Here is a 235,620-nt window from a genome sequence, read left to right on the forward strand (position 1 = left end):
GGTTTGGGCTGCACAGCCTGGAAATAGGCTGAGGGCATGGTGGCACCGATCAAACTGCTATCTACCTAAGGCTGAGCCTTGGGGGTCCATAGGGCTCAGGCAATGACCTCACTCACGGTCGCTGGCACTGCTGGCTGCAAAGCAGCTATTCCAGACCTACCTGGGGCCATACCTTTACCTCAGGTCAGGCAGGTGGGGCCAATTCCTAGTGAGACCTCCCAAGGCCTCCCAATTCCAAGGGTCCCCCCACCACACTGAACACAATGGGCCTCCATTCTGAGCCCCACCCCTACCCATCCCCATCCTGCAGCAAGGTCCGTGTGCACACACTGCCACCTGCTGGCTGCAGGCTGGGCTCAGCCCCACAAGATTTCACTCGTGTGCAGGATCTACAAATACTTTTATTGAAATTGAACAAATAACACAGCAGCCTTCCTAGGCTGGGGACCACTGTCCCCTAGCCATTTTCCCACACTCTAGAAGCACACATCTTGCACAGTAATTAAAAAAAAAAAAACCATCTTTGTATAGAAATCAGACTCTGCCCCAACAACATCATGGACTATTTACAAACCTTCACATTTTAAGTCTTCTTTTTATTGTTGTGTCCTCCTTTCTGTCCCTACTTAGGGCACAAAAGGCAGGGGCTCCAGTACTTTCCGTTGACTGATCCTGAAGGGGTGGGGATACTACAGGTGAGAGTTGATGGGTGCCTCAGAGCTACTGGCACCACCCTGGGGTGCTGTCCATTATCACAGGGTTGTGGATGATCACCTCTGAAGGGGAGGGCTGGTGCAAAGGCAAGGGGGATTAGACAGAGTAGGTAGGTTGGGGCAACTCCCCTTAGGCACAGGCATCCACGCCCCTTCCTGACCTGGCCTGCACCCTCTTAACTGGGGGACCAGTGCAACAATCAGTTGCAGTGGGAGAGGTCAGCCCAGCCCTGGGTGGAAGGAGAAGTCTCCCACATCAGTCCCCTCTACTATCAACTGCCAGCAAAGTGTTCATCCATCTGGGAGTAGGAACAGATGGGCAAGTAGGCAGAAAGCATCAGGCTGGTGCTGCCCCCAGCCTCTGTCCAACACAGGAAGAATCGAGGTAGCAAACGGCTGAAATGCTCCAACAAGGGGACAAGGGAAGCGGAGGAATGGAAGTTCCCATTTGTGTATAGCCCCCACAGCCCAGGGGCTGGAAGAAGGCAGACCTTACTTGTAAAGTGCTATGGCCTCAAACAGGCCTGGGCCTCAGGCAAGCTTGGAAGAAAGCAGGCCAGGCAAGGGCACAAGAACTAGGCATTCCTGACCAGAGTAGTCCTGTCTTGCTTCTTGTCCATACACACACACCAACACTGAAGAACTGCCCTGCTCACAGCTGAAGGTTCCAGGCCAACGGAGTTTATTCAGGGTTGTGGCCCCAGCCTGAGGTCCTCAAGGGAAGCCACACCTTGAGCCCGGGAATTTCTTGCTGGGGCAGGAGGCGCTTGTGCCTGCCACCCTCCAGGCTCACATTTCATAGAGGATCACAGGGAAATCCACATGGATGCGGGGGGTATCCAGCTTCACGATGCCCTGCCATGGAAACAGAAAGTAGTGAGGGCTAACTCAGGCCCCCTACTACAGTAAGTCTTCCTGTTCCTCCCAGCTCCTCCCACAAAGGTCCCCATCATGAAGGCAGACCCTACCTTCACACACTCAATGTAGGATTTGTGACCACTGCCCAGCCCCTCACCTGAGGAATAAGGTTCTTATGCACCCGCCTCAGCTTCGCCCGCTTCTGCCCATTCTTGGTGACGATTGTCTCTTCATAGAACTCGTGAGCCAGATCCCCATCTTCATCATAGAACATGGAGCTGTGTAGAGGGACAGGTGAACAGAGTTAGTGGGCTGGAGCCCCACATCTAGTCATGGCAAATACCACAGACCACAGGGAAGTGTGCCCACACCCAAGTGGGCAGGAACAACTTTGGTGGAAGGAAGGGAGGCTAATGTGCCTGCAGAACCCCTTGCTGGGACTGGGATCAACTAGAAGGCAGCGGGGAGTGGAGTGGTGGCCAACGCTACTCTATCAGACCTCAAAAGAGAGACCACACCAGAGCACTGTGCAGGCAGCCAAGGCCAATTCTTACCCCTGGTTTGTTCAGCAAGGGCAGCCCACTGAACTTGCCTTCACTCGGTATGGTAAAGGACCTCTAGACTGGACAGGGTGATGGCCTGGACATCTTGATCTTATTCCATAGTGCCATGCTGGTCCAGTGCCAAAGCCTGAGACAGCAGATGCCCAAGCTAGGAGGGAGCCTATAAGGCAGGAGGCGGTTGGTACAGCCAAACTGCCACTGTTGGATCTCCCTGGTATCTACTCAAATCTCCAGCATCACCTGAGTGTCCTCCCCCAGAAGCCCACTAAGGCCAGGCCAATCTGGTGCTCCTGTCTGGGCCTCTGCGGGAGGTCAGTGCTCCAAGTCTGGAGAACATACCCAGGTAAGGGTCTTTCTTCACCCAGGCCCACCCCTGCTTTCCCGGATACTACCCTCAAAAGTCCAGCCCTATCACTGTGGGAAAAGGGAGGAGCCACAACAGAGGGTCATTCTCCCCTCGGAAGAATGGGGGTGAGGGGGTGGGGCTAGGAGCCTTGGGACTGCAGATTGGAATCGATGGGATGAAAGAGGCCCGAGGTCTCGAGGAGGCTTTATTTTGGCTTTACTGAGTGAAGAGAAACCTGCGTGCCTCAACCCCAAGAACAAGCCTCAGGTCCGTTCTTCCCCTAGGAAGACCAGAAGCCGAAAGCCCAGCTTTCCCCATCTCTTGCTCCAATAAGGGCTTAAAATAGGGAATCGTCCTGACCCGGGTGTAGGGCGTGAGGCGACGGGAGTTCCCAATGGTGCCGGCGCCCTCCTGTCCACCGCTGGCGGGGCCCGTGCACTTACCCACGACGCGTGAAAACGAAGGGGGGCACAGCTCGGCCTCGCGGCCGCACCAAAGCTTGATCAGCACCCACCGCGCCGGGCGCCTCCGAGCCACTGCCCCCCGCCGCTGAGGCGAAGGGCCACAGCCCCCGAGTTTTGGAGCCGCTGGCGCCCATGTCAGGGCCGCCGGCGCATGGCGGGCCCCACGGCCGCTCCGCCCTCACAGAGCCGACAGCGCCGCCATGCCCTGTCTCGGCCTCCGCTCGCAGGTGCCACCGTCGCCGTCGCTGCCGCCACCGCCGCCGCCTTCCCCAGGCTCGGCCGTCTCCACGGAAACCTCACTTCCGCTTCCGCACATCCCGAGCGGTGCTCCCTCTGATTGGCTGCCTCTCTCGTCGGTCCGCGAAACGAGACCAATGGCGGCCCTAAGACGCTGCGCATCCCAGCATGCTCTGCGAGACGCCAGGTACCGGCAGGACACGCTCTCGCCAGCGGCGGTAGGTCCCACCCAGAGATCTGGAGCTCTCGAGTGTGCGGTGCCCCTACGCTCCAGTTCCCGGAATTCGGGCCCAGCTGACCGGCCCAACCACCAGGTCTCCCCAGAGCCAGGCCAGGTGTACCAAAGAATGGTTTTGCCATGCCACAGAGTGCCCACCTGGCCTTATTCTATTGCCACAACTGTGTCTTTTTGATAGCCAGCGTCACATGTGAAGAAACGGGGTCTAAATAAAATTAACAGACCAAATGTCGCATAGACCCAGGTCTAAAGTATGTCTTTTAAATTCACTGTTCTTTCAAAACTCACCAGAATACAAGCTCCATCAAAGTGAGAACTGTTGACAGCTCTATCTTCAGTGCCACAGTGTCTGGTCCACAGCTCAGTAGCAGCTCAGTAAATATTTGGTGGAGTCATGCCACAGTACCTCCCCAGAGCTTGGTGTGTGTGTTTCCCTAAGCTGGCTGCAGCTGATACTCGGCCTTGCCACAACCTGAGACCCAGGGTGCTGAGTAACGGCTGGGTATATTTTCTTGACAGAGCATCCCATATCCTTTATAAATCGGGCCTACGGTGACTCGGCAAAAGAGGTGCCCTGTGAGTCTGTCCATCACCCTTGGTAGTCTCTAGCATGAGGGGCAACTGTGGCTGTGGGCCCATGAAAAAGAGTCCAAAAGCAGGAGTATTCTCAAACCTTTATTCAGTCAATTCTCTCAGGCCCCAGGCCATGATGACTGACACCCCCACCCCTTTCACCCCACAGAAGGCATTCAGCTGAGGCCACAAAACATTATACACATTCGCACACATCATCAAAAATACTGGAGAGACCCTGACTTTAGTTGGCAAACAAGGCACAGACCTGGGCAGTGCCCACACTTGCATGGGCCCTGGCCCAGGGACTTCCTCCTCAGAGGAGGCACTGAGGCACTGTTGCTGCACTGTGAGACAGTGTTCACTGACCCCAGGGTGTATGAGGGGTCAGAGGGCAGTCTAGAGGGAATATATTCTCCCTCGATGCCTGCCTTATCCTGAGCACCCACCCTTGGCTCTCTAGGATGTCTTCTGAACCCATCCAATACCCAAAACATACAACCTTTCCCCATATATGAGGGCTCTCACCCCTACAAACACGCCCTTGTTCCTCTTGTAGGGTTTCCATGATTCTCACATCAGAGCCATGAATTAGGGAGACTTCTGTCTACTCCACTCCTGCCAGAAGCCTGAAGCAGCTTTCCAGGGAAGCCCTGACCCACCATGACTCAGTGCATGAAGGGCAAAGGGGTGCAGAGTCATACTCTGCTGCACCCACTGACGGACACAGGTCAGCTCCTTAGCTGTTCTCTGGGCTCGTACCCCCAACAGGGGAGAAACCCCACGCACACTCACTCCTCAGGCCCCACGGGCCAGGTCACATTCACACGGCATGCCCTTGGTGCTGCCTACTCTCCTCCTTCCACCCTCTGAGGTGGACAAGGTCACCCCAGAGGGCAGGCATGCAGAGCCTCCTGGATCTTCTGGCGGCAACAGGAGTACTTCTGCAGGATCTGGCGAAGGTGCTCCTCCTCCTCTCGCTGCAGGATGCGCAGAAAGTTGTGTAGTTCCGGCATGCTGAAGGCATCCCACTACGAGAGGAGAGGGAACACAGGCCATAGCAGGTCTGGGCCAAGTCAGCAGCCCCTCCCCACAGGACACCAGCATCTCATGGTCACACAAGTTAGGCTGGGGTCTTCTGATGTCAGGCTCTTGCCTGAGTGGCCTATGCTGGGATCTCTGATGGCCATCAGTATAGAAGACGGATGCCCCACAAAGTAGGGCAGTAATCTCACTGAGGAGCCCTGGTGGCACAGTGATTAAGCACTCAGCTGCTAACTGAAAGGTCAGCAGTGCAAAGCCACCAGCCGCTCCACGGGACCAAGATGTGGCGAACTGCTTCTGCAAAGATTTACAGCCTTGGAAACCTTATGGGACGGTTCTACTCTGTCCTATAGGGTCACTATGAGTCGGAATTGACTCGACGGCAATGGGTTAACCTCACTGACAGGCAAACAAATCGGATGTTCCCCAGTCACCCATGAGGCAAGTCAGGCCCAGGCTCTCAGGCTAATCCCATTCCACAGGTGCAATGCTTTGGGACCATAAAGCTTTCAGGCTTTGTAGGGCTTGTCTTCCAGCTCTGTTCCTCCTCCAAGCCTTACTGTAGCTGCAACCTGCCAGTCCTGCCTAGTGACAACCAAGAAATGAAGGAGAGCTGTGTACTCACATTCACCTCCCCAGAGTCGTTCTCCTTTAGGACAAAGCTCAGGGCCTTCTCACTGGGTCCTGCAAGGAGCCGCAGCCGCAGGGGCTGTTCATCATCCGACAGCTTCCGCAGGTACACTGAGGGCCAGGTGGGAAGGGAGGCAAGTGAGTCAAGAGAGGCCCAGCCCCTGTAACCCTTACACGAACAGTGGCATGCACATACACACTCACACAGGGAGGGGCAGGCTGGGAAGCCCACCTTGGCCGTGGCGCTCTGCCCGCTCAAAAAGTGCAAACTTGCGGGGGTCATCCACTACCAAGAACTTGCGCAGCAGGGCCTCAATGACCTCACGTGCTCGTGTGCGTGACAGCACGTGCAGGTGTTTGACAGCATCCTTAGGCAGGTAGAAGGAGGTGCGGCGCCTCACAGCAGTGCCCCGCACTGGGCTACGTCGGGCATCCTGCAGGGAGGGTGGCTTTTTGCTGGCAGGCACTGAGACAGGGCGCACCAGCTTCAGCTGAACCTTGATGAAGCCTGTGTAGGAACCGTCCTTGTTCTGAAGAGAGGGAGAGACGAAACAATGACTGCAGAACCCAGGTGAGATGGAACAGACTCAGGCACGGTCAGTCCACTTGGGGCTAGACTGGGTGTGAACAAATCACTCCGTGGACTCTCCTAAGAATACCTCAGCTGTGACCCTTTGGGCATCAAGCACACAGCTAGGTTCCTGTTCCCCCTTTTCCAACCCCAGGCCCTCAACTCACCAAGCTCATAAAGAGGTTGCTATTGATCTGGCTGTTGTACTCCTTGATCTTCTGCTCAATCTCAGCCTGAGAAAGGTCAGGTGTCTCCCACTCCACGGGCTCATCCTGAAAGAGAGTCAGCACACACGTAGGCCCTTGAGGAACACATCTCTCTGCAATGCATGACACAGGCAGAGAGGATTCTTGGGGAACCATCATCACCCCTCACCTCCAGAGAGACAGGCTGGAATGCATGCTTGCTTTGGCCCACCCAGGGCCTCCCTGAAGCTCAGGGGCAGCCCTTGGACACTGGTAACAAAGCCTGAAACCTGATGAGAAGAATCCCTGGCCCTCTGGGCCTGCTCCCAGAGCTGCCTTTGACCTCCTGTTGCTGATGTACATAGCTACCCAGGAGTGGCCCACCCTGAGCCCTCCACTGCTCCTGTTTCTGCCTGTGTGGGTGGAGGCAGCAAAGGCAGAATCATTTGACTCCTCTGCTGCCAGCCTGATGCCTCCTCAGCATTGGGTGTGTCCCTCAGGAGAGGTAATGCCTGCAGAGCCTGGCCAAAGACTCCACTCAGAACTATGAGCAAGAGACCAGGCGCCAAGAAAAGCTGAGGGGTTGAGGAAGAATCCTTGTTTAAAGTAAAATCTACCTGGGTAGGGTAAGGGTATGTCCTGGAGAAGTCAGCCTACTTTCTCTGCCCATACACAGGGCCATAACTACTATAGGGTGTAGGGTGGAAGTGTAGGAACTAGTGTATATCAGGTGCCCAGCCACCAGTGGGCAGGAGAGAAAGGGAACCTCCACAACATAAACATTCCTGGGGAACTTGGGCTCCACCTTTTGTGTCTCAGACATAGTGAGGAAACCACTGTGATGTGCTGTTTAACCTTGACCCATTTGGCACAAAAGGCAGCTTCAGGTCAGGCTCCAATCTGCTATCTTAGAACAAGCTTAGCCTTTTTCCTCCTCCACCAGCTGATCATGAGGGACGCACTTCCCTTCCTGCAGCAATAGTTGAGAGAGAGGCACTGGTACGATAGAGGGCTTACTTGTGCCTGCTGATCATATCATACGGGTCAAGGATGTATCATTTCTTATTACAGTGGATTGTTCTTGGGCCCACCAGACCTTATGACTTAGTGAGTCTGACAGAACCCAGACCATCTTATATGTTGTGGTCATTTAATATGCCATGATTAGATGTTCCATCTCTGTTGTTTTTAAGTACTGTCGAGTCAGTTCTGACTCATAGTGACCCTATGTATAAAAGAAGTAAACACTGCCCAATTCTGTGCCATTCTCACAATCGTTGCTGTTTGAGCCCAATGTTGCAGACAGTATCAATCCATCTTGTTGAGTGTCTTCTTCTTTTTCACAGACCCTCCACTTTACCAAGCATGAGGTCCTTCTCCAGGGACTGGCCCCTCCTGAAAATATGTCCAAAGTATATGAGACACAATTTCGCCATCTTCACTTCTAAAGAGCATTCTGGCTATACTTCTTCTAAGACAGTTTTGTTCATTCTTCTGACAGTAATGGTATATTCAATATTCTTCACCAACTCCATAACTCAAATGCACCTTTACTGGTTAAGCTAAACTACTGTTTGGATTTAAGACTTCAGGGGATATTTTTGGTTTAAGGTTTAAAGAAGGACTGGATTCCTGCCAGAAGGTGGAGTGTGGGCCAGGGCCTGGGCTCTCAATTAACTGACTTCTACCAAACTCCCTTGGCCCCACTGCATCACTCTTACTTCCTGTTGATGTCAGCTAGAAAGGAGTTGTCACAGACACAGCTGAAATCACCACCGATCGATGCCTTATTCCAAGGGACTTCCTATCACAGGGTTTCCTGCAGAATGACCTGTGCCCAGCTCTGAGTCCAGGACAGCCGGGTTTCTCCCTGCCTGATGCCCTGAAGCTCCCTAAGGGGATTAAACCATCAATGGAGACAAGTGAGAACAGATGGAGGGAAGATGGAGTCCTCCATGGCCTTTTAGCATTATGCTAGTCACCAAGAACCTGCTACTGTTCAGCAGCCAGCTAGTTAATGGGGCTGAGGACTGAGGCTGGGGCCTCAAAGAGGAAAAAAAAGTATTGGGGAAAAGGTGGGAATGGAAGCCCTTTTGGTTCCCCATGTTTCCAAAGGTCTGGATGGAGAAGAGCACCCAGGAGTGAAAAATCCAGCAGAAACTTTGTTGGGGACAGTGAGCAACCTTATCAGGCTAGTCATAACAAATGGTGGGAACCCTGGAAAATGGGGGCCTGGGGAGTAAAATGAGGACTGGATGATGGGCATAAAGGGTAGAAATGTTTGTTCAGGCCCAGGGAGAAGGCGTGGGACAGGAAGGAGTGCCCTGACAGGAAGGAGAACCTGGATGTAGGAATACTAGGGTCAGGAGTAGGAAGAACACTGAACAGACTCTAGTGTCAGGGCAAAAAACAATAATATTCTGTTTATAGAACTGAGAGGGCCCAGAAATAGTGCCAGCTTACTCCCCTTCCATGAGGCAGCTCTGAGTGCCACCCTGGGAATTAGAAACCTTGCTCCTCCATCTTCCCTTTCCAGGTCACCACAGTGATCTCAGTTCCAGTCCTTTCCCTTCTCCAGGTGGACCTCTCTCATTATTCTCACTTGTAAAACAAGGGCCTTGGGCTGGAAGGACAGCACTCTCCTGCCAGAATTCTAGAGGAAGAGTTTCTTTTTCCTTTTCCAAAGCCACTCACTGGAGGAGTATTCCAACAGCTGTCCTGGAGGGATGCACAGTAGGAAGTTTTCCTTTCCTTGCACCATAGCGACCCACCCTCTCCTCTGCTACCCTCCATAGTGACAGCTCGTTATTTTTTAAATACCACTTTCGGACTCCCTGGCTTCTTTTTCAATGAGTTAGTTCACTGTGGTTTTCCCACTTTTTCACAATGGAAAATGGCTCAGGGCTGAGTGACATAGGGACAATCCCTAAGGTCCACACTCAAGCCTCATAAAAGACCCTGGGCTCTTTTCAGACTGCTGAGTATCACTCCTTTTGTAAAATTTCACCAAAAACATCCACGACACTCTTTTCCTGGCTCACGTAAGGGATTCTGCCCCAGTTCTGCCAGGTGTAGTGAGTCTCATAGTCCCCATCTCTCTTTCCTAATACCCTGGTCTGGATGCTTCCCTGACAGGTCCCAGACCCAGGGCAGTTATCTGAGCCTGATAGTTAACACCCTAGCACACCACAGAGAGGTCTCTGATAATGGAGACACACCTAGGAGACTGTGATAGAGCCCTGGTGGCACAACAGTTAAGTGCTCAGCTGCTAACTAAAAGTTTGGCAGTTCAAACCTACCCAGTGGCTATGTGGAAGAAAGACGTGGTAAACTGCTTCTATAAAGACTATAGCCAAAAGAAGCTCTATCAGACAGTTCTACTCTGTCGCACGAGGTCGCTAAGAGTCGGAATTAACTTGTGAGCACCCAATAACTACAAGGAGATTTTGAGAGGCTCAGCTGCCCTGGCATCAATTTCAACAACCCAGGGACAGCTTCACATTTTACAGTCCTGGATTAGTAATCCTGATCTCTCTCAACCCCTCTCATGGCATTTTACTATACAGCCGTACCCACCTCTTGAGAATAAGGAGGGTAAAGTGCTTCTTAATGTTTTTCCTCGGAAACAAGACTTCCTTCTATCTATTCCCAAATCCCCTTTCTCCATGTCCACCCCAGAGGGGGACTGGAATCCTCCACATTCTAGCGGCTAGAGACGGGCTAGGGCCAGCAGGAGTGGTGGCTCAGCTGGCTCCAACCAGGAGTGCTAATGAAAAGACCGGATCTTCCTGGCCTCTCCCTTTTCCTTAACACACTTTTGGACTCCCGGTGAGCACTCCGCCACTTCCTCCCCCTGGTCCTCCAGGGAGGGGGTGGGAGCGCCCGAAGGGGAAAATCGAGGTGCTAGTCCAGACTGTACAGTCTCGGCCTTAGTCACAGGTGAATGATGCCCATTCCTGGTCTACCCCAAGCCACGTAGCTGCTTCCCCCGGATCAACCGGTCTTGTGACTGAGAGAAAGGAGGCCTTGATGCCTGATACCGAGGCGCTGGAATCAGGGCTTCACCGTGAGCTGAGAGTGGACACACGGTTGAGCTGGTCGTCCCCCGGCCGAGAAGGGAGCAGTTTCTAAGTGATGAGAAGTGGAGCTGCCCACCAACTCTCGACAAGGCAACTCACCGGGGAGGGGCGGAGTCCCAACGGCTGCCCCCCGCCGGCCGCCAGCAGCACCCGGCCCCCACCTGATCCCGTCGCGGCCTGCGAGCCAGCGAGGTGCGCGCCGTGAAGTACTGCTCGAGCTCCGAGTCTGAGTCCTCCTGGCTGCAGTAACCGCTGCTTGTCGTGCTGCTCCAAGTCATCTCGAAAGAAGGCGTCCCCGCGTCCGCCTCGCCCATCGCCGCGCCAGCCCGCCCGGTCCCCCGGTAGCGTACGCCCGCAGCCGCCAACCACCGCCCCGGGCGCGTGCGCTCGTGTGCGCGTGCGCCAAGACCAACAGCGTCCGCGCGGCAACCGTTAAGACTGAAACGTAGACAGCCGGGATCCAGCTCTTGTCTCATTGGGGGAGGAACATCAAGGGGCAGGGCCACACACGCCTCACTTCCAGGAATGACCTCATTGCCCAGACAGCACAGCTCAGGTCTTCTCTGTCTGGCACGCCCACTTCCCGTAGGGGACGTGTCGGGAAGTACGCGCATGTGCAACCGCGTGGCCGCTGGACCGGATGCAAGTGGGGCACTTTGCGGACAATGCGCTTGCGCAGAGCCTGGGCGGTGCCGAGTCCGCTGCGTTCGGCTTCCGGCCTGTGAGGTTCGAGCCGAGCCCGCATACGGAATTAACCGCCCTATGCAGCGGCGAAATATACTATTAGAACGTTCAGAGCACGCAGCGCCAGGGCAGTAGTTGGGGACACCTGCGCTGTGGCCCGTCCATCCGTCTCTGTCCCGCCCGTACGCCCCCGGCCCCGCTCACCACGTTCGTGTCCCGCTCCAGCGCCGGCTCCCAGCCAAGGTCTCTCGGTCCGCAGCAGTCCAGACAGACGAGTGCGCGGCAACGGTAGTGGCAAGTGAACTTGCAGTCTGCGGAAAGGCCGGGCCGTGAGGCGGAGGATCCCCTGCTCCAGCTCGCGGAAGCGTTCCAGGGGAAGGAAAAGAAGGCCCGGGGGCCCTACATAACCCGTGTTCTCTCAGGGCCTTTTATCTGCCAGTTACACAAACTGTTGTCGATCCCTGGTTGTCTGAAAACTGGTTGGAAAGCCTCAGGCGGTTAGAGACCCAGGCTTGCTCAACAGTTGGACCTGTAGAGCCTAGGCAGGGTCCCCCTCTTTCCTGATTGTCAGTTTTCCTCCTCTCATTTCCTTAAAGGTAAAACAAAAACCTTTAACCCACATGTTCCTCTAGCTGTCATCTTTCTCCCCTCACACCAAAACTTATAAACAATTGCATAGACTCTTAATTCCTTGCCTTCACTCTCTCCAGTCAGGTTTGTCCTTCCCTCCACGAAACTGCTGTGGTCGGGGTCGTCAGCAACTTACGCGCTGCCAAATCTGAGTGGTTCATTCTCCACCCCACCTCCTCAGCATCGTTTGACACTTGTTCCTCTTGGCTCCCAGGTGCCTACACTCTTCCTCTTGCAGCTCCTGCTCTGCGATTTTCTGGTTTCACCTTAACCCTCGTCTATTAATGGCGGAGTGTCTGGGGCTCAGTCTTGATCGGTGTTGTTTGTCAACACTTACCTACCCAAATCTCATCCGCTTCCTTTGCATCCCAGATCTAAAGCTCCAGCGCTGACCTGTACCCTCAGATCAAATCCTATATGTCAGTATCTTTGCTTGAACGTCTAATAGACATTTCAAACTAAAAACGCCAAAATTTAACTTATTTTTCCTCCACCTCAACCCAGGGTTCCTCATCCCATCAAAAACAGCCACCATTTCCCCAGGTGTTTGAGGCAAAATCCCAACTCATTCTTGATTCCTCCCTTGTCTCTGTCTCCTGAAACACACCCAAATTGTCCCATTTCTCATCTCCATGGCCATTTTATTTCTCACTGGGGATATTGCAGTGTCTCCAGCACTTGTTCATGGCTTTGTATTCAATCACAACTCTGCTTCTCCCAGTTGAATATGGGACAGACTTCAGAACCGGATGGGAGGGTCTCCGTGCACACACAGGACTGAAACACCATCCCTAAGTTTCTAAATGGGCCAGCACTGATTCTCAACGCAGGCTGGACATTAGGATGATCTGGGGAATTCCAAAAAATGACTGATGCCTAGCCCTGCCACCCCCCTAGGAATTGATTCAATGGCTCTGAGATGGGGTCCAGGCATAGGGGGTGGGAGGGCTGTAAAGTCGCCCCAGGTGATTACAACAGCGTTCCAGCCAATGGGGAGCGACGTCTGCAGGCCAGTGATTCCCAGAAGGGCAGAGGCAACCCTTCAGTACCTGGCTCAGTGGATCCCAAAGGAGATGTTTGCTGAATAAAGACTCGGAAAAATCTTTGCTTGCAGGGGGCCCACCCAATGTCCTAAACTTTATCCAGGTCTCCTCCCACAGGTCGGTGAATTCCCTTCACCTCAGGGATTCTGGAGGGGGAAACGGTGAGTAATCTTTGGGAAGGGACAGGCCTGTGGGCTCAAAGACCGGTGGGCTCACAGCCTTTTTCGAGAAAGACCAAGGCACTTTAAAGAGATTAAAGAAAACAAAAACAAAAAAACCTTCCAATCAGCACCTTGTTATTCACAGGCAACTGTCCCTGCCCAACTGTGCCCCAGACTCAGGTGGAGCGCGGCAAGGAGATAACCGTCATCTGCCCGCACTCATTTCTGCGATGGACCAAAAGTAACGGATCTGGTCCGCGTGAGCCTTCCCCACTGCCCCCCTCCGCTGCGACTTGGCCCGCAGCGATGGTGCTGCCCCCCGGCCGCGCGTTATGCTCTTGCCCGCGCGCGGGGCCACTACTCACGCGCGCACTGCAGGCCCTTGCGCACGACGCCCCAGATGAAGTCGCCGCAGAGGTCGCACCACGTGTGCGTGGTGGGCCCGGCGGGCTGGAAGCGGTGGCCGCGGCCGGGGGCCAGCTGCCTTGCGGGGTTGCGCGTGGTGCCTGGCGCGATGCGCAGCGCGTTGGCGCGCTCTAGGCGGGCGCGGCCCGGGCCGGCGCGCTGTGCGGGAGCGAGGTCCCGCAGCTCGATAAGCTCAGGCTCCGCTGACATGGCTCGGCTCCGCCGGGACTTCGGCCGGCCCCGAGCGAAAAGCGGGCTGCTCTGGGCGCGAGCGCTGGGCGGGCGGGGCCGCGGGGCGGGACCCGACTGCAGCACCGCCTCTAGGCTTCAAGCTGGGCGGTGGGAGAGAGCTGAGGGGAACGGTGCAATGAAAACTTGGGCGCGGGGGCTGTGTCTGCCCGCAGAAGGAGCCGAGGATGACCGGGGCGGAGGAGCTCTCGCAGAATCCCTGCCTTGCCTTTCCTTCCCTCCCTCCATCCCTTCGGGCAATATCCTTCTCCGCCCACGACGACGAAGGCGTTGGGGCACACGGAGACAGGAGTGTTTCTGGAGGCCAGCTTTATTGTGCTAGAGGAAGAGGGTCCCCACATCCGGCCTTCGCCCTCGCCTCAGCTTCAGGTCTCCAGCCCCAGCTTGCTGAGGCAGCTGCCGGCCTGCTCTCCACGGCGGGGCAGGAAGCGGGGAGCGCTTTGCCGGAGAGGGGTGGGTCAGCATTTCTACTCTGCCCCACGACTTTCCCCACGCGCAGGCCCGGGGCTGGGCAGAGGTCTCAAGGTTAAGGGGCGCACTCCCGGTAGGATCCTTTGAGGTTCACGGGCGCACTCTCGGTAGGATCCCTTGGCGGGAGTAGTCAGCCCTCTGCAGCTGTAGCCCTCACTTGGCTGTGTCACCCTGGGCTGCCAGGACACAGGCCTTTCCGTGTTTCTCCCAGTGCTTGACTTGGCACTCCCTGTGGGCAGGTGGGGCAGTGAGGAGGGCAGTGGTTTGGGGGGTGGGGCTCAGGGTTCCAGGATCTTAGGGTACCCTCACCTGCAGCAATACCACTCCTTCTGGCATCTGGAACAGCGCTTGGAGGCCTCTGCACTGCAGTAGGCGCAGCGAGGCCGCTCTGGAGCCACCACCTCCAGCACCTCCAGCCTGTAGGTTTCAGCCCACCTGGGGAGGAGATTGGGAGGGCCTGGCTGAGCGTGGCAGGTGGGGGCTATGGAGCTCCCCACCCTCTTCCATACCTCCTGCATCCCTTCCATCCCTTCTGCCAGCTCAGCAGACTTCACCTCCGTGCCTGCAGCCGAAGGTCCTGCTCCGAGGGGTTGAACACGTGCCGAAGCTGGTGCTTGGCAATAGCCTGCCACTTGCCTCTGTTCTCTCGCTCCAGCCGCTCCCAGATTTCTGGGATCTAGGCGGGGTGGGGGTGGGGGTGGGGGTGGGGTGGGGGGGTGGGAGTGGGGGTAGGGAGAGAGAAGCAGAGGGTCAGGGAGGAGCTGGCAGTGGGCAGTGGTCCTGAGTAACTACTCAGTGCCTACCTGTTCCAACACCAGGTCCTTCTTGGGGGTCTGAGTTTCGGCCAAGGCCAGGTGGGCCAGGAAATTCTGCAGGTCTGCCAGATTGGGCAACTGATCGAGCAATGTGTCTGTGAAGAAGGCCTGAAGCTGCAAAGGTGTCCAGGGGAAACCAGTGAGAGGCAGGTGCTGGCTACGGGGCTGGGCTGGGCTGAGGGTGTCTGTAGGTGCCCGTGGGACCCAGTGCTGGGCTGTGGGCACCGGTGTGGGGGAAACTGGGGCCACTCCTCACCTTGAGCAACTGACCCTTGGCAAAGCTTGTGAGGCAGTAGCGGGCCTGGGCCTCAGGGCTTAGCAACAGGTTGTACAGGGCGATCCACACCTGCCCGTCCAGCTTGCTTAGCTTTTGCTGCTCTGAGGGGGCCACAGTCTGCCAATGGCCACCCTCAAATCTCTGCAGCTTGCCTGAAGAGAGGGACCAGCACATTGGGTGCAAGTGGAGCATGCTCCTTGAGTGAGCCAGCTGTGTGGGCTGGCTGACCACCACCCGGGCATGGTAGGGAGAGCCTTGGACATGGGACTTGCCCAGGCTGGGTGCTGCTGGCCTCAGAGCAGGCTGAGATCTCAGTAGTAGACACAGAGGTCTCGCTTGCTGCAGAGCCCAGGTCCAGGACCACCCTGGCTGAGGCATCCTTGTATCCTCTGGGGCCTTGTCTGTGTGCAAGCTACCAACTACTGCCAATCCTGGAGAATGTCCTAGAAACAGCGGGCTGGGGTTTAGGCAGGCCCTTACTTCCATCCTGCCGGCTCCAGGGACTGTGTTCCAGCAGTTCCACCAGGAGGCAGGGCAGGTTGTGGGTGCTGAGCATGCGACTCAAAGTGCTCAGGGAAAGGCTAGAGGCAGGGGATGGAGGGAAGTTAGCAGAGGCTACAGGCCCAGCTTCCCAGCTCTCCACTATTGGCATCAGGCCCAGTAGGGCTGCCTACCTGTCCATGCAGTCTGTGATGTAGCGCAGCACTGAGAGGGCCTTCAGTGCGATCTCAAATTCCATCAGCTCTGCCTGCTTCTGCAGCTCCTGGAGGGGGGCCATATGGTACTCAGGGTGGGCCACTCCCTGCTGCCCAGGCTTCAGGGAGCTCAGGCCCAGCCCTTGCTAGCCCCAAGGAACTCAGCCCACCTGCATGGGAGTGCTGTCCTGGGACCCCTCCTCCTCAGGGGGGCCACCACGGCCACTCCGGGCCACCAGCAGAGTCAGTTTGCGGTGACAGTAGTCCACCAGGTCCAAGATGGTATCTTCTGCTGACTCACACACCTCCTGGGGTGCAGGGGGAGGGGAAACCTTCTGCCTTCAATACCGTCCCCACTGAGGGACAACCTCTTCCTGCCACACCCCAGCTTGGGACACTGGACCCACTTCCACTTGCCTCACCTTGTGAAAGAACACCGTCTCTAGGAGATTGATGATGGAGGCCTCGTGGTGTACCTGCCATCCAAAGATGAGGATGAGGCCAGGGCCTTATACAGTGAGGGTTAGGGACCACCAGCTGCCCTCCCCAGTCCAGGGCCTTCTGAAGGGGTGGGCAGGGGTGCAAACCGGGGGCCCAGCTCACCACCATATATATGGGGAACGTGTTCTGGGGCTTGAAGTCCTCCAGCCTGCACAGCACAGGGAACACCTTCTGCTTCCACAGCTCCACTGTGATCAGCTCCTCCACCAGTGTTGGGATCTTTGAGGGGTGGCGGGGGGAGGACAGGGATGAGGTGGGCCTGCCTTGGCCTGGAAACCTCCCCATCCCTGGCTTGGCACAGCCCAGCTCCTCTCAAATTCCCCTGGGCCCCCAGACTCTCCCAGGCCCCATGTATACCTTTTCTAACTTCTCTCTTGAGCCTTAGACCTGCATCTCCAGCTGTTCCTCACATCTATGGAGACACCCCCTGTGCTGCTGCTGCCCAGGACTGACTTCTGTCCTGCCCAGGCTGGTGGGAGTCACCTTGCTCCCTCTTCCCCTGTGCCTTTGTTCCCCCATCCAGGCCTCCCTCTTGTCGCTGTCCTCTGGCCCTTGGAGGCTGTTGAGTGCCTTGGCTTCACCCTTCGTCAGGGATCTTCACAGTGTTCTTTCCCTTTCCCCCTAAGGTAGGTTTCTACTTTTCCTTGCTGGGAGCCTCTTTTTAAGTAATATCTCAGGTCATTTACTAGGGCCGCTTCCTGGTGAATGCTCCAGCCACATTGATCCCTGGTGTCTAACTCTCCACTCCCCTACTGGGAAGGCAGCCTCCCTTCATGTCAAAGTCCCACCTCCACTTTAGTAAGGACCCCTTCCAGCCTAACAGTCTACTCAGGTGTACCCATAGCATTCAGCCGTCCCCCTGCTGCCTAGGCTGTTCTAGGATTCACGGTTGTCCACTTCATCAGGGTCCTGTCTAATAGCAGTGCAGAATGAATGTGTAACACACTCCTTCCCCTTTGGGGAAGACAGGTGTACCAAAGGGGAAAGCAGGCACCCAGCATGCTCCTGATGGGTAGAGAGGTGAGATGGCAGGGGAGAAGACAGGAATACTACCTGTGATCTCGGCATACCTTCCCATGGGTGACCAGCAGCTCCTGGATGGGCTCGCCCTGGCTGGCCGTGGCATCCAGGATGGCCTGGATGTTCAGTTTCTCCAGGTTCTCATGCTGCTGGTTCCACCTGCCCCAGAGGGGATGTGTGCATTTGGGTGTACTTGTATGCGGAGTAGGGGTAGGATCTGGGTCCTATTGCAAGCCTAACCTGATCCCCAGAGGCCGGAGGGGCGTCAGGGGCTATATATCCTTAGCTCAGAGAGTTTTCTGTCCTCACCCGGAGTCCCCTCCATCCTAGGCAACCCCTTCCCGCAGTGTAAGGCCGAAAGCCTCCCCACAAGGGGTCCTGACCCCATGACACCGCCTGACCCTCGACCTGGCTGCCTCACCCTCCGGAGCCCATCTCGCGCAGCGGGAAGCTGCGCAGACCCCGCACCAGCACATCCGCCTGGCCCGGCAGCAGCAGCTCCAGGTCGCCCATATCGGGGATGAGGACAGAAAACGGGAAGGTGGGGTCCGGCTGACTTGGGGCCGCAGCTGGCACTGGGAGAATCTGACACAGGGCCACGCTTGGAAACGAAAGGCTCCGGTGGGGACGAAGTCCAGGACAGGACTGTTGCGGAGCGGTTGGGGTCGCGTGGGTCCTCGTTGCCATGGAGAAGGGTTAGCAAGCGTCTGCGCAGTATGGCCTGAGTTCTGCCCCCTGGCGGCGACTTGAGGGTCCGGATCCACCAGCCAGCCTGCCGGCCTGCTTGCCGGTAGCCGTCCGATTTAGATTTCTGGAGCTTTTTCCCCCGACAACCTGCTGCAGCCCACTGGCCTCCCCTGAGCTCCAGATTCTCGTGGCCGGTGCTTCCTAGACCTTCTCTCTTAGGATGTCCAGTCAGCCCGTAAAGGGATGGGGGCAATTCTGACCCCTATCTGCTTCTCCTATGGCTGCCCCATCTGGGTCACTTCCACCTCTTGGCTCTACCTCCACAATACTGCCCAGGTCCTACAACTTCTCATCCTAAGTCTAGGCTGCCATCATATCTCATGGGGTAACTGCAGCGGTCTTTTCACTGGACCCACTTCCACTCTTGACCCTCATGAACAGCCAGGAGTCTTTTAAAGACAGTATTCCCTTGCATGAAACCTTTCTATGGTTGCCTCTAGCCCTCAGAATATTCAGTCCAAAGTGGCTTACCAGCAGCTCTGCAGGTCTGGCCCTTTCCTCCTCTTCTAGCTTGGGACTTTCTTGACTTTGTCATCCTTGCCTCCTATGTTCCAGCCCCATGGGTTTCCCTTGGCTTCCTCAACATCCCAAAGTGCTTTCTGCAGCAGGGCTTCTGCACGTGTTACCTCTGCCTGGAACTCAGCCTCTTTGAAGATGCAGCTTAAGTCACCTCCTCAATGAGGCCTTCCTTGTCCACCTAATCCAGAGCAACCCCTTCTTCTGTCCCAACTCACTCTCCATCACACCTCCCTGATTGTTTCTGTTTATTTCAGTTTATAATTAGTGGGAAGGAGCCCTAGTGGTACAGTGGTTAAGCGCTCAGCTGCTAATCAAAAGGCTGGTAGTTCAAACCCACCTGCAGCAGTCTGCTTCCATAAAGATTTACAGCCTTGGAAACCCTAGGGGACGGTTCTACTCTGTCCTGTAGGATCCCTATGAGTTGGAATTCAACTCTGTGGAGATGGGTCTAGGTTTTTCCAGGTTTTACTTGTTCTGGATGAGGGGGGCCCAGGACTGTGGCTATCTCATTCACTGCTGGGTCTTTGGTGGATGGCACAGAAGTGGTACTCAATAAAGGTAGGTTGAAATGAATGAATTTATTTATAGAACTGAGGGTTAACCTTGAAGCCAGTCTGGATGTGGCACCAGGCAGGGCTTAGCAGGAGGGAGTGCCCATAGCAGTATGCCCCGGTCCAGCCCCCACAGGCCTCACTTCCAGCAGATGATAATGTTGGGATCATTTTCTAGCCGCTCATCCAGCTCATGGTAGCTCATGCCTGGGTAGGGTGGTGGAGGTGAGGTCAGAGACCTTGGCCAGCCACCCTACCCTGCCCCTGCCCTGGCTGCCCTGCCTGCCTCCACCTGTCTTGCAGCAGATCTCATCATAGCTGTGGCAGCCCGTGTAAAGCCGGGCAGGGTGGCTCCGCTCCTCCTGAGACACCCGCACAGGGTACTTCTGCAGCCGGCGGATGAGGTTCTTCATAAGCCCAAACTGGATCAGCTTCCTGGAGTGGGATTGGGAAGAGAGGGGTGATGTCCTGTCCAGGCCTCCATCCAGCCAGGCCAATCCTTTCCAGCCATCTCCCTTCTAATTTCGCCTCTGTTGCCAGATTGGCCTCCAAGCCCATCACCTCCAGGAAGTCTTGCCTGAACTGGCAGTGCCACATGACTCTGCTCACTGGGCATCCCCTGCCTCCCCTCAAATCAGGGCTCCTGACAGATGTAGAGGGTCTTTCTGCCCTCGGGCAACCCCGTCATGCTCCAGGGATCCCCCTCTGACCGCTCATCGACGCGCTGCAGCTGCTGGGGGTGGCGGCCAATGAGGTCTCGCACAGTAGTGCCAGGGCTCAGGCTGCAGTACAGCTGGAACACATCCCGGAGACTGGCCCTCTTGTGCCCTGTGGATGCCAGGGTTCAGTTCACCAGCTGGCCCTGCCCTCCCCAAGACAGTCTCCACCAGAGCTCACCATCTTCTGGCCACTACCTTGCTTGGTCACATAGGACAGACACGCTTCCTGCAGGGACTTGTCGTCTACCAGGTCCTGGACCTTAGGCGTCGGGCAGTACACATTGGAATACTAGAGGATAGCAGGAGGCACAGTGACCTGAGTAAGGGGCTTGGGGGATCTGACACAGCCCCCAGCCTGACCCAGCCACACTCCACCTAACCAGACCCATCTACCTGGAGGATGGACACCAGTGTCACAACGCCGTAGTACCTGGGGGAGACAGCTGTGCTCAGCTTCTGAGAGTCATACTTTCCTACCCCCACACCCAGGGCCCCTGGGCTCTGCCCTGACTGGCAACCCTGTCTTGGGCATGACCATAGCCCTACTCACAGCAGGTTCTGGATTGCAATGCGCACCAGGTTGAGCTCCACATCTGCCTCAGCAGAGATCTTCTGGACATGGCGGAAACCATCAATGTAGGGAAGGATCTAGGCAGGACAGGGAAGGGTCAGTGTGGGTGGGATGAGGTCAGGGCTGTGGCCAGCCCCAAGGGATGATACCCAGGGAGGGCTGGCACACCTGTTGTGTGGTGAGGTCCCACTGTGAATTGAGGAAATCCTCCTTGTCCTTGGTAAAGACAGGCACATCATACTCCTGAGCCACAGGAGGGTCTGGTCGCTGCTCAATCACCTTCAAGTGGATGGTGTTGGACTCATCTGCAAGGGACCCCACCCACATTCTCAGTGTCATTTCTTCCAAGAGGCCCTCCATAACCATTCAGGCCTCCCAGCATCCTTGGAGGCAGGCAGATGACCCTAGGTAGGGCCAGCCTTCCCTTTTACAGAGTGAGAGATTGAGGTCTGGAGAGGGGAAAGGATATGCCCAGGGGGCAGAGCTGGAGGGTTCTGCCAGCCCCAAACCCTGACTCCATTACACATTGGATCCTGGACATTATCAGCCTAGCCCATAGCTATTTCCTAGCCACCAATCTGTTCGTGAGTCTTATCCTTCTTGCCCATGGCTGGGATTACCTCCCCCGTCACTTTGCCATCCCTCCTCTACCCCTACTATGTTCTCCTTGCAGAGGCTGGGACATACCGATGGGCAGAGTGCACCGGCCCGAGGCATTTAGCTCCTCCAGCAAGATGGTCATGATGGGCACCAGTTTCTGCTTGCTCTCCTCTGTGGACACGAAGCTGCTCTCTAGCTGGATGGAGCATGGACAGCATGGTGGGCACACCCCAGGACCCCTGGCTGTCTGCCTGCCCTGTCTAGGTCCAGACCTGGCTGGCAGTTCCAGGTCTGGGGGGCTTTGGAGACATGGGAGCACCTGCCCTAGCTCTGCCTGCCCATCCGCCCAAGCAGACCTCCAGTGTGGTCAGGTAGCCAGCCAGTTTTTTGACGATGGGCTCAAGGGCACAGGTCTTGGCCTGGGCATCACACACGAAGCCCAGGTTGAAGAGCAAGGCGTTGCGGCTGTACTTCTTGTGCTCGATGCAAACGGGGCAGCCAATCAGCTTCTTCTCCATGGCTGTGCTGGATGGGGAAACAGGTGGGAACAGTCAGGCTCTCCCCCAACCCCATTCCCTCTTCCTGGGGATCCCCCAGCTGGGGCCTCACACAGTGATGAGCTTGTTCTGCAGCTCTGGCTTGGTGATGATGTACACCTGGACTGTGTCAAACAGCTCCCGGGAGATGAAGTCCTCGGGGACCTGGGAAGGGGAACGGCAAGAGGCTCTTCATCGCATTTTGCGACTGTATGGATGCACAGGGCTGACCCTCGAGGCCCTGCCCCCTTTCTAGCTTTTGCATGTGTTGTTCCCTCTGCCTGAAACACACTCCCCTCCCTTACCTAACTTCCTATGCATCGTTTAGATCTCAATAACCCAGTTATACTCACCGACCACCACCCCCGTTCTTGAAGCCTGGCACCTCCCCACAGCCCGATTTCTGACAATCACTGCCTGTGTAATGTATGTCTCCTCTGACACACAGGAGCCAGGACCCTGTGTCTGAGTATCCTCTTGGTTCAAGTTTCGCCTCGAATGAAGGAGTGGCGCGCCCGCATGCATCTCGGGTATCTGCCGCCTCCAGGCAGTCGACCGAGTTCCCGAGAGCGTCCCTCTCCTGGTCTAGCCCCGCAAGCCCGAGTGGCACCTGATAGGTGATCTTGGGTCCCAGCGTGGGGTGGAACTCGCTGAAGAATATGCATTCGATGCGACAGCTGCTGCCCATTGCGCCACCAGGGCCCAGGTCCGTAGCTTCTAGACCCTCGCGCGCGGAGACGCCCCCACCCTTGAGAACACCTGTTAGCGACAGCTCGAAAGCCTCGGCTGCCGGGTCACAAGCACCTGCGAGCCCAACAACAGCGAGGCCGTCACTTCAACAGCGCCTGCGCAGCGCGACTCAGAGGCGTGGCTGGGGGGCTCGTCCCAGGAAGTCCCGGGCGGGTGGACGTCGCACCCGGAAGTGAAGCGGCTCCGCGACGGAGCTGTGGCAAGCGCGGAAGGGCCCCGAGGATCCCGCTTTCTCGGGAGGAAACCACCGCGTCGGATCGGTACTGTGGGTGAGGCAGGCGAATCCCTAGAATGGATGGGCAGCATGCGAGCGGCACGTGGGGAGACTGTTCGCGAAGGGATACACGCTGGAACCGTGGGTCGCCGCTGGGAACTACAATTCCCGTAGTGCTCCACGCCCTCTCCGCTGGCGCCCCCAGCCCGGCAATGGCGTGATGTACGCTGGGATTTGTAGTCTTACATGGCCTTGCGCATCTTTTTTGGAAGGCGGGTCAGCAATCAGATGCAGCTCAGGTGTGGGTACAGGGTGACAGGCCCCAGTCCTTACGTGGTATATTGTGACTGTTCCTCGTGCCTTAACTGGCATATTGTGGCAATGTCCCTTCTTAGCTTACCTTCCTGGGAGAGGGTGGCTTTTCTGCCCTGCTAAACTTGCCCCAGTGAGGAGTGGACAGCAGGCACCTGAGACCCTTGCCCACTCTATTGTGCTTTCAGGGTACAGCCACAGGCTTGCTTGGTTATGGCCTTGACTGTGGAGACCGAATCGCACATCTATCGAGCTCTGCGCACTGCCTCCGGTGCTGCTGCCCACCTCGTGGCCCTGGGTTTCACCATCTTTGTGGCTGTGCTTGCCAGGCCTGGCTCCAGTAAGTAGGATTCAGAGTTGGCTTCTGGGAAGGAAAGGGTCACTTTCCTGGGGAACAGGGCCGGTAGGTGGCTTTGGCCTTGACTCCTGGGAATAGACCTGGCTGGCTGTGCTAGAGGGATGACTGGGGTGGAGCAGATGGGTGTAGGGGGCTCTCTCAGCTTGGCCAAGCCCAAGAGGGTACCTGCTATCTCTTTTCTTGTTTTGGTATTCCACTTGACTGCCTCCTGGGAGATGCTGGGGGGACTGCCAGAGAAGCGGGGTGGCAAAGCATGGTCTCTGATCCAAGGAGAGCCAGGAAGACAGAATAGGTATGGGGTCACGTTGTTGCAGTAAGGAGGGGCTCACACTTTGCCAAAACCTCTTTGGGTGATGGGCTGCCCATATTTTTGTCGGTAGGGATTGGCATGGCTGGGTTCTTGCCTCAGCCTCACAAGGCCTCCTCTTCTCTTTCCAGGCCTGTTCTCCTGGCACCCTGTGCTTATGTCTCTTGCTGTAAGTAGTGGGCCTAGTCAGCTCTGGGGGAAAGGAGGGAGCTTGGGCATGGGTGATGGCCTTTGTGGCCTCTGAAACCTTGTGAACAATTAATGTCTGTTTTTTTTTTTTTTCCTGCACATTCTAACTCCTGCCCATGTTCTGTATCCCAGACTTGAACCAGAGTACTCAAGACCTAGAGCAAATGGGTGAAATTTGTCTAAGCACAACATGAGGTTTAACCTATCTCTAGGCAAGAAGCTTAGAAAATGCATTTGCATATACCTGTGTTCCTTTTTACCTATTTGGATGTAGCTATGTTCTTTCGACCATGATTTATGATGATGCATTTAATTTCCTCTGAAACAGTGCACCCATGTGGCCAACTCTTGCCAAGAAATTGTATCCAGCCCCACGTCAGAGAAACAAAGCTTGTGAATCATTTATAACTGCCACATCTCAAACCTTGTATTTGCTGGGTAACTTAACAGAGATGACATTTCAGAATGGCACCTAGTGTGGAGAGGCATCTCTCCCTGATTATTTAGGGCAGATGTTCTGTCCCAGATGGGCTTCTCCACTCCTTTCTCATCAAATGGACACCAAGTGGGGAGAAAATAAAGAGGAATCAGCCCAGATTGGCTGACAGCTTAGAGGGTTATCTAAAGTTCTTTTCCTTTCTGCTGCGACTGCACCCTCACTTGAGTTTCCCATCCCTGTCTCCCCAGTTCTCCTTCCTGATGACTGAGGCACTACTGGTGTTCTCTCCTGAAAGTTCACTGCTGCACTCCCTCTCGAGGAAAGGTCGAGCACGCTGCCACTGGGTGCTGCAGCTGCTGGCCCTGCTGTGTGCGCTGCTGGGCTTGGGTCTTGTCATCCTCCACAAGGAGCAACAGAGCAAAGCCCACCTGGCCACGTGGCATGGACGGGCAGGGCTGCTGGCTGTGCTGTGGGCGGGGCTGCAGTGCTCAGGTGGGGTGGGGCTGCTGTACCCCAAGCTGCTGACCCGATGGCCCCTGGCCAAGCTCAAGCTGTACCATGCCACTTCAGGGCTGGTGGGCTACCTTCTGGGTAGTGCCAGCCTCTTGTTGGGCATGTGCTCCCTGTGGTTTACTGCCACAGTTACTGGTGGGGCCTGGTACCTGGCTGTGCTATGTCCTGTCCTCACCAGCCTTGTCATCATGAACCAGGTGAGCAATGCCTATCTGTATCGCAAGAGGATCCAGCCATGAACCCCTCCTAACCTAGTGGAAGTCTGGACTTGTCCCTCAGTATACAAGCTGGGGCTATGACCACCTGGGCTCTCTCAGTTGACTGAGTCAAGGGGACACCTCAAGTACTGGGGCAGTCAGGGTTGGGAGGAGAGCTGTGTGTGACATCTTTGTTCTTCATGCTAGAGTGCCTCCTCTTCTCTATCCATTGTCCCAGAGGACCACATAGATCATGTGTCTGAATGAAGTTGGGGTTGCAAGACTGCCTCCCCAGCAAATCAGTAGTGGTATTTCCAGATATTACGAGGAAAAAAAAAAGTAAAATAAAAATGACTGAAAAGACTGGATGGGAGGAGCAGCACAGAGTTGGGGATGGTTCTTGCTAATGCCGTCAGCACGAGAAAACAGGAAGCTGGGAAAGTTGGGGATCCCTGCCCTGGCTGTGCACTGAGTGAGGGGAGCCTTCCTGGCACACAGGAAGGCTAGCGCTGCATTGCAGCTATAAATGTGCATCCTGTCAGTCTCCCAGTTATCCACTGTGCTGGAGTCTCCACACTGGTGGCTAGATATGGACAACAACAGGATGGGGGCTGCAGATGGTTTCTATACCCATAGGAGTCAGCCAGCACTGGGCACTCTGTCACGGAGATGAGCCAGGGGTAGGAACAACTCTTTATGATAGAGGTCCTCAATCATCAGATCCCCTGGGTAGGGGTATAGGTCCTCCCTGACTTGGGATGGGAGGTCACTGAAAGAGAAAAGGGGAACAGGTCTGTGGTGACAGCTCTGGGAAGGTTGCTTGGTAGTAGGCATGTGGTTGGGGAATGGGGCCCCTTATCCAGCTGGAGTTGCTGTAGGGGCTGAGCCCTTAAACTCAGAGTAAAATCTCTAACTTTGCAGTTGGGCATGATGAGGGTGCTGCCCAAAGTGGTCTGACAGAGCCCAGGAGCCACATCTCAAAGAACTGCTTTATTGATACTGCGAGGCTGGGCTTGGCTGCCCGCTCAAGTGGTCCTGTAGAAAATACCTGGGAGCTGTGGCTGTCCTGGCCCAGAAGCAGCCACGGCCACAGCAGAGGGAAACAGAAATCCTGAAATGAACTCAGTCTTTCTGGGGGTAGTTGGGGCTGTGCAGCTCTGCACCGGCTGGGCCCCCAGAACATTTTTGGCAAATCCTTGCCTTGGCTCAGGGCTCTCAGCAACCAGTTTCAGGCATGAGGGCCAGCTTAGGAGCTGTGGCACCAATGTCCTTGCAGCCACTTGCCTGGGGCTGTCTGCTGAGGCATAGTCTTACCTCAGATGGGGCGTGGGCTGCCTGATGTAGCCCCATGCCTGGGCATAGTGGTTGTCTGGAGTTGAAACCAAGTTAGCAAGAGGCCTGGGTAGTGTTGGCGAGAAACAGCAGAACGCTGTGGAAACATCCAGCAGGCATTCTTCCCTCCCCTTAGAGCAGCTGGTGCCCTGGAGTAGCTGAGAGGGTGGTGAAGGGGGCTTAGGAGGTGCTGCCCTTGGGGTGGTCTGGAGTTACAGATTCGGGGTCACCGCCTCGAAGGTAATTAGGCTAGATTCTGGGGCAGCCCCCTTCCCTGGGGGTGTGGAGCCCTTGTCTGATGGCAGGGGGCTGTCCACCTTGGCTCTGGTCTCCTCTTCATCATCATCCAGACTGGGCCAGACAGACTGGTCCTCCACTTTCTTCAGCCGCTCATTGAGGGCCTTCAGGGCTAGTTGCCTGGTGCCAGAGGAGAGAAGACAGGTCACAGGTCACTCTTAGCTTGGGCTTGGCTTATACCCTGCACCCTTCCCCCATGAGACTGACTCCACCCAGGCTTCTCCCCCAGAATCCCATGTGCTACCCCTCCCCATGCAGGGCCCAGGGCTACCTAGAGGTTGGATTAGGGCCCACTCTGCCATCAGAAATAGGACCCAGTGGCTTTTGAGCCTTCCCTCCAAAAACGGAGCACTCCACCTCCAGGCTGAGGCCAGTGGGCTATCTGCCAGGTGGCCAGGAGGCTGACTGCCAGACTGCCAGCCAGGCCAGCCAACAGGAAGGTTCTGAATATAGTACCTAAGGGTGGGTGGAGCTGGTGCCTCAGGGCAGATGGTGGAAGGGTAAGTCCCTGGCCACTGTCATCACATCCAGGGAGAGGGTTATTACTTCTCCCCCTCTCCAGGTCAGGGGTGTCCTGAGGCTCCTGGCAACCATCTGTAGGAAAGGCTGGAACTCAGGCCTCTGCCTTGTCTGTCAGCCAACTTGGGCCAGCCCATCCCTCCTACATGACTCTAATATCCTTCTTCCCATAATTCCCAAAGCCACCAGGGCCTGTGTTAGAGCAGGGCCTAGTTAAGCCCTTGCAGGAAGAGAGGAAGGGCAAACAGCTCACATGGGTAGGGCACAGATCAGAGCCTACTCATTTCATAGGGCAGACCCTAGCAGACCCCACTTTGGGGAGAGGTGGGAAAATTCACTATAAGAACATATACACATGCGCTCAGAATCACCAGCAGGTAGAGTGCCTATGCTGCCAGGCAATACTTCCAACAGTGCCACTATGGACCCCTGATGCTCCAAACACTCTACCACCAGTTTGGGGGATGGCTTGTATAGCCTCCCAGGCTCTAGAAGAGAACGAATCTTCACCATGCCAGGAACATGACAGGAGAGGCAAAAGGGCACAGGCACAGACGGCTCTGCACACTTCCACTCTGCCCTCTAACCTGGCACACAGCAAGTTGGCACAGGCAGGACAGTTATTCCCTGTCTCTACCCAGGCCCCCATCCCAGAGTAGCCCTTGCTAGCTGTCTAAAGCCTGCCAAGGCAGCGAGGTAGTGGCATGCCAGTGGCTTCTTTCTCACAAGGGTCAAAGAGACAAACAGGAAACCTTGTCTCCCTCTGTTAGTGGCCCTTTGGGTCTGCAGGTGGCATGCAGTCAGATGTCAAGCTGGTTTGAGGAGCAGACCCCACCCCCATGTAAGGTGACAACCACAAGGTTATGTTAAGAATTCTCCTCCTGCACCCCGCCCCCTTCCTGCAACCTGCCTCCTGGGCCTGGGCAGAGGTTTTTGGAACGCCTAACCAACTCTCTCACTGGAGGAGGGGCCCCCACTGAGGTCTAGCCCCATCTGAATAGCTCTGAGGGCAGCTTGGTTCTTACTAGCCCCAGCTCTCCCAGCCCCATTTCGTCCATGTGACAAGATTAAGACTATCTCTGTCTTTAGGGCTCATCAGCTGCAGGAACTCAAGCTGTAGGGCTCAGAATTATGTCCTGCAGTGTGCTGTGTGTACTTTTTGACACCCACCACCTTGGACCACAGCCATCATCTTATGTAGCTCCTTCACCAGCCTGGAAACTCCTTCAAGAAAGGGATGTCTTCTACAAACAACTCCATAGCCCCAGTGAAGGGTAAGCATAGCGATACCTGTTCAGCTGAATTCATGAAGCTTCCTGCCAAGAACCCATTTTACAGGGGAACAAAAGCAAAAGTCTTTGACAAATGACAAAGGAGGAACAGAATCTGCCTTAGATTTTACTACCTGAATAATTGCCTCAAAAAAACTCAAGAATGATGGTGGAAATGGAGCTGTGGGCCTGGTGGAAGCTGTGACCGCTTTGGTGAGGCCACAGAGCTGGGAGAGTCAGAGCAGTATTTAACAAAGACCTATTCTGGCCTGGCCAAGATGCACCCAGTGAATAATTCACCTGGGACTCCTGATGGTGCCGGTGGCTTAGTTTACAGATAACAAAAGGGTCATCCTCCACTCCCTGGTGTGTTATGTGGCCTGTCCCTTGGGTTTGGTGACACATGCCTGCTGGAGGAGGAGGGGAATCTGGCAGTACCCCAAGCTCGCTTCTCAATAAATAAGCGGCAGAGAAGCACAGAATCTGAATTAAGGACCAGGAGGCGTACAGGGTTCAACATTTGGAAATCAGGGTGGCCCAGATGGCCTCTTATGGACCCCAAGACTCCCTCCCTGTCTCTCCCTCACAGGGGAGAAGGGACCAACAGGTTGTCTCTGGTTCCTGTAGGACCCGGGTCCAGGATTCCAAGCCTGGGTTATGTTTACGTGGTTCTCCATTAGTCCCTCACGCAGCATCAAAGGAAACTGCGCATTTCTGGAGGTTTGTTAAGTGGCCTAAGTGGTGAGAAAAGCTACTTTGACTCCCCAACGTTAGAAAGCACCTAAATGCTGGGTTCCTTAAGGCCAAACACTGCATTTTATCCCTTTCTGCATCTGCCCCAGAGCCAGTAGCCTACACACAGCAGCACTTCTACAGATGAACCAATAAATAGTCTGCTAGCTTGAAAAGGTTTTGGAAGATTCCACAGTACCTTCTCCTCTCAGCATCCTGAGGGTCTGTGCCTGGGAGGCTGATGGTGATGGAGGATGGGGCACCCACGTCATAGCGTTTCACTGTCTTCTGGCATATCTTTACCTTCACCAGGAGGCCATGGACCAAGTTCGCCAACAGTCCGACCACAGGCTGCAGGATCTCAGGGAAGAAGGTGGCAAAAGCAAAGTGGTCGGCCATGTCCCCTCGGCCCCGGCTGTGGCGCTGGTAGAAGCGAAGATAGATCCAACTGGAGAGCAGCCCAAAGCCATAGGAGGCCAGTGCTGGGCTCTGGAGCAGTGTGGCCAGCCGCAGTAGCAGTAGCAGTGCCAGCAGCAGCATGGGCACGACGCTGATGCGCACCTGGGGCACTCGCAGCACTACACAGTCTCCCATGGTTTGCTTGAGTGCCACCAGGACACCACCTAGAAAGCCCAGGGCGCCATGGATGCGGACAGTGAACAGGTAGACCAAGTTGAAGGAAGCCATGTAGGTGAGGAGGTAGGCGAAGGCCCCCAGCAGTCCCACAGACACGTTCACCACTGAGAAGAAGATGAGCAGCTCCAAGGCCCCCCAGAGGGGCTCTAGCAAACGCCCGGCCACCACTACTGTAGCTAGGCTAATGGCCACGTCCCACACGTGCTGCTCCATCAGCCCATGAGTGGCCAAGGTCCAGATCCAGAAGTTGGGGGGAAAGAGGTAGCCTGGGGTGACCGCCAGGCAGCCCGTGTCCACGGCGAAGGACAGCAGGTAGAGGAAAAGCACAGCCGCGCACAGGGCCTTCACCACCACGCTGGCGCTGGCCAGGATGGCCCCCAAGTGCTGGCGGGCGCCTGGTAGGGCGCGCTGCATCTTCGCGGGAGACGACAGCCTTGGGGTAAGATCTGGTGGCCTAGGGGCCTCCCCGGGGCCTCGTTCCCGTCCGGCCCCGACGGGAGGCCCGGGACCGGCCTAGTCACTGGACTATGGCCCTGGTGAAGGCTCCACTTCCGGTCGGATCGGGCACCGATACTGAGAGGCCGAGCCGGGCCTGGTTGCGGGGCCGGGGCCTAGGCCCCTTGCCCGGGACCTGAGGAAAGGCCCTGGGCGGCTTAGGCACGCTTGCCTGGCCCCACTGTGGGCCCCGCGCCAGGCCGGCCGGGCCGTTGTTGATCTCAGGGCTCGGCCTCCTCCATCCAGCGGGGTCCCATCGGTCCGAGCGCGGGACTGACGCCTTCTTCTGGGTCCGAGTTAAGTCCGGTTAGCTTCGGCTCTGCCTCAGTCTTGATTTCGACTGTACCTCCTCCCTTTTCAGGGGCCGACAAACATGGGCGCTACGCTTGCGCGCCCAAGCGAAGGCGGGGTGCCCTCTGAGCGCTGGTGTTCCGGCCCCGCGGCATGCTGGGACATGGAGTCCCTCGGAGTTCCGGGACGAGTAGAAACGGTGTTCTGAGAGGAACTACAAGTCCCAGGGGGCCATGCGCCCGGACGCTCCCCTTGGTGGTGAGAGGAGGGTGTGCTGGAAGTTGTAGTTCTCAGCGCCGTTTTCTCCGGTTCTCAAGAGGTGGGGGAGGCTGAACGAGCATCGCTGATCTCGGGAAAGTGGAGAGTACCGGCAGCAACACAACCCCATGGCTGACACTTGTCAGTTACTAGGGAAGAGCCACAGTGGCTCTATTTGTGTATGAACATCTGAATGGGTGTGTCCCTGTGGGCAGGTGTGTAGGGGTGAGAATTCCGTAAGGTCCTGGTGTGTGTAAGGTGTGTGCGCGAGTTCTCAGAATCTCGGCGGTCGGATGTATGGTGTCCAACCTAGGCTGAAATCCTTGCTTTGCCACTAGGCAACTCTGTGACCTTGGCTAAGTTACTGAAACTTTTTGGAACTCGGTTTCGTGGTCCTGAAAATGGAGATAATGGCAGGACCTTCCTACCTTGAGGAGACAGACCTATAAACTGCCAGTAGAGTGTTGTTGCTCAGGCTCCACTTGAGGTAGAACTGGGGCAGGAACCCAGGTCTTCCGTTTCCTCACTCCAAAAGAGTGAGGACGGGCTGTCCTCAGTTGCCCTCCACCAGAGACTTCTGATCGCTGGTGAGAGGAAGAGAGGTCTCCCCACAAGCCTGGGCCAGGCATGCCCAGTGGCTTCCGGCAGGTTGTGTCCTGTGCAAACTGATTTTTTTGTATACTGAGTTACTTTTTAAAGTGTGCATTTGATTAACATAATTATATGACAGAATGTTTATATAAAGCTCAGAACTTCTTCTCAGCCACTGTTCAAAGTACAGCTGCTGATGTGTGCGGAGCCTTCCGGGCTATAAAGGCCATCGACACCTTTTATCTTTGTCTGGAGAGTGGGTTCCCACTGGATACAACCTCAGGGTAGAGTTGCCAGATTTAGTAAATCAAAATACAGGACACCAAGTTAATTTTGAATTTTAATGAACACTAATATTTTTAGCAATATGCATGTCCCAAAATTTTTAGTTTAAGTATGGCCCCTGCAATATTTGAAACATGTTGCAATTGGGTGCTGGCAAGCCAGTTTTTGACTCATAGCAACCATGTGTGTTTTTTACTAATATTTTTAGCAATATGCATGTCCCAAAATTTTTAGTGTAAGTATGGCCCCTGCAATATTTGAAACATGTTGCAATTGGGTGCTGGCAAGCCAGTTTTTGACTCTAGCAACCATGTGTGACAGAGAGTAGAACAGCGCCATAGGGTTTTCTAGGTTGTAATCTCTGCAGAAGCAGATCACCAAGTCTGTCTCCTTTGAAGCCACTCAGGTGGGTTGAAACTGCCAACCTTTCTGTTAGCAGCTGAGTGCTTAACCATTGGACTACCAGGGTTCCCTATTTGAAATATACTTATTGTGGTGCAATGAATCACTTTTGTATGCCCTTTCTAGCCATGGTCTTCTAAACTCCCATTAAATGACTGGCTGGGACTATGCAAATAAGGTGCTTGTGGCCCACCAGGGAGATTGGTCAGTTTTGCCATCCCACTAGGCTTGAAAAGAGCCAATCCCAGAGATGGAGGGGGAATCTCACTACCATCAAGAAGAACAGCTGGGAGCGAAGTGCGTCCTTTGGACTCAGGGCCCCTGTACTGAGAACCTCCTAGTCCCAGGAGACAGCTGTTAACATTGGAGAGCTGTTAACACTGGAGGCTGTGACAGTAGCATGAGACAGCAGCAGCACAGAACCGGCAGATGGCTGCAGTGGGTTCACCAAACCACAGAGCCAGAGAGCTGCGTGCCTTCAGGCAGGAGGCTTCTTGGCAGAATGGGGTGCCTCTGGGCACTTACTGGCAAGCTAAAGAACTGTAACACTTGCCCAAGCAGGGCAGAGGCCAGGCCCGAGCAAGGCCCAGTGGCAGAGGCCTCCCTTTGGGTATGCATGACCAAGAAGAAGCTGTCCTGATCAAGTAAGTGTATCCTGAGTTGTTCCTGTTACTTCCAAGTTGATCCTGATCCTGAACTGTAACCTGTTACTTCCCTAATAAACCCCATAATCATGAGTGTGGTCTGTGAGTTCTGTCTGGCCATTGCAACAAATTATCAAGCCCAGGAGAGAAGTAGAGAGTGCCATGGGAGGGACAGCTGGTGTCAGAATTGGTCAAAATTTGGAAGATGGAAGTATGTCTGACTTCCACCTCATAAGGTCAGCTTTGGCCTGATGCTGATACTGGTTATCCTACTCCCTCGTGAAGTTAGATAGGGACCTCTACTCCTATCATATTACACCTATACTAAAAAATTATTGCTTGTTTCTCTGAAAATCAAATTCGACTGGATGTTCTGTATCTGGCAATCCTACTCCAGGACTGCTGTTAGGGGTCATGGAATCTGTCTCCCGGGTTGCCTGCAGAGGAGTGAGGAAAGCCCCATGCCTTTGCAGAGGGCTGAAATGCCTTCCATCTATTTAGCATCCAAGGCCCTCCTCCCACTGGCCACCTCCTCTCTGAAACATTTGCTGATTTCTTACCCTTCCCACCCAGGAAGAAAGGATTTCTCCTCTAAGTCTCAGTTCTCTTATCTGCAGAATGGGAACACGGTATTACCCACCCCTAAGGTTGTGGTTCAGAAGAAAGCCTGGCCATCTGCTTTCAAAAAATCAGCACTGGAAACTCTGTAACGCACAGTTCTACTCTGACACACATGGGATCGCCATGAGTCAGGGCTGACTCAACAACAAAAAGGGTTGTGGCGAAGACTCAGTTGGAAGGCCCAAAGCCTCAGGGTAACCGAGGAGTGAGCGAATCCCTCCGCCCCTGCAACTAAGTGCATTTTAGAACGGGAATGAGGGTTGCGGGTCAGAAGGAAACCTCAGCCCTGGTGGTTATAACTCTCTTCTCTTGAAAATAATGTGAAGGCCATGTCAACTAGGGTTAAGAGGGTTAAGTTTAAAATGAACAATGACATAGGGGCATTTGGTCCTGGTTAGTGCAGCACAAGAGAATTTTGCAAATACTGCCTGGAATTCAGGCTCCAGCATTAGCAACAGCGGCTCGGGCCTCCCCTGGGCCAGAGGGGACTACGGCTGTGCTTGTGGGCAAGCTAGCCCCCGGCCTCCTACAGCTCTCCCCATTCAAACCCGTATTTCATCTCTCTTCCTCGTTCCAGGGTCCCGTCCTTGAGTCTTTGGGAGGCTTTTTTTTTTCTTTTTGCCAAAAATATTATGCCCTATGCCCAACTGGCAGTCACACCCAGCTGAGCAGTAGGTGGGATTCTGAGGTCAAGGTCACCTGTCATCATTGCTACCCAGTCCCCACCATTGGGCAGACACAGTGGATGGGAACTGTTTGAAGTGAAAATATGAACATTATTTAATAACTGATCTTCTGTAATAAACCATTTGAAAATATTTTACAAGGAATCACACACACGATATTTTACAAAGTTTCTTGTCTTTTTTGTCACTGTTGTTTTTCTGACTTGTCTGTACAAAATAGAACAAAAAAAAAGGGCAGAAAAAAGAAATGGTCCCCCATCCCCCACAGGTCCCCTGAGCCCGAGGTGAAGGGGCAGCCAGGTTGGGTGGGCTATGAGGAGGATCAGACCCAGCTGGAGGTTGGATAGCTAGCTGATGGGGATTGTTTTGTCTGTTTTTCTGTTTTTTAAACTTAAAATATATTTTTTTCTGTATATGTTTGTTTATTTTTATATTCTCCATTGAGCACCTGACTACACTACATTTACACACACGCCCCCACAGGACACGGCTGGCAACCAGGCTGGGCACCAGCAGCAGGCATGGACCATACACACACCGAGAAAGCGACAAGCAACATGACATTAATTAACGGAGCCATTAATTAATGCATCACCCTCCCCCCTCCTCCCAGTCCATCTGAGCCCCATGGCCACATCCCCCTGCCCTCAGTCCCCCACTGACCCCCAAGATGGGATGCCTTGGGGGAAATGACCAAAATGAAGTGTGAAGAGATGTGCCCAGGCCCAGCCTCTGTGTGTGCAGTGTGTGTGTGCAAGTGTGTGTTCAGTAGGGGAGGGGCAGTTTGGCCTCCTGGGGGCAGGGAGTGTGTATATGTGAGTGGAAATGGAACAGGGAGTAGGTGCAGGCCTGAGTGTGTAAGGGCCGGATTGAGGGTGGGATGGCCCAGCCAGGAGAGACCAAGTCACCCCTGCTAAGGCAAAGGCCGATGTCTAGCGGGGGTTCCTCTGCTGAGGGGTGCAGGCAGTGGCATATGGACCCGGTGGGGGCCTGACACTAGTGAGAAATGGTTACAATGAGCACCTGGCAGAGTCAGGGGCACTTGGGGGACACTGGCAGCCAGAGGTAAGACAGAGGGGTCTCTGCCCTGGCCCTGGCATTTGGCACTATTTGACATCCTGCTTTAGAGATGGGAGGATCAGCTGGGGTACAGCTCAGATTAGAGGCAGGCGGTGAGCAGGAGATGGAGTGTGAGGTGGCAACCCTCCCACCAACCCCTCACCCAGTATAAGGCTTTGTGAGCCCCACCCACTCCGTCGTGTGTGTGTGTGTGTGTGTGTGTGTGTTTGTGTGTGTGTGTATGTCTCTGTATGTGTATACTCCAGGGTATGTCTAGTATGAGTCCAGTTTCTGCCCTCAGGGCACCGGGTATGCATGGGGTTGTGTCTGAAACGCTGTCACCATGTCTGTCCTGGCACCCGAAGGGCTTGAAGGAGGGGAGGTGGTTGTAGGCCTCAGAGGGCTAGGAGCCCTTGCGGGGGCAGGGGGGTCCTTAGGACCCCTCTCCTGCTAAAGCTTAATCAGAGCCTCTCCCTTGCATACCCTGCTCAGGGAGCTGGGATGCGCAAGTCTCAAAGTGCCCATCTCACCTTCCTCCATTATTCCCAGGGAAACCAGGTCTGGGCTGGGCTGGGCTGGGGCAGCCGGGCCATGGTATAGGAATCCAGCTGGGGCAGGGGTTAGGTCTCCAACGCAGAGGGAGACTCGAGGCCTGGTGGGCAGTGGAGGCCTGTCTTGCACCAGTGAGTGTGGCTTCCCTGTCCCAGTTCTCCGGGATGGGTGAGTCCAGTGGGAATGAAGGGTCTGGGGACACTGTGACAGTTCAGCGGTGACATGTGGCTTGGGGGCCAAAGACCTGCGGCGTCCTCCTTTGGGACCCCAACCCATGGCGCAAACTCTCAGGGTTCATGTCCTTCAGTGAGGGGAGGTGGCAAGGCTCTAAGGCGGGAGTATGGAGCTGGAGGGCTGGGTAAAGGCTGGGAGGCGCGAGGGTGGGGGCGCTCAAAGGCGACATGAGGCGTGGGCCTGAACTTGGGGCTGCAGGCCCAGAAGGAGCAGCAGCTGCAGGGAGACCAGGACGCTCAGCGACGGCGGGAAGGAGGCTCCGCGGCCACAGTCTGAGGTATCTTCCTGCGGGGAGAAACAGGCAGCTGATCAGCCGGGCAGGACGGGACGCAGGGCCTCACCAGGCCTGGGGGAGGGAAGCGGGGTGTCTAGCCTGACGCCCCCGTCCTCACCGTCGCGTTGTAGTCGAAGCAGATGTGTGGGCCTCTCCGGTATCGCGGTCTCTGCACCAGCTCACACTGCTCCGGGCCGTCCGCTGGGCATGGGTGGGTAGTCAAGGAGGCCGCGGATGCACGGAGGGGGCACATGGGGAGGGAGGGGCGCGGGCGGCGGGGGGGCGGTGGCAGGATACAGTGTGTCTCCTTTTGCAGCAGCCGGCCAGCTTCACACTGGCTGCACAGCGGCTTCTCGGCCACCACGAAGAGAAGGTTGGTGTGGGTCAGTCTCTGCGCGTGGAACAGCCTGGAGAGCAGCGCAGGGAGACCTGGCTTTGAGATTCGCTCCGCCCCTCCGTTTGCAGCCTCGGCCCCGCCCCGGCCGAGTACAGCCGCAGGTCCCGCCTCCTCCCTTCTGTCCTCCCGGCGCGTCCAGCACCACCTACAGGCCCCGCCCCGGGCCCCGGCCCGCGGCTCCTCCCCCGAGTACCTGGAGCAGTTTCCGCAGTCGATGATGGCGTTGTAGGAGGCGTTCACCGAGCCGAAGTAGTACTGGGTCTGTTTCATGACGCAGCTGCTCTCACGCGCCTCGGGGCTCCCCTCGGCCTCCGCCGGGTCTGCGAGGACCCAGAGTGCCTCAGCCCCGCCCACAGACGCTGGCACGGTCTCGGGCCTCAGCCTCACTCAGCCGTAAGCCCCGCCCCCCTTGGGATCCTTCTCTACCTAGGATGGAGGGGAGGGGTTGGGGAGGGGTCTCCAAAATCCTGCCTACCTGCCTGGAACCAGCTGTGGTAGATGAGGCCATAGAGAAACTGCTGGAACAAGGACCTACAGGGCACGGAGCACCAAGTGGGAGCTGTCAGCAGAAGCCAGTATCCCCACTCCTCCTCAGTCCTCCTGGCCAGGGAGCACCCTCTCTACCGCCCCCAGGACTCACCAGGCCGCAGCCGAGGTCCACCAGGCCAGGTTAAGGAAGTCTGCAATGGTGGGCTGCAGTGGAGAGAGGGTTGTGGGCTGCCTCCGCTGCCCCTCGTCCCAGGTCACCCCCCAGCCCTCTCGGGTGAGTCAGAGGTGGGGGTCATCTGTGGGCAGGTCTCCTAGACCCCCACCTCCAGACCAGGCATTGCTGGGGGCTCACCACAAAGACGCCCCGCGGCGCAGCCCCCAGGTTCCCTGGGGGCTGGGGTGCACAGGCTGCCTGATAGTCGAAGGACTCCTTGCGGGCGTAGAAGGAATTATTGTAGAGTGCCAGCATCAGGTTGGCATCCACTTCACTGAAGAACCTGCCCACCTGGGGATGCCGGAAGGGGGTTGTGGACACAGGCTGGCAGTGCCACACCCACAGAAGGTTTGAGCCTTGTCCCTCTCCTTCCACCCTTTTCCTGACTTTCACCTGGTCCCACTGATGGTTCTGGTTCGACAGCACCAGGAATCCCCCATCATCAATGAGAACACAGAGCAGGTCCTGAGAGGTGAGGAAGGGGAAGGAGGATGGAGAGGGGCTGAGCCTCAGACCCTCCTCCCCAGGCCCTGGCAGTCCAGTGATTGAGAGTGGGGGTGCTGCCACCTCCCTCAGCCCTGGTAAGGCTGTGAAGTCAGGGTGGGGATGTTGAGGCCCACAGGCCAAGGAATGGGCCAGTAGTCAGGGTTGGGACTAAGATGTCCGAGAGTGGGTAAGCTTGGATCCTGGGCAGGTTCAGGGTACACGCACCTCATTGTTAACTTCGCAATCCATCTCACAGTGGCTGCTGGGGCCGCACTGCTGGATAGAGTGTGAGGGCTATAAGGCGACCACCAGTTCTCCCTCCTTCCTCCTCCCATCATCCCTCATACATCTGGTTTCCCAGGCCACCTGCAGCAGCCCCGGCCTCTCCTTAGGTGCTGGTGCAACTCTGGGTGGGAGGCTTGTAGGGGTTCCTGGGGATTCAGGAAGGGCACTGTTCAGCCTACTGCCTCCTGCCCAGGTACCTTCTGAGGTTGGTCCTGGTGAGTGCGATTGCTGGCTAGCACCTTGAACTTTTCAGCCCAGGCCTCCAGGTCCAGCTTGACGCCCACCACTGCAGAAAGTGAAGGGCCATCAATGCCTGCTTGCCTGGGCAGCACCCTGCCCATTGCCCCTTCTGTTGCCTCCCCTCCGGGCATTCACCTGCTGGCCTCAGTGTGCGCCCTCCCAGGCTGAGTTCCACAGCTGTGCTGACCAGGACACCAACAGTGTCGTTCTCCAGCTCCAGTGGCCTTAACAGGGCTGGGGGTGGGATGGGGTGGGGCCATCAGGAGCAGGGGTTGGCGGCCACTGACCCCTCCACTCTGGCTTCATGGGCTCAGGAGCCCAACCCAGGGCCGGCTCCGGCCTAAGCACCCAACACAGTGTTTGGCACAGTGAGTGCTCAACAAAGACAGGAGCAGCCCAGCACTCTCTCCATGTCTGCTCCAGTCTTGGCCAGTGTCATATTCGAGAGGGGCCTCAGGCAGCACAGCCCAGCCCTGGCTGGGTAGACAGGGAAGGTGAGGCTTCCCACCTGCTGTTGGACACCCTGGGTGGATACTTACTATCCTGGTGTGGGGGCTTGAAGACATAGCCGTGGTTATCCAGGCTGCGGCGGTAGAAGCTGGAATTGAAGGGTTCGGGGTTCTCTGTCCAGTCCTCAGCTGCCCTGGAGCATCCAGAAAGGCAGAGGTTGGTGGGCAAGGGGTGGTTCTGGCCTAGCCCAGTGGGGAGCAGTTGTCTCGTTAGAGGCAGGGAGGCTTCTGGGCAGCAGGACAGGGGCAGGGAGTTGGGCAGATCACTTACTTGTTGGGGAAGACACGGGTGATGCCACCATCAGTGGCAGCGAACACTGCCAGCAGGCTGTACCTGGGGGCAGCAGGGAGGTAGGGTCATAGGCCTGTCTTCCGCCAAGCAGGGCTGGGGCCTCCAGGCCCACCCCAGCCTCCTGCCCCCACAGGCTGGGTGGTGCCTACGTGTTGAGGTCCTGGTCCCGCCATACACGCTCCACCAGCTGTTGTGTGATGCCCGTGTCCAAGATCAGGTTGTGCAGAAGGAAGTTGTTGCCTGGAATTTGAGGGTTGGGTAGGGGAGCATCTTCTTTTGGCCCTCTGCCCACACTCCCCAACCTTCTCCCTTCATCCACCCTCACCCATAGGAGCCTTTCCCAGGACCTGGCCCTGGCCCTGCCCCTGGCTTGGGTCTGCATATTTCCATGCCTGCCTGCTGGGACCCTGGCTTCCTCTGAGCTGCCAGTGCACTGCCCAGACCCGGCTGCCCTGCCGGGCACTCACACTGCTTGGAGTCTGGAGTCACCTTCTCCATGAGCTCAATGAAGTTTTTCAGGAACTCGGTGTTGTTGTCAGAGGCGTTCAGGTCCTTGCAATACTCTCTGGGGGTGGGGAGGGGCAAGAAGAGTGGGCTTGCAGGGCTGGACAGAGCAGTGGGCCTGGGGCTTCTCAACAGGTCGACCTGGCCATTCGCTGAGAAATCCAGGCCTCAGGGAGGGACACGTGTTCTCATGGCCTGCAGCCGCCATGTGCCTGGCTGCCCAGGTCTCAGTTGGGACAGAACTGACAGGAGAATGAGGGTCAACTTCCTCGACCCTGGCCAGTTCTCCCTCCAGAGCATGGACTTGCAGAGCCTCCCATATATCCAGGATGGTGTGCTTGGAGGCCCCAGGAAATGCTTCATGGCTGCCTCATCCATGTGGGCACAGGTGAGGCTACAGGACCAGCATGGGCTTTGTCAACCTGCGTCTAAGATCTCATCCTGCTTCTTGACTGTGCACCTTTGGGCTCCCTGAGCCTCAGTGTCTTCATTTAGAAAATGGGAAATCACTGCCCCTACCATAGAGGGTGGAAGCCCTGGTGGCGCAGTGGTTAAGTGCTTGGCTGCTAACTGAAAAGTTGGCGGTTTGAACCCACCAGTGGCTCTGCAGGAGAAAGATGTGGCTGTGTGAAGACTTGCAGCCTTGGAAACCCTATGGGGACAGTTCTGCCCTGTCCTATAGGATCGCTATGAGCTGGAATCGACTTGACAGCAATGGGTTGTTTTTTTTTTGTTTGTTTGTTTACCATACAGGGTGTTGGGAAGTCAGTGGGAGCATGTGGGTTCTTGGACTGAATGTTCTCTTTGCCTGGAATGTTTTCCCCAGAGGTAGAAATGCCAACTCCCTCACCTCCCCAAGGCCCTCACTGGGCTCAACATTGGCTCTGGGTCCAGAGAATACGGGGGCTTTGGGGAGTGGAGGGGCCCTCTTGGGGCTCTGCTCCCCCAGGAAGTCTTGGCAAGTAGTCCCTCTACCCTGATCCTCATCCACCAGGGACTTTCCTCCAACAACTTTGTGAGAATTTGGGACTGGGTCTCAGTCCCTACTTACTCCCTGGCTCCAAGGGCCTTTGTGCAGTGCACAACCTTTACCTCTATGCATGGAGGCCACACCTTACACACCCAGAATGACACCCACACAGCTGTGCTTGACACCAAGTCACTTGCAGTCCCTCCCCCCCACACAATACACACATTCACATTTGTGGTTACTTCAGTCACTCACCCAGGAAATAGTGAGCTCTCTTGAGCCAAAGAATCAGAAGTGACCAAAACACAGTCCCCAACCTCGGAGAGCTTCCTCAGGGTTACATGGGCTGCACAGGTCTTTTCACACATTCCCACAGTCACTGATGCAGAACGCCCACCCCACATTTACACCCGGACTCTTACACACACACACACAGTGATTCAAATACAAACTCACATTGACAGAGTCACAGAGAAATTTGTGGGTGCATGCACGCATGTGCACACACACAGAGGTGAGGATTGCCCAGAGCCCCCGTGTGGTGCCTGAGAGTGCCATAGGTCTCTGCCAACTGCACCCACCAGCCCTCATCCAAAACCCAGGTCACAGGGCAGGGTTTCACCACTGGGGGCCACCTGCCTCCTCAGCTGTGGGCCAACAGGCAGTGTGTGCATGAGAATGTGTGTGTGGATGCTGAGAGTGTGCTCCAGGAAGGTCCCAGGCCCAGCCTGCTCTGGGCCACACCCATCACTTGCCAGAGCAACTCTTCAAAGCCCCGCCCCCACCCCACCAGTCTTCAGCGAGCCACCACACCTAGACTTGGCACTGCCGTGCCGACAGGGGCTCTGGCTGGCTCGGCCCCCAGACCCACACAAACACTGACACAGGACAATGACAGGGTGCCGGGTGGGGGATGGGGAGAGCACCACAAACCAGAGCAGCAGCCGCCCAGCGAGGGGCAAACTGCAGACAGCCAGCCCAGGGCAGGAAGGGCTCCCTCCTGGTTGCCTGGGAGGCCACGGAAGTTCAGCAGAGAGTCCAGAGCTCTCTCATCCCAGGCTGGCGGGAGCCAAAGCTGTGGAACTGCTGGCCACTGCTGCCTGGTGTGGCTACATGGCTCCGGGTATGCGCACGGCAGCACATACGGGGCTATGTATGGGAGAGGGGCGACACTGCACAGGACACAGACACACAGAGCTCCAGGCAGCGGTGCAAGAGGCGGGGCCGGGGCAGTCGGGGTGGGGGAGGACACCTCAGCAAGGCCACACACAAGCTACCTGGGAGCAATGAAAACATGTCCTTCAGACTCAAAGCTGCTGGGGAGCAGGAATTCAAAATCTGCAACAGAAACGGGGGGTTATCTGGCGGGGGCTGGGGAGGCGGGAGGCCAGGGGGCTCAGAGCTGACGGGGCTGGAGAGGTAGGGGAGAGGATGGCTTGAGGGAGAGGGAGACACCAGCAGAGAGGGAACCCGCCACTTCCACGTTCAGTTTCGAGCCAGAGAGAAGGGGCAGGTGGGGAGGGGTGGAGGGCCTGTGGAGACTACAGCATCGCAGGAGGAGGGCAGTTATAGCCAATATGTTGCCCGGGTCTGGTCCTCTGTTGGCAGTGAGTCCCTTGGCGTGGCTGTATATGCTTCCATACGGCTGTATAGCACATATACACGGACACACACACACACATATATATACACACACTGCTATATATATGCATGGTCTGGGGGAGGCGCCAGTCTCGCTCTTATCACACCCATAATGGAAAAAAACGCATGCTGAGCTTCCTTTGCCTCCAAAGAGACTTTGAGGAAGGGAATTGGCTTTTGGCTGCAGATTTTTATCTTTCTTTGCCGCAGCTATTTGCGTTTTGGTAGGTCTCGCTTTTGTTCTGTGTCAGGCATCAACATGGCCAAACCGAGGGTGTTTCTCATGGGCACAGACAGTCCAACCAGAGACAGGTGTGGGCAGCTGGTGGTGGGCTGCAGTGCATTGTGGGGCAGTCTTCCCTGGGGCACGGAACTGGGTGAGGGGAGACCTTCAAGGTGCCCAGGCCTGTCCTACACTGTGGGAGGAGAGGTTGGGAGGTGGGAGGGGACAGGGCACTTGGACCTGCACACCTGTCCTCCTAGGCTGGAGGCATGAGGGGCAGGTGAGGAGGGCATAGGGAGGGGTCTCTTCCCTTCTTTAGGACCTGCCTGGGGTCAGAGGAGCCAGGGAGGAATGCTAGGGACTTTAGGGAGGGCATGGGGGCGCTGTTGAAGGGTGCACCAATTGGGCTTGTGCCCTGGGCTTGTGATCTGTACATGAGTGTGTGTGTGTATGTGTGTAAGTATGTATGTGAATGTATGTGAGAGTGTGTGTGAGTTTGTGAGTGAACCTGTGGATGTGGCCACTGGGCCCCCTCTGTGGCCTCTCCCTGCTCAGCTGGACTTGCTGCCTTTGGCGGTCTATATCTGGGAAGGGCCCTTCAGCTCTTAGCTGTCCCCACTCAGGACAGCCTACCTTTCCATCCTGTCTTGACCTAGATCCCGACCTTGCTTACCCCCAGGGCTTCATTTTTGCCGAAGAGGAGTCTTCCTTGTTCCCAAATACTCCCACAATGCACTGCAAGATTCTGGGGAGGAGGACTTGGGCATGCCTGGAGGGGCTGGGCAGTCACTGGTTGGACTGTTGCTTTCTGATAGGACTGTGAGGCAGGGTTTGGACACAAGCCAATGGGACGTGGCGGGGGGGTGGCAGGGGGAGAGGAGGAGAAGGAGAAAAAAAAAAGAGGGAGGAGGAGCAGGGAGACTATGCTATGGTTGTCACTGTTACTAGGATCCCGCATTTCTGGGTTCATTTGTTGGGATGGGGGAAGAAAAAGACAACTCAAGCCAGTGAGAATAGGACATGTCTCCCACCCTCACCCAGGCCAGTGGGGGTCACTGTATCCCCTTTGCTGGGCTAGGCTGGACAGAGCCCCTGGACTTCTTGGGGAGCCCCTGCTTCCAGGCCATAGGGGATGAGTCATCCCCTTGTAATTCTCCATGCCCCATCTGCCCAGTTATTCTCTGGGAAGGGTGGCTCTCTGTGGGCCAGTGGCAGCAACCCTTGTGTGCTGTACTCTCTGACTCCCCAGCACCCTCCATGACAAGCCTCCCCTTGTTCTCTGTCAAGAACTGGGGAGCTCACTTCCCACCTTTCCCAGAAGCCTCTTTTGCTCGGGCATTTCTAAGTGCCAGAACCTTTTTCCTCACACCCAGCCTGATTCTCTTCTAGCTCCTTTGCTGGTCCTTGGGGGTCCAGACAGATTCCATTCCTTCCCTGGCCAGGCTCACTGCCCCTGAGTCTGCCTTTATTTACCCAGGGGAACACCACTGCTATGTCTGGTGCTCCCATTGACCCTCTGACTTGCCCAGGAGCAGTGAGCCCCACAGGACAGGGCTGGGCCAGGCCACTGGACTTTAGCGAAGCCTAAGCCAGGAGAGCAGCAGGGGCTGGTGCTTCAGCACCTTGGCCAGTGCCCGGGCTGGTCCAGTTGGCCTCGCTCAGCCTTGCTCTCCCTCCCAATGGCCTGGCTGCCTGCCCTATCCTGCTCAGGGTGTGAGGTTTCCAAAGCCTTCTGTCTCCTCTTGTGGAGGGCTGTCAGCGGTCAGCTTGGTGCTACTGTCAGAGGTCAGAAGAGGGAAAGCCACCCCAGGGGAAGCTTGTGCAGCTGGCCCCTGTCTCACCCTGACATAAGCCTCTCTGAGGGCTGACCTACGCCTTGAATCTCAGACCCCCTGCCCTGCTGGGTGAAGTGTGATGGGGAGGCCTTTAGCCCTGTCTCCACTGTTGAGTTGTCTTGGAGGGACAGAGAAGGTGTGGGGAGCCAGGGGCCTGCCTAGTGGGAGTGAGGAAGACGAGGAGGGGCCTGAGCTCTCAGCCCACGGGGGACAACACCCTGCAGGCAGGGCCAGGGGAGTGGGCCACCGGCTTTAATGGGGGTTTAGGGATTAGAGGAAAGGCAAGATCTAGAGGATCCTAGGGGATGCTGGGAGGGGAGCCCTGGAGAGCAGAGGTTTGGCTGGTCCTGGGCAGGGAGGGGGGCAAGCAGGGGTGTGAGGGTGGGTGGGGTGGGGAGAGGAGGGTGCACTGGTTCTGGATATACTTGCCCTTCAGTTTGCTGATTGGCACTGGGACAGTCCACCAAGAGAGAAAGCGAGGAAAACAAAAACAACACAAACACAAAAAACAAACGAAAAAGGGGAGGGGAAGGGGAGGGGCACAAACAATATTTTATTCAATGGCTGTTTGAATGAAAATATTGTGTCTCATCATCATACCGAAAGGAAACTTCTTGCAAAAAACGACATGAGAGAGAAAGAGAGAGCAAGAAAACTCAAAGGAGAGGAGCCCCAGTCGGCCAGGCAGGTGGGGGGCGCCCGGTGGGGCCGGAGCCCCAGCCTCCCTCCCAGTGACCTCGGGCGGTGGGCAGCAGGGCCTTCCAGGGGAGGCCAAGGGTGAGCAGGGCATGCAGGGGAGAGCCACAGGCAGAGGGGTGGGGGAGAGGGTAGGAAGGAAGGGGGAGAGAGGGATGAAGAAGAGAGGGAAGGAGGGGGGAGGGAGAGCAGATGAGAGGGAGTGAAAAACGGAGAGAACAAGGGTGGGATAGAGGAGGGAAGGAGACTGGAATGACGTGGACAGACGGAGAGTGATGGTGCAGGGGTAGGGGAGAGAGGGAGGGGGCAAGTGGAACAGAGAGAAGGAAGGAGTGAGCAGAAGGGAGGGGAAGAGAGGGAGAGAGGGAAGGAAAGAGAGAGAAGGAAGGGGGAAGAGACAGTAAGGGAGAGAGTCAGGGGTATAGGGAGATGAGTGAAGCAGTAGATGAGGGAGGAGGTGAGAGGAAGAAAATGAGGCAGAGTGTGAACTGAGCATGGATGAGGAGGAAACAGGAGGAGGCAGAGGGACCCTGGGGGACACCACAGGGGGAGAGAACTGACCAGGGAAAAGGGGGAGGGAGAGGTGAGGGAAGGGGGTGTCTTCCGAGAATGCAGCCCCTAGGGGTGTGCAGGGAGGCAGGCTAAGGAGGGAAGACACTGAGTAGGAGAAACCAAAAACAGAAACCTCAAACCATGAAAGAATGGCCTGGAACCAAATCTGAGAAAAGGCGAGCATGCAGATTTCCACAGACTTTCCGACAGCAGGTGCCCCCAGCCTGTGGGTGCCTGGGGGTGGGCACACGGGGTGGGAGGGGCTGCCTTGCCACCCTTGCCTCCAGCAAGCGGTGGCTGGCTATGCTGCCTGGGGCCGGCCAGGGTGCGGGGCAGAGGCAGGGGTGCAGGGCGCAGGCAGGGGCCGGGCCACTTACACTTGACCTGCAGGATCTGATCACTGAGGTTGGCTTGGAGGTAGAAGGTGCTGTATGGCGGGAGCACCAGCCCTAGGCTGGGGAGGAGGGAGGAGCATAGGTCACTGCTGGGGAGAGGCAGATCACACTGGCACCCTCTCCCCCTGGACCTTGGAGCTGTGCAGAGAGGCCCAGGCTGTGGTGTCCCCTGCCCCAACCACCAGGGAGACCTTTCCCTGGCCAGCTGAAGATTCATGGCCTAGGGGCCATGGAGACACCCAGGGGTCAGGACCTTCCACTCCCCCAAACTCTTCTGGAGACCACAGAACTCCCAGCCCCACAACAAATCCCACCCCCAGCAGCCTCCCACAGCATACCACCTGCCCAGTCAGCCTCCCCCATCTAGCCAGCAGCAAACTTACAAGGGGCAGAACAAACACTGCCAGTGAGGTAGGCTGGGGGGGGCAGGCACTGCCTTAGGGGTGGGGTCTACAGTCCGGACACTTACACTATGTGAGAGGTGGTGAGAAGCAGGGCTGGCCTAAGGTGGTGAGGGGCAGTCACTGGTGATAGCGGGTGTGTGGATGCCCCTGGCATCTCAGAAGGACAGCAGTTTCAGGCTGCACAGAGAACAGCTGCCCTGACTGACCTGGCCCATAGGGGGACCTGCTCTGAAGCTGTGATGCCAGTTGAGAGCAGCCTGTGAATGTACTGAGGATGATATCCTGGGTGCAGATACTGGGGGTACAATCCAGGCGGGAGTGACAAGAAAGGGTGCTGGGTGTGGGGAGACATCAGATGCACTGTCCTGTCTCTGTCCTTAGTTCCAGGGGGCTGGCACTTGCCCCTGAAGGGCCAGGCGGAAGCCCTTGGGGGACCGAGCATCCCGGAGTGTTCAGTGAGCAGCCCTGGCTGGTGGTGCCCCCCTGGGATGGTGGTCACAGCCAGCCAAGACCCTTGTTCTCCCAGCAGACTTGAGTGGGAAAGTGAGGGGGCAGCCCGGCTCAGACTCTGGGCTCTGGCTCCCCCACACCCCGCCACCCTCTGCCAGCCCAGCCCTGGCCCCACTCACCTGTAGTTGGTGCTCCTTATGGGCACCCAGGTGTAGTTCCGCATCACCTCGTCTATGTACCTCTGGGAGAAGAGGCTGGGTCAGGTGCTCAGGCTAGCAGGCCGAGGTGGGGGTGGGGTGGGGGGGCAGGAGGGTGCCCAGCCTGACTCCCAGCTCTACTCCCCCACCTTCTCACCTCATCCAGGGACTTGACCAGCGTTCTGATCTGCTTGTGGCCTTTGTTGCCATCAATCATGCTTCTACGGATCTGGAGGGGCAAGAGACATGAGGGGCAGGGCCCCTGCCCTCCTCTGCTCCCTGTTTCCCCTTCCTGCTCCCCCCGCTCTCCTTACCTCCTCCTTGTTCTCATCCTCCAGCTCTGCATCCAGGAAGTCCAGGGTCACAGGCTCCCGGAAGTTAGTGGTCTGCGAGAGGCCGGGTGGGAAGTCAGGAGTCCCCATTTCTAAGGGTTCGCCCACCTACAGACCGCCCATCTGGCTCACCTGGGGCTTGAGGTTGGGGTGTAGCAGCACATAGCCGTTCAGGTCAATGGCAAACACGTAGCCATTGGCTCCAAGCTGCGGACACAGATCAGGGTCTCAGGGTTTAGAGGGCTGGGCAGGGATTCCCTATGTTCTAGGGCTCTTCTACTTCTTGCTTTCTGCCCCACTGAGGAGTGTTGTTTGTCTGCCCCACATGCCATGCAGCCTAAGCCTACCCCTCAAACCAACGCCCAGCATGCTGGGCGCCCCTCATGCACTGGCCGTTGCCAAGGTTCACCAGCTTTGTGGGGGTCCCGTTCAATTTGATATTCTGTGGTTCTCTCTCCTACCCCTGGTTCTCATGGAGCTGTCAGTCAGCTCAACCTCTCTGCTTCCACGGTCCAAGCCTGCTGCTTCTGTCCTGTCTGTTCCTCCGGCTGCTGTGCCCATGGGCCATCCTGTCTCTAGCCTCGCATCCTCCAAGAGCTGCAGGCCAGATGCTCCCTCCTGCCTCAGATCTGTGCCTCCCCTTGTCCTCATCTCAGTGAGTGTGGGGAAGGAGGAGCATAGGTTTTGAAATCCTGAAGGCCTGGGCTTTCCCCTCCAGCTGGTAGGGAGTAGGTGGGAAACCTGACTCACCTCTCTGAGGTACAGTTTTCTCCTTGCATATGGAGGCCAATGACATGGCCCCTGCCTGCTCATGTGGCTTGGGCTTAGGGCACAGCTGCTCCACCCACACCCCCCTGCCCCCTGCAACAATCAAAAACCAAATTCCCTTTCCCACAGGCCCTGGGCCAGCCACACTGTGATCTTGCTCCTTCCCTGGTTTATCATTTTGTTTTTCACCTTCAGGTCTTTACCCAGAGAGTTCCCTAAGCTACACCTTCCTCTTCTTTCTGCCCAGGACACTCCTGCCTGCGCTCCAGTTCAGGCCGGCAGTCCATGGGTCAAGTCTGGCCTGCTGCCTGTTTCACTCGTACGGCTATGAACTAAGAATGCTGTCTGCATTTTTAAATGGTTGAAAACCCCAAAATGGAATTATATTTCATGACATGTGAAAATTATATGGAATTAAAAATTCAGAATCCACAAGTCAAATTGTGTTGGAACAGAGCCACACAATAGCAGAGCTGTGTAGACTGTATGGCCTATAAAACCTAAAACCCTTACGGTCTGGCCCTTTATAGAAAGTTTGCCGACCCTGGCACTAGGCCCAAGGTCACCTCCCCTGGAAGCATTGTCTGATTCCCTGCACTCAGAGGTCTCCGTGGAGGCAGGTGCTGTAACTTCTGCAGGTCTCTTCTATGGAGCCTGGCCTGTGTCCATGGAGGAGTCCGAGTAAGGCAGAAGCGCAGGTGGACACTCACTGTATAGTTGGGAGTCAGCCTCTTGATGTCACTTAGAGCCACATCGATGCCCATCACGCCGAGGATCAGCTGGTTCTGAGAGCAGAGGCATTGGGGGTCTGTGATGGGCCCAATTCCTTGGTAGCCCGCTCTGTCCAGCCCCCACACCCACAGCTTCACCCTGCTCTCACAAGCCGCTGCTCACACCGAGTTAGCAGTCCTGTCCCATTGCCCCTCCATCCCCATACCTGCCATGGGCATGCCCAACCCTCCCCCAGTGTGAAGCCTCACCTTCTTTTCCCCAGGGCCATCCTGTGTCAGGTTGAAAACAGGGAGGGTCCCTGTCACTACCAATCCTAGCCCCTGAAAGGAGAGGAGAGGAGGACAATGGGTCTCCTTCCTGTGGCCAGACCTGCTTCTACCCTGAGTAGTCACAGCACCTCTCTCTGTCTTCTTTATCTATCTCCATAAGAGAGCCCTTGAGGAACTTGACCCTGTGGGCACATCCTTGGGGAAAGGTAGTCAGCCCCACCCCTACCTTGCCCAGAGGCCTTACCAGCGCATCCTCATACACGTTGGTCCATTGCACCTGCTTGGCCTCTTTGCCTGCCAGCACCATGGGCCTGCCCAACACGTCCAGATATTCCTGGAGAGGGGGTGTGGGCAGGTCACATTCCTGCCCCTGCACTGTACCCTCCCATTCTGTCACTTTGTGTGTTGGGATTGTACCCTTAAAAGCCACCAGGGGGCGCTCTCGCCCCACACCAGCCCGAGGAACACTGCATCCCACAGCTGGGGGTGGGGGCCGCCTCCACAGTCTCACCTGCGTGTTGATGCGGATGGCACCGATGGAAGGGATCTCAAAATAGTAACCTGTGAGTGAAGGGGAGGCAGACCTGGGTGGCTCTGTGGGACCGACAGTGCTGGGGGTCCTGCACTGTGGGGCGTGTCTGCAGCCTTGACCTTTCCCTCAGGCTCTTTCTCTCTTTGGTGTCACTCCCCCTAAACTCATGTCCCTTTGGTGCTCCCTGCCCTTGCCCTGTCATTGGGACTGCTGCTGTGAAAGGGGGAGTAAGTATAGGGGTATAGGAAGCAGAGCTGGGGCAGACATAGGGTGAAGCGAGGGGCCTGAGGCTGGAAGTCCCCCATGCTATGATGGCAGTGACATTCAGAGTCCACCCGGGGCAGGCCCAAGTGCATGGAGAGATGATCTGACCAGCAAACGGGGATACGGCAGCAGACAAGCTGGGAGATGGATGGACAATGGACAACCAGACAGATGGGCTGAAAGACGCTCAGTCAGATGGACAAGTTAGACAGCCCATCAGACAGGCTGAGAGATGGACAGCTACATGTATGGAAAGACGGATAGACAGAGGATGAACAAACAGTAGAACAACTGGACAGACAGACATAAGGATGGGCAGGTAGACAACAAACCCAACGGACAACAGGAATGGTAGGCAGGCCCTGTGGCAGTGGCACCTGGGCAATGTACCTTTGTTGGCACAGGCCATCCACTGTAGGGGCGTGACATCATAGTTGTGCTGCCCCACGGAAAATGTGAACACGCGTACCTGCAGGGGGCGTGAAGTCACTGCCGAGGCCACCAGAGGACAACCCTCTCCTGAACTGGGCCCAGGCCAGGAGAGCCCCACCTGGGATGAGCCTCACCGTCCGGTTGGGCCAGTTGTACTTCTCAAAGACGTCCTGCACTCGGTCCTCACCACCATCCGTGAACATCATGATCATCTTGTTGCAGTTGGCACGAGTAATGTTGGACTGGGCAGGGGCAGGCATAGGGTCAGGTGGCTCTTGGCATCTCCCCAGTCCAGGGGCAGAGCCTCCCTCCCCTGGCAGGCCTGGCTCTCTGGCCCTCCTTCCCCACAGCAGACAGTGCTGTCTGCCTGAGCTGCCTGCCTGCTCGGCACTAACAAGGCCATCTGTCTTGATTTCCCTGGTGTCTCTGTGCCCAGGCCCTTGCCCGCCCCTTCTCGCCCACTTGCCCACCCATGGGGCTCACATTCTGCAGCTGGTCGAAAGCATACTCAAAGCCGGCCTTGTAGCCTGTGGTGCCCTTGGCCACCATGCCCTGCACAGCTTCCTTGAACACCTTCTTGTTACGCACATTGGCCTGCACCAGGTGCGTGAAGCATGACACAGGCTGTGCCTTCTCGTTGAACTGCAGGGACAGTGCGGGTGGTGAGTTGCCTCAGGCTGCCAGGCTAGGCAGCTGTTGGCATGGATGGGGCTGGTGGTGGTCATGGGGATGGTGTGAGTGGGGGTGGCCAATACCCTGCCCACCTGCTGCCTTGGCACTCACCGAGGCCACGTTCACATAGTCATCATCGGACAGTGTATCCAGCATCTCACAGACAGATGTCTTCATCAGCTTCAGAGTCAGGCCGCTCACGCTGCCGCTCCTGCAGAGGTCAGGCAGGGGCCATGGAGGTGCCAGGCAGGCCTCAGCTGTCCTCCTGCCATCCCGCATGATGTTCCCGGGGAAGCAGAGTCCATCCCTGGGCCCGCCCTAGCCTGGCCTCCTGGCAAGCTCACTCACACATCCACGATGATGACCATGTCCTTGGGTGACGAGGCCCCCTGGATGTACCTGCCCAGAGAAGCCTCAGTTAGGGCCAGGCCCACTGGGGCCTTGTGGATATTGATTCAACGTGGTTCTAGTAAGCGTCCACTGCAAGGGCCAGGCACTGTTCTAGGCACTGAGGATGCCACTTTGATAAATCACAGTGACCTGATTCCCTGGCACATGAACAACCCCAGGGAAGGGTGAGTAGGTGATCCAGAGAGGGGGCAGGAGGTTTGTTCCTTGGCCTCAGTGGCTAGTCGTGTCCCCTGTCCCGGGTTGAGGCCCCAAAGGGCAGAACCTTAGCTGTGTATGGGATGGAACAGGTGACAGAGAGGAAGGAGGTCATGGATACTGAAGGAGAAGTGAGCAGTACCAGGGCCAAAGACCTTCTAGCCCAGGCCTGGCAGTGGCGCTGTTGGAGGGGCTTCTAGGGCTCAGATGGGCAGGGCAGGGCCTGGCCAACCTTGCAGAGGATGAATCCACCCTTGGGAACCCCCACCGTCCCAGTCCCTCAGTCCTGAGGAGGTGGGGGTACTGGGCAGTGGATGGGGGGCAGAGGCAGCTGGGAGGCCTGCCTGGGTGATAGGATCCATTTTCCAGTGGCAACGATGTGTGAAATGAAAATTGGATAGAGCTGGCTGCGCCCTGCTCCAAGGCCTGGATAGCAGGAGGGAGGGGAGCAGGCCAGGGAGGTGGGTTTGCTGCGGAGGTGTCTCTACCCGGCTCCCCCTTGCTTGCTCACCAGGGTCTCCTTCGGACGTCATACAGGTCAATCTTCTTGGGGGCTCGCCATGGGGTGGCTGTGGGGGGAAAGGGGGTGTGAGGTGGGACTGGCAGGGGAGGGCCCAGCCCCGAGGGCAGAACTGGCAGGAGTGGCCGGGCCCTTCCGCACCTGCAGGATGCTCATCCTACCCTGTGCACCCAGGACAGGTAGGCTGAGAGATTGGGAGAGGCTGGCACCTACCTGGATAGTAGCGGGTGACTCCTGTGGCACTGCCGAAGACCTGCCATAGCAGTGTGGGGTCCTGCCTGCGGTTCTCGATGAAGACATTTTCCAGGGCCTCCGTCCAGTTGAGCTCGTTGAGGATGACAGTGGCTATGGGGAAGCAGGCGGCTGGGGTGGCAAGTGCCAGGGCTGTCTCCCACTGAACCCCACTTTTCTTGCCACAATGACACCCCTGCATGTGCCCTCTATCTAGGAAGCCTCACCTGCTCTCTGCCTGTCCAGAGCCTCCCTCATTCCCCAGGGCCTCCTACAGAAAGACTTCCTGGTCCTCACTCCTCCCAAGTCCTTGAAGGTTTGGCTCAGCCTACTCCTCAGCCGGGCCTACGTGATCAGGCAGGGTGGCTGTGGCCTGGGTGGTGGGAGCTGTGAGCTGGGACCCAGCCCAGCGTCCTGCCTGGAGCCTAGGCTGCTCCCACGGGAGCTTACCCACTCAGCATGCACTCCGGGCTGCAGCCACAAGAAAGCAATTAAGGGCCCGATGATGGGGCTGGAATTATTCAGCTATTAAGGTACCTGATAAGCTGGAAGCCACTCAGCTCCATGATTAATCAACCGGGGCCAGGAACAGGCAGGGGAGGGGGCAGGGGCTCTCAGAGGGGCAGAGGCAGCGCCCTGATCCTGCTCCAACACAGGCACCAACCCGCGCGCGTGCGCGCACACACACACACAGAGCTTGCATTCCCCTACAGGTATACCTGCAGCCAACCTCCATGTTTCTAGTCAGGTGTGTGACCCCTAGCTTCCCCCCACCCCCTCCCCACTTCAAGCCCACTGCCTGGAAGCCCCGACTGTTGCCGTGGCTTAGGGCACACATGCTCATGCTTACACACCACCCCGTTCCTCAGTGGGTCCTGCTCTCACAACCCCCCAGCCAGTAACCCCCCTCGCCTCCGCCCTCCTGTGGCTGCACACGTGCAATCCCCTGGCCAGACCCACCCCGCACGCACACTCACAGAGCAGGGCTCCTCTCAGGCAGCTGACCATCCGTTCTGGGGATCCTTTAACCCAGGCAGAGACCCAGGGTGACTTTAGCAGTGACCCCCTCCCCAACTCAGGGCAGCCCTAAATCTGCCCGATGGCTCCGCAGATGTGTGACACATGCTCTCAGGTGTGCACTGTACCTGTGGGCATGTGTGTGTCACGCGTGTGCTCAGAAAAAGCAGTAGGAGTGGGACACCTGCTTCTGCCAGGTCTCTGTACTTTATCCCCTCCCCTGGGTGGCAGTTATTTCTTCCTCCAGCTGCCACCACCCCTTTCTTCCCAGGTGGAGACCTGCCACCATCACCATCCCATCCCGACCCCTGTCAAGCACCCAACCTCAGTGAGAACCAGACAATGGACCCCTGTCAAGCACCCACCCTCAGTGAGAACCAGACAATGCCTTCCAAAGTTTTGCTCTTCTATTCAAAGCAGAGCCTCTGAACACTGAAACCTTCAGAGCAGATGAGGAGCTGTGATGTACAGATACAAACGCTCAAGGCTGCCCACAGCCCAGGGGGTACCAACATATTCCTGGGCACTCTCCCTTCTGTTTTCTCCCTCCAGAGGGTGGGGACCTCTGCTGTGCCCTCTCTGCTGCCTAGTCCCTCCCTGTCTGCTCTTGCTCCTTCTCTCAGTCCCTGCCGCTGCCCTTAACTGGCCATAATATGAAAACAAAACACATTCCTAGCATTGGCTGTGCCTATTGAACAGTGTGTTATGGTCTCGTTCCTAATTTAGAAACTTAGTGAGTTGAACAATTTCTATTTTTCTTTTTAAGGAACAAATAAAGTCAGGCTGTCAAACATTTCACATGGTACTCTCTGGAGGTAGGGCCCTGTCCTTGCTTGGCAAGCCCCACCCCTCACTGGGCCTCAATCTCCCCATCTGCACAAAGAGAGGCTGAGATCAGATGGTCCTGGAAGCTCCTCTAGCTGCTGGCAGAGGCATGTCCCTGGCTCAGGTCAAGAGCCAAGAGAAAATCCTTGTACCTGCTGGGCTGTCCCTGCAGGTATATGTGGCCACCCACATACGTGTGCACATACCTTTATGGCAAGCCACACTGCGCAAACACCCTGCCCCCGCCTCGAAAGGGGCAGCTACTCCGCCCCGTGTGCACACTCCCGTACCCGTGTGTACACACACTCAGATGGAGCTGAGTTGGGAAACGGGGACCATGCCCCCTCAGGCAGGCGATTACAGATTTAATTAAAAGTGACACAGTAAATAAAAAACATATAAAATGTAATTTGTGTGGGTAGCGAGGGGTGACTGGGGAGGGCCGTGTGGCTCCTGTTTTAATTAGCGTGCTTGCCTGTGATAGTGCCCCTCGACTGGCTCGGGCAGGTGGCCTGTGGGTGGCCTGTGGGGGAGGAGTGGGGGGGTGTCCTCCCCTACTCCTGCTTGAAGCTGCCAACATGGCCTGGCTGACCCGAAGGGTAGAGGGGGCCTCCCTGAGGACCCTGGAAGATTCCCTGCATTATGGTGCCCACACATCAGCTCTGGAATCTTTGCCCCAGGACCCCCAGCCTGGTGGGCACGTTGGATTCTAAGGCTACTCTGTAAGTGCTCAAGAAGTCATCTGAATCCTGCCAGTGGAGCTCCCCACCTAGCCTCCTCCTAGCCTACCTAGACTCCTGGCCTCCTCTGCCTACATCTCCCAAGATCATTAGGAAGTTCCTCCTTATATCCACCTCAAATCCTTCTAGCTGTAGTAACCTGGTTTCCCATTGTGCAAAACTGCTCTGTTCCTGGAATCTCAACCACCCTCATCCCAATCTCCTTCCCCATCTCAGACCCTGGCTGCTCTGGGCTGGAAACCATCTCTCCAACTCCTCAGCTCTGTGCTCTTAGCCAAGGAGAAGCGGGAGGTGTTTCAGGGCTGATGTCGGTGAGTGAGGTGTGGCTCCATGTCCCCGCTGCCCCTGGATCCACCTGATGTGGTAGCTCCTTAACCTCCCTCACAAAGGGGCAGGGAGTACGGTGAGTTGGGGAGGAGCTGCTGCAGGGGCTGGGTAGGACTCAGCTCTGTGTGTGGGAACCGTGTATGTGTGCACGCATTCGTGTGTGCACATGTGTGTACATGAGGAGACCACACTTGCACAGGTATAAGAAGCTCAGTACTTTGTAGCTTGCTGAAAAGCTCTGTGCTTTGTACTTGCTGGGGGGTCAGTGCAAGGCTGTGACTGTGTGTGGCTTGATGCCTGCCTGTGTGTGGGCACATCAGGTGAGCATTTGTGACCGTGGGGGTAGGAGGCTGGGGTGGATGGCACTGGCCTTCCATCCCCAGGGCCCTGGGAGTGCTGGGGCAGTGGGCCTTGCTCCCATGGTGGGTGGGGAGCCCGGATTGCTCTGTACACTCACAGCCTTTGTAGATGTCCGTAGGGATCTGCACCGCTGTGTACGAATAGTTGACCTTGTTCTTGAAGTTTGGATCCTCGACAAAGTCCAGCCTCAAGGTGCTGGCCTTTGATCCCCTCTCCATATCCTCACTCTCAGGGTCGTCCTGCAGAGAGCACCCCCCCACCCCCACCCCCACAGCAGTGTCAAGGCTGGAAAGCAGCAGGGCTGGGGTCAGGCAGGCCTGTGGGTGGGGGCAGGGAGGGCAGTGTCTCGGGAACAGGGGCATCTGAGAGAAAGAGACTGATGGATGGAGAGACAAAGGGACAGACAGACCAGGGGTACGGAGCTCACCCAAGTGGCCTGTGACTCCCACCTGCCCCTTCCTGCCCCTGACCACCATCTCCACGTCTGCTAAACCCAAATCCTAAAACCAAAACCAAATCCAACCCCGCCCCCACATCGTTGAAAACCAATTATCAGCAAAGGGGGCAAATCCAGTTAGAAGGAGTGCGCTGCAGACTTCTGCTCACAAGGATGTGCCTTGTGCAACCACAGGGAGGCGTTGGCAGCCCCTCCCAGGAGCTCTGTGACCCCCACCCTGGGCCCCACTCATCCCCTGCCGGGTGTTCCTTTGGCACCAGGGAGAGGGGCCCTGGCCCCACGCAGATGGGCACTACTCATGCAGCAGGATGGGTCCAGGGCTGAGCCGGAGTAGTAGCAGTCCTCGGGGAGAGCTGGGCTGGGTGGGGGCCAGCATTTAGACTCGGTGGCCTCTAGAGGGAGGGCCTGCGGTGCCTGCTAGTGGCAGGACTGCAAGGACCCCCGTTGACTTTCTAAAATGAGCTGCAGCCGTCTGACAGGTGCCAATTATGGCATCTCTCTGCTGGGCAGGCTGGGCATGCGCCGTGCACCCCCGCCTACCACCAGAGGCTGGCAGGAGTGGGTCTGCGACTGCAGCATGGATGCCGCAGCCGAGGGGGGGTCAGGCATGGTGCAGGTGTGCAGGAGAGAGGGAAGATGGTGGCAGAGAGAGGAGGGGGAGATGGGAAAAGCCAGACTAAGGAGGCAGAGAGAGAGACAGAGGCTGCGGCAGGACGAGGAGCAGAGCTGGGGGGCTTTATGCCCTCGTAGGAAGGGGGCTAAGTGGCTAAACGACCCTGTGCTCCCTCAATGCCCCTCAAGACCTCTGACCACCCCCAGCACCAGACTTGCCTTGTTTCCTCTCCCCTGAGGATCCCGTACCGCCCCTGGGTTCTGTGCACGCTCCTCATGTTCCCACCCCTAGGTAAGGTGATATGCCCACAGGGCTGGCTTTCTCCTGAGCCAGTCAGAGGTGCTCTACACACCGCAGGGGTGCTTGGCCTCCACCCTGGGGTGCCAACCTGGGCTGGGCAGTGGCCTGGACTGGTGTGGGATTGGCCCGTCTCTGACAACACCCTTTTCACCTCTTCAAGGGTGGGTTTTGTGGAGCAAACCCAAACCATTTGCTGCTCTCCCATTGCCCCTCACCCAGTGTGCCACCCCTCTACCCACCCAGGCACACCCTTGAGGACACACGGACGCCCCTGGATGCCAGGTAAAGCTAGGGCAGGCAGCCACTGAGCAGGGAGGCCTGAGCAGGGAGCCAGCTGCCTCTGAGGCGTGCTCCGCACGTTCCGCTCGGACGAGGGGGTGGCGCCGGAGAAGAAAGCCCCTGAAATGTCAGCGGCAGATGAAGGGCGCTGGAAAATTTAATCTCCCAACTTTTCCAACTAATGTGACATTTGGATTCCGTTCTGATAAGCTATCAGCTGGCGAACTTTTTCCTTCCTTTCTCTTTCCCCCACCCCCACCTTCTGGCTGGTAATTTAAAAGTAAATGGTCTAGAAAGATCCCTAACTGTACCTCTGGCAAAGATTAAAAAAACAGAACAACACAACAAGCACGTGAGCCGGCGAGTGTTTGCGTGCCATTGTTCCTACCGGGGGCTGGTCAGGCCAGGCTGGGCTGTTAGCTTACTGACCTTAGCCCAGCCCCACCCTGGGGTGAAGCTCTCTCTTTGGGCAGTCTCTAGGTCCCCAGCAGATGTCCAAGGGGCCAGGGACAGGAAGCCAGCAATCTGGAGCCAGGGACTGGGGATCTGGACACAGTTGGGGGCCGCTGGGAGTTCAGAGTGTCTTGGTAGGGCGCTGGACACTGGGGCAGGGCCAGGCTGGCCAACTCGCCCCTCAGTGCCACCCCCAGAGCCCAGGGGCTTTGTAGGGTGGGCAACCGCAGTCTCCTGGTTTATATTTAATGCACTGATTGCTAAAATTACAGCCCGCTGCCGAGGGGGGTAAGGAATTAGATTCAGGGTCTAATTAAAGGTTCGCTCTTCATTTGAATTTCAGATTCCGGCTTTAATTTTAGCAACTTCTCCGGGAGCCACAGAGGCTCAGCCAAGGGGAAGCACACCTGCTTGAGCCCACCCACCCCTCCTTCTCAGGCCTCCTGCCCACCTGCCCTCCCGAAGGCTCATCCAGCCCCGCCTGGTCCATGGACCCTGCAAGAGATCATTCAGTGTACCCACCTCCTGTGTCATTGGATACCTCCTGTTTACTCCAGGAAACACCCCAGGCCAATAAGCTTGGGAGAGGAAGACAGGATTCTGGGTCTCCTGTACCAGCCAGCTCAGGGCAGGGGCACCCCAGAGACTGTGATGCTGTGATGCCTCTATTTACATAAGGGGCAGTTGGGTTTTACTACTTTGCCTCGAAGGCAGACAAAGGGGCTCAGGCCTTAACAGGTTCACCAAACACTGTCTACCTCCAGTCTCCTGTACCTTTGACACTCCTCTCCCCTCCACAGACCCCCCAAAAATGGTCACATATCTTCTGCATGAGTCCTCTGGTGACGAGGGTCCCGAGCCACCACTTCTGAGGAGGGGCGACCACAGCTGAGCCGGAGCCCCATCCTCCATTTGAAGAATGGGCACACGAACTGGGCTGTGTCTGCAGCCAGCGTGTACTGGCTGAGCTCCAGCCAAGCTAGGTGGGCGGGGTGCTATTTCCCTGGATACAAAGAAAGGAACCTGCCTTGGCCTGGACATGCCACCTGGACGTCATGGCATCCGCACCACAGCCCTGCCTGCCCACATCCAGGGAGCCCTCCCAAAATGCTCCTTTCTCCCCGCCTCTCATCGTGCTCAGAGAGCCCTTCTTATGCTGGAGCTCTCAACTGCCCTTTGTGGGGCGGTCCAACGGCCTCACCACCCGGCCCAGGGAGGGGATTGGGTCTGCTCTACACTGTGCCCTGAAGCCTTGCCATAGGCCACTGAGGCCACTGAGCCACAGCTCTGGAGGGGTCAGGGAAGTTGTGAGAGGTAAGTGCGGGGTCTGTGTCACCACAGCTCTGGAGGGGTCAGGGAAGTTGTGGGAGGTGAGTGGGAGGTCTGTGTCACCACAGCTCTGCAGGGTAGAGCTCAGGATCCAAGTAGTGAGCCCTCACACCTGTTTTACAGCTGAAGCCTCCTAGACCCAGAGAGGGGGCATGGGGTTCACAGCTGCCCCCACCCTGACCTGGCAGCAGTGAAGCCAGGTGGGGCACTTACCAGCTCAGTGTCAGCCTTGGCGTCATAGTACATGATGTCTTCCTCCTGGTGGGGGAGAGAAGCCTCAGCACTCACAGCCCAAGGCCTCCTGAGATGCAGCTGGGACCCCAGCCCCAAGGCCTGGATGGCCCCCTCAGATTCCTCCAGGAGTTCCTGAGGGTCTTGAGGCACACTTCCCCCTCTGCCCTTCCAGAGCCAACATCCTGAGGCGCTGGGTGAGCCAGTGCTGGGGATGCACTGCCCTCACCAGGCCTCACCTGGGCTTCTGGAGGGGTGAGGTTCCTGGTCTGGGGCTCCTGGTCCCAGCACTGCAGCCCTGCCAGGAGATAGGGTCAGAGGAGGCCCACCGGCAGAGACTGTGGCTGAAGCTGGGGGGCGGGGGCAGGGGAGGCGGAGTGAGGAAGCTGGAAAAATAAAGCAGAGTCTGGGCCCGAGTGAAATAATGACTCGAGGCCGCATCTTCCAATTTCTTCTATTAAAAAGCCTGCTCATTACAGGCATGTACTTATTAATTATCTGTGATTTGTTGTGAAATGCAAAGGGTTTACACAACAGGAGCAGGAAGAAACAAAGCCCGGCCTATGAGCCTGCTTCCTGGCCCTCGCCTGCCGCTGTGCCACCCCGCCAGTCCTGGCATGGGACCACACGCCTGCCGCCTGGGTTCTTGGCCAACTGTGCGTCATAATCACTGGCCACCCCGAGGACCTGTAATACAAACGGGCTAATTTCATGTTTAATATTTTTTAATCGGAACCAAGCACGGCTGACAGAGGCCACCAGAAGGTGAGTCTGGTGCCAACCAGTGCCATACTCCCAGAAGAGGCCGCCTCCCCAACCCCTAGGGCCAGGACCCCCCCCCAGGGCCAGTGTCCAAGTCACCCTCCTCAGCCCTGTTTTGTGCAGCAAAGCCCTGCAGCATGGCCCGGGAAGTCCCTCACTCATTTGGGGCCTGTTTCTTTGTGGTCTGCAAACAGGGGTTTGACCATGTCTGCTCCCAAGGGCCTGGCTCTAACGCAGCGAGCACTGAAATAGTACTTGCTCTGTGGGGAGTGAAAGTCACCTTGGCCATCCTGGAACCTCATGAGGCCCTGATTGCTCTGTGTGACCTCGGCAGGGCTGGACCGTCCCCTCTCTGTCTCGGGCTCCTCATCTCTCGGGGAAGGGTCTTGGCCTTGGGGACTGCTGGGTCTGAGGCCATGGCCTGAGGTGGTCAGTACTGGGGGTCATTGCTGGGAGCAGTCCGGGGCTGTCTCCCACCAGGGGTCTGGGGGATGCAGGCCACTGGCTGGACATGCAGGCACAGTCCAAGCATTCCGGAACACTGACTGCGTGCCTGGCATTATGCTTGGGGAAGACCATACACAAACTCTTGATGTACATCAAGCCAAAGGCGACTTGACAATCACTTTCATACATATTGAGTTACTGGGTCCTCACAACAGCTCCATGACCTCCGTTATACAGATGAGGAAACTGAGGCAGGGATAAGAAAGGCTTCACATCATGGCTCCAAGCTGCCTTTCCAGCTCATCATCTCCAGCTGCTCCCGCACCCACCCACCCACCAGTCCAGGAAGACTGGAGCCCAAAGAGCCTGTGGCGGGGGCTGGGGCAGGGACCCAAGCTCCAGGGTGCATGGTCTTTCCCTGCGCCTGGCTCCAACCTCAGTACATAATGAAAGCTGACATTACATCAAACACAATAAGGAGTTTCAGTTGATGAAGATCATTCCTGAACACACAAACCCATTAAACCGAGGGGAAAAAATATCAATTCAACACACTCACTGGTGAAAAGAAAATGTGATTTGTTATCTAAAAAGGGGTTATAAACACGGCTCTGATGCTCTTTCCCTCCGTAATGAAAACAGGCGGGCGTGGTGGGAGGACTGTAGATTAGAATATGGGGCTTCACTCATCAACTTTTTAGGTGAACCTTCCACAAGGATGGGAAAGGGCACAGGATAGGGGCCAGTCACTCTTGGGCTCCTGGAGCCTTGGGCTCCCCTCGCAGGTTGGAGCTGGGACTTGCCTGCACTTGGGCTGTCCCTGGGATGCCCTGGCATTCACTTGGCCCACCCTCCCAGCTACTCCAATGGCTCCATTTCTCTGTTTTGTTGTTTCATGGTGTCGCAGAGGATCAGATATTGGTGGCATCAGAGATATGGGGTGTGTGGGGTGCATATCAAACTGGAGGATTCCCAGCCCCCTGCAGACTGTGGGTGAGGCTCAGGTATCTGCACGCCTTCCCTGTCCCCGGGTAGGGGGGGCATGCATGTGGGCAGGATTTCCTCCCGGTCCCCCTCCTGCCATCTTCAGGAGGACCAGGTCATGCCTCTTTCCTGGAGAGAGTAGTGTGGGACAGTGTCTGGGCAAGGTCACACGTGTAAAAATACATTGTGAGCACAGTAAGCTTTTTGTGACATGAAGCAGGTGGTATGGCAGGATGTGGCCAGCAGGATTGAGGTGTGAAGGTCCCTAAGAAAGCCTCTGGGCCTGCTCTGGCCCACACAATGCCTGAGGGTCCACCATTAGTGCCCTGCCTCCTGGGTTAAACAACGATAAGGCGGTTACTACTACCTAGTGATTAAGTACAGGGGCCTTGGCAAATGGGCCTGGGTTCAAGCCTTGACCTGGACACATGTGAACTTCTGAGCAGTGAGTGAAGAGTAAGGCTGAAGCCTCAAGGGCTCCAACCTACAGACTGTCCTGATGGCCCCATGAGGACTCCTGGGGTCACCTCCATCTCACCAGTGAGGCAGGGGTGCCTGGCTAGGTCACGTAGCCTCAGTGAGGCTTGACCTTCTGGTCCTGATATCCCCACCTGTAAAGTCAGGGTGACGCCCTGCCCTGAGGGTGCTAAGAGGACAGGGAACTGGGCCTCCCCAGGGGTTGGGGCCAACTCTACCCAGGAGGAGGCCCCCCTCATGTTTGCACCTCTGCAGCCCCACAGGAGGGGCTTGAGTGTGGAAGGGATTCCCTGGGTGGGGCAAAATGAGGTGTCCTCAACATCTGCAGTCCACACCCTTAACACCCCTCTGTTACCTGGTATTTTAGGGCCGTTTTGCTCAAATTGGGCAGAGGGTGGAGGGAATTACCCCTTCTGAACTCAAACACATGCCCCGCACATAGGCAGTACATGAGGGGTGGGGCTGGGGGCCCTTTAAGGACATGGGGCCCTCATGGCCATGTGTAGATGACACATACATGCTCCTTGGCTGGAGCTGAGCCCAGGAGAGGGTATGAGAGGTGTGAGCAGGTGGGACACAGGTTGAAAGAGTCAGCATGGGATGAGCACAGGAAACAGCAGTTTTCGTCCATGTTTGATGCACTGGAAGGCGGCTGCCATGCCCTGGCCAGACCTGACTACCGTCTGCCCATCAGCCCCCTGTGAGGGCCCAGGCCAGCCCCTGTCACACCAGTGAGGACGCTTGGCCTTCCTGCCCTGGCCCACCACCAGCTTAGCTCAGCCAAGAGGACTGTTTTCTGAGACAGCCGTCTGTTGCTGGCTTGGCAGAGAAGCAGGCAGTGGGCCCGATGGCTGGGGTAGGCCTTCAGGCCAGGGCAGCCACCTGTCCTGTCCAGCCGGCTCCTCCAATCTGGCCCAGCTTTCGCAGCCCTCTCTTTAGATTCCCCAGACAGAGCTGCCTCTCCCATCAGACTCCCAGGACAGTACTGCCTCCCTCATCAGACTCCCCAGGATATAAAGCTGCCTCTCTCATTAGACTCCACAGGACAGGACTGTCTCCCTCATCAGTCTTCCCACGGTAAAGCTGCCTCCCCCATTAGACTCCCCAGGGCAGGACTGCCTCCTCCATTAGACTTCTAGGGCAGGGCTTTTCTCCACTATTAGACTGCCCAGGGCAAAGCTGCCTCCCCCATCAGGGTCCCCAGGGGAGGGCTTTGTCTCCCCCATCAGACTTCCGGTGCAGGGCTTTGACTTCACATCACACTCTCGAAGGTAAAGCTGCTTCCTCCATCAGACTTCCCAGGGCAGGACTACCTCCCCCTTTAGATTTCCAGGGCAAGGCTTTGTCTCCTCAAGATGCTGGTATTGGCGTGGAGGCTCGGGGGACAATGGCGTCTCCTCCCTCCCCAACCCTTGCCCTGGGCCAGCTCCTCCCTGGCGGCGGGTTAGGTGGCAGACAATGCTGGCACAGTGCGATGCTGGCGCCAGGCACGGTGTCCGGCAGGCTGTTGTCTTCATCTGCCCTAAGTGTTATGGGCACTGGAGCACCTGCTGCCTGTCTGCTGGGCCATGGGAGGTAATGTCTGCTAATGGGGGCCATGGTTTCCCTGCGGTCCTATGGTCTGGGTGTTCCAGGGCTGTGACTACTGGAGCCAAGTGTGTGGGGTTGTGGCCTGAGACTGGGGAGGAGGGCAGGGGGGGTTCATTCTCAGACATTGCTGCCTTGTTCTTCTATGCCAGCTCTGACCCTGCAGACTCCAAGGTTCCTCAAGTCCCTGGCTGGTGTTAGGGGGAGGGTTTGGTGGGAGTGGGTTGATCATTGTTCCTCAGCAGTTTGCATGCAGACCTACTGTTTGCTGTTGACACAGGGAGGGTCACACCCTACTGAGGGTGAAGTGGACTGTAGTCTGGTCCCACACATCAAGCGTCTCCTCTGTGCCCAGCTCTGTTGGGCACCATCCTCCCGGTCTCATGGATAAGGAGGCCTGGGTGCTCCTGGTCTCTCTGTTCACAGGGCACTTGGCTGGGCACATGGATGTGTTGAGCCAGGCCTGGCTGCTTCTGGCTTGGATGAGCTGGGAGTGGGGCAGACAGGTGAGCCCTAGGACATGGGCCTGAGACAGCCTGAACTGGGAACTGTCTGTAATGGGGGCACCAAAGGCGGGTGCTGTGGGCAGCGGGGGCCAATCCTAGGATTGGGGCTAGAAAGAGGAGCCCTAGGCCAATATCTGGAGAGAGAGGTTTTACCCATTTGAAGGAGGGGGCAAGGGAACTCCTGGGAGAAGATCTGGCTTGGATAAAGGCCCTGAGTTTGAAGCTGGGGTTGTGGTATAGGCCAGGTGCTTCTCCTGCAAGCTGTGGAGGAACACGGCTCCTCTGTCACCTCCTGAAGGTCGCTGGGAAGGAGGTGGGTGATGTGCTTGCAAAGGACAAAACATTATCCCTTCCCCAGCCTCAAGCCCCCGTAGGCCCCCAGCATGGACAGCCCCCGCTGGCAACCGCTCGGGCTGTCCCTAGCAGCCTAGGCAGGGCTGGCCAGTGTGCAGGCTGATAGGCCCATTAGTGCTAATGCCTTCCGGCCTGGCAGCTGCAGTGCTTCCTGGAAGAGCAGTGACCCTGCAGCCGGGGGAGGAGGGAATGACTACAGCCCTACCCTGTTGGGAACCCCAGTGGGACAGACAGACAGGCGGGCGGGCAGACTGGATGGACTGTGGAGGGAAGGCAGTGAGCATTGAGCGAGTGAGGCTGGGCCCAGCTGGCCCTTTACAGGGGAAGCAGATACGTGCTGCCTGTGGTCATGCCCAGGGCTGGCCAGGAGCCCACACATATGCATCTCAGGACAGGTGCACCCAAGGTCCAAGGGTTGGTACAGCCAGACACACACCCACACCATCACCAACATGGCACCTGAATGGCTGATATACGACTGACCCTCTCACACACCATGTCAGAGCAGACAGGCAGCCTTAACACTGGCCAGCTCTTCTCCAGATGGGTGACTGAGCCCAGAGAGGGACTGTGACCCAGTGCCTAGGAAGCAAATCTTCCAGCAGAATCTGTCTTAGCATCACCCCAATGCCTCTGAGAGCTGGGCCCTCCTCCCTGGCAGGCCCCCTGGGTGCCTACCCTGGTCTGGGAGAAGCTGCCCGTGCCTCAGGGAATGGCTGAAAATCAGGGGTCAGGAGTCTGGCAGGTGACCCTTGGAAATCTTGGGTCTTCCGCAGTCAGGAAGAGAAAGCAGGTTAGGGGCCTAGGCAGCCTGTCTCCATTTGGGGCCTGGACTAGGGCCTGATTCCTTCACTCGCCCTTCCTGTGTCTGCTCTGTACACTTGTCCTAGGAGGTATGTGTGTGAGGGGAAAGCAGATGTGTCAGGGATGAATGCAGCAACACAGCACGAGCTGAGGGTCCTGGATGCGCTGAAGGTGGAGGGGCTGATGAGCTGGGCATCACTTCCCAGGGAGGGGACAGGTCAGCTGGGCTCCAGGAGGAACTGAAGGCATTCCGGGTGGAGGGGTCAGCATGAGCAAAGGCCAGAGGTAAGAAAGGGCCTGAAGAGAGGTGTTCAGTGTGGCTAGAGCCCAGGAGGAGTGGAGTGAGGAGTGAGGTTGGCAAGGGGGGAACAGTGGCTGGATCCAGGCTCAGGACTGGGCCTTAGAGGTGGAGGTGTCAGGACAGGGATTATTTGGACGTGAGGAGCATGGTCCTGGTGGCAGGTGAGAGACAGAACCTGGCTGCTGTCTCCCATACTTGGTATCGAGGAGCTGAGGAGGCACAGGGGCCCAGTGATGGGTGGTGGTACTGGTATGGGAAGACAGAGAAAGGTCAGTCTCAGGCCCCTTACAAACCAAACCAAACCCAGTGCTGTCGAGTTGTTTCTGACTCATAGCGACCCTATAGGACAGAGTAGAGCTGCCCCGTAGAGTTTCCAAAGAGCGCCTGGCGGATTCAAACTGCCGACCCTTTGGTTAGCAGCCACAGCACTTAACCACTATGCCACCAGGGTTTCCCCAAGAGTCATTAGCTCATTTATTTCTTCACTGTAAAAATCATCTGCCTTCAAGTCCCACGTGAGCTCATTGAGGGCAGCACCCAGCAGCCACCAGGCAGTAAAGGAAGAATGCCCTGGCATGGGCAAGGTAGCTCAGGGGATGGCGACCTGGGAGGAAGAACAGGATTGGGGGGCCTGGATCAGAGCTGTGAACCCCCTGGCACCTGACAGCCTGGCCATACATCTCTGCCACCGACAGGTAACTCAGGTAGGTCTAACCACTTTGTGCCTCAGTTTTCTCATCAATAAAACAAGGATAATAATCAGACCTGTTTCTCCAGTGGACAGACCCTGGCTTTGGGAGCTTAAGTTTCACCCCACCATGCCCCTGACTCGCTGGGAAACCTTGGGAAGTCCACCTCTCTTTAGCCTCAGCCTCCTCGTCTGTAACACAGATTTGATCATCCTGCCTACCTGTCTCAGGCCCAGGGAGACCACAGAAGAGGATGGCCCGAAGCCACCCCCTCTTGGGAATGGCCTGGTCCCCTGATGCCAGCCTGAGGGCCTCCTGGGACGACAGGCTGCTGCTCATGGAAGAGCACAAAGGGATGCAGCCCTTGTCTTTCAGTGTCTCTTCCAGTTAGCGTATTAAAGGCTCTGAAAAGTCCTGCAGTCAAGAAGAGGCCTTTTTGGCCCATGAGTTTTCCAAGGAATCTGGCCACCTCTTTAACGACCAAGGCAACACCAGCTTTGGGGAACATGACTTCAGAGCAGTCTGTTCACTCATGAGTAACTCCATGCTCTTCTTGGGGAACAGGAGCTGAGGTCGGCATCCCATGCCCCAGCACTGAGGGGGAGCCTCGAATGTTTGCTGCAAAGGTTCCTGGCTCTATAGACCCCTCAGTGCTCCTCCAGAGTGCCTGGGCACCCACCCCCATTCACATCCACCCTCGCTGGGGGTGGGCAGGCCGTAGGGGATGGTAAAGATGTCTTGGTTCTTACCTTGATGTTGTCCTGCCAGCGGTGGGCTTTCTGGAAGTTCTCCGCAGCGTCAGCCAATCTCTGAGGGACAGAGCACAGGGAGGTCAGAGGCTGAGGGAAGGCAGCCTGCCCCATGGCCATCCCACAGTGTTCTTCTCCCCCGCCTCTCCAGCACACCCTGGGCCAGGCCAGCTCACGGACCCCTCCATCCTGCCAGAGATACATTGGCCCCAGACATACCCAACTTGCTGTGTGGGCACTTCCCCCACCTACTGCTGGACTTACACAGGAAAGGTGAACCCTGCACAGAGTGTCATCTCTGAGCGACTCCCTGTATTTCCGCCCAGAAGGTCTCCCACTGGTAGGGAGACCCCCAGGGGAGGACTGGGGGCCCCAAACCCCATTGCCACTCTCCATACCCCACAAGCCAGTGTCACCTCAGCACCAAGAGGAATGTCCTCCCCTGCCAAGGGGTGATCTGCCATAAATTACATAGTGCTTCACTGATCCTCCTTTGCTCTCAGTCAGCTCAGGGCCCTGCAGGACGTACCCTCTCCCACCATCCCTCTTCCAGGCTTTCTGAGTTCCTTCCTGGCAGGGTCCCCCAAGCCCTCTGTGTACACGAGCCCGGCCCATCCTTTGGGGCTCATTTCGGCAGCCCCCTCCAGCACGGCCCTGTGCCTGCGAGCAGATCATGTTTCCCTTAGAGCACTGCCGTGTGACTGTTCATCCCCGGCCTTGTCACTGGGTGCACCCAGTTCACAGTCCAGAGCGGGTAACAGAGACATAGCCAGGCAGAACAGCACAGGGTGGGGGTAGCTAAGATGCAGGAAGCTTAGGGCTGAGGGAACTTGGGACATCAGGAAAGCCTTCCTGGAGGAGGCACTGGGACCTGGCCATGCTGTGCGCCTGAACTTGGGCCACCCAGGAGTTCTCGTTTGGCCTGTCCCAAGGATCCTGACCCTCTATGACGTCTCGGGACTCTTGAGGCTTGGGCTGAGTCTGGCCCTCCTGGGCCTCCAGCAGAGCTGAGTGCAGTGAAGCCTTGTTAATCATGATGACCGTGACCATGAGCTTGCAGCTCTGACCCTACTGCATGTCAAGTGCTCCCCAGGCCAGTGACACATTTGTACCTGCTATCTTCACGTGTCTGACACGAGCCTGTTATGGCCCCTTGACAAACAAGGATACCCAGGTACAGAGATGACAAGCAGTCTGCCCATGGTCACAGAGTCTGGGTTGGGCTGGGGCCCTGAGCCTGGCCCTCACCACCGAATTCTCCTTGCCCAGCCTATGACTGAGGCCCCCAGGCCACCCTCTGTGGGGCCCACCATGCCCGGTGAGGGGTAGAGCAACTCACGGCGGGGGGCAGCTTTTGTCCCCCATCTCTTCCCCAAGGTGCCATCTTGGTCCTGGGAGCCCTGTCCTGTGGGTGGAACCAGGGTTTTGCTTCTAGGCTTCCCCTCCCCACTCAGGAGCCCTCAGAACCTTGGTTTTCAGGACACCATCCCCCTATGCACCAGCCCAGACCCGACATGGCACGTGGGTCCCCAGAGAAGAGGTTCTAATAAAGGCTGGCAGCTATCCATTAAGGGGAAGTGGGAGGTAGGATGCAGGGGACCAGCTCTTCCTCCTTTCCAGCATGGGACAGCGTGGAAGGGAGAGTATGGTGGAACCCCATGTGGAGCTTTGGTTTCCGATCTCCTGAGACAGGATACCACCCCTGGCAGCTAGAGTGGCTGTTCAGAGCCCTCCCTACTCCTCCTGGGCCTGGCGTCCCCCTACCTCCACCCAGGCCAAGAGGACTGGGTGGAGAAAAGCGTCCTAGGGGCAGGGAAGGTCAGAAAGTCCGTCTTGGAGTCAAACACCCTCACCTCACAGTGCTGAGCCCCTCTTGGCCTCCACCTTCCTCTCTAGATGCCCACCATCTCCTTTATAGGCTCCATCCTCCACCCGCCCTTGAATGCAGGGCAGGACTCACACCCTCCTCTGCCTACCCCCCCCCCCACAACTGGTCTTCACACTCCCACTCCTGGGGCCACAGGGACCATAGGCCTCTCTATTCCCAGATGCCTCCCACGTGTCACCTCCAATCTTGGCCCCTCCTGAGCTTCTGGATGCCTTCCTGGGACAATCATCAGGCCCACCTGAGCTCACACCACCTCCTCTTGTTTGGAACAAGCCCATCTACCTCAGAATCCATCACCCCACCTACTACTCAGATCACCTTCTGTTCATCCCCCTACCCCCATCCAGTCTGCCACTGTCCCAGCATTGTCCTCCCCCAGGCCCCTGTGTTCCCTCTTGTGCTTCTTCATCTTTCTCCATACACCCGCCGGAGCCTCATCTCAAAATAGAGATCTGACCATGTTGCAGCCCCCCTAAACCCTCCAGTAGCTATCTATTGCTCTGGATATAAAAGAAAAGATCCTATTAAGACCCCAAGAGGCTCACTTAAGCTCAACGCCTGCCCCTCTGTGTCCACCCTGGGGTTTCCTCTTGGCCTAAACCAACATACCCTTGCCCTGACTCTAACCCCAGGGTGGGTGAGGCCCCAGGTTCACAAGCCCGCAGCACCCTTCCTCGGAGGACATTACCCGCATGGTTAACACCTGTCACTAAGGTTAACTGAGCAAACCAGGCTCAGAGCTCGGCACTTGGCCTGGAGGATCTGTGAAGCCCAGGGACTCAGCCCGAGAGGCAGCTCTTCCAGAAAAAAGCGATACCTGGGGGCAGGGCCCAGCTCAGCACCTCAGCTCTTATAGCCTTGGGCCTTAGGCAGTCATCACTGCACCCCCCTTTCCTCACCCAGTGGCCCACCTCCTTTCCTGGAACCCAGATCCTCCTCAGAGCAGGCCTAGAGTCCACTTGGGCTCTGCCAGGGCCACTGTCCTTCATGGGGCTGAGGTTTGGGCAAGGTGTGGGAACAACCAGATGGGGTCTCTTCTCACAGAAAAGCCAAGTAGCTGATGGGGATGTAGGCATCGAACCACTACTAGTGAAGGTTTCCAAGCTGGGCCATGTTTTGAGGAGCTGTCCCCTTCTGCCCCCACCCCCACCCCTGGCCAGGGGATGCCAGCGCCTCCACCCTCTCGGGGCTTGGCTCTGACCCCAGGAACCAGCGGCTCCAAGACCATGGAGGCCACAGGGTCCTCTAGCTCCCTGGCTGCACGGCCAAGGCGAGGGACACCTGGCGGAGGAGGGCCCAGCTGCCTTGAGCTCATGGAGTCCCGTGGGCTCGAAGGCCTGGGTCAGCCCGCTGACTCGTGAGTAACGGAGTCGCAGTAGCCACAGCTAAAGGATTACTTTTAATCCTCAGTGACGATCAAGCCATTACTATTTTTTTTCGGTGTTACAGATCAATCAGTCCATCCCCAGGCACTGAACGTGTAGAAACTGCTAAGCGCGCGGGCCTGGTGGTGTTCCAGGAAGGGCCAAGGTGGCTGCATGCGGATGCAGTGGGCAGGCCGTGGCCACTCTCGGTCCCATCAGGCCCAACAGTGGGAGAAGTGAGAGGACCAGGAGCACCCGCTGGCATGGTCCACTTGGGGCTCCAAGTGGGGACCAGAGCCTGGACCCTGGAGCCCTGGCCTGGCCCAAATCCCAGCTCTGCCTCTTGCTTCCTCAGGCAGTGGCTTCACTCCCATGGCCCTCGATTTCCTGTCTGTACATTGGAGACAGAAACTACCCCTACTCAGAGGGCAGGTAGGATCTTGGCAGCCCCCCACTTTCGACCCCCAGCAGCTGCACACAGTGGGGTTAGTCCTCTGGAGTTTCTCTTGCTGGCTCCAAGCTCGCTGGCTCTTGCCCAACTCCAAGCCTTCCTCTGTTATCCTGCTCTCTCTGCCCGGGACGCCCTCCCCATCACCTCTCTCAGCCCTATCAGTCTGTGTCACCTCCTCTGGAAGCTCCCTTCTGCCCTTGCTCACCTCATGGACTTCCCTTTCCCCCTGCCAGGCAGGACACGTTCTGAGGGGAGGGATCTTCAAGCTTAGCCCCACCTGCCTGGCCCAGGCTGGGCACTCCGAGCCTCAGGCTCCTGTCCCCATACTGCCCACAACAGTCAGGCCTGTTCAGGAGTGGCCTGTGGTGAACATGCTTACAGCCCCGCCCCCACCTCCCCCACGGTTCATTCTTCCAGCAATCCTCCCAATTCACCGGAGCCCTCCTGATGGCCTGGGGCAGCAGGCAGGAAAGGGAAGAAAACTGAGGAAACAGGTCTGGAGGTAAGGGGAGAACCTACCCAGGATTCTCAGGAGGCCAGGGGCGGGGCTGGGGCCATGGCTCGGTCCTGTTTCCAGGGCCCTTGCCTGTCAAGAGATCGGCTCCCTGCTCATACCTGCTTTTGCTGTGTTCTGCTTGCGTCTCTGGTTCTCCTGGCCCCCAAGCCCCTCACATGCTACTCCCTCCCCGATGACTCTCACCCTGACTCCTCTGGCCTGGTTCACTCCTTCACCCTTGAGCTGTCTGTTAGTTTAAACCTTAGGATCTCTTCCCGACCACTGCTTGATCACTGCTAAACTCCCTTTGCCAAGCCCTACCCGTCCCCCATTGTGGCACTCAACAAGCCCTCTGCCTGGTCCGCATCCTTCCCCTCCAAGCCCTCAGCTCAGTGGTGTCAGTGTCTGGCACCTGCACACAGTAGGTGCACAATGAATGCCTGCTAAATCAAGGCCAGGGCAGCTCTGGGCCTGGGCTAGAGTCTGGCTCTGCCAGGCCAGCTGTGTGACCCCAGGCATGTGATTAAACCTCTCTGAGCCTCATTCCCAGGGATTGGGGGTTGCCCAGGAGGATGGTGCTGCTATGAAGCCACTGATGGTTCCTTGCCTGGCCTGCACTGTCCCTGTCCCGACCATGGCATTGTAGGGATCTGCAGTGGACTGCTGAGAGGTGCTGCTCATGCCAAGTCCATCATGATAACACAGTGGCATCACTAGGGCTGGTGTCACCCAGGGCTTTAACTATGGTGTCACCCCTTCACATGGACCTCCTCCCATACCAGACCATACTGAATCCTTAGTAATATTTTTTGTACTAATGTTACTCGTAAATCGTAATTCCCGTAAATCATTCTTTCTTTTCCTTTAGTTACTACTTCATTCTCAAAACAATTATTGATATAGGTTCACAAGTACTAATTACCACAATGTTGTAGCTAAAACATCAGAAATTTTGAAAAATCAGCGACTATAAAAACACTGGCAGCAATGAAAACGACAGCGGATGCTTGTAGCGTACGCAGAAGAAACTACGTGATTCGAAGTGTCACTGTAATTGGGTAATGATGACAGCTCTGACCGGCGTGCATTAGAAGGTTCAAAAAGTAAATTTGCAAAGAGTTTTAGCCTTGTAGGTGTATCGATGCGTGTAAGCTGGGCTTATGAAAAGTGTTTTTGTTGTTATAACTAACTATAGGAATATTTTTATTAAAAATGATAAGTATCTGCTGAAACACTGCACAAAAATTTTATGGACAGTCATTTTGGTGTCACCCCCCTGACAGTGTCACCTGGTGCAGTCCACACTGCCCGCACCCCCAGCAATGCCACTGCGATAACAGTGGGCATTTCAGACGCCATTATCGGAGAGTTTCACTTAACCATCAATTCCCTCAGATCCAGGACGATTCTTAGAGGAAAAGGCAAGAAAGGACAGGCGGCGCTGGGCTGGGGACGAAGCTCCCATGGGGAGCAGCCCTCTCCACGGATACCTTCAAATTTCACTAAGCTAAATGTTTTTCAATTGCCACATAACTGAGATAGACAATGACTTTGGATAAAAGACTCAGGTCTGGGGGGCCATGGTGGGCACCACCAGAGGCCATTGCCTGGCAGGTGATGTCCCACTGCATGTTGGGAGGCACTTCGGTGCTGGCAGGCTGGAGCCCTCAGGCTTCCCTATTCTCTTTGCTATCTGCTCCTCCCCCTAGGCTGGGTACCCCACTCTCCTTTTCTCTTCACCTAGGAGTCCCCTCCACCCAAGCCCCAGCCTGCCCTGAAGGGGCCTCGGGGAGCAACAGCCCATCAAACAAGACTTGTTCTGTGTAGCCCAGAAGGAAAAACTGTAACAGTGTTTTGGGTCTTAGTTATAGCTACTCCCACTTCCAAGAGGATGTGAGAGGTTTAGGATAAATGGCCCTGAACCCATGGGGCAGGATATTGAGATCTGGGACACTGGAGCTGAGCTGTGTAGAGGCTATGATGGAGGACCCTGAGGTGGAGGCTGGGGGCAGCTAAGCCCTGAGCAAAGTCATAGCACCAAGCAGATGGCCTGAGAATCCCGTTGGAGGATTGCAAGGAAGGTAATAATGACAAGATGGCACCAGACACTGCCCCCAGCCCCCACCCTGGGCCAGGGTGTCACTGACTGATGCAGTTAATCTCACATCTGGTGAAGGACTATGCCCCCACCTTGACGGAGCCAGATGCCTGAGAGGCAGGTTCTTTTGCACTCCTCTTTTAACAGGTGAGGGGACTGAGAAGGAGCATTTGTGCCACTGCCCCAGGCCCCCGGCGAAGAAGTGGTGGAGGGGACATCAAACCGAAGTATGCCTGATGCCAAAGCGCAGCGATGTTGGACAGTGAATGTCTCAGGGAAGGAGCCCAGTCTGGCCAGGTGGGGCCTGGGTGGTTGGGCTCAGGGCCCTCAGATACATACCTGCCCCCCAGATGCTGCTATGGGCCCAATCCCCAACCTTGGTGTCACTGGGCCCCAGAGGGGGTGAGCTCCAGGGTGCCTAGCAACTCTGGCCCAGGGCAGCGCTGCCACCGCTATCACCTTCCTCCCCTCCCCACCTGTGGACCTGTATCAGCTCTGTATTGTGCACTGATAGATACTAAATACAGATTTCCAATTTCCAGAGCTGTTATGGTCTAATGAGTAAATAATATACATATTTAAAACTATCTAAAAACATATCTGCATAATTAAAATATCTGCATAATAACGAAGCAAGACCTGGCTCAGAAGGAGGGAGCTGGAGCCCCGGGCTGACAATAGGGGCAGAAGTGCAGGCAGGGCGCCGGGGTCCTCCTGGCCCTGTTTTTCTCTCCTTCCTGCGGCCTCGGCCTTGGCTTGAGTGGGCCTTTGTTCGTCCACTGCCTGCCCCAAGCAGGTACATCCACAGTCAGGGACAAGGAAAATCTCACCTTGGCCACTGTCCTTGCACAACTCGTGGTCTGGGGGGAGGCACACACATGGACAGACAGTTCCTGCTTCCTGAGCAATGGCTGCCTCGACAACCCCTTTGACTGCCGCCATCTGGGGCACATGATGTACTCAGAGCTTTATGTGCACAACCTCACTCACCACAACCTCCTGAAGGCAGGCCCTGTCCTGGTCCCTCACTCTGCTGGGCTCTGATGGATGAAAAGGAAGGCACCAGGATGCGCAGAGCGGTGCTGGACCAGGATCCATAACCTTATGCATTACAGATGATGGACAGACACCGGTGGCTTTGCTTTTCTCTGTCAGGTGCACTGCTGATGCTCCCACCTCCTGGGGCCAGGATGGGCTCTCGGCTTTTCCGCCCACCCTCTGCACCCCTTTTTTCTGAGGTCTCTTCCCTCGTCCTTGCCCCATCCACAATGGATGCATTTGGTTGCTGCCCAACAACATATCCAACCTACCCTTTCTGTATTAACTGTGCTTCCAGCATCAGGATAAAACAACCACCAGAACAATGGTGGGATCCAAGACCCTGACTAAAATTCCAGCTACCAAAAACTGCAGGGAAAATAACAAACCCTCTAGCCACACAGGGCGCCACAGGGGAAAGCTGTCACGTGAGGCTCACCCTGTTCTTGGCAGCGACAGGCTGCCTGACCTTTTCCCTTCCAACTGCACGCATTCTCCACAAGTTGATTAAAAAAAAAAAAATTGTGGTGAAATGCATTTTTTTTCTTAAAAAAAAAAAAAAGGTCAGAATATGTGTAACAGGGAAAAACTCATTCCAGTTGTGGCTTCCCTGTGCAGGGGGCTCCTGCCTCTCCACCCTTGAGTCTGGGCTAGCTGGCTCCCCATGGGCATTCTGGGCTTGGTTATCGATTCCTGTGCCCCTTGGTCCCACCTGGAATGGACAGCCTGTGTGTTAATTTCCCAGAAAATACGAAGAAGTAAGTGGTGCCCGGTGATGGAAATGGGAAGGGCAAGGCCTTGAGCAACTGGGGTAGAGGACATGGTGTCCCAGAGGCTGGAATTTCAGACCAGACAGGAATTCCCAGGACATCCCTGGGGACTCAGGGACGGCTGCCAATGTTGTACTTGCAAGAGAAGATACTTAAAAACCTCATTCTTCCCTATTACTAGTATTTTACCAAAAGATGGACATGACGACCTCAGTAGTAGGAAGAACATGAACTCTGAAAGACAATCCTTCCCGGAAAGGAAAGGAAGTGACATGCCACCCATAAGTGATAATGTATATTCCACGAGTTGCTGTTCTATCTTTAAACTGGAACCACGCTTACTACAGAAGAGTGGGTTGGATGTGTTGTGGGACATGAGCCAAATGTGTCCAGTGTGGATGGGACTAGGAAAGGGGCCTCTGGCAAGACAGACCATCTGCAAGGGACCAGCCTAAATTTACAGACCAGCTTTTGGGACCCATGGGTCAAACCCACTCCCCAGGCTTGGGTGCTACTTAAACCCCCGGCCCAGCTGGTCTTGCCTCCAAAGCAGGCCCATGCCCTGGAGATTTCAACTCTGGCCTCTGGCTGCTTCAGGAGGAGTGAATGCCCTGTCACTGGAGGGTAGCCTGCAGAACTACGGGGTAGAGGGCAGGCCTGGCTTTTGGGGCTACAGGTCTCTGCCCTGCTGGGTTACTGTTGCTGCTCCTGGGTCCCCCAGATGTCAAGCATGTGTGAGAGGTGTCCCAAAAAGAAACAAATTAATAAATCAGACAAACAGCTTGGGCTGCATGTTTGCGCTGGAGCTCCCGAGCACAGCCCTGTGGAGGTAGACTCACCCTGTGCGTGAAACTCCCGAGCTGTGCCCACTCCCAGGCTGCCGGGGGTGGTTCCATGGCACTTCCCTGCCCAGCCCAATTCCTTGGGGACTCAAGTGGGTGAGAACTCTCCAATCTAGCCAGTACCGTCCTCAACACAAAGCCCACGCATTTCAGTGGGGGAAATGAATCGGTCCTTGGTGAGCCAGGTGGAATTTCTCATAATTTTGACAGTTTTGTCAGTCTTCCTTCCACTGAATTATGACCCAGTATAATTCATCAATTTCTTTCATCCTTTTAAACAACAGGCAGATAGCATGCGGTGAAGGTATCAGGCCGAGGGCTGTCGGCCACTCTCTGGCTAGGGGAGCTGGATGACACGTTATTTATTTGAGTGGAACATAAAGCGCGGCGCTGCTTTTTTCCCCTCATCAGGCCACATTCAGGAGACTGCCGGCGTGTGCACGTGGGTGTGCATGTGCTTATGTGTGACAACTACTCACTCCCTCTGGGGGTGGGAGGCCTGAGTTCCTGAGGCTTGGCAACTGACCCAGCACATAATTTGGGGACCATCACCCTCACCTCCCTGGACCTCAGTTTCTCACCTATGAGACCAGAACCCTGCCTGACTCCCTCCCAGGACTGTGGGTACATGGACAGAGAGCAGTATGTAGATGTGGACTCACTTTGGATATTGGAGTCACAGTCCCAGGCCCTGGGTTGCCTCTTTCCTTGACCCCACCAGAGGGGACTCCTGACTGCCCTTCCCCTTGGCTTAACCTCACCCTGGAGGGCACCTGGTCTTTCCTGATGCCAGTGGGCTGTCCCTTTCTACAGCCCTGCCTTTGCTGGGAACTGTTGTCTGCTCTTCCTGCCCTGGCTTCCAGCTCAGCCATGCCCAAGGCAAGGGCCTAGGAGCTACCCAAGATGAGCCATCATTTTCCCAAGGTCATCTCTTAGAAGCTGCTTCCCTCCAAAGCTCCCCACTTCCATGACTGCCTTCCCAGCCAGGCCTCTCCAGCACACCCCCAACCCAAAGCAGGTAGGCTTCAGCCTCCTGCCCAGAGCTGCTTGGCTCATTTGCCCAAGCCCCTGCACCTTCAGGCCTCGCCTCAGGCCCTTTGCATCCCCGCCTTGGCTTATGTGCCCTCTGACCAGTGCTTCCTGGAAGCGCTGACCACTCCTCCCTTACCTGCTGCCATCCTTTACAAGGCCCTGTGTGGCCTGGCCCTGCCAACCTCATCACTCTCCCACCATGCTCACCCTGACTGCTGCCTTCCTGCCATGCTTGTGTTCTCCACCCTTGTGAGTGCTGTGCCTATGCCTGGCCTGGCCCTTCCTCTGCCCCTCACCCGGCCTGCTCCTCCTCAGCTGTTAGGAGTCAGGGTGATCTACTTCTTCCAGGAAGGCTGGGGGCCCTGCCAGGCTGGGCTCCCAGAGTCTCCTGTGGCATCTCTATCATGCTTGTGTATCTGACTCCCTGCCACATGTGGTCCCTGGGGGGCAGGGACTGGGCTCATGGATCTGTGTGGCCCAGTTCAGCTCAGCCCAGAGGTGCTAAGTAGCCTCAGGCTCCCTTCATGGTCAAGAGAGGAAACAGGAGTGGGGGTGGCAGTAGATCAGAGGCGTCCTCAGGACCTGCCAGCTCAGAGGCTTTGGTTTCCCTGGGACAGAGATGGCAGAGACCAAGCCACACCAGGACAGGGCTGATGATAGAAAACAGCGATCCGAGATGGTACAGGGGTGAAGATGTGGGTAGGTTGAGCTGAGTCTAAACATGAGCCTCACTGGGCACCCCAGGCAGAGGGGCCAAGGGCTGTGTCAGGCATCTGAATCGCTGACGTCTGTACTCCAGGACCCCAACCTCACTCTAGGCCTTGTGAAAATGTCACCTACAGCCTACCCAGCTGCTGCAAAAGCAAAAGCTGCTGGGGCCCTGCTGGAGTGAGAAGCTTGGGGAGGGGCATGGGGCTCTTATCTGGCTAGGTCAGCCAGGAGTTGGGTCCCTGGGGAGTTCAGCACCCCTTGCCCTGGCCTCAGACCACTGCATTCTTCTGATGTGCTCCAATGTCCCCCTGAGGGGGCTTCTTAGATGCCTCTCCCCTCTGTGCCCTCATATGGCTCAGGAACAGGGCAGGGCAGGGTAGGGATCCAGTGGAAAGGGGTTGATGTGACCCTCCCTCCTTCCTATTGACAAATGTTAGTTAAGCACCTACTGTGTGCCTGGCCTGTGCTAGGCATGAGGAGGTAACAAGCAATAGAGATGGCCTAGCATACATCAGCAAGTTCTTTATATCCCACCTAACTTCTTTCCAGTACAATTCAGTCCTGATCACAACAATCGCTACAGGTCTCTAGAGAAAGAGATACCTGGGGTGGCAATCTCACTGGCAGAATGTAGAGGTGCCAGAAGGTCCCTCTGCTTTGAAATGTATCATCACCTCTGACCCTTCAGCTCAGGCAGGGCCTGAGTCTAGCCTCCAGCCTCAAGTAAAGCTGAGCCTGGGCCCCCCCACCCCAGCCCCAACTAGAATGGCTTTGCCCCAGCCCCCACCTGTGAGGACAGCTTGGTCCCAGCCCCCGCCCAGCTACCACACTCTCTTCCCACGATGTTATTTTTATACTTTTTCCTAAAACACAGCCCGAGCGGGCCCTTCTCGACTCTATTAACATTAGGAATCTAATCAGTAATCAGGCAGCTCATAATTTTCTGATTAGCTCTGATTAGGCCCAACCTCAGGAGAGGGGGTGGGACAGTGAGCAGGGAGGCGGGGCCAGAGGGGCACTGGGATGTGCCTGAGGGACACTTGCTGGGATGGGGCAGACAGCAGAGGGTGGAGAGGGGGAGGGAAGAGCCCTGGGGCCCACTATTGCCTGCTCTAGGGGAGGTCACGGAGCCTTGAGTTGCATTGTGTCAGGCTAGGGGTCAGAGAGCAAAGGCAGTAGGGGAAAGACCCCTGGTCTATCTACCTCAGCATCAGGGACCCTAGGGTGGATTGGGCCCATGACTTTCAGCACCACAGACAGAGGTGGGAGAATGGGCAGGGTGGATTGGGCCCATGACTTTCAGCACCACAGACAGAGGTGGGAGAATGGGCAGAGTGGATTGGGCCCATGACTTTCAGCACCACAGACAGAGGTGGGAGAATGGGCAGGGTGGTCTACAAGGCCAGGTTTGGACAGTGACCTGGGTCCTATCTTTCCTAAGCCCCCCACTTAGGGGGAGATAAATGATTCCTAGGTAGCTTGAGTGACGGTGACAGCAAAACAGAGGGTAGACCATTACAGAGGGCTGTGGTGAGTGACCTTGGATGTGGAAAATTGACCCCAGCCACTCTTGCTGAGCAACCACAGTCAGGGCCTGGCTTAACGATCATCACCTTCACTGTAGAGACCATGAGGTCAGGGGCTCACTGGCCCCACTGCACAATGAGGAAGCCGAGGCCCAGAGACTGGAGGGACTGCCCAGACCACAGTCCCAGTTAGGGGCAGAGCCTGGACCTGCACTGAGGCATCCCAGGCCAGGACCAGGCCTCCCTCCTGAGGTCTGTTTGTCGCCTTTGTAAAATGCTCAGATGGAACCACAGTGCCAGCCAAACTGGACCTCCTAGGCCTGCCAGATGTGGATCCTGATCCCTGGCCTGGCCCTGGCCCTGGCTGACCAGGAAGCCCTCTATCCACTGCCCACCCTCATAGACCCAGACTTTTTGAAGCCACAACCTGGAGTCTGGTCAGGTCAGGGTCAATGTAGCTCTGCCCTATCCCTGGCCTGGAATTACAGGCCACTGCCCCTTGTCAGTTGCAAGCATGGTAACAATCTGAGTGACCTCTGATGAAATGTACAAGCCCGTTGGAGGAGACAAGCATGGCTAATGCCATGCAAATTGGCACAGAGGCAATCAGCCTAACTCTAAAAGCTGCCCCACCGGCCGCAGGCTGGCTCATTGTCTTTTCTGTCCATTTACATCTCATTACCCAGAAGGCTGTGCTCACTGGAGGTTAAAAGAAAAAGAGAGCCAAGCAAGCCCCACTGAGTCCTGCCTCCAGCTAGGTTGCAGTCTATGAGTGGAGCAGGGCTGCCTGGTGGGCTGTCCTGAGAAGTACAGTCCACAGGGAGCCGTTCCAGCCTTATCACCCCCATTGCCACCACCACCGTTAACACCATTACTCCTCTTACCACCACCAATGTTACCCTCACCATCACCATTGTTACCCCATCACTACCACCAATGTTCCTGTGATCACTGTCAGTTTTACCCCACTGCCAACATTATTCCATCAAATCAAAGTTACCCCTAGCACTACTGCCACTTACCCCCAACACCACCACCATTACCCCCATCATTATCACAATATTATTCACATCACCACTACCACTGTTACTCCCAGTAACTCACTACCTGATAAATCACTACTGATCCCCCATCACCAACCGTCAATGTTACTTCAATCACCCTTTACCACCATCACCTTCATCCCTATTTTTTATTACCATCACCAACACCATTACCATCACCTGCCTCATCACCACGACCATTATTACCAACTCTATCACCGTTGCCACATTCACTACTACCGTCACTGACATAAACACCATCACTTTCATCACCTCCATCACCACCACCATCACACTGATCACCACCACCATCATATTCATCACCACCATCACTGCCTACCTGCACCATCGCCTGTGCACACCAGAGAAAAGTCTGATGAACCACTCGCTCTGCTTTCTCTGCTCATCCCCCTCTAGCATCATCACAGCATTAGGGAACCTTTAAACAAATGATTCAGTGCTCAGAGACCACATGTATCAACCACTCAAATCCAACCTGGACACTGGTACTTGTGCTTGAATGGCTCAGGAAGGAAGCCCTTAAGCTGGGGTAGGGGGGGCACTCATTCTGGTAGAGGTCCTGGAAGGAGCAGGGTTTAGTTCACTCCCCTGATCCTAGCAGGGACCTGAGGCTGAGCAGATGGAGATCAGTGGCCACAGTGCCCCATGGGACAGGATCAAGATCGGTCCATAAGGGACCCACTCACAGGAAGACCCCCCATGCTGAGAGTGCCCAGCACTGTCCACTGGGAGGACCCATTCCCTCTGATCAGTGATGAAGTGCTGACTGGGGTGGCAGCATGGCCTGTCTACACTGCCTTCCAGCAGTGCCAGCTGTTGGTCCATTCCTGTCCCACCGAGGCCTGCAATTTCCTGTCTTCCATGTCTGCTGCTGACAGAAGTTCCTCTTGCCCCTGCAGCCCAGCTTGAAGACTACCTGGCCTCACCCCATCTGTCCATCTGCTCCTGTCTCCAACCTGGTTGTGTTGACTGGGCCTCTCACTCTTGGTGTGAGCCTACAGGAGGGTGGCTCCTAACCTCGGGCCCTTGAACCCCCTCGTACCCCTAGAGTGCAGAAGTCTGTCCTAGGCAAGCAGAGATTGAGCCACTAATTAGGGATAGGGGAATCTGGTCCCTGATCTCAGGGCTGCCCAGTTGGAAGTGAGGAGGCCCTGCCAGCCTGGGATGGGCAGGGTGTGGTCAGAGCCAGCCTGGTGCACTCATATACTCCAAGCCAGGGGCTCGATCCTCATTCTGCCAGCCAGGAGCTGTGTGTGTGACACTGGCAACTGATATACCTCTCTGAACCTGGATGATCTCATCTCTAAAATGGAGCTTCTAATAGTCCCCACCTCACAAGACTGTGTGAAGATAAAGGCAGTTGATGAGAGGAAAATGTTGCACATTCAGGGCCTGCTCAAAGGCCATGTAAACCTTGTGTGAGACGAGTGTGGTTAGACCAAGCCGAGAGGGATTCCAAGAAGAGGGAGCAGCAGTCAAAACTTGAGGGAGAAGGGCTGATGAAGGGGAGAGGAGAGGTGATTCCAAGTGGGCGCCTCAGAAGAGGCAAAGGTGTGGAGGTGGGAATGAGTGGACTTTTCTGTGGGGGAGAAGAGGGCAGTCAAGGCCAGGGCAGCCTCCCTTAATCCAAGGGTTTATGCCCCCGTGTTACACTCATCAGTGTGGCCAGTGTGGACATCATTATTCATACCTTGATTCACACACATTCCCTCTAAGGCCCACGAAGCCCAATTGTTATTCCCATTCTACTGACAAGGACATCAAGCCTCAGAGAGGGTGAGTCACTTGTCCAAGACCACATAGCAGTTGAATGGAGGAGCTCACATTGGAAACCAGCTTTGTCCACAACAGGCCTGGGCTCTGACCACTCCCTGCCTCCCTGGTCATCAAGGCCAAGAGATGAGGCTGCCCAAGATGAGGCAGGGGATCCCTGCAGAGTCCACCCAAGAGTGGGAATTGGAGCCAGATCTTCCCACCAGGCTGTCACTCTTCTGGGCGTGGGTGCCTGAGTGCCCACTAGTCACTGCCCACCAGCTCTGGTAGTGGCTACTTGGGCACCACCAGGACACAAAGCTGGGCACCAGCTGTCCCAGGGGCGATGCAGGGGGTGTGGGTGGAGGTGGCAGGCAGACAAAGGCCTGGAGGAGGAGGGCGGGGTGGGCATGGAGGTTGCTGGGTGGAAACGCCCAGGGTAAAAGCTGCTCTGAATACTGGCTACATCCCGCTGCTGCAATCAGCCTCGACACTCGGTTATTACGAGAAGTAAAGGCGGCCGGCGGGACAGCTGGAGCCATGGCGACAACATTTAAGGCGTTTGTCAGAGCCGTGGGACACAGGCTGCCAGGCGCTAATGGCTTCTGCTCGCTGCTGCCAAGTGAGAGGAGGGCGGGCAGGCGGAGGCGGCCTTGCTCCTGCCCGGGCCCTGTGCCCACCCCATGCTGCGTGGCTGCTCCAGGACAGGTAGGGCCCACCTGGGCCTTACAGACACCTAGCAACGGCCATGGTGCCGTGTGCCAGCTGGGGAGGGTTGGGCAGCAGCCACGCAGCACATGCCTGCCTATTTGGGACATCATTGCCATCTCTGCCTCCATTCAGACTGCAGCCCCCCTGCCCTGGGTCTCACCATGCCACCCCCCAGACAAGAGCACCCTGAATCCCAGCTGCCCAAGGCTCTCTTCCTTCAGCCCTTGGGTTGGACTTTGTGTGGGAGAGACCCTCTAGTGGTGAACCCACATTGGACTCGGATCTACTCTGGTATAACGACTTTGCCTCTCTTGGCCTCCGTTTTCTTCCCCATAAAACAGAAATGGCACCAGCCACCCAGGTAGCCTGAGCACATCAGTGCAAAAGCACGGGAACGCTGCTGTGCTGGCCACGTGGAGGCCAGTGGCCCTTGGGCTTATGGGGAAGGGCCGGGAGTAGAGTCAGACCAGAGGGGTGGGTGGGAGAGGAAGCGTGGACCCCAGGGCCACCTGAAGAAGAGGTAGGCCCCTGAAGAAGGAGCCAGAGCAAGCTTCAGCAAAGGGCCAGGTGTTTGCTGGAGAGGCCAGACCCACAGCTGGGTGATGGAGTGGGGTTTTGAATAAGTACTCCTGAAATACGCAGGGTTGACAAGGAATTCCTACTCCTGCCAGAGCACCCATGAGGACTGGGTGCCAGCACTGTCCTGGAGCTCACAGGCTGTTGTCAGGGGTGATGCCACTGAGCCGTCCCAGGGCCCAGCACTATTCATCACTCCTTACAGTAGCCCCTGTGAAGCAGGCCCATTTTTTCAGATGAGAACTGAGGCACAGAGAGCTAGAGCACTTTGTCAAGAACTAGTTGTGAGTAAGGGACGGATGTGGGGCTTGAGCCCAGCACCCGGCTCTTCTTTCCTTCACCACATGCCTTCGCCTTGAATTCTCACCATCCACTGTCAGGTGGGGACTGCGACGTGAATTTCCAAATGAGGAGACTGAGCCTCAGAAGCGGTCACTCAGTTTGCCTGTGATCACAGTTCTTTGAGGGCAGAGTGAGAGATTATCCGTGGGTTTGTGTCACTGCAGCCCCTCTCCCATTTGCTGATTTGCCCACTCTGAGGAGGAAGTGGGCCCTTCAGCTTGCCGTGGATCAGAGAGCATGAGCTGGGTAGACAGCACTGGGGTGGGGAGGAATCCAGGGGGTAGGAGGAGACCCGGGCTGTCCTCCTGCATGGCTTCAGAGTTCTTGCCCCTTTCCCGGGGCACAGGCTTAAGTCGGAGGTGGCAGAGGAGAACCCAAAGAAGGTGGGGAGCTCTGTGCCCTGCCCAAGGTCACACAAGGGCTCCTGAAGTCCTCTTCCACATGTGGTCAGTGTCCAGCACTGCTGCTAGGCTTGGGCTGGGACCCTCAAGGCATCAGTGCTGGGGCTGGGAGCTGCTGCTATGGGTTTGTTTATCAATGTTGAGTCCCGTGACCCTTTGGGGGCAGCTGCACTTTGCTCTGCCTAGATCAGAGACATGCCTGAAAGAGGGGCCTGGAGGGGCTAAAGGTAGAAGATCAGGGCCAGGTCTACCCCCTGAGAAGCAGATGCAGAGTCTTGGGCTGACTTAGCAGGTCCTAGAGCTGCCCTTCCATGCCCATCAAGAGCTTACTGAATGTCTCACATGAGCTGTCCTCACCCAGTTTCACAGATGAAGCCACAGGAGCTCAGCAAGAGGTGGAACTCCCCTGGGGTGAGAGTGAGTAGTGAGTCTAAGCATAGAATTGCACCCCCCTGACCCAGGGACCCCATATGTCAGCATTGTTCACTACTCTTGCGTCTACTTCCCTTTCCTAAATCCACAGAGTCAGTGGTCTCTCGGGGAGGGAGGGTCCTTGTACCCCCAGTACCACCTACCCTCAGCCCATACAAGGCTTCTGGACCACCTGATTCCCAGCTCACTGCTCCACCCAGCCCAGGCCTGCCGACCCATCTCCAGGTCTGGACCCTGGCCATGGGGGCCTCCCCTTCCCAGTACTCCTGCCCTCAAGGGACTCCTTGCAGGACACCCCCAGAAGAAAGGGGGATAAGCAGATCCCTGTGGCAGGGTCTCTTGGGCCTCCACTGAGGAAGGTCTGCCAAACAGGGGGATGGCAGGAGTCTGTGGCTTTAGTGGTTGTGGGCAGGGAGGCTCCTCCTTCTGACTTTGTGGTCAACAGTTTGCGATCCTGGGAGGTAGAGGCTTAGGGTGAGAGGAAGAGGATGTATACATGTATGTGTACATCTGAGTATTTGCACATGTGTATGCATCCATGTGTCAGCATATGTATACACAGTAGGGGCAGCCCACCTACTCCTTCGTGTCCTGCACACGCCTCACGAAGCACCACTCACCTGCTCAAGCCTGGTGAAATGGGCTTTTCTAACTGCAAGCTGCTGGCTCACACCCAGTTGTCCCCTCCTTTAATGTGCCCTCAATTTCTCCATTGGTTTACCTTCTTCCTAGCCCTCACCCCTGCCTGTGATCATTTTGTTTTGTTTTATGTTCCCCCACTTACCCCACAGTGTGGAATCAATGAAACAGTGACCCCAGTGCCCTTCTTCTTTCAATAAACATTTATTCAGCACTTTCTGGGTTCATGGCCTGTGCTGGGTGCCAGACACACAGGATGAATCAGACCCATCCCCACCTTCAGAGTCCATAGCAGAGAGGAGGGGGTGCTGCTCATCTCCATGCCCCTCCCCCCAGACACAGTACAGCTAACATCAGGCTAGACACATAGCTGAACCATGGAAACCTCACACATTGATCCCAACCAACTGCCCACCAGGTGCCCTCATAACCACAGCTATCACTTATGGGTGCCAACTGGGTGCTGTGCCCAGGATCTTGTCCCCACTTGACTGTCACAATCATGAGATGGTGGTGGGGAGGGATGGTAGTAGTGCTACTGGCCCATGTTTTCAGAAGAAGCCGGCTCAGAACACTGCAGTGAGTGCTTCAGGGCCACTAAGCTGCCAGGCTTAGGAATCGGAACCTAAGTCTGTTCAGATGGCGAACCCACAGCACACAGCACGTACCCGCACCAACTGCACCTGAGTGACCAGCAACTGCAGCACTGCTGGCGGCTCCTGCATGTAGCGCCTGGCACAGGAACAGATGGGGCTCTGAGACCCAGGGAGAGACCCATCCAAGGTCACACTGAGTCCCATGGTGGTAGATGCAGGACTAGAGCCTGAGGGGCACCATTGTGAAAGTCCCCCAAACACCACCCCGTGGGAGCTGGGCTCGGCTTCCATGGGGAGTTGATCTAAACGTCTTGTCTCCTCTGGTGAGAGCACCAAGCACTGGGGCTTCCTTTTTCTTTTGGCTGCCAGGAGGCTCAGAGTCAACCTGAAAGCTCAGATAGCCTGGTCCTGATGCTGTCCAGTCCTGATTTTTACTGCATGAGCTTGTGTGAAGAGCTGTTCTGCACTTTGCTAAATGAATTGGGGAATAAGGCAAATTAAACTGCCCTCCCTCTTCCAGGAGGCAGCTAGACCCATGGGAAGGAACACTGGACAAGAGTCAGGAGGCCCAGCACTTTGTGGAGTGTTCTCCCAGCCTCAGTTTCCCCATGTCCACCGGGCAGGGTGGGCTGCTCTGTGAGGTTAGACTGACGTGGGGCCCTGCTCTGAGCCATCACACGCCAGCGGGCAGGCTGGCATCTGGCAGGTGCAGCCCTCTCCCTGGAAAACGAGACGCTTCTTATTGAGATAACGAATCGCTCCATTTAGATCCAAATTAACCTCTCCCACTTATTAACCCATTTTCTACCACATTTCACCAGATCGAAGCCTGCCTGCGCCACCGTCTTGCCCGGGAGGGGGACCCCCAGCCCAGGTCATGCGCATCCCAGGCATCCCAGATGGCAGTTGTGCCCTCCCTCCAGGGCCCTGGTTTCCTTTTCTTTCTTTTTTTTGGGGGGTGTGGAGGGAGTGGGAAGCTTGATGCAGCCGTGGCTCTGAGAAGTGGGGATTTTTATTATTATCATTTTTTTTTAGCTCATTCTTTGAAATAAGGATGCAATATGGGATCAATTTTTGATGACAGTGAAGTAAAAGGGGAAAATAGTAGCAATTTTCTCTTCTGAACATGCCCTATTTAATGGAAGGATGTCACGGTGGAGTTTTATCCAGAGGAGAGAGAAGACCCGGTTCCCAGGGAGCTACGGTCAATCAGAGGCGCCTGGCACGCTCTTAGCCTGGGGGTGGCTAGGCACCCCTCCCCTGCTCCCCAGTGTCCCCGTTAAGGAGGCTGCTAGGGCCCAGCACTCGCGTGGGGAGAGAACAAGGCTGCAGGGCCCTTCGTAGGTTCAGCTGCCGTGGACCGAGCTTCCATCTGCCCGCCCTGGCACCAGGGTGGACTCTCCCAGGCTGGAGCTCTGCTGGTCTCAGCCGGCATCAGGATTCTAGAGCCAGGACCCCAGGGAATCCAGTGTTAATTACGGTTATAAAATCCTGCCCAGCTGCTGTGGCTGCCTTTGTGTTACACCCAGAAAGCTGAACTTTGGAGGCCTGGAGTTGGTGGGGGTACTTTGGGGATGGTGGAGGATGAGGGAGGAGGGGATGGGAAGGGGGAGGGGACAGGACATCAAAGCATGGGGGAGGGGTGAAGTGCTGAAGCCTGGGGGCAGTCATGGCATCCAGCCCCCTCCCTGCCTCAGGGCTCAGGAAGGAGAGATGAAGGTAAGAAAGGGGAGAGAGGTGGAGGGACTCTCTCAAGGGGGCTGGTTCTCAGGGGCTGCAGCAGAAGAACGGTCTTCTTGGGGTCAGATCAGAGATGAATAACACAGCTCTGGAGTCAGACCTGGGGCTGTGTGGAGTCAGGGGGCTCTGGGATCCAGCCCTGGAGGAATTCTGGGGCCCCCACTGGGTTGGGGGAGGCTGGCTATGCTGCCCTGCTCTAATCTGCCCCAAGTGAGGTTAAGGTCCGTGGCCAGAAGTCTCCCCCAAGGGGCAGGAGTCTGGGAGCTAGGGTCACATCTCCACAACAAAATCCACCCTCCTAGTCCATCCACCAAGGAGCCCCTTGAAACCTGTGGCACCCTCACAGTGGCTGAGTGACACCCTGGGCAGCCTCAGCCCACCCTTCCAGGGGTCCAGTTCCCTCTGACAATCTGTCTTCCAGCTACAAGGATTTAGGCTCCAGACATCAAAGCCATACCTTGAAGCCCCTGCGGCAAAGCCACAGACATCTCAGTCACAGAAACACGCAGGCACGCGTGAGGTGGCCCGTGACACGCAAACACAGTCATGCCAAAGGCACACAGGCCTGCACAGAGCCCCTAGTTAAGAGACATTCAGCCCCGCCCCTGCATAAGCATAGCCCCTGTCTGCCCACACCCTTACAATCAAGGCTAGGCTTCCCACAGAGAAAAACACTGGCTTCTCTGCAGCCTTTTTCTTTCCTCCACCCCCTGAACCCATTAAACCCACAAGCAATTCAAGACCCCAAGACTGACCTCCCAGAGTCCTATTCCAAGGCCAAAGCAGCACTGACAAGAACAAACACGACCACACTCTCCTCCAGGGTACTCCATGCAGCAAAAACCAAGGGAGGGGGAGCCCCCACCCCAAAATGTCCGCAGATCACGGATGGTGGGGAAAGGGGTAGCAGGCTGGGCCTACAGTCCCAGTGCCTGCCTGTCGACAGATGCTGCCCAAAGCCGCACCACCACCTCCCTCCCCTCCTCGGCTGTGGTCGGGCCTCTGAGATAATTAGCAATTCTGCTCGACAAAACGCAGGCCCGATGGGATAATAAACTCCAACATCTGTCAGAAGAGCAAGCTCCTATGGAATTGCCAAGAGAAACATTTTTCTCCTCATTCAATTCACATTTAAATCGAAAACAACCCCTCCAAGTCTGCGTCAGGCCAGCGGCACGGAGGCTCCGGGAGCCCACAAGCTGTTCCTGGACCTGCAAAAAGGCTCGGACGCTGGCGATCACTCATTCAAATTAACAAATCATTTTTTTTTTTTTTTTTTTTTAGAAATGAGGAGAAGGTGTAAGTGACGGATGGCTTCAAAGCCATGGAGGAGGAAGAGAAGCCAGTCATCGGTCCTGCAGCTGCAGGTGAGCAGCCCAACATTCCCTCAGTAGTAAGGCCTCGGAGAGCACCCTCATGGGAATCAGCACACTCCCCATTCTCAACAACCCAGCAGGGTAGGCAGCCGGACCAGGAATCATGTCTCCATTCTGTGGTGGGAAACTGAGGCCCAAAGGCATATCCAAGGTCTCCAGACACTACTGCCAGCCTAAGAAGGTCACGTCCAGCTCTGAGGGAGCCTGGATAGGTTTGGCTCCTGGCTCTGCAATTCAACCTTTGTGTTGCAGGAGGTGCTGTGCAGAGGGACTGAGTCCTGTGTGAGTCCAGGGCTCGGTTTGGCTATGGTAGAGACCTGCTTTATCCAGTACCACTACATTCCCAAAACAGGAACCCTGGAGACTTGGGCTCTGAGCTTAGTCTCTATGATAATAATATAATCTTTTTTTAATATAATAAAGGGTATAAACTTGGACCGCCAAGGGTCCTCCCAGCTTCGAAGGCCTCTAAAGACTGGGTACCAATCAAATATCGATAAACAAATCAACCAGTGAGCCCCAGTCCTGGGTAGGCCCCTTCTCAAGGCTCCTTTGGTGCCTGTGTTCCCCTCATTGACGACTTTACTGCCCTGTTCTGTAATTTCCCAGCAGTACACTCCCTGAGACAGGGATGCTGTTTTTTTTCCATCCCAGTGACCATGACATTCAGCACTTGATTAACTATTTGGTGAATGAATGAAGGGCCTTGGCTGCACAGATGCTCAAATGCATGAGACAGGGACTCAGTAAATATCTCTGACTGTTATGACACACCTCTGTGCTTTTGCACATACCATTCCCTCTGCCTGGAAGGTCATTCTCCTCCCTCCTTTGTTTGGGCAATTGTTTCCACCTCCCAACACCCGGTTCAGTTGCCCCCTGCTCTGTGATGGGGCTGCCCACATAGAAGTGACAGGGGGTTTATAACAGGAATAAGAATGTGCACATGTGGGTGTGCATGGACCAAGGTGCACTCGTGTACGTGTATTGCATGTATCTGTGCACTCACATGAGGGCACAGGCCCAGGGATGCTTGTGTGGTTGTAGACAGGGAGGAAGGGACATGTGCACATGGGTTTTGTACATATATACATTTGTGGGTGTCCAAAGCATGCCCACACAAGTGTCTGTAAGGCAGATGGGCCATGTTGGTATAGCATGAGTCTTGAGGTGGTAGGCTCTTCCTTTCCCTCTCACTTTCAGTTCTTCAGACTCCTTCAGCCCACACCACACATCTCTCACACAAAGGCGTGACTGCAGGCCCTGTCATGGAGACGCTGGCCTGTCATGGAGACCCACTGCCACACACATGGGCATATCCACCAGAACCATACCTGGCATGCATATGGGGCATGCCCTAGTCACACAGACAACCCCTCATTAGCATGTGTGTGTGTGTGTGTGCAAAAGCGTGCACAAACACTCCATTTGTTCCTTGGCATACGCAGACCCCCCCTCCACTGCTGTAAGCTCTTTAGGAGCACTTGGGGTTCTCCTTTGCTGACATCAGCGGTGGCTCAGGGTGGCCGGGGGCTGGGGAACCCAGGAAGATCTAGCGCTGCCTGCTCTTCCCAGTGCCCACCTGCTTGCAGGCACTGCTCAGCAGGCCCTGCAGGGCATGGGGGTAGCTTTTCAGTTGGCACAGTTTTCTGCAGAGCTGCACCTTGCCCCTTGGGGGAGACTTCTCGCTATTTGTGTTCCCAGCAGGAGCAGGGCTGGGAAGAAGGGAGTGGAGACCCCCAAAACCTTGGGAAGCTGTGGCCCAGGTGAGGAGATGGGGCTCAGACCTTAAGCCAGGAGGAAAGCCTGTCTCTTCCTCCTCACTGCCTTCACCCCTGCTCAGGCTCTGGGTTTGCCCCTGCAGATGTGGGGGAGGAGTGCTGAGATCGTCACCAGACCCTCTCCTTGCCTATCTGCTGCGTTTGTCCTCTGACACCCCTCTGCCACCTCACTACACATCCTCACATTACTTAACTACCCTCTGCCTCCCATCTGGACCACAAGGACCCCAAGGAGGGCCAGGTTTGCCTCTGTCACTGCAGAATCCCCAGCGCCTAGCATAGGGCCTGGCACACAGTCGACACTCAATGTGTGCTTAGAAAATCAATGGATGGGTAGAGCCTGGCATGATGGGGTGGGTCTGGGAGCACCAAGACATGCTGCTGGGGGAAGAAGCGCTCTCCACCTCCACCAGCATCAAGTTTGGAAATTAATGGGCCCTAGGGGATGCCAGCCAGGAGGAGATGGCAGTGCTGAGAGACAGGAAGAGCCAGAGAGGCTGTGCCCCTGCCCTCTGGGGGATGCCAGACTTCTCCCCTATGATCACTCCCACTTTATCACCCCTAGAGCCTCACAGCATCTGCAGGGGAGGTGGGCACTGCCTAGGGGCTGGACCAGGCTAGGACACAGGCATGGTAGTCCAGTAGGTACTCAACATATATTTGTAAGATGAATGAATAATGCCACTGCCTTACTCAAGAGGCTGTTCAGGCTTCTGATGCCTGGGGTCTAAATCCTAGTATCTGGGGTTCAAGGCCTCCCACTTCCCTTTCTACCTTCTTGGCCTTATGCTGCTGCCACCCCCAACCAGTGCCCTGCCCAGAGCCTCTTCTGCCTTTGCTTATGCTGTGCTCCTACCTGGCATGCCTGCCCCTCCTCAGCCAATTTTAATCTCACCCACCCTCAGATCCTGCTAGGACACCACCCACCTGTATGGAGATGTCTCTCTGACAATTCCCAGGACCAAGTGGAGCTGCCCTGGGGTCCAAAAAGCAGGCTACATGCTGGGAGTATCAGGAGACTGGTGGCGGGAGGGCCCTTGTTCCAGCCATGGGCCAATGCCTCCATTGTTGCCCCTTCCCTGGGGCATCCCGATGCTCTCGATGAGGGCCAGGCAGTTTTCTGGAGGTGGAGCCAAGGAAACGGGCTTAGACTTCAACAAGAGGGATCGTGGTCTGGAGCAAGGAAGAGCTTCCAGTTAGTGGCTCCAACCCTGAAATGGGGGCCTGAGGATATGGCGGTATCTCCCTGTAGACTCAGGGACAGGCTAATGGCACCCTTACTGAAAGCAGGAGGCTCCTTCTATGTGGTGAAATCCTGGCCTGTCTAACTGGAACTTGCCATAAAGTCCTGAGTGATAAGGTAGGATGGGTGAGGGATCTGGCAGTGACAGGCAGTGCTGGGACCTTCAGAGATGCCTCCCCTGGCAGAGCCAGGAAGCCAGGGAAGGTGGCACAGGGCAGAAGGTAGCTAGCAGCCTACCCTGGGCCAGGCCCTGGTTCCGCCAGGTCCCTCATGAAAACCCAGGAAGGCCTATCCCCACTTTCTTGCCTGCTACTCCTGCCACTTCTCCTTCTAAGGGGAAAATCACAGGGAAGCAAATCTTAAGGAGAGAAAGGAGAATCTTTTTAATTAAAAGTTCAAGAGAATTCACATCCCGAGGGAGTCGCAGCAGGAGAAGGTGGGAAAGGCGAAGAGGGGACAGAGGGAGCAGCAGGAAAGTAGGCCACCCTGGCTCAGGGCTCAGAGCCCAGCCCTTGCAGCAGGCTCTGGCGGGGTAGACAGGTGTCACTGAGGATTCTGTCCAGGTGTGGCCTCGGCAACCTGTGGTTTTCCATCTGGGGAGTGGGTGAGGGAAGGTGAGGGTCAGGGGGCTCAGCGGCAATGGCTGGGTCAGGGCAGCACCGAATTCTGATGCTAGAATAGCTTAAACATTTGGGCAGCTTCGTCTGCCTGGCCCACCTCTGGGGGCAGGGAGGACCAGTGTTTCTGCTCCCAGGGAGGAGGACGAGGCCTCGGGTCCCCTGGCTCGGGTTAAGCCACATGTGATGCATCACGGGCTCCATGTGTGCCCTGTCCATGGTTCACTGTCCCAGCAGACCCACCTCACAGCTGGGCCAGGCCCTGGCTTTGGTGGGTGGGTGGGTGGGAGGGACAATGTGAGAGTCTGGGGCAGTCCGCAGTTGTGAGAACGTGTCTGACAGGTGGGGGTGGGCAGTTGATAGTGAGGATCATGGGGACTGTTAACCGAGTGTCTGCTGCACGCCATCCATACATGGTCCAGCAGAGGCGCCATCCCAGGGTGCTGCCCACTTGACCCTTACTCAACCCAGCTTGCCTGTCACATACATGCCCACAACATGCTGGGCTGTTGGTGGGCAATGCCACTTAGTATCAAGCTTGTCTGAGCCCATCTTGGGCCTGAGCAGTCCCTAGGGGTGAGCAGGTGTGTGGGGGCACTCCTGGGGGTAGGGCTCAGCTAGGCCTGCACCTTTCCTTCCTCCTAGCACCAGGCAGGCTCTGGACACCCTCCAGCCTACCTTTTCTCTTGTTCGCCAGGCTCTGGATTGGGGGTGTGTGTAGAGGGGCGTGTGTCAGTGCATGTGGGGGCCCTGGGTGCAGGGGGTGGAGCCAGAGCTGACCCGTAAGGTGGTCCCATGCCCAGGAATCTTCCTCGACCCCATCCTCTCCCACCCCTTGCTGGAAAAAGAAAAAAACCAGAGGGGAAAATATGACAGATGCAATATTCTGTGAAATGAGCTAATGACACGGCAGTCACACAGGGAGATATGATTAACAGAATATTTGATAAAAAGGAGGCCCAGGTATGCACATGGGTGGCTGGGAAAGGTCAGTGTCATCACTGGAGGACAGGGGAGCCCAGGGCTTCTGCCTGGGCCATGGGGTGTGGGGTGGCAACCCCCTCACTCAGGCCAGTCACACGGCTTGGTTCCAGTCCGCGTGGGAGTCGTAGCTTCAGGAAAGTGAGCAGGTGTGTGTACGCACATGAGAATACACACGGTCACCTCCATGGACACCCCCCTAACACACACACACACAGCTGAAGGAGCATTTGCAAGGGCTCCTCCCCTTCTTCCCTCCCACGGCAAGCTGGTATCTCAGGGTCGGGGCATGGGCGCTCGCAGTGGGCCCCCAACACACATGTTCTGAGCCAGAGGACACTGGAGCTGGGTCCGTATCATTAACTGGGCTGTCACTTCTGTTCATTGGCTGAGCACAGATGGGTTTATTTTCTCTGTTCACATGCCCGTTACTTCCTGCTGGGCCTGACACAGGCCCCTCCTAACTCTACTTGCTGACTGGGTGTGTGTGGGGAGACATCGGCTTCTCATCCCACGGTGCCCTCCTTGCCAGCTTTGTGGCCTCTGGGCACTAGAGGTGCACAGGAAGATGCTCTGGCCCCGTCTCAGCTCTGGTGATCTTCTTGGCAACCCTGCCAGCTGGACTCTTACTGTCCCATTTTATAGATGGGGGAACTGAGGCTCAGAGAAAGGAAATCACTAGTGAAGGTCATGCAGCAGGGGTGTCAGTGCTACAGCTCTGACCTCAACTGCTCTTTCTGCTCTTGATCCAGCCACTTGGCCCATGCCCTGGAGGCTTCTGTCTCCTGAGGGAGTCACCCTGAAATGCCCATTTATGGAAAACCCACTGATAAAGTGGGTAGGGGTCCCATCCTAGGAGTAAACAGGATTCAGAGATCCTGCCCTGCCTTGTGGCCAACTGACCCAGCCCCCAGGTGGCAGAACAGCCTTCACTGAATGAGGGAACCCAGGTTCTCATCCAGGCCTGGGGCAAGTAGCTCCCCATCTCTGGGCCTCTGTTCTTAGTGCCAGCCACCAGCCAGAAGCTGCCCATCTCAGCCCTCCCTGGGCTGTGGCTGCCCTACCCCTGCATACACGTGGATGAGACATACCAGTATGCCCAGTTCATGATCCACTCAGGTCTTCTGGAGTTCTGGTCACCTGCTCTGACACGGTCTTGCTGTCTGTCTATTCATCTGTCTGACCACTGAGGCCTCCTCTCCTCATAAACTGCTGGGCCTGATGACTGGGAATGAGGGGATGAGACGGCTGGGGCTAGGGATCAGGGACATCAAAGCAATCTTGCATGAAGGGGTGGGGAAGCTCCATACTCAGTCTTCAAAGGTTTGAATGCCACTTCTGCCAGGAAGCCTCCCTGGACTGCACTGACAAAAGATTGCTTCCCCTGTTGGCCCTTTCTAAGCCCTGCTCTCCACCTGGGACCACACTCATTGGTTTCAGATACCCACCCCAGCTCATGTCCAGTGATCCTGTGGGGTGAATGGATGGTGCATAGGTAAGGGGCTACCTACCCACCAACCAACATGACTGCATGCCCAGAGAGGAACTGAACCTTAGGCAGCTGGCAGACCAGGCCTCATGCCCTCGGCTCTCTTGATAACTGGGCTCCAGCTGGTGTTGACACAGCAAACATGCTTTGACTCCCATTTGCAGAGGCACAGAGTGGGCAAACACAGGGAGGCTGGCACAAAGGGCCAACAACCGTGACCAGCCTCTCAAATGAAGGCCCCAAAGCCTGTGCCAGGAGGAAGGAAGCACTGAAGAGCCTAGAAAGCACGGCCCATGGAGGTGGGAGATAAGGATGGGGCTTTGATGAGGCCAGTCCTACTCTTCCTGCACCCAGGAGGGGGGCTTGACATGAGGTCCTGCAGCCCCAGGTTTGTCCACATGCTGGGCAGGGCCAAAGGAACACAGGTCAGTCCTGTCCATGGGGCCTGCCTCATGTGATACCTCCATTAGTATCTGTCCTGAATCAACGGCACCAAAGCCTGGTGCAAACTCTGACGACAGATCTCTGGGGCTACATTGTTCCCAGTGTAAGGGAGGGAAGCTGAGGCCCAGAGAGTGTGAGAGATTTGCCAAGTACTCGATGCTGCTCAAGTGCCGAGTGGGCGCTGCAGCACAGTGGTGGGTGAGACCCCTGACTCTCGGCCACCCTCAGTGCTCTGGGCCTGGTCATGTGCACCATGTGTCGAGTTACACCTGTCTGAGGAGGGCTTGTGGCCAGAGGTTCCATTTTTGGGTGCAAGAGCAGGTCTGGGTGGGCTACGGCCACCAGGCAAGGTCTCTGCTGGATCCCAGCAAGGGGTATGTGCAATGGACACAGCCCAAACAGGCCTTTCTACCTTGAAACCTGTCTCCGAGTGCCTCTGTGCACATGTTATGCAGAGCCAGACCAGCGGGCAAGATCCCCCATCACTACCTATGTACATATGCACAAGTATGCAGACACTGTATACTCTGGCCTTTGCATTTTGCTGTTCCCTCTGCCTCTAGCCCTCTTCCTTCCTTATCCTCCTTCGCCTGCCTAAGTCCCTGGCGAAGGTCCCTCCTAGGCCTGGTCAAGTGCCCCCAGGGCTTGCCACCCTGGCTATGCACTTTGTTGCGTGGATCACATCACTGTGACCTTCAACATCTGCACTCCTCGAGGGAGGGGTCCTGCGAGTCTACTCCCACCATTCCCTGCATCTGGTACGGTGCCTGCACACAGCGGGTGCTCAGTGCTCAGTAAACAGAGGCTGAAGGATGCAAAGGCACCTGAGGCCCTGGTATCCCATGATGTAATGAGCCAGGGTCATGTGGCCTCTTCCAGGAAACCCTGCCCGGGGTCATCACGGCACCTGGGCCTGGTCCAGCTTCCAGGTGTGGGCATGGAAAAGAGAGCTGAGGGTCCCGTGAGGGCCCTCAGAGGGGGCTTCTTGCCACCCCAGTGCCCCGCCTCCACCCCCCCAGGGCTGGGCCTGTGGCACTGTGCCCTTCCCACCAGCGCCCGTGTGAGCCTGGCTCATTCTCCCACAGCCGCTCACTGCTACAATGGAGGCGTTGTTCGCTATGTATTTTAAGCCACAGAAATTGGAGTGAGAAAGGTGACTGACCACTCCAGGCTGCCTGCATTATGAGGGGATCCTGCTTGCGAATGTGCAGATACCACCCCAGAAATCAGGTGCTAAGTCCTGCCTCTCCCTGCCCTTGTCACCTCCTGGCCTCCTCTTCACTCCAGTAGAAACACTGCTGTACAGGCTGCACCCCCCAGGCCCATAGTGCTCTCACCTCCAAAGACCCAGCCTGCATCAGCTCTGCTCACTCACTGCTGGGCCAGTGCTTGGGCTGGGAGCTTGGCCTGGGTGCTTTCCTTCTTCCCTTTCTCCACCTTTGGGAATTCCACTCGATTTCCGAGACTCAGCTCAAACACCACCTCCTCCAGGCTGTCTTCTTAGACTCACCTCTCCCACATGAGCCGCTCTGCGCCTCGGGTCTGTGAAGCCTGCTCTCTGGCTCCCTGCAGTCTGAAGCCCTGGAGGGCAGCACCAGCCCAGCCATTGGTTCCCCTACCTCTGATGCACCCCCACGCTCCCCCAGCCCTTGAACGTGAGGATTTCAGAACAAAGGGCCAGATGCTATTAAAACTCAATTAAATTCCTCTCTTCTCTGATCCTAAATTAGGCTGGTTTGTCCCTGTGGCACCTGCAGGCCTTTTCATTCTGCTTCCTAGCACCCACCCCCCTTTGTTCACTGGGACCCCCAGCGAGGTGGGCAGAAACTGAGGGGATCCCCCCTCAGTGCAGCCCTTCTTCAGGGAATAGTGCCCACTGCGTCTCCCTCGGGCCCAGGGCTCATTTTTTTCTATTTAGCTGACACCCTCCCCCTCCCAGCCCCATGCCCTAGATTCCTCTTCCTGTGGTGGGCAGGGTACAGGGGTGTTAAAAAGGGAACTCAAGTGTTGGCTCCTGGGCTGCACCTGGGGACCACCCCAACCCAGTTTGTCATCCTTTCCAGATGCTCCCGAACATCTCCCAACTGAGCCCTGCCTTTAGGCCCTTGCTTGTGTTTGGCCCTCTGCCTGGTGTACCCTCACCTTCCCCTCCCCCAGTCACCGCCACTCTGCTTCCTCCCAACCTCTGGGGGCTCGGGATGCAGGGGAGGTAACAGGCTCAGAAACTAGGGCAAGCAGAGGAATCGTGACCCTGTCTCAGCCAGGCACTGACTGGGGTTGCATCCTCTCTCTGTGTCTGTTTCCTCATCTGTAAAATGGGAATTCTGCCCCACAGTGAGTAGAGACTGGTACCAAGCCTGTCCTAGGGCCAGGCCAGGCCAGGGGCAGTGGAGAAGGACTTCTGAATGAGTGAGCAAGGGAACAAATGGGAGACTGAACGGCATGCACAGGACACACATCTGGCAGGGCCACTGGGCGGGAGTGGCACAGATACCCCTCTTGGGGTGATACCTGGGCCTGGGGCATTCCAGTCCAGGTGTTCCCATAGCAGGTAGGTGAAGGTGATGCTGATCAGGGTGAATGGGATAGTGAGCCTCCTAACCTGACACATGGCTGTATTCGGCCTTTTCTCTCTGACCTTCAGCGGCTCCAGAGAACTCAGCAGTGGGGTAGGGTGTGTGAAAAGCTGACCCACCAAGCTCTGTGGGCCTCAGTGACACCACACCCTAGCCCACCTAAACCCTTCCTTTGGCTAGGATGCTAGAAAATGATCACAACTCTTCTGACCCTTCTGGAGGGCCCTGCAGCTACCTGCACCTTGGAGGAGGACTCAGGAGAGAGGCCTGTCCCACAGGGGGTACAGCATCAAATTCCTGACCTGACCCTTCCTGAGGCCTGCCAGGCCTGACCAGGCCAGGCCCTTGTCTGACCACCACTAGCTTGAGCAGGTGGGGGAAGGTGAGGGATGACATGTTCTCCTGAAGGACCCTTCAGCCATACCCCAGCTACACCTCACCTGCTCTCTGTCTCCTGTGACCTTTCTAGGGAGGCCAGCTCCCTGCCTTGCCAGCACAGACTAAAGGTCTTTGAGGTGGAGTCTCCAGATTCTTGGCCATCTGATGGAGTAGCCGTCCCCACCCTCACACCCACTGATTTCTGGGAGCAGCTGCTGTGTCTTTGCTCCAGGTGCACACTGATCCCCAGGCCCTTCAGGTGTGTGGGGAGTAGACAGCAGTTCACCTTCCCTCCACACATATTCAGGCCACCTCCTCCGAGGAGCCCCCTCAGACCCCCATTTCTTTTTTTATAGTTTCTATTGTGCTTTAAGTGAAAGTTTACAAATCAAGTAAGTCTCTCACACAAAAAACCATATACACCTTGCTACACACTCCCAATTACTCTCCCCCTAATGAGACAGCCCACTCCCTCCCTCTACTCTCTCTTTTCGTGTCCATTTCGCCAGCTGCTAACCTCCTCCACCCTCTCATCTCCCCTCCAGGCAGGAGATGCCAACATAGTCTCAAGTGTCCACCTGATCCAAGAAGCTTACTCCTCACCAGCATCCCTCTCCAACCCACTGTCCAGTCCAATCCCTGTCTGAAGAGCTGGCTTTGGGAATGGTTGCTGTCCTGGGCCAACAGAAGGCCTGGGGGCCATGACCACCGGGGTCCTTCTAGTCTCAGTCAGACCATTAAGTCTGGTCATATGAGAATTTGGGGTCAGACCCCCATTTCTGAGTGGCGTTCTCTACTACGGCATGCTGCCCTGTCTCTCTTATCACCAGCCAAGCCCCCTTTTTTATTTCCTTGCTGGCCGTTTCTCCAGCCGCCTTTTCCCACAGGCAGAGGGTCCCAAGGGTTGCCACATAATAGGTGCTCAACAAATTCCTGTTCACTAATTCTCCGCACACCCCATCCCTAGGGGCCCCAGCCGGCTCCTCTGGGTGGCAGTGGCATCCTGCCAGGAAGCGGCAGAGCTGTTTGGGTGAGGGGAGAATAATCAGCCGTAAACACCGCAATCAGGGAGAAAAGGCTGCTCAGGCCCTTGGCGCCCACGCGTGTGCCTAATTGGCTCCACGTGTCTGCGGCTCCTTTCAAAAGAGGGAAAGTAGAAGGGTCAAGATCTCTTAATGTTCATAATGGAGGGGAGGCAGAAGCCACTGCCAGCCCCATATAAACACCTTTTAATTGCTCAGAGAACGGTGGGCGGAGGCAGCCAACGCTACAGAATGCCCAGGCTGTCTGTCCACCGTTACTGCATTTTCTAGAGCGTCTCTGGTCTGAAGTCAGATGCCAAGGTTGAGTTCTGGCTAGAACCCAGAGCCACAGTCCTGTCATCTGCTCTGCAGACACTCATGAGGCTCCTACCCTGGGCCAGGCCTTGGCAGTAGGTGCCACCGGTGGCCTTGTCCTCCAAGGGCTGAAACTGCTTGCCTAACCCCCGTCAATAAATGCATCAGTGGGCCCAGCTCTGAAATGGCCTCCAGCTACCTCAATGCCAAACTTTCCCCCAATAGCCTCGATGCCTCCTCCAGGCAGCCTTCCCTATTGCCCCCTTGGATTAAAGAGGTGTTCTTTTTGCTGGGACTGCCCCATTCCATCTGCATTTCTCACAGGTCCCCATAAGTCCCCATGCCTGCAGAGCTTCTATTTACCATGGCAGCACCTCCCTGTCCCATCAGACCAGTGGTTCTCCACCAGGGGTGATTTTGCCCCCAGGGGACATTTGGCCACATCTAGAGGCATTTCTGGTGGTTATAACTGGGGAAGTGGTGTGCCAATCATGGTAGAGGCCAGGGAGGCTGCTGAGCATCCTGCAATGCACAGGACAGCCCCCACAGCAAAGAATTATCTAGCTGAAGATGTCAGTAGTGCTGAGGTTGAGAACCTTTGCATTAGATGAAGCCTAAGAGAGGAGGCAGTGAATAAGTGGGAGCCAGGCAGAATGTTCTCTCTTCCGGGACTGGCTGACAAAGGGGGGTGGTCTGCACCACAGCCCCTGCTCCCTGGCTCCTTCCCTAGCTCATACCCCCTGCTCCCCTGATTACCCAGCCCACAGCCCAGTTCCTGAACAGACCTGGCCACACTGCCAACAATGCGCCAGCTTAATTGGGTTAAGTGGCCATTAACGGCAAAAACGGGGCTGTTGCGTGCAGGAGGCTTTTTAATTTTATTCTTTAAATGATGCTCGCTCCCCAGAGAGGCTGCTGATGGTGGGAACACTGCCTGCTGTAGCCCCCAGAGCCAGGGCCAGAGCTGTACCTCCCCCTGCCCGTCCATCTGAGCCTCACTGGAAGGAGCAGGGTACTCAGAGTCTCCAGGGCCCAAGGAGGAAACAGAAGGGACAAGGACTTGCCCAAGGTCACTAGGTCAACACACAACAAGTCCCTGTCAGAGAAGAAAATTGCTCCATCTTCTCTTCTCTCAGCCCTGCCCCTCTGTGGGGAGCAAGTGCCATGTGGCCACTAATGGCAGCACAGGGGAGGGCAGTGTTGTGGGTACTTTGTGGGGTCTGCCTGGGTCCAAGCCTGTTCTTGCTGTGAGGCTTGGGGCAAGTGGCTTAACCTCTTTGAGGCTTGGTTTCCTCAGATGTAAAATGGGAATATAAGAGTGAGCTTGTGGTGAGGATGTGGACTGATCCCGAGAGTTCTGGCTTATCGTAAGCCCGGCACTCGGCAGGTACTCTGCGAGAGGCCAGTGATCATGGGAAGGAATGATTTCTGCCATTTTCGGGGAAAGGTCCTGAACGCTGAATCGATACAGAATCATCTGGGAAGCACTAAAAAACGATGATGTCTGGCCCGCTCCTGGAGACCCTGATGTACTTGATGTGGGTGGAGCCTGGGCATCATGATTCCAATGTGCATGGAGGCAAAGGGAATGGCAGGCACGAAGGTAGGGCAGCTGGAAGGGCTTGGCCCCTGGGACAGGGGGACATACCTGAGGAAGAGCATAGGAAACATGAGCATGGTAAGAATGACAGAGCTAAGCCTAAGGCTGGGGGCTTAGGTCCTGGATCCCAGCCAGGTTTTTCCACTGCCCTTGCTTGTTAGAGGTTGGAGGTCGAAGAGCCTCCCGAGAGCACGTTTCTGGCCCACACCGATGCCCTCCTAGGACTTGTTCTGGCCTGGCTGCCCTGGCCCCAGGCTTGGCATCCCCCCGCCCAGCCACAAGGCCCTTGGCCTTGTCCCTTAGGCACCTCCCTATCCTTCTGGGGACTCAAGACCCTGAGTATGAGCCCTGGCTCAGAGGCCCCCTCTCCCTGCGTAGTCAAAGTTCCAAGGCAGGTTCCCCTCCACATTTCTGAAGCTGAGGCCCCAGCATATTTCCCAGACTTAGGGATGCTGGTTGCCTGTGTGCAAGGCTCCCCCAACCTGACTGCTCCCCCGTGACTCTCAGCTCCATCAACTAGCCTATGCAGGTTCAAGAAACTCGTAACAAACATCTGATTGTCCCTGATTAGATGAGACAATAAACTTCCATCCTGGTGAGCCTGTGCTGCTTCGCTCCCTCTTTGCAAGCCCCGACTTAAAATTCCAGACCAGAGCAAGGGGATTTAAATTGGATTACTGGATGGGGTCCAGGGAGAAAGGAACAATGGAGTGGGGGTGGGGGGGATCCAGCCCCCCAACACCCCTCCCTCCATACACAGTCAGGCTGCAAACAAATGTGGCAAAGGAGAAAAGGGCCAGAACTTGATTAAAAGCAAATTTAAAACATAATTAAGACCAAAGCGCATCTTGGAACAATTAGGACCCAGAAGGGGGATGGTGGTTCCCCCTGCTACTGGGGATGTGGACAGGTGCATCCTGAGGGCCTGCAGCCAGGGGGCGCTTGTAGCAGTAGCCGGCTAGGAGGGCTCTATGCATACATACCTCAGGACTAAATTTTTTTTTTTTTTTTGAGGGCTCAGCTTAGGGTCCGAGAGACCTGAGTTCAAATCCTGACTTTGCTAACTCTTCAGACAGGGATTGGACTAGACTATGGGACTGACAATGATACTGGTGAAGAATAAGCTTCTTAGATCAAGTAGACACATGAGACTATGTTGGCATCTCCTGTCTGAAGGGGAGATGAGAGGGTAGAGAGGGTCAGAAGCTGGCCGAATGGACACGAAAAGAAATAGAGGAGGGAAGGAGTGTGCTGTCTCGTTAGGGGGAGAACAATTAGAAGTATATAGCAATGTGTATATAAATTTTTGTATGAGAGTCCGACTTGATTTGTAAACTTGCATTTAAAGCACAATAAAAATTAAAAAGGAAAAAAATCATGAGTTTGCCACACCCTGGCCTGATGTATAGCACCTCCAAGTCTCAGTGTCCCCATCTGTGAAGTGGGGGTAGCAGGGCCTCCCTTGCTCGCACACAGTGAGTGCTCGGCCAGTGGGCACCTTTCCCCATCATTTCTTCCATTGAAAATAATTTGTATTCAGTGCTGAGTGTGTATCAGGCCATGGGCTGGGCTGCAGAGCAGTGGAAGGGAGACAGACAATTGTCCTGCCTCATGAGGCAGGGGCCGGTTTGTGGGTTGCAGGAAGAGAGGTGGGACCAGGACCCCAGGCACCTCCCCCCACCCAGCTGTTGGAGTTGATCCATACCCCTGGAAGGGGAGAGGGGCCTGGGGAGGGACTCTAGCCCTGCAGCTCCGGAGGCAACACAGCCAGAGCTGGGCCCTGAGCTCCCTGTGTGGAGGGCGAGCTAGGAATCTGTCACTGTCACCACTCAGCACCACCCTCTGGGGGGACCAGGCCTGAAGCCTGGGTGGGTGGCAGGCCTGAAGGGTGATCCTTCTCCAATTTATCAGACTTTTCCAACACAAGTTGGGGACTGGGCAGCTTGCACTCTGCAAACTGTGAAGGGGGGCAGCAAAACAAGGAAGCAGCATGCAAGCAACAGGTCTGGAAATGAGGCGGGGAGGGGAGAGACGGAAACAAAAAGATAGAATGGAAAGCCCAGGTCCAGTAAAGGCAAACAGGTGGGAAGCAATGTGTTGGCTGGGCAAGGTGATAAGAACGTTTCCCATGATCAGGGGAGACCCCAGCTGGGCTCCTGTCCCCGCTGAAGGCTTGGCTTCTGGCTCCTCCCCAGACAGTTCATTTCCCTAATCGCCTCCCTACAACCTCCACTAGGAGGTCCTGCATTCTGGACGGGGGCTGGACCCAGCTCTGGGTCTGCACTGAGTAGGAGGCCTTCATGGTCTACCTTTTCCAGGTCCTTGGCCCCAGGATCTCAGCCTTTCTCTACTCCATGACCTTGGGTCACATGGGGCAGGCAGAGGACTCCAGGGAGGAAAGCAGGGCCCAGCTCCTGGGAAAGGGGTTCTGGTTCTACCCGGATGCCTGGATGTGGTGGGGGTCTAGGCCAGGTTGGTTGCCTTGACTTGACCTTGCAGGACCCTGGCTTGAGCCTGGGCATGGCTAGTGTGAACTCACTTATCTTTTTTTTTTTTTTTTAAAGAGCTGTATTGAGCTATAATTTACATACCATAAAATCCATCCATTTGAAGTATACAATTCAGTGGTTTTTAACATATTCAGAGTTGTGCAACTGTCATGGATTGAAATAGGTCCCCCCAGAAATATGTGTTTACTTGGCTAGGCCATGATTCCCAGTATTGTGTGGTTGTCCTCCATTTTGTGATCTGATTATCCTCCATTTTGTGATGTTATAAATCCTAGCCTCTATGCCTGTGGCTATGAGTCAGAATCAACTCCACAGCAGTAACAACGGGTTTGGTTTTTGTTTTCTATGCCTGTGGTTATGGCCTCATTTGGGAGTGAGCAGTTTATTATGTTAATGAGGCAGGATTAGGTCATGTTAATGAGGAGTAGGGTAGGATGCAACACCCTTACACAGGTCACAGCCCTGACCCATTGTAAGGAGTTTCCCTGGGGTCTGGTCTACATCACTTTTTATCTTACAAGAGATAAAAAGAGAGAGAAGCAAGCAGAGAGGGGGGACCTCCTACCATCAAGAAAGAGAGGAAGGAGAGGAGTGTGTCTTTTGGACCTGGGGTCCCTGTGCTGAGAGCCTCCTAGACCCAGGGGAAGATTGATGTCAAGACAGGTGGAGATCTCTAGAAGGAATGCAGGGCCCACAGATGTTGAAAGGAGACAAGGACCTTCCCCCAGAGCTGACAAAGTGAGAAAGCCTTCCCCTAGAGCTGGCACCCGGAATTCAGACTTCTAGCTTCCTAAACTATGAGAGAATAAATTTCTGTTTGTTAAAGCCATCCATTTGTGGTATTTCTGTTTTAGCAGCACTAGATAACTAAGACAGCAAGCAACCACTATTTAATTTTAGAACATTTTCATCAATTCAAAAAGAAGCCATGTATCTATTAGCAGGCACTTCCTAGCCTTTTCCCCTCCCCTCCCCTACCCCTCCGCCCTAGGCAACCACTACTCTACTTTCTGTTTCAAGGGATTTGTCTATTCTGGACAGTTCATACAATAGGATCATACAATATGTGGTCTTTTGTGGCTGGTTTCTTTCACTGAGCATAATGTGTTCAAACTCATCCATGTTGTAGCGTGTATTAGAATTCTGTTTATTTTTATTATGCACTCCTATCTTTGACAGAGTCAGGGGTAGCTGCAGCTGGGCCTCTGATCTGATGACACTTGGACCCTCCTCCTTCATTTACCTCATGACCTGCTCAGGACACTCTGCAGCTCCAGATGCCCTTCCCCACCTACTCTCCCTGGGTTGGGCTGCATACCAGGGACTGCCAGTGTTGTAGACCTCCTCACACAGCTCAGTGGGCCCTGTCACCCCAGAGAACCACAGCACCTTGTGGCCAGGAGCACCATGGAACTGACAGGCACAATTTCTCTGGGTATAGATGGGGAGATTGAGGCCCAGAGGGAGGTAGAGAAACGTTTAAGGTCACAGGCAGAGCAGGGGCTACAGGCCCCAGCCTCCCACAGCCACAGCCTTCTCTGTGGGGTATCCAGGGCCTCTCCACACTCCCTCTTCACCACAGCTTGAAGCTCAACCTCCTGGCTCCTTCGGGGGCAGACTCTGCCATCAACAGGTCGCTGTCCTGGTCAGGTGCTCACCTAGGGCATCACCCATAGACAGTTTGGGGCACTCAGAGGAATGGGAGGACTCCAGGTCCGGTGGGGGTGGGGTGAGGCCTGAGTGGGCCCCGCCTTCACGCCTACATAAGGTCTCTGAGACCCCCAGGTCACCCCTCCTGCAGCCTACATCTTACTCCAGACATAACCATCCTGCTCCTGCCACAGCTGCCCATAGTCTGCATGTGCACAGCCTGCCAACGATGGCTCAGCCTGAATTCAGAGGGACCAGAGGGCTGTGTGATCACAGGGAGTAGGGACATTGCCCTCAGGGTGCACGGCTACTGGCCTCATCCTCATCAACCCCACACACATGCCTACCTTCAGGGCCTGCACCTTCCTGTCCAGCAGGCTCTCAATGTCTCCCGCCACCTTCTCCACCAACTTCTGAGGTTCATTCTCCTGCACCTCAAACAGGTTCCGGTTGTCCTTGTAGATCTGGAAGAAAGCAGAGGCTGGCAGTGAGGCTGGTGTCGTCCCATGTTCCCATGCCATGGCCCCTGCACAGCCTCTCAGCACAGCTCACCTCAGGACAGCCTCCACCCCACCCCCACCCTAGCTTTGGCTACCTTGAGGCAGCCTGGATGAAGTCTAGGGGTTCAACCCAGTGTCCTCATGGATGGGCTCCACAGCTAGCATCCGGGATGGGCTCCCAGTTTGGGCTGGTTGGGGGACAGTGGTTATGGGGTGGGGATGTCAGTATTCCCCTTCTGAGGGCCATAAGCAGCATCTCCATGACTAGCCCAGAGTAGCTCTGAGCACCAGAAGGGGCAGGGCATGGTGGCAGGGAGACGGAACCAATAAGCACACGTTACACACCCATACACCAACACAATGATGCTCACGCATGCACACACACATACACCCACACATGCATCACACATACAGCCGCCACGCCACACAGCTCAGGCAACAACATCCCTTTCTGCTGGCACTGCCCCAGGATGTCTGCAGAAACTGTAGCAGGGGCTCTGGGCGCTGGAGGCGCTTCTGTCACTCAGGGCACAGACTATGTAGAGGCGACCAAGGAGGAAGATGCAGGTGGAGGAGTGGGTCTGCCCATCACTCCTCCTCAGGGTGTGGACCTGTGCACATGTGCATGCGGGTGTAACTAGGACAGTCTGTACCTGTGTGCGAGCCTTTGCATTATGGCTCAACACACACCCATCTGTGTGCCGGTGCCTGTGTGCTGGCATGAGGTGGGGTTAGGGCCTCTAGACTAAGCCTGGGGCTTGTATGTGAGTCTTCTGAGCAGATTTCAGTGGGCGTCTTTGTTCGTGGCTGGGGTCTTGGGGTATGTGCACATACATGTGTGTGCACACATGTGTGCATGCACTGCATACCCCTGCATGTGGCTCTGTCCCTGGCTGGGTCCATATGCCCATCCAGGTACCCAGGAGGTCTGTGACCTGAGCTGGCTCCTTCACCAGGTCACAGGCTCGGTCACCACAACTGAACTGCCGCCATCAAGTTGTACAGAAGCGGAGGGATGTGGAGACAGAGAGAGGAGGCGGAGGCAATGAGAGGGAGATAAGGTGGGAGAGGCAGCTGATGAGAGACAAAGAGAGGTGGGGAGAGATAAGGTTGGAGAGTGACAGCTTGATGGTGGGAGATAAGGCCACTACCATCTTACAGAAGGATGGGGGGTTGGGCGCCACTAGAGCCCCTGCCCCTCCCCCCAACATCCAGCAGTAAAGGGTTAAAGCGCAGCACAAAGCCCGACTCAGGCAATTCCTCCTTCTCCTGCCCCCCATCCCTCTCAGCTTCTCTTCTCTAGAACAAAATAATTTGTGGCGAAGTCATTCCTTTCTGCAGAGCAGTGGCAATTAGGGGGCAAGTTGCGAGGCCTGGCCACATGGCCAGGAGGATGAAGGCCCAGGCGGGCGCCAGGCCAGGCTGTTCCTGGGCCCCTGGGCCCTGTTTCAGGACAAAGGCCCCCAGATGGGAGGCAGGGATAGAGACAGGCAGCCTGGAGGGGTCAGAGCCTGGAGGTCGCTGGCTAAATGCAAGTAGCTTGCAGCCCAGTGCCTTATGGCTGGGGAAACTGAGGCTCAGAGATAGGAGAGGACAGGTCAAGGCCACACAGCTGTAAGTGGTAAAGCCAGGTCCCCCACCCTCCCTGAACCATTCTTCCCAGGTTTTGGGACGTTAAAACTATACCCTTTCCCTGGCCTTGGACCACTGCCCCATCCACAGTCCAACGGCCACTCTGGCTGAAGCCTCTGCAGAGCTCACACCCAGAGACCACTTGTGCCAGCAGGGGGCACAGATGCCTGGCTTTTCTGGGCTGGGGAAGTTCCCAAACCTCAGCCTCCCCTATCAAGGTCATTCTCAGGTGCCGCCACGGTCAGGGCTGTCTGGGCCGCCTGTAACAGAGGCAGCCCCAGGATCCAAGGCTGGACACTGAGGCCTCCTGGGAAGACTCCTGGGTGGGTCGCGGGGGGGGGGTCTGTGTGGCTAGGATGGGGTCCAGGATGCCCCCTTGCAGTTTGGTACGGTGATTGGGCCAGGCTCGGGGGCCACAGAGGAGGTGGGTTTCCAGGTGGCAGGGCCACACCCCAGGGTCCCAACAAGTAACACAAGGGCTTGGAAGTAGCAACTCAGCCAAGAGTCACCCCATCTCTTGGCCTCAGTCTCCAGATCTATTAAATGAGGGAGCGGCAACCTCTATCTCATGGGCCCACTGAGGACCACATGACTCATAGCAAGTGGCCTGTGTTATTGTTGCTACTGCCATTGTTTAGGATCGCCAGCATTCTGCAGAGGGAATCACAGTCCCCTGTCCCCACCCTCTCCCTGCTAGATCCCCACACTTAGGGCTGTCCAAAGCAGTCAGCCTCCATCTCCCCAAGGTCTGTTCACTTCCAGCCCCTACCCCCTCCTCCCAGGCCTGCCTGGGCAATGTATCCCCCCTCCCCTGGGCACCTTGTCCTTGTCTCCGACACCTCAGCCTCTGCCCTGGAGGTGATAAAGTGGGAGCCCAGACATGGGGATGCTGCTGATAGGGCATAGCCATGGTCAGCTCCCTTCCATCTCTCCCCAAACGCTGGGCCTGTGCGCAGTGGACCCTGGGCAAATGCATCCGTCCAATTCTAAGTTTAAGAGCAGACTCAGGGCCATCTGGGCCTAGGTCTGACTCTTCCACTTCAGTCTGAAGCTGTGTAACCCCTCGGAGCCTGGGGCCGCACCTGCCATGCTTTCCTCTCAGACCACTTCTACCCAAGGACCTACCATGCTGCCCTTCTACTGACCCTGTGCCCCCAGCCCACTGTCCCATCATGCACCTGTAGACTTTTGGGCCCCCAGCCCATGCTGATTCCCATTGTCACACCTTTGTTCATACTGCCTCTGCTCCCCACTCCCCGCCTTCCCTGCCCATCTAAATCCTCCCTACGGCAAAGACAGAGAAGTAGGAGGAAGGGGCTCCCGGGGAGATGAAGGCAGAATCCCAGAATCACAGGGACTGGTCAAACTGCCAGCCAAGCCTGTCCCCCAACCCAGACGAGCCCCTGAGGTACAACAGCCCTCATTCCTTCTATGTCTCTTGGACAGCAGGCCCCAGCTGCCTTGCCCCTCTCATCATTCCCCTACACCTGCTCCAGTTGCCGCTGTACCTGGGGTGGGCCTTGAGCTGAGTCCTGTATCGCAGGGAGATCTGAGTGGCCCAGTCCAGCAGATGGTCCCACCATGAGAGATAGGCCATCTCTGCATTGATGTGGTCTGGGGAACTTTCCACCTGCAGGCCCAGCAGGAAGCCCAGGAGAGCCCAGGGCAGCTCCAGAGCACGAAGCCTTCCCAGGACTGGCTTCCCTAGAGCCCCAGCCTCCAGTCCTAGCCCCTGCGGCCAGCTCAGAAGCAGCAGAAAGGCCAGGGCACATTGGGTGCAGAGCCTCAACAACCACAGCAGGGTTCCACGCTTGGCCCAGAGACTTAATTTGAAAAAACCAACAGCTCCCAGAGCAGTGCAGCCGCACAGCCCCCACCTTTGTGTGGGCAGTGGCATGAGGAGAAAAATGGGACCAGCAGGTCAGTAGGCTGCTGCAGCTCCAAGCCATCTGGGATGGGGGACAAAGAGGGAGGGCTCCATCCCACGAGGGGTGGTAGGATGGTGGTGGGACAGGGCAGCAGACTAGAGCGACAGGCTGGCTGGAGCCAGGTGAGCATGTGGGTGAGGCAGGAGATGCAATGGCAGAGGGGTTGAGGAACAAGAAGAGCAAGGGTGGCTGAGGCCTGAAAGACAATTCAGGAAGGAGCTCAGAGCCCCAGGGGCCCCTGCCCCCATCCCATGCCATGCACCTACGGCCACTGTTCACCTGGGTATCCTCCTGATGGCCACCTCCCCCCAAACCAGTACCGATGCCTGTCCCTCCATTTCTCCTCCCTTCTCACATTCTCTCCCAGTGCTAGCCCCAACCCCAATCCTCTCTCAGCTCTAACAATTCTTTTGCTAAGAAGCACGTGTGGCCAGCATTCTGGCCTGGGGATTCCCAGGGCCTTTGGAGCCCTGGTGGCTCAGTGGTTAAGAGCTCAGCTGCTAACCAAAAAGTTGGCAGTTCAAATCCACCAGCCACCCCTTAGAAACCCTATGGGGCAGTTCTGTCTACAGGGTGGCTGTGAGTCGGCACTGACTCAATGGCAACAGGTTTTTTTTTTTTTTTTTGTGTGTGTGTGTGTGTGTGTGTGTGGTGGCTGAGGGCTCCTCAGGTGCCCCAGACTCTGCTCAGCCTCCTGTTTCCCTGGGCGGCTTTGTGTCAATGGGAGGTGACCCTGGAGTACACACAGAGGAATGGCAACCTTGGAAGGAAGCCTGGATGCTTGTAGGGGCAGGCAGAGCCAGCCTCATCCCCACAGCCCTCAACAAGCCTGACTGAGCCAGGGGGTCCAACTACCATCCCCTATGTGCCTGTAACACAGAGACAGCCACCACAGGAGATGAAAGGCCTCAGAACCAGTGACCTGGACAGGCCTCATTCAGGCTGGAGAGGCGTTTCGCAAATTCCCAGGAAGCCAGCAGCAGTGGAGCCTAGACCTGAACCACTACCTAACTTGCCCAGTATAAGGAGGAAGGTGGGGAGGGAAAAGGAAAATCAGGGGGAGGAGGAAGGGAAGGGAGAGGAGGAGTAACCATGAAGCCTCTGTTTACTTGGGTGTTGGCTCTGCCACCCTGACAGGTGCTTTACACGCTTGACCCCGCTGATCTCTGACAACCTTTGAGGAGGGTCCATTCTGATCCTCCTCACTTAGGAGATGGTGACACTGAGGGCCAGAGGGGTTAAGTCTGAGCTGGGATTTGAACTGGGTCTGTCTGATCCAAAGCCCTTGCTTTAGGGCACTTTCTTTATGCAGTTTTGTTCCCTGCATTTATTACCAAAATTGAAGGTGAGGCCTTTGGGGAAGGGGGCACGAGGGCCTGCAAGGTGGCCTGGGATAGATCAGGGTGGCACTGAAGGAATGAGGCAATGGAAGGCAGGAGAGACATTCTGGAGCAGGAGGATGGATCTTCAGAACCGGCCTGATGGACTAACCAACTTCCCAACCCTGGGAGTAAAAACAGATACGTGGTGCGAGGCTCCTCTCTGCAGCGAAGGTGAACGGGCCCTAATCTCTGGAAAATTAAATCAAAAAGAAAATGGAACAAGAAAGATTTGACAGCCTCGGTCCTGCCGCTGGCTGTCTCCTCAAAGGCTCAGGCTTGGCTAGGGTCTCAGCTCGGTACTCCAGCATCATGGCCCCCTCCTTCTGCCTGGGAGCTGGGCAGAGCACAGGTAGGCTGGGGGGAGCAGAGCCCTGAGATACAACCCCTGGGGGATTTGCTGCTCTCCAATCCCCCTTTCACCATGTCTCTCTGTCTGTTCACTAGTTTCATAAGGAGCAGTGAGGTGGGGGGGTCTTAACTTCCCAGGTCATCATGCCACCAGGCCCCTGAAGGGGGCAGCAGTGAGTGGGCTAAGGATGGCAGGCTGGGCCTCCCTAGGCCTGGCCCACATGGGCAAACACTGGGGAAGCAACAACCTTAAGAAGCTACAGGGTCTGGGGCTGGAGGTGTGTGTCAGTTACCAGAATGGGGTACACTTGTGCCAGGGATCAGGGGAGACCATAGGTGGGTGGAGAGGGGGCTTGGGTTGACTCAAGGACCCTAAGCTGGGCCAGAAAGGAGGAGGGGGGTAGGCAACTGAGAGTGGCCAGCTCAGGGACCCCAGCTAGTCAGGACAGAGACTTGGTCCTGCCAGGCTGCTGCCCCTGCCTCCCGCCTCCGTAAGAAAAATCAAGGGTACGGACATAGTTGCTAATCACCCTTGAAGGTGGATCGATGGAAGGATGGGAGGATGGGATTGATGGGAGGATGGGACCTCCAAAGGATGGGAGCTGGGGCCCTGGGACCTTCGTCCATCAAGAGCACCCAGGACAGATCCAGGGCAGGTTGTACCACCAGGCTCTCCCCCAACTCAACCAGCTTTGAGCCCTCCTGAAGGAACTGAGGGTCTGCCCCACAGCAGGTACATGAAATCCCTAACACGGCTGCTGTGAGGACACACAAGGCACTGGACTGTGCGTGTGACTGAGGCCCCCTGGGGCAGGGGCTGTAGCCCCTCTCTCGCCTGTCTGGTGCAAGGTATACAGTAGGGGCAAAAGCAAGGTCCCTGGAGTTGCCCCCAGCACACACACAATCAGTGCACCAGGTAGGGGTGTTATGTGCCACCCAGTTACATGCTTCATAAGTGACTGACATTTTTGCCAGCTGCCATGTTAGATTCCCATGTGGCCGTGCCACACTGCCACCATCCTGTGGTTGGTTGGCCCCATGGTTTGGCATCTGTGTGTAGTGTCTTGTCACAATTAAGGTTTGTGCATTGTGATGCTGGTTGTCACATTGTTAGTAACCAGCCTCATATTGAGTAGGGTTGCCTGGAATGAACCCTCTACCTAGAGGGGGTCACAGACACCTAAGCAGGCCATTACAATCCGGCCCTGCGTGGGCTATGATGTAGGACACAAAGGCAGTGTCGGGGCAAGGAAGGTGCCACCTGGCCTGACTTCCCAGAGAAGGTAAGGATGTGGCCCTCTTGGGTTGGTGGCCACCATTCTCCCACCCTCTCCCCTGTGTCTTACACCCCTACTGGGGGAACCTTCACATTCATCCCGAGGCTCTCACTGGTGCCCTCTGGGCCCGGGGCTGTGGAGATGGACCAGATGTCACCCCTGCCCTCCTGGATCCCCATCTAGAGAGGACAGGGTGGGTCCTTGGGTGGGTTGGGGGGGCTGGATCAAGGAAAAGATTGGGATGGTTTTACAGGGGAGAGGACATCTGAGTGGAGTCTGAAAGGCTGAGCAGGAGCTGGCCAGACCTGGGGTGGGTGGAGAAGGGATTCTAGGTGGGAGTAATGCAGGTGCGAAGGCTGGCGGAGGGACAGTTAACGGGCTGTTCAGCAGCAGGAGCAGAGAGGCTTGTCGGGGGGTACAGGGGAAGCTGGGGGACAGGTTCTGAGGGGGAGAGAGGGAGACATCCAGGTGGAGGGCTCCCAGGGAGGAGGGGGGTGTGGTCTAGACCTGGGGTAGGGAGGCTCTGGTGCCTCTGTGACCCCTTGACCCCAAGGAGCGGCTTCGAGGGGCTCTTATCAGCAGGTTTCCCTTTATGAAACTCATGGGGCCACGAAGCCCCCACCACCAACCCCAGCAACAGCTCCCTGTTTTTAAAGTTAAAGTTTAGTTGACTGTCATCCATTACTGCAATTAGTACATTATGTCTAATTATGCAATTAGTGTAAAAAGTGCACTTGCCGCTGAGAATGGGAAATTACGCCGCCTCGTTACGCTGTAAAATCCGTGTCATAAAAAGGCTCAATCTCTTGTTTTTCAAAAAACACAAAACCCAACACAAAATAACAAACCACTTCCTCCCAGCCCAGCTAGGGCCAGGCAGTGCCAACCTTCCTGCACTTGCCCCTGTGCAGCGCCCGGCTTTCGAGCCTACCCAGCATGGCCCAGGGCAAGACATGGCCAGACATGACCTGCCACAGAGCAGCGTGAAGTGCCTGAAGTGCCATTCCTGGGCATGACCTTGCAGTGCTCCTCTGAAACAGATGTGAATTTCCAAACTGACTTTAACACCATGCCCATCCTGCTTACCCATCCATTACAGGGTTCCTGATGGTACCTGTAAGAAGGGGGGCCTGTTCCAGCTGAGGGGGAACTGGAAGAACTTTTTCACACTCAGGACTCCCACCCACGTCCTGAAAGCATCTCCTGGAGAGAGAGTGAGCTCCTTGTCATGGGAAGTATGTGAATCCAGCTATCAGGTACGCCAGAGAGGAATTCATCTACAGTCACCCCACAACAGCGGCTGGACTCCAGGCTGCCATCATTAGGTACTATCATTCCCATGACTGTGTACCCACATGAAACTTACCACCTGTGACTCCATCTTCCCCAAGTTCTGGCTCCCTTGGCAGTCAGGAGGGTGCTTTGGGGACAAGTGGGGCCCCCTACCACAGAGGAAAAAAAATGTGGCAACCCCAAATGGCCCAGTTTGTAGGGGCCCAGGGAAGAGGCACACACTAGGGTCCCTGCCCACCCATGTCAGCATGGGTGCACTCCTGTGTGCCTCAAACACAAATGCTGGAGGGCCAGGTCTCCATCATCCATGACAGATCTACAAAGTCACAAGTTAAAGCTCCAGTGCAGGCCCCTTAGTGCCTGTCTAGGAGGCCTCTCCTGGGCAGCTTCCCTGAGCCCCCTCCTCTGTTCCCTGTCCTCCTGGGCAGCTTCCCTGAGCCCCTTCCTCTGTTCCCTGTCCTCCTGGGCAGCTTCCCTGAGCCCCTTCCTCTGTTCCCTGTCCTCCTGGGCAGCTTCCCTGAGCCCCTTCCTCTGTTCCCTGTCCTCCTGGACAGCTTCCCTGAGCCCCCTCCTCTGTTCCCTGTCCTCCTGGGCAGCTTCCCTGAGCCCCTTCCTCTGTTCCCTGTCCTCCTGGGCAGCTTCCCTGAGCCCCTTCCTCTGTTCCCTGTCCTCCTGGGCAGCTTCCCTGAGCCCCTTCCTCTGTTCCCTGTCCTCCTGGGCAGCTTCCCTGAGCCCCTTCCTCTGTTCCCTGTCCTCCTGGGCAGCTTCCCTGAGCCCCTTCCTCTGTTCCCTGTCCTCCTGGGCAGCTTCCCTGAGCCCCTTCCTCTGTTCCCTGTTCTCCTGGGCAGCTTCCCTGAGCTCCCACTGTCTGAGATGTTCAGCCCAGGCCTGACGGTGGCTGTGTAGTGTTGCGGTGACACCTTCACAGCCAAGACTCTGCTCTGACCTCATGGGGACGATGTGTGCACCTCCTATAGCTGCCACTGCTGGGCTCAGACAGGTGTTCACAAAACAGTTAACCTGAGGCGGGGCCCCCAACATTCTGGAGCCCATGGGGTATGAGGGCCTCTGTAGCCCACCTGCCTATGATACATGCCTGTCAGCTGTAGGGGTGCTGCGGCACCCAGGGGCTGACCACAGCCAGGGGGAAGAACTTACTGAGAGGGCACCTGGGGTTTGGGAAAGGAGGGGGACCCAGACCCCGCTGGGGGGTCACCTGTTGCCTACATTCAGGACAGGGCCCCCTCCAGCCTCTGCGCACTCAGGTGGACTGGGCCTTGGACTGGGGGTGGTCTTGGAGAGCAGGAGAGCTGCAGGACAGCCTGGCCACATGCACAGTGGCCATGGAGACTCTCGAGACCACCTGTCCTTTCGATCTGACCCAGGATAGCATCAGGTGGGGGATTCGAGCCCAAGCTGAATGGAGCTACAAGCAAGATCTGGGGGCCCCCGCTCGCTCCCCCTCCCTGAGCTAGGTGGGAGCTGCCGGCTGTCGAGGCAGCTGGGAGAGAAGCTGTGCCCAGCACACCAGCTGGCACAGGGGAGTGTGAATAAACATACCCACACTTTCCCAACTCGCGGAAGTTGCCGGGTGGCGGCCGGCTGGTGCGGGCGCCCATGTTTATAAGAAACAGATTGTTTGTGCCGGCGTCTAGGCCCCCTTGCCACCCACCCTGGCTCTGCTCGCTCTCGCTGCCTCCCCACCCAGTTGGCCCGCCTTCTGTCCCCTAAACCAAAAACCTGTTGCCGTAGAGTGGATTCCAACTCATGGTGACCCTATAAGGACAGAATAGAGCTGCCCCCATAGGGTTTCCAAAGAGCGGCTGGTGGATTTGAACTGCCGACATTTTGGTTAGCAGCCAAGCTCTTAACAATTATGCCACCAGGGCCCCTCTGTCTGTCTCCCTAGGACCCCTTTATCCGTAGATAATGACAGTGATGACAGGGTGCTCTGGGGGCCTGGATAACATCACTGAGCCGTCATGACAAGCCTACAGGTGGATACAGTTATTGTCTCCATTTTACAGCTAAAGAAACCAAAGCTCTGAGAGGTGGAGAAACCAGCCCGAGACTACAAGAGTCAGTGGAGGAGCGCCTGGTGCTGGGCTCCTCGGGCCCTAGTCATCAGTTCCAGGACCCCAGGTCCCTTAGCACCCACCCCCCAGATAAGTCCGGTCTGTCCTTTACTCCAGAGCACTGCCCAAGTGGCCCTGGCCCAGGGTGACCTTGGACATGGGCCCTTCCTCAGAGCAGGGCAAACAGCCCCCTCCCTGCCATGTGACAGCCTGGAGAGACCCAGGGCCTGGCCACTGCCTTGTCGCCTGGCCTCATCAATCCCTTCAGTCTCTGAGCCTTCATCTTCTGATCTGTAGAATGAGGTTATGATAAGCCTCTCTCTACCCGCCTCCTGGGGCTGTGGGTGAAGAACGAGAACCTGCTGTGCCCCTCAAGAGGGCCTCTCAGGAATGTGGGTGCTGGCAGGGACAGGGTAAAGGGCCTATGGGAGCAACAGGGGTGCAGAGGGCTCCAGCGGATCCTCAGGGGGTCAGGGAGGACCTCTGATCATGTCACAGCTCCAATCAGTTCTTGAGATTTCATCTAAGATGACCGCCCCTCACAGTCCAGAGCTGGCAGAAATTCAGCCCCAGATACCCTTGGGAGATGGATGTGAGGCCTGGCCAGAGGCACAGCTCTGAAGAGTATGTTGTCCTATACTTAGGAGCAAAGGACAAAATCTGCGTCCTCTGCTGACATCACCTCCATTCTGCCCACTCACAGCACACACAGCCCAGGGGTGGGCTACCCTCTTCAGGCACTGGGGGCAGGTCCCTCGGGGACCCCAGAGTAGTCAGAAAAAAACCTTGCCCTGAGAGGTCCCAGTCCAGCTTCCTGGTGGCGGGGGGTTCACCTGAGTCTTCTTTATGCATCTTCCCTCCATGGCCTGTGACATGGAGACCCAGGAGGGGCTCAGCAGCTGGCTGGCTTCTCGGCTCACAGATGAGGAAACTGAGGCCAGGGAATGTCAGAACCTGTTCAAAGAGGATACCCCAGAGCTGCCCTGTGCCTGCAGCCACTCTGCCTGGGAGTTGCTAAAAGCCCAGCTGGGAAGCAAGAAGCTTGAGTTTGAATCCTGGCTCTGCTCTTTACCAGCCACGTGGCTTGACAGAAGCCTTCACCCGCAGAGTTCGCACAACCCTGAGTGGCCTCAGCTGGCCATTCAGGGCATTTCTCAAAGACGGATGGTCAAATGTGGGGTGCCACCACTTCTCGCGGCCTTCCCCACCAGGGCTGCTCCTGAGCTTCCAAGTGCTTTCCCCTCCCTACACTGTCCCATTTTCTAGGCCTCGCAGATCAGAAGCCTACCCTTTGCTGCTGAGATATGCTGCTGAAGATGGTGCGAAATAACGACGCACCAGTGACAGCCCTGATCACAGTGCAAGATGTTGCCGAGGTCCTGAAGCTGGCTGCTCTCCTGAAAACACAAGATCTTCACGTGGCAGGTGTGGGGGATAAAAGGCAGAGACGGAGGTAAGCCTAGGTGGTGACTGCAGCTTCCTGTGGTGTCAAGGGCCCTTGCAGGGCAAGGACATTCCAAGCTCTGCCCCGTGCCCGTGCACACGTGCCTGACCTTGTACACTGGGTCACACACACACACACGCTGCATTCACACCCAGTGCTTAGGAAGCTGCTTGCAGATCCCACTCACACCAGACTTGTAGGAAAAGTGCCACAGCCAAGACCTGTCTACTGTCACTCAATGTCCAGCAGCCCCAGGCCTGGGTGAGGCTCTGTGAGTCTCCATCCACACCTCTACAGGTGGTCTTTGGCCATCTGAAACATTTTAAGCAGTGGAACTTCTTTGGCCCAGATGGTTGGGGCCATCTGAGGGGTCCTCCTGCCAGACACAGCACTGGATAAGGTCCTGGCAGCATGGATGCTGGCCCTGGAGGGGCAAGGCATAGCCTGACAGACAGTGGCCCCTGGACCAGGGTCCCCAGGAGGCCTGGCTGTGCTCCCTCCTGAGTCCTCAGAGCATGCTATCACAAGGTCAGAGTTAGTGTCGGGCACTGATCGGGTAGTGGGCCCCCAAGCCTGGCTGCAGCCCACCCTGGTGAGTGAGCCAGGGACCGTACAAGGGAGCATGACATGCTTGCACCATCCTGTTCACATCCTCTCTCAGCACCTCCCAACTCCACCTTAGTCCCTTCCCTGGTTTTTCTTTTTCCTTTTTATCCTAGTTCCAATTTATAGGACCTTCTTGAATTTTAGGTATCCTCGTAAGTGCCTTTAAATCTTCTATAGAACAAGTCAGAGCATGAATAAACACACAGAGGTCTTAAACGTGCTGAGGATATGCCGAGGACAGGCACACAGTGGAGATATGCAAACAGTGGGGACACACGCACGCTGGAAACATGCACCTGGAGAGGATCGCTCCCGCCTGTGGCCCTCACAGGAAAGCTCCTGCATTTGAACTTGAACAATTCAGGGTCATTACCACATGAGGTTTCCTAGAGCCTGGACTAGAGGTCACTGATCTGTGTCCAGTCCCAGCTCTGGGTGTTTCTGGGCAGGTCCAGCTCCCTCTCTGTGCCTCAGTTTCCTCTCATTTCACCGTGACGGGGAGGGACCATCCTTGGCTCCCCAGCTCCAGGTTCTCTCTCTGTGAATGCAAGAACCCCAGTGGCCATCAGGGCCAACGTTTACCTTTACTGTGTCCATCTGTGAATGGTGTTTGCCATGTAAACGAACTGTGCAAACAGGCCTGACTGCCTGCCACACTGGCAAACATCGCAAAGGCTCCTGAATGAAAGGTCTGAAAAGTCATGAACTTCAGAGCCAGTGTGCTGTGGTCAGGGGAGGCAGATGCTGTGCCTGGGCCCCATCCCAGGTGGGTCACCCCCTCACTGCCCAGCTTTGGAGGCCACTGGATGGGGTGATGGTTACCATGGGAATAGCTGCCAACACTGGCAGGGCAGAGCACGTGCCATGCCTTCAGTGAACCTCTACACCGGCCATTGCATCAAATCCTCACAAGCCCTCAGTCATTGTCCCCAGCTGGCAGATGAGGTGACTGAGGCACAGAGAGAAATTAGTGGAGCTGGGGTTCAATGACTATACACGTCAGACTAACCACATGAATGAACATAGACCTCGTCTCAGACCCCATCCCCAAGCCCCCAGTAACTGGTTTCCATCCAGTGGGATCCTGTGACCCCCCTCAGCCCCAACCCTGCCCCAGGACCCTTCCTTTGGGAAGCAACTCTGACTAACCTCCAGCCATGTTCATGGGGTCACTCTCCCCTGGGACTATGAAAGTCAGTGGGGGTCAGCTGAGTTGAGCATTCGCAAACCTCATCCTGTTTTGAATGCCCTTGGAGAGCTCCTGTTGCAAAGGCACCTGGCAAACCCTCCCAGGAAGTATAGCCCCTTCAGGATGACACTCTCTGAATTCCTCTGCTGGGGCCATTGATTCTTACACTCAGATCTACTTATGATACCAATCGAATCGCCCTGCTCAGCAGCTCCACTAACACCCATCGTGCCCACGGCCCTGAGGCTCATTCGCCCAAACTGGCTGCCGGATGGGATTATGTGGGTGATGAGGACAAATCTGAGCTGGGCAGCAGGTGCTTCTACCTGCAGAAAACCACCCTGGTCTTGCAAGGCTGGAAGTCCAGGACCTCAGGATACAGATGGGTAAACTGAGGCCCAAAATGGGGTGGGCAGCACCGCAGGGTCAGATAGACCCAGGCTCCAGCTACTGGCCCCTCCCTGTGGACTAGGAAGGTCAGTGGAGTCTTCCCTCGGGGTATGAGTGGATGGGCTGGCGGGGAGAGCCCACCTTGGAAGGGTCAGTAAGCAAAGGCGGCAGATGACACTGAGCATCTGGGGACGAGGGCCTGTGAGGAAAGCTGCTGTGAGGAGGGGGCCCGAAGGCAGTGCAGAGGCGGTGTTGCCCCTCCACTTGGTTCTCGGGGGCCTCTGCTCGTATGAACTCTCTGAGAACCTGTGGGGTCCTCTGGCAGGCTGGGGAGAGGAAGCCTGGGTCCCTGGAGCATGGTGTGACATTACCCCTCTCTTTCCTGGGGCCTAGATGCCCATCAAATCTCAGCAGCAACGGTGCTCTGGGCTCCTGCGTCCTCTGTTCGGCGACCTCCAGCAGGAGGGAGGGAGGCCTGAGCTTTCAGCTCCATCGAGGGCTCCCTGAGCAAGGAGGCGGTGAGGGCAACGACGCCAGGAGGACAAGAGCGGAACAAATTGCCCCAATTATGTAAGGCAGTCCTACTTCCCCCTCCAGAGGAACAGGAGAGCTAGAAACCCATGCTCCCCCGCCCCCAACACCCCAGGTTGCTTCATGGGAGCCTGCTCAGAGAGCTCCTGAGCAGGGCCTGTCGGCCCAGGTCACCCAGGGGTATTGGGGTAGGATCTCAGGGAGGGATCCCGGTTGGCCACTCTCCTGGGGCCTGGAGAGCAGGGGTCAGCTCTGCTCAGCTGTTGCTCCTTCAGGGTCTTTGAGCACACACTGGCCCTTCTGGTCTTCCTGGGGTGGGCAGCCTCCCTGTCTCCTTGCCTAGAACTTCATGCCCCAGGCTCTCCCTGCCAGGGTCACAGCGGAGTCCTGGAGAACTCTGAGCCCCTCCAAAATCACTGTGTCCCTGCCTTGCCATGCTCCTCAACTCAGGGCCACTCTTCTTGGTGCCTCTCCCTCCTGCAGGAAGCCCCCCTCCTTCAGGCCCAGACCCGGGCTAACATGCCAGACCAGTCACACCCTCAGCATAGCCTCTGGGCTGCCCCCACCCTGATGTGCAAAAACTAGCCCCCTACCCCTTCCCTGCTCAGGGCCTAAGCCCCTCTGAATTTCTGTTGCCCTTTCCCCTGGGGAGCACTAGGAATGCTCCAGACCGAGATCCCAAGGTAGTGACTGTAGTCCTGCCTCTCGGCCCCTCCCGGACACAGGCTGGGCAGTCCTGCATAGCCCCCTCTGCCACCTGGGCCTACAACGCTCTGGAGGGCTGGCCTGCAAAGCTGGGTGGGAAACCCCCTTCCGTGTGGCACCATGCTTTGCAGAGCTGCCGACACACATGAGGCCCTGTCCATTAGGCTCTTTGAGTTTACCATACTGGCAGGTTTAGCAGTGTTACTACAGATTTATCTCCCTCCATAAATCCAGGTGATATGGGAGCCAGGGTATGTGCATGAGCAGTGCGTATGCACACGAATGCTCACCTGCGTGCATGGGAAGGGTGGTGGTACCCCCAGGAGTGTCCATGCATGACTGAGCACATGTCCAGGGGAGTGTGTGTCCAGTGTGTGTGTGTCCTGGTGCATGTGCACATGTGTGCACCGTGAATGAGTTGGGGTGCTTCCTTCCCTGAGTGCAGCTCTGAGTTCCCTCTGGTTCTGTGTCCCTCTGCTCGGGACAACACATGGTAGGTCTCAGGAAACATCTGTGTGCATGTGCACAGGCCCTGGGGACACTCAAGCAGACCACTTCCCTGTCCCTTTGCCTCAGAGGGACTAGAGCCCAGCACCGGTCACACTTCCAGACCCAGTGTGGCCATACTGGGTTGGTGCCCCCTTCTAGCTACTGCCCCCTCAGACAGGCAGACCCCCCTTAATGATCCCAGGCTACAACAGAGAGCCCAGGGCATGAATTCCCTCTTGAGGGGGAGCAACATTCGAACCCTCAGGCAAGGTGACCCCTCCTGCCTACTCCCACCCCCGCAGACTTGATCAAGAAACACCCTGATGATGTTGAGTGAGGAAAAGTATCTTTCTCTGAATACTAAAAATAGAGCCCGGTTTCCTAAAAGCAGGTTCCTCCTCAGCTCAGGGCTTAGACAGGCTCTGTCACTAACTCCAAAGATTTGTCAGAGAAACCCAGAGCATGCTAATCTCTGGGCTGCTGCACCGGGGTACTCAGGGCAAGATGCTGGCCCTGTGATCCAAACCCAGACCTTGCCCAGCACTGTGAGTCTGGTCCCAGCTGGTGCTATCAGAGGAGGGCTGGGAAGAGGGCAGTGGGAATCGGGGCCATATGCTGCTCGTGCCAGGCTAATGGGCTGACAAATTAGTAGGTCTCCCCTCTAAAAGGTGATGAATGAGCAGATGCCCAGGACAGCCAAGCTATGCAGGGGCCACTTCCCTCACTGTCCTTCTGAGGTTCAGCCCTGACTCTGCACCTACAGGGTGTCAGACCCTGCCTGTGTGGGGCGTGAGGGCAGCTGGGGGCTATGGGAAGGGGAAGGGCAGAGAGGGCATAAAAGGGCAGCCTCGGCCTCGGAGGAAAACCAAAACAACGAGCCAGAGAGGCCCAAATGCCTTGGTCTGCTGTCATGCTGTCTGGAACAGCACTACTGAGGCAGGGCCTAAGCACTGCCCTCCTCAGACTCCCTTTAAGATCATCTCCACCATACACTAAACAAACAAACAAACAAAAACCAAACCCATTGCTGTGGAATCGATTTTGACTCATAGTGACCCTATAGAACTGAGTAGAACTGCCCCATAGGGTTTCCAAGGCTGTGATCTTTATGGAAGCAGACTGCCACATCTTTCTCCCGTGGATTGGCTGGTGGGTTCAAATCACTGACCTTTTGGTCAGCAGTGCAGTGCTTAACCACTGGGCTAGCAGGGCTCCTTCTACCACACATAGAATGGCCTTAATCCCTAGAAGAGAAAGGCACCCTGGTGGTGGGGAGGCCAGCAGCGTGGGAGCCTGTGCCCTGAGGACTGACCAGCACACTCCTCACATGAGACCCAGGGACATCTAGGCTGGTCCTCAGGCACTGACTAGGATAGGGGTCTGAGACCGGGTCCTGGGTCCTGGCTTCTCCCACACAAGGATCAGGGCCTCCTAAGCCCAGAAGGGCTGTCAAGGAGAGGTGAAGGTAGAGGTGGGGAGCCACGTCGGGGAGGGGCTCAGTGAGCCTGACTCCAAGCAAAGAGTAGCCTCTAGAGGCAGTGAGGCCCGGGTCATGGAAGCGGACCGAGCAGAGGTTGATCCCAGCTCTCAGACAGTCCTCTCTGGTAGGGAGGTGGGCCAAATGGTCACAAATATTCTTTCTGCCCTGGGAGTCCAACATCCTAGATTTGTCCCCCAATCTTTAAACCACTCCCTCCTCCACATACTCAGAACATCTAACACGAGGCAGGATTTACAGTCTTCTGCCTGGCTGTCTTTGGGAGCTCTTTGGCCAGGTAAGGCAGCCCCCTACCCAGGTTGTCTGTGGGCTTCCTGTCCAAACAGCCCCCAAGCCCCCTGCCTGCACCGCCCCCACCCCCCGCTAGCCCTGGGTAAACAGAACCCGCCCACTCTCTCCCAGGGGCCGCTAATTCCTCGTCAGAACTGCTCGGACGTGAAATTGGAGTGAGACAATGTGTGTTTAAGGAAATGAATCTTGCATCTTAAGAGGCTCAGGGAGCCCGCCCTGCACCCCTATCACCCTGCCCGCCCACCCAGAGCCAGGGAAAGAGTGCCTGGCATCAGGGAAGAGAAAGGCGGAGGTGATATTCAGTGCCAAATTAGCAGCCGCCACAGCCAAATATTGTACTTGCCTCCAATCTTCTTTTATTTTTCGAAAGAAAAGGCTTTTACAAACTGAAATAGGCTGTTGGAACACTAAGGCTGATGATGATCGTTTTTAAAGGCACGCCCGCACGCGCATGCTCGGCTCAGAGCCTCCCTGCCATGAGTGTGCCCCTCCTCCCTGCCCACAGCCACACCCACAAGGTGGCCCCAAGTTCATTTCCCACTCCACCACCACGTGGCTGACATCACACGTGTTCTCGGCTACTATGACCCAAGTCCAGGGCACAGGACCTGACTCTGAGCTGCCTCCCTGCTGTACAGGGTCCTTGTGCAGAGTGGGTCATTCCTGGTGGCCTCAGAACCTCCTTGCCTCCAGGGGCCTCTATAAGAGTACCAGCCCATGGCTTTTGCAGGGGCTCCTTGTCCACCCTTTGATGGCCCTTGGAGAGCCACATTGCCTGTGCTTGCCCCCATCACTGCTTTTACCGCCTTCCATGAGAGACTGTTTCTACAGCCCCTCTCCTGGCTGCCTGATGGCCCCTGTCTCTCTGGTCACTTGTCTCCACCTGCCATTAACTAACTAACCCACTGAGTGGATACCTTCTGTTCATCCCTCCACTGGAAACATGGTTTTTATCCCTATCCTTCAACCAAGTACTGGGTCATCTCGCTCATCACCAGGAACCAGACAAGCTTTATGTGGCTTTATCAACATGCCTCTGCTCAGCCGGGACAGGAGACCCTCTACATCCCCAGGCTCTGTCCCCCACAACTAACATCCCAAGCCCAGGAAGTGGAGACAGCCTCCATTTCTCTGTTTGGCATTCCCTCAAATCTGGGGCTTCCCCTCGCCTTGGTTTCCTTGTCCAGTGAGAGAATGAGGAGCCTGCTGGATCTAAGGGTCGGAGGCTCCACACCCCGAGATTCCACCTGGATGGTGACTGGAACCTAGTCCTACCCTGTATGTGTGTAGCACTGGCAGTTCACATGGTGCCTGGGAGCCACCCTCAGATCCCACCCCGAATAGTTCTGGGAGGTGGGGGCTCAGCAACACCCCATTTTGTAGATGAAGACGCTGGGCTCAGAGAGCTCCAGGAACTCGCTCGAGGTCACAAAGCAGGTGAGAGACGTGACCTAAACCCAGATCCTAGTTGTGCGGCATCAATTCCCAAGTCCCCCTACCGCCACACCCACTGCATTCTCCTCCAGGCTGGAAGCTCCCGGAGAGCAGGGCCATGTCTCCTCCATCAGGCTGAGGATTCCCGAGATTGGGGACAGTCTTCCCCAACGGACTGGAGAAAGCCACTGGGCCTGAAAGCCACCACTCCTTCCACACCTGTCCCTCTTTCTTGTCCACTGGCTAGGTCTGTTGACAGATACTCCCTCTTATCAGCAAACGAGGGACCTTGCCCTGCTGGTAATTATCTTAAGCTAAAGGTATGAGGTAACGGTATGAGGAGCCCTAATATATATAAATAGAATACGAAACATAACTAAAAATGCACTTACAGCAGAAGATGAATTAGTTAAATGGGACCTCCTAAAAATTTAACACTTATGTTCAACAAAAGACTTCTTCAAAAGAGTAAAAAAGAGAATCTACAGACTGGAAAAAAATTTTTGGGTACAGCATATCCGAAAAATGTCTGATCTCTAAAATTTATAGAAACTTCAACACCTCAACAATGACAAAAATCCAATTAAAAAATGGGCAAAGGATATGAACAGACACTTCACCAAAGACATTCAAACTGCTAATAAACATATGAAGAAATGCTTGTGGTCATTAGCAATTAGAGAGATGCAAATCAAAACTACCATCAGATACCATCTCACCCCAACAATATTGGCACTAATTAAAAAAACAGGAAATAACAAATGTTGGTGAGGTTGTGGGGAGACTTGAACTCTTATACATTGCTGGTGGGAATGCAAAATGGTACAACTACTATGGAAAATGGTATGGTGCTTTCTCAAAAAGCTAGAAATAAAAATATCATATGATCCAGCATAAATAGGCATAAATATGGATCTCTTCCAGTCAGTTGGCCAGGAAGCTGCCTTCCATATTTCTTGGCATAGATGAGTGAGCACCTCCAGCGCTACATCTGTTTGTTGAAACATCTCAATTGATATTCCATCAATTCCTGGAGCCTTGTTTTTCACCAATGCCTTCAGAGCAGCTTGGACTTCTTCCTTCAGTACCATCGGTTCCTGATCATATGCCACCTCTTGAAATGGTTGAACATCGACTAATTCTTTTTGGTATAATGACCCTGTGTATTCCTTCTATCTTCTTTTGATGCTTCCTGTGTCGTTTAATATTTTCCCCATAGAGTCCTTCACTATTTCAACTCGAGCCTTGAATTTTTTTTTCAGTTCTTTCAGCTTGAGAAACGCCGAGTGTTTTCTTCCCTTTTGGTCTTCCATTTCCAGCTCTTTGCACATGTCATTATAACACTTTACTTTGTCTTCTTGACACGCCCTTTGAAATCTTCTGTTCAGTTCTTTTACTTCATCCATTCTTCCTTTTTCTTTAGCTGCTTGATGTTCAAGAGCAATTTTCAGAGTCTCCTCTGACATCCATCTTGGTCTTTTCTTTCTCTCCCGCCTTTTCAGTGACCTCTTGCTTTCTTCATGAATGATGTCCTTGATGTCATTCCACAATTTGTCTGGTCTTTGGTCACTAGTGTTCAACGTGTCAAATCTATTCTTCAGATGGTCTCTAAATTCAGGTGGGATATACACAAGGTCACATTTTGGCTCTCGTGGACTTGCTCTGATTTTCTTCAGTTTCAGTTTGAACTTGCATATGAGCAATTGATGGTCTGTTCCACAGTCAGCCCCTGGCCTTGTTCTCACTGATGATATTGAGCTTTTCCATTGTCTCTTTCCACAGATGTAGTCAATTTGATTTCTGTGTGTTCCATCTGGCGAGGTCCATGTGTATAGTCGCCGTTTATGTTGGTGAAAGAAGGTATTTGCCATGAAGTAGTTGGTCAAGCAAAATTTTATCATTTGATAACTGGCATTGTTTCTATCACCAAGGCAGTATTTTCCAACTACTGATCCTTCTTCTTTGTTTCCAACTTTCACATTCCAATCGCCAGTAATTATCAATGCATCTTAATTGCATGTTCGATCGATTTCAGACTGCAGCAGCTGATAAAAACCTTCTATTTCTTCATCTTTGGCCCTAGTGGTTGGTGCGTAAATTTGAATAATTGTCGTATTAACTGATCTTCCTTGTAGGTGTATGGATATTATCCTATCACTGACAGTGTTGTACTTCAGGATAGATCTTGAAACGTTCTTTTTGACGATGAATGTAACACCATTCCTCTTCAAGTTGTCATTCCCAGCATAGCAGACTATATGACTGGAAGAGATCCATATTTATGCCTATTCCCAAGAAAGGTGATCCAACTGAATGTGGAAATTATAGAATATCATCAATATCACACACAAGCAAAATTTTGCTGAAGATCATTCAAAAACGGCTGCAGCAGTATATCAACAGGGAACTGCCAGAAATTCAGGCCGGTTTCAGAAGAGGACGTGGAACCAGGGATATCATTGCTGATGTCAGATGGATCCTGGCTGAAAGCAGAGAATACCAGAAGGATGTTTACCTGTGTTTTATTGACTATGCAAAGGCATTCGACTGTGTGGATCATAACAAATTATGGATAACATTGCGAAGAATGGGTCCAGAACACTTAATTGTGCTCATGAGGAACCTTTACATAGATCAAGAGGCAGTTGTTCAGACAGAACAAGGGGATACTGATTGGTTTAAAGTTAGGAAAGGTGTGCGTCAGGGTTGTATTCTTTCACCATACCTATTCGATCTGTATGCTGAGCAAATAATATGAGAAGCTGGACTATATGAAGGAGAATGGGGCATCAGGATTGGAGGAAGACTCATTAACAACCTGTGTTAAGCAGATGACACAACCTTGCTTGCTGAAAGTGAAGAGGACTTGAAGCACTTACTAATGAAGATCAAAGACTACAGCCTTCAGTATGAATTGCACCTCAAAATAAAGAAAACAAAAATCCTCACAACTGGACCAATGAGCAACATCATGATAAACAGAGAAAAGATTGAAGTTGTCAAGGATTTCATTTTATTTGGATCCACAATCAACAGCCATGGAAGCAGCAGTCAAGAAATCAAAAGACGCATTGCATTGGGTAAATCTGCTGCAAAGGACCTCTTTAAAGTGTTGAAGAGCAAAGATGTCACCCTGAAGACTAAGGTGCACCTGACCCAAGCCATGGTATTTTCAATCACATCATATGCATGTGAAAGCTGGACAATGAATAAGGAAGGCTGAAGAAGAATTGATGCCTTTGAATTGTGGTGATGGCGAAGAATATTGAATATAGCATGGACTGCCAAAAGAACAAACATATCTGTCTTAGAAGAAGTACAGCCAGAATGCTCCTTAGAGGCAAGAACAGCAAGACTGCGTCTTACATACCTTGGACATGTTGTCAGGAGGGATCAGTCCCTGGAGAAGGACATCATACTTGGCAGAGTACAGGGTCAGTGGAAAAAAGGAAGACCCTCAACAAGGTGGATTGACATAGTGGCTACAACAATGAGCTCAAGCATAACAATGATTGTAAGGATGGCCCAGGACCGGGCAGTGTTTTGTTCTGTTGTACTTAGGGTCGCTATGAGTCAGAACCAACTCAACGGCACCTAAAAACAACAACATGATCCAGCAATCCCACTCCTAGGTATATACGTTAAAGAAATAAGAGCCATGACATGAATAGACATATGCACATCCATGTTCTTCACAGCATTATTCACAATAGCAAAAAGGTGGAAATAATCTAAGTGCCCATCAACAGGTGACTGGATTAACAAACTATGGAATACTATGCAATAATAAAAAATAACGATGAATCTGCAGAACATCCCATAACATGGATCAATCTGGGGCATTATGCTGAGTGAAATAAATCAATCACGAAAGGACAAATATCATTATGAGACCACTATTATAAAGTAATAACAAAAGGCTTACACACAGAAAAAGAAGAATAAAAAAAACTTTGGTGGTTATCAGGGATGGAGGGAAAGGGAGAGGGAGAGGAAATCACCCAACAGGTAGCAGACACGTGTTAATATTGGTAAAGGGAAAGACATTATACAATATGGGAGAAGTCAGCTCAACATGACGAAGGCGAGAGGCGACTGAGAGAAACGCAGGAATGAAGGGCAACTACGGTAACTACTCCAGCCCAGACAATGCTGCAATAATAGCATTAAGAAATGATAATTTACAGATGGATACATGTGTAGATAGATACGCCAAGAGGTGTGAGAGGGTGTAAGGAAGCACACCTACTGGCAGATACAGGTTTGGTGGTAGATGTTTCTAAATACACGACTGCAGGTGCTCCTCATGTATTAATGTAGACAATAAAGCACACAAGTGGCCCAGGGAAACCTCTTAGACATAACCAAACACCTCACAGGATGAAATTCCTAGGCTGGAAGGCAAGAGATCATAGACCTGGGGGGACTTCTATGTCCACTGGCACAACATAGGTCATAAAGACAATGTTCTACATCCAACTTTGGTATCGTCTGGGGTCTTGAAAGGTTGCAAGCAGCTATCTAAGATACAACGATTGATCTCTTTCCATCCTGAGCAAAGGAGAATGAAGAAACCAAAGACTCAAGGGAGCAATGAGTACAAAGGACTGATGGACCACATGAACCACAGTCTACGTGACCCTAGGACCTGAAGAACTAGATGGTGCCTGGCTACCACTACCGACAGCTCTGACTGGGATTACAACATAGGGTCCTGGGCAGAGCGGGAGGAAAATGTAGAACAAAAAATCAAATTCACAAAAAAGACCAGACTTACTGGTCTGACAGAGACTGGAAGAACCCCTGAGACTATGGCCCTAAGATACCCTTCAGACTTGGAACTGAAGACATCCCCAGGGACCACCTTCCAGTCAAACAATAGACAAGCCTATAAAATAAACAATAACACCCAAAAGGAACGTGCTTCTTAAAACAATTACCCACTGCCGTCGAGCCGATTCCGAATCACAGCGACCCTATAAGACAGAGTAGAACTGCCCCATAGAGTTTCCAAGGAGCACCTGGCAGATTCGAACTGCTGACCTTTTGGTTAGCAGCTGTAACACTTAACCACTACGCCACCAGGGTTTCCAAAACAATCAATTATGCATGATCAAAAGGGCAATATTTGCCTAAAAGCAAAGATAAGAAGGCAGGAAGGGGTAGAAAATCAGGACAAAAGAAAACAGAGTACCTGGGGTGGAAATGGGGAGAGTGCCGACACATTTTGGGGAATGAAACCAAGGCCATGAAATACTTCTATGTACAAACTATCAAATGGGAATCTAATTTGTTCTGTAAACGTTCACCTAATACACAACAAAAATAAGATAAAGGTATGAAGCTATAGAAAGACGAGGGTGAGGCAGTGGAGGGACGTGGTGAGAGGACAGGAGTGGTGGCGGGGGATGGTGAATGCCCCCAGGCCCCAGGCTGGGATTGTAGGGTAGGGAAACCCACCTTCGACAGCTTACTGATCGGGAGGCAGTAGGGGAAGGGAGCAGAGAATCCCCTCTGGGCTTGGGGGCTATCAAAGGGGGTCAATACTCACCCCAGAACTGCTGGTGGAAGCCTGGTGCAGAGGATACTGGGGTGTGCTGCCCAGATACCCCCTTCAGGATGGAGGTTCTTATTCTCTCAGCTGCCAGGGGTGTTGCATGCTGACTGCTCTCAGCTGTGTCGCTCCCCAGGAATTGCCCTGGGAAGGAGAGAGCTGCCTCATCCACGGTCTGGTTGATACAAAGGTGGGGGTGGAAGAGTACATAGCCCTGGCCCCCTGGCCTCAGCTGGGGTCAACTTCAGGTGCCAGCCCAGCACCAGAGCTCTCCGAGGAATTGTCTGCATTGTAGCCCAGCTTCTCCTGCTTTCCAGCTCGGCTTCCCTTTGCCCTCACAGGTATGGTCCCCAAGTATACTCCCCAGTAAACATCTATACACAAACCTCCATCTCAGAGTGTGATTTCAGGGACCCACCCTACAACAGCTGATGCCAGGTGTAGGCCCAGACAGCTGACTCTAAAGTGGGCGCTATCCTGCTGGCAGTGAGGACCTCACTGCAGGTGGTAGGTGGAGAGCTGGCACTCCTGGCATACCGAAAGGGACCATTAATCAAACATTCTCCCACCATGAACTGGATGGGATACCTGTGGACAGGTGCAATATTTCAGGTGTGAGAGTTTCAGGAAAGTGTAATGATAAGGACAATGGAATAGGATGGCTGTTGCTGGGAGGAAGATAACAAAAGGCTGAGTGTGATTAAACAGGAATTTAAGGTAAAGTGTGAAAGTTAGAAGCCTCCTTGGCAGCATATAAAAAGACCCTCATGTCCTGCAGCCAGTGGCAGGCAAAGCTGAGGGTCAGCCTCAGGACTTAATCAGAAAAGTGGCAGAGATAAGTGGCAGAGATCCAAAGGAGGTTGCAGTCTCAGTGGTGGCAGGCTGGCCACCCCAAGGTCAGGGCCCTGACTGGAAAAGAGTGGGACCCCAAGTCTTGTGGTGGGGACATCTGGGTTACTGCACTTGAGAATCTTGAAACTTCAGATACCCCCTAAACTCTCTGAGTCTGCAGAAGTAGCCCAGGCTTCCCTGTTAAAGGCTAGTACTCCCCCTTGCTTGAAGATGATGTAGAGGCCCCCACCTTGCAAAACATGTGCCCCCTCTCAGGATCTGCGCCCCTTCTCTTTTTTTTTTTTAGCCACCAGGCCAAAAACTAGGGTTGAGTCACAATATAACCAAACCCAGGAAATGGTGGGCCTGCTCAGGGAAAAACAAGGACTAACCTGAAGGAGATACAGGACCCAGCCAATAGTTAGGACAGTATCCCTAGGTACTGGACCAAGGATGGCAGGACATAAAGTCGGATATGGGAGAGGTTATTATTATGGGAGTGGAGCGATCTCCCATGACACAGAACTTAACACCCAAGCAGGGACCCTAGGAGGTGCTGGGAGCCTGGAAAAAGCAATGGCCCATGCTAAGAGAAGTAGAAATGCTAGAACTAGTATAGCAAACAGTTGACAAAGGGTTATAAGGCTCAGAGAAGTGGACATACCAGAGAGGTTATGTCAGAAAAGGCCAGAAAATCTACCAGCTGACCATATTCCATGGGAAGGCCCAGGGGACACTCTTTTTTTTTAATTTTTATTGTGCTTTAAGTGAAAGTTTACAAATCAAGTCAGTCTCTCATATAAAAATTTATATACACATTGCTATATACTTCTAATTGCTCTCCCCCTAATGAGACAGCCCACTCCTCCCCTCCACTCTCTCTTTTCGTGTCCATTCCACCAGCTTCTGACCCACTCTGCACTCTCATCTCCCCTCCAGATAGGAGATGCCAACATACTCTCAAGTGTCTACTTGATCCAAGAAGCTCGTTCTTCACCAGCATCTTTTTCTGTCCCATTGTCCAGTCTAATCCCTGTCTGAAGAGTTAGCTTTGAGAATGGTTCCTGTCCTGGGCCAAAAGAAGGTCTGGGGGCCATGACCACAGGGGTCCTTGTAGTCTCAGGCAGACCATTAAGTCTGGTCTTTTCACGAGAATTTGGGGTCTGCATCCCACTGCTCTCCTGCTCCCTCAGGGGTTCTCTGTTGTGTTCCCTGTCAGGGCAGTTATCGGTTGTACCCAGGCACCATCTAGTTCTTCTGGTCTCAGGCTGATGTAGTCTCTGGTTTATGTGGTCCTTTCTGTCTCTTGGGCTCATAATTACCTTGTGTCCTTGGTGTTCTTCATTCTCCTTTGCTCCAGGTGGGTTTAGACCAATTGATGCACCTTAGATGGCTGCTTGCTAGCATTCAAGACCCCAGATGCCACTCTCCAAAGTGGGATGCAGAATGTTTTCTTAATAGATTTTATTATGCCAATTGACTTAGATGCAGGGGACACTCTTTACCAAAGTGACAAGGAATGTGTTGGTAAGAGGAGCACAAGCATCACTGAGAAACACCGTGGGGCTGTCCTCTGTAGGTATCACAGAGCTGGACCCTCTGGTAGCCATGGAGGTGACTGGCTCCTGAAACAATAGAGGCCAGGGGTGGCCCTTAACCATCAGAAGCAAGGTGGACACAACTATTATAACAAGTGGTCAGTTTGCAGGCCATCAAGAGAATCCCAACCCCCAGAAAGCTATGAAGAAGGTTAATATTACAGAACATTCCAAAGGGTAAGACAGATGGGCAGCCAACAGGGTATTGCTGAATCTGTACAATGAAAAGAAATCAAAGATAGATGACAAGGAGGCTAAGGGCAGCTACCCCAGTAAAAAGTCATAATCTTTTGTTCAGATACCAGATCTGAGCCACTTCTCAGACCTGGAACCTACTGATAAAAGAAGAGGCCAGGTCCCCATGAGGAAGGACCCTACATGAGGAATGTATACCATAGTGATTCCTCCAGTCTTTCCCAAAGGATCTACAACTATTTACTCTGGGGAAAGGAGAATACCGATGCACTTCAAGAACTGTTGAACACACAGTCCAAGTTAACATCAATGCTCAGGAATTTGAAGCATCATTGTGCCCCTTGTTAGCATGGGAGCATATGGGTAACAGATCATAAATGGATTCCTAGCCTAGGTTCAGCTCCCAACAAGTCCATGGGCCCACATCGTGGTCATCTCTCTGGTCCCTGAATAAATAATTGGAATGGACATACTTGGTAGTTGGCAAAACATTGATTCCTTGGTCTACTGTAATAGAGAAAACCAAGTAGAAGCCTCTGAAACTATCCCTTGTTCTGACTAAGATGGTAAAATAAAAAATAATATCACACCCTGGGGAAATGAAAGAGATTGGTGCCATCCTTAAAGACCCAAAGGTTGCAGGGGTGATGGTCTCATCTTATGTATCCCAAGTGATTCTTATGTGTATATGTAAGAAACACCTGAGAATCTTGTTAAAATGTAGATTTTAATTCAGTGTACATGGGGTGGAAATGCAAATTCTCAGCAGAGGTTCAAACTGCAATGAACCAGTTCAAAGCCCTGGTCTCTCCCCTCTATCAGTAAGAAGGATCATAAACAGTTCATCACATATGTGTGGGATAAACAACAGTATACACTTTAGGCCTTGCTCCAGAGATATGTTAACTCTCCTGCCCTTTGTCACAATAGAGTCCAAAGGGACCTGGACAGCCTGGACATTCCACAGAGCATCACCTTGGTCTACTATATCAATAACATCATGCTAATCAGACTGATGAGCAAGGAATGGCAAGTAGATTGGGAAGCCTTGGTAAGGCACATGTACACTAGACAGTGAGAGACAAACACTATGAATACTTGAAATCCTGCCATATCAGTGAAGATTTTAGGGAATCAATGTTCTCTCACATGTCAGGGTATCCTTCCCAATATGAAGAACAAATTTATCACACCAGGTACCTCCCATCACCAATTCTCAGTAGGCCTCTTTGGGTTCTGGAGGCAGCATATTTCACATCTGGGAATACTGGCCATCTCATATACCAGGTGACATGGAAGGATCCTAGCTCTGAGTGGGGCTCTGCATCAGGTTCAGGTCAAGATGGAAGTGGCCCTCCAACTTGAGCCACATAACCCAGCAGACTCGACAGTACCAGAGGTACATGTCTTGAGAAAATATGCTGTGCGGAGTTAATGGCAGGCTACAATAAGAGGATCACAGTATAGTCCTAGGGTCCACACCATTTGCAACAGAAAATATGCACCATTCAAAACGCAGCTCCTGGAATGTTACTGGACCCTGGCAGAGATGGAACTATGTACACAGATGAAGAGGCAGTCTTTTGAACAGAACAAGGGGATACTGTGTGTTTTAAAATCAGGAAAGATGTGCATCAGCATTGTATCCTTTCACCACATTTATTCAATCTGTATGCTGAGCAAATAATCTGAGGAGCTGGACTATATGAAGAAGAACATGGCATCAGGATTGGAGGAAGACTCATTAATAACCTCCTATATGCAGATGACACACCTTGCTTGCTGAAAGTGAAGAGCACTTGAAACACTTACTGCTGAATATCAAAGACTACAGCCTTCAGTATGGATTACACCTCAACATAAAGAAAAGAAAAATCCTCACAACGGGACTAACAAGCAACATCATGATAAATGGAGAAAAGACTGAAGTTGTCAAGGATTTCATTTTACTTGGATCCACAATCAACACCCATGGAAGCGGCAGTCAAGAAATCAAATGATGGATTGCATTGGCAAATCTGCAGCAAAAGACCTCTTTAAAGTGTTAAAAAGCAGAGATGTCACTTTGAGGACTAACGTGCTCCCGACTCAAGCCATAGTATTTTCAATTGCCTCATATGCATGAGAAAGCTGGATAATGAATAAGGAAGACCAAAGAAGAATTGATGCCTTTGAATTATGGTGTTGGTAAAGAATATTGAATATATCATGGACTTCCAGAAGAATGAACAGATCTGTCTTGGAAGAAGTACTGCCAGAAAGCTCCTTAGAAGCGAGGATGGAAAGACTTCATCTCATACCTTGGACATATTATCAGGGGAGACCATCTGCTTGGTAAAGTAGAGGGTCAGTGAAAAAGGGGAAGACCTTCAATGAGATGGATTGACACAGTGGCTATAACAATGGGCTCAAACATGGCAACGACTGTGAGCATGGTGCAGGACTGGGCAGTGTTTTGTTCTGTTGTACATAGGGTCACTATGAGTTGGAACTGACTCGACAGCACCTAATAACAACAGAGATGGAACATCCAATCATTGCATATTAAATGACCATGACATGTGAAATGGTCTGGGTTCTTTTAGACTCACTAAGTCATAAGGTCTGGTGGGCCCAAGAACAATCCACTGTAAGAAGAAATGATACACCCTTGACACAGTATGATACAATCAGAGGGCAGAAGTAAGCCCTCTACCTTTGCACCAGTGCCTCTCTCTCAACTATGGCCACAGGAAGGGAGTGTGGGTCCCTCATGATCAGCGGACAGAGGTAGAAAAAGACTGAGCATGTTCTCAGATAGGTCAGCTTGGTATGCTGATGTGAGCTGAAAATACACAGCCGTACTCAGGGATGGTCCTGAGTGATGGCGTTAAGGAGAAATTCTCCCAATGGGCAGAACTTTGGGCAGTGTGTCTGGTCATCCATCCATTTTATATGGAAAGGGAATACATACGGATTCATGGGAAGTGACAAATGGCTTGGCTGGTTGTCAGGAAGAAAAAAAGTCTCGAATATCAGGGACAAGGAAGTCTGGGGAAGGGGTATGTGGATGGAGTTATGGGCAAAACCAAATCCAACCCATTGCTGTCGTGTCAATTCCAACTCATATGGGAGTGGGCACAAAATCTGAAAATCCATGTATCGTATTAACCCCTACCAGGGAGCACCACTACGAAAGAGGCACCAAATAACCAAACAGACATAATGGCTCAGCCATTTGGCATTAGTCAGCCTGAGGCATCAGCCACCCCAGGGCTGGTACAATGGGTGCATGAATGGAGTAGCCATGGTGGCAGGCAATGGAGACCATGCCCAAGACCAAGGTTGATCTAGCTACTGCTGCTGCTGAATGTCCAACCTGCCAGCAACAGAGATCAAGCCTGAGCCTTCAACAAAGCACTATATCTTGAGGAGACAAATCACCCTACTTGGTGGACCTCTCCCATCCTGGAAGGGGCAGTATTCATCTCCACTGGGATTGGCATATATGCTATTACCATAGGTCAGTTTTCCTTTCCTACATGCAGGGTATTGGCTATCCAAGAACTTATCAAGTGTTTGATCCACTGGTAAGAGATTTTACGGGTTTCTCGGACTAAGGCATCCACTTTACGACAAAAAGAGGTGTTGCAGTGGGTATATGAATGTAGGATTCATTGGCCCTATCACTTACCTAACCATCCTGAAGCCATTAGCCTGATAGAATGTTGGAGCGACCTTTTTAAAAAATAACAGCTTTATTGAGATATCATTCACATACCATAAAATTCATCCTTTTAAAGTGTACAGTTCAGTGGTTTTTAGTATATTCACAGAGTTATGCAACCATTACCACTATCTAATTTCAGAATATTTTCATCACCCCCAAAACAAACCTCATACCAATTAGTAGTTACTCCTCCTTCCTCTCTCCCCGAACCCCTAGTAACCACTAATGTACTTTCTGTCTCTATATATTTGCCCATTATGGACTTTTCATATAAATGGAATCATACAATATCTGTCCTTTTGCGACTGGCTTCTTTCACTTAGCATAATAGTTTCATGGTTCATCCCTGTTGTAGCATGCATCAGTACTTTGTTCCTTTTTTTGGCTGAATAACATTCCATTATATGTATATACCACATTTTGTTTATCCATTAATCAGCTGAGGGACATTTGGGTTGTTTCTGTTCTTTTATTTTTATGAATATGCTGCTACAGACATTCAGGTACAGGATATTATGTGGACATATGTTTTCAATTCTCCTGGCTGGAAAGACCTTTTGAAGACACAGCAAAGGCATCGGGCTAAAAATGGACCCTGTAAAAATGGGGCATCATCCTCTAGGATGCAGTATGTATCTTAAGTCAATGAACAACACTAGGTGCTGAGTCCCTAACAGGCAGAATACCCAGGTCTGAGGACCAAGAAAAAGAAATAGGGGTGGTTACAGTCCCCATCACTCCCAGGCCCCTACTTGGGAAATTTGGCTTCCCATCCCCCCAACATTAGGCTCCATGGGTCTACAGGTCCTGGTTTCCAGAGAAGGAATACTTTTACGAGGGACCTGTTGAGAGTCCCATTGGACTTTAAGGTATGGCTATTGTCCAGACAGTTCAGGCTCCTCATGCCAAGAGCACATCAGTCAAGGAAAGGCATTGACTCTCATTATCAGGAGGAGCTGGGGCAGGAAAGAATTTGTTGGGTGCACGTGACCCACTGGACATCTCTTAGTACTCCCCTGCCTAGTTTTAATGAAGGATGAACCAGTGCATAAGCCATGGCCTGAGAAGGACATGGTGAGGAGGGGCTCAGACCCCTCAGGAATGAGGGTCTGGGTCAGGGTGAGGGGAATCTAGAATGGGTGGTAGAGGAGGGAGGAGATGAGTAGCATCAGTTGTGGGCTCAAAGACTAGCCATGGTCTTGGGCGCTATAGCCCATCCCTCTAACCTTCCTCTTGCAAGTTTTTCAGTCAAAGGGACTGTCATAAATTGAACTGTGTCCCCCAAAACATGTGTCACCTTGGCCAGGCCATGATTCCCAGTATTGTGTGGTTGTCCTCCATTTTGTGATTTGATGTAATTTTCCTATGTGTTGTAAATCCTAATCTCTGCCTGTGTTAATGAGGCAAGATTAGGTTATGTTAAAGAGGATTAGGGTGGGATGCAACACCCTTACGCAGGTCATATCCCTGATCCAGTGTTAAGGGAGTTTCCCTGGGTTGTGGCTTGCATCACCTAATATATTATAAGAGATAAAAGGAGAGAGAAGCAAGCAAGAGATGGAGACCTCATACCACCAAGAAAGAAGTACCAAGAGCAGTGTGCATCCTTTGGACCCAGAGTCCTTGCACGGAGAAGCTCCTAGTCCAGGGGAAGATTGATGACAAAGACCTTCCCCAAGAACCACCAGAGAGAGAAAGCCTTCCCCTGGAGCTGGCACCCTGAATTCGGACTTCTAGCCTCCTAGACTGTGAGAGAATAAATTTTTGTTTGTTAAAGCTATCCACTTGCGGTAATTTTGTTAAAGCAGCACTAGATAACTAAGACAGGGGCCAATCAGAATTCTAGAGCAGTTGTTATCACATAGGAAAAACTTACTGTAGGAAGCAACTGGGCCCAAGTGATGAAAGAAGTGGGCTACCATGGATCCTGCTGAAGGTCCCCCCATCAGGATCGAGGCATTCATTCCCCCAACTGCTGGAAGCTGATGGCCCACAAACGAGTCTGTCTTTGAGAATCTACCTCGACTGAAGGGAGTTTCCCCATCCATGGTCATGTCCCCTCCTCAGTAACAGTCTGTATCAAGTGACTGGGCAGTGCAGGGGTACAAAGGCCAGAACTCCTGGGTTCAACTTGGGACATCTAAGAACCCCCCAGTGGGCTGGCTGAGGCCTCCATTCAGCTGCAGTGCGGGCCAGCTTCCCTCCCCGTCCCATCCTACCTCGCACACCCTCTTAAAAGTGCTCTTGAAGACGCCCCTCTCCCCAAATAAACCTTCTGTGTGCAACTGTTAGAGTCTCAGAGTCTGTTTTCCAGGAGGTTCAGGACGCTCCCTAGGACCAGAAGGATCCACCTCCACATCTTTGAGTCCCCAATACCAGCCTCTCCCTCTCCTTCCCACTGCCAGGCCTTTGGCCACGCTGGTACCTTCACCAGTTTATCCCTCTGCCCTCATCTTCCCCATCGCCTACTCCAGGGAGCCATTCCTACACACTCTTGTGGGTCAACCTGCCCCACTTCCTGAGTCCTCGCAGCCTCTCCATCTGCAGCGCACACATCCCACAGTCTACTGCACACTACTGCTTCTCATCTGCTTTGGTCCCTATGCATCCACATGTCCCCTAGATGGGGCACAGCTGTGTTGAGCCACCCAGGCCTGTCTGCTCCCACCAGTATCAAAGCCTGGGCCAGGCTTCAGAGGTTCAAGAAAGCCCTGACATGGGGCTGCTGGGCCTCCAATACCCCAGGCCTGCCCTTCACATCTCCCACCTCCCCATTCAGGTCCACACCCTTTGAGGAGGTATGATTGTTAAACCAAAAGCTCCAGAGGGGATCAAATTTGTCCAAGGTCTCAGAGCTGGAAAAGGGCTGATCAGCATTGGAACCCCAGCCTCTGAATCTCTTTGACCACTATGGCCTCTGCAATTCCTGGTGGAGCGTGAGAGAGGGGGGCAGACAACAGTCTCTGGGAGCTTGAAGTAGAGAGTTCACCTTGGGCTGGAAAGATGGAAATGGACTCCATAGAGGAGGTCTTGAAGGGTTCGGACAGGCAGAGGTACAAGGAGAGGAGCTGCAGGGAGAGGATCAAGTGAGGGCAGTGGCAGGGGGGATGGTCTAATGAGTGTGGTGTGGAGCCCTGATTTGGGGTGATGAGAAAGGAAAGGGAGGTGTGGGCTGTGAGAAGGTCACGGTGGACACAGGCTTAGATCCCACATCTATCTCCCCCTGCCCCTGCCTCGCTGCACCCCATCTCCCCCCAGGTTCTGGTGCCTGCTCTGAATGGCCAATGAGGCCATCTGATTGGCTCATCAAGGGCAAATAATAGCTTTTGCTGAATTCAGCTGCAGCCAATCAGAGGCAATCAAGCACACAAGAGGCCTGATGGGCCACAGGAGCTCACCCAAAGCTCCAGAACTGGCCCCTCCACCAGACTCGGGAAGCTGCCCTCCCTCCCTCTCTCTCTTCCTTCCTCCCTCCCTCTGGTGGCACAGCAGTGGGAGGTAGGGGGGCAAGTTCAGGAGGCCTCAGGAAGAGAAGGGGAAGGGACCCAACTGAGCTCCACAAGCATTTACTTGGCACCTGCTGTGTACCCAGAGCCCTGGAGAAGCTGTGAGCTGGTGGGGGAGAGGACACACTGCACCCCTCCCCCTCCCCAGCTCATGCCTGTGCAGAGCAGGCCTGGCTGCCCCCCTCAGGAGGAGCTTTTTTGAACCTCACAATACCGTCCCAGCATTCTGTCCTCAGCAGCCCATGGCCTTCCATCTTCCCTCTGTGCTGAGTCCCTGCCTCTTCCCTGAGGAGAGTGCAGTCTCCAATCAGGCCCTGGGAAAGCAATTTTTCAATCTCCAACTGCAAACACTAATACCGCCGAAGCTAATTTTACAGATTTCCACTTCGAGGCCTTGCCTTTGTCCCAGAATCCCTCAGCCTGGGAGATTAGCAGTTTAGAGACTGGAAAAAATAAGGCATTTTAAAATTCAGCATAAAACTCAGACTCAGTGGGCTAAAAAAAAAAAAAAATTTTTTTTTTTTTTTAAATTGGAAAAGAGCCTCTCAGTGAGGGAGGAGCCAGATCAGGTCCCTGCTCAGTCACTGGGCAGCGGGACAAGGATGCCGTTCTGGCCCCCAGGTGTCTCTAGCCTCTATGGGGAGGCTCGAACCCGCAGTCTAGGGAGGGGCAGCGAAGGTGGAAGAATCAGGTCCCCGTGATGTGTGCTGGGAGCACCAGTCTGCTGTGCCCATGGGCCCTCCACTTGAGGCTGTTGGATGTGCCCCCCCATGAAGCCACCCCAGATTCCCCTGACCCCTAGCTGTAGAGAAAAGCTGCCCCAGGGATAAAACAAGAACAAGCCACCTGCCCGCTGCCCACTCTGCCAGTGAGGCTGGATCCACTCCAAACAGACCTCTGGGCCTCCGTTTCCCCATCAAACCAGACATCCGAAGCCCCTGGGCACATGGCCCACCCAGCACACACGCAGCACAGCCCTGCACACCCACTTGCTTGGACCCTACACCAGATGCGTTTGGCGGCGCTCCTTCTGCGAGCACCTCTCTACTGCATCTCTCAGAGATGAGCAGCATAATCACTCTGGCTTTCTGGGGGCCACAAGCTCAGAAACGTTCTAATGAAAAATAAATGTATTTACAAGGAGACGTCAAAGCTGCCACGATGGGTCAAAGTAATATGACTGCAACCAGTACGTGGACTTTTATTTCTTCCCCCTCTATGCTCCAGAGCTGCTCCTGCAGCGTGGAGAGATAAATATTTTAAGTAGCGACACTTTGGCGATGTACCGTTATGCAAGACAAGGAATAATTAGAAAATAAATTACTTTTTTTTAAACACAGCATTAGAAACACTGGGCTCATCAGATTACTGCTCCCCGCAGGCCAGGGCTGTGCTGCGCAAAGAAGGCCAGCACAGCAAGGACCCTGGGGAGCAACCACATACCAGCCCGTCCCCACAGCCCCTAGATGCTGACGTCCCCTCCTGCCCGCTCTAGAAGGCTCTCAGAATTGAGTTGAAGACCACACTTGGCAGCTTCCAGAAAATCTCAGCGATGGAAAGGCTTCCTCCAGCATCTCACCAGCAGTGGTGCAGACTAAAAATAGTTTAATCTCCTTGAAAGCAAAAGGAGCAATCAGCAAAACAGACACTCGTGCCCACATGCTCCCCGCTGCTCCTCATCATCCTCTGCCCCCATCCATCTGGGCCTGTCCTGGGTGCCAACCATCGTCAACTCTGACTGACCCAAGGGCAGGTCCTACAGCCGCCCCTCCCCCCCCCCCCAGAATGGTCTCTCCCTCATCATCTTCCAGGACTCCTGTGTCTGCAGCCCAGGCCCAGTTACATGCATAGTGTGTGTCCTTTAAGCCTTGTGACAGTCCAGGAGGGAGGCAGGGCAGGGAGTATTAGCCCTGCTTTACAAATGAGGAAACTGAAGCACAGAGAGCTAGAGTATTTGCTTAAGACTAGAAATGTTGGAGAACTCAGACCTAGGTCTTGTCACTGTCCTGGGCTGTGTGCTAATGGGGAGCTCAGCCTCTGGAGAGAGGAGGCTGGTGGCTTTTAATCAGTCTTTGTGGTTGACACCCAAGAAACAAAAGTTGCCTGGGCAAGAGGGGACATGGACTGGTAGGGTGTGGGGGAGGGGCTCACATACTCAGTGGGTAGGGCAGCTCCTGGCATGGCTGAGGGCGTCTGGCACATAGATGTGTCTTGTCCGCTGCAGCTGCAGGACACTGTGACTTCACCATTTTCACCCACAGGCCTGGGATGCAGTCTGGACACCTGTGTTCACTCCACTTCTGTCACCTGTTTGCTGTGTGGCTGAGGGCCTGTCCCTGCCCCTCTAGGCCTCAGTTTCCCCAGAGATTGGCCAAGCTGATCTGAGGGACTGTTCTCCATTGGCATTCCTGTTCGGGACTTGCCAGGAACGCCCTGCCCCTTAAGCCTGCCCCCGACACTCTGCTCCTCCTCACTCAGTCCCACCTTATGGCGTTCGTCCACCTGCCCTTCCTCCATACCTATCTGCCCCCAAAGCAGGAGTATAGATAGTGTCCTGTCCCACCACCTGGTTTTACAGGAGAAAATGCAGAAACAGAGAGGGGGAGGTGATGTGCTCAGGCCACCCTGTTAGAGGAAGCACAGAAAGACCAGGAATGGTCTCCAACCCCAGTCCCGTGCCCATCACAATACTCCTTGTGGCCTCCCCAAGAATGTCACTCTCTCTTCAGCATTGAGAAGTGCCTTCTATCCCCTACCCTTTGTAGAATGAAGTCAGGGCATAAGACAAAAAACTGAGCTCTGGCAGGTGGTCCAGCTCACCAGTCTCCCAAAATGCCATTCAGAGAAATGGGAACTGAGACCTCCTTTCCTGCTCAGTGTGTTTCCATGTAACCAATAGCTGCCTGCAAACAAATAAAAATAAAAAAAGTCACTCTATAACTTCAGCTCTGAACTTTCCGAAAATGGCCTGTGAGCCCCTTTCCGCTTCTAGAAGGTGCTGTCCTGTCCAGCCCTATCCAGGGGAATATGGCTTAGTCTTCCCTGGACCCAGTCCATCTCTTAGCCCCTGTCACTCTGGGCCAGACTGTGTCCCAGGCCCAGTCCTTGCCTCCTGCTCCAGCCCCTTCGCCTCCCCCGTTCAGGCTTTAGCCTCTGGTTCAGCTTTTGCCCCAGATCCCCTTATACCTATGTTGCTGCCTCAACATCCACAGACTCCGCTCTGTCCGTTGCAACAACTTCACAATCTTCATCATCTCAACGTAACCCTGAGGAAGGACAACCTGGTCCTTTTACATATGAGGACACTGAGGCCTAGATCACCTGGCTTTTGAGGAACATTTGGGCTGATCGCCCTCCAGGCCCTACCAGGGTCCCATCCTGCCAGCTTCAGAAGAAAGGGCTCAATTTAAATAGGTTGAGGCAGGGACTGAGGAAGGCACTTCAGGCAGAAGGAACAGCAAGACCATGGCCCTGGGGAAGCTCAGAGACTTGGGCTGCACTGAAGAGAGGACTGCCCTGACTTACCTGGACAAGGCTGAATCCTTGGAAGCTGCCCCAAAGGAGCTAGCCCTTGGCCACTTGCCAGGCTGAGGGTAATGCCCCATCCCCAGCCACGGAAGCCCTGAGTAACCTCACCCGCTGGACTGTGAGTATATAGAGGGTGTTGTGCAGGAACGCCACCCAGGGAACAGCTGGCATGTCGTGAGCCAACGCAGAGCTCACTTCATCAGCAAAGCTCATCCCTACTCCTGGTTGTGTTAAGCCAGGCTAGTTAGGGCTTCCTACTGTGCAGATGAGGGAACTGATGAGGGACACCTGATAACAGAGAGAGACTAAGCCACTCAAGTGTACCTGTGATGTTGGCTGAGCCCTCTGCCTGTCTGCCCACACCCCAAACTCCGATCACTGTCCTCAGTGGCCCCCTGCTGCTACTCCCAAGCCAAGCCTTGGTCCCAACCGTTCTCAAACTATGTTCTTTAGAGCCTAGGCAGTCAACAGGGGGCCCTGGCCTCATGTGGAGGGTCAGGGGTGATGAAAGGGAGGTCAGGGGTGATGAAAGGGAGGTCAGGGTTCCCCACACTCCTCAGCCAGAGAACCTCCTGTTTATCCATTCACCGGTTGGGTCAGTGCTACAAGAGAAATGAAAGCAGTGGTACCTGGTGAGTTGAACTTTCACTTCTTGAAACAACAGTAAAGGGCTCTTCAAAACCTGAGGACAAGAAAAATGTGGAGGAAGCACCAGGGACAACATTTCGAAAACTGGAAGCAGATGGACGGTTGGCAACTGACTTAGCAGCCCCTGGAAGGTTCACTGCTTTCGGCAGTGAGTTTAAGCCAGAGAACCCCAAAGACACGGCCCTGAACCCCCAAATGAGAGACTGGGAAAGCTTTCTCTGGGAACCTACAGTCCAGAAGGGTGACTTGGCCAGATCACCCACAATGAGCCCCATGGTCCATAAGCCCCCTCTGCCATATTCTTTAGTGCCCCACTCTTCTGCGGTGTGGGACTAACATCACATTATCGTCTTTGCTTAAATATTAGCAGACCATGGAGAACCCCGAACACTGGGGGAAGACAGACACACAGGAGTCAGAGATCAAAACAAACAAAAAACAACTTGAAGGAAACCGAAAGGAGACACAGGGAGAAGAAAATGTAAAAAATGCTATGAATTGTATATACTAGACAGAATGTGAAAGGAGCTCTGGTGATGCAGCGGTTAAGTGCTTGGCTGCTAACTGAAAGGTTGGCAGTTTGAACCCACCAGCTGCTCTGCAGGAGAAAGATGTGGTAGTCGGCTTCCATAAAGATTACAGCCTTGGAAACTCTATGGGGCAGTTCTACTCTGTCCTACAGGATCACTATGAGTCAAAATCGGCTTGACGGCAATGGGTTTAGACAGAATGTTGGGCTGGATTGCAGTTGGAGGGATCTGTATGGACTCACGGTTTTGAATATACATACAAATGGACAGATACAGAAATAATTATAGATATTTGTGTATGCATGTGTTAATATGCATACATATATTTCCTAGCTCTGATCTTGAGAGGGCCTAGAAGCATTGACACTCATGGCAATGAGCACACCCAGCACCCTGATCTTGATTTCTAAATAGCGTTATCCAATAAATGGAATCATAACTCCTTGGAGAAGTGGCTGATTCCAGGGTTAGGATAAGAAAAATACAAGATGAGCTTGGAATACCTTGTGACAACAGAAAGTAAGGAAGAGTTAAAAAAAAAAAAAAAAAGGGCAGGGGTATGTCAAAAGGGCACAGAAGTCAACCTGAAAGAGCTCCTAATGGCCAAAGGTGAGAAAATTTGACCAACAAAATAAATAATGAAAATATTGGCTCATAACCCATGGAATAAAATATGTATCAATGAATCCACACTGATATAAATAATCAAATAAATAAATGGGGAAGAAGGGACAGCTCTTCCTTACAGAAGAGTTCCAATTAATAAATGTAGGAGGAATGAGAGAAACACAAAAGCATCATTAGAACACCACAGTAATAACTGCTGCAGGCAAGATGCACTCGTAGAAGCTATAATTAATGGGCAGAAGTTTGAGGAGAAACAGGATATTCGCAGAGCCTCAAAGTATCTCCCCTAAGAAACTGATTAATTACAAATAGAAAACAGTAAATTTACAGTGGAAGAACCCAGAAGATACCACCTTAGCCAAGTGACCAAGGTTAACATCACCAATAATAACATATATTGCCATTATGTACCTCCTAATGTGACACATTAAAAAAAAAAATTTTTTTTTTTTATTAAGGACACATCATTTCTGTGGTGTTCTTCCTAAAAAAATGTATAACCTCAATCTAATCATAAGAAAACATCAGATAAACTCAAACTGAGGAACATTCAACAAAATAGCTGGCCGGTATTTTACAAGTGTCAAGGTCATGAAAGACAAGGACAGACCTTGAAACTGTCACAGATAGGAGGAACAAAGGAGACATGACAACTAAATGTAATGTGGGATCTTGGATCAGATCCTGGAACAGAAAAAGGACATTAGAGCAAAAGCTGGTGAAATCCACAAAAGGCCTTCAGTTTGGTTTACAGTATCGTACCAACGTTAATTTCTTAGTTTAGATATTTGTATTATGGTTATTCAAGATGCTAACATTAGAGGAAGCTGGGTGAAGGTTAGAGAATTTTCTGTACCATTTTTTGCAACCTCTCTGTGAGTCCGAAGTAATAATTTTTTTTAGCAAAAACTACAATAATATTCTCAGAGAGCTAGCACACAGTATAGCAACCATAACAAGATATGGTTGTAAATAACAATAACAAGATTTACTAAAAAAAAAAAGATCCTGTAAATTAAAAATATGGTAACAAAATATAAAACTTAATAGTAATGTTGGAAGATAAAATTGAGAAATCCCCCAATTAAAAGACACAGAGAAGGAAAATTGGAGGGAAAAGAGAAAAAGGAAAAGGGTCTGAGTTAAGGGTTCCAGAAAGAGAGAGCAAGGGAAAAGGGAAGGGAAGAAATGGTCAAAGAAATAATTCAAGAAAACTTTCCAGAATTGAAGAACATGAGTATGTAGTTTGAAAGCATCTACTGAGTGGTAAGCCTAAGGAATAAAAATATGCCCTACTAAGGCATATCCCTGTGAAATTTCTGAGCACTGGGAATAGAAAAAAAAAAACAAAACTGACAAGTTTCTGGAGATAATCAGGTCATGTACAGTAAAGCAGGAGTCTGAATGACTTTGGACTTCTCCACACTGATTCTGGAAACCCTGGTAGCATAGCGGTTAAGAGCTATGGCTGCTAATCAAAATGTCGGCAGCTTGAATCCACCAGGTGCTCCTTGGAAATCCTATGGGGCAGTTCTACTCTGTCCTATAGGGTCGTTATGAGTCAGAACTCACTCGATGGCAACGGGTTATTTTTTTTATATAGTAATTCTGGAAGCTGGAAGGAAATGGAGTGCTGCCTTAGAATTCTGAGGCAAATAGTTTCCGGCCTGGACTTGGAAGCCCACCTAAGCTCTCTGTCACGTGTGGGAGAGAGGGAAGGCTTTCTGAGACATGAAAGTCTCAAAATTCTGGCTCCCAAATATCTTTTCTCATGAAGCCAGTTGAGAATACTTTCTATGAAAATGAGGGAAAAATCCAGAAACTGAGAAAGCAGACACCATGGGATTCAGGAAGAGGTGACTCCAACCCAGAAGGGAGATGAAGAAAATCCCTGGGAGACATAGGGCAGCAGTCTGGGAGAGCAGCCTGTCTGTGCAGGGGCAAGTTGGGTAAGACTCCCTTGAACAGTGAACTTGATAGAACCCCCGATGCATCTGAATATATTTAAGAGGAGGGCCAAACAAATGGTAGGGAGTTTGGGGCAGAAGTAGTAAAAGCTCACAGAAAACTAAGCAAATGAACAAACAAAAAACAAGATACTTATTAACTATATAAAACACACACACACTAAAAATTATGCCCAGAAGGAAGAGTAATCACACATATTACGAGATGCTGTGTCACGACCTAACCATATCACAGTGTGGTGACACTGGGAGGATGAGGGTAGGATTGTGTGTGGGGGAAGGAGGTGAGAGAGCTGAGTTCTCCTCTCCCACAGTGGATGTCCATGGATAATGCCTAAAACTGAACAATCATGAAGTAGTGACATGAGTATGCCTAAAATTTAGAGATACGGAGCTCACAGATTAGAAAGTAACAGCCTCTGGGGAGTCAGAAATGGAGTGGAGGGGGCTGCTGAACTCCTAACACAACACGCCTGGTAAAACGACTCTTAAACCATGTATGTGTGTAATGTTCATTAGAAATTCTAAATTTAAAAATCCATCTAGAAATGTAAGAAAAAGAAAAAAGAGAGAGGGAGGGAGGGAGGAGGAGAATAACATAGACAGAGAATAACGTAGACAGACAGAGGAGTCAGGGACAGAGGACTGAAGGCTTTGACTCCAGCCTCTGGCTTTGGAACAGGGACCACTAAAGGGCAGCAGCTGACATTACACTCTGTGGACATCACTACCACCTCTGTTTATTCTTCCTGCAAAGGAGGACGGTTTGTGATGTCAGTTCTCTGACCAGCTGAGTACAAAGATCAGGCTTCTTAGACAGAAATGTTGAATTACTTGGTCTGAGTGGCTCCTAGCCCCCACCTCAACATTTCTGAAGAGTTGGGAGTCACCTGAAAGGAAGCTGAGGGACAGCAGCCCACAGTGGCCTGAGAGATGACAAAGCCCCTCCTGGAGACAGCAGGAAACAACGCTAGGTGGGGAGGAAGCTCCAAGTCTTTCACAATGTCTGTATGGGCGTCGACACACAGCCCCTGCACAAGTTCCGGTTAAACTTGGGTCGGGGTCGAATGGCCATTTTACTCAGACCCACAGGTGGCCATGCTTGGGTGGGGTGGGGGTGGGTTTTCCCAGAAGTAGAGCTGGGTGGGTTGCAAATGTCTTTGCCAATTTTCATACCCTCCCTGGAAACCAAAACTCCTGGTGTCAGGAAACACATAAATTGCAACCCCTCAACCCAGTGGCATCTCCTTGCACTAGACAGACATCCTGTCCCAGAGGCAGAACGGGGTGGGCCGTGACGGAGCTCCTCAGTCCCAGAGAGAATTACGAGTGCGTGTGGCACCGGCGGGTCCCATGCAAATACAAGCCCAGATGGGAGGAGTCCAGGGCAGTTTGGAAAAAGCCCAGAGCCCTCAGCTCCTCAGAGAGTGAGATGTTGAACCCAGACCCCTGGGTGGGTTGATTCCCCTATCAGGTCCTGTGTCTTAAAAGGGCAGACACTGAGCCAGGTGAGTACTCCCGGACAGACCCCTCCCACCATCCAGGCCTTGCCCAGGTCCAGAAACCTTCATACTCCCCTGTGCCACATTGAGAGCCAAGAGCCTGTTGAGTTCAGCAGGGATTCAAGAAGCCACTGGCACCCTAGGATGCGGGGCTGCCCCAAAATTCACTGTTCCACATCTTGAGCTCACTGAGTGTCCACTGGGGAGGAGACCCAGGTTACTGGGGCTCTCCAGAGTCCATGGCTGGAGAGGACCTTTTCCAGCTCCTCCAAGGGTTCCTAAGGAGTGCCTAGCTGCTGATGAAACACATGCAGGGGTGAGAAGCAGGCCTCCTTAGGCAGCAGGGGGGCATGTGTCCTACACTGAGAGCCAGTCTGAGGTGGGAGGCAAAGCCCCAGTCTGACAGCCCCATCCAATAAGGGAGCCCACCTGGCCTCCTGGGTGTCCCTAGTCTGCTGTGGAGGTACAGTTACTGCCCTCACAAAGCCGTGGTCTGAGGGAAAGTCAGTGTCCAAGCCCTTGGTGGCCCTAGTCTGAGGGGAGAGGCTGTCAGCTTCTCCTTGATGTAGGGAGGTGGATTTTTAGGACCCAAACTCCTGCCTTCCTTCAGAAGGCTCCAGACCTCGCTCCCTCTGTTCCCCCGAGTGGCTCCTCCACCACTTAGCAACAGAGACAATTTACATAATGCATTGAGTGTGAGAGCAATAATGGCTGGGGAAGCAGGGTGCCCGTTAGTGGCTCCTTGGGAGGGAAAATACCTGCTCCCGCACTACCACCTCCTTTCTCAACGAACTGGGCCAAGAGGCTGCCGGGAAGCAGGTACCTTTAAGTGCTCAGCCGCTGCCAAGAGGGACCTGGAAAGGCCAGGACAGCCTGGGAATGGAACAACACAGGGACAGAGACGCACTCGAGAGGAAATTTCCAAAGCGCTCGAGTTTTGAACATAAATCCACCTAGCCACACACCCCTGCTGGGCCCTGGGCCTGCATTCTGATCCTTCCCAGAGGAGGAGGCTGATCGAGCAGGTGGGAGGCTGTAGCTGGGAGACCACGGAACCAGTCTGCAGCTGCCCCAGAGGCGGTCACGTTCAAACACAAAGGCAGCAATGGACGGGGGAGAATACATAAAAATTACTGGCACGGTAATTGCTTTTTATATAAATGTTCTTTTTTAAAAGTTTTCTCCAGTGTGAAAGTCCTTCTTTAACAAGAATAAATTCACTGCACACCAATTTATTCCATGCCTGTAGATGGAGTATAATGAAGGCCCCTCAGTCAACACCTGATCAAGAGGCAAGTGGCTGCCACTTGACCCAGCTTCAGGGTCTCCCTGCACAACGATGCAGCGCAGCGGCAGAGCCTTAGGGTCTCTGTGGGGCACTGTTGGGGGGCAGGCCTGCATCGACCCCAGACCCTGGGATTCAGGGACAAGCTCAACAACCCCATCGATGCACCAGGAGCTGCGTGAATGAAGGACACTCGACAGCTACAATTACAATGTGATTCCTGCGGATGGCGAGGCGTGTAGGGCTCGGGGGCTGGGAGGCTGGGGGTGTTGGGAGGGGCCTCATTTTCTAGGGACAGGAGAGGGGAGGTGTTGAGCAGACTTCTGAGGAGACAGAGCCTGCCTGCAGGGCATGAGGAGGAACCTGGCTTTTTCTGCGCTGGTGACGAGGCACCTGGGGTTTTAAGTGGCGGGGGACTGTCCTGTGCTGTATGTAGAAAGCTCTGTTCTAACCCCATGGGCACCCAGACTGTTCCCTGAGCCCAGGGAGTCCTGACTGCCTGCAAACTCTGGAGGATGCCCCCCTCCTCAGCAGGAGGCCCAAGACCAGTAAAAGGGGCTCCTGCACAGTGTCCCCCCACCGACCACAGCTCCCTTATCTGTGAAACGAGGACAAGGTCCAGCGTGGCCTCCCCACCAAGCCTCAGAGAGCACTGGGTTGGGAACAATAAGTACGGCCCTGCACAAGGCAGATGTTCTCCACAGCGGAGTCACTGGTTCCCAGCACCCATACCAGGGTGTAGACACACAGGCGTGCAAGGACCCAGATCCACAACTGATGGCAGTCCACTCTATCCTCCACACTGCAGGGCTGCTGAGCAGTGTCAGGCAGAGTGACTCGGGGGGATGCTCGCCACGCATGGGGACAGTCCCCATGCGTGTGTGAATGTGAGCTCCTCACCCACAACCAGGACTTCTCGGCTTCGCTAATTAATCAGTTAAGTAGTTCTCGCCTGCTCTGGGTGACACAGAGCTCTCAGCACCTGCCTCCTCACAGCCCCAGCCTACCCCATACACATGCCTCCTCAGGCCCCCACACACGGCACGCAGAGCCACACACTCTCATCTACATACACACACGCACACGTGTACCTGGTCATGTTCTCACATACATGATGCATGCATGCAGGATCATGCTCTCATCCATGTAAATGTGCATGCGTGTGCCTGGTCACATCCCCCCATGCAACATGCATGGAGGCTCAAATGCTCCCTTCCACAGACACACTCACCTGTTTATACCTGCACTTGTAGCATGCACACACACACAGGCTCACACATTCTCTTCTACATGCACACGCATGCATACTCACACTCCCATGTGCAGTGTCGCGAATCTTGCACACTCTCTTCCACAGGCACACTATGATCAGCCCACATCCCACCTCACACAGGCCTCAGCAGGTCAGGGACTCTGTCTCCCAGTGAGCCAGGAGAAAGGGGAACGAGGATCACCATGGGTCGGTTGCCTTCTAGGCCTGATTGTCTGTGGTCAGCTGGACTCTGGCAGACCCGGGCATGGCCCTGCCCTTCTAGCCACAGTCTCCCCACCCCATACAATGGGGAGACTTGACCAGCCCACCAGAGGTCCTCCAGACCCACCTTCTATGTGTACCCCAGGGATGCAGAGGCAGAAAGGAGTGGGGAACATCTCACTGGCCTCCGTGTTGATCTGGAGAGCTTCCTGGAGGAGGGGAGCTGTGGGCTGGGTTTAAAGCTGGGGAAAGGCCTGGAGTAGGGAAGGCGGAGTTGGGGAAGAAGAGATTGTCTGGGGGTGGGGGTGGGTGAGGAAAGTGGCAGGTGGACTATGGGAGGCTCCTCAATACCCCTGTCCAGAGCCACACACCTTCATGTCCCTCCAGGAATGGCCCAGCCTCTCCAGGCCCCAGATGTGTCTGGGTAGTTAGCATACTCCGTGCGGTCAGCTCTCCTCCAGGGTCGTCTACTCCCTCACACAGAGCAACCAAAGGCCTGTCTGGTGGGGCTGAGTCCTGGCAGACCCCACGAAAGCCTATCTCTCCCAAGCAGCTGGCACTAAGGCTCTGCCGTGAGGGTTCTGTGGGATGGAGTAAGAGCCCTGATCTCTCCCTTCTCAGTTGCTAGGTGCCTGTCCTTCCCTTACCCATCCATTGAACAGTTATTAGCTGAGCATCTGCTCAGTGCCCACCTTGTGGGCACATATGTACATGTGTGTGCGCTGCAGACATGTGTGTACATGTGTGTACCCGCCTGTGGGTATACATGTTCACTGTGCATGTATACATGTACACCTACATGTGTGTTCGTAGCCTGCTTCTCCACCCAGAGTGAGCATCCTTTTGGGTGGGGTCCCAGTCCCTCCTCCCCACCACTCCTGGCAGGAGGCCGGGCACTCAAGTCCTGAAGGTCAGCCACTTGGGATGGACAAGGAGGGGGCATAAGGGGTTTGCCCAGGATCCACCCTGCCCCAGTCTCCACCTTCTACAGGGAGCAGGCCAGCCCTCCTCAGAGCTGCCAGGTCCCAGGGCTGGGACAGAGGTACAGAAATACAGGAGGTTTGTGGCTCTGTAATCTTCTCCAAACATTAAATCCTGCTCACAAGGAGTTGGGAGCCATGCTCAGAGAGTGTGGAGGGAGGCCACACCGAGCCTCCGTTTCCTGCGTGGTCATGGTAAGTGTTGTTCAGGCTGCCCCCAGGCTGGCTCTGGTTTGTCAAAACCAGTTACTTCTCTGACTCCACCAAGTGCTTGGAGCTCCATGAATCTCAGGCAAGTGTCCCAGTGGCTGCCACTGATCTAGCAGTGGACAGCGGTGGGGGCTGGGGAGGCATTCAGCTCAGGTCAGCTGTCCCCAGGGGCCCAGCACAGAAACCCACACCATACTCGTCCCTGTTCTCCTTCCCCCACCCCTGGTCATTCAGACCGGTCCCCTGGCAGCCCCATTACTCTCCAGAGATGGATGGGGGAGGAGAAGAGTCTGGTCACTCCTCAACAAGCTACAAGAGCTGGGTCTCCGTCAGAGCCCACCCCCAGCTGTTTGCTGCAAAGCCAGCCTCTCTGAGGACCCCAGAAGAGGGCCAGCGTGTTCATTTTGAACGCCCTCCCCATGCAGGGGGTCCTGCTTTAGAAAAGCTTGACAGACAAACTTCCCGGATTCCCCAGATAGAAGAATTGAGGGGCATTCACTTCAGAAAATGTCTCTCTCTTAAACTGAAGGGCCCCCTGCCCCAGGCAGAGAACCTTCCGGTAGTTCTTGGAGCTGCATCCCCAAGAAGAACCCCTGATTCTCAGTCCTGGCCCTGGCCACTCCATTTTCTGACTCACTAACCTCCCCATTCTCAGTGGCAATACCAGGGGCTGGCCAGAACTTGATGGCTTCATACTGCCTCCTACCCTGCTGCCAGCCAAGCCCCTGTCCCCTTTCTTGTGTCCACAGGGTCTGGGGGACAAGCTTCTGACTCGTTGACTGATGTGCGAAATGGGCTCAAGGGCCTCTTATGGGACATATGGACCCTCCCCTTCATCTCCACCCATCTTCCCCCAGGGCTGCCTCTGCAGCTGGCTCCCTGGATTGCTGGCCCAAGAGGCCATGCACCCTTCCCTGGTCCACAAAGCCCTGTTTCTCCAAGCCCTGCCCCTGCCTGGTAGCCCTTGGTCATATCCTGGTCAGATTCCCCCAAAAGAAGTCATAGATGCAGGGAGGAGCTAAGTCCCAAGATCCTGGACGGAGCTGGGTGGAGGAGATGCCTTGAGCATCTAAGCTTTCCAAAACTGTGGCCAACATTTGAGAGAACAGGTAACTGGTGGTGGGGAGTACAAAAGTACTCCCACATCTCCGGGGCTCTGTCTGCAGCCCTTCCTCATCCCCGCTCCCCGGGGATCCTCATGTTTCCCCATTAGGACAAGACCACTCACGTCCCATTTCACAGATGGGGAAACTGAGGCTCAGAGAGGCAAGGCAACATCCTTTCCTCCATCCCCTGGGAACTGACCTTGGACAGATGGAGGATGCAGTGACATGGCCCCACGGTCACTGCTTGGCCCAAGCTGGAAGCTGACAATCCCTCTACCCACCATGCTGTACCACCAGCCACTGGGTCTGCTAATCTCACCCAGAAGTGCCTCTTCCCTCGGCTCACCCCCTCAACACCCATGGCCTACACAGGAAGCTATGTGGCAACTCCCTGCTAGGACTATCTCAGAATCCCAGAAGCCTCCTAGTAGGGCTCCCTGCCCTAGCTGTCCCCTGACAAGCCTCCAGGACCAGGAGGCTCTGAATTGCACATAGGTGCAACCTCTAGCTCATGCCAGGTCCCCTCCTGCCTGGAGGTTGATCTGACCCAATACCCCGGGGAGCAGGAAGGGGGAGGCATGGCAAGGGACTGGGGCCCCAGCCTCAGCAGCCCCCGAAGAGCTGCTGGGTGAGGCAGCTGGTGTCTATGGAAGGTTTGGTCAGCATGAGCCAACATCCCTGGTGCAGGCATCCCAAGACATCACCCCCTGGCCCCCTGGCCCCGCCTCTGGTGGGGTGTGTGTGTGGTGAGGAAAGGGTGCGGGAGACCCATGCCAGCCAGCCGGCCCTCAGGCGGGAGCTCCTGCCACAGACAAAATGGCTTTTGAAAAGCCTCTCAAAAATGGAATTTTCTCCTGCAGGTGACAGTGGGGTATGTGTATGGGGGGAAGAAGGGCAATACCCACCCCCCTCTAACTCTGTGTCTCTCCATGCAGTACTCAGAAAGACGGGTTCCCAGAACTCACAGAGGGGAGCATATCAGAAAAGGTCACCCCCATGGCAAGGCCTGGGAAGGAAAAAGGTGGGGAGCAGGCTGGGCTGGGGGTCAAGGAAGGGGCCGAGGCAGGCTTTGGCCAGGCGCCCGTGTACTTGCTTCTGTGTACCCCATTTTGCTCAAGCAACGGCCTCACTGCATTTCAGACACCCTTCCAGGAGTGCCCCCCTCAGCCCCATGCATCCCTGCTGGGTGCCGAGCAAGAGGACCATATGGAGGGAATAATAAGACAATTAACTTTCCATTAAAGAATAATATATGTGGGTTTTTAGGGAGGCGAGCGGCAGCAATTCCTACCCAGCAGAGGATTTCACACCCATGCCCCTCCTCACCCCCACCCTGACGTGCCCCACATCCTGATCATTTACGCCAGGAGAGGGGAGGGTGCTCCTGGGTCTCACAGGGGGAGGCTGGCTGGATGGCGGGGTGGGGGCTGCACAGTGAGGGGTGTGCTGGGGCTGCAGGAACCCTGGGGAGGGGCTGTGATGGGGTTCGGTGGGGCTTCCTCACCACCCCCCATCTGACTGAGCGCTTCAGCTGGGATGGCCCATGCGTGGGTAGGGGTCCACCGGGCCATGGAGCTGCAGGCCTGCCTCTTTGGGGTGCATGTAACCAGCCATGTGCTCTGATGGAAGGACCAGCTATGGAGTCAGGGAGTCATAACAGCTTGTATCCACCTTGCCTGGCCCTCCCAGGGCTGCTTTTGTCCTCTGGTGCTTCCCCAATCCCAGCTTCCTTCCTCCTTTTCTATTCCAGCCCCTCTAGGTTCCCTGGCACTCTTGGACACTGCTGACACCCTTTGGGATGCGAGCTTCCCGGGGAGCCCTCTCCCCAAATGGATGCAGACCACAGCCTCAGGCAGCATACCTAGAGCCAGTGTGTGAGCATGCATGTGCAAGGCGGGATGGGAGGGGCCTGTGGCAAAGGCACCTGCAGAGAGGCCCTGTCCCCGCCTCCCTGAACCCCACGGGAAAGGGGCCTTAATGTGACCAGACTTTGGTCCACGCCAGGAGCCAGGTCCAGATGTGGCACTCTGCAAATATTAATTACACATTCCCGGGGAGCAGTGAGCAGACGGGGTGCAGGGTGGACGCGACAAGATGGGACTGTGGAGGCATCACTGATTCAGAAATGCCATTTTCCATTGGTCTCAATCAACATGACTGTCCTGAAAAGCACAGCAGCGGGAAGGGAGGTGGAGCCCTGGTGGCTCAGTGGTTAAGAACTTGCTGTTAACCAAAAGGTCGGCATTTCGAATCCACCAGGCGCTCCTTGGAAACCCTATGGAGCAGTTCTACTCTGTCCTATAGGGTCGCTATTGGTCAAAATTGACTCAAAAGCAACAGGTTCGATTTGGTTTGGTTTTGGGGGTGAGAGATGGGAGATTTGGGGTCACGGATCTGAGTCCTGAGGTCCTGCTTTCTGCCTGGGGGAGGGGAAGCCCCAGATGGCTCCTCCAGGCTGGCCCCAGGCCTGTTTCTCTGCCTTGACACACCTTCCCCAACCCCATTTCTCCACAGTGCCTCCTCAGAAGGTGGCTTGGAGTCCCCAGATGTAGCAGTCCTGGGTCTCTGCTCACAGCCCGTAAAAACCCCCAGCTCTTCTCTTATCCCCGACCTTCACCCCAGGCAGCCGATCTCACTTCCTTCTGCAGAGACCCTCTAAGGATGGTCTCAGGAAGTCGTTCCAGGGCTTGTGCAACTAACAAGCCACTGGTTCTTCTTTATGTCTGATGACAAATTCTTCCGCTTTGCTTTTCCACAAGGACCCCAGAACTGTCCCCCTTCTACCCTGGGCACCCAGCTGTCCCTGGCTGTACCCATCAAAGTGACCTGGGCTTTGGAGTGGGGAGACTGCCATCTCCACATCCTCCCCCAAGTACCCCCAGGCACCTGATGAATTATTCATCCTGATCAGTCTCATTATGTAAATGAGCTCAGAGCCTAAGCATATGCTCTCTGCTCTCCCCCACCCCGAGGGGGACAATATGGTGCTGATGGAGGAGGGTGGAGAAGGGGCTCAGGAGACATCACTCAGCGCCCAGGGGTTCCAGAGGGGGCAGGCTATGCAGGGCCCACACCTTTCTGGCCTGTCTGAGGCAGGAGTGGGCTGGCTGGGGAAGGTTCGGGTACCCAGGAGGGCGTGTCTCAGGAGGTGTCTGGCTAAACATGGGGGAGGGATGATAGAGGAGCTCCTAGTATGTGCTGACCCTGGGGATAGATGAGGTCATTGTGGACAGCCTCCCCGCCCCCCGCCAGGTATGTCACAGTTTCCAACCTGTAAAATGGACCACAGTCTGCACCCAGTCATTCCCCATAGGGTTGTGGTGAGTTCAGGGGTAGGAAGGTGCCCAGGCAGGGAAAACGCTCCCAAAAGCCACCGTCTGCAGTTTCTGCACTCTTGCAGCTGCCAGCCCTCGTGGCTCTGGGCTTCTAGGGGTGGGGTGGCCCCTAGGACAGGGGCAGAGAGGGCAGCCCTGGAGGGACCATCCCAGATGTAGGTGTTTGGGGAGACAGCTCAAAACCAGCTCAGGGAGGCCCGTGGAGGGGCTGCCCCAGTGGGGGCTGAGGCTGTCATCTTGGCAAAGCACGGTCTGCTCCAAGCATCCTCCCAAGCCATCAGAGCCGGGCATGGGCTAGGCATACAGGCCCTGTCACATGCATGGGAAGAAGAGTGGTGGTGGCACAGTCCAGGTCTGGGAGGATTGTAGGGGTGGGGAGATGGCCCATTAGCTCCCTCCTGCTCCCATGCAGTTACCCTCTGTCTCTAGACCCTCCCATCTGCCCTTCCCCCCACCCACCTCACCAGAGGCCTCATGCCAAGAAGCAGCCTGGAGCTGTCAGCAGGAAGTAAGAGGCTGAGGAAGCAGGTGAGAAAAAACTGGAGCAGGACACAGAGCTGCTGGAGAGCTGGCAGTCGTGGGCAGGCAGAGGGGCTGCCAGGAGGAGCTGGGAATGCCAGGTCAGCACTTCTCCTCCAGCCACTATGCTGACCACAGCCACATCAACCATGGCCCAGCCCCAGCCGGCTCTTCACCGCCCTGGCTCAGCCTTCTCAGAGGAAAGTACAGCCAGAGGAGGAGCAGCATCCTGGAATGGGAGTCAGACCCCAGGTCCAAGTCACCTTGGTGACTGCTGGGTGGGTAGGTGTAGGAGGATGTGTTCATTGGTGGAAGTGTCTGGAATCACTCAAGTCCCATCAGGAAGGAAGGGAACACATTGTGGGAATAAAAACGATCAACAAGGGAAATTCAAATTTGATTTCTAGAAAAGGGGGCATATTCACCTCGGCCTGAGCCTGGCCTCTTCCCATGTGCCATTCTCACCACCACATCCTCCAGCCAGACTTCCTAGCTAGGCCTAGACTCTGCTGAACCACCGTCAATGATTTGGTTTATCCTGTAGTTCCCAAGCAGGTCATCAGCAGGAGATCACCATTAATCCCCCTGCTCACTTTTGGTTAGTACTTCCTGGTTCAAGCCCCTAGCAATGCCCCCACAGGAACCCCAGAGTTCCACCCCCACCACTCCAAAGCTCAGTTCTCCTGAGCCACGTCAAGAGTGATAGCTCAGGAGCCCGTGGCCTGACAGCGACACATTTTGCAGCCTTCTGGGGGTGATGAATAGCCTGCTCCTCACATCACTATTTCAAACATTAACATAATCTCTCAGGATGAATGTGGTCGCTTGCACCTCATCAGTCACCCCTCCCACCCCTTGATCCCTTATCTCTCCAAGCACAGGCTTCCAACCTATCTCCAGGCTAAAAGTGGGTGGCACCACTATCTGGGGTTGTTTGGCCCAGCCGCCCGCTCATTCCATGGACAGTCCCTCTGGCTTTCATCTCCACATCTGCATCTGAACCCTCGCGGGCCTGGCCTTCCACCCTAGCCTCTGCCTCAAGCACAAACCTCACCCACCTGAGCCCAGCTGGGGAACCCTAAAAGTCCCTGTGACCACCTCCCAGAGACAACAGTCATCATTAGAGCCCACCCATTACTGCTTAAACACAGTGACCTCCAGAAGAGCAGACCAAGACCCAAGGAATCCACTGCTTTCCTGGTGATCTCCCTCACCTGCCCCCACAGGCCCAGCAGTGTCCCCAGACTGGGACCTCCACAACGCCAAATCATCTTAGCTCCTTATTTCTGACCTCTTCCATCCCTGTCAATTCCCACTTGGAAGAGAGTCCCTGAAGGGAACGCAAGTTGTGCCAAGTTTACCTCTCGGAGCTGCTGAACGCCCCCAAAAATCCGCATTACACCATCGATCTCCTGCTCCAGGCGCCGGGCCCAATGCTGCATCCTGCATGCAGAGAGGAGAGAAGTGTCAGGAGAGCCCACCAGGTGCGGGAATAGCCCAGCCCCAGCCACCCAGGAGTGACCAGGGGCAGCCATCCCGTCAGAGCCCAATTTTCACTAGGGGAAAAGCAGAAGCAAGGCCCAAAGCACTCCTGTGGTTTCCCTCTGAAGTCCAGACCCGGTGGCCCGGGCTCTCCTCATGCACCATTGGACTGCCAGGAGAAGAGAGGATTGTATTTTAAACGCTCTGAGGGAGTTCAGTGCCTCAAAGATGCCTGCAGGGAGACTGTTTTTTACCATGAAGAGCCAGCCCTTGATGTTGAGGCTCCGAACATGGGAACTTCTGGACACTGGGAGGAGGGAAGGTATGAGTGGGCTGGGTGGATCTGGCTGGATCTTAGGGCCTCCTATCCCTGAGGCCGGGTGGGGTCCGGGGAGTGGGAGGGAGCACCAGTCTCTGCTGCCACCACCAAGTTGCTGTGTGACCTGGGGTAGGTCCCTGCCCCTCTGGGCCTTATCTGAGCAATGGATGTGGGGCGCTTCCAGCTCAGATAGCCCTCGCCTTTCCGCATCCTGTAAACATACTGACCTAAGGCTCACCACTGGATGCCCCACATGTACCGCCCACCCATTGGTTCAGTTCAGACCACCTCGTCCCTTTCTGGGGCCTGGCAAGCCCCATAAATCCTTTACCTGAGCCACTGTCCCGAGCAGGTCTCCCTTTACACTGGCGCCACCTTGGGCTTGTTTTAACCCACCTGTGACTCAGTTTCCACCTCTGGAATGTTGGACTAATTTGGGGCCACCTCTTAGGGTATTATGAGAGCAGGTGAGAATAGGCTGGGCAAGGACACAGCACAGGGATCCTAAAGCTATGAGTGACCAGGAGGGACAGGTGGTCACATGGCCTTGTATCCTCTGCTCCACACCCAGGAACAGGGATAGTATCTGCAGAAGAACCTGGCCTGTTCAAACCTCCTGTGGATCCCCCCATCCTTCAGGCAGTGCCAGGTCAAGTCAGTAACATCTCCCTGGTTCCTGCCCTGGGCTGGCCACAGAGATGCTCTCCACTTGGCCAAATGCATTCCCTACTGTGACCATGGCTTCCTGAGCCATGGGCTGCCCTAATGCAGCTGAAAACGTACCTCAACTTCTCTATCCCACGTGACACACTCCCATTTTGCAGAAGGCCCCTTTAGGGAGAATTACCACAAAGATTTAGATAAGCCACAGGTCAAGCACAGCCCACAAGGCTCGGGAGAGGATGTCTGAGCTGGAGGGGCACCCTAGGAGCCACAGGGTCAGGGGATTGTGTCTGGTCCCAACACACCCCTGGGCCCACCACCTCCCCTACTGCTGTTCGGAGCCTTGACACCCTTCTGACTCACCGGGTCAGAAGAGCCCAAGTCTCTACCCTGGCCCCCTGCCCCACATCCTTCCTTAGGCCTGTGGCTGAGGGCTGGGCCTGTGCCATTGTGTGCCCGGGTCTGTTGGCATGGGAACTTGGAGCAGGAGACTGGCGGATCACTAATTGCAATTTGCCAAGCTGAATGTCAGGACCGTGATGGAAAAAAAGAATCAACATCAAAAGAAAGAGGTATTAGCTTCGGCTTGTTGCCAGCTGAGCCTGATTCCCACCTCTGCTACCAGCCGCAGGGGAAAAAATCTAACCCTGAGTCAGGGCAGAGGCCCGGCTGCCGGCTGGGCTAAGAAGGGCAATCAGGCTTCAGCCACCAGCCTGGGGAGGGCAAAGCACAGCAGAGAAGGGAGAGCCTGCTTGGCCTGGCCCCTGTCCCCCAGGCGCTGGTCACTTGGCTCTGGCTGTGGGTGGACAGTGTAGCAGGCGGCTGTTTTGTGCTCCTGAAAAGGAGTGCTGAGGGATGGGCCAGTGCACAGTCTTACGTGCAGCCAGGCAGGAGGCAGACAAACAGCCATGGGTCAAGAAGCTCATCTCTAGAGGAAGCCATTAGCTCTGCCTGGCCCTGACCCTGACCTCCACCACTCACTGGTCCAGAGGACAAAACACCAATCATAATTAACCACAAGTAACCCTTCCTGAGGTTAATATTTATTGCGTATCTACTATGTAAAAAGTGGTGTGCCAACTGGTCACCTACTCTCTTTTGTTTCAGTCCTTATAAATACGCAAACATTATCATTCCCAACTTGCAGGGGAAGAAACTGAGGCACAGAGGGTGACCTGCCCAAGTTCACCTACCCAGGAAGTTGTAGACACAGGACTCAACCCGGGGGTGTGCTGGAGTCAGCTTGCACTGGCTTGCAAGAGCTGACTATGTGCACCTCTTCCCACCTCTGCATTCAGCATAGTCATCTTGGGGGCTTGAGATGGGCCATAATGGAAGTATTTACACCACGTAAATTGGCAAACACTACAGATCAGGGCTTTTCCCCATGGACAGTGAATTGTGATCATTTACCAGCACACCACTGATTCCACCCCAGGCTGTTGACTTTTTTCTAGTATATTTATAGGTTTCAAGTTCTAGGATGTCACAGATAAGTTAAAAAAAAAAAAAAATTAATTGGGAGACCAGACATGCCTGCCAAGTTTTTATTTTGCTCAGACAGCACATTATTATTATAATCACCATCATTTCACCTAAAAAGGATATTTCAACACTGAAAAAGTTTTTAGAAGAGCCAAATCTCTGGATAAGGTACAGTTCTTCCCAAGGAATTTTCTCTCTCTCTCTCACACACACACAGACACACAGACACACACACACAGCGTCTCTCCACCCCCACCCCAGACTGAGTAGCTGTAGAATGGGCTTCAGGGACTTGCCCACCCATGGCTCATTGGGACACATCACACTCACCCCTCCTCTAGGGGTGGCTTAAGCCCTTAACCTGGTGCCCTGGGCCTGACAGGCACACCCTAGACCCCAGCTCCACTGCCCATCAGCACAATGCCAGGGAAACAAGTTACTCCAATTATTCGCCTGAAACAAACCCAGTTAGGAAGGCAATGTGTGTGCCCAAGAGTTAAAAAGAACATGATGGATAATTCATTTCACTATCACAGAGATGGGACTCTGTGGGTTCCAGGTTTTGGCCTATGTCCCACTGTCAGTTCCAAGGGGGTGGCACACAGCAGGGAGGAGGCCAGGAGCAGACTGTGCACCTGCAGTGATTCTGCCCCGAGAAACCACCCACAAGGCCAAGACCTACTCTGGCCAGGCCCAGTCCCACTCACTCAAGCAGAATGGCTTGGGGCTATGGATAGATGGGGGACATGCCCTTTGACCCATGCCCTGCTGGGTCAAAGGCAAAGTGGCCAAATCCTGCCAGGACTCCCATCAGCTTAGGCCCAAGTGCCCACCCTGCTCTGCCAATGCCTCCCTGGCTGAACTGCTGCCCACCAGTCACACTCCCAACTCAGGAGACCCACCTGATAGCTACCTGGCTACTGACCTCCCTGTGATTTTCCATGCTGTTCGTGGACATGACACTGCTTATCTCTAAGAGCCAAATTAGCAAGACAATGAAGGGAGAGTGCCCAAGAGGAGGCACGTGGAGCCAGGGCTGCTGCAGCCAGCAGGATGACTAGTGCGGGAGGGAGAGGCTAGTGATTGACACTGTGTCCTCCAACGTGCCCAAGCCCAGGGAGCTGCAGGCACTGTGCCCCCATTTTAGAGACAAGAAAACTGAGGCTCCCAGCAAGTTAAAGCATGGGTGTGGGGCCATACCATCAGCTCTATGACAGGGTCAGCTGGAAGAATGAGGCCTCTTGGAAAGCCTGAGGGACAGGCTGCCTCTGCCAGCTGTCAACCTCAGCTTTCCCATCTGTAAATAAGGGTGGTAATGGCCTTTTGGATGAACACTTTTAATGGAATTGAAGATACTCTGAGTGCAAACCACAAATCCACATGGAAATCTTGATGGCAGTATTATTACTGGGCAGTCCCCTGAGGGCTAGAAGCTGATCCAATAAGGGCTCTTCCAGTTCTAAGGACATCTTTGACCAATGCCTGCGCTTGGGGGCGGGGGATGGGGGGGGAGTGGAGGGAGGGTGCTTTGGAAGAGGATTCCCCTAATGGAGATCTACACCTAAAAAAAAAATCAACCATTGAAAACCCTATGGAGCACAGTTCTACCCTGACACACATGGGGTTGACCTGAGTCAGGATCAGCAAGGGCAACTGGTGCTGGTGGCAGTAGAATGGCTCCTTTTAACCCTCTGCTCCCCAGGTTATGGCCTCCTAGGCCGATTTGGGTGTCTAAGCCCAGTAGGCTGAAGGCAGCCGGAGGAGAAGGAGATGCAGCCCAAGACACCCTGTGCTGTGGGACACCAGGCCTTGGTCTCCAGGACTCGGTTCAGAACTAAGAAGAGTGGGTAAGGGAAGAGGAGGTGACACCATGAGACAAGGAGGCATGGGGTGAGGAGCTGGGCTGAGGACGCCCTTTAGCAGGCAGCTGACACCCAGCCAGAGGGCTCCAGGTCTGACTGCAGAGCACTGGGTGGGGCCTCCCACTCTGAGACCTTGCAGTGTGAGCTGGGGGAGGAGTCAGAGGACCAGATGCAAATACTCACTGGGGGGTGGAGGAGAGGGCGAGGGGAGGAGAGGGAGAGAAAGACAGGGGTCCATGAGAGAGGAAGAAGAGAAGGGGAAGAGATGGGGCAAGAGAAGGAGGGAAGAAGGGGGAAGCCAGGGTGCAGATGCAGCAGCATAGATTAAACTGTTGCCAGTTGTTAATTTTATACGTGAAGTTGTTGATCAGAATGTGTTTTAATTGCACAGTATAATCCAAGCTTTTGGAATAAATTATGCAGAAAACTCATCTATAATTAAACAAATCAAAAAACCAGAGACAGGTTCACCCTCAGAGGCCACGGGTGGGTGTGGGCGGCTGGACCTCGCAGAGAGGCGAGAAGGGGAGGGAGGGAGCTTTGTTCAGGAGCTGAGAGGGGCAGACCAGGGAGAGGCAGGAGGTGAAGGCCTGGCAGGGTGAGAGCTGTTGGTGGTGGAGGGGGCAGATGTGAGGGGGGGTTTTCCCATAAGTCTCCAGGCAGATTTGGGTTCCCCATCTCCAGGGAAGCCAAGCTGCTGGGATCCCCAAGCTCTGCCACTGCAAAGACTCCTCACCACTCACATGGAATCATTTGTTGCCATCAAAGCCCTGCTGCAGGGCGCCTCCACCAGGCAGCCTACCTGGAGAGCCCCACTCCACTGGGGGCCCATACACAGTCTCTAGCCCTCCCGACAACTCAGCAAGGCAGCCATCCTGTGCTGAGGGTGGGACAGTATGTGAGGTAGGGGGGTGGATTCCAGGGCAGGATTGGTGCGGCGGGTGCGGGGGGGGGGGGGGGTGGTGGGGAACAGGAGAGGATTATGGGGAGCACGCGCAGGGGAAGCCACTTACTGCCAAGGGCACTGTGAACCAAACTTGGCAATGGCGGTGGGAGGGAGCAGTGTACGGCTAGAATATTTTCGAGGCAGTGACAGCTGAAAACCCACAGGTCCCTTGCTTCTCTCGTGACAAGCTGGCCAATTATTCTCCCAGCTCTAGGGGAGGCAATGATTTAAAATAAAGTGCTATTTAATTATTCTGATTATATTTCAGCCGGCCTCCCACCTCCCACCTTGGTGCCTTCGAAGTCTTCTCAACGGGAAAGAAAGACAGACAGGGCAGGACAGGAAAGCGGGAGTGACAGACAGAGAGACACAAAGAGAGAGACAGACATGAAGACAGCCCAAGAAAGCTGGGAAGAGAGAGCAGCTGTGTTAGGCTGACCTGGCCCCAGGGCCAGGCAAGCTGGTGAGAGGGCAAAGGGCCACTCGCTCCACCCAGCTTGGAGAGGATGTGCTTCCCCCAACAGCCACTTAGAGCTGACAGGGCACCTGACTCCTCCCCGAGGCCTCAGCCTTGCTGCCAATAGCAGGAAGCTTAGGGACACACTCCAGATGGTGGCATCTCCAGGGCTACCTCTTTTGGGAGGGTACTCCCTGACCACTTGGGCAGATGTGCCTCTGCACTAAACTGAGCACCTAGATCTACCTCTGGCCCTTCTGAGACTAGATGTACCCTGTTAGGCCTCAGTTTTCCCATCTGGAAGATGGACATAAAGTTTACTGTCCTGCCACCTCCCAGGATCCAAAAAGAAGACAGGTGGAAAACACTGCCGTGTGAAAGGGATGCTAACGGGGGTGAATGCCCACACACAGACCCACCCAGAGGGCAGGGCTGCTCTCCCCACAGCCAAATCTCCCTCCTTGCACCTGTAGCTCACAAACAGTGGGGTGGCTGTGTCTCCCCCTAAGACTGGGGGCTCCAGGTGGACTGCAGGCCCTTCCTGTGCTGCCTCAGAGACCCCCGACCTACGGAGACCTTACTGGAAGGGTCAGGGTCTCCTGTAGTGAGTGTCCTTGCTTGTCTGCTCAGGAGGGGAGACTCAGGGTCTCGGTGTCTTGCAGGGCTCAAAGGCCCAGGGCAGTCCCCATCCCAATTCCACTTTGATCACAGCCTCCTGAAGCAAACAGGGTTGGCAGAGGGCAATAGCCTGGCTGTCTTCGTTATCTAGTGCCGCTATAACAGAAATACCACAAGTGGATGGCTTTAACAAACAGAAATTTATTTTTTCACAGTTTGGGAAGCTAGAAGTCTGAATTCAGAGCGCCGGCTCTAGGGGAAGGCTTTCTCTCTCTATCGGCTCTGGAGGAAGGTCCTTGTCTCTTCAGCTTCCGCTTCCTCGTTCTTTGGAGATCTCTGTGTGTCTTGGCGTCTATCTTACCCCATCTCTTGCTGTCTTGCTTGTTTAACCTCTTTTATATTTCAAAAGAAATTGACTCAAGACACACCCTACGCTAATCCTACTTCTTTAACATAACAAAGACAACCCATTCCCAAATGGGATCAGAGCCACAGGCATAAACCAAAAAAAAAACAAACCCAGTGCCGTCAAGTCCATTCCGACTCATAGCGACCCTATAGGACAGAGTAGAACTGCCCCATAGAGTTTCCAAGGAGCGCCTGGTGGATTCTAACTGCCGACCTTTTGGTTAGCAGCCGTAGCACGTAACCACTACGCCACCAGGGTTTCCACTGGCATAGAGGTTAGGATTTAAAACACATATTTTTTGGGGGTGGGGGAGGGGACACAATTCAATCCGTAACACTGGCCAAGTCACTTATTCCCAAGAGGCCAACTGGGCCAAGCCACTCCAGGCCGTTGGGCTCAGAGATGCAGAGACCAGTCAGCGCTGGGCCTCCCGTTGTATAGATTAGGGAGGAGAAACTGAGGCCAGGGTGAGACGGGCATGCTTGCTCAGCTGATTCACATTGGAAAAAGGCTCCCCAGCTAGCTGCCCACTACTGCATAAGCAGGTAAACTGAGGCATGGGACTCAAAGGGAACTGGCCCATCTTCCATCTATTTGTGATCCAGCTGAAGGGACCCCTAATGTGAGCAACACGACCCCACAGGAGCACCATCCACACCCACTCATCCTGTGCACACAGGTGTCAAGCCAGCCCATTTATCACGAGGGATCCTCAGAGACCCTGAGGAGATGGGGAAGGGGGCTGGTGCTGCCGAAGCTCGAATTAGTCCAAATCCATTGGCCTCAACTATGTGTGTCTTGGGACCCTGCCCAAATACCACTCCTTAATGAGGTTATTAATTATGCGACCGTCCCTTCCCTTTCTTTGCTTCGAAAGAGTTGTCATTTCTAACTGGTGCTCAGATGGGAGGCAGCAAGCCTGTGCCTCCTCCCTCAGACTCACTGTGAACAGTCATCCGGCTTTAATTAGGGTGCCAGGTCCAGTGCGATACTTATTCATAACAGACTGAGGGGGTGAGCAGGAGCCCAGGGAAGGAGCAAGGTCTGCAGCCAGGGAGCAGTGTCACTCTCAGGGCTGGAGAGCCCAGGCAAGCCCACTTGGCCCAGAGAGGAATGGAGAGTGTCCAGGGTCACACAGCAAATAACCACAACACTCTGCCAAACACCACCCCATCAGTGCAGACAAGCAAGGATCAAGGGCCCACTGGGGTACCAGCAACCAGGGAGGACTGCGTGGAAGAGACAAGGCCTCAGCCAGGCATGTTCAGCCTGAGAAAGAGGAAAGCGGTTTGCCACCATCAGTTAGGAAGACGAGGTTGAAGGTTGACCTGAGCCTGAATTGTTTTAGCTGTGTGACCTTGGGTACACCCTTTCCCCACTTGGGTCTAGAAAGTAAATGGAATAAGGGGCAGCAAAAAGTGGTAACATATCCTTATTGCCACACTGACAGCCACAGGGGTCCTGAGCAGCCCCTCTCCCAAGCCTGGTCTCAGTTGTTCCAGCAGCAGGGAGAGGGCCTTAAGTGGGACTGCTCTAGCCGCCCCAACAGTACTGGGTAGGGGAACCTGGAGAAGGCACCAAGGAGCAGGGGAGAAGAAATGGGGACACAGCAGGAAAGAAAACACTGCTCCGCAAAGGAAGTGGGGGTGGGGTGGCACCAAGGCCCCAGACCCAGGGTTGGAGGGCTTGGCCAGAGTTATGTCCTGGGCCTGGACCCAGGGGCAGTCTCTCATTCAGCCCCTTCTGTGTGCCAGGCCCTCCCCTGTGGCCCACACCCATCTCTGTGCCTTTGCCTCTCTAGGGGTAAGTTTCCCTCTCTGCCCAAGGAGGGGTGGCCTGAGGCCTTTAAAGGCCGTTTGGGGATCCATGTCTCAAGGGGTCTGACTGGGCCCCTCCCTGGCTGGAGCCTGCACCTGTGCGTAGGGCATCATAGTGGTGACAGGCAGGGGCTCTCACTGCCATAATTCATCTTCACAGCAGCTGGATTATCCCCAGTCCTCCAAGGGGGAAACTGAGGCACAGAGCAATTGAGTGACATGCCCAAGGTTGCACAGCTAATGAACGCCAGTCAGCATTACACAGACACCTCTCCTGAGGACGCCCATCTGCCTGTGTGTCACGGATACTTGGATGTGAAACAGGCTTCTCAGACTGAACGTATCTACAACCAAGGTCCTCACCTCCCTCTGGACCTACTCTGCCCCCTCCACGCAACACACACATATACACCCACCACCCCTGGCTCAGCTGTTCAAGACCCAAAGCCTCAGAGTGACCTGGAACCCACTTTCTCTCACATCTACATCCAAACCATTGGAAAGTCCTGTTGGCTCCACCTTCACGGTGTGCCTGGATCCACCCTTGCCCACCACTTCCTGGGCCCTGCCTGGCCTGGGCTACCATCTCTCTCTCCTGGAGCAGGGCAGTCACCAGTCCGCTGGTTTCTGGCTTCAGCCCTCGGGCCTTGCCCGCACCCCCCAAGTCTGCCGGCCCCACACACAACCAGTGTCCTATTAGATTGGTGTCCCTCCTCTGTCAACTCCCTGCTGCAGGACACTAAAGGAAAAACCAAAGTCTGTCCAGTGGCCACACCTCCCATGGCCTCCCTAACCTTGTTCCCCAGCCAAAACGGCTTCCTCACTGTGGCTTGAACATACCAGTGCGCTCCCTTTGCACACACTGTTCCCTCTGCCTGGAACAGTCTTTCCTCAGACGTCCACAGGGCCCCTCCCTCACCTCCACCTGCTCACCGAGGCCCACTCTGACACCCCACTTTAAATCGTACTCCCCAGCACAACCATTCTCGAGATGTCCTCCTCGGGTTATTGCTCTAGCTAGTATTCCACTAGACCACCTCCTCTCTTACTTGCTGTCTGCCTCTGCCCAGGACTGGGGCCCTAAGGGAGGAGCTGTCTGCTCCCCCACCTGGAAGAACTGACCCTTTGCTGAGCCCTCCCAGCCACCCTGCCCCAGTCTGCGTGTAGCTGCCCTAGGAGCAGGCAGGTGGATGGGCAGTGGGAACCTGTGGAGGGGCTGGAAGTGCAGCAGCTGCCCTGGGGCTGGCCCGGGAGGCCCTTCCTTTCCCTGGCTCCGCTCCATATGAATTATTAAGGCTCATTTATGATGGGCCTGCCCAGGCCTGTGGCTTCTGTGCATAATTCATGGCTCTCCCAGCGCCTTCTCTTGCACACTTAGATTCTAGTTCTTGGAGCTGGACCCAGGGGCTTTGCACAGGCTCATCCACTTCCCTCTCTCTGCCTCAGTTTCCCATCTGTGGACTGATAGAGTTGGGTCACACTGCTGGGTTTCAAACTGCTCTGGCAGTAGACTCACCCACCTTTAATTTTTCCAAAAAAATCCTACCTGGAGCCCCAATACGTAACTAGTAAGGGAGTAACTCAGGAGCGTAAATGTTCTGGAGGGTAGCACTGTAAAATACAGCTGGGAGTATAGTTAATGATCAGTGCAAAAAATGAGGGCCTGGACTGGGGGCCCACGGGGCCTCTGCAGCTCCCATCACCCCCATGCCCAGTTCACTGCTGTGTTTTGCCTTCATTGCACTAACCTGAGAAACTCCTGAGGCCCAGCAACAAACAGATGCAAACGGTGACAGTGGCTTACGGCTCGATGCCCAGCAGTGGCAGGAGAATGCTTCCTGAGGTCCAAGATAAAATCGGCAACTCCCCTGGTGCCGAGGCTCATAGGTCTCCAGGGTGCCACCACCCAAGTGTCGCTGTTTGTGAATTTCCCAAGTCTAGAGCTGGGATTTAGCAATGAGCAAGAGGAGCTCTTAACCCAGCTGAGGCCTCCCTGGGGCACAGTGAAGGGCCCAGGCCAGGGGCATTGGGGTAGGGATCTGCTGTCCACTCTGCCAGGATCTCCTATCTGCTTCCTAGGCTCAGAGCCACCCGCCCCAGTTGCTGATACAGATCATGGTCATTTTTGGGTCTGCTGCACCTCCCTTTCTCCCCAACATATTCTCCAGGTAGCCAAGCACAATGGGAATGTAACCACTGCCAGGCCCATCTGGCAGATGAGGCTCAGTGAGGCTGGCTTTCAGGAGGTAGACGTATTGACACAGCCTACTCTGTCTAGTCTCTCCAAGCACCCTGACTGGGGGTGGGGTGAGAATTGGTACAGTAGTGTTGAGGTACCTGTGGAGGTCACCAGGTGAGTCAGGGAGGAACCCAGGGGCTCTGGCCACCTGGTTCCTGCCCTGGAACCAGTAGCTGAAGCCTGGTAGTAGAGCAGGCCTTGTCCACGTGTCACCAGCCACTCAGGCCAGAGTCTGTGATTCATACGTCCCTGTTTCCCCTCCTGCACGTCCTCCCCATCCCCCAGCATGAGTCAAATCCTCACTGAGCCACAAATAGCCGTCCTCTGTGTGCGTCCTCAACATAGCCACCTGCCTTGAGGAAGACAGAGAACGCGTTCCTCCTCAGGGTAGAGACCCCCGTGGAAGCTCACAGGCCACTGAGGTCTCCCAGGCACAGAGGAGAGGCTGAGCTGAGACTTTAGAACTCAACCCATCAGGGACAGCTTTGTTATCTGGCCTCATCCCTCCCCCACCTGGCCAAGCCACCTCCACCAGGAAGACCTCCTAGGTTTCCCCCACCCTCATCTTTTCACCCCACAGTTCTTATCCCACTTTACTGAGCTTTACCTTAAGTTGAGGATGCAGCCTGGTCCCATTAACAAGGCCCTTGGCAGAACTTTAAATTAAAGCCTGGCAAAGAAGAGCCTTCTGGAAACACCTGGAAGTAGATTTACCCAGACATCCTCTCCCACCTCACCCTTAGATTGGTATCTGCCCTGACCACCTCCCTCTGCAGTGGGAGAGAGGCTGAAGGGCAGGGCTAAGAGAGGTGCTCCAGCTTCAGCAGGCGGCAGAGCACCAAGGAAAAGAACCCACGACGTGAAGTCCCTACTGTGTGTTGGATGCTTTGTTTGCGGTTCCTACTAAAGTCACACAGCACCCTTGGCTTGTAGACTGATTTATGCCCACTTCACAGATGAGGATCCCAAGGTTTGAGGAGGTGGAACAACTCTCCCAAGGCTGCACAGCCAGTCTGTGTGGCACCAGGATTCGAACCCAGTGCAGTCTGGCTCTGGAGCCCAGGCCCTGACCCTTACACCACTTAAAAAAAAATTGCCGTCAAGTCAATTCCGACTCATAGCAACTCTTTTTTTTAAAAAAATAATTTTTATCTAAGATACATCAATTGGTCTCAACCCACCTGGAGCAAAGGAAAATGAAGAACACCAAGGCCACACGACAACTAAGAGCCCAAGAGACAGAAAGGGCCACATGAACCAGAGACCTACATCATCCTGAGACCAGAAGAACTAGTTGGTGCCCGGCCACAATCGATGACTGCCCTGACAGGGAGCACAGCAGAGGACCCCTGAGGGAGCAGGAGATCAGTGGGATACAGACCCCAAATTCTCATAAAAAGACCGAACTTAATGGTCTGACTGAGACTAGAGGAATCCCGGCGGCCATGCTCCCCAGACCTTCAGTTGACACAGGACAGGAACCATCCCCGAAGACAACTCATCAGAAATGAAAGGGACTGGTCAGCGGGTGGGAGAGAGACGCTGATGAAGAGTGAGCTAATTATATCAGGTGGACACTTGAGATTGTGTTGGCAACTCTTGTCTGGAGGGGGGATGGGAGGATAGAGAGAGAGGGAAGCTGGCAAAATTGTCAAGAAAGGAGAGACTGAAAGGACTGACTCAAGAGGGGGAGAGCAAGTGGGAGTAGGGAGTGAGATGTATGTAAACTTATATGTGACAGACTGATTGGATTTGTAAACGTTCACTTGAAGCTTAATAAAAGTTATTAAAAAAATAATAATAATTTTTATTGTGCTTTAAGTGAAAGTTTACAAATCAAGTCAGTCTCTCACACAAAAACCCATATACACCTTGCTAAAAAAAAAAAATACACTCCCAATTACTCTCCCCCTAATGAGACAGACTGCTCACTCCCTCCACTCTCTCTTTTCTTGTCCTTTTCACCAGCTTCTAACCCCCTCCACCCTCTCATCTCCCCTCCAGGCAGGAGATGCCAACATAGTCTCAAGTGTCTACCTGATCCAAGAAGCTCACTCCTCACCAGCATCCCTCTCCAACCCATTGTCCAGTCCAATCCATGTCTGAAGAGTTGGCATCGGGAATGGTTCCTGTCCTGGGCCAACAGAAGGTTTGGGGGCCATGACCACTGGGGTCCTTCCAGTCTCAGTCAGACCATTAAGTCTGGTCTTTTTATGAGAATTTGGGGTCTGCATGCCACCGATCTCCTGCTCCCTCAGGGGTTCTCTGTTATGTTCCCTGTCAGGGCAGTCATCTGTTGTAGCCGGGCACCAACTAGTTCTTCTGGTCTCAGGATGATGTAATCGCTGGTTCATGTGGCCCTTTCTGTCTCTTGGGCTCATAATCACCTTGTGTCCTTGGTGTTCTTTATTCTCCTTTGATCCAGGTGGGTTGAGACCAATTGATGCATCTTAGATGGCTGCTTGCTAGCATTTAAGACCCCAGGCGCCACTCTTCAAAGTGGGATGCAGAATGTTTTCTTAATAGATTTTATTATGCCAATTGACTTAGATGTCCCCTGAAACCATGGTCCCCAGACCCCTGTCCCTGCTATGCTGGCCTTCAAAGCATTCAGTTTATTCAGGAAACTTCTTTGCTTTTGGTTTAGTCCAATTGTGCTGACCTTCCCTGTATTGTGTGCTGTCTTTCCCTTCACCTAAAGTAGTTCTTATGTACTATCCAATTAGTGAACACCCCTCTCCCATCCTCCCTCCCTCCCCCTCTCGTAACCACAAAAGAATGTTTTCTTCTCAGTTTAAACTATATCTCAAGTTCTTATAATAGTGGTTTTATACAATATTTGTCCTTTTGCAACTGACTAATTTCACTCAGCATAATGCCTTCCACGTTCCTCCATATTATGAAATGTTTCACAGATTCCTCACTGTTCTTTATCGATGCGTAGTATTCCATTGTGTAAATATACCACAATTTATTTATCCATTCATCTGTTGATGGGCACCTTGGTTGCTTCCATCTTTTTGCTATTGTAAGCAGTGCTGCAATAAACATGGGTGTGCATGTATCTGTTCGTGTAAAGGCTCTTATTTCTCTAGGATATATTCCAAGGAGTGGGATTGCTGGATCTTATGGTAGTTCTATCTCTAACTTTTCAAGGAAGTGCCAAATTGATTTCCAAAGTGGTTGTACCATTTGACATTCCCACCAGCAGTGTAGAAGTGTTCCAAACTCTCCACAGCCTCTCCAACATTTATTATTTTGTGTTTTTTGGATTAATGCCAGCCTTGTTGGAGTAAGATGAAATCTCATTGTAGTTTTAATCTGCACTTCTCTAATGGCTAATGGTCGTGAACATTTCCTCATATATGTATTAGCTACCTGAAGGTCTTCTTTAGTGAAGTGTCTATTCATATCTTTTGCCCATTTTTTAACTGGGTTATTTGTCTTTTTGCAGTTGAGTTTTTGCAGTATCATGTAGATTGTAGAGATCAGGCGCTGATCAGAAATGTCATAGCTAAAAACTTTTTCCCAGTCTGTAGGTAGTCTTTTTACTCTTTTGGTGAAGTCTTTGGATGAGCATAAGTATTTGATTTTTAGGAGCTCCCAGTTATCTAGTTTTTCTTCTACGTTCTTCATAATGTTTTCTATACTGTTTGTGCCATGTATTAGGGCTCCTAACGTTGTCCGTATTTTTTCTTCCATGATCTTTACCGTTTTACATTTTATATTTAGGTCTTTGATCCATTTTGAGTTAGTTTTTGTGCATGGAGTAAAGTATGGGTCTTGTTTCATTTTTTTGCAGATGGGTATTAGCAACTCTTTAAGACAGAGTAGAAGTGCCCCATAGGGTTTCCAAGAAGTGGCTGGTGGATTTGAATTGCCAGCCTTTTGGTTAGCAGCTGTAGCGTGCAGTAGCTCTTTAACCACTGCATCACCAGCGCTTCCCTACGCCACTAGACCTCCCTAATCCCTAGGGGACCACGATAGCCAAGGTTTAGGAGATAGGGTACACGTAAGGCCCACTCCTCATTTATGACCTCACCCATCCTTGAGAAGGGGGCTTGCCCACCCCTACGTCAGGGCCCTCACTGCCTTCCGCAGCAAGCCAAAGCCTGGTGCAATCGGGAAGCCCTTCCTTATACCCCACAGGAGCTATTCAAGGCAGAGCCAAGCTCCAGCTCCCTCAAATCCCCCAACCAGCTAGCCTGGACCAGGTAGGGGATAAGGCCCACTTCCTCTGGGATTTGCTTCTCGCTCATGCCTGCTCCTCAGAGGGAACCAAGCTGCATGTAAATCGAATGTGTGCGGCACAGCCCACCTTGACATGCGCGCTGTGGGGCGGAAATGTGCAGATGCTGTGTGGTGAATCCTTTAGCAATGTAAATCTCCTCTGCACGCCATGCAGCACCCACAGCTGTAAGGGTCAGGGGGCTTCAAGTGCCACCCCAGCGGCTTCCTCGCCTCCTGAGGAGGAGCCCCAGGATGCTGGCTACATCAAGAGGGGTCACCCTACCTGGTGAGCCTGTGTTGCTATCCTTGAGGCTGGCTCAAGGAGAGACAAGCAGGTCAAACCCACTCCCAGCTAGCTCATTCACTCCTCACTCACTCACTCATTCATTCATTCAAATGGTTACCAAGCACCTACTGTGTGCCAGGCTGCAGGATGGGCACTGGGGAGGGATACGGTAGTTAGCAAGGCAGATTCAGGCCTGCCCTCTGGATCTTGGAATTCATGCAGGGCAGGCAGACGTGGGATATGGATCAGGACCTGATAGGTGTCAGGGAAGAGAAGTCCAGTAGGCCCTGGGGAGGGGGAGAATCCATGGTCAGAATGCACGAGTCTGGCCAGGTGAAGATGGCACCGTGGAGCTGGAAGGCGGCCCAGACAAAGGGCAAGCACGTGCAAGGCCTAGCAGCAAGCTCTGAACAAGGCAATGCCCTGTGAACACCCACATGGGCACCAAGGCAGGCTGCTCCCACAATGAGGCCTGCAGAATTCCAGCCCTCAAGCATACAGTGACCACCACCACATGCTGGGTGGTGGAGGGTAGGGTGCTCCCAGTGGTGGGGAGATGAGGAGAGAGGATGCAGGCAGTAGATAAGGGCAGTCTGCTCAGTCTTTGGTGCCCAGCCTGGGCAGGCACAGCTCAGTCAGGACCTGTGCAGGTGCACATACCCAGCTCTGGCACATCTCCCCTTGGATGTCTTAAACCCAACATGTCCACAATCTTATCATCCCCCAGACCCGCTTTTCCCCAGCTTCCCCTGACAAGAGCTCCATCCTTCCAGCTGCTCAGACCAAACACCCTGGGGTCATCACTCAGGACCCCTTTCTTTTTCTTACACCCAAACGATTGGCATGTCTCACCACCCCCACAGCCATCACCCTGTCCGGCCCTTACCCCTTGCACTGGTCTCCCACTTACACCCTTCCCTGGAGACTGGAGCCTGTTCATGAGGCAGCAGAGGGGACTTACCAGTTCAGGACCAGGTCATGCTTGGTCCTCCTCTGCTCACAGCCAGCCCATGGTTCCCATCTCATTCAGAGTAAACGGCCAACAACTTACACTAATTTAACAGCCCTGCCTGACCTGGTCCCTGTTGCCTTTGACCTCTTCTCCTCCCACTCTCTTCTCCTCCCTCTACTCAAATCACATCCTACCTCAGGGCCTTTGCACTAGCTGTTCTCTTTGCTTGGAACACTCTTCTCCCAGACACCCACATGGCTGTCACCCTCCTCTCCTTCCAGGCTTTGCTCAAATGTCTCCTTCTTAGTGAGGTCCACTCTGACTCTGCCCCCCACCCCCCAGTTAAAACTGTAACCTCCCCCCAATTCATCCTGTCCCTTCTCCATGGCACTTACAACCTTTCAACACTGTGTGTCCTCTGTTTGTAGGCCCTCCTTGGGGATAGAGACTGTTGTCTGCTTGTTCCCTGCCAGGACCTGCACATGGCAGATGCTCATGAGTATAGAGTGAATGAATGAACAGCAGGCTGTGTGAGTGTCTATGGAAGGAATGAATGTGCCCACAGTTGGCGGAGGCACTGACTGAAAGTGGATGAACTGGCTGAGTGCCTCGGCCTGTACCAGGATTTCTATGGGCACAGCCTGTGTGCTCAAGCCCATGGGTCACCCCACAGCCCTACCTGATACCTAAGGACAGCCCCACTCCAAGTCTCTGCGTCCCTCAGGGGCCCCTGCACCAACCTTCAGGCCACCCCTGCCATGGTATTTGTCCTTTGTTTACAGACCAGGTCACCATCCCCAAGGCCAGCCTATGAGAAAGGAACAGGGCAGGCTGCCTTCCCCATTTCTCAGATGAGAAAAGCAAGGCTCAGAGTGGCTGCCCACCAACTCTTTAAGCTTTATTTATCACAAGGTTATTGACTGCTTGGCCTGCTGGGAGAGGTGCTCAACATGGGGCCCCTCCCTCCAGGGGCTTATGACCCAGGGAGAAGAGGCCCTGGGCTGCATGATTGTGGGGGCCCCCAGGGAAGGTGGCCCCTCTGAGCTGGGGGGAAGGGGAAACAGAGGCTGGCAGGAAGGTGCGCATGGTCTCTTGGGGACTGGTTTGTTCATTCAGTCATTCTACAGACACTAACCAGTGCCCATCATAAACCAGCCCTTGTGCAGAGCCTCCTGGTGCAGGTATCCCTACACTCCGCCCTCTGTAAAGTGGGATCTTCGCTCCCGGGGTGGGGGAAGCACAGAATACTGAGACTCAGCCCCATAAATGTTGGAGGGTGGGGAGATTATTATTATTTTCCCACCACCACATCTTCCCCCAGCTAGATAGGGGCTTCAGGGGTGGGACCCTCCTACTTCTGCCCCCACCCAAGGCACCTAGAGTGCAAAGTGCTCACCATTTTCCCACTATTTTTCAACATAGACATTGTCACTAAAATGTCATCTCCTGAGAACGGGGCCTGACACGCAGGAGGTACTAAAAAAAGTTGACTGAGTAACTGGATGCTTCAGCCTCATAACGACAAAACAGGAAATATGATCCCATTTTACAGGTGAGGAAACTGAGGCACAAGGGCACCTATGGAACTCTCTTTACCACCCTAGCTCCCCAGCCCCCAGTGCCTGGACCAGGCTATCTAGCAGGCAACAGGCCCACACTGCTTGGCAGACAAAGCCATGGCTCTAGGTCCCTCCAGACAGCTCCGCGAAGTCCCCACCCTTCTCCATTTTAGAGTAATGACCTCCTCCATACGCCACCAGTCTGGAAATCACCTGTGAAATATATTTCCCCCGGCTCTGGCTCGGGAACCTTGTAAATCACCCGGCTTAATGGCCTCTGGGATTGTTCCTCACCACCCCTCCCCTGTTGCTCTGTGTCAGGGAATACGAGGCTGTGGGGTGCCAGGCAGGCGGTGCCCCAGTTTGAGCTCTGGGCAGCTCAAGGTATCCTGGACATGAGGAAGCACTGCCCAGGGGTGCAGCAGCCTGGGGGAACAGCATCCCCAGGGGATGGATGGGGCCCACCAGGAGCTTGGGGAATTGGGGTGGATCAACATGTGTGGCAAGCCTTTCCCTCACCCCACCCATGCCCCTTACTCTTGTCCCATCAGCAGCTTATCTTCAGAGGAAGGCAGGCCCAGGATCCTCTCCCTATTCAGCACTTAGTGGGTGCAGGCTTGAAGCTTGAAGCTCCAGATGAGCTTACAGCTTTGAATGAGAGACTGCCATGTTGGGCAGCTGGACTGGGGGCTTCAGGTAGCCTAGGAGGCCCCTGACTCACACAGGGAGGTCCCAGGGACCGTGACTCCAAACTGAGCCTTGAGGGACAAGTAGAGGCCAACCAGACCACAGGCAGGTACTGCTTGGGGCTGGCAGGACTCTCTGGAGCCCACCTGACCTCTCCCCAGCTTATTCCATGCTTGGGACATTAAAAAAAAAAAAAAAAAAACAGTGCTGTCGAGTCGATTCCGACTCATAGTGACCCTATAGGACAGAGTAGAACTGCCCCATAGAGTTCCCAGGGAGCGCCTAGCGGATTTGAACTGTCAACCCTTTGGTTAGCAGCTGTAGGACTTAACCACTATGCCACCAGGGTTTCCTTGGCACCTAATAGGTGCTTGATAAGCCCGTATGGAAGGGGGTGGCTACTGTCCCTTCAGGCACTCGGTCCCGAGGGGAAAGAGGCCCTCCGGCGCCTGTCTCCCAGCCCCCTCAGCTGTGGCCTCCGTTGGACTGGTCTCCATAGCACAGACTCACAGGACAGGATGATGGCTACATGGACAGGGGGGCAGAGGGAGCATCACAGCTGCAGAAGAGTCAGAAATTGACACAGACACTGATGCTCAGACACTGATGCTCGGAGGAGGAGACAGGTGGCTCCACAGCGAGCTAGACAGGGCTGAGACTGGGGTGAGGTAGAAGGGAAGAGGGAGGAAGCAGGACAGAGGCCCACAGACCCTGCTTCAGAAGCCCCTGGGGTTTCTGGGGTCTGGACTGGCCAAGGTCTGGCTTGAATTAAACATGCTGCCTCCTTCTCTCCCTCCAAGACTCCCAGCCTGGGTGACTCTAGGCATGGGTCGGGGGGATGGTTGAGAGTAGGATGGGAGAATGGGAGGTGGAGGTGTGGGGATGGGGGAAGTAAGGTGAGGGAATGGGAAAAGTGAGTCTACTCCTCCCAATCAGTGTGTGTTTTGAGAAGGCCTCAGAAGGTCAGAGGAGGCCTGTCCTGGTCCAGAGGCCTTCTGAAGGCTGTGCCCAACAAAAGTCAACTCCTTCTCTGGCCCTCGGACAGCTCCAGAGAACTTTCCCCCTCATATGACAGGTGGGCAACAGGAGCCAGAGGGGACCCCCCAACCTAGGAAGAGCACAGAGCCCAGGGATCCTCCTAAGGCTTGTGCCCTGGCCCAGTCCAGGCCCAGGACTGGTGCAGAGAACAGAGCCCAGAGAGTAACAGGAAGGGCCAGGCGCCAGGTCATGAAAACGTGGCCACGTCAGATAGTGACTCTTGCCTTATGGGAAGCCATGCCCAATGACACCCCAGTGCTCTCTATAGTGAGTAGGCACAAGTATAGCCCTATGTGTACAGGCCCCCCAAAGAGGCTGAGAATGAAGCCTCATAGACAGTGCCCAGTCATGTCTGCAGGGCACTTCGTTGGCTGTGGCCCATTCAGTCACAGCTGCTCTGCAGCAGCAGGACAAGCCCCTCTGTCAGCATCCTCTCAGCCTGTCCATACCTGCCAGCAGGTCCCAGGTACCCAGACAGCCTGCACTCAGCCCTATCTGAGACGGGGGGTGGCCTGAATGTCCTCAGCAGCCTCTTCAGGCCCCTGAGTGAACAAACTCAACTGGCACAGCTTGAGAAGCCCAGGGTCAGTGGACTTCTAGGCCTTAGTTTCCCCATCTGTATCAAATGGGTTAAATGATCCCACAGTTCCCATTGACCCAGACCCAAACCACAGGTGGGTGTGGGACTGCTCTACCGAAAGGGGGGCTGGGGGCCAAGACCCTCCCTCTCCTGGTCCCTGAGGTGCCTCCAAGGAACTCAGGGTGTTAAGGCATAACGAGAAAGCCAGCAGCCCCTATGACACCACCGTCCGAGGACCTCGGTCTGATGGGAGAGGAGCCCTTGCACATGTGATGGAACAGTGTGGAAGTGTGGGGTACCCCAAGGGTCCCATGATCGGGGGGGCTGCCTGGAGGAGGCTGGCTGCAGAGGAAAGGCCATGTGGGACAGTGACCGACTGCTCGGACCTGAGCACTAGAGCAGGAATCCTGCCTCTACCATTCGCTGCCATCTGTGCGGTTTCAGTGCTGCTTAGCCTTTCCGAGCCTCAATTTTTTTCCTATGTAACAGCGATAAAAATGGTCTGACAGCATTGAATTTGTTGCTGTTACCTGCCTTTGAGTCTGCCCCTGGCTCGTGATGACCCCACACACAACAAGATTAGACTGTTGTGATCCATAGGGTTTTCATGGACTGGTTTTTTGGAAGTACATTGCCAGGCCTTTCTTCCTATTCTGTCTTAGTCCAGAAGGTCTGCTGAAACCTGTTCAGCATCACAGCAACATGGAAGCCCTCCACTGAGGGGTGATGGCCGTGCATGTGGTGCATCGGCTGGCAATCAAACCCAGGTCTCCCACGCGGAAAGCACTGGGTAGCATATGTGAAATACATCACTCAGGGCCCAGCTCTTGGTGATCAATGTTGTAGTTAAAACAATCATTTCTTTTACAAACGTTTTCCTGAGCATGGATACCCCCAACCTCCCCTACACCTTATCCCTCACCCCCACCCCTACGTTCAGGCCTCCTGTCTGGGTCTGTAGCAAATACTGCCTCCCAGGCCTCCATCACTCCCCTGCCTTCTTGCTAACAAAACCCAAGTTTACAGGAATGTCTCCCACTACCAGCCCCAAGGTGAACCTATCCTCAGCTCAAGGGTAATTCCTGATTAGCCTGAGCCAATCACGATGGACTTTCTCAGTTGCTGTTGATTGGTTCAGAGGTAGACATGGGACCCTGTGCCAACCAATGACATGAAAGGAGAAGTCATCTGGGGTCTTCTGGGCGAGGTTTCCTTGCCCCTTAAGAGGGATGGAAACATCTCTTCTTTGGCTCATAGCTGGGTCTGCGCATGATGCCTGGAGCTGTGGCAGCCATCTCATTGCCATGAGGAGAGTCAGCCAAGGAGAACCCGCCACACTGAACGCGAAGAGAGCTAGGCAGACCACAGGCAAGGGCTCAGTACTTGCTGGCCGTTCACATTCACCCACCTCTGGACTCCCTGTCAGGGGATAAAGGGCCTGACCATGAGGAAAAAATTATCCAGCTGGAGCTGCCGAGGAGTACATGGAAGCAGCCTCTTTTCCTTGCAGCCAAAGGCACTCCTCAGACTCAGCTTTTGAGGGGGTGGCAGTCAGCTCAGTGCCTACTCCCCAGGGGCCTCTCTGACCTGGCCAGAGAGCTAAGGAGGCACAGGGCTGTAGGAGAGGCCTACAAGGGGCAGGGAGCCAGAGAAGGGCATTTGGTCTGGAGGGGTCCTCATTCCAGCACTCAGGCTGCGCAGGCCAGCCTGGTAAAGGGACCCGGTGAGCAAAGGCCAGGTGGGGAGGCTGGGGCTCCTACTAGGATATTCAAGTGACTTGTCTGTCTGAAGTTGGAATATTCAGAACTGGTGGCCCGAGGCCAGAGCCAACCCAGGCAGGGCCTTGAATGTCAGGCCAAGAAGTGGGGCCCTGCCACAGTCAGTTTCTGGAGTCAGGGTCATAGCTAACCCTGCTAATCCTCAATGAGGGATGCTGTAGCATGCCTGGAGCATCTAGGGAGGGAAGGGGAGACTCCCAGGGTCCCAACATGCCCTCTCTCGGCTCAGCTCACATGGAAAAAAGAGTAACGTCCATCTGTGAGAGCCCTCAGCACGGAGGCCTGTTGCGCCAGGTCATTCCCTTTTCTAATAAATGGCGTTGGGGGTGGGGCCAAGGTGAGTCGTTTTGTTGTTTGTTGGAACCGGTGGCAGCACCAAGCCTGACCTTTAAGGCTTCAAAGGCAGCATTTCAGGCGGCGCCAGTGGGAGGAGAACACGGGCTGCAGAGGGAAGTTATCGGGAGGAAAATGCCACGTCAGGCTGGAAACTCGGCAGCATGGCAGGGGCTTCTACTCAGCTCAGGAACACACCAGCGCACCTGTGCCCACCCTGCCTGGTGACAAAGCTGCCCTTCCTGAGGGGACCCAGAAAGCCTCAGTGACTCCAAAATGGCCCAGCGGTGTCGAGGTCTGCCCCAGAGAAACACCAGGGACTGGGACCTCATGCAACACAGGAACCTAGCTTGGCAGAGTTTGCCAAGGAGGATTCCAATGGCTCCCCAACCCCACACCAGGGGTACTTTTATTTAAGACAAACATATGTCATAGTATAAGGAAGGCCAAATGGGGAGGGACCCTTCACACAGCACTGGAGCTGGGGACAGGGCCCTGCCTGCAGAGTGTGGGCAGACAGCAGAAACGTGGGGCTCCCTTCCTCTGTCTCAGGCCTCAGTTTCTCTGTCTGTACAATGGGGACAAGCAGGCCTCCAGGGGTTTCTGTGGCTGCGATGTGTCCGTCCCAAGTCAGGGCAGCAGAGAAAGCATATACTGCCCAAGGAGAGGGCCCTGTCCAAGCTCCCCACCTTCGCAGGAACCCCTACCAGTCCCATAGGCTCCCGAATCCCTCCAAGCCACCTCTGCCCTTTGAAGAAGACTGTTCCCAAAATGCCAAGAAGCCTAAGCTATCCCAACACCCACCAACACACAGGCCTGAAGGATGCCAGGAAAGCAAAACGTACAGTTCTCGTGGACACCAGAGCACATCAGATGAAGACCCACAGAGCCCACAGGGCATCACCCAGCACAGGGCATCTGAACAGTCTCATATAAGAACCACCCCCCACCCCCCAAAAAAAGAAAACCCAGTGGATAAAAATTTACCCTCAAAAGAAGACTTCACTTGAGCTGTCCCAAAATAGAGGAATGTGCAGAGATCATTCAACCCAAAGCTCCTATACCCCCAAATCATGCCCTACAACTGACTGCATGGATGTTTTGCTGGGGGTAAGGACCCCATACCCACAGCAGATACTCCAAGGGCTGCCAGTCTCCAGCTCCTTTAGTGCACAAATGAGAAGCACCTGCTCCGGGAGGGAACGATGCCAGCCCAAGGTCACACAGCAAGGGTTTCCCACCCTGCCTGGGGCCTGACCTCCACGGCCCACCCTCTGCATTTTCCACACATTTAGGGCTGTCTGCAAAGATGCTTCACCTCACAAAGGACTAGGCGAGCTACTCTAAGTCCCAAGCTCCTTCAGTGAATCTGAAATACCATTCAATTTGCAAAAATTTGAATTACAAGGACGCAGCCTCTGTGTGTTTCCTTCACAGACTGTCATCGTGCCAGTTGGTAGATGATCAAACTTTCCAGCTCAGCCTTAACTCAGGCTGCTCCTGACATAAAAGTTTGCAAAACATTGGTCCAAATGACCAGGCAGCTTTATTTCCTACTGCCAGCGTTTATCCAGCCGAGCCCTGGCATTCACCTCAAAGGCGGGTGCGGAAGGTGGGCACTGGGAGCAAATCCTGGGTGCAGAGAGATAACTGTGCATGCGTGCACACAGGCATATACTCACACATGTACACAATGCATTCATATGCACAGTTCACACACCTATGCCTGTGCACACATGAGAGCACACACATGTACACACATCTGCACACACAAGCATACAAACACCACATGACAACAAACATGGGCACACATTCACACATGCACACACACAAGCACATGTCCTCACGCAGTGGACACACACTCAAGCACACACACATACGTGTACCCAACATATATGCAGAAATACCTCTGTGTACAAACACAGGTTTGAGCACCAAAAAAAACCCCACATGTGCATATTCCCACACACCAGCTCACACACACAGGTTGAGGCAGGAGCCAAGCACGGGAGGAAAGACCCAGAAACCATAATTGGGTTCCAGGTGCTGGTAGGGCCTGGCTGAGTAAGGTGACAGGTGCCTGGCACTTAGAGAGCAGGCCCAGCTGGACATGCCCTTATCGTGCACTCCCTGGGATCAGACCTGGCCTCATGACCTTTCACTCCCCAACACGATGAGGTAGTGCAATCACGGGAACCCTGTTTTATAGATGAGGTCCCAAGACCCGGAGAGGCTGAAGAAGTTCCCAAGGTCACCCAGTTGCTGAGAGGCATGGCAGAGCCTCAGTGTGTACCAAGAAGGGGGCTTATTCAGAACCACTTGGCCAGCACGGAAGGAAGGCCTCGAGGAAGAAGCAGAGCCTTCGAGGGGCCCCAGGATCTGAGTGGGGTGGAGAACAGATGGGCAGAGGGAGTGGCTCCTTCCCTTTCCTTAAGGAGAATCAATCCCGAGGTTGGGGCAGATCGTTAGTGGTCAGCAGCAAAGACTTCGGTCCCCCTCCCTCTGCTAAACAATTAGGATTATCAGAGCTCAAAGTGGGTCAGTCTGGGAATCAGCTTTGAGACACCCAGGGTGTGGCTGGAGGCTGGTATAGGAGGTTCAGGCAAACTCACACTAGAGATGAGGCCCAGATAAGCTGGGGGTCAGGCTTGGCCCCACAGTTAGAGCAGAGTGTGGAGAGGAGCAGGAACACCCCAGATCTGTCTTCTTATCCCTGGAATGTCAGAGTTGGAACGGTCCTAAAAGAGAGGAAATGTAGGCCCAGGGAGAGGAAGGGCCCCATCCAAGGTCACCTTGCAAGCTGTCCGGCCGAGAAGATTGAGCTGGGCTTGCCCTTGACAAAGGCCCCCCAGGACCAGGCTATCCCAAGGTGGACACCCTCAGGTCCCTCCAAGTGAAGATCCCCCACCTTGTTCCAACTAGGCACGGTCTCCTAGTCTGGGAGGCCCCAGTCCCAGAAGGAAAAATCCCGGGGAGAGGGGGCAAGTGAGGTTGGAGGTGGGCTAGGTGGTCCTGGATGAGCCCTGGTCCCTAGGTCCTGCCCACACAAGGCCAGGCTCAGACCATGTGAACGAGAATGACAGGACATCTGATTTCTTCAAGAGAACCCTGTGGGGACCTCACAACTCCTCAGAGGCATCTCAGTCTGTGTGATCACCTGTACCCCAACCCTCCCGCCGCCCCCCCCCCACCCTTAGCCACAGGCAGCTCAGGAGATTCTTCAGGTTACAAGGGACAAGAGAGGAAGGGAAAGGACAAAAAGCAAAAACCACACATACACCTCCCCCTGGGAATCCCAATATTGATTCTGTAGCTTCTTGTTTAGACAGCAGGCACCCAGGGGAGAGAGGAAAAAGAAAAAAAAAACTAGCCCATGAAAAAAATCTCCCCATCTGGCTAGGGGGATGGAGTCAGCAGTGGGAAAGCCTCCACCCTGCCTTCACTGTAGCCCAGATTCCAGTGCTCCCTCCCCAGGCCTGAGGCCCTGAGCCCAACTGCTTAAAGACACAGGTCATCAGGTCCCAAGACAAAGCTTGAATCTGGAAGCCAGAATGGCCTTCAGAGGGGCACCGGCAGCAGTGGCAGCCCAGGGGAGGGTGTGTGTGTGTGTGGCAGCTGGGGGTGGGAAGGGGAAGGAGAATCCCCCTCCCCATAGATGACGACAACCCACCAGGCATGTCCCATGCCCACCTTCTCTGACTCCCAAATCTCCAGCTTCCCCTTAAAGAGTTCCCTAGCAACAAGCCCTTAAGAGCCTGGTTCTCCAGCGCCCTAGACCCCACCTGTCCAGAAGGGCAGAAAACCCAAGCATCTACAAGGTCTAGTCCTCTGAAGTTCCCTCAAATCTGGCAGAGCTGCCTCAGGGCTAAGGATCCAGCCTCAGGTTTCCATCAATGCCCCATGGCCCTTCTCTCTGGAATCATACTGGAATCTGGAGAGGGAGCCCCTCCTGTCCTCCCCCACCCCTCCTTGCCAGGCAGGCCGGGCCACATTTCGAAGCCTCAGGGTAGGGGAAACCCTGGGCCCCAGCTCCATCACCGCCTGTGTGTATATGCACTTGGGCGGAGGTGGGCACTGGGCTATGAGCACCAGGCTGGCAGGGCAGTCCTGGGCCAAGGAAGGCCCAGGGGTTGCCTGAGACCCAGAAGAGGACTGAGGGTCAGAGTGGGAACGGTTAGAGATGGGAGGCCTAGGTACACCTCCCACATCCTAGGACTCTTCCTTTTCTCCCCAGAGACTGAGGTTTTGAGTCCCCACTTCCTTGGCCCACTGCCCAGATGTCCCCAGCCCCCTGGCACGGCAGCTAAGCATCTGACAGAAGCAGGTCCTCTCCCAGCACTGCCTCCAGTACTTGCGGGGCTTTGAGCAAGTCCCTTCATCTTTCTGAGTCTCAGTTGCCTCATCTGTGGGATGGGCATGACCATTCCAATCCCACAGGGTTCTAAGGTCAAGGTGGTAATGTGGGTGAGGGGCCTGGGCTCAGTGGGTAGATGACATCATTAGCCTAAAAGTGTCCCACACCACAGCCAAGCAAGGCTGTGAGGAGGGAGGGAGTGAGGCGGCCCAGTGTCTGTCCCCAAGGAGCTGGAGTCCCATGTGGGTGGGCACAGCCTGAGCAAATGGTACAGCCTAGGGTTGGGATGCGGGAAGCCTACGGAAGGTGTAGGAATGAGACTGTGAAGGAGGGGATCTAAATCCCTACCCTGAGGAAAGCATGCCCTAGTGAGGGGACAGCATGAGCAAAGCAGAGAGACAGGAAGGTGCTTGGGAGTGTTGACAGAGAGGAGCTCTGAGAAAAGACTGGCAGGTGGGGCCCATCAGGCTGCAGTACCAGGGCCTGATGCTAACAGTAACAACAGCCACCATGGTGCCCAGTGATAGAGCTTTTTCTGCCCATTAGGGGCTAAACTCCCTCCCATTAATTCTCACCACCAGCCTCTTAAGTAGATCTATTGTCTCAGTTGGGGAAACTGAGGCAAGGTCATCCCAATGGAGAGGGCCAGCTCTGGAGGCCAAAGGTTGAGCCCACAGAGCCTACATCTGGCATCTAGCATGACCCCAAGCTGTGTCCCCCACCTGAACACAGGCAGAGCAGGGAAGGAGGGAAATGGCTCACTCTACTCATGGGGCCAAATGGAGTCAGTCTTTCATCAGGGACACGGGTGTGACAAAGGATCTGGAGTGAGACTCACCTCTAAGACTATGAAGTGACTTGTCTTCAGACTCCCTCTCTTCTTGGGGGTTAACCTGACTCAGCTGGCCAGGAGGAGGTATCCAATGAAGGCGGGGCCCGGGGCAGGACAGCAGTCAGGAGCCCCACAAACCCTCAGTACCAGGAAAGCTTCTGCAGCTCTGCATCCCAGTGCAGTGGTAGAAGTCCACGGAGCCTCTGCCCCTCCCCGCCCAAAAGCTGCAGCAGGTTGTTGGGAAGGGGGGGAACCCAGTTGTGTGATGTTACCTCCCCCCAGCAGGCTGAGCCACAGGGAAGTGGAGACGGGCTCAGAGGCCCAGACAGACACACGTCACCCACCATTAACCATAGCCAGACTGACGTATGCCCTGTCTCGGGCATGGCTCCCTGTATGTCCGCTCAGGAGAGGAGCATACCCTCCCGCTGTTATTAATCTACTGGGGCGTCCAGACTCCTTAAGCCCCTCACTGCTCCCCACACACCCAACCCCACAGGAAGGGAGGTGTTGGTCAGCATCATACTGAAGCAGAGCTGGGTCAAAGGGTGTAGCCAGCTGGGCAGCTCAGAGCAGGGGCCAGAGGAATCCAGGGATGCCAGAGATCAGAGGGGCTTAGACCCAAAAGGGAGAACAAAAGAGGCTGGCAGCATAGGGTGGGCACGGGGAGATGGATGCGGGAGAAGAAAAGCTGAGAGACTCAGAGAAGGGGGTAGGAGAGGGGGTAGGTGACTGCCAGATGGGGAAGGAAAAGACACAGGGGAGGCAAAGAAGGGAGGGCTGCCCCTCGGCCAGCAGCAGTTAGGGCTGAATGGCTGGTGGCGGCTGGCACTGGCATGATTGGAAATAGAGGAAGCAGGTGAAAGGCAGTGTGTGTGCTCTGACTCCACGTCCCCTGCCCCCCGCAGACACATGTACACACACACACACACACACACACACACACACACACACACCCATTTGAGCACATGTAGCCTCCTCCTTGTTTGCTATCTTGATCCAGGTCCAGGTAGAAAGAGAGAGGCCCCTGCCTTAAAACCAAAGCCCTGTCCCCTCTCCAAGGGACACTCCTTTGCCCTCCTCAATTCAGCAGCAGCCTTGGTCTGCTATGCCTGGTGGGCAGAGAGCCACGCTACCAGAGCGATTACAAATATAACCAGACCCTAAACCTGAGCTTGCATAAAACCCAGCAACTTTTGAAGCTGAGCCCTGTCGCACTGCCAGACATCTCCTGAGGAAATCACTTTCCCACCAAGGGCCCTCCCCACCGAGAGCTCGTCCTCCCAGTGCCGTGAGGCTGAGGGTCCCACTCCCCACCTCGGAAAGCCACCTGCATTAAATTAAAGTCTCATCCTGCATGGCTTGGTCAGGGGCTGGTCTGGCCACTATGACCCAGGAGAGGGTTCAGGGAGGCCACCTGACCCTGAGTGGCCCCATGGAGCCCTCTGGTCCTCACGGCAGCCTCAGCCTTTCATGTCAGTTCAACAAAAGCCCCAACTCCAACCAGCTGTGGGCATGTGGGGTAGGGGGGGCTCACTTGATTCCCTTTTCTTCCTCTCTCCGAGAATCAGCGGGCATCCACATCTGCGGGGACCAGGGCAACTGAAGGGCGCTGGCTGTCATGGCAAACCTGCTGCATCGTCATGCCATTTGTCACCTCCCCCTAGACCCTCGGAGCTCTGCAGCCCCCACTCTCGGTCCCTAATTATGGTTTGCAAGACATGTCCCAATCCCCCGAATTAGCTCCAACTATATCGACAAGAGGAGACCATCCAGCTGGAAATGTGTCGCCACTGTCACATCCGCCTCGCCATCTTCTGGCCAGGGGCAGAGGGACAGATGTCCACTCTGGTCAGGGTCTCACATTGGCTTCTAGGGGGAACCCATGCAAACCCAGCAGCCGTCGGGCCCACTGCAGGTTGCAGGGGGAGGGAGCGAGGTGGGGAGAGGTGGAAGGAGACATCTACTTAAACCTTCACTCAAGGGGCTGTGAAATGGTTGAGAAAAAAGAATTGTGGCTTGGCCCGTGCTTGGCCTTGAGGAAGAAAGAACAACAACCAAATAATGCTTTTTTGCTTTTTTAAAAACATTGTGGTTTCAGTCCATTTTCATTACAGCAAATGAAAGACAACGCAGCCACCAGCGCTGAACTTCCATACGATTCTCTCCTCCCTGTGCACCCCCACCCTCCACATACACACGAAAAATCCAGACCGTTGACAGAGGACACGTCCGTGAGGCACCTGTAATTTGCCAACTGATCACCCGCCTGAGCACAGCCAGGCATCGTGAGGAGAGATGACAAGACAGAGAAAGAGACCCAGAGCAGTGCCTTTGCCGAGTTTGTTTTTCCCTGGAAGAACGTACAAGCTGGAGTCGACAGGTTTTGTGACAGAACCAGGGGCTCCTACTCTGGGGCAGAACTGGTCTAATGACGCAGAGCCAGCCTCACCCCTTCCCTGAGGCCAGACCCTTCCCCTTGTCCACCAGCAGCCTGGCTACTCATATCCAAAACCTCAGGCTTAGCCACTGGCAGTGGGAACCAGGGACAGGTGGCTCTTCAGACCCAGGACAGATAACTGTAAGGTGGTCACTGTGTCCCAAAGCCACTGGGACGAGAGGTGTCTGGGCACCATACAAGGCTGGGGCTGTTGTTCTAAAGGCCAAACGCAATGAATACCCACTCCAGCCCCAGACGCATCTGGCTAAGCTTACCCAGAGGAGGACACCTGAGTTTGCTGGCTCTCAAGGAGAGCAAGAAGGTTCAGAAGGACCATAAACCAGCAGAAGCTGGCAGGGCTAGTAGATGCTATTTCCCCTTTGGTGGCTGCAGCAGGGATAGGCAAGGGTCCGCCTGCCACTCACCTTCTGCTGTCTCCCTTCCCAGCTCCCAACTGAGCTTTCCAGGATACCCTCCCCCCAGGATGAGGTGAGAGCCAAGAAAATGGAACTCCGACCCCCTCTATGGCACTGGACACAAAGGTGCTGTCATTCTCTGCATCCAGGCATCCCTCAAAGGAAAAGGCCCACGAAGGCAGGTGTGGAGGTGCCCCCACCTCAGGCCCTAAGAGCCAGGTTTTCACCAGGGAGGGAACGTGGGGCCCACGCATAGGGCAGGGGTCGCTGGCCATCCCCTCATCCAACTCCGGGTGCCCCTCCCACAGGGACAGCGTCAGGGGAATCAGCTGGCAAGCTCGGACCCCTCGTTCCAGCCAGGGGCTTGGAGCTCGTGTCGTGCCCCGTTGTGGGGCGAAGGGGAGAGGCGGGGCACCGCGGGGAAGTTTCGCGACGCAGTCAGAAGCGATGGGACCACGGCCGCCCGCCCTCCCGGACGGGTGACGCGGGGGTGGGGAAGGCAGATGCGGGCCAGGGGGATGCGCAGGGCTCGGCCGGGGTCCCGCGGCCGGCTGGAGCCACTTACGTGTGCTGCTGGGGGAAGCTGTAGGCAGAGGCACCGGGGGCGGCGAGCAGCGGTAGCAACAGCAGCGGCGACAGCAGCAGCAGCACCAGCGGGCGCGGGGTCCCGGGCGCCGGGCGCTGGACGCCGGGGCCTGGCCAGGGGTGCGGGGTCCGCGCCGGGCCGGGCCGGGAGGCGCCGCAGGTCCGAGCCGGCACCGCCATGTTTCCATTCAAGATGCGGCGCCGCGGGGAGGGGGGGCGGTGGCGACGGAGGCTGTGGGTGGGGGCGCGGGTGGCGATCCGGCCTCTCCTCCTCCGCCGCCTTCTCAGCGCCGGGCCTCTGAGGGTTGCGCGCTGCGTTCTCCCCGCCGCGCTGGCTCGAAGCGCTCTGAGCGCCTGGCCCGGGACCCGTGCTCAAATAGCGGCCGCCGCCAACCTGCCGGCGCCGCCCTCCCCCCTCCCTCCCTCCCTCCCTCCCTCCCCGGCTGGCCCGCCCCCGCGCGCCCCCGCCGCGGCCACGCGCCCGCCTTGCTCGCGCGCCCCTCGGCCCCGCGCAGCCCCAAGCCTGCCCTGCCCGGCCGCGCGGATGAGCCGAGACCGCGCGCGCGCGTCGTGCGCCCCAGCCACGGCCCGAGAGTCGCCAGTGCTACCCAGCACCCACGCCCCAAGCTCCGGCGTCCCTTTCCGCCCCGCCTACTGGAAGAGCGGCCCCGGGGCAGGCGCGCATGTGACCCTTATGGGGGTTCGACCTTCAACAGGCTTAAGGCTTTGGAGTCACAGCTTTGATGGAGGAATGGCAGGCTTAAGCAGAGACGAGAGGACAGTCCTGAACTTACACTCCCAGTGCCTCCCGCTGCCTTCAAGGGTCCTGGGAGGGGAGTGGTGAGGATATGTGCCCCAGCCCGTCATGGAAAGAAAGGGCCTGGGCCTCTCGGAGCCGTGAGTGGGAACCCTAGTCCAGTGCCCAGTTGTAGGGAGCTGTGGATGTTGGAGTGCAGCCCCCTGAGGCCCCTCACTTCGCTTCCTGGGCAGAGCAGGTGCCGTGGGCAGTCCAGCCTCCAGCCCCAGCCTTTAGGGCTTGCACAGCCTCTATTCAGACCCTACAGTGCCAGGGAGCTCACCCATGCACACTCCAGTCATTCCTGTCCTGGAGGCCCCTGGGTCTTCCCTGCTGCAGGGAGAAGGCTGGTGCTGGTGTCAGTTCTGCTTCTGTGGCATGCAGGCCTCTCAGAGCCTGTTTCCTCCCTTTGAATACTCATATGGGTGCCTAGCCCGCCTCCCATTTCCAGGATGAAGTGAGAATGGTGTGAACTCTTTGGTAAACTGAAACGCTCACAGTTGGAGAAGAGCATCCTTCGGATCCTAAAGTTGCCCCTGGGACCCTGCTCTCTCTCTGGCACAGATAGGATGGGCCCCTAGCCTGGCAGGACCCCTCAGCAATAGCTGCCCACAGACTCTGTGCCTAACATGAGGAGTGAGGGATGGTGAGTTCAGAGCACCCAGGAGCCCACACACCTCATGATACCTTGGTGGGTCTCCCATCAGTCACTCACCAGTCAGCCTGAGGAGGGTTTACAGTTAAGGTGGGGAAAGCAGCGATCCTGGGACTGAGGGGTGAAGAGATGGAGGGCTGGAAACATGGCTCGGGATCCCTTCACTTACTCTCCAGTTCTGCCTGGGCTGCCCCTGCCCCTGCCCCTGCCCCATTCCCATTAGCCAGAGCTTGACAAGGGTGCAGCTTTCTGCGTTTCTTGGAGTTTCTCCCTCCCTCAACCTGAGTGAGCCCTCGGGGACCACTCAGCAGGTAAAACTCTGAGGCTCCAAAAACATTATCAAAGGAAGGCAGTACAGGCCTCCTGGGACCTGGTGGATTCTGGGAAGCCAAGCCAGACCAACTTCAAGGAGGACAGGCAGGGTCCTCAGTGATCCGGGGGCCTGATTGTGCCAGGTTTCACCCCAGCCCCCCAGGCAGGGCAGTCCCTCCAGGCTGGAACCCCACAGAATGAGGGGTCTGTCCAGAAGAATCAACAAGCTTGGGCTAAGTCCCCTCCCAGCCCCTCCTTCAAATAACTATCTCTAACCTCTTTGTCTCCCCCATGCTCATGACAGGGAAGGCCCATGGTACCCTCCCCCATCTGTTTGCTGGGCAAATGCCTGTGCTCCCAGTCCCCGGGGGACCAGCACACAAGGGCATTACCCCTCTCAAGTGCCCTGTGGAGCTACGTGGGCACTTTCCCAGGGCAGAACCTGTGATGGCAGAGCGGGAAATGTCAGTGGCAGCCTCCCTCTTCTTCGACACCAGGATGGCAGTGCTGTCCCCGAAGACTGTTCAGGCCAGTAGGCACCTGGAGCCAGGCTGGGTGTGGCAGATGGTCATTGGTGGTTGGACATTTCAGCTCCAACCTCCACAGATGTGCATCTAATTGAGGCCGCCAGCGCCGAGGGAAAGGAGGGAGATTTTGGTTGACAGGCCATTAAAGGAAGACAAATAAGGACGGGAGGTAATTAAGAGTAAACGGGTAGTAAGAGTTTACACGTTCTAACTTCTGAGGCTCACAACATCCTTGGTCCTTCCAGCAAGCAGGCTTGGGAGGAAGAAATTAAGCCTTCCCAAGGAATAGGGGGACTTCCGTGGTAGGCATGTCGGTGGGTTCAGGAAGAAAGAACTGGGGCTACCCATCTACCCATGCTTGAAGATGGGGTGGCAGGGGCCAGTATGGCTGCAGCCAGCAGAGAGGGTCCCGGGCCTGGCAGGTGCCAGCTCTGCATGCAGGCTCAGCAGGCTAGAAGAGACTCAGAGGACTTTATGGAGCACCTACTATGTGCCAAGCAGGCCCTGGGCTCAGCTATGCAGCATGAGGGAGGAGGAGGCCCATGAAGAGCTTTCAGGACACCAGGGATGGCAAGATACCCACCCCAGCCTGCCTTCCACAAGCCAATGAGCTGGACAGCTCCCTATTCTGTGGAAAAAAAAAGAAGAAATCTGCCTTGGGCGTTTTACCCCTGCAGTTCTTCTTCCCTCATCTCTACCACTTGATCCCAAGGATTTATGATCCTGTAAGTAAAGTACTGTTTATGCCAGGAAGCCTTCCTGGGACTCCGCCCACTCCCCCGACCCCTGCCACTTAACCAGGCCTCCCCATCTCAATCCATTCTCCATCCCTTCCACTCCTGCCCTGCCACAAACATACAGCAGCCTCTGCCTTGGGCTTAGGAACACATGCACCCTAGACTCTTATCAAGCTCGGACCCAAGTCTCCCTCGTCCCTGTCACCCTTTTAGGGCCCTGCACAAGGCCTGGCCATCAGGACGGCACAGAGAGTATGTAAGATAAGGAATCTTCGAGTTAGCATGTCCAGGAGCCTGTGGTGTACCCAGGAAAGGTGGTCTGGTCTGGGCATGAGGAGTGTTGACTTTGGCATCAAACATCACAGGTATTGTAGCCTTAAGCAAGTTACATTGCCTCTCCGAGCCTCTGTTTCTTCATCCATATAGTGGGACACAGGGTAACCACCTGGCAGGGGTGATCTGACCACCCAAACAAAGCAAGTAACACTCTGAGGTTGAGGTTTGGCTTTCAGCAAAGGCTTATGAATAGGAGTCACAGAGAGACTCAGGAGTCCCCAGGAAAGGCAGGCCCTCTATACTGGGAAGACTGAGAAGGTTTCCTGGAACAGGAGCAGTGATTCTAGCTTGGCCTTGAAATGTAGGCAGGATGGATGGGTATATCAGGGAGGGGAGGAAGGGAGACTCCTAGGGCATGGCCTGAGCCGGGACCTGCCCTTCTGGTCCCCATTGACCCAGCTCTGCCTCTACCTGGGTCAGTTGAGCTGGCCCGAGCACTCTGTTGGGCCAGTGTCCTCTTATTACAGGAGGCTGTACCCACCTTATCCAGCCCCTCTGACATGCCTATTCCTGGCCCCCTTTGGGCTGGACTTGGTGGTCCCCAAGGGCTCCCAGCCAGGACACGCTCTGTGTATGGGCCAACTGTCAGCACTCACAGCTGCTAGCAGCTGCTGTGGCTTGCTCACCAGCTCCTTGGGGACATCCAGGGATGCAATACCCCCAAAATGCCCCTGCCTGAGCATGGCACAGATGCAGCAAGGCCTCCAGGATCAATCATATGGGGACCCCACCTCCAAATGCATAGAGAATCCTTCAAGGATCCTTCATGCAATAATCAACCCTTGGCCAGTTTAGCACCATTTTCTACAATACATGGAGGGTGCTGGGCTTTAATCCTTTCAGGAAGTGCAGGCTGTCATTGCCTGCACATCACAACAGTGCCAAGCAACAGACTGTTGGACTTTGTAGGACACCCTTGTTTGGTGGAAGGGGAAACTGAGGCCCAGGGGGACAGAGACTTTTCCAAGTGCAGATCAGGGTGTGGAGCTTCGAGTCAGGAGATCTGGGTTGTCACCCCAGATCTGTTTTTCTGTGACCCAGGGTGAGTCCCATCAGATCCCCAGATCCTGGGCCTTGGTGTCCCCATCCTGGCATCGGCCAGCTGGGAAGCCAAGAAGCCAGCATGTGGCTCATGGGGGACCCAGGCCTCCTTGTACTGCAATGGAGGGTCCCTGGTTAGAACCCCATCATCATGAGAGTTGCTGGACTCAGGTTGTTTGAGTGACAAAGAACAATGGTTAATCTGTAGGTTCTGCCTCCTGGGCCACCCAGGCAGGAGGCACATATAAAAGGCTCCATCCCTAGCCCCTAGAGACTCCCTATTTAGTGGGAGAATATGACATCCAGAAATGAAAAAATGATGTAGAACTCAAACCACACATAACTATGTCACATGGCTGGAACAACATGTGGTCACTCAGTACTGTGAGACCTGGGGGGTCAGGGAAGGCTTCCTAGAAGAAAAAAAGGAGGCCTTAAAATTGGCACAGGAAGGCAGGGAGCGCTTGGGTGGATAAATGAAAGGCTGGAGGTGGGGAGAACAGCATCCTTGGCAGAGGGTCTGTGCAAAAGCCTGAGGCAGGAGTGGACTGGATTTGTGTAGGGAACAGTGAGGAGACCATCTGCCCAGGCCCCAGCATCTTCCTCCTTGGACCTCTTCATGGGGGGAAGGTAGTCTCCCTCATGGATGTGTGCATGTGGAGCAAATGTGCTCCTTGCAGAGGCAGGGAGATGACTGGTGTGACCTCACAGGCAGTTGGCGGGGGGAAGGCTGGGCTTGGAAGTGAAAATGAGCAGGATGTCAGGACAGCCTGCTTGTCCCTGCATCCAGGACCCCAGGGCCCTGTGTGGCCTCATCCTTAAAAAGGCAAGTAAAAATAAGTTGATCAACCACTGGTTGTGTGGGTTCAGAGAAACACAGAATCACCTTCACCTTGGCTGCTCTCATAAAACTTGGACCCTCCCAGCGCAGGTTGGATGGAGACAGTAGGACTGCCCGGCCAGAGAGCCTGCTCCCACCAGGAGTCTTTGTCCCAGTGGTCATCATTGAGTAGGACTTCCTAGGTTCCCGGCTCTCTGCAGGCCCTGGGGCTGACTGAGCTTCAGCCTGAGGAAACCAGGTGTAGTCCTTTTTAGGGCTCCCTAGATGTCCACATGATGGTCCATGTCTCCAGGCGTAACTATTGTGGACATCTGGAGTTTTCCTCACAGAGGTCTGGTCCAACCTGCTTATTTTTCAGATGAGCAAGCTGAGGCCCAGGGAGGAGTAAGATTTGTCTCAGGGTTACAGAGAGCCAAGAACGTCCGGCTCCAAGGTAAGGTCTGGGTTTTGTCCTGAAGGCCTTCAGAGTCCTCAGATTCCCTCTTGGAAGGACGTTGACTGGAAGATCTGACCCTGGGGGAAGCAAGAGGCCCCTTGGTGCCAATCTGAGGTCCATGTGCTGTGGTGGATGTGGCATATGGGCTCAGACACTGGGTCTGGCCCCCTCCCCTGAGGACTTCATCTCACTCTGGTGAGAGAAAATGAGGACAAATAAAAGAGAAATTCTCCCTCGGAAGAGCATTAGGCTTTGGAATGGCTTCCTAATAAATAAAAGTCTCCTCAGAGCCCCCAGGCAGCACTGACAGAGGCTCTAATTCTCACGAGAAGTGTTTTTCTGCCTCCAGGTGGACGTGAAGAGTGATCTGCGGTGGGCTAAGTTAGGATCTGACGGAGGCAGCCTTCCATCACGCCTAACACCCCATCAGCACCTCGGCGGAATGGCCACGGCAAATTGCCTCCTCTGATAGCTGCCCCTCCAGGCCAGCCAGAGAAGAGTGAGGGGTGGACTGGCCTCCTCAGCTCCAAGACTGGGAATGAGCTTCACCAGACAGTTCCCTCCCTTTCCCATTGCTGGAATCCAGTTGTGGAAACGACCCAACCTCCGTAACTTACTCATTACTTCCCAATGAACTTCCACCCAGCCTGATTCTCTGACAGTTCTGTGAAGCCCGTTGTTGTTGGTCACCCATTTTACAGATGAGGAAGCTGAGGCACAAAGGGTTTTGTCAACTTGGTGAATGAAACCCGCATACCAAAGATGTGTCTCCTGAATGAGTCAGCTGTGCATAATGTGTCTGGAGTGGGAGGTCTGTTTCCTGAGAGGGGGTCTCTGAGGGTGGGGCCACACTTCACACCATCCACCTTCCCCTCAGCCATAGCATCAGGCACTGAAGTGATCGCTACACGTCACTGATGGACATGAAAAGGTAGGAGAGATCAAGGCTAGACCCACAGAAGTACCTCCTCAAGCAGCCGCCTGGGGAAACACACTGAGGAAAGTCCTTTAATCTTCTGCTGTAAGCATCCCTCGGCTGTTGGCCGTCAACCCATTTGCGGATTAACCTCTGCTGGGCAGTTGAAGGGACTACTTCACCATCACTTAATTTAAGAGATGGCTGCTGCTCCTGCGAGGGGCAGTTAGCACTTCATTGGTTGAGCCTGGAAGATGGATGAGGCTGGGTCATTCTTCGATTGCCAGGAGGTTGACACTGTGCGAGGTAGCAGCAAGGCCAGTAGGAGCATCATGTTGTGAGAGGCTGCAGGGCACCCCAGGGTGGCTGTCTTGCCCTATTCCATGAAGCCCCTGCCTCCTGAGGGTAGTGCTGCCACTTGGTATCCTCTCCTGTGTTCCTTGGACACCAGGCAGGGAGGAGAAGGGAGGTTTTCAACCAAGAATCAACCCAGCCTCCCCATTAGTGCTGGGTGGGGATCTCCTCACTTCCGGGATCATGGCCCCATCTTCAGCCCTCACTGTTCTCCCAAGAGGCCTCTGTCTGCTCCCAGCCCTGTACTGCAGGTCCTAGAGAAGAGTCAGGTGGTCCAGGGAGGCGGGGAGCTCCTCTCCAGCTGGCTAGAGTGGCTTGGGGTTGTGCATCCTGTGGGGTCCCTCTCGGCCAGAACCACTACTCCTCTGTGGACCCTGGAGCCAGAACGTTAGCCTCAAACACACTCCATCGGCCTTCATGATTCCACAGTGACCCAAGCCTTCAGGGATGGAGGGTGTTTTCCAGCCCAATCCCCCATGAAATCATAGAGATGGCGCTGATCTAAGGGAGAAGGGGCAGGCTGGCAGGATCTGCTGAGGAAAGTTTTGCTGGATTGGAGGCTACCCTGCTGCCTGGAGGGCTCAGTGGAGGCTGGAGGCACCTAAGATGGACGGGAGCTAGGGCTCCTCAGGTCATGTAAAGGGTTGAAGCAGGCAGGGCTGCCCCTCTCCCTGGCCTGGGTGGAAACACACACCTGTCTTTCCTCTGCCAGCATGAAGTAGTACCCAGTTAGGCAAAGGGAATATCAGCCTGGATGGAAGGTGCAGCCTGTGCAGTGTGGCAGGAGGCAGGGGCAGGGGTGGTTAGTGAGGGAAAGGCAAGGCAGAGGCTGGCCTGGGACCATGGTTCCCAGGTGGGCTAGCTCGGAGAGGGGCATCGCTGCCCAGAAGGAATGGACGTGGGGAGGGGTTGCCCAGGGCACAAGTGCCAGGGCTGACCATGGCTTGTAAGGATTCTGAGTCCCTTGCCAACTGGGCTCAGGGTCTAGGCAACACCCTGGCCAGTCTGGAGTGCCCATTAAGATGACTGAGCCCTAGAATCCCTTCCAAAGGACAGCAGGACCGATGTGGACCTCTCACCCCATTCCATAGATGGGCAAACTGAGCCTCAAAGTCCCCAGTGAGCAGTGGCACCTCTGAGACCAGAATCCAGGTCCCTGGGTCCTTGCTCTGAGCCTTCTATGGCACTGTCCAGTGGTCACAGCCGGCTCATATCCCCATCTTGGGTGTCCATTTTCCACTTGCTGATAAGGGGCTGGGACTACGACCAGCAAACAAACCAAAAGCCAAATCCATTGCCATCAAGTCAATTCCAACTCTAATGACCCAACAGGACAGAGTAGAACTGCCCCATAGGGTTTCCAAGGAGCCCCTGGTGGATTCAAACTGCCGACCTTTTGGTTAGCAGCCGTAGTTCTTAATCACTACCCCACCAGGGTTTCCCTATGACCACCAGAGCAAGGCAAATACTGGGGCAAATGCAGAGAGCAGAGGGCCCTTCTATGGCCTGGAGAGGCCTCGGAGGCCCAACAGCCCTCAAAGTAGAGCCAAGCCCTCTCCTTTCAGAGTAGGGTGGTCAGAGAGCTTCACGGGCTCTGGGCAGCAGATGGGTGCCTGGCCAGGCCGGTGAGCATGAGGAGGCTGCTGCCTGCTTAAGTTCCCATCAGCTGGAGGGTCTTCCCCACCCTCTCCCCGCCCCCAACCCCCACGGCCTCCCTGAGCCCAGCCTGGCAGCTCCAAAGGCACCAACTTGCTGAGGTCTTAATTTCTAAATGAGCAAGGAGGAGCTTTGGGGAGGCAGAGGTGGAGGAAGAGATACACTGAGAGAGACAGAGAGAGAGACCTCGGGGAAGATCAGGATGTAGACTCAGCAATTTGCAAGCCACTCAGGTCTTGCCTGAGAATCCAAGCCAGCTGCTGTCGGGTGCTGGGAGCAGGCCGTGGACTCAATAGAGTCAGTGAGTCAGGCAAGGGGCAGGAGTGGGGGCTGCTTGAGCCCTGCACAGTGAGTATCCAGGCATGCTCAGGTCCCTGGGAGGGTAAGATGTCAAATGTTGCTGATTGAATGAATGACTGTGTAAATACGTATCATCTCCATCATGCTGGGGCCTGGGGTCAGGCTGTGGGTCCAGGCAGGAGACCTCTGCTCTGCAGGTCACATCCCTGGAGGTGAAGTATACCCTGCCCTCAGGACTCCACATAACCTCCTCCTGGACTCCAGTGCAGTTCTTTGCCTCTCCATCTCTCAGGGCTCCCCGTAAGCCCCGGCCACTGGACCTCCTGCCCCGCATACCATAGCTGTTCCGGACACTCCAGGGAAGCTGCTTCCTGTTCAGGCTGGCCTCGGAACCCTGGCTGTGACAGAAAGCTGGGCAGGGCCTGGCAGGACCTGGAACCATCACACACACACGCACACGCACACGCACACACGCACACATGCACACATGCACTCGCGCACGCGCACACACAAACACCCAGGCTCTGTTGACCTCCTGGCCCTCCAGACCTGCACGTGGCAAAGCCTCGGGACCACACTTCGACCTCACTGAGCCTTGCTGCAGCTTCTCAGTAAAAGGCACTGTGGGGGCTCACACCCCTGAACACTGGAGCATTCCCACCCATACCTTCCTTGGGGACTGAATCTTACATTCACTGTACGGAGGAAAAGGGCTTGACCCAAGTCATGGTGCCTTGTGATTTCCAAACAAGACTGGTGTTTCCTTCAGAAAGTAAATGAGAATCATAACCCCCATCACCATCCCCTCTCCCTCCATCTGTCCCTGCCCCTACTACATACCAGGCACTTGGCCAGCAGGATACCTAATTCTCACAGAAAACTTCCAAGCAGGTAGCATCAGCTTCATTGGACAGATGCAGAAACTGAGGCCCCAGGATTTCCAAGTGACTTCTTCAAAGCTGGCCGGGAAACAGCAGAGACGGGATCTGACTCCGATCCAGCTCCTCCTGGGTTGAGGCAAGAGGAGCATATTGTAATCTTTTGTTTTTAATAAGCCCATCTTATCTCAGTAGACAAAACTATGCACATGGCATGTAAATGAGCACATCTTGGCCCACTCCCAGGGCGGCAGTGCTGTCTTTGGGTTTTGCCAACAATCCAACGATCAGGCCTCCTCTCATTTGCTTGGCCTGAGCCTCTGTGCCCTGCCTGGCTCCCCCCCCACCCCCACCCAGGTACTTTTGGGAAGGGGTTTGGAGGAGGAAGGTGGGAATTTGACTCCATATGGCCAACAAGCAGATCTCAGACCCCAGGGATGATGTGAGGGCCCTCTGCCTCCCTCCCCCGCCCTCCTCCCCTTGGCTCCCCCAACCTGGGCCCAACAGAGTTGAGCGTCTGCCTTTGGGATGCCGGAGCACAGGGATTGCTTTCTGCTGCAGGAATGTGGGGAGGCTTTCTGGAGGTGGAGAAGAGAAGGACATTCCAGGCAAGGGAACATCAGAGAACTGGTAAAAGGTGTGAGGGTAGGACCTGCTCCAGGGAGAGCCAGTGAAGCGTTTAAGGTCTGCTCCTCGGCAGAGAGTGAGGACCGAGGCTTCTCTGTGATGAAAGATCCCATTGCACCGGAGCAGGCAGGCTGGGAGGCCAGGAGGCGGGTGGTGAGGGCTGCATCCAAGCCGTGGCCGCAAATCATGGGAGAAATGTCCCATGAGCACAGGGTGGAAAGGACAGTCGTCCCAGCGCCTTGGCCTGATTCATGGCTGGGGAGGCAGCGGACATCCGCTGGGCCCAGGTGACCTTGAGCTTGTTACCTAATGTCACAATGCTTCAGCCTCAGTCTCCTTGGAAGGAAAATGGGTTCAATAAACCTCCTCTTCTCCCTCTCTGAGCTGCTGGGAGACCACTAGGGGTTGACCCATTGCAGTAAAGATTCATGGAAGCGTACCCCGGTGTTACCCGCTAGGCCCCACCTTTGCACACACTGCCCAGCTGAAGCGATGAGACAGGATTGGCACTCCTAAGACAGCCTTGGACAGCCGGGAACTGAGCCCTGAGCCAGGACCAGGACCGGGACAGGGCCATATTTCAGAGGGACGGGTCAGTGAGGGTGGGGAACGTGTGAAGGCCTTCCTGCATCTACTGAGGCACACCGGGAGAACGGGGCAGCCTGGGGCAGGAGCAGTGGTGCAGAGTCTCAGAGGAAGAATGTGGCAAGCAGACAGGGATGGGAGGTGGGGGGCTCAGATCAATCTGGAATCTTATCTTTTGCCAGAGGAGTTCCAGGGAGGGTCCCAGGGACAGAACAGATTTGCTCGTTAAATTGGGGACAGAAGCTGAGCGGGGAGAGGATACATGGAAGTCAAGAGGGGCTCTTGAGGCCCCTGGCACCTTCTGCCTCTTCCAGGAGTGTGGGTTTCAAACTGCTTTTTAAACAACGGGGGATTCTTTTTAAACTAAATTCCTGGTGGATCCCCAATATATGACAGATTGAAGTGGGGCTCCTCTGTGGAGGATGGTGAGGGGGCCCAGGGGCTCCCAGAACAGAGCCAGGGTGCACACCCTGTGTCAGAGGTCGGTGTGGGGAGGGATGGGTGCTGGGCAGAAAGCCTTGGCTCATAATGGGCTCTGAACTGTCATTTCCACCCTCCTTGGGTGACCTTTTTTTTTTTTGGGTGACCTTAGGAACCCTGGTAGCGAAGTGGTTAAAGTGCTCAGTGGCTAACTGAAAGGTCAGAGGTTTGAACCCACCAGCCTCTCCGAGGGAGAAAGATATGGCAGTCTGCTTCTTTAAATATTTGCAGCTTTAGAAACTCTATGGGATAGCTATGCTGTCCCATAGGGTTACTATGCTTTGGGCGACCTTGGGAAAGGCCTCATGCTCCTATCTGTGAAATGGGGAGCTCTGAGTGCCCTGGCCCAGCTTGCCCCTAGGTTGCTAGAACAGGTGTGGGGCAGACCCCTCTCTCCTGAACTGGCCATTATAGAGTCAGGGGTGGGAAGCTGGGGAATACTTTTTCATCTTCCCAACTCGCTGAGGTTTTGGCGAACTTCTCTGCCTCCCGGCTCAGCTAATTGGAATCACTTCCGCCTTCTCCTCTGCCTCTCAGTAAATTATGCGAATTCCCCCAGTCAGAGGCCTGGGTGATGGACAGCCCTGTCACAGCAGCCTAAGTGTTTAGAGAGCAATTGTTCTGGAGAAGGCTGCCATTCCTCAAGCTTGTGCTGTGTAAGGCGCCATGGGGAGAGACAGCCCGGCCCTGGCCCTGCCCTGGCCCTGCCCTGCCCTGCCCTGCCACCAGAGCCTGTTCCACCTAACCCACAAAGCATGGGCTTCCGGTACGTTATCCTTGTCATAACAATCAGAGCAGCAGAGAGGTATTGCTCTTAAACCCTCAACACACATTTTTATAACCTTCCTGTTTAATAAGAAAGAGACAGCTCCAATTAGCTGGGAATATTCTGCAGAAATGGGATTATTTTAAAAGCTTCGGCAATATTATAAAATAGCTTCAGTAAGTGAACAGCTGTTGCTGGGCCCTGCCTGTCATGCGCACTGCGCCTCCCACACTCTCTCACCAGGGCTGGGGCCCCTCTCCCCTCCCCAGAGCCCCTGAGACTGTGCTCGGGATGGTGGTCAGGGACCCCTCTTCAGGCAACAGAATGTAAGATGTGGGGAGGGGTTACCAAGCCCCCTGTCCCAGGCTGAGTGGAGGGGAAGCTCAGACCATCCCCTGAAGGAAGGTAAGAGTTTTGTCTTTCCTGGGAAAGCCTGAGCGGGGACGCCAACGTCATCTCTAAAGGGTCCCCAGCCCACCCATTGTCCCCATGACCCAGGTAGGCCCCTTACTTTGACAGGACTCCCACCCAATGCCCAGGCCTTCTCAGCCTCTCTATTCAAGGAGTGGTATGTTATCCACAGCCCCGGCCAACCCCATGGGGCCGCTTTGGGCTATAGCTCAATGCCATTTCCTCCTTGGAGCCAGCCCAGCCTCTGTGGGAAGGAGCTGTTAGCAGGGGCTTCAGGGGCACTTGCACCCATACATGATCCTCTTTGGCCTGGTGGACACATGGCCCGAGGGCTCTGCCTTCCTGCCCTTTCTCTCCTTTTGTCTCTTGGCCCACAGCAGTGCTGCCCCATGGTGCTGGGTGTCTGTGTGACCCTAAAGGCTTGGGCTGAACAGCCGAAGACACTTGAACAACCTTCAGGGAAGGATAGAGCTAGAAGGGAGCTTAGAATCTGGCCCATGGAACATGTCAAGGTACGGTTGGGGAAACTGAGTCCCAGTGAGAGGAAGCTCCAAGGCCATATTCTGAGTTAGGACTCTGTCTCAGCCCTGGCATTTGACCCCTGTAGGCCCCAGCATGAGAGATGAGGAATTTGAATTCTTGCTGCAGGGGGTGGGGGTGGGTGGTGGGGGGTGGGTGGTGGTGGTGGTGGTGGGATGGAATGAGCATTGCCTCAGTTGCTCAGGTGACCATAGGCAACTCCCTACCATCTCTGAGCATCGGAAGGCAGGTAAAGCCCTGCCTCTGAGAGCATGACCCCTAGGACTGAAGGGGCAAGCTGTTGGGCAGGGGGTCTCCTATGGGCACTAAGTGGCAGAGCCAGGACCAAGACTGGCTGGTGAGGGTTCATTGGGGTTACCCTGCCAATTCCCCTCCAGGCCTAGCCAGAGATTAAGGGGGCTCAAGTCTCAGAGATTGCTATGAGGAGCAGCCTCGTGGCCAAGGGCACGTCTATACACTGAGCCCCTCCCAGCACTGTGGCCCTGGCCTCACCAAGCCCAGGTTCCTCGGGGACCCTGCCTGGGGAAGGGGCACAATTTCAGGGCATCCTTGGGAGGAGACGGCAGCAGCCTGGGAACTGTAGCACGATGCAAATACACCATGTGCTAAATGGGGAAAAATGAATTTTACACCCAGACAAAGTGACTTTTATCATGTTAACGACCATGGTTTGCTCATCGTGTCTGCCGCAGTGAAATGGAGCCTGTGGATGTTTTTCTTTTAGTTCTGCTTTTAAACGGAGGCATTTTCCCCCCTCAGAACAGACAAGCCAAGCCCCTCGGATTGGGATGACAGAAGTGCCAACTCAGCAAAAACAAAATGGAGGCTTTTTTTTTTTTAATCTTCATCTGTGCCTTTCAGCAAAAATAGAGCTCAGAATGAGGAACTGGGGTGTGGTGTAAGAAGCCCTGGTCTGGGGGGCAGGAACATGGTTCTGGCCCAGCTCACCTCCTGAGTCTCCGTGTCATGTGGGAGTTGCCCCATCCATTCCTGACTTCAGTTTGGTACAGGAGGGAGTTGGATTTGGAGGCTGAGGTGCTCTGCCCTGACCCTTGCCCAGATAGCCATGTCAAATATCACACTGGGTGTGTTTGTGTCCAGAACTGCCTCCTCTATGAGACTTGGATTTCCAGAGGACACGCCAGGGCAGAGCACTTCTCACTGAGCCCATGGTGCTCCCAGCGGCCAGTATAAGGCCCTGCATGGAATGGACAGGGATGTTTTGCTGAATGAGCCAAGGCCATTTCCTTGACACAGAGTATCCAAGAGTAGACTCCATTGGCCAAGTGTCTGGGAACACCCCCACCCCCATTCCCAGCCCTGCACATCATGGATATCATTGGCACACAGCAGCTCCATATTGTGCTCATCAAGAGTCAGGAAAACACCATCTGATGTCTTGTACAGCTGCCCAGCCCAGCACTCTCCAGGCACCTAGCTCCCCACACAGCTCCCTGGAGGCTCCTGGCCAGGAGGAGCCTGTGCTGCACCTGGTGGAGGGAGGGCCCAGACAAGGCAAATGAAGACTTTAGGGCTGGTTTATCTGGAAAACCTCTGCCCTGACACCGCGCAGTATGGCTCTGGAAGTCTCGCCTGGGTCAGGAGGCAGGGCATGAGCTCAGCAGAGATCAGCGGACAATTAGCCAGCCCCAGCAGAGGTAATTAATCAACACTCAAGGCCTTCCAGCCAGGTCTGCTCTAAGCCCTGGTGAAAGTCAGGGCCTGGACTAGGCTGACAGGCACGGAGGTGATTGCTGACAGCATCCCCATTGCCACCCCAAAAACCACCAACTGAACTGTCTCCAGCAGCTCTGTGTTGCTGTCACCATGATGGTCACCATGACCATTGCTGTCAACCTCACAGACACCATAACTGTCACCATTGCTGTCACTGTGACCACTACTGCCACCCTTGCTGTCACCCTCACAGTCACCACCACTGTCACTGTGGCTGCCACCATCACTGTCACCCTCAGAGTATCATTGACACCCCCTCAGGGATTCACTATCCCCATCCAGCTGTGTTCACTCTTCTTGACTCAAGACCCTTTCACACTGTCCCCTCATTTGATTATCCCCATAGTCCTACAAGACACACAGGCAGCTCACTGGTGGAGAGGCTGCGGCCCAGGGAGGGGGAGAGCCATGGTGGCTAACCAGGGTGAGAACCTGGCCTCTTGGCATTTATCCTACCATTGCTGCCAGCCCTGCCCCCTACTGTCCCAATGTTACCTGCCAACAGTGCATATCCTTCCAACTTGTGTTAGTCAGGATGGACTCAATTAGGCTGTGATGATAAAAAAAAAAAAATCTTAGTGGCTTAAAACAACAAAGGCTTATTTCTTTTCTCTGCTATATGACCTTCCTGGGTCAGCTGAGGTGCTGCTCCATGTCATTCTCACACTGAGACCCAGGCTGACAGAGCAGCCACAGTCTGGGAAACTGACTGTCAACACAGCAGAGGGAGAGAGGGTCCTGAAAGGCCTTGAACCAGCAATTAAAAACTCCAAGCTGCAAGCGACACACGTTGCTCCCCCTCCCCATTCATTGGCCAAAAGCAGACATACAGCCCCACCCGGGGGGAGGCATGGGGAGAACTGCAACTCTACCATTAGCCTGGAAGCAGGGAGAACAGGGAATTGGCAATGGGCCACATTAGCCACCAGATTCCCTGTCCTTCTTTCCCTGCGTGCCCTGCCTCACAGCCCCACATACCTACATTCTCCAGCTTCCTGGCAGGCAGGATTGTGAGGTTGGAGATAGGGCTTTCTCAGCCATTCTCGGACCACAGGCTGGGTTTCCTGTTCCAGGCCCCTAATCCCAGATGTCAGAGAGTATTTCCTCAGGAAGACCAGAGAGGTGAGGGTCTGGCGGCTCTGGGAAAGGATACCCCAGGCGATGAGGCTGGGCAAGCTGATGGAACCTGGAAGCCTGTCCTGTCCCAGGGGGGCTGTGTGGAAAGGGAGAGAGGATCCAAGCTGGGCTTCAGGCAGTGACTCTGGCCACAGGTGTGGTGAGAGGTGGAATGGGAAAGGTTGGGGTATGGACTGGCTGAGAAAGCTCTTGAGGGTTTAGGAAGGGAGAGACTGGGCCAGTTGAGGCCTCTGTGGGGGAGCCTTGGTGGGGGGCCAGGACAGAGGAGGATGAGGAACAAGGTGGGTACAGAGAGATGTTCTGGCGACACAGGGTGACCAGCTGACTGGCTGGTTCTGAGCTGAGCCTCATAGTCTGTGCAGGCATTTATGAGGCTCCATCTGGGGCACCTCGGTCACACTCCTGATTCTACAAACCTCTAACCTGGGTGAGGATTCCCTGAGACCTGGCTTCCCAGAGGTTGGGCTGCAGGAGAACCGAGGCTGGGGATGTGGGAGGGAGTGCTTGAGGGCTCTGGGTATCAGGTATGGAATTCTGAGGCTCATCTCCAGGGCTCCAGATGCCCTGTTTAGGCTCATTTTGCTCTATCACCATGGGCCAGTGCTGGGAGGGGCAGTGCAGCAGTGGGATGTGCGGGAATCAGTGTCCAGGCAAGCCCATGTCTGGTTCTCCCAGAGCTGGGGTGCCTGTGCCAGGGCAGTGTGGCTCTCCCCATACTATCCGTCACCGGGCCACAGAAGGCTGGCCATGATCAATAAAACAAACAATTATCCTGTCATTATTGATCATGGGCCACAGTCGGAGGGCAGCAGCCAAGAGGGCAGCACTCAGCGGGGAAGTTTCTGATGAGGACAGCATGCACCAGGGGCGGTGGCCCAGGTTTGGGGGGCATGAGGACTGTGGATGCTGTCAGGCAGGACTGCCCTGGAGTAGAGGCAGGGCCAGAACCCAGAAAGCAGGAAGACTGAGCCACGCTCTGGGAGCTACCTGGAGGGGGTAGGGGGCAAGCCATTCCCTACCTGGCCAGGGGTGGGGAAGGAGGCAGCTTTGTGGACCCACCCCACTCCCCTCCCTTGCTTCTGGTGTCTCTTTCATCCCTTCTCTCCGAGCAGCCTGAGCTGAGGAAAGGGATACATCAGTGAAGTTAGTGACTGTGAGCAATCCCAGACACAAATTAGTAACTGTCCTCTGCCCGCCTATCACACCTTTCTCATCTCGGGACCCCTAAACACTTGGCCAAAATAAGTATTTGTCAACACTGTCCCTCGAGGGCATGTTATCTTGGCCACCCAGTCAGAGGAGGTATCGAAGGCAGTGGGTATGGGTCTGGCTGTTGGGGGAGGTGGGAGCAGCCACCTGGTTCCTGGGAGATGCCAGGTTCTGGCCTGGGACTGGAGGAACCGCATTCCAAGCCCCCTGGAGAGTGGGGCAGGCCCAAGGCCCACTGACTCAGCTAAGAGGAGCCAGGGCTGCACAGCTGGGGCCACCTTGTCCCCCCAGTCCTGTTCCCTGTCCTATTTCCAGCCCTGTGGAGGGGAAATCTCTCTCCATCAGAGGGAAAGAACGAAAGGAGAAGTGATTTATTATTCTATTCCATTATGCCTGTTTCCAGAGAAACTAATTATGGTGCATTGTTGTATTAGATACTTTCAGAAAGATAACATTTTCTTACTTTGGCCGATAAAAAAATTAAATCCATCAGTTTTCCTAAACACATTACAGTAAAGACAGACTTGCTCCTTGTAATTATTAATCAGTCGGATTTGAGGACGCAAAGCGTTTGACTTAAGCTCAATACAGTCACGAACAATGTCCCAGGATCACATTTGGTATTGAAACAATTTTTCAATTTATTAAAAAGTCATTAAGGAGGTGGGGGAGAGGGAGCCGGGCTGTACCGCTGAGTCAGGGTTGTGGATCTAGCGGAGGTATAGGTTGGGTGGGGGAGCTGCAAGCAAGAGACCCCAGGTCTGTCTCATTTTCAACTCCAGCTCTATCTGAAGGGCCTGTTCAAGGTGAAACGGGACCCTGAGAAGTAAGTCAACCCCAGCCTGTCAACCCCACCTTGTGCCTATCCATCTGTCCAGAGCCTGTTCCTCCAGATTATGAGCTCCGTGGAACAGAGGGGTAGCAGTAAATGATCCCTCCTAGGGGAGAAATGGCCGTGCAGGGCCTGCTTCCCAGTGATCCTGAACAGAGGGCTGAGGTTCAGCCTGATTCCCACCCTTGGCAGGCAGACCGGTCCCTCCTGCCAGCTGAGGCCCTCGGAGCCCCCAACTGGGGACATGTGGCTATTTGGAGGGACACCTGGTGTGGCCAGGCACCTTGTTCCAGCAACTGGCCCTGCTCGCTCAATCATTTTATTACCCCTCTGACACTTCCTACTCCCGGGAAGGATCTGCAGGGGCTTAGGAGGCCAGCAAGCTACAAGCCCAGCTTAGCCTGAGTCCTGACTGAGGTGGGAGCTGCAGAGCGACAGCAGGACTTGGGCTTAAGGCACAGCTCAGCCACTTGCAAACTGTTGACCATGCTGAGTCTCAGTTTCCACTCCTGGAGAAAGGCGGTACTGCTGTCTATCTCCTCACAAAGCACGAAGGAGGTCACAAGACCTGTGCCTGGCCCTCTTGGTTTGGAACTCTGTCATGTCATTGCTCTGCCCCTCTGCCATTAGGGTCAAGTCCTTGCTCCTTCTTCAGGAGCTGCTTCATCCAAGCTGTTCTCTGTGACTGGAATACCTACCCCCTTCCCCGGGTCCTTCTTCTGGAAAATTTCACCCAGCTTTCCTTTAGACCTCTACTTTGACATCCTTCCCCAAATCCGGATGGAGCCCTCTGGTTTTCCCACAGCCCCTGGACTTCCTCTCCTATCACTGGGTGCCTGATCAGGGCCTCATCTGCCCCCACTAGGCATGAGCTCCAGAAGGACTGAGTCCTGTCCCTGACACCCCCCCGTAGAACTGAGACCTGGTGCCCTTCCTCCATGTGAGATCCAACTTGACTCAGCCCTGGACATTGCTGGGTTGGGCAAGACATCCCTTTTGCAGGCATGTTTGGAGGGTCTGGGACCCTGGAACCAGGGAACCAGGCAATGCTGGGCCCTCACAAGGTCTCTTGACCCAATGCTGAGAGACCCCATCCTACAGTAAGGCCTCCCAGCTTTGCCCCTGCTCCTGACTCTGGGTGCCCTGCCCTGGACTAGTAGCCAGAAAGGGAGCCAGCTTCACTCTCAGGATGCCTCATACCCATCAAGAAATTCAGACAATAGGACCTCGAAGATAACAATGAGGCAGGGGCTAGGGACCAGGACCTGCATTGCCACACAATTCTGGGTGACCTTGGCCAGCTTTGTCTCTATGTGCCTCAGTTTCCCTATATGTACAATGTTCTTCCACCCCGTTGGCTGAACATAGAGGAAGCTGGGAGATTCAAATACCTGAATGAAGGGGAAGAGTCTAGAATAGGAAGGAGGAGCTGGAAGCAGGACCAGGGTCTAAGCATCAGCATAACTGGGGTGACTGGTGAGGTTGGGGCTGGGTCCTACTGCACAAGGCTGAGTTCCAGGCATGTCCTGTTCCCCACTGTCACAGACTGCAAAACCTCAGAGATGAACCGCTGGGTGCCGGACTCTCTGCTCCCTCCCTGTGCCTCTCACCTGAGGGCAGGTGGAATTGAGCGTGTTGCAGACACTCCATTTCCAGGGAATTTATGGAGGGTTTTATCTTCCTTCCTTGATCACTGGTGAGGGGAAGGAGAGGGCACACTTGGTTCTCCCTCCTCCAGGGGGCAAGGAACAGCAGCCCGACCACCCTCGAGCTTGGAAAATACTGTCTGTACCCCACCTCGGCAAGCCCCCCTTCACCCCCCATGGGGCCTCGTCAGGGCCCTGAGGGTATAGGGAGGGGATGACAGCCATTTAAGCTGTCACCAGCTCCATCAGAGGATTTAAATCACTGACACAGAGTAACAGCGCCGTAGATTACAGTGTGGGAGCCACGCAGGCACAGAGCAACCAAGGCAGAGGAGGGGTGGGAGGGCAGCAAGGAGGTTCAGGCTGAGAGGCATTACCCTGGCAAGGCGTTGCCCAATAGAGGGCTCTCTGCAGCTGAAGCTTGCCCAGCGGAAAGCCTCTGAGCCCCCTACCTTCCCCTCTGCCCAGACTAGCCCCCCACAGGAGCCCCCACAACTCAAGTCTTCTCCAGGGCCCTCTCCAAGCTGGGATGCATCCTTTGTGCCCTTCAGGTAGGGGCTGAGGTCTTGGCTCACCTTTCCCCACCCCCTGTGGACGTTGCACCCAGAGGCCTCGTGGCCCTGGGCACCCCTGTGAGTGGGTGGGGGCGGGGGGGGCCGGGGGCACTTGGTAGGGAGCCTGCCTGCTCCCGCTCACAGGCGCCCAGCCATTGTTTCTGATTGCATGGTATTAGCTGTAAATTACAGCCTTTGGGAGGCCTCATGTAAAAATAAAATAAAATAAGTGTCAAAAGACAGAAAATATTGATTCTTCAGGGAGACGAAAGGATGGCTTGGTTAAATTAAAACTTTGTGAGGAAAGAGAGTGTGGGAAGATGGTACCCAGGACCTGACAGCGGCCTGGGGTGGCATGGGGTAGCCTGGGAGACCAGTTGGTCAACAAACATGCTGGTTCCAAGATGCTGACCTGTCCAGGCCGGTGTGAGGGAGACATAGGCAAGACAGAACCCCATCCACTGGGAGGGCAGCACACACATGAGACTCACCAGAAGGGACCCTAGGCTGATTCATAGGCAGACTGGGCCCTCTAGGCTCAAGTGGGGGCCTGGTAGGGATGTGGGAGCTCTCCATGGTGCTGAGGCCCATTTACCAGGTAAGAGGGCAGCTGCCCATCTTGCTCTCCCTGGCCTCCCTCTGTGCCTGGGTCTGGGGCTGGGAGGATGCCCACATTAGAGCCCAGCTTGCCTCACCCATCCAGTCCCCTCCACACACAGTCCTCTGCTGGTACCTTCTCACCTCTTTCTCTCCGCTCAGAGGGGGAGATTCCTGAGTGAGGCTGGATCAGCCAGGGCAGACACAACAGAAAGATGGACTGATGAACTGACAGAGGCCCTGACTGTGCAGCAGATGGACCACATCCACAATGACGTTTCCCTGATTGGTAGCATTTTCTATTGGGTTCGATACAGACCCCAGACCTATAGCACCTTGAGGCCAAGGCCAAGTGTTCAGCATCCCAGCACCCCTGAGCCTCTGGAGTTCAGCTGCAGAAGGGAGGGTGCTCAGAGAATGAGGGTCAGGCCCAAGAGGACACATGGAAGCCCTGGGAAGGGTTGGCCTATGAGGGCCTGTGTGGCAGAAATTCTCCACCCCCACCACAGATAGCCTGAACTCCCAGGGGTTCCCCCTTGGAGAAGCCAGGGCAATCCTGAGACTGAAACCATTTTTATAGAGTCTCCTAGGCCTCAGGTTGGGAGACTGTTTGTTTCTTCAATGAGCAAAATGCACTAAAAGGACATCCCATGCCCAGCAACAACCCCAGGGTCCTTCACTCATCCACCACAGCCACGGGGAGGAGGGAAGTTCCAGGCTAGCTCTGCCAGGCTCCCCCTCCTGTTCTGAAGGTAACAGTAGGGGCATTTGCAGAGTGTCTGCCATGAGGAACTGACAAACTGGACTCAGTAAGGGCAGCTGGGCAGGGCCTGAGTTGACTCATGCCTGAACCTCTCCCCTCACTACCTGTAGTCCCCAGCCCCACATATTGAGTTGCTCCCACCTTCTAAGCCTGCTTAACATCGGCAGGATGGGGCACTGGAGCAGGTCACTTGATGGGCCTTAGCTTGGCTTGCACTCTGACGCCTTGCTCTCCTATCAGCAAGTGGGCTTAGGTGTGCCATGGCCTGGGCCCCTGCCTGGGAACACCTTCTCTGGTGAAGGCTACTGGCTCCTTACTGCCCACCTGGCACCAGGCCTCTGGGCTGAGAGATGCCTGCCTGCTTGACAGGAAGGAAGGGAGCAACCCCTGCTGCTGGGAACCCCCTCCCTCCCTGCTCAGTAGCCCCAAGGCCGGGCATGTTTGGTTCTCCACTGTCATTCCAGATCAAAGCCTGGCTCGGGCCTTCTCTCAGCACTGGGCTCCCCCCATGCTGCAGCCCATGTCCCGCTGCCCTGCTCAGCTGCCCTGAATGCCCACTCCAGGACTCAGGAGGTGCCTCTGCTGGGTGACTCTTCAAGGACCCCATAGGGACCTGGCCTGGAAGCCCCCTCCCCAATGCCTTCATCCTCCTTGACACATCCATCCCCCTCTGGTGTCCTTGAGCCAGTGCCAATCCTCCCTTCTCTGCAGCTTGCTCCCAGGACTGCCATCCCCCGACCCTTCTTTCCTCAGATGCCTACACCAGAGTCTCTCTGAGTCCCCTCCCTTCAACTTGCTCCCCCTGGGAGCTCCTCCCCTGCCCAGCCCAGGGGCTATGCTGGCTGATTTCACCTTGAAGTTCTCTTATCAACATCTCCATCTCTGGCTCAGCCTTAGCTGGAGCAAAATTGTTTTCTTTGTGCCTGCCCTGAGCAGTGGGGCCAGGGTGGGTGCAGGGCTGGGACTGAGCTATAGTGGGTGAAAATTCAAGTCATGAGGTCTAGGGGCTGGGAGACTGTCCCTGCCTCCCCACTCCTGGACTGCTGCTCATGCCCACACTAGCTCACCTCTCGCCTGGGCCAGGCTGACCTAGCAGGCCCTTGGGATGCCTCCCACGAGCCCAGACCCACACATGAACTTGCTCATGCTCCTTTGGGCCCCCCTTTGCACTTGTGTTCCCTTTCGGGTACATGTACACCTCAACAAACATGAACTTACACACCTGTGCATATGCATAATGAAGAGCTCCAGAAAGTCAGATCCTAAAGGAGCCCAGAAGTCCTCCACTCCCCTACGCCTGCCTGGAACCCCCATTGTACAGATGGGAAAGTAGATCCCAGAGGGGTGGATTGGAAGCATGCGGGAGTGGGGCTGCAGTCCCAGAGAAGGGCTGGGGCTCTGGCTCGTTCCCCTCACCGCTTTGAAGGCAGGCCCCTCTGCTAGGCCATTTGCCTGGGCACATCCTCTCTCCAGCCTTTTTTCTGCCCAGAGCAATCAAGATCTCAGCACTCTGCCCTGGGGAGCCCCAGCCCACCATCTCCCCCGACCCCAGTCCTCCACCCTCTCCTCTCTGCCCCTCAGCTTTCTCTCAGGGTCACCTCCCCATCAGGAAAATCATCTCAGGCCTCAGATATGCTCTGGGTTCCCAAGTCCAGGCTCCTGCTGTGTAACCTTGGGCAGATCACCTCACCTGTCTGAGTCCCCATTTCCTCAGCAAATGGGGACAGTAACAGAGCTGACCTCACAATGCTGTCATGAGGCTGAAAGACTTACCTGGAAGGGACTAAGTGCAGGGAATAGGGTTCTATACCAATATAACAGTAACAGCAATGAGAACAATACATCTCTGCCCCTCCCTGCAGTCCCCTCCCGGCTCCCCACTCACTAAGCTCTTTTCTTCTCTATCAAACTTTTTGTGAGAGTTATCTGCACCCCAGCTGCCACTTTCTCTCCAAGCACACACTCCTACACACCCATCCCCATCTGCAGGACCATACCCCTCTTGGGAATAGGCCACAAACCCACACTCCTACCTGGCACATGCACACGCTCACACACACGTACACACAAACAGTAAACAGAATATAATTCATTTGTAAAGGAGACTCCAGTCGTTCCATCCATCTTAAGCTAAAATTCAATACTTCCCGGCACAGCCCGCCGGGCCTTGATGAATGGAGAGGACAAAGGCTTAGTCCCACACACCTGCTGAGCCCGGCGCCTGGAACAACGGAATGCCAACCACGAGGACCCAGTGGGGATGGGGGGGGCAACCCAGCACTCCCAGGAGGGGGGCTTTAATAGTCTAGCAGCCCAGGAGGGACCAGAGCAGACACTACTTGGATTGGATGCTGTATTTTTCTGGGCCCTTTGGGAATGAGTGCAACTGGCCAAGGGGTAGACTGAAGCCCCTCCAACTACCTTGATCCCAATCCCACCTCAACTCCACTCCTCCATCCCAGCCTCATTCCCTCCCTCAGCCACAGTAGCAGTTCAACCACCCCCTCCCTAACAAAATCTCCACCATCCCGTCCTCCACTCCACCCACTTAGGGCCTGTGGCCACTTCCCAAATTATTCCTTAGCCTTTACACAGGCTTTTCCCCCATCCCGGATCACCGTTTCTTCCCTTCTTAGCCTGGCAAACTCCTCCACGTGCTTCAAGGCCCAGCTCAAACACCCCTTCCTCCAGGAAGACAGCCCTGATCCTCCTAGGAACAGCCAGGGAGGCTGGAGCCATGAGAGGGAGCACGGTGAGGTAGGCCAGGGGAGCTGTCCTGTTCCTACCACGCAGCCCCCTACATGCCAGGTCAGGGGCTCAGACACCACTGAGGAGGTGGCAAATCACGGATGGAATTAAGAGAGGGGGGCAGGGTGGCCACTGCGAGGTGCCTGGGTGTGGCTTTTAAAGCAGGATGCCAGGCCCTTGCCCTACCCCAAGCTCCGGAGAAGAGCCGGGGCCTCGTTATCACAGCGCCCCCCGGCGTCAGCGCTCGCTAAGTGAACATTCCCCTGCTCCGGCGACTTCGATCGCCTGCGGTGCTTCCCCCGCAATGGCCTGTGCTGTTTACGAACCCCTCTCCGGCTTGGAAATAGACTGTCTTTCCTGAACGATTTTCTCTTTTCCCATTTACTAAACATTGATTTCCCCCCTCCTGCGCCTCTAATAGAGCAGAAACCAATAAGTCTTTGTTTGCTTTTTTCGCATGTTTGGGGCGCGGGTGGCAACTGGAGCGCCGAGTGCTGCCGCAAGGCCGGGGCTGCTCTGCGCATGTGCGTACGTCCAGGTGGCCCGGCCCTCCGCCGCGACGGGCTCCGCGAGCCGGGTACGGCTGTCCAGTGCCCGCAGTGTGCCCACGCCTGGGACGGCGGGACTGGGGCGGGGGGACGTCGGGCGGCAGGGCCAGACCAGGAGCCCTGGTCGTCTCTCAATTCTTCTCTGCCTGCGGTTGCACCATTAGCGATGCCTCACACCCCAGAGCCTGCTTTGAAGGCCAGGTGCTGCTGGAGGAGGGGCCCGTTAGTACCTGGGGCCGTATTCAGCAGAAGCCAAGAGGGGCCAAGGCATTCACTCCTTTCCTTCACGCACCAAACGCCTCACCAAAAGTACATGTCACCAAAGGTGGCAGAGGACCTGCTTCAAGCCGAGACCTGTGCTGGGTGCTTGGCATGGAGGAGGATGAGTGAGACAGGGGCTGTCCCTTTCCAAGGCTCTAACTACAGGCCCCATTGTGCCTTCTCCTTGGAAGAGATTGGAGTCTGGAGATCATTCTCAGACAGGGGAGCCCATCCTCACAGCCAGGAGGAGGAGTGCAGGAAGGGGCGGGAGCAGAAGCCAATTCCCAGGAGTGGGGCTCCCCCTGCAGGTCGCTGCCCCCTTGTGAGCCTCAGGCTGCACATTTGCAAAGTGGGGTTACAGTAGCTCCACCTGCCCGGAGTTAAGTGTGGCTGTGCCAAGCATTGTGCCTGACCCAGGGTAGATGCTAATGAATGTTTCTGTCCATCCTGACCCTGCCCTACCCCTCCACCCCCACTCGCTGGAAACGCAAACAGACCAGGGCAGGAGGGGACAGGCTAACAATGTGAGGAGGTCTCAGTCACCTGTGACCACAGCCCAATTCACTTATTCCCCAGGCCAACCAGCAGCACAACGAGCCTGCACACTGAGCCCCTGCTGAACCAGGATGCACATGTGACCCTGCAAGTCTCTTCCTCTCTGGGCCTCAGAGTCTGTACTTGAAAAATGGATGCAGCACCCAGTTGAGCTGACACTGATGATCAAGGCTGATGCTACCTACCCCGACCCTCAGGAGCACCCATGATGACAAAAGCGTTTCTCAGGTGGGTCGAGTCATTTACACCCCCCAAGGGTCACTGCACCCACAGCCTTGTACAGTGGGTGCCCAATATGTGTTTGGAGGATGAATCTGGATTACAATGTCCCAGGCAGGCAACCTCCTCTGCAGCGAAGCTGTGACCACTGTAGCAGCCTGGGCCAGACTGGGGGCAGTCCTTGGCCGTCCAGGAGAGAGCCAGCTGCAGCCACAGGCGCAGGGAGCATCGGTAGGGGCCTGGACCAATTAGGAAGGAAGAGGAGGGAGCAATAATTAAAAATTAAAAGCCAATAAGACAGCCGTTTAAAAGTGGAAGGAATGAGTAAAAACAATTAGCAGAGACAAGACAACAGGGCGGGCGAGATACAAATGGAGCTGATCACAAAGCACTAATGACATCAGGAAACTTAATTTTTACAGTGTCAGGACTGCGTGATGAAGCACTGGGCTGCTCCCCTGAACCAGGCTGAGTGCTCAGCTGAGGGAGGTGGGACTTTATCTCCCTCCGTGTACCTGAGAGGGTACTGAATGAGGGGCCAGGAGGCAGACGACACAGGCTGCTGGGAGAGGCTCGGAGGCAAGGGGGCCGACAACAGCACTGGGGGCAAAGCCAGGAACGTGGGAAACTGAGGCAGGGGCTAGAGAGAGGGGGCAGACATTACCCACTCCAAGTGTCCCCACTAATGGCGGTGATGGTGGTGAAGTCACAGTTGTTGATGGCACCCAGTTGCCGCGGAGACCAGGCGACCCTCCTGGCAGAGGGAGCTGAGTCAGTTTGAGTAATGGTGGAGAACGTTGCCACTGATGGGGAAAAATACATCTTCATAACAGGGTGAACCTTTTGGAAAATGGAATAAGTAAAATAATTGAGAGAAAGAAAATTGAGTTTTTATTGCTTTTTAAGTGTTTAAGTGGAGGTTTCATTTAGGGAAATTATCGTTGCTTTTATTTTTAGCCATCCAGTAGGGTGGGGAGGGGCCTGCCCCAGCTTTGATTCAGGGCAGGGCTTGAGTCTCCTGTCTCTCCTCTTGGAGCCTCAGGGCACCCGCATTTCACAGACGGGAGAAGGAGGCCACAGCCTCAGCCGAGTGCCCAGACAAGCTGCAGAGACATTGCAGAGCAGCCTCTGGGCTGGCTCCCACCTTGCCTTTTGGCATCTCTAGGATCCTGCCACAGGGCTGACCCCTTTGCCTTCTCGTCATTCCCCTGACTTCGTCGTTTAACTCTGGCTCACCTCTGTGCCTTTTCTCCTGCTGTGACCTCAGCCTGAAATGCACCCACCACCTTGCCAGCTCTTGCAACAGGAAGCCTTGCCACACAATCTAGGGCTTATCCCCCAGGCCTCCCCTGACTCCCACACTTCCGGGGCCTTCGAGCCTCCAGATGCTTGGGTTTAATTGCCTGGTGCCAGTTGCCTCCTCCTCCTGGCTAGCCTTGTGTCTCTGTCCTGAGGCCCTAAATGACACAGTAGGGGGCAGAGGAGCTCAGTGGGCCCTTGCTGACTGACTCACCTGTTCTAGGAGGGGGCAGAGTTCCTCAGAGAGTCCAAGGACCTGATACCCAGAAAGTGCTGGCTGAGCCTCTTGACTGCTGAGCCCCAGTGTCCACACTCTCATCCACACTTCTTAGCCTCCCTCCACCCATCCCACCATTCTCTTCCTTGTCCTGGCTCTGACTTTGACCCTTCCACGCCCTAGAAATGGCTCAGGCCGAAGTCGCCAAAGACTCAATGGGCAGGTCCCACAGTGGACGAAGTGGCCACACCTGCCTCTCCAGAGCCCCCTGCACACCCCCTGCCCTGTGTCTGGCTGCTACTTGGGCTCCATCATGGGCCTACTCTCATGCTCCCTTACCAGTCTCTGTGGTTGGCCCTCCAACCTGCAGTCTTCTTCCCAAGTCCCAGGCTCCCTCTTTTGTTGTTGTTGTGGTGGTGGTATAATATATATAAGTAAGGAGCCCTAGTGGCCCAACAAAGGTTGGCTGTTCCAAATCATCCAGCAGCCGTGGGGAGAAAAACCTAGCATCTGTTCCTGTAAAGATTATAGCCTAGGAAACACTATGGGGCAGTTCTATTCTGTCACATGGAGTCACTCTGAGTCAGAATCAATTCCACGGAGACAGCACCCAATGATAACAACATATAAATCTTACAAGTCATTTACCTTTTCAACATCCTTCACATGTAAAATTCAGTGACATTAACCATGTTTATCATGTGGTTCAACCATTACCCATTTCTGAATTTTCCTGTCTCTAGTGTCCCCTAAGCAGTGAGTCCCCCCTTTCCTCTCCCTCCTACCTGCCCCTGTTGTTGTTGTTGTCGTTGTGTGCCTCCTGGTCAATTCCGACTCATAGCACCCCCAGTAGCCGCTAGTAAACTTGGTCCCTAAACCCTAGCCTCAAAAAAAAAAAAAAACCCTTGCCTATCCTAGATAATTTGTGTAAGTGGAATCATACAATATCTGTCCCTTTGTGACTTATGCCACTCAGCATAGTTTTGTTTTTTTTTTTTTGGTTTTTAAAATTTATTGATTTTGTCGTCGTTGGGAATATACACAGCAAAACATACACCAATTCAACAGTTTCTACATGTACCGTTTAGTGACACTGATTGCATTCTCCGAGTTGTGCTACCATTCTCGCCCTCCTCTTCTGAGTTGTCCCTCCCCATCAACATAAATTCGCTGCCCGCTAAATTTCCTATCTAATCTTTCAAGTTGCTGTTGTCACTTTGATCCCATATAGATAGTTCTTAAAAGAGTTTAATCTTAAGGCAGACATTTTTTGCTAGTTAAGCTAAACTATTGTCTGGTTTTAAGATGACTTCAGGGGATATTTTTGGTTTAAGGTTTAAAGATTATCTCACGGCAATAGGTTTAGGGGTTCATCCAGCCCCCATGGCTCCAGAAAGTCTGAAGTCCATGAGAATTTGAAATTCTGTTCTGCATTTTCCCCCATAAGATTCTTCTAATGAATCTTTGATCAAAATATTCAGCAATGGTAGCGAGGCGCCATTCAGTTCTTCTGGTCTCATGGCAAAAGAGGCAGTTTTCATGGAGGCAGTTGGCCGCATACCCATAAAAAAAAAAAAAAACCCATATCCTCCTTCTATTCCTGACGCTCCTTCTTCCTCTGTTGCTCCAGGTGAATTGAGACCAGTTGTGACTTGGATGGCCACCTGCAAGCTTTTAAGACCTCAGGCTGTTAGGCCAATTAACTGGGATGTCCCATGAAACCAAGACCCTAAACCTCCAAATCAAGAAACCAAATACCATGAGGTGTTTGGTTGTACATGTGCAGTCCCAGCAGCTACTCTCTTTTTTTTTCTGTCGTTTTTGCAAATATATCTATCACACAACTGTTGCCAATACAACTTTTTACAAGTGTACAACTTACTGACAACAATTACAATAGTCAGCTGTGCAACTCTATGCTTCATCGATGCTGTATTTCCATCACCTCCCCTTTCCTCCTCCCTCCCGCCTAGAGGCATAGGGAGGATAAGGAGTGCCCAGGGCCAATCTCTAAGTTTGGGGGAGGCCCCAGCCAGCCTCATCAAGGGGGGTGATTCACCAGCTGGCTTTGTCTCGTGCCCCCTTGGACTTGCGCCTGGGACAAATTGCTACATCTCTGCTCCTGCCCCTGGTAACCACTAATAAACTTTGGTCTCTATGTATTTGCCTTTTGTTGTCTTTTTATATAAGTGAAAAAAAAAATGATAAGTGAAGTCATGTAATATTTGTCCTTTTGTGATTGATTTTGCTCAGCATAATGTCTTCAAGCTCCATCCATACTGTAACATGTCTCAAGACAGCATTTCTCCTACTGGCTGAGTAGTATTCCGTTGTATATATGTGCCACATTTTGTTTATCCAGTCATCTGTTGATGAGCACTTAGGTTGTTTCCACCTTCTGGCTATTGCGAAAAGTTCAGCATAATGTTTTCAAGGTATAATCCATGTTGTAGTATATATCAGGACTTCATTTCCCTTTATGGCTGAGTAATATTCCATTGTCTGTATATACCACTTTTTGTTTATCCAGTCATCTGTTGACGAACATTTAGGCTGTTTCCACCTTTTGGCTATCATGAATAGTGCTGCAATAAACATTGGTATGCAAGTATCTATTTGTATTCCTGCTTTCAATTATTTTGGGTATATACCCAGGAATGGTATTGCTGGCTCATATGATAATTCAATGCTCAACTTTTTAAGGAACTGCCAAGCTGTTTTTCACAGTGGTTATACCATTTTATAATCCCACCAGCAATGGATGAAAGTTCCAATTTCTCCATATCTTCACCAACACCTGTTGTTTCCAGACTCCCTCTTGAGCCCCAGGTGGAACCTCCTGCTGGCTGGTCCTCCTCACTTCCTGCTGGCCCTGCCCTCTCCCCTTTGCTCAGTTCAGCCTCTGATCGATTTACTCCACAGACCCTCTCATCCCTTCAGCTCTCAACAAGACAGCAGCTACAACTGCTCCCTGGTATCCTGCCTCCACTCTTATGCCCTCTGCCTCAGCAATTTTTTTCAACTCCTCAATAACATCAGGCTTTTCTTAGCCCCAAGGTCTTAGCCCGTGTTGTTCCCCCTGCTGAGAAAATTTTTCTCCCTCACTTGGCCTGACCATCTCCTCTCACCCATTAGATCTAAATGAATGAGGAGTCAGAAACTGTGATTCATGTTAATTCAGCTACAAAATAGAATTTATTGGTACAAATAACTAAGAAGTCCAGAGCCATGAGCTTCAGGCATGGTTGGATCCAGGTGCTCGTTGTTAGCAGAACTCTCCATCTTGTATCCCTGAGTGTGAGCCAGGCCCTCTCATGTCTTGTCTCCTTAGTGAGCCTTGTTCACTGTCCTCCCAGCAGAAGCCCCAGGGTTGAGCCTCATTGGATCTGGTCACATGCCTGTCCCTGATGATCACTATATCTGGGGAATAGAGGCAGCTGGTTGGCCAGATCTGGTTCAAGGCAGGGAGATGGGGGAGAACAGGTGCAGCTCCCCAAGCCATGGACAGAGAACGGAGCTCCCTGGGGAAAATTCAGGGTGAGAAGCTGAGCGCGGCCAAGCCTCTGCTGAGCCCTCACAATACCTGAACTCCCCCTTCCTTGATTAACTCCTCACAGGGTTATTCCCCTCCTGTCCTGTCCCCCTCTGGGCATGAGCCCAGTGGTGGGGACCTAGCTGTCTTGTTCATAGGATCCCCAGTGGTGGGGACCTAGCTGTCTTGTTCATAGGATCCCACACTACAGATGAGGAAACTAAGGCAGGGCCTTGGCTAAGATCACACAGCCATTTTCAGGACAAGGCATTTTATGCTCTGCCCCCCATGTGGTCTCCAACAGCCGCTCCTCCCGCACACCTTCCACTGCTCTCACACCGTCACCACCCTCCCAAGCCATCCACCCCATCCCCTGCCATGGCCTCCAGCTCTGCCTGTCTGTCTAGTCATCTCTTCTAAACTCCTCCTGTGATGTCTTCTGAAGCTGCCACATCCCTGTCATCTCAGCCCTCTCCAAGGCCCCGGTGGCCCCCACTGACTTTGGTGTACACGCAGTGGCCTCTCGTCAGCCACTGCTCTGCACGCCACACGGCTTTGACTCCCCTCCTGCCCTGGCCACACCATCTCAGCCCCCCTCAGGAGTGTCTTCTTCCAGCTGCCTCCGGACCATCGCTGTCCTGGGGCTCTGCCCCCTCTGCCAGTCTCACAGTTCCCCTCCCAGAGGTCTGATCCTTGCCTGCGGCGACACTATCATCCCCGATTCCTGGTGCTCACATCATTCTTCTGGGCCCCCGATCTCTGGCTCCTCGCCCCATGGGACACCTCCTGTAGGTGTCCCCAGATGCCTGAAACCCAGCAGGTTCACAATGAACTCAGGGTCTGTCCCCAGACACATTGCCCCTACCCCTATCAGATCCTTCCCTTAGCCCACATCCAATGCAGTCCCTCTTTCCTGGCCCTGCAGCCACCACCAAGACCAGGCTGTAACACTGTCTTGGGCAATCCAGCCTCCCCATCCCTCCCCTGCTCAAAACCATCTATAGTTCCCCATTACCCTAGGCACCAAGTCCGAGCTCCTCAGTGAGCCCCCAGGCCCTCCTCACCCCTTCCCTGACCCCTGGCTTTTTGTGTTCCCACAGACAAGGTGCCATCTCCGGAGGGTGTTCTCACTGGCCCCTGCCATCCCCCTGCCTGGAGTGTCCTCCATCCTTGTCATCCCCTTATACCCACTCCTCTTTCCCCAGCTAACCTCTCTTCTTTAAGCCTCAGCTCAAGGATCACCAACTCTAGGAAGTTTCTGTGACACTCTTCCCTGGCCAGATGCTTTCTGTCACTGTCACCTCCCCCCGCTGTAGGATAGTTATGTGTGTCTGTACCCTCATGGGTAGACAGTCCATGAGTCCTCTCGATGTCTGCCTATGCCACACACAGAGCCTGGTGCTTAGTGGCTGCTCAGTACACGTTCACGGAATGAATGAATGGCTTTATAGTGATGGGGATCTTCTCACCTGGCACTAGTTCTCCTGGGGTGTGGTCAGTCAAGAAGACCTCCCAGGAGACCCCTGGCAGAGCCAATGGGTGTGGGTCCTGGGCACATGTCCAGGGCCAGCAGAGCCAATGGAGAAGGTCAAGAGGTGTCCAGGCAGCTGTTGATATGTCTTCAGCCTTATCACTGACCCCTGCTCCTCCGGAAAAGGACCCCGGGAAGCTGAGAGGACACAAGCTTGTCTTTCTGCCTGTCTTGTCTCTCCTTTCCATTTCCCCCACTCTGTCAGCAACCACCTAGCCCTGTCCTGGCCCCTAGTGACCAGTGACCTTGGTCATAGTTTCTTTCCTTTCTTTCTGCTCACCTCTCCCAGGGTGCATTTGCCTCTCCCACCTTTCCCTGCCAGTTCCCCACCCCCTCCCTGCTAGCTTTCATCTTCTGTAGCCCACTGTCCCTGGGCCCCCACACAGCAGCTTTCCTCCAAGAAGTTAAGTTGAATTGATCTGCTGTTTAATTACCTGATGTGTTCATTGCCCGTGTGGCCTGTTGGCAGAGGTGGCTGAGACTGTGGGCAGGCAGGCAGCTGGGATGTATGGAGCACAGAAGTGCAGGAGTGCTTCCCAGAGAGGCCAGGGCAGCAGGAGAGGCACACTCACACCCACTCACATGGACATTCACACACACGCACACCGTGGTCTCCTACACACACTTCACACCCACTCACTGAGCTTCCAGCTGCTGCCGATAGTTATCATTATTTCTTTCTCCTGGACCTGGCACTCAAGGTCTCCATGCTCAAGCCCTAACAGACTGCTCCAGCCATACCTCCATGAGGTAGTCCTGGACACACCTGAGGCTGAGGCATTCTCAAAACAGGGCCAGAGGGGAAGGGACTGGGAGGCTGCAGATGTCCAGAAGAAGGGAGGTGCTCCATCTGTGTCCATCGGTCTGTGTGTCTCTGGGAGTGTCAGACATTCTAGGGGAGCCCCTGGGGCTGATACTTTGAGCTCTCCTCTATAGGCACTGGCTTTCAGATCCTGCGAGGGTGTGTGGGGCTCTCTCCCACCCCTGTACTAGGCAGCACCTGGACTCCCACCTGCTCTGACCCAAGGCTCTGGGGAAGGAGGGGTAAGAGGGCGGAGCAGGGACACCTCTTGGAAGAGGCCCCATTTCCAGGCCTTCTGAATTAAAGCAGCCCCTTCGTCAGATGTCATTAGCTGTTTCTCTCTTATGTGACTATGATTAGATTAGAGTTTGGAAGGAAGTGGCCAAAGGGTCATTGTTGAGTGGAACCTGGAAGGCTGACCTTGGATTAGTAAGATTGGTGGTCTCTGGCCACAGTCCCCCAACTCTCCCCAAGGGAGGACCTGGGGAAAGAAGAGGAGGAAGAGGAAGAGGGAGGGGGAAGTTGGGGAGGAGGGAGGGATGGACAGAGGAGGAGGGGAAAGAGAGGGAAGGAGCAGAAAGGTGAAGGGAGGAGAGGAAGAGGGAGGGGAGGGGTGGAGGACACACCAACCTGACCTGGAGGGAGGCTGGAGGGAGGGGGAGCTGCAGCCACAGGGGAGCCTGCTAATGGCTGCAGGAGACAGATAAAGTTGGGGAGAAAGACGCAGCGGCTGATGGGAGCACAGGGATTAGGGGCTCTAAGGGCCTGTCCTGGGTCTGTGGGTGGAAACCCAGGAAGAAGGAGGCCACCTTAATGGGAAGGGAGGAAAGAAAACCCACGTCAGGAGACCCTGCCCTTAGGGGGCAATGAGCAAGGTCCCCTTCCCCCGCAGCCTCACCTCAGCTACCCAGCAAAGGGTCTGAGCAGACCCCGGTCTCTGGACAGGGCCGGGAGGGGCAGGGTAGCGTGGAAGATCCCCTGCACCCAGGACTCTCTCCCAATTCCAAGTCATGGCTGTGGCCGCCCCGCCCCCCTGCCCCCAGGGACAGGCAGGCATGTCAGCCCATGGGGCATCAGGGACAGTTCCTGTGCTGGTGGAGCTTGACTGCCCTTACATAGCCCTTACACAGCCATGTCCATACACACTTACGGCCACACAAGGTCTCTTAGCCTTAATTATCCAGACCCCCACACTGCTTGGTGCCTGCGGCCTCTCAACTGGGGTTGGTGAAGACAGGTCCAGTCCAGCTGGGGTGGGGCCTGGTGCCAGGCAAGGGGAGAGCCCTGCGTGGCACCCTGTCATTCCAGATTGGAGGACAACCCCACCGTCTTCCCTTGAGGAGGCACAGTGATCACTCATGGAGGCCCATGGCCCCCCAGAGCCTGCACTGGTCATGGGGCTGGACCTGGGGAGCCAAGTCCCTCCCAGTCGGGGAACACAGCTCTATGTGGGTAGTGGGGGGCCTGGCCTTGCTCACTGTGACATGACCAGTGCCAACATAAGGTGGGCAGCGGTAGGCACTTGAAGATGTCTGAGATGGATGAATTGTTAGAAGTTGGTTTCCTGGGGGCTTGGTGGGAAGGGGCCCCACCTCAAGGCCCCTGCAGGGCTGTGCAAGGCCCTGCCTGACCACTCCCTGCAGGGAGTCAAGCTGATAGAAGTGAAGTCCAGGAAGGGCTGCCCAGCATCTGCCTGTGGGGTGGAGGCAGAACTTGTTGACTGAGAACCTGGTTTCTGGGGGCAGCTGATGGAAATAAATAGTCCCTGTCTGGGGTGGGGGTTGGGGCTGGGTAAGGCTGCCTTGGGCCTGATGGATGATGTGGGCTGATCCCCAGGGCCTTGCCCAGCCAGGGACCCAGCTGTCTACTGCCTGCTCGGAGGGTGAGGGTATGGGGTAAGGACAGGCTGGCCACCACCCTAACCCAGCTGTGGAAGCTGAAGCCCTGCTGGACCCTCAACTGCCTGCTGGGCCGATCCCTGCCTGGGCAGGCACTGGAGGCGAGGGGTGTTCTCATTCATATTTGTCAAGTGGACCAAGATCCTTCTCACAAAGACCTCTGAGGTGAGGGCTGGGGAGCTGGAGGGCCCAGTCCCAGACTTAATTTGTTAATTCATTCATTCATTCATTCCCCTGGTGTCCTTTCTTGCCTGCTACAAACCCTTCTCCACCCTGCCCTTGAGACCTGGGCATCTCCTTCCCTAGCCACTCCCCTCCTGCCACATCAGCATCCTGGCTGTTTTTCCACCAAGGCTCTGGCCCTTTGCTCTTGCTGTTTTCTACTGCCCCAGGTCCCACACAGCTAGCAACTCTTGACATTCAGGTTTCAGCCCTGTGCCAGAGGCCCCCCCTCCCCCGATTGCCTGTCTGAAGCTGCCTCTTGCATTTTTATTTCCATACAGCCCAGGTTTGTACCCTTCAGAGCCTGAAAATAGTGTTTACTGGTCTACCTGCTTATCATCGGTCTCCCCCAGCAGGAATGGAAATCCCTCCAGGGTACCGAGTCAGCCTCAGCCCCCTCCCCAGTGGTATCCCCAGTTCACTCTCTCCTCAGCCTGTCCTGAGCTGCCCCTTTTTCCTGAGGTATACCCCCTGCCCTCATGCTAGGGTGGAGAGAAGTCCAGCTTTGCCCTTGGGGTACCCATAGCAGACAGGTGCCAGCATGGTCAGAGCTGCAACCACAGGCATTGGGGAGCCCAAAGGACAAGGCATTTCGCCAGGCCCAAGGCAAGATCCCAGATGCCCCCCTATTTGCCCACGAGTGCTCTGGTCCCCAGAACCACTCGCGTCAGCATAAGGCAGGCCCTGCTCAGGGGCCAGAAAGGGGAGGACTCTTGCCAGGTGTCTTGGTCATCTAGTGCTGCTATAACAGAAATACTACAAGTGGATGGCTTTAACAAAGAAAAATTTATTTGCTCACAGACTAGTAGGCTAGAAGTCCAAATTCAGGGTGTCAGCTCCAGGGGAAGACTTTCTGTCTCTGTCAGCCTTCTCATCAGTCTTCCCTCAGTCAAGGAGCTTCTCAAGTGCAGGGACCCTGGGTCCAAAGGATGTACTCTGCTCCTGGTGCTGCTTTCTTGGTGGTATGAGGTGCCCAACTGTCTGCTTGCTGCCCTTTCCTTTTATCTCTTGAAAGATAAAAGGCAGTGCAGGCCACACCCCTAGGAAACGCCCTTTATCTTGGATCACGGAGATGACCTGAGTAAAGGTGGTGTTACAATCCCACCCTAACCCTCTCAACATAAAATTACAATCACAAAATGGAGAACAACCACACAATACTAGGAATCATGGCGTAACCAAGTTGATACACACATTTTTGGGGGGACATAATTCAATCCATGACTCCAGGGCAATGGGTTGCCTGTTTCTGAGGGACCCCAAGCAAAGGCTTACAGCTTTGGATTCAGGATGTCACAGAGGGGTCCGAGTAGCCAGAACCCTAAGGACACCACATACCCAGAAAGCAGGTTCCCCAAGCTCTGCCTGGGTTGGGCCCTATGTCTGGAGTTCAGAGAGAGTACATCTGGAAGCTGGCACCAAGTCTGGGTACCTCCACACTCAACATGATGGAGATAAATGAGGTGTCTGGAGTTGTAGTAGATGACAAGGAGGCTGGTGCAGCCTGATTGATGCAGGGCTGGGGAGGGGGGCAAAGCTGGGTGTGGGGATGGAATGTTGGGAGAATCTATAAACCCTCCAGGTTTATATAGGAAGGTGCTCCATGGTGGGGCGGGGGGGAGCGGTGCGGGGCAGCAGCCCTGGGAGCCAGCTCAGCCTCAGCCCATGGAGGCGCAAAGCCAGACCCTCTGCTGCCACCTGGTGCTGAATCCTGGGTGGGGGGCCAAGCAGGGGGCGATGGGGGACCCTCACCCACCAGTCCTGGCTTCTCTCCCCACCCACCCTGCCCTCATCTCTTCCCTCTACCCTCCCAGCCTCCTTGAGTTCCAGGTAGGGTTCTCTCTGGTTATTGTCTGGGAATCAGTGGGCCCAGCTGAGGCATGGCTGTGGGTGTCCTCTGTTCTACCTGCCCAGCTACTGCCCCAGGATCCCCTGCAGGGGTGGTGCCAAAAAAGGAGCCACAGCCATAGGCCCCTCATTCCTCTGAGATGGAAGGGGGTCCTGTGCCTTGGAAGGGGTGAGGTCTCATTTTCCCTCAGCTCCTTACAGGTCCAGGGCCACCAGATTACCTCTGAGTCCCTTTGGAGGTCAAGGCCACTGCTCCAAAGGGAAGGCATGGAATGTGACAGGCATAGCTGCCACTGCTGCCACCTGGTGGCTATCAGTGGCAACACATCTGCTACTCCAATTCCCAGAGAAGGTGCGGAGGGGGCGGGGGAAAGACACGCCACAGGTTGGGGGCAAAGAGGCAGCTGTAGGATATGCTCCCCAGGCCAGCATCCTGGCCCAGAACCTGGGCCTTCAGTCAGAGCCGCTCCCAGGTGCCATCAGACACGTGGCAGCCCCACCAGAGCCTTCCAGAATGCTGGTGAAATAGATTCAGTGTCAGGAAGGGCCTGTCTGGCTTCCATTGTATTGAAGGGAGACTGAGGGCCAGACTGACATTTGGGGCCGCACCCAATGGGTCTTGGTGGCAGGAAAGAGGAGCAGAGAGGAGGTGGAGCTGGGAGGAAGGTGAGCAGGGAGGTGGGTGCAGCCCAGCCAAGCCCTGCCTGTCCTGTCCTTGTTTTAGGAATCAGCTGCCCTCTGTCTGCAGGAACTGGACTGTGCCCCAATGTCTCTCCTCAGCACCCTGAGGTCCATCTTCTTATGTCACAATGCCCTTCCCCTCCCAGTTCTAGAGCGGGGTTGGGGGAAGCAGGGCCGTGGGGGTGGGGTTAGGCTTGCTCAGGACCCTGAGACCTTGGCCAAATGGCCCCAGCAGAGAGACTTCAGGAAGGAGCAGCTTCCCTTCCTGCCTCTCCCTCAATTTCTTTCTGCCGGCACCGAGGTTGTGTCAAGATCACAGATTCTCCCGAAGGAATATGGTGTGGCGGGCAAGCTAACACTAAGCATCAAAAAGACTGCTCCTGGAGTAGAAACAAATGAGGCCTCTCACAGGGGCTTTCCCCTCTTTTTTTTCTCAATGTGAAGGAGGCGTAGCCTACCCGCGCGGTCCTCCTGGGACCAGTCTCCTGACAGCTTTGCCTTCTCCATTCAGCAGGGCAGGAGATATCCCAGTGCAACATTTCCCAGAGTCTCAAGAGCTCAGTCCAGAGTAACCTCCAGGTCACTGATTAGGGAGCAGTGAGGTACTGTTTGTGGTGCTGAAAGTTCTGCAACAACTATTGGTCAGGGCTGCTCAACGTGATTAACGTGACCGATATCACTACATTGTGTGTGGAGAAAATGTTGAATTGGCAAATGCTGTGTTACATATATATATTTAAAATAATTAAAAAAAGAATAACCTCCAGGAAAAGATGGTGTTGAAATCACTGGATGATACGCCGGGGGAAAGAATTAAAACAAAACCCAGTTCTAGTTGGACCAAAGCTAGAGGCACTAAAGAATGGAAAAAAAAAAAAACCTAAAAGAAAGCAAGGGGATTTTGTATTAGGTTCAGCTGGGTATGGCCTTTTCTAAGTATAACAACAACGACAACAAAAATAAATCATAATTACATCATCCTGAGACCAGAAGAACCAGATGGTGCCCGGCCACAACCGATGACTGCCCTGACAGGTAGCACAACAGAGAACCCCTGAGGGGGCAGGAGATCAGTGGGATGCAGACCCCAAATTCTCACAAAAAGACCAGACTTAATGGTCTGACTGAGACTAGAGGAATCCCGGCGGTCATGGTCCCCAAACCTTCTGTTGGCCCAGGACAGGAACCATTCCCGAAGACAACTCATCAGACATGGAAAGGACTGGACAGTGGGTAGGAGAGAGATGCTGACGAAGAGTGAAGTACTTGTATCAGGTGGACACTTGAGACTGTGTTGGCATCTCCTGTCTGGAGGGGAGATAGGAGGGTAGAGAGGGTTAGAAACTGGCAAAATTGTCACGAAAGGAGAGACTGGAAGGGCTGACTCATTAGGGGGAGAGTAAGTGGGAGTATGGAGTAAGGTGTATATAAGCTTATATGTGACAGACTGACTTGATTCGTAAACGTTCACTTAAAGCTCAATAAAAATTATTATAAAAAATAAATAAATTGAAAAAATAAATCATAAGAGTGAAAAAAAGGGATACATCTGACTATATAAAAATCAAACATTTCTACATGGAAAAAAATCAGGGTTTAAAGACAAACAACAAGCTGAGGAAAATATTGCAAATTTCATAATGTATAAAGGCCTCCTATAAATTGTTAAGGAAAAGACCAACAATCTCATTGGAAAATGGGTCAAGAACATAGAATTCACATGAAAGGAAATCCAAACGACTCTTCACCATCGAAAAGGACTCTCCACCCTGTTCTAGCTAAGAGAAATGCGCATGAAATTGCAAGGCTGGGAAAGGTGGCTGCACCTTGCTGGTGAGCACGTGAGAAAACAAAACTTACAGTTGCTGGTTGGAGTACAAATTGTGCAATTTCCATGAAGGGCAATTTGGCAGTATCTGTCAGAATTAAAACTGCATAGACCCTTTGGCCTAGCACTGCCCACTTCTAGAAATTTATCCTAGAGGTAAACTTGCACACATGTGAAATTGTGCCTAGGGGTGTTCACAGTGTGATGGTCCTATCCCTAAGTAATTGATTGGAAACAGCCTACCCCGAGGAGCCTGGCTAAGTAAATAGGGAGCATCCTTGGTCCACAGGGTCGCTCTGTGCCAGAGTCAACTCCACAGCAATGGGTTTGGTTTCTGCCTTTGTTTTACTCTTGGCCTAGATACTATGCAGCCATTAAAGTACACCAGGGTGAGGCCGTGCCACATGCATTGACATAAGAACATGCAGCAGTGTATGTATAGGATGTTGCTGTTGTGTGCCATTGAGTCCATTCCAACTCATAGCAACCCTACAGGACAGAGCAGAACTGCCCCATAGGGCTTCCTAGGCTGTCATCTCTACAGGAGCAGATCGCCAGGTCTTTTCTTCTAAGGAGTGGCTGGTGGGTTTGAACTGCTGACCTTTCAGTTAGCAGCTAAGCGCTTCACCACCACCACCAGAGCTCCTTGTATGGGATGTTAATCTTGTGTTTTTTTTAAGAAGAGAAGTGTGCCTGGACACTGCTGGTCCCTCCAGAAGCCTCGCCTCACCTCCCCTGCCCTGTCTAAGGAGGTCGAGCCACATGGGTTACATCCTCGCGGCTCCCTGCCTTCTGACATCCAGCTGGGTCTGGTTGCTGGGAGTCTGCCAATGTTTGGCAGGCAAAAGGGGGAAACTGATGTTTATTCCCTTAGCCCCTCCTAGCCTACCTTCTACTCGATTTTTCTAAAGCACATATCTGGTTACATCCCTCCCTGTTCAAAATATTTCGTGGCTCCCCATCACCCCCAGGGTGGAGGCCAGGCCCCCACGATGGCCCACGGCTCCTGCTGGCTTCCCATCTTCCATACTTCCCAACCCCCCAGTGCCCCTGGTCTCAGCACAGTTCCCTCTGTCTGCAGCCGTCCTTCTGCCCTGCCCCATCTTAGATCTTGCCCTCCCCCTACCTCCTTGTCCTCCTCTGGCTGCTGTGATCCTGCCTTCACAGCATGGTCTCTCCTCTCCCTGTGCAGTGCCTGGACTCTGTCAGGGGCTAGAAGCAGAGAGCAAGCCCTGTCCCTTCCCTCATGCTCCTGGAATGCAGAGTTTGGCTAAGTGGACAGAGATTCCCCAGGGCTCTCGGCCTCTGAAACTGTCCAGGGTTTGAGGCTCTGGCCCTCCCAGACTTTGAGAGGAAGGTCCTGCCCTGTTTGGCATACCTCTGGGAGGCTGGACCAAGAAGCCTGGGAGGATGCAAAGGACTAACACCTGGCCTGCCCGAGGCGAAAGCTCAGGGGAGAGTCCTGGCAGGAGCCACCGTTGGTTGAGGCAAGGTGGGAAAGGGCTGTGTGCAATCAGTAAGAAGCCATGTTTTTAAAAATAACTCTGCTGTCAGCAGTGGTGAAACAATATAATAAATATGAGAAATAAATCTCTTTACCATGTAATCAGCTGCCTTATTAATGTGGTAAACTTGTAAGAAATGTTTAAGTGTTTAATTGGCACCTAATGAGGGTGCCACTTAGGGATCATTATACATTTCTTTAAAAATCCTAATTGGCAGGGGGGCATTTCAATCAATGCCACAGGGCTGGCTCCATGGGGACTTCGTCTGGGTGGTACATCTGGTGGCTGTACCTGCAGGGACCACACATCTGGTGGCCAGCCCCAGTGGAGCCCACAGCAAAGTCAGGGCCACCTGGCTCGGACCTGGCCCCAAACCCCACCAGAGACCAGGACTCAGCGTCTCCTCTGTCATTGAATTCTACTGCTGATCAAAGCCCATCTGCAGTGATGCGTCTGTCAGGGGGCTGCCTTTTCCTCTAGCCAGAAGGGAAGACTTGGCCTGTCCTGTGGCCTTGGGAGGCTAGGAGATTGCTGAGGACCAGGATTGTGGCTCCCCACGGCCCGGGACACAGCATCCTTCACTCAGCACCCCAGGAACCCAGAGGAGTCACCACAAGGCTGGGTGAAGGCCGAGCCAGAGGAAGGGCTGCTTTGGGGGTAGTGAGTTCCCTGTGGCTGGAGAGAGTCAAGCTGCGAAGCAGCAGTAAAGTGCTTCCCAAGGCCTCCTTGGGGCCTCCCCAGGGGCATGACGTGTGTCTCTCAGACAAATCCTGTCCTGACCATCTTAACAAGCAGGCCCTGTGTATTGGGCATGGCCTGCAGCAGCCAGGAAATGGGACTCAGAATGGACTCAGCCCCTCCTGCCTCCAGGGGCTCAGCCCCCTTCCCAGGACAAATGAAGCCGAGAAGATCTATATTCTGGGCAGGGCGGTGAAAGAGGAGCGTCCTGAGCATGATTAATTGCCAAATTAATTACCAAATTAATTTCTTGGGCAACTGTCAGAGACCTGGGAGGAGGGCAGGGAGGGAGCCGGCTGCCCATCAGGGCAAGGCCCACCAGGGGCAAGTGGGGTTGCAGGCCTGGCCACAGGCCTGGGGCGAGAGAGCAGAAGCAGGAGATGGGCTGCAGGCTGAGCAGGCACTTGAACAGAGGGGAGGCAGCAGGCTGGGAGGTCTGGAATTTGCTGGAAGCCTTGCAGGCCCGTGGGTGGAGGATAGGGGGCCGGCCACAGGCACAGTGGGAAGTGAAGCATGACTGGGAAACCAGTGGAAGCAGCTGGGAGGCCCAGAAAAAGATGATTAAGTGGTACCTGTGGGCGTGGCTGTCAGACTTGGGGAGAAAGGGGTGACCGGCCTAGAGGGCTGCACGATGGGGAGAAGGTACTGCTTCTGGCCTGGTGACTGGGAAGGCAGTGGGCATCCCTGAATCCAACAGGGAATGAGTTGGGGCCCAGCCCCTCTCTTGCATCCTGTGGACTCCAGGCCTCCTGGGCTCAGCCTAACTGTGGCTCTTGTGTTGAGAGCGACAGTGGGTGGGGAGGTGGCCAACCAGCCTCTCCATTCGCTGGTTTGCCTGAACTGTCAGGGAGCCTGAGGGCTCCAGTTCTTCCCAGTGTGTTAAAAATATTCCATCCTAAATGCCAACAAGCGGCCATCTAAAATACATTAATTGGTCTCAACCCACCGGGAGCAAAGGCAAAGGAAGAACACCAAGGTCACACGACAACTAAGAACCCAAGAGACAGAAAGGGCCACTTGAACCAGAGACCTACATTATCCTGAGACCAGAAGAACTAGTTGGTGCCCGGCCACAATCGATGTCTGCCCTGTCAGGGAACACAACAGACAACTCCTGAGGGAGCAGGAGACCAATGGGATGCAGACCCCAAATTCTCATTAAAAGACCACACCTAATGGTATGATTGCGACTAGAGGAATCCCAGAGACAATGCTCCCCAGAACTTCTGATGGCACAGGACAGGAACCATCCCCGAAGACAAATCATCAGGCATGAAAAGGACTGGTCAGTGGGGGGGAGAGAGATACTGATGAAGAGTGAGCTAATTAAATCAGGTGGACACGGGAGAGTGTGTTGGCAACTCTTGACTGGAGGGGGGATGGGAAGATAGAGAGAGAGGGAAGATGGTAAAATTGGCACGAAACGAGAGACTGTAAGGGCTGACTCAATAGGGGGAGAGCAAGTGGGAGAAGGGAGTAAGATGTATGTAAACCTACATGTGACAGACTGATTGGAATGGTAAATGTTCACTTGAAGCTTAATAAAAATTAAAAAAAAAAAATATTCCAGGTAGCCACCTGGAGGCAGGTCAGAGAGCTCTCTGCTTTCAGCCTCTGAGTCCAGGCCCCACCGCAGGCCCCGCCCCCAACCTTTTTGCCTGGTCTTTAGAATTGGGGCCAGGAGGTGTGGCCTGGAACCAGGTGGGCCTATGCCTTGTTTCCTCGTGCAGGCCCCACAGGGGAAGGCAGAGCTGATTCGCCATTAGTCATCCTTCCTCTTGACAGGTGAAAGGGGATCTGGGGCAAGGCCTCCTCCTCCTTCTCCCCTCCAGGTCAGCCCTCCTGATGCACTCTGTCACCAGGAATCACCCCAGGAATCCCCGTGTAGAGCGCTGGTTTCCTGCTATCTGCCTTGTTGGAGATGATGCATAGGGGGTGGTGGGGCTGCTCCTGCCCCCTTCAGTCTCACAGCCTGGCCACTGGAAGCAGCAAGCCCCCATCTCCTAGTTTACTCAGCAGAATGCAGGGGCCAAGAGGAGGGGGTCCCTCGCTGAAACACCCAGGACCTGGGCAGGACCCACCTTGAGGGCTGCAGGGATGAACCAGACCCACTCAGAGCCTGGGCTGGGAGTCAGACAGAGCTGGATTGAAATCCCAGGTACCTGGGATAAGTCATACAATCTCTCTGAGACCCAGGTTCAGGTGGGACAGCTGACCAATCTCATGGGAGCTCAGTGGCATGAAGCTGGCTTCCGTGGTGGAGTGGGGGAGAGAGCTAGATGCCAGAGAGACTTCTGTTGTCTTTGTGTGCAGTGCCCTAGGTGAGCACTGAAAGGAGCTAGGATTTGAGGTAAAGATGGGACAGGCATTCACAGCAGAGGTCCCGGGGTAGGCAAAAATGTGCAGGGAGAAAGCCCTGGGAGGGAGTGATGGGCCCTGACCACCAATGGGCATGTTCTCCCTAGCCCCACCCCTTCCTACCCTTTTGCCACCTGAACCTGCCACTGGGCCTGTCCCAACACGGACATCAGAAGGCTGGCTCTCTTCTCTCCCTAAGGAGGCTGGCTGCCTGGTGAAGCCAAGGGAGACCCCATCCTTGAGTCTACAATACTTTCGGTTCTGGGCACAGGCCCCTCCTGTCCCCCAGCTCCCCACAATGTCTGTTTCTTTGAGTGGGTGAAGCATTGGGGTTTGGTCTTTATCGTCTGCTGGGAGAGGTTATCTAGATATCTGGGAGGCGCCCACAGCTTAGAACTCCTGAGCCCAAGATGGGTGGGGGCCTCTGGGGTCCTGTCCACAGTCTGGGTAGAACCGCCCTTCATAATAAGAATACACATACCTGCGTACATTATTGAGGGCTCTCTTCATGTGCTTTTTATATATTAACTCATTTATTTCTCATGAGGCAAGAACCAACCTTATCCAATCCTCCATTCAATAAATACGCTAAGCACCTACTGCTCCATTCTGGGGCTTCAGGCCACAGTGGTGACCAGGTTTACCCTGGGCGGGGAGGAAACAAACAGCTTCAAGCAGACTCCCTGAAAAAGACCGGAAGACAAATTGCACTCACCACGGCCCCACAAGCACCAATAATCTGGACCTGCACCGCCACCTGGTGGCCATATTGAGAACTGCTCCAAAAGATGCTTTTGCCTACTCCCCTAAGGCAACTTGATTCCTCTCAAACACACTAAAGCTTTTGTGCCTGTGTGGGTGGGCGTGTCACCACATGGGGATGGTGACAGCCCCCCCGGGCCCCTTTGAAGGAAGTGGATATGGGAGTGCTCTCTGCGGGGAGGTCATTTGGCACATCCACTTATAGTGCTCCAGCCCTTGGTCCAAATTCTCCAGGAGCAGTGATGAACAAGTCCACAGCGTCTACAACATGGGTGCTCAACGAGGAGGCAGCACAGGCACCGTGTATAGGGCTGGCTGGGCGCAATATAAGCGCCCCAAGTTTACAGGGACTGCCTGGTGGAATCTCTGACATTAGTGTCCTGGCCGTGGGGGAAAGCCCGTCGCCCCCTTCACCTCGCCACCTGCCCTGCCTGAAATGCCCCCTATCGCCTCATGTTTAATCCCTGGCCTGTCCTCCAGGCAGAGCGCAATGAAAGCCTTGCCTCACCCACAGTCAGAGGTGGTGATCCCTCCTCTGATCTCTCCTGTCGCCTCACCTGCGTCTCTTGTCCCTTCTTGTGAGG

The 235,620-nt window shown here is 54.7% G+C and overlaps 7 protein-coding genes across 18 annotated transcripts; 1 reads left to right on the plus strand and 6 right to left on the minus strand.

Annotated features, from left to right (window-relative positions):
- Positions 1-389: 389 nt before the first annotated feature.
- TUSC2 (tumor suppressor 2, mitochondrial calcium regulator) lies at positions 390-3,240 on the minus strand. The gene is made up of 3 exons (XM_049862736.1): positions 2,924-3,240; positions 1,729-1,849; positions 390-1,568 (listed from the first exon to the last, which is right to left on the minus strand). The coding sequence occupies exons 1-3, from the start codon at positions 3,076-3,078 to the stop codon at positions 1,503-1,505; spliced, it is 342 nt and encodes a 113-aa protein (XP_049718693.1). The 5' UTR covers positions 3,079-3,240; the 3' UTR covers positions 390-1,502.
- Positions 3,241-4,081: 841 nt separating this feature from the next.
- Positions 4,082-13,672, minus strand: RASSF1 (Ras association domain family member 1). 5 transcript variants are annotated; one of them, XM_049862732.1, is made up of 6 exons: positions 13,385-13,672; positions 11,393-11,496; positions 6,405-6,509; positions 5,899-6,196; positions 5,662-5,777; positions 4,082-5,023 (listed from the first exon to the last, which is right to left on the minus strand). In XM_049862732.1, the coding sequence occupies exons 1-6, from the start codon at positions 13,632-13,634 to the stop codon at positions 4,877-4,879; spliced, it is 1,020 nt and encodes a 339-aa protein (XP_049718689.1). In that variant the 5' UTR covers positions 13,635-13,672; the 3' UTR covers positions 4,082-4,876. The 5 variants fall into 5 exon arrangements, with proteins under 5 accessions (XP_049718689.1, XP_049718688.1, XP_049718692.1 ...); XM_049862731.1 differs by having other exon boundaries at positions 11,390-11,496; XM_049862735.1 differs by having other exon boundaries at positions 11,390-11,531; positions 13,381-13,672.
- A 293-nt stretch (positions 13,673-13,965) lies between these two features.
- Positions 13,966-18,255, minus strand: ZMYND10 (zinc finger MYND-type containing 10). 4 transcript variants are annotated; one of them, XM_049862726.1, is made up of 12 exons: positions 17,874-18,255; positions 17,503-17,611; positions 16,535-16,651; positions 16,354-16,407; positions 16,102-16,263; positions 15,911-15,999; positions 15,717-15,817; positions 15,216-15,388; positions 14,948-15,054; positions 14,699-14,820; positions 14,454-14,579; positions 13,966-14,373 (listed from the first exon to the last, which is right to left on the minus strand). In XM_049862726.1, exons 1-12 carry the CDS (start codon positions 18,137-18,139, stop codon positions 14,141-14,143), a joined length of 1,659 nt encoding a protein of 552 aa, XP_049718683.1. In that variant the 5' UTR covers positions 18,140-18,255; the 3' UTR covers positions 13,966-14,140. The 4 variants fall into 4 exon arrangements, with proteins under 4 accessions (XP_049718683.1, XP_049718684.1, XP_049718685.1 ...); XM_049862727.1 differs by having other exon boundaries at positions 16,102-16,239; positions 17,874-18,253; XM_049862728.1 differs by having other exon boundaries at positions 14,201-14,373; positions 14,948-15,073; positions 17,874-18,252.
- Positions 18,256-19,277: 1,022 nt separating this feature from the next.
- On the minus strand, positions 19,278-22,523 carry NPRL2 (NPR2 like, GATOR1 complex subunit). Its single transcript, XM_049862837.1, has 11 exons — positions 22,306-22,523; positions 21,769-21,860; positions 21,516-21,684; positions 21,247-21,355; positions 20,728-20,864; positions 20,539-20,636; positions 20,382-20,418; positions 20,184-20,277; positions 19,980-20,097; positions 19,562-19,704; positions 19,278-19,476 (listed from the first exon to the last, which is right to left on the minus strand). Exons 1-11 carry the CDS (start codon positions 22,381-22,383, stop codon positions 19,409-19,411), a joined length of 1,143 nt encoding a protein of 380 aa, XP_049718794.1. The 5' UTR covers positions 22,384-22,523; the 3' UTR covers positions 19,278-19,408.
- Positions 22,524-22,595: 72 nt separating this feature from the next.
- On the plus strand, positions 22,596-25,888 carry LOC126064150 (transmembrane reductase CYB561D2). Of its 2 annotated transcripts, none has more exons than XM_049862840.1 (4): positions 22,596-22,714; positions 23,160-23,311; positions 23,768-23,805; positions 24,513-25,888. In XM_049862840.1, the coding sequence occupies exons 2-4, from the start codon at positions 23,185-23,187 to the stop codon at positions 25,014-25,016; spliced, it is 669 nt and encodes a 222-aa protein (XP_049718797.1). In that variant the 5' UTR covers positions 22,596-22,714; positions 23,160-23,184; the 3' UTR covers positions 25,017-25,888. The 2 variants fall into 2 exon arrangements, with proteins under 2 accessions (XP_049718797.1, XP_049718798.1); XM_049862841.1 differs by having other exon boundaries at positions 22,598-22,705.
- Positions 25,889-25,949: 61 nt separating this feature from the next.
- Positions 25,950-30,678, minus strand: TMEM115 (transmembrane protein 115). The gene is made up of 2 exons (XM_049862839.1): positions 29,325-30,678; positions 25,950-26,723 (listed from the first exon to the last, which is right to left on the minus strand). Exons 1-2 carry the CDS (start codon positions 30,173-30,175, stop codon positions 26,519-26,521), a joined length of 1,056 nt encoding a protein of 351 aa, XP_049718796.1. The 5' UTR covers positions 30,176-30,678; the 3' UTR covers positions 25,950-26,518.
- A 4,020-nt stretch (positions 30,679-34,698) lies between these two features.
- Positions 34,699-190,199, minus strand: CACNA2D2 (calcium voltage-gated channel auxiliary subunit alpha2delta 2). 4 transcript variants are annotated; one of them, XM_049862675.1, is made up of 38 exons: positions 189,796-190,199; positions 158,810-158,891; positions 105,680-105,796; positions 66,882-66,941; positions 59,204-59,248; positions 55,657-55,798; positions 52,273-52,404; positions 52,051-52,108; positions 51,282-51,332; positions 51,045-51,144; positions 50,745-50,903; positions 50,396-50,503; positions 50,220-50,298; positions 49,545-49,594; positions 49,278-49,367; positions 49,013-49,084; positions 48,743-48,817; positions 47,397-47,471; positions 47,247-47,318; positions 47,090-47,161; positions 46,915-46,976; positions 45,864-45,940; positions 41,817-41,877; positions 39,533-39,630; positions 39,215-39,305; positions 39,045-39,107; positions 38,804-38,907; positions 38,400-38,498; positions 38,222-38,310; positions 37,965-38,012; positions 37,647-37,718; positions 37,392-37,544; positions 37,191-37,243; positions 37,026-37,081; positions 36,744-36,870; positions 36,451-36,560; positions 36,272-36,354; positions 34,699-36,164 (listed from the first exon to the last, which is right to left on the minus strand). In XM_049862675.1, exons 1-38 carry the CDS (start codon positions 189,993-189,995, stop codon positions 36,036-36,038), a joined length of 3,414 nt encoding a protein of 1,137 aa, XP_049718632.1. In that variant the 5' UTR covers positions 189,996-190,199; the 3' UTR covers positions 34,699-36,035. The 4 variants fall into 4 exon arrangements, with proteins under 4 accessions (XP_049718632.1, XP_049718630.1, XP_049718629.1 ...); XM_049862673.1 differs by having other exon boundaries at positions 37,965-38,015; XM_049862672.1 differs by having other exon boundaries at positions 37,392-37,718; positions 37,965-38,015.
- Between the last annotated feature and the right edge of the window lie 45,421 nt (positions 190,200-235,620).

Source organism: Elephas maximus, chromosome 20 (assembly GCF_024166365.1).
Source record: "Elephas maximus indicus isolate mEleMax1 chromosome 20, mEleMax1 primary haplotype, whole genome shotgun sequence".
NCBI lineage: Eukaryota > Metazoa > Chordata > Mammalia > Proboscidea > Elephantidae > Elephas > Elephas maximus.

Bases quoted from the DNA above. Each gene is read 5' to 3' on its own strand.
- TMEM115 (XM_049862839.1), bottom strand. From the start codon at position 30,175: ATGCAGCGCGCCCTACCAGGCGCCCGCCAGCACTTGGGGGCCATCCTG. The intron at 26,724-29,324 runs GTACTGTGGAAT...CTCTGGCACCAG, and splicing joins CAGGATGCTGAGAGGAGAAG to GCAACTAGCCCTGAAGGCCC.
- NPRL2 (XM_049862837.1), bottom strand. From the start codon at position 22,383: ATGGGCAGCAGCTGTCGCATCGAATGCATATTCTTCAGCGAGTTCCAC. The intron at 20,637-20,727 runs GTGTGCCAGCCC...TGTCCTGCCTAG, and splicing joins GGGACCTCACCACACAACAG to ATCCTTCCCTACATTGATGG. The intron at 20,419-20,538 runs GTGAGTAGGGCT...TGTCTCCCCCAG, and splicing joins ATTGCAATCCAGAACCTGCT to GTACTACGGCGTTGTGACAC.
- ZMYND10 (XM_049862726.1), bottom strand. From the start codon at position 18,139: ATGGCAACGAGGACCCACGCGACCCCAACCGCTCCGCAACAGTCCTGT. The intron at 16,408-16,534 runs GTGAGCTGGGCC...TTTGGATGGCAG, and splicing joins CGTTCCCCATATATATGGTG to GTACACCACGAGGCCTCCAT. The intron at 15,389-15,716 runs GTAAGGGCCTGC...CCCTCTCTTCAG, and splicing joins CTGGAGCCGGCAGGATGGAA to GCAAGCTGCAGAGATTTGAG.
- CACNA2D2 (XM_049862672.1), bottom strand. From the start codon at position 189,995: ATGGCGGTGCCGGCTCGGACCTGCGGCGCCTCCCGGCCCGGCCCGGCG. The intron at 66,942-105,679 runs GTAGGCATGTGT...TCTGTCCCTCAG, and splicing joins GGAAGGTGCAGGCCCTGAAG to AGATTGGCTGACGCTGCGGA. The intron at 51,333-52,050 runs GTGAGCAAGCAA...TTCTCTGGGCAG, and splicing joins GACGTCCGAAGGAGACCCTG to GTACATCCAGGGGGCCTCGT.
- TUSC2 (XM_049862736.1), bottom strand. From the start codon at position 3,078: ATGGGCGCCAGCGGCTCCAAAACTCGGGGGCTGTGGCCCTTCGCCTCA. The intron at 1,850-2,923 runs GTAAGTGCACGG...CCCTCTACACAG, and splicing joins TTCGTTTTCACGCGTCGTGG to CTCCATGTTCTATGATGAAG. The intron at 1,569-1,728 runs GTGAGGGGCTGG...TTTCCATGGCAG, and splicing joins ATAAGAACCTTATTCCTCAG to GGCATCGTGAAGCTGGATAC.
- RASSF1 (XM_049862730.1), bottom strand. From the start codon at position 11,115: ATGCGCGTACTTCCCGACACGTCCCCTACGGGAAGTGGGCGTGCCAGA. The intron at 6,510-10,662 runs GTGGGGGCCGGG...ACTCTCTTTCAG, and splicing joins GCAGGCCGCGACGGGATCAG to GATGAGCCCGTGGAGTGGGA. The intron at 5,024-5,661 runs GTGAGTACACAG...CTCCTCTCGTAG, and splicing joins ACGACTCTGGGGAGGTGAAT to TGGGATGCCTTCAGCATGCC.
- LOC126064150 (XM_049862840.1), top strand. From the start codon at position 23,185: ATGGCCTTGACTGTGGAGACCGAATCGCACATCTATCGAGCTCTGCGC. The intron at 23,312-23,767 runs GTAAGTAGGATT...TTCTCTTTCCAG, and splicing joins GCTTGCCAGGCCTGGCTCCA to GCCTGTTCTCCTGGCACCCT. The intron at 23,806-24,512 runs GTAAGTAGTGGG...CTGTCTCCCCAG, and splicing joins CTGTGCTTATGTCTCTTGCT to TTCTCCTTCCTGATGACTGA.